Source organism: Rutilus rutilus, assembly GCF_951802725.1.
Source record: "Rutilus rutilus genome assembly, chromosome: 20".
In the NCBI taxonomy this organism is placed as follows: domain Eukaryota; kingdom Metazoa; phylum Chordata; class Actinopteri; order Cypriniformes; family Leuciscidae; genus Rutilus; species Rutilus rutilus.
In genome coordinates this window covers 16115198-16403555 of record NC_140225.1, presented here as the reverse complement: position 1 = coordinate 16403555, position 288358 = coordinate 16115198, and the positions used below count along the sequence as shown (strand labels likewise).

The following is a 288358-nucleotide window of genomic DNA, read 5'->3' as shown; positions in this document are numbered from 1 at the left end:
ATTTCTTATTATTATCAATGTTGAATGTTGTCAGTTGTTCTGCCTAATATATTTTTTGTGGAAACTGATACATATATTTTTTTGATGAATAAAAGCTTAAAAGAACAGTATTTACTGTCACTTTAATGCAGTTTAATGCATACTTGCTGAAGAAAAGTAATAATTAATAATAATAAATAAAAAATATATAGAATGGTAATACGTTTTGTCAATAATAACAATAACAAATTCCTTGACCCATATATTACTGAAACTTTGTATTAAATTACACTTTTGTTCTAAATTACACAGACTAAATTAAAATACACTAGACTTTAGACACACATGAATGAATGTTTCTCGTGATCCAAAAGGTCACGATAAGAAGGTAGAAGTGTCCAAACAGGAAGGCCTTTCTTAGAGGAAAAATTACTTGCTGAATGCAATATGACCCCTTTTATGAAACTATAGGGAACATTTCAATAGAGCAGCTCAAATAGTTGTTTATGAGATTGTTGCTTTTAGACATATTGCCTTGGCTACTGTATTTGAAACCCTCTCAGATTTCATGTCTTGAAATTCTTCATTTCCTCTGGGGTCTCCTCCCTTCTCCATCTTCTGTAAAATATCCTGACAGTGACAAATGGCAGGGCCTGTTTTACATTCTAATGTGCTTAATTGAAAATACCTATGTAATCTCAGTTTAGACTGGGAGGTGAATAGTATTTTCACAAACCAATAAAAAAAATAAAACATAAGCACATTAGAAAACCCCAGAGGCAGTTTAATAGACCTGCTACTGCTGCCCGGGGACCCCTTATGAATGTGTTTTTAGTTATATAGTAATATCTGGGAGTGCATAAGCTGACAAAACTTGTAAAAAGTGAATGTATAATGGCTCTGTCAAGTCTGATGGATTTGCAGGCCATCTGCAGTAGCTGCCTAAACTGAATACAATCACACCATGCTTTTATGTAAACCGGCAGCACCAGAGCAGCACCATACCCCCATCCCCGAATACACAGGCTGGTCAAAGCCCAAGAGCTCGGATCAATAAGACATTCATCCCTCAGTAAGCAGTGAGACAAAATACATGATGGTTAAAGAGTTCAGTTCATGAATCTGGAGCCGCTCGTGAGGACTTCTCACAGGGACTGTGTATTTTTTCAGTAGTTTGGCCGAATGCAATCAATGGCACAATGTGCTTCAGCTCATTGATGATAGCCCGTCATTACAGATTACTTTCTGTGAGTAATGAGACCCCACAAGAGAAGATAATGCAATTCAATAACATGTTAACTGCGCTCACTGAAAGAAAGAAAAAGAAAACTCTGTACCTGAGCAATTATCCCCCACCAAGAAAAAAACAATTGCTCATCATGAGTCTGCTTTGAGCTTTCACACAGTACAGAGGATTATCCATCTATAAATAAAAGGTATTTGAATGGCACATTGTGTCACCGCAGTCCATAACTTCATACACCTACACCTGTGCCCAGTATGAATATTTTAACCTAATCCAGTCTTAATTTACAGTGTTGCAACAGTAAAAAACTTTCTGCAATGCCAGTTAATTAGTTGTGTATAAATATTTTAATGGCTTCTGATACAAATGTGACACCACACAGATAGAATTTACTACCGGCTGTATCAGAATATTAATAATGCATAAATGTTATGTTTTTCCTCAGCTTTCAGGCAGTAAAGCCAATAAAGAGCTGCATTTCTTTCCACAGAATATTTTTATTGCATTATTATTATTTTACATTATTATTTATTATATGTTTTCATTTATTTTTAATACATTTTATTTTATCAGCAAAAACATATTCTATGTTGTATAACGTGATTGTGTAAAATAGGTCTGAAGTTTTGCTGAGTAGGTCAGTAGGGCTCAGAAATGTTCAAAAAAGGGTTCATTGGAATCCTCGATTTCTCGATTTGAATCCGTACTGATATGGATTCTTAAATCTATAATCTTTTAGCACGCCTGCCATCCAATAATCGCAAAAAGCTTTGTTACTTTTTAATACTAAGCGAAGTCTCAACTTTAAAAGACAGATCGCTGTAGCGCAGTTCAAGCGCACGTGAACAGATCATTTCATCTCCTCTTTACTACATCACAAAATTAACATGGGTGAACATCAGAAGGTATGTTGAAAGATACAATACAACTAGGGCTGGGCGGTATGACGATATATATCATATATACCTGTCTGCTGCTCTGTGTCAATAACGTGAATCAAAAAGAGAAAATAACACTGCTCTTGACTGAATAACTTTAATTAGAATAATTTTATGTTTAATTCATACAGTTAAGTTTTTACATCTGATTATTACATTTCTGTACTAATTCTATTGTACCTGAAAAACTTGATTTGTTTAATTCATATTTTTGTCATATTGTATTTGTCCTATTGTTTGTAATTTGCTTCTTTTTTACTTTTAATAAAATAAATGAGATAAAATAACTATATCGTGATATGTATCGTTACCGTGAAATAAAATGTATCATATCATAATAAGAATTTGGTCATTTTTGATCATATTTACTTTTCTTTAATGTTTGAAATTTATATTAGTTAGTCCAGTTGTTTTTGCTGTGGTATATTTGTTCAAACCATTGGAAAATGTTAGTGTTCTTTAGGTTGCTTATTTTTTGTTGGCTGCTGATTTTGTACATAAATTCAGCTGCAACAAAGCATTTTGCCAAAAGACAGAATAAATATGTTTATATAAATGTTTGAACCCTTACTAGAATTGAAACTGGGAATCGAAAAAGAATCGAATTGGTAAGCAGAATCGAAATCGTTATATTTAAAAGGATACCCAACCCTACATGTCAGGCCACATTTTTGTTTTGTATTTTGTTTTTGTTTTTTTGGAATATTGTATGGTAGATTGGTAGATCATCTGTTATGGACCATTAGCTGCCATGTAAAAAAAAAAAAAAAAAAAAAAATACCTTATGGATTTTATGTTCTGTAGCTCTTTGTTTCAGGTACAGAAATGTTTCAAATCCTCAAACTTAGTCAGGCTTTGTTACCATTATTAAGCCTAATTCATGCCTCAACTCTGCTCAGTCACTGTACAGCCTCTTTGACACAAACATTATGATACGCATTGGTGCATTGGTTAGTGATAAAAAGAAGCCCATTATCGCAATTATTTGCATTTTTTGGCACCCTTGTGAAAAGGCCATTAACAACGTGTGTGTGTGTGTGTGTGTGTGTGTGTATGTATTAGTGACAGAATTAGTTCTATGCACAGACACGGCAGGGAGCCCTCTCTTTCTACTCTAATTCACATCAGAGTCAAATCAGCATGCTCAGAAGCCATGAGTGGCATCAATGCTGTGTGTTCCATCCCTGAGACAGGCCTCCGCCATTAATCACCATTATTGTTATTTTGAGATTAGATGACTAAATGCTGACATTGGGGGTAGTGGCACCAGAGTCACTAGACCTTCAATGTCTGATTTGCAGTGCTTGGTGTTTCACCCTAAGTGTTCAGACGGAATGGAAGATAAGAGATGGCAAGATGAATTGTGAAGATGCTGTTGTCAATGGTGTTAAAAGTGCAATCAACAAGGCTAGTTTCTATAATTGTCTTATTTGGATTGCTGTAGAAAGGGCATTTGTGTGACATTTAAATGTCCATATGATTTTGATAAACCAACACCAGGATTTCAGTATTTGTTAATGGAGAACACTGGTTTATGTCTATGTGAGATAGTGTCTACTTTTCACAATCCTGTGGCATATTCAGTCGGGTCCATAAATCTGAGACCACATTGAAAATCTAGCATTCATAAGCTAGAATTTGAGATTTTGAACAAATTTAAACCAAACATTATGTTTTCAGATTCTGCACTATTAGGTCAATAATGAAATGATTCATTAGACCTATTTTTAGGTCTGTAAAGCAAATTTGTGACCGTGACTGTGTGAACTTTGTACAAAAGTTTAGGTGCTTTCATTGTGGCACATGTTGCTTTTTGGATTATTCTCAAACATGCTGGACATTTTTTTTTATTTTTTTTTACTTCAAGTTCTGATATAAAAACTTTATTTGTAAAAATTTCAAATAGAAGCATTTTCTAGTGGTCTGAGACTTTTTCACCCCACAGTATGTTTTCAACAATCCTCCTGATATTGTATCTATGTTTGTCCTAAAATCACACTTGTGCATATTGAAAATGATTAATCTAGGGGAATTCATCATGTGCTTTGATAGGTCCTCCTGATTAACATGTATTTATGCAATTAATCAAACTGTTCTTGCCAAAACAATGATCAGGCGGTGCCATTGCCAAAGATTGTACACCTGCTGCCGATTCAACCTACACATTATTCTGAGGACACTGGAGCATTTATTGTAGCATCCCTGTTTCACTCTACCAAAACCACTGAAGCTACAAGATTAAATTTATTTCCTCAGCACTAATTTTTCATCCATGACCCCAAAGTAAACAAATTGTCTCAACACAATCTATCAAACAAACACCAGTGCAAACATGGCAATTGGACATGAATGTCACTCATCAAAATGTAAAGAACAAGAGACAGTGTCCAGAGGTTTCAAAATGGTGTACACTCTCTATAATAATTGGTGTGGTTCTCATTCTTATAAAAAAAAACATGTAACCTTATGTTATTCAGGGATTCAGTCATTTTCATCAGCATGGTTTGTTAGGAAAGCTGTAAAGTACATTCACATAGCCATAAACACATCTGATGAAAACAAATTACAGCAGAGAAATATAACTGTCTCAAACATTACAGGCTGCAGTCGTAACACATTAGAGGAAAATTTCGATGTTGCAAATAAATGTAAATGTAATAAATGACACTTGCATCACATAAAATTTGGAATCACTCTTTCACATACATCATTCAAATGTGTTTCTTTTCCATTAAACATGCTATTTGGAATATCTCAACACATTTATGGAAATTAGGTTACTAAACTAACCTGTTGATACACAAGTAACCTTTTTATGAGGAATAAAGTCTCACAAATAAAGTAGCCATAATCTTTTGACACATGAGATGAGAGTTTAGCTGATTTGTTGGCGGGCTTCTGTACTATTCTTGTTAATGAATTTTTAATACCCTTAATGACAGCAGAGGAACGATGTAATTAAAGGAGCAAGTTAAGAAAAACGCTGACTTAAACTCTTTATGAGGACCATTTTAATGTTAGTTTAATTGGAACTAACACATTATCTTAATGAACAGATTGCCTTCAAGGAGGTTCTTTCCCTTAGCAAGCTCAAACCGGCCTGCATACAATTTTGAAATCTTTTTTTTTTTTTTGGGACCGGAAGGGATCTTTCACCAAAATGTATATTCTCTCATGATTTACTCTAAACCCTCAGGATTTTCTTTCTTCGTCTAGAACACAGAAGTTGTACATTTTTGTCCATACAGTGACAATGGCCAAAAAAAACCCAGCAAAGTTCATTTTAGGGGAACATTTAAAGTAAGTATTACACAAAGTCTGTATACTTTTCTCATCAGAATTCAAAATTCTAGCCAGGAGTGAAGCTGAAAAGGCAATGTCCTGGTGGCATGAAATGGATGCAATGGATGGATCAAAAGGGTCCAAGGCCCCAGCAAATGAAATGTCCTGCAAGTTGACATTAGCGAGACTGTCCCGTCTTTGTCAAGAATGTCTGTGCACCTGGGTCTGGGTGGGTTGTTGCGGGGCGGGGGGCTGTTTTTATGCGATGAAGCTTTGGGCAGTTGAGTTTAATTTGGGATTTACAAGTGACATTGTGCCCCCACACCCGTCCTCTTACTCTCTGGGGTTTATGGAGTGAGACAGAGGGTCTTCTCCTCATGAATAGACAGCCTGCAACCGGCCATGCACAAAGTATTATGGCTCTGCTGCATTATGTATCCAAATACACCTCAGCCCCCAGCTCTGTCAACTCGGCTCTCACAAACTGCGAAGGTCAAGGTTTGCCTGCAGCACTAAGGCAAATGAAGATGTTTCATATCAAGTTGTGTTTCAGCCAAATTATTAGTCTAGAATTTCACTACAAGTCTGCAAGGATGGTCTTTTTATTCGGAAATGATTTTTTGGTGGCCGTTGGTCAGGGTGTTTGGGATGAAGTGATGAATGAACCGCGAGCACCCAGATGTCGACTGCAGGGCTTATCTTCCAGAAGCGGTTTCCCTTAAGCCCTAGCATTAATACACTGATAGCCCAAGGAATAGCCAAGCATAAAATGAATGTAAAAGGATGAAGAAACAACAAGAAAGGCAAAGAAGAAAGAGCATGCGGGTGTTTAGTCCAAAAGTTCAACAGACCAGTAATACAGAACTACCAGGAGCATTACAGGATGGCTCGCATCCACATGTGTATAATTCATTTTTAGGCTTCTTTAAGATGAAGCTCTCTAAATGAACATTGGAAGGATCACGTTAACTCTTTGGCATGTCAGCAAAAATGCTGCACTCTTGAATAATCGTGCGGTATTTATCATGCCATTATAAGCATGAACTGGCTGATTATTGAGTTTGTAAACACATTATTCTTAGGGTTCAAAGTGCTGTCATTTAAATCTCCAGCTGACAAAGGGTACGGTAATAATGATACATGATGTCCCAGTTTTAAAATATAGTGGCATTGAGTAGTTGTGTTTCGCTGTTTGACTTGTCTGATTGTCCTTTCTACCAAGAAAATGCTCATAACATGGGAAGGTTTTCTCTATATTGTTTGATCAAAGCCACAGATGAAGAGAAGATATTAAGAGAGGATATTAACATTGTGTCTGGGCTGTAATTTAGCCTCTGGATCTTTTGCTCTAGTGAAGTGTAAAACAATTTGTAAAGGACAGTTAAGTCGTTGCCACAGCTCCACCTCCTCTGTGCACAGGACTATGCAGGACTAGCCATGTTAAAATAAAATAAATGAATGACCATAATTACATAAACTTTATACTACATAAATAAAGGAGGAAAACAGTTGAGGGTGATCTGGTATCAATCGATCACTGAATCAATCAGTTATCAATTAAGAAATTACATTGGTTGATATTAAAATGTGTTTTTTGTTTCATACCTTGTCACAGTAATGCTTTTATTTCCTTATTTTATTGATTTAAAAAATGCCCAGAGGCACTAAAACATACAGGCAATGATTAATGTCCCTCTCAGAAAAAGAAATTATATGGAATAAATTAAACTACTGCGGCAGCAAATTGAAAAATAAGGATGTAAATGAGCTTTGAATACTTAATATCTTATAAAGAAAAATAGTCAATGAGGCCCAAAAATGATGAGGGATCGCCAAAGAAACATAATATTAACACTAATGACCAAGGCTAGGTTTCTGCACTGTCAAAATCTAACTGTCACATGTGATTTGCTACCCAGAAAATGAGTAATGGGGGACAATATAGACCAATTGAAAGAGCTAACCTTGTTCACAAAGCGAAAGACAAGAGCAGTAACCCACCGGAATGTCGGCTGTGAAATATGGCTTAGAACAATTTTTAAATCTTGTGCATTTTAGTAATAACTATATGATTAAGCCAATCAACTTCTGTTTTTTTTTTGTGTGGATTAATGCTTTCCAACAAAAAAACGATCAGAAACAACCACATGTGAACACTTGCTTTGTTGACATTTTAGTTTTGTTTGGGAATTGTGAGAATTCAGCAGAAATTATCAAGCTCTTTATCTTTTGTTTTCAGAAACTACCAGAACCTTTAGTTCATGACTTGCTAGAAACAATATGGTGTAGTCCTCTGAATCCCACCAATCAAATGTACACTCTTGGCTTGGTGAAATTTTAGTTTGTTTTGGAATTTTAATGTGAGAATTCAGAAATGATCAATCGCTGTATCTTTTGTTTCCAAAATCTACCAGAACCTTTAGTTCATGACTTGCTAGAAACAATACGGTACTCAAAAGCCCCTTCTCCTCCTAAACCCACCCAGAGGTGCTGGTAAGAGCAGTGGGGTAAGTGAAGAGATCTGGCGGTGCACCCCTTCACCCATCTCTGCCCATTGCAACAGTAGGGGAGAGAAGAGATGAGAGGAGGTGCTGTATATTAAACATCGCTCTTTCAATCGGAACCTTTAATTAGAGCAGCTCAGTATCAGTTACAACAGTCCTGCACAGCTGCCCGGGCCCTTCGAGGCTTGGTTACTCTACCAGACTTAATCTGGAGGGGGGGAGGTGAGGACGCACATCGAGAGTCGGCTCAGGATATTACAGTAGCTGCCTCTCGGCTGTCCTCCAATTACAGAGGCGGCAAGGGGCACATGACCCAGAATTCAAGTCTAAGTCTTCGAAAATCTTCAGTTGTGTTATTGTTATTTGTGGTTTCACACCCCCAACCCCACTCCCTCCACCACCGCCACTACCACGTTGCCAACATCCGTTCCTGGCTCTCTCTCCTAAGGATATACTGAAGCGTGTGTTATGCACACCTAAAGACGCTATAAAAATTGCTGAGGTATAAAATCGAAAGTGCTCAAACTGTCGGTGCAGAAATACCTGGCTGCTCGGCCTGTTTGGTGTGAGGGAATCGCTAGCCAGGCCGGGAGCACTGTAAATCAGACCAAGTTCCGGCCTGTTTGTTTACATATCACAGTCTTTACTGTGGTCCCAGTAAGCTGGAAGGCCTTCTCGGCTCAGGCTATTGTATGGCTCATAAAATGAAAGAATATCATGATTGTGCGTGTTTCTCTCTCTAGCTTGTTTGCTTGTGGGTCTATTATGGTCTATAGGGTGCAGTGTTGAAAATAGAGTTCATGGTTTGATGAAAAAGTGTCCGTGCATTATGGAGCTTGACGTTCACAGTGCAATGTTCCCAGAAGTTGACATTTCAGAACATCGTAAAGTGTCATTTTGCTGAATTAACAGCTTACAGAATTTTTTTATGTAGGTTTATGGGAAAGACATTGTTAAAAAAAAAACTTGCATGCTTTGTCATTTTGGAAAAATCATACTTGAGGAGGAAATGTTGCAAAAAAAGAAGAAAAAAAATAAGTTTAAAACCATGCTTTATTTTTGCTGATATCATGATTTAGGGTTAACGATTATTAATTGATTTAACCTAATTCCATATTTTGTTGCACATCTAAAGTATTGCATTTTAATATACATTAGTTTTATCAGTAGTGATAGTAATATTGTTTTATTTATTTATAGTCAAAATCACGTTAGTGTAAGTTTCAAATGATTTGAAAGCTGTGATTAACAGCTTCGCTCTACCAGAGTTATGATCTTCTCTGTGGGACTCTGGAGTTGGGTTACTTCTTTTACAGCATGGTTACATCTTTAAAATGGGGTCAGGAGCACTAAAATAATGATGTAGTTAGATGTCAAGCTTTGTTTATAATGTTTGTGTTTGGAGGTCATGCAAGCACTCAGCTTTTTCCATTTTTACATCAGAATAATTAATCAGTGGGGCTCATAACTCGTATCTAAGTATGTCTACACGAATCCTGCTGTATATCAAACGTGCATGTGTGCTTAAAGTGGACAGCGGGGCAATCTGATATGTTATCACCTCTTCCTCTCCCTGTCCAGCGTGCAGCGGTAGCAGGCCTACAGACTGAACCAGACAGGTCAGGCATGCAATGTGGCTTCCTCTCTGTAATCAAAGCTTATAAGGACACACATACACTGATGTCTCCCTCAGTCCCAGCAGCCTGCATCACTGAGAATAGAGTCTCGATCAAGCGCATGGCTGATTACAGTCCAGGCCAGCCGATCTCATGGTGTTGGAACAAATATATACCAGGCTACAGGCTTGACCATTCCTCTGAATGGCTACACCCTTCTTCATCATGCCTTGTAGTGCCTGATAAGCCAAGATTTTCACATTTTGTGGTTTTCACGGGGCCACTGTTATTTCTTCTTTTTTTTTTTCTTTTTTTGAAGGGGCAGCGGTGGCAGTCCTGGCTTGGAGCCCTTGTTGAGATAAGACAAACCCACAATTTTTTAACAACCTATTTATTGAATTAGTGTAAGATGCATTCGTCCAGTTGTACTATTTTTGTTTAGTCTTAAATTTAGTAATTTAAATACATAAAATAAAGAAATAGTATTGTTTATATTATACTCTCTATACCGTGGAGTCTGTAATATTTCTTAGATGCATTTATACGATAAAAATACATAAAAAAATAATATATATTTAAAAGATCTGTTTTTTATTTGAATATATTTTAATGTTATTTATTTCTGCGATGGTAAAGCTGAATTTTCAGCATCATTACTCCAGTCTTCAGTGTCGCATGATCCTCCAGAAATTATTCTAATATGCTGATTTGGTGCTCAAGAAACTTGTATTGTTATTATTGATGTTAAAAACAGCTTAATATTTTTGTGGAAACTGATACATTTTTCAGGATTCTTTGGTGAATAGAAAGTGTAAAAAACGCATTTATTTGCAATAGAATTTTTGTAACAATGTAAAAGTCTTTACTCTGAATCCAAATTACAACTGAACCTGACATGCAGTAATTAAAATGCATTTTTGTTCTGTGTAAAAGTGCATTATATGAACAAGATTACTTATGCTATTTGTTTATTACTATTTAAATTTTAATAAATCAAGCTAAATTGCAAATGAATTGGTCATTTAGTCATCAAAATTTTCATTGTATGAAAATTCACTCCTTTTGTGTCGTATACAGGAAAAAAGTTGTTTCAAGCAATATGAGAGTGAACAGATGATAATTAGTGCATGCACCATATATTAGCACAATACTTAGGGTTTAGGTTTTGTCGTAGGCCATTTCTAAGACACACAGAGAGTACTGCGAAGAACGGAGGAAGAAACCACTGAAAGAAGCTACAATAAATGTGTTAATTTTCCTTCGGTTTTTACGGCGCTTTAGTTCAGATCACTAAATGTTGGTAGAAGTACACCAAAAACACCATTTAAATGTCTACAACAGCCAATGGTGTATTTGGAGGATTCAGCCTGCATGAGAATGAGAAGGACAGACTGAAAGAAAGCTTGGGGGAGGGAGGGACAGGGAGGGAAGGAGTGGGACAGGTAAACAAATTCCTTGTCATTTTCTGTTGTTGTCTTCACTGTGCCACTTGGCATTTTAATGGAAGCGAATCTGATGTAACATACAGTGGTATGGCGGCCGCGGCATCATACAAGCCAAGAAAACTTAACTCCACAGACCTATGCATTAAACATATTGTAGAATAGAGTGTAACATTTATCACTGTCAATGGCAGAGAGTTTGTATAAATTTAAATGCAGTCAAGCGTGCTGGTCCCCCCCTCCCCACTGTATATGTGCACAAAAGCCCATTTTCCTGTCTTTTCCATTGTTCTACAGCCCTGTGCCAAAAATACCACTTGAGTATTAGGAACGTGCAAGACCATTTCTCACCATGATATGCAGCTGGCTTTTTATGTATTAAGTCAGTGTCTCATATTTTCTACGGCATTTATGAATTATACTAATTATTGCGATCATTTAGAATTGTGCCAAAATATGTTTTGCATGTTAAATTTAGATTTATATGTACTTTTATGTCAAATTTGATTTAAGCACCACTTTTCACTTTTAATCTTAGCACTGATTTGTCATCTTGTGGGGGACAACACTTTTTTTAAGCTCTAACTTGAAAACTCAAGCTGCAAAAGTAGAGAGCAGGACTGCTGAAATAGAATGTGAGGGTAATTTATGGGGAGCACTTTTGCCAGAAATAAGGGCTGATTTGGAAAAAACAATCACGCCTGTAAGTGTGGAATCTGTCGGGGACCAGTGCATGGCAGCAGTGGTAGCTGACACTTTGCACATTAAAATAAATTACCTAACCTTTCCACTTGCAGTGACAAAAACAGGAGAAATGAAAGATAATGGGTTATTATTCACGGCTAGATCCTATACATAATAATGATATCATCAATAATGGCCATGATACCACAGCTCCTGCGGCTTTTAAAAAACATTTAATGGAATTACTTTTCGGAATCATCACTCCTCGTCCAGTCCCCAGTTATTCAGCTGGAAAGGAGCAGGCGAAGAGAAAGTCTGTGTTAGAGAAAGAGAGAGAGGGAGGAAAGAAAGAAAAATGGAGAACATTATATTCCTAGAAGCCTGTTACCAACCGCCAGTCATGAGTCAATTTGCCCAATAATGCAAGCAGAACTAGAGAAAAAGGACCATATCGGGATTCGGGACCTACTAGACTTTTTTTTAGGCAGCGAGTGGCCATTAGTCTTGGCCAATACATTCAACCAAACTCTTAGAAATGTAATGAAGACGATTGGCTGGCCTTCAGGGACAAATATGCTGGTATTCTGTTTTGAAACTTCAGGTAGGATACGATGGCATGAGCTGAAGCTGGGCACATTTATGGAGGGCAGGAGGCAAGACTGGCACAGAGACCCAGGGGGCTGGAACGCTCGGCTGCCCGTCACTCTTCACTGTTGCCCTGCTTAATGAGAATAAATCCTTTGAGTGGAACACACACAATTTGTCCTTAGGTGCTGGGCAGTAGTTAGATTTGATTATTTCTTTGATATTGGTTGAAATAAGTGAGACAGAGCTGATTTTGGATCAGTTAAATGGACGAAATTACCCCAGAGTTCATTTGGATGGCGTGGAGCTCAATTATAATCCTGGCACTTAGTTTTCAAGCAAACGAAAAACTGGAAGTTAAAAGTGATTTCAACAGTCCCTACGATGACAGCAACCTTCTTAGTCGTTACGTTAGGGTATTGATATCGTTTGTTTTGGGGTTTATAATTGATGGAGCTTAAGCGGTTTCATGTCATGTTTCGTCTCTTTATGCAAATGCACAGTATATTGCATGTATGTCTTCATACATGGGCTGAATACGCATACAGTTTTGTTTTGCATATGACATATTTGTTTGTGCACAACCTTGGTTATCCTGAAATTGAATACGCTTAAAGTTTAAGAGTGAGTTTCAACAATAGATAAGATGTCCTGAGCTACTCTTCTCTGAAGAATCACAGTGATTAGCTTTTTTAATTAACATTAGCATTATGGCATATGTGCTGTGACTGAATACCTTCATTTCACCGAGCATGGAGAGAGGAGCAGTATACTCTGCAGAAAATTCACTAAAGTAAATTTAACTGTCTGCATCCAATATAGTCCACCGGAGATTGCTTTATGCATTTGACTTCATAATTAACAGGTTTCAAACCCATAAACTTAAATCATTGAACACAGCTGGCGACCTGTAATTAAATGCATTAAATATTTGAATGAACATCTTCCACAAAACAAAACAGCAGTGTTGTTAGTCGGCGAGAACTTTAAGCTTGAACTTCATTTGAAAGCGTTTATCATTAAAGTCCCATTGTAGTCAAAACTCATATTTGATCACCAAAATGACATATGTAAAGTTTTTTCCTTGAAAAACAAATTCTTCATGCCTTAAAATAGCTTTGAATGTAACTATACACCCTTGCCTCATTTAGTATACGCGGTGCTATGAATATGCAAATAAGCCCCGCCTCCACTCACTCACACCAGCTCCACTCGTTGACGATCACACGTTGATGTAATTGGTTACAAGGTAGTTTGTGACGTCAGAAACACCAGCGATTTCAAACCGCGTTTTTGAGACTGTCTTTGGTTCACTTCAGTTTTAAGGAGAAAATACTCAGCAATGTGTTGACTTTTGAATTTGCACATGGTTTGTCTTATTAAAGCATATTAAAAACACCACATAAACATAAACAACATTAAAAGCTTGATTTTCACCAGGGGGGGACTTTAAAGAGATGGTGTTTTGCAATAAAAGTTTATCTAGTTGTCTGGCCTACATAATTTTTTTTTTAATATATATATATAGAAATCAGGAGTGAAATCATTATGATTTGTGTAAACATGGTAGTTAGTTCTAGGCTTAATGTGAGCATGCCTTTACTCATCTCACTTGCACGAAAACAGATTATTAAGCAAACTATAAAATATTAAATAATACATTTTTACAATACACTTTATTAACCAATGTCTTTGCTGCTGATCTTCGATGATCCAATTCAACCATACTAATAAGCAAAATGACACATTTGTGTTTCTTTTTTTTTCTTTTTTTATTGCTGAAGTAAGTGTGTTTGAACTTTCTTCTCCTGCATCATTTCATTTTTGGTGTGAAAGGGCCTTTACATTTGCCAAAAAAACTTTTATTAAACAAAAAAATCTAGCCCAGGTGAGAAAAAGTAACACAAAAGTAACGTAATGCATTACTTTCATTAAAAAGTAATTAAGTAATACAATTAGTTACCTTTTTAGGGAGTAACACAATATTGTAACACATTACTTCACTTTGCCCAACACTGTGTATAGGCTAAACTTTTACTTTCAAAATTAAATATATCACATTATTTAATTTTTTCTTATAATTTTTTTTTCATCCAATTGTTAAGTTGTCTTCTCAAAACTATTTTGGTTTCTCATATAAATATGTGCAGTTAAATAAGATTCGTGCTCCTGAATAAGAGCCCTAACAAAAGCTATGTTGATGGACCACCGCTGTTTGTCGGATTCTTTTTTTTTTTTTTTTTCTGTTTCTCCTCAACCCACCAATGATGCAGGACTCAATGAGATGTGTCCTGGATGCAGTGTGAGATTGGTTAATACAAACGCTTGTTGGTGAAAACAATGTCCTCTCAGTGGTGACAGAGACAAAGTAGCTCCGTTTGGGGGACGCGTGCGCTGGAGACAGGTGATGGCTGCTAGGGAGCCTTTGAAGAGAATTTGAATTTCATGTGCAAGAGGAGGCAGCTCGTCATTAAAAAACCTTAATTTCTATGTCAGGTAGTCTTACAGGTAATCGATCATCTTGTCAGATGGATTTTATTTTTTCCACTCCTTCAAAGTGGCCTTTACAACTCTTCGATTAAACTTGCAGGTGAAATGGAAAAATGTCTGATGCTGTTAAAAGAAAAGCCTTGGAATTTAAATTTGCAATGAAATATAAATGCACAGGCCCTGATTAGTCAATACAGAGTATCTAATCCTAAATTAGTGCTGGAATATATTGTATTATGCAAAGACTTTATAGTAATGCAATCTTCAACTTTTGTGATCAGGATCATGTAATTTATGAGAAAGACTCTCCTCTGCACACATTGTATTAGAGAAGCGTCATGCATTTGACTGATTGCACAAGGTTTTTACTTCTCAGCTCCCATTCTAGTTTACATCCTGTTTTCTACAACTAAGACGTACGCTAGGTTCACCACCATTGCCCAGAATATCTCCACATGAGAGCCATTTATTGGTAAATTTCTAAACGTTAACGCTTGTCAGCTCCAATTTCTGTTCCAGACCCTCTTGTACCTGGGGAACAAAATGCTTGTACACTTCTGCTGGAGGCTCTCTGCCTCCCAAGGCACATATTAGATCAGACAAGGAATGACAAGAACCACCAACCGACAGCATTGGACACTCTCTTGCCCTTAAAAGACATTTATGGCTCTTGAGACTTTGCACCACATCAAATGAGCGAGGATTTGGATGTAACTAATAATGGTGATTGAGTGGATCTATAATGGATGTTATTATAATATAGCCTACTGAGTTGTGGTGTGCAACATCACAGTTTTTGATACTAATTCAAATGGCTTTTATTAATTTTTTAGATAATTTGTTAAACATTAGAATACGGTTTACACATAAATAAAAAAAACTTTTTGAATAAGCAATAAGAAAAGTTGGCCAGCATCTCGTTACTGCATTCGTATTCACCTTGGTACTTGCACATTAAAAAGTCAAATCAAAAGTTCTTACAATTTACTCTTTCCTAATTCACATATGAAGTAATTAGAAACCTCTCAAGTCATTTTGCTCCTATGTTCAGTACAACAGTATGCACACAAAAAAAACAGCCCTGTGAAAAAACCCTGAGCACATTGAGCCTTAGCTACAAGGAACCTTAACATGAATGTGTTCTATAGCCACTCTTATAAAGCCTAAATGACAAAAATGCCAGTGCAGCAAAAAAAAAAAGGTGGAAGAAATAGAGTTGATTAGCAGAACCTTCCCAGCATGCTGTGCAGTGACAAATGATTGACTTGGAACAATATCTAAGGCGATCAGGATAAAGCACCGGCCATTTCAAGGCTCAGCAAAATTCAAATTCTAATTAGACTCTGTACCACATTCCAAATAAAAATTGTTCCCTTGGTATTTTACCCTATCAGGTGTCTCTCTCTGACCAGTGAAACAAAACGAATAAAGAAAATGATTAAAGTGATAACAAAGGCATAAAATTTAAATGATTGCGGCATCACATCTGGGATCTGTATGTCACTGGGCTGCCATTTTTGCCCCCACACTCAGCACTCCATTTTTTCTGCATGAGGGCAACTGTGAGAACAGAGGAGAGGAAAGAAAAGAGAGAGAGAGAGCGAGAGGAGAAAAAAAAGGGTATGAAATTAAAAGGTAGAAAGCGAGAACGCAAATAGGCTTTCAGCTTTAGCGTTATTAATGACTCTTCAAAAATCTCAGACTTTTCCAATCTCTCCGAGAAGCGCTTGAAGGAGCTTGCAGATGAAGCTGACCTTCAAAATGTTCTTTGGTCTTTAGTTAAGAAATTCACTCACCATTATGGCATCATTAGGGAAACAAGGATAAAATTACTCCATGGTTAATGACCTATAGGATCCCCCACCAAAATTTGTTTCAGATCTAATAAAACTGCGCTTAACACACTCGAATGAATTATGAAGACTGTTACGTGGGGTATTAAAATGTGGAAAATAGATTTTCTGAAGCTAGGAGGACTGGACTTTTCAAATCAGATAGTAGAATGGAATTTTCTGGGCAATAAATTCTACCATGTCTCAATTTCATTTTTTTTCCACTCTGAATTTTTCAGGCTGTGATTGAATCTCTGAGTGGGATGGCCTCTAAAAATTCATTGCCAATAGCCAGACCCCTCTTATGATAAAAAAAAAAAAAAAAAAACTCCTCTTATGATCGAGAGATTAACGGGTGCACGGGCAAATAGTGTGTTTATCTCCAAGCAATAAAAAGTATTGATATGTGATACGTGAACATGGATATGGATAAAATGGGAATTTAACCTCTTTTAATGCGCAACAATTCAGTGCAGACCACCGTGGACATGCGTGAAACATGTAAAAAGAGCAGGAAATATAGAATAAAGAGTTTAATTAAGAAGATCTGTGTTACTGGGCTTGATAATTTACCATGAAGACCTTTATGAAATTGGATTTGCATGTACATTTACTCAGCATGCTGGCCAGATTAACGAATGCCAAGGTGCTAATTAGCAAAATGTGTCCTAGAACTGAGAAAGCATGCAAAAAGCTGTTAGGGAGGAAAAATGAGGCTGCAGGCTATTGGACCTGTTCTCTTGCACGCACACACTCGCACGTGCACATACACACAGTCATTTAGGCAGATATTATGTTATTCTCTGCAGTCTTAATGTCAACTTATTTTGAGAAAAGGGAGGAGAAGTGGAGAGTTTGGCTTAGCGAGAGCTGCTTATAGCCACTGAGAGGTGGTTTGTGCGGTAATGGCATTTGCTCTCTTTAAACTTTAATCTTTCCTATTAATTCCCTGCAACTGGAGAATGTGCAAGAGTTAATGTTCCATGAACGTGTTGCTCACTCTGCAATCTCTTCAAGCTAATTACCTTCAGGTGCTAAATGGAGGGAAATTGCAATCCATTTGGATGAGAGAAATTTCACCTCTATGTCCCCTGTGCAAGATTTTTGGGTGCTTTATTGAAGGAGGGTGAAAAAGATGGGGGGATGGAAGGAAATGAAGTCTAAGTAGAGTAGTTTTCTAGATGTATCGTTAAGTGTGAGTGTTTTTGGGGTGTGCTGGCAATGTCTGTCTGGTGTGACCCAAGGGATGCTGTGATGTGTACCTGTGGAGGTCACTCAGAGGTCAACAGGTGTTGTCTGTGACATGTGGACAGTTTAGCAGATGTTTGATTGACATGAATCATTGGGATGGCCCATAAAAATCTTTTGATGAGGAGAACTGATAACACAGACACTTTGAAGCGTAAACAGTGAATGACTCCAAAGGTGAAGAGCCTTTCAGTGGCCAAGATGTCGAATGCAATGATTACACATGAAGGTTAATATGAACGTAATTATCGTCTTCATTTTTTAGCTCTAATCATAATTGATCTGCTTTCTTTGTGTGGAATTTAGACCCACACAATCTACACCCATTTCATAAGTTTTAACTGCATATATGATTTAATGACCTGCACAGTTTGTTTATATATATATATATATATATATATATATACCCCACACCATTACATATGATAATATGTAATGTAAATCACCATTGTATATGATACATACACTCACCAGACACTTTATTAGGTACACCTGTTCAACTGCTCATTAATGCAAATATCGAATCAGCCCCAATCCAATGGCAGCAACTCAATGCATCAGAATGGGGAAGAAAGGTGATTTAAGTGACTATGAACATGGCATGGTTGTTAGACGGGCTGGCCTGAAACTGCTGGTCTACTGGGATTTTCATGCACAACCATCTCTGGGGTTTACAGAGAATGGTCAGAAAAAAAGAAAATATTCCTGTGAGCAGCAGTTCTGTGGGCGAAAATGCCTTGTTGAAGCCAGAGGAGAATAGGCAGACTGGTTCAAGCTGATAGAAAGGCAACAGTAACTCAAATAACCACTCATTACAACCGAGGTCTGCAGAAGAGCATCTCTGAAGAGGTTCAGATGGACTACAGCAGCAGAAGATACACCGGGTGCCACTACTGTTTGCTAAGAACAGGAAACTGAGGCTACAAGTCGCACGGGCTCACCAACATTGGACAATAGTAGATTGGAAAAGCGTTACCTTGCCGGATTAGTCTCGATTTCTGCTGCGACATTCAGATGATTGGGTCAATTTGGTGTAACAACGTGAAAGCATGGATCCATCCTGCCTTGTATCAATGGTTCAGGCTGCTGCAGGTGGTGTAATGGTGTGGGGGATATATATACAGTGGGTACGGAAAGTATTCAGACCCCCTTAAATTTTTCACTCTTTGTTATATTGCAGCCATTTGCTAAAATCATTTAAGTTCATTTTTTTCCTCATTATTGTACACACAGCACCCCATATTGACAGAAAAACACAGAATTGTTGAAATTTTTGCACATTTATTAAAAAAGAAAAACTGAAATATCACATGGTCCTAAGTATTCAGACCCTTTGCTCAGTATTTAGTATAAGCACCCTTTTGATCTAATACAGCCATGAGTCTTTTTGGGAAAGATGCAACAAGTTTTTCACACCTGGATTTGGGTATCCTCTGCCATTCCTCCTTGCAGATCCTCTCCAGTTCTGTCAGGTTGGATGGGAAACGTTGGTGGACAGCCATTTTTAGGTCTCTCCAGAGATGCTCAATTGGGTTTAAGTCAGGGCTCTGGCTAGACATGTGCCGGTATTCGGTAATGCGATAAATCGGGGTAATGAATATGCACAATATTGTTATCGCGGGCACTTCAAAATACCGTGAAAAATAATAGATCAGAATTTATATTTATAGAACGCGCATTAGCTTATTTTCCATCAACCACTTAAACAAACACTGCGTATGCTGCGCGAAACACATGCGCACGATGTAAACAATCCCCGCTGTCAACTCTACGCATTCAGCGTGAGACTCACGCAATCGACACTTTTCAGACGCTCTCACACCACACATCCATTTTCTCACGCAGAGAAAAATCACGGAGCAAAGAGGACACGATGACAGACTAGACAGAGCAGGTTACTTTTGATATGAAAAAAATGATCAGCTCTCAGGTTCTGTCCATTTTATTACGAAATTCAGACAATCAATACCGTTTTGGTGCTTGTAAATGTGACGTGACCGATCGCTGTAGCGCCTCAGTTCAAGTAAACTGATCATCTGTTACTTTTTATTTAAAGATACAGTACAACTTACCGAAAGGTATTTATGCCTCATACATAATATCGATCAATCAGTGTTTTTCAACCACGGAAAGAGGTCAGTAAAACTGCAGGTGAACAATTATGCCACAGAACGTTACATTTACCTCAGGAAAGCCATTTAATGACCAGCACGTTAGTTGACTAGAAAAAATTGCTATAGAGAGGAGTATTTTGCTAAATATGTGCACTATATTACATTTGTATTATATTTTAACTTGTGTCATATTTGTTATTATAATGAAAACCAAATTATATTTAATTTAATTTGTTAATTTTTAACATTTAATAATACCAGCTGACAGGGCTCTCTGTATGTTTACAGCATTATGTGAGATATATTTTTTTCTTGAGAACAATTAACATGTAGGCTATCTACTGTAGCCTACCTAATATTTATCCAAAGAGTCAATATTGAATCAAGATTGAAATCAAATCCCAAGAATTGAATTGAAATCATGAAAATTGTGTAAAATTCTGTTTAGTTACCAAATGTTTTAACAATCTTAATTAGCCTACACCTATTGTGATGCAAGTTGTTGTTTTTCTGCATCTCCCCCCAATCCATCCGTTTTTTTCTTGAGCAATTAAAATATCGTGATAATACCGTATACCGTGATAAAAGCTCAATCAATTAATCGCAGCATGAAAATTTGATACCGGCACATGCCTAGCTCTGGCTGGGCCATTCAAGAACAGTCACAGAGTTGTTGTGAAGCCACTCCTTCGTTATTTTAGCTGTGTGCTTAGGGTCATCGTCTTGTTGGAAGGTGAACCTTCGGCCCAGTCAGAGGTCCAGAGCACTCTGGAGAAGGTTTTCGTCCAGGATATCCCTGTACTTGGCCGCATTCATCTTTCCCTCGATTGCAACCAGTCGTCCTGTCCCTGCAGTTGAAAAACACCCCCACAGCATGATGCTGCCACCACCATGCTTCACTGTTGAGACTGTATTGGACAGGTGATGAGCAGTGCCTGGTTTTCTCCACACATACCGCTTATAATTAAGGCCAAAAAGTTATATCTTGGTCTCATCAGACCAGAGAATCTTATTTATCACCATCTTGGAGTCCTTCAGGTGTGCTTTCATGTGTCTTGCACTGAGGAGAGGCTTCCGTCGGGCCACTCTGCCATAAAGCCCCGACTGGTGGATGGCTGCAGTGATGGTTGACTTACTACAACTTTCTCCCATCTCCCGACTGCATCTCTTGAGCTCAGCCACAGTGATCTTTGGGTTCTTCTTTACCTCTCTCACCAAGGCTCTTCTCCCCCGATAGCTCAGTTTGGCCGGACGGCCAGCTCTAGGAAGGGTTCTGGTCGTCCCAAACGTCTTCCATTTAAGGATTATGGAGGCCACTGTGCTCTTAGGAACCTTAAGTGCAGCAGAATTTTTTGTAACCTTGGCCAGATCTGTGCCTTGCCACAATTCTGTCTCTGAGCTCTTCAGGCAGTTCCTTTGACCTCATGATTCTCATTTGCTCTGACATGCACTGTGAGCTGTAAGGTCTTATATAGACAGGTGTGTGGCTTTCCTAATCAAGTCCAATCAGTATAATCAAACACAGCTGGACTCAAATGAAGGTGTAGAACCATCTCAAGGATGATCAGAAGAAATGGACAGCACCTGAGTTAAATATATGAGTGTCACAGCAAAGGGTCTGAATACTTAGGACCATGTGATATTTCAGTTTTTCTTTTTTAATAAATGTGCAAAAATTTCAACAATTCTGTGTTTTTCTGTCAATATGGGGTGCTGTGTGTACAATAATGAGGAAAAAAAATTTCAAATAGCCAACAGCATGACAGGGTGTGCAAATGCTGCTCAAAACCATGCTGCCATGTTCCTCACCAAATGAATGGGAAGGGTTTTTAGTCTAAATAAAGGGCTAGTAGGATTATAAAATGAGTCGATGTGATTAATCATTTAATTAAATTACTTATTTAATAATCAAATATAATGATTAATACCACTGCCTCAGATGCGTGCTCTTCAGAATGTGTAACTCATGTTGTGGACACGCTCTCTCTGGTGCAAAGCGTGGAATCATGGCAACTAAACCCAAAGAATTCACAACTAATTATTACACAAGTTTTCTCATTATAGTGTTATGTTATGTAATATGACAGTCCCAAAATAGTTATTATTAGTCGTGTATAACATTGCTGTTTGAGCTGCATGCGCTGAAGCGCTGAATGAACACTGGTAAACCTTTGCTAGCTGGTTAACTCAACAAAACGCATCCTATATGAGATTAATCAGATATATAAAAACAAAATAAACATAATATTACAAATTATATCTGCACAAAATGACGCAAATGCACAAGTGAATTTGAACTAAGTAATGTGCTAGTCAGAATGTCTAATGGATGTGCTCTTCCTGGAGCACCGCGCAGAAACACGGCAACTAAACCCAAAGAGTTAACATTTTATTGCAATATTGTTCTCGTTATAATGTTATGTAATATGACAGTTCCAATCATAGTCATTATTAGTTGTGCATTGCTTTATGAGCTGCATGCGCTGAAGCTAAAGATGATCACCTCCGCGCTTTATACCGTGTTAATTCTTAACCAAATGCACAATATTACAACTCACATTTGCACAAAACAAAAGGCTGCAAATGCACACACAAACTTATAGTCATGAAGGTGTAACTCTAGCCTTTTAACGTAAAATGGTCCCAAACCTATCTCCAGCGCACTCCCTTCATTTTCCTCTTGTCTACTTTGCGTGTTTCACAGTTGAACAGCACACGTGCGTAACCTTGGTTAGTCGACAATCTATGCGTTTTATTGATTAAGTTATTATCGACAATTAATCGATTGTCGATTAATTGTTAGCATCCCTATATCTAGTGTAACATTTTTATGTGGCTAAAAGCAAAAATATTCAATAAATTAGTATGCATAGGACAAAGCATATAATGACTGACATTCCAGTTCTGTAGAAATCCTTTAGAACTAACTCTTGTGGAATTCTCCACACGCAGATTCGGCCTGTTGATGGGGCCGTGAGCGTACAAAAAAAGGTGGAAAAGTTCATCTTTAAAAGATTAAAACTGAGTCATTTTATTTGTGAGTTGAAAATAAAGTTGATAAAATCAATAATTTTCATGAGCTGCAGATCTCGGCCTGCAAGATTTCTCACTGAGAGTGACCCAATGCAGGAGTGCATCAGGCGTTTCAGAGACATCTCATATCAGACACGTGAAAGGGCCAGCTGGGGAGGGCTGGACACATTGTGATCACTCACCTTCATCCTTAATTTGTTGTCATTACCTTTACGAGCATTTCAAGATCAAAAACAAGCAGAGAGGGAGGACTTCCATGTGACAGAGTGGGATTGAGGGCTTTGGCGGGAAAGTGAGAGAGCGAGGAAGAGACATTTTGGATACCCTCTGCTTCATTATGTCTTTCATTATCCCAGTTAGTGATGAACAACATGCTCTTTCCTACCCAGCATGCACTCCTCATCTCTTCTCTTGTGCCACTCCTACTGTCTGCACATGGATCCAAATCCTGTATTTTTTAGTGTCTCAGAATTCCAGATTCCTGTGGTGTTTGGGGGCAAATTGCCTTTCTTGCACTTGCAATAAACCCCAACTGCTAGCTATTGACAGATCTGCCTAAATGTTTGCGGGAGGGGGATGTAATTATCTTTTATCAAATTTTTCCCTCCACCTTGCGGGAGGGTCCTCAGGAGGGGGCTAAAGGGAGAGGAAGTGAGGAGATAAGAGCAGAGGGAGGGGGGTGATTATCTGTAATAGAAGAGCATGGAGGGACACTTTGTCCCCTGTTTGATCTGTCCCTATAGATGACACAGCAGGAAATTAAAGATGAAAGAGCTTTACCACCACTGTCTTCTAAGCAGCGGGAAAACACGCACTCATTTGCTGGTCGTGCACAACTCCTGTGACGGACTTTTAGCACAAGGCATTGCCATCCGTTATAGTCATGCTTGTTCTTAAATGTTTTAGGTTAGCAAAATCAGGGCAAGTTTTGTTGAAATGTTTTTTTTTTTCACTCATTACTCTGAAATATATGTGTATATATTACATATACTGTATACAATATACTTTTTTACAAAGTATTTTAAATATTTACATTTTTAAATAAACATATTTTTTACTTTATAGACAATATTTTAACTTTAATGTTTTTATAAATACACTTTTTTTTTTTTTTTTTTTACATATTTACTGTCACATTGCTTTCCTGGGGAGATGCTTTATTAGTGGCGGGCATAGCGTAGCATGTTGTCACACTATATGGGGTAAGTTGTCACAATGGAGACAGCCTTTTAAAGGTTCTTCAGCTAAATTATATCAATGTACAAAAAAATCAAACCATTATCTTGGCCAAAATACTGTAATTAATATAATTCATAAAAAAATATTGTGATTTAAGAGGTTTTTGAACTAGGTGTTTGAAAACAAAAATATAGAATAATTTCTAGAGAAAGCAAGCTTTATGCATTTGGACTTTTAACTTTAAAAATAAACTTATATACCGAGATATAGCTGTTTTGACAACTTCCCCGCGTGACAACTAGCCCCCGTCTTATTATATAAAAAAATATTCAAAAGCAATGTATAAGCCCCCAACGTAATTCCTATTTTATTTTTTTACATGTTCAGAGGGATTGTTGTGTTTTCAATTTAAAATTTGATCTTGGTTTTCCCAGAGAGCATCTGATTTATATTACTCATTACACTAATTTAAACAAGAACATCTCTGGCATGATGTTCAGAGCGGCCCTCACATTTTTCTTTGGCCATATTTCACCAAGGTAATAATAAATGAATTAGCACAGAGGAGGTATTCCAAACAGCTTGTATCTTACACAAACATGTTGAGTGACAGGGCAAAGCTCCCACTGTGGCAAAGAATCTCCCACAATTAACACTCCCCAAAATATATTTCAACAGCTGAGAAGGGATGGAGAGCTGGCCGACTTCAAAAGAGAATCATTCTGAACCATCATGAATTTCTTTAGCTTAAAGGAGAAAAAAAAAAACCTTCTCATACCGTCTCTGTCTTAAATATCACAAACTTGTAAATTATTAATTGCTCTTACGAGCTTACTAGTAGCTAATCATTGTTGACAGTCATGTAGATTTGATAACAAGGATCATATCTCTTTCCCCTGATAAATGGACAAGCAGTTTTATTTAAAGAAAACATTCTGAATAGTTTATGGTAGAGGATGGCTTTGGGTATTATGAAGCATATATGCCCTTTGAAATACATACGAACCACTGATCCTTTACTTTGAAAAACATTGACATTTTAAGTGAGAGGAAAAAAAGCGCTCATAATCTCTTTGATTTTTCAGTCTCTTGCCACTGTATGTGTCAAAGAGGCAAATATTTCTGCAGAAAGCCCTTTCTATTAGTCTGTGTGTGGGTATGAGACTCTTGAAATGAATTGCTCGCTAGTGTATCTACCCTAGAGCAGTACTTATCCTTCAATGTAGCATGAAATATCAAATAAGAGTAATCGGCTTTGAAAAAAAAAAAGAAAAGAAAGAAGAACACTAAAAGTTAGTTACTAGAAGTCTTTATCTCCCTCTCCCCTTTTTTCTCTTTTCCTCACATTCAGAGTTGAAGCTTTAGTTAGAACCGTGCCTGTGCGATGTGTGTGTGTGTGTGTGTGTGTGTGTGTGTGTGTGTGTATGTATGTCTGTGTGTGTGTGTATGTCTGTATGTGTGTATGTATATGTATATATATATTCACAGCACACACACACACACACACACACACACACACACTCTCTTAGAAGAAAAGGTTCTACATACCTTAAAGGGTTCTGTCAGGCGCTTCATATATAGAACCTTTAGGTGATAAAGTATAGATACATTTTAAATGTGGCGTAACTGTTACGAAGTGTCATATTTTCAATTGTATTTATTTATATTTTCTAAAGAGTGATAATGTATGTCACTCCTATAGTTTTACTGTTTAAAAAAAGTCTTACTGACATCATTGAAATTGACTTGATTAATCATGATTTAATAAAAAAATTGACTTGAAGTGATACTGGAGGTAAAAAAGTTTCTTGGTATAGAAATGCTTAATATGGTGGATATTAATATGTTGCTCCCTCTGCTGGCACAGACCCTCTAACAATGTGTAACTTGAAATAAAAGGTGATTTGTCATGAAGACAGCGACGTATATGTAATACTGTTTGAAATTCAGCATTCTATTGTTTTTAAATTCCTCTTACACCGGCTGTGTATGTAAAACTGACCTAAGATTTGGCTCACAGGTATTGAATAATTTAGCAAAATTGTTACATTTCTTGGGCATGCGAATAGGCAGGTCGATGTAAATGGAGCAGCTGACAAAGACTGTGAGTGACTCTTGCAGCTATACTGGAGGTGGCTCACAGCACTCAGAAACATAGATTTACTATTTCACGCTCCAGAGTCCATGCTGTCCTTAAAGACTTAAAGGCATTTCACACCAGGATTACAATTTTACAATCACAGAGAGTGACCTATCACTCACTCCCAGGTCCCACTACTCCAACCAAATCACCTATTCTTTCTTTAAAAATGAGCTTGCCCTCTATCAGCATTATTCATTCTCCCCCTGATGGGAATTAACAAACTTTGTTATGAGAATTTCACTTACTAGATTCCAGCAACTTGTTAAAAGCGTCCAGTAACTCTGTAATAGTGAAAGGAATTAGAATAAAATTCCTTTCTTTTGTAGGGCTGAAAAAAAAAGAAGAAAAGCTGCTATTGACCTCAGTCATTTTCTTTCTGGATTGTAAACACAAACTCATTTTCCTCTCAATGCATCAAAAGTCACTTTAATAGTAAGTACCTCTTACAAGTGACTTTGATGATTGGGTCTCTGATTTTTGAAAAAAAGTATTTGCGTTTGCAAAAGTTTATTTTTCAAATGCATTTATTTCTAGCTGTCGTTAAGGGCCAGACTTCTAAAGGCTTTTTTAATAATGTGTGCAAAACAAATAATTATTTAATAGCACACTCTCTCAGGAAAAAAGGTACAAAAGCTGTCACTGGGACAGTACCCTCCAAAAGGGTTCTAATATGTACCATTTAGGTACTGATATGTACACGTTTGGTACCAATATGTACCTTTGAGGGACTAATATGCACTCTTTAGGTACAAAGGTGTACCTTTTGAAAAGGTACCGCCACAGTAACAGCTTTTGTACCTTTTTTTCTGAGAGTGCATGTTTAGAAAATAGCTATACATTTTATACTACGCTTCAAAAGTTTTGGGTCTTTATCTGAAAGAAATGAATACTTTTATTCAGCAAGGACATAATATATTGATCAACAATGACGGTAAAGACATTTATAATGTCACAAAATAAAAATCATCATTTAAAAAAATTATAATAATTCTGTTCATCAAAGGATCCTGAAAGTTTTTTTTATTTCCAAACTTCATTAAGCAGCTCAACTATTTTCAACTAATAAGATAATAAATGTTTCTTGAGTACCAAACCAGTACACAGTATTAGAATGATTTCTTAAAGATCGTTTAACACAGAAGCCTAGGGTAATTTCTGCTGAAAGTGGAACTTTTCCATTTAAATAGAAAACAGTTATTTTAAATTGCAATAATATTTCACAGTATTACTGTTTTTGACAAAAAAAAAAAAAAATGCAGCTTTGGTGAACATAGGACTCTTATTTCAAAAACAAAATCTATCTTAATGCCCCCAAACTATTTTTAATTCATTATTATTATTGTTTTGTCAGACTACTATTGTGCTCAGTGACTCTCACACACTTTGTCCAATTTTATTTAATTTCTTCATTTGTCTGATTTGTTTTTTGTTTTTTTGGATGGAGCTGCAAAATGATTGTCTTTCTTTGTTGGTGGTTTGTTTTTATATTTATATAATTAACAGAGGTTATAACATCTTAGTTTTATCTTTTCATCGTCAAACTAAGAAGTATAACTGTGGATACCCACTGTCAGTTGAAGAGTGCCATGTAAAATAGTACAGTCAGGTGGCTTGAGCAGGTAGACAGACTTCTGTGCCAAGCTGTGACCATTTAGCCACCGATAACGCAGGTAATTGCATTTCTGGAAGAGCAGAAGCAGATGAAACACGACGCGAACAGATACCACCGGCACGCCAGCCCCTTCTGTCGGAAAATTTCATTTCTTTCCACGAGGAAGCCATGAATGCGAAGGCTGAATCCAAATCCGTTCCCCCTGCACGTTTATCAGGCCTGGCCCACCAAGTGGGGAGATGGAGGTAATTCACTCAGCTGAGACTCACCACTTTAATCCAATTTACAGCCTCCCCCAGCAAGAGATAATTACAAGTCTTAAACCAGTTAGGAGAGGGGTAGAGGGGGAGAGGAAAAACCTTCGCTTTCCCAAACTGCTCCCGGGTCTGCAAAATATCGACAGAGAATGGGAGAGAAGATTTCTGCTGGGAGGACTCAAGCAAAGGCATTGTTAAAAACTAAGAAAGTGTGCAACTAATGAGGCAAAGTGAATTCCACTGCAAATGGAAGCCTGTGGTAGAGTGCTGAAATACACCCCGGGTCATGTTTGCACATTTATGTGCACCCTGGCAAAAGGAAGCCTGCCTTTAAGGTCAATGCTTCGACGCTCTGAGTGTTTTTGTGAAGAAAATGGCCGTATAGAGAGCGACAAGCACTACTAGATTTTATTTCATCTTCCATTGTGGTGCACAAATGGCATTGAGTTATTTGTCAGTAAACTGCTGCCCTCACTTAAAACTCATTTGTGACTTGTTGCTGAATATTAAAAACATAAAACATAGCTTAAAAAAAAAAAAATACAAAAAAGCTTTCAACTTTGAAACTTGAAACGCTTGACGAAACCCGTCCTGGCAAAGTCTTTTTCCTTGCTTAGTCTGCACAGCTACTTCAGCTGATTATGTCTTCATGCCATCACCTCACTGTGATGAAATGTATCACTCTACATATATATTCAATTTTCAATGACCTGTATCCCACTAGCATCTCAAAAATGTCTTTGTAGTGAGCCTTATCGATTTTCAAAAAGACGTTATAACAAAAGAAAGGGCAGGTATTGATTTTTTCCCCTCGGAAAATAATGTAACATTTAGCCCTTTGTAAACAGAATTAACCTGGTATCACCGGGCTATCCATGGGAAGTGACACTTGCACTGTCACATTAATAACCATACAGATGGTGTGTCATTGCGTGATCCCGAGGTCATGAATTGTCATTATAACTTGCAGTCAGTTCTTCATAGTGTCCGTCGGAGAGAGTGTTAACGTCTTTCTGTGTGTGTGTGTGAGAGAGAGAGATTCGGGATGGTAAAAAAAAAAAATTATATTCCAGATATCTGGGTCATTTCAGGCCGATCAGCACATAATCAGAATTAATCACATGAATGCGTTCATTGATTCTTTCTGCCCGTCCTCGCAAAGAGCGGAATTTCACATTCTGCACATTCAATTTTACTAGAAACTGGTTAAAGCAATGGAAAAGCATTTTATTATATAAAAGAAACAATTTCATCAATTATATTACACCATATTAAAATATGTTTATTCTTATAATGTTGCTCTCTGGAATACTTGATTCTGATTGGTCATTCATGGCATTCTCAGAATTTTTTTCAGATCAGATATCTATAAATTGCACAATATTTAAGCTGCAATTTAAATGAGCTGTTTTTAGTGTTATTAAACACACAATTCCATATATGTCAACAATAAAAATCATTTTGATCAGGGCTGCTGATTTTTAAAATGTAAAAAAAACCATAATGTTTATAGCTAAATATCGAATCAAAATTGCAGCATAAATATTTGCAGTTTTCTGCTCCATAGTAGAATAGGACAGAATTTGTTTTCTTTTATGATATTGTTAGAAATTGTCGTATAATGACTTTACATCATGGCTTCTTTTTGCATTTATCTCTCGCATTTGTTTCTGATATTTATTTTTATGAACATTTACTTTACCGTTGTCCATCGACTTGGACGGAAGTCAAAATGAAAGTACAAAGGGAGGTTTTTTTTTTTTTTTTTTTTCAAGAACTGAATGAATACAGGTCTGTTTTAAGTAGAAGCTGTATTTTGTATAACTTCATGTGACCTACTGTATTCCTGTTTTCTCTCCAAATAATCCGGTCACCAAGGCTAAAACATGCACAGTATGCAACTGCAGCCAAACCAGTGAGCGACTGTGTGTCCCTCTTCTCTTCTTTGATGTGAGAGCTGAGGAATGGGGTTAAGTTGTGTTAAAGAATGTGAGGAAATCATAATGAGGCGGACTCTCAGGGAGCGGAAGCGTCAGTGAGCCCTAATTAATGGAGGCAGAGACACTCCTAAAGTCTCCCATTCAGCGCTTCACAATGGGCATCTCTCTGAAGCAGAACCTGCGGTGGAATATTAAAGAAATGAATGAAAACGGGCGCAAATGCCGGACTTTCTGCCACCCCCGCCCCACCTCCCGTTCCTTTGGCACCCTGGTTCTCATTGTGTGCCTGTTCTCGAGTGTCTCCTCCAATCTTCCAGGGGAGTCCCATTGAGCGCAATCTGCTTCAGAAGATCCAGCCGTGCCGTTTTGTAAATATGGCCCCGGACAATACACACAAAAGAAAGGCACATTGCCAACAAGTATCCAATTTAGTGCTTAAAAAAATGTTAACTCCTCAAGCTCCCCTTGATTCTTAGCCGAGGCACGACGTGAAGAGTGACAGTGCCGTCGATGCAGAGGTCGAGGGGTATTTGAGAGGGGTGGCTGGAGAAGTGTGGACCCACCTGTCACTGATTATCCCTCCTGTTAAAGGGTTTAGTCTTGACCTCTCCTCCTCCTATCTGCCCCTCACCACTAATCTGTTCATTAACCACCAGCAACAAAGACTAAGAGTTTTGAAGGAGTTAAGTGCAATGTGGCAGTAGCCAAGACGTGTATGTGGGAAATATGAACACTGAATTTGTGTTTAACCGTGAATGTGGCCCACCAAAGCGCTAGTTGTGAATGGCTACATCTTTCTAGCAATGTATGGCTTCATTTGGTCCTGTGTTACTAGTTTGTTCCTGTGCTTTTTTAACCATGTGGAGAGCGATAATTGGCAGAACATCACCTTTGACCCCTACTGTATTATGCTGGGCCTAAGACCGAAGAACATTTTGAAGGCTTCTGAAATGCCAAGAGGCTTCATTATTGTTGGAGATCAAAGTCCAGTGCTTTGTTTAAAACAATGCTATGTCTTAAGTGAAATTACAGAATGTATTTAGTGAAAATATTACTTGGATATGGCAATTTATAGTACATTTTTACTGTGAATTAAAAAAACTGTGCTAGTATAATGAACAAAAAAACTCTTTAATATATCACTTGTTTCTCCTAGACTACAATAACATTCATCGGAGAACAAAGACCTTTTGATTCTGTCTCCAGCTTCAAAGATTTTTTTTTTTTACCGAAAGTCAATCGGATTTATAATGCTGCCCTAAGCCACCTCTCTCATTAGCTGGTAAAATTCGACTAATTAAAATGAATGTTTTACTTTTGATTTTTATAGAATTTTCTAACATTCTTCTTGCTGAATGTAGTTATTTTTACATTTATATGGCAGAGCCATTGTCCAAGAGTAAGTAAACCTCCAAGTCTAAACTGAACAAGGTTCATTGTTGAGCAATTATTTCAGTTAAGGCTCACGACTATTATTATTATTATTTATAAGATACCATTTTTTGTTCCACAGAAAAAAGTAAGTCAGGTTTGGAATGACATGAGGGTTAGTAAATAATGCTAATATTTGAAAAAAATCCTTTTTCTATCCTTTTTTTCTGAGTTTGTGTTGTGTTCCAAAAAAAATTGTTGTTAAATATCTGGGAAAATGGAGTTATAGGTAGCATGTCAAAGCAGTTATTGCCATGTTAATTCACTAGGAAGCTGTAAAAGTCAGTTAGTTGTGCATTTATTAGTTTGTGACAGGCATAAAGACATGTAGATTAATTCATGACCCCAAGAAAAATTGGACAACAATTACTGCCAAACGTGTCTGTCAGAGCATAAAAGTAAAGGTAGCAAAAAGATGACAAGAAAACATGCTCAATTCATTATACGTATTAATGAAGTTCTGCTTGATTACTTGTATGTGACATTCAACGCCTTAGCGTTTTTTTTTCACCTGACATAATGGACACTCACATGTAAATAATTGAATCCTCAATGATTAAGCATACTAACATTTTGAGTTTTATTAATGTCCTCTCTGATAGGTCTAGTAATTAAACGTGGTGCAGTCGTTGGTCATAATTAAACTTAAGCATCTCAAGGTTTGACCTTTTCGCCTCTGACCCACAGTTAAAGCAAATGTAATGACTCAGAGAAACTCATTTGTACAGGCATATTGAGGTGACCTTTTAGTGGCATAGGACAGAGGTTGTATAAGGTTTCTCTTGAATTCAGTTTGAACACATTTCATTCAAGCTTTGGAACAAGATTCCTTTTCTGTATATCATATATATCTCAATATCTACTAAAGCTCTCACATAAAGAAAAAAATTGAAACAGTTAATCATTTAACAGTTATTGTTTTTAAAAAATCTATTTAAATTTTCTTTGAATAATAATGAAAATATTGAAATATATTATTATATAAAAATATATTTTGATATGCTAACACACACACTCACCGGCCACTTTATTAGGTACATCTTGCTAGTGCCGGATTGAAACCCCTTTTGCCTTCAGAAGAACTGCCTTAATTCTTTGTGGCATAGATTCAACAAGGTGCTGGAAACATTCCTCAAGAGATTTTGTTCCATATTATCAACATGATAGCATCACACAGGTGCTACAAATTTGTCGGCTGTACATCTAAGCGAATTGTTTACACCAAATTCTGACCCTACCATTCGAATGTCGCAGCAGAAATCGAGACAACTCAGACTAGGCTACCCTTTTCTATTCTATTGACCAATGTTGGTGAGCCTGTGCAAATTGTAGCCTCAGTTTCCTGTTCTTATCTGACAATAGTGGCACCGGTGTATCTTCTGCTGCTGTAGTCCATCTGAACCTCTTCAGAGATGCTCTTCTGCCGACCTCGGTTGTAATGAGTTACTGTTGCCTTTCTATCAGCTCCAACCAGTCTGCCTATTCTCCTCTGGTATCAACAAGGCATTTTAGCCAAAAGAACTGCTGCTCACTGGATATTATTTTTCTGACCATTCTCTGTAAACCCTAGAGATGGTTGTGCATGAAAATCCCAGTAGACCAGCAGTTTCTGAAATACTCAGACCAGCCCGTCTAGCACCAACAACCATGCCACGTTCAAAGTCACTTAAAGGAGTCATAACCTAGTATTACATTGGATACCTACTGCTGTATTATAGTCTTTCAGGCCCTTCTAAAAAAGAAAAGTGGAAAAAAAATAAACACAGACCTACTTTTACCCTTATTTCTGAAGGCATTATTGTCTCGCGAGATCAATGCGATGTTTTGGCTGTCGTGGACGCTCTATATGGCTCTGCACGCCAGTTGAAAGGGTTGTTGGGACAGCGTCATTAAAAATGAATTTCATCCACTGGTCCCTGATAGTTTCGTCCGATTTTGGGAGATAAAACACATTTACATGTTTTTTATGGCAATCAACCACAGAGCAAGTCCGGTGTGCACTCGGTTTCTCCATCTTTCTCGACTGAACTGAATATGAGGGGGAGAGGGGAAGCAGGGCTTCCTGCTGCGGTGTCCATATATGGTATATCCTACTACCTCATGACGTCAAGAGGGAGCTGAAATCAAAATCTCGTATTTGAGTGTGCGTGCACGCGCGCTGGTTTATTTACCCTGAGGTAAAAAAACGCTTCACTTTTAAATATCGGCTTCCCGGCCAGTGTATAATCGTTAGTCGATCATAACATACATTGATTCTCGTGGAAAAGTGAAAATTGCAGGTTATGACTCCTTTAAATCACATTTCTTCCCCATTCTGATGCTCAGTTTGAACTTCAGCAGATCGTCTTGACCATGTCTACATGCTTAAATGCATTGAGTTGCTGCCATGTGCTTGGTTGATGATTAGATATTTAGATACATACACTATATAAAATTACATGATCAATAAGTTATGACAATGTGTTTTTACATTGCTTTAACTCATCAAAATAAGTTAAAGGTATAGCGGAGGATTTTCCCGAATTTTAGAAAAGAACCGCCCTCTCCACTTTTTGAAAAAATGCACATGCGCAACACTGTACCTGCTCCCGAGAGGGAACGCCTATTAAACGTGTGCACGAGAGAGCATGCACGAGCTAATCATAGCTTACATTAACTTTTACTAGCAGTGATTTTAAATGGATTTCTCCAAATAGCATGCCAAACTTCACCTGTCAAGTAGAAACTTCGCGACTGAGGCATCAGTGGGAAGCCCAACCTGTGTTTTGAGCGCACGCCATCGTGTGAATCGTGTGCACGAGCACGTACGACGGCCTTACGTAAACATATCACCAGAATGATTGACACTTAGGAGGACCAATAGTCTTGATGATCCACCCGGAAAAAGAAAATCCTCCGCTATACCTTTAACTTTACACAAGTTATACAAGATTCAACACAATTTTTAAGTCACTTTAATGTAATTTAAGTTGAAATGACTTAAACATCCAAGTTGATTGTGCTTACAAATATACGGCAGCAACTTTTTTTTTACAGTGTGTATTCAAATTGTAACAAACATTTTATTTTACTCTCCCACTAATTCTAAAGTATCATTTGAATTCTTGAAGGTAAAACTTACAAATGAGTACTGCCTTGAATCCTACAGCACTGACGTGTTTCCTCCATTTCTTCTCATTCCATCGGTCCAGTAAACAACATCTGCCATTCCATTTGCCCACCTTACACTGTAACCTCTGTCTAGTATAGTTAAGTGAATGCACAATGGAGGGTAATGATCTTCTACTAATGTCTGCTATTACCAGCACTCTCACAGTGATAGATTAGAGCAGATACCTTGTATATTTTCCCAAGGCCGCTGTTGTCTAATGTGCTTGCATTGATGTTTTTCATAGAATGTTTTGCTTTTTGCTCTTTTTTTCCTGTTGTTTATTTAAGGTTTTAATCAATGAACTGAATTAGGATGCTTGCCGATGGTAGGATGCTTGCGAGCAGTACTCAGAGGACATCTATTTTTTTTCTTACATTATAGGCTTCGGCTGTGTTAAGCTGTTGATAAAGATAATTGCCCTCGACCCCCGGATGCATTTGCTTTATAAGTATGCCACTGTGGCCAAGCCGTATATATTAGCCTCTTACATGCAGATCAGGGCTGGATCAATATGACACTACATCCTGACCCCGAGACCTCGGGTCAATTCCCCTTAAATCAGTGCACTCAGAATTAGCCGTCATCAACCTCAGTTAATGGAGATGCCTCTTCCATGCCGGTGAACTGAATGGCAGTGGCTTTTTTTTGCTTTGTTGCAAGCCAGGGCTTGTTATGTGTACTTGTGGCCTTCCTTGAATTCTTAGTTTACATATGAATTCTGAATTAGAATTTTGTTTTGTTTTTATTTGCATGGCAGTTCAGTTTAAAGGGTTAGTTCACCCAAAAATGTAAATTCTGTCATAATTTACTCATCCTCATGTCGTTCCAAACACATAAGGGTCATCTTTGAAAGACAAATAAAGGTATTTTAATGAAATCTAAGAGATTTCTGTCCCTCCATTGACAGTCCACACAACTACCACTTTGAACTTCACAGGGTTCATAAAAAGATTGTAAAACTAATCCAATTATTAATTAATCAATTAATTAATTCACATAAAAATATTCATCAACGCACACATCAGTTATGGGAAACGGAAGTTCAAGAATGGTTGCTTGACGTGCGAGAACCAATGAGGTTCATTCTAGTGTGCTACGGATTATGCAGCATCAAGCAAGTACGGTTGAGCTTCTGTTTATGTTTGCTGATCAATGTTTATATGTGAATAATAGCCTAAATTCAATCTGTTCATCATTTAAAGTGACGGAGTCTCTTCAAATTTTTTTTGACTAAACCACTCAATCCATATGGATCTATTACGATCTATTTATGAACTTTTTGAAGTGACAAAGTGGTAGTTGCGTTGACTCAAATCTCTCAGATTTAATTTAAATTATGTTAATTTGTGTTCTGAAGATGAACGAAAGTTTACGGATTTGGAACAACACGAGGATGAGTAATTTAAGACTTTTTTTTTTTGTTTTTTTTTTTTGGTGAACTAACCCTTTAAGTGGGATCTATGTCTCGTCTGAATTTTTGTATCCGTTTTATTTTCTGAAAACAAGTTAAAAATATTTACTTCAAGCATTTCCTTGGGGAAGTAATATTAAATTCAAAATATGATGGGCTCTTTGAACTCATTTACTCATGGTTACTGTTTAATCCACGGGCGTTTAATTTACACTGGTGAGTAGGAGCAGTCTGAGGGATATTGTTTCCCTGAGGAGATCATTGACTAAAACACTTTGCATTCCATTCACTGTATGTAAGTTATTTTCAGAGGTTATAACCCAGAACCGCTGAAGGAGGACACGATTGCCTTTATGGTCCAAACTCGTTTTCAAGTTTCCTTTCCTTTTTCAACTGGTACCTCTTGGTATTTCCCTCAGATTTAATATTTTACAGTTCTTCAAGAGTTTTTTTTTTTTATTATTTCTTTCACTTTAAAAATAAAACGTAACATTTTAAAAGCCATCTGCATTCTCATTGCATTTGATCAACAAGTACACAGGATTATTCCGGCCTCACTGCTAGAATTCCCCGCAGGTGAAGAGATCTGAGAGCAGCCATGCGGACCCTGCTGATGCTAAAACTGACCATCACAATCCCAGGCAGCCCCGGCCACAGCTGAGACTTTAACTGAGCAGCACAAACTGTTTTCCCAACAAAGGGATTGGCTCAAACAAATGTCATAAGCCTTTAATGAGAGAGCTGATCTCACTAAAACCTACTTCTATTCAAAGGCCCTATAGCCATTGGAGTCACTGAGACTAAACAGAGGCTCTCTCTCTTAGGAACCCACTGCAGCCAAGCCACATGACAATGCAGGTCAATTAATTGGTTAAAAAAAGTGGGAATCCAATTAATGTGTATCAAGCTGGCATTTTTGCATGATGATAGCTCATTAGTGGGGGTGTTTTGCTGGATTATCCCCCCCTCATTAAAAGGCTGTCTCTCTCAGTAGGGCTTTAGGCAGCAGGGAGGGGATTCTTTATGCAACAGGTCTGAAACAAAAACTCTATGTTATCCTCATTTAATGGATTTAACGGTGTTGAATTTTTAAATGGCTTGGGCAGATGCCTTTTGACAGGGCGCTGTGATTCACATTCACTTTCACACAGTTCCTAAATTGGGCATTTTTCATTTAGTGAAAACTAAAAGTGAAAGCAAAACTTCAGTGTACTTTTACCTGTAAATAGTACTACGCAGGATTTTGAGAGTAACAAAAAGTGTGGATTTAAAAAAATATATATATATATCCAGCAAAATACATTTATTTTATTTGTTAATCTTTTTGACGTCCCAACATGGAATGCTACTATAAAAAATACAGACACTTAACCAATAAACTGTAAACCACCGAATACACAACACATTGAAAAGAATTGGTGTAAAAAACAATTTCAAACAGAAAATTGCTAATACATTTAGCAATAATTACACAGAAAGAGCAGAAAGTAACTAAACATGAAACTCACTCTAATAATCTTTTCATTTACCATTTTTTACAGTGTAGTATTGTACTATATACTGTACTGTCAAATTTATGCTACATATATATTGTCAATTATAATGACAACATTTCAACATGGAAAAAACACCTAAAATGACATTTTTCACATTTTGCTCAGTTGTTTTTAGTTTGTCTCTGAGCAGAAGATGGATATCCTTGCCATACTTGTGTAGAATAACTTCACTTTAATCTTGTTTGAGGCAAAATTTCAAGTGGAGTGTGTCTAGTTGTTTCCGAGATTACTTCATCTTTCTCTCTGAAGCCACTTCCGCCTTTGTCCTCTGGCATTCAATGTCCCATTACCCTTCACAAGCAGCTAGTTTCTGCTGTTTGCCCGGTGCTTTCCACTGAGGCCAGTGTGTAGGAATGCCTTTTCTTTTCTCTCATCGCTGCCCTCCTTTACAAACTCTGAATAATTGATGACTGTCTCTAGCGTGGACCATTTGCTATATTCACTGCCAGAAGGAAATTGTATTTTTGTTTTTAAATAACTTTCAATTATAAAACTTTTAAGGTAGCCTGTTCTTGTTTGGGTCAAGTGTTTGTTTTGGCTCAGGTTTTTTTTTGTGGAAAATCCCATGTTTGTGTCATGTGACATGTTCAGGGAACTGTGAGAAGGACAGTTAGTCCAAAGTCACGCTGTGTTGGGAAGTTACTGATCTTGGGCACATGATCTAGGTCACCAGGACTGGGTTTAAAGTATAGAGTACCCGCTTGTTCTCAGAAATGGTGAAAAAAATGGGTTGTGCTAGTTCTGTGTACTCTCCTGTAAGCTACCGTCACCCGTGCATCAAGTCACACCCATAATTGTACATTCATAATTGTTTTAATTAGTTTTGAGTTCCTTTTCCCATTTTCCCCTATTTTTCCATCATGTTCAACAAACAATCAGTTATCAAATCAAATTGCTTCCAATGGTTTATAATTGAAGTCGGTAATTATAGCCTTAGAACATTTAAAAGTAGTTTTGTATATTTGATATGTGCCCTGAACACTATGCAAAATATAAAATGGAGTGTCTATTTCATGAGGGTATCAAAGTTTAGATTAATTCAGCCTCAAGTCATGGCAAATGTTAATTGTCAACGAGTAATGATGAAGTGAAAAAAATAATTAGGAATATGTTAATCATAGTATTTACTATGCAACCCAAAGCATCCTAATTTTAGCCTTGGATTCCACTGAATGTTTTTTTTTTTCCCAGTCTAATGCATATTTGGTCATTATTAAAAATGTATAATGTGATGGAATGTTGTACACCAATCTATTTTGACAGAAAGTAAGCTTTTTGGTGTGTTTGTGCTGTAGCAATTGAACAGAGTCTGACACATCACAGCATAACACACTTATTTTGCTTCTATTACTTCTTGTCTAATCCTTGAGGTCAAACATAGAGCATCAACACATGGCACAATTACATTTGTGAAATGATTTTGCTTATCCTAAGAATTAGACCATTTATCCAATTACCAAACAAAAAGAAGTGATTGCAAATGCCAAGCTCATGTAATGTAGTGGATGCTTGTATGTTATTTCATGTTTTTCCATATTTAAGAACAGCTATACTATTCCCTCTACGTTCATTACATTTAAAATGCTGTAGAAAGAATGTCTTTGTGATTTCTATTCATGAATAGTATAAAGTCATGACAAAAATATATTTTAAAAGAAAGATTCAGTAAAAACTAACTTTTTATGTTGTAAATGCATTTTTTTTGGGGCAATATTTTCCTTTCATTCATCTCCTAATCATCTATTCTGTGCAGCCAGGTGTATACATTGACAAATGTTTCCAACAGTAGGCATTTAGACATGAAGAGGTTTTTCCCTCTCTGAAACACTTTGACAAATATTAAAGTTAAAAGTTATTGTTTTACGAATATTAAAGTTATTAGACACTACTCTCACAAATCTAGTGAATGTAAACACTCTACAATAATGTCCCATTAGTTAACGTTAGTTAATGCATTAATTCATATTAACAATGAGCATTACATTTGTTACAGTATTTCTTTATATTTGTTAACATTAGTTAAAAATGTTAATTTATGTTAACTCGGGTCCATTAAATGAGATTAACGGAAACAACTTTTGATTTTTATAAGGTATTAGTAAAAAAACATTAACTAAGATAAGAGTATTTTAAATCGTTAGTTCATGTTAACTAATGTTAACAAATGGAACCCTATTGTAAAGTCTTGCTGTTATTTTTGCTTTTCATCCTCTAACAAAGTCTCTTTTTCATTCTGATTGAATCTTGCTTCTGGTGGTGTTTCAGACCCTCTGGTGTTTTATATGCTAATAAAAGTTATTTTTGTGATTTTTGGCTTAATGTTTGGAGGATTTCAATGTTTCGGCAGCTTTCGTTTTGCTTGCAAACGCAATAGACATGTAAAGTTTTAATGGGCTGCATCCCACCTATTGCCTTACAGCTTGGTTGGGTTATAACCCTCACTGTTATTTAAGCACTGTTTTAACTACAAGACTGTACGTTACCATAAGAGCGTATCCGTTTCGAAATCAGTTTAGACTCTAGCGGCGAGTCTAACAGTAGCCGTGGGGTTAAATCCTTTTCATTCATTCCCTGTAATATACTGAAACACAGTACAGTACGGCAGTGCATCGGGGAGTTTGATTTCAAGCAGATACTGACCCCAACAATGAACAGATTTAATCTGATTAGAAAGCGGCAGTCCCTGTAAAGCAGGGTGCTTGTGCGGGACCAGCCAGTGAGTTTACCCACTCATGCCATCTGTTAAGAGGCTGCTCCAAAGTTCAGCTTGGATTCACAAGCCCCAGGAGTTCTACCAGCTTGCTTACTTCTCCTGTCCGCTGGATCGTGGCGCGTGTGCGTATGTGTGTGGGTTATGTTTGTATGTGTGTACTTGTGTTCACGTGTGCATGTCTGGACCCACCTCTGCTCCACATACCAAACCGATTGTCCCTGCATTCACACAGGCAGGTAGGAGACTGGCTGTCTTCAGAACAGGGTAAGCCTACCGTAATATAGCAATCTGTAGAACATTTCAACCACAGTAACACATATTAGGGTTATTCTGAGAGAAAGTTTCGCTTTAGTCGCTTTCGGTGTGTTTTTTTTTGTTTCTCAGGTGGTTCAAATGAATGAAACTTTTCACTCTGGCTTTGAAAAACCGCTTTGTTTTTGGCCTTAAGTGCAAAAAGTCAAAGCAAAGTCTCTCTGGCTCTCATTCTCTGATGTATAGCGCCACCATCATGCTCAGACTGACTAATGAAATCTGTGACAATGCATTAAGGCCGTGTACTGTACGTTTCAAGTCAAGTTGAGCCTTTTGCCCTCGGTTTTATTTCCTTAGCTAGATTTACAGGCTCTTTTCTGACATTATTTCATTTCTGGCTGAATTTATAATGCACTAGAAACAGTGACTGACTTTTAGTCATTTTCTTATTGGAACGCTTTCAAGAGAAGTGACGCATGCACAGAACAAAATATATACTATAGATTATTCTTTTGCCAGAATATTTTTGAAATATGATTGTTATTTACACTTTTTAAGCAGCAACCTAGATGCAATTCACTACATTAACTATGAAATCATTTACTTTACATGGAGGATTGCTTTGGAGGCTACAGATAGGGTTTGAATTATGAGTCTGTCCTGGAAAAAATGTCTGGATCACGTTAATAAATCAGAATGGATCTAAAACTGTTATGTCTATTTTATCTCTTGTACATACTGTACTAGGTAGTACTGTCTTTTATATATATATATAGAAAACACTTAAAATTAGCACATTAGGCTCATGATTTACCTCTTATATCTTGGATTCCTTCGACTCTCCCCTAGGTTTTTGGGTTAATAGATAACCGCAAACAGCTTGTTGAAAAATGATTTAGTTTGACCCATAAAATCATTAAAAGTCTAGCCGTACCCATACATACTTTACTATTGAAATGCTTTGGGGTTGTGTGATTGAATTTCTGACCTTTATGTGAAATGAGCACGAGGGTTTTTTTTCTATATTGCCGTAGAGACAAAGCTCTCAACTTGACTCCTGTAATGTGCAGTGTTTAGAAGATAAGAGTGGCCATTTTAGACACACCGTTTATGAATGTTGTGCTTCTTGTGGCAGATACATTTTGTAGGAATTAATAAAAAAAGAATGTATATTATATAGTTTTAAATGATCAATTCTATAAATTCAATTGTATTATATCAATTTATATTTATTATATAATTTATTTATTTAAACTTCAGGCTCTAATTTTCACTTTTAAAAATAAATATCTTTGCTTACACTCACATTACACTGCCAATTGTAAGTTTTTGCATTATGGCACTGTTGTACACATTTAGTTTTTGATCACGTGAAATGATGATAATGAGATAATTCTTGTGGAATATAGAAAAGAGTTTGTGAGTTCATTTGGTTAAGTGTGAGCCACTGGATTGAAGTGTTGAGGGTATGACTGTATAGGAGACGGGATGGCGGGGAAAGTTCGGAGAGAAACCTGGCAGGGCCCGCCAATCAATCGCAAAGTTCACATTAAAAAGTGCTGACAGCAGTGGGAGAGAGAGTTCCCACTTTCATCTAGCGCGAGACCTCCGGCTAACCTTCACGTCACACTTTTCCTCTCAAGACCTTCTTTCTTTATTAAATTGTGTTGCATCCCACGGTGGAATTCAAGGCACCGCCTGCTTTGTCACTTATCACAAAACTTTTGACTCCTTGCATTTTTCATATGAAAAACAATTCACATGATAGCCTTGAACCGGGTGCCTTCTTTTTGTCTTTGTACAGCCCACACACGCCACTCCAGTTCAAAACCCCTTTGCTTAATTGAGTTTGCTGATCAAAAGCTAAAATCTCTACTGTAGATATATTTAAAAAAAAATGAGTGTATGTGTTTACTACAGTGTTTTTTTTTTTTTTTTTTTTTTGTCCGGTACACCACAGAATTAGTTTGTCTGGTTTGAGTTGTTTAGTTTAATTTTCCAGTTCTTCAGTTTATTGTGACTAAAGGGAAGAACCAACAAGAAACTCTGAAAATCTATCAATCGGTGTGGTATTATGGTTTATTTTTATAAAGTTTGGTATTTATTTAATTGCTTTTTAAAGGTGAGCTTGTCTCTTGTTTTTGTGTACTTTACAAAGTCTGGATCTTGAATTTATAGCATTTATAAAAAAAGAAAAAAAACAAGATAATGAACTACAAAGGATGTTACTAACAGAAATTGAATGACAGTTGAAATAAAGTCCAGTATTATAAATGTATGTTGTATATATAAAGTATTGTAAATGTGGCTCATTTAATTCTAACACGTCTTTTGGCAGTTCAATTCAAGACATTAAATATTGATATGTGATGCATTATAATTTTTAATGAAAAGTGTTTTCAGCTTATTTAGACGCCAGATAACTTTTTTGGCCAATAGGTTTTTTTTTTTATTATTTTTTTTTTTTAAAACAATAATATACATGTAGCCTACAACTACAGAACTGATTTCAGCATTCTATCCCAAAACATGCACTGAACTTCAGCCTTTGACGCTAAAGGCCGTGATCTGCAGGAGAAGCTGGTTACCGGCCTACAACTCCTGGTTACACAAAAATGAGCAAAACACAGTCTTTTGCTGCCCCTTAAGGCTGTATGGAGGGTTGTATCTTTTTTATCTTTTTTTTTTTTTTATTTTTTTAACAAGGACTAGTAGTTCTGTTCATTTACTTAAGCTTCAAAACAATAAAACGATATAGTGAGTGCTATTGTTATTCTTACCAAATATGCAAATACATTTATTATTTTAAAATAAATTACTGAAACCTTACCTCAGTATCCCAGACAAGTACCCACAGTGCTAAACTGATTCATATATGATTTGAAGAGATGGTGAATTCCAGCAGAAAAGTGCTGTGTTATATACTTTTCAGGTCAGTTATTAACAGGAAACGTCTGTAAAGTTTTGTTTTTGTCAAGGGTCAGATGAGCCTTTGCTAATACATTATTTGTTCATTTATTTGTAATGGATTTTTTTTTTTTTTTACTTGATCCTTGATTGTGTTTTTGTCATATATACTGCCTAAAAATGCATTATCCACGTAAATATTCAAATTTAAGCAAGAATTTGGGCCAGTGTTTTGGCAAAAGGAAATGTCTGGTGTGACATACTGCCATCAGGAGGTGTAAATACGCTACAGCAACAAAACTATATTGCACATACAGGACTTTTCAGGATTACGTATTTTTTATGCTAAATTTATAGTTAAAATGTTAAATGTGCATTGTTCTTATGTCGATTTTATACAGATATTTTTTTATTTAGTTATTTATGTATTAAATTGATGAGTGCTTTTAAATCAGTGCGTTTCATAAGTTGCATTCTTAAAAAAAAAAAAAAAAAATTGAACATTTTCACCATAAATCGTTATACAGTGTGCCTTATTTAACATGGCTCGTCTTATTACTCGAGATGATTTTTGTATATCTCCACGTGTTTGGTTTGAGTGGCTTTGAGTGACAGAAATTCAGAACATTTCAGATGTATATTTGACTTAAGCGCACATTTCCTCTGCCAGAACTGAACCTCAGTGCACTTAACCTTGCTTCAACTTCAATGAGACGGTCACTTTAGTCTTGTTACCTGTAAAAAAAATTCTTCTTTTTCTTTATTTTCCCTGAGCCCCACTACAAGCTGTCAAGTCCACACAAAGGAAGGAAGTAGGATATTAAGTTGCTGAGCTTTGCTTGTGGGCTGTGTTTATTTGCTGTGTCAGAGACTGAGAGATTACACTGTTTATATGTGGGGTGGCTGGAATCTGGTCAGGTGTCTCCTCAGGGCTAAAGTGGCAGGTCGGGAGCTACAGATGCACTGTTGACACCGGTATTAAGAATGAAAGTTTGACTGGAGACTATTCACTGCGAGTAAGTGGCTGCCATCAATCATTCTGGGGAAAAATGGTCGTATACACTCAAAGTCTAGGGCTGTTTGTGGCGGGAGAAACAAGATCCTGCTTTTGAAAGAGAGCTTGTGAGATACAATATTTGTTTTCATAACATGCCCTCTGAAAAATGTTTTAGTATTAGTTAAGCAGCATTGAAACGACATAGTAATAGGCTGTAGCTTTATTTATTTATACGGGTGGGTTTATATTTGAAAGTCCATTTCTGTGTAGACACACACATACCTTAAATTCTTGACTATAAAAAGTTATTGAATATTTCCACTGCTTTTTCCCAGGAAGAAAAGGTATAGTTCATTGAACACACTGACCTTTTGACCCAATAGCAGGGCATGTTGTCACACTATATTGGGTAAGATGTTACAATGGAACTTGCTATTAAAAAGCCTATTACAGGATTGTCAACAAACTTAAAACAGCAATTATTATTAAACACAAAGCAATTAATACAACAAAGAAAATTAAAAGTACCATACAAAATATCAAACCTTAGTTAAACACGTGGCAACTTGAATTGGCATGCATATAAGGTCTATTTGAAAATTTTCATATCCCTTTTCCCACTTAAAATGTAGCTTATGTTTGCAGCAATAAATACTGTAATTAAATACTAAATAGGTTTCTGAAAGAAACATGTTTTATTCAAATCTGAAACAATACTCTAGCTTCAAAGTGGGCTATTATTACACAAAATAAAATCTTTCCTCTGTCGTTGTCGCGGCATCATCAGAAGCTAAAAATGGCCAGTTGCCCGGGCCTGCTGTCATTGGAATTTGATTGATTACCATAAAAATATATATATTGCTGACTGTGTAGAAAGTTGATCCTGTAGACCGGAACCCAGGTGAAAAATTGGGGGATTTATGTGTACATCTGACTTATTGTCTGTAGGAGCAAAAACACAGTTAGCAACCTTACAGTCATTCCTGCTGCCGTTCATAACCTGAGGCAGTATAAACAGTGGAAGTGCTCGGATATTCTCCCTCAGTCCTGGCTCCACTGTCTCACTGATGGGAATAGATGGAGGTTTTTGCTTACGGTATTGAGATGGTATCAGAATGAATACAAATGTCTATATGCGTTGTTTTCGAATCGTCAGCAAGGCACATGCAGGTCTTCAAGGTCAAAGAGGCTGCCTGTTTTTGAAGGCGTAATTCGCTTTACATCTTATTGAATTGCTGTATTCTTGCTTTATGTCACAGAAACTGAATAATTTAACTTGGCGAGCGCTTTTGAAAGTCGCATAGCGCACTGTGAAAGAGGGAAAGAAACAAAGGCATTAGTTGAAGGAGATTTCCTCTAACTCTGTCATTTCATTGTATTTCTTTCTTAATTAAAACAGTCACGAGTTTCACTGAGCTGGATATCAAAGCTTGCGACATTTGGAAATGGACTTGGTGGAGTGTGCTTTCTTACATGTCAGGGAACTTTACAACTTGTGCACTGACATTCCCTGTGAAAGGGGAACTAAACTTCTGATTTTCCCATTATCAATCCCTTAGGACCTGCATGTCAATGTACACACCAATTAGGGTCTGATTTTGCTTTGATCTGGGGACAACAGCTGCAACATGTTAATGTCCGTGACAGGAAAGGAAAGAAAAAATGTCCCAAGAGTATTTATTCATTTGTTGTGTTGTGTGTTTGTTTATGTTTGCACAGTGCGCCTAGTTATTTGGATATTTAGAATAAGCCCGTTATTCATATATATATATATATATATATATATATATATATATATATATATATATATATATAAGAAAGAAAAGTGCACTTTTATAAATAACGTATTTTTAATCAATGAATTTTGATTGTTCTAGTTCTAGATTGTAACTATATTTATTGTTTTTATATATTTATGTATTTGACTATATATTTAGATGTAAACCCTAATGCTTAAAATAATTAATTTGTTTGAGTAGGCTAAACTTAAATTCAACAAATAATAATAATAGTTTAATCAAATTAACTTTTATGAGTATTTAGATTTTTTTTGACGCATCTTAATCTGAATTGTTTTATTGTTTTGAGTTTTATGAACTTGAACTGAAATTTAACTGAAAGTGGGCTGGGATTTCTATTTCCCGCAGTGTGCTTTACCATGACACTGGAAAGGGAGAGTAAATACTAAAATTAAGTGTTATATAATGTTTTTGTTTTTTTAAACGTGGGAGATTTAGTAGCCTTTATTGTTTTGCTATGCTAATTTTATGTGGGGGGTGGGGTCTAAATTTTGTACTAAACTGATTCAGCAATTGCTATGCTACTATCAAAGCATTGTGTTACCAATTAGCAAGTTAGCATTTACTGAATTAGCTAGTTAAAGCTAGCCAAGTTTCCACTACTAAAATAATTAAGTTAAGATTACATGATCATTTTAAGTTAAATGTATGTTTTAGCTTACTCAAATATTTCAAGTTAAGAGCAATTAAAATGTATGAGTACAAAATAAAACTAAGAACTGCCTGTTCTGTTTACTTAAACTTTGAATGCTTTACTTAAAAAATTTGTGATGTAACTGATTACCTAATTTTTTTTCAGTTGTGCCAACTTATTTGGGTTTACAGTAAATTAGGCTATATTTTTGATTTTCTTCAAAAGTGTGGGAACCCCATCATAATTTCTGTGATAAGTTGTTTTGCATGCATTATAGACGAGAACAACAAGGATGTTCTCTGTGTCAGTCATCAGGTAAATTGTGAGGGAAAGAGCTTTGCGTACGACTGTGTTGAACGATGCATTATGCAATGCTAAAACGATTAAAAATGCTATGTTTATTTTAGTGGGCTAATAGATGTCCTTTTTTCTGAGGCTGGCGTGGGATTCCCTCTCTCACGGAGGAAAAAAAAAAAGTCATGATATCTGTTACAGAGAACATGAATATTGCAAGAGTAGAACAAATAATCCAGAAATTACTAATCATAGTTCAGGTCATTCGAGAAGGTTCTCCCAGGAGAGTGACTGATGAGTCTGCGTTTACGAGGCGCCTTTGGATAGTGTGTCAGTGACGAATAAACTCTCCATTATTTATGTGTGCAAAGTGTTGACCTCACGACGCGCCACCAACCTTTAGAAGTCCTCTGGAACGTTTTGAAAAAGGGAAAAGTGATGCTCTTGTGGTAAATCGATGTACGTCTGTCCCCGTTTTCCGTTTTAGTTTAGATTAGGATTGCTGGAATTTCCCTTATAGCTTTATTCTAACCTTTTAGGAATAGATTGGTCAAACAAACAAGGCTAAAAAAGAATCAGCAAAGTCTAAAAGTGAAAAACTTTTCGATCTTCTATAAATGTAGGTTAAGATTAGAGATATATTAGGGCCAAGGAAGCAAAATATTGGAAGTTTAACAAATTCTGAATAAAAGTGATTGGATTGGAGGATAAAAGCATGACTGTTCAACTGTAGGCAACTGTGATGAAGTAATTAACAAAACAAATCTTATTGAAACTAAAACTATTAAATATTTTTTCGCTACTTTAAATACTTAAAACAAAAAATGTATTTAAAAAAACTTAAACTTATTTTATTTCAGCTATTTGCCAAGGCAACATTCTCATTTAACTTCACTGTAAAAAATTTGTAACACTGCCCAATCAAAAATTTCAATTGACCGATAACATCTAAATTTTTCAATTGGCCCAAGTGAAATTCTGTAAATTCTAAAATTAAATGTACAGATTTTCACTTGGGCCAATTGAAAAATTTAGATGTTATCGGTCAATTGAAATTTTTGATTGGGCAGTGTTACAAATTTTTTACAGTGTTGATGTACTAAAATAACTAAAACTAAAATTGAAAAATTAATTAATTAATAAATAAAATATAATATAATATTATAAAATAAAAAATAAATAGACATATTATAAACAAAACTTATAAAAAAATGACAAACAAAAAAGTGTTAACTAAAATTAAAAATAAAATGGAAAATATAAAAACTAATTCAAAATATTAATAAGAACTATAATAGTACTGCCAAAAGTAAAATTATATACTCACTATGGATGTTTAAGTGTCTTACTTTTTTCTTTCTTTTTTTTATCCTGTTCGTCCATCATTTTATTTTGTTTATTTTTCATAATTTTTTTTAATAAGAAGAATATATTCTTAAATATATATTATTTTACAAAGATTTTACTTACTAATTAGTACAACTCCTTTAGAGGTTACAAGTCCCCTAATAGATTTACGAGCTGCGGTTTTTGCAGCACAATGGCAGAAGAAAGCTCGTGTAAATGATAGGGGTTTTATATTATCAGAGAACTGTGTAAAGCTCTTCCTCATTCAGCCAGACGCAGATGTCCACCATCTCACATTACGGTGGAATCCAAAGGGAAAGGTCCACAGCAAGAACAGGTATAGATGATGGACAGCACGCCACTCCTGTGAGGGACCATAGTAGACCTGACATGCCGTTTTCCTGACAAGCTGCCAAGCATCTCCTTTACTTCTCCCAGTTTGCTTAATTAAAAGAACACAGCCATAGACACAAGTGTCAGTCCAACCAGTATTCATGAAAAGACAGCTCAATAAAGATCACTGTGTAATGAAGACGATATCAATCTCAGGACATTACACGCATAACAAATGACAAAGTTTTGGTTGTACTAATGCTGTTTTTGGGTTAATGGGTCGCTTGTCATTTAATCTTCTGGAAGGAGTGAGCAGATATATCAGATTTAGATTTTAGATAAGATTAAATCAAATGCCATCTTTTTATAACACAAATAATGAATCTCCCCATGACTGACAGCCATAGTTCACTGCCCTCAGATTGTGGGCTGGTCTGATTTGAGGACATGCTTGACCTCTCAACGCTTGGTCTCTAATCTCTTTGAAATATTCATAAGTGTCTTCCCTGCATATGTCTTTCAGTGGGAGGGTTTAGAGGTGGGACAGGGCTGCTTGGGGAAGCGCTGATGTTTGTCGTGTGGACGGCCGGTTCCTCCTATCAGCACACACACATGACCAAACCTCTCGCTTTTAGCTCGGAATTGGTTCCCAAAAAATCTACAGGCCACCTTGACGGATCTCCCACCCCTCGCCCCAGTTACCTTTATCAGAACTGGCCGTTTAAAGAGACGCCGCAAAGAAAATAATAATAAAAAAAACATTATCTCAGAAGAGGACATGAACCATCTGTGTTTGCACTGCCAGCTCATTCTGGGATGGAAATGTGAGCTGATTTGTATCTGTGTATTTTGATTGTTTGCAGTAATAATGAGAAGGACAGGGTCACTGCCACACATTCAAAGAGACCGACTTCTGCCAAACTTGTAAACATTTTAAAGCACTAGTGCAAGTAATTTATGTATCAGTGACCTCAAATGCAAAAGAAAGAGTTTAAAAAAAAAAAGAAATGAGCCCACACAAAACGTCCTGTGCTCAAAACGTTCCCATCCACAACACTCGCTGATAGAGGCTGTTTCCTTTGGCATTAAATCACTCATTAAAGATCAGACATGAAAGTGCTCATAGAACGCTACAATGTTTAGAGCTAGCATGCCAAATAATAAGAGAGGAACAGCTCTTTTAAAGAAAAGACCAGTGACGGTTATGGAAGAGGACATTGTTTGGATGTTTCTTTCATTATGACAGTGGTACCGAAGCTTGACCCCATTTTTATTCGTTTTAAAAGACAACCACAGACCACGGAAATGGTTGTTAGGTCTTTTATGGTCTGTGGTCTCAGGCTTTCTTTGATCATTACTGACAACATTACAAAAAATATTGATATCCGTACAAAATGTACTTTTGTAATTAAAGAAAATTGTAACTTTAAATTATAAATACTATGTTTTCTAAAAAGAATTTTATATATATATATATATATATATATATATAATATTATTATTATTATTATTATTATTATAATATATAAATATATATTTAAACAGTTTATATAATTTATTTAATTTATATATATATATATATATATATATATATATATAATATTGAAATAAAATAAAATGTAAATATTAGTTTTAAAAAAACGAAACTAAACGAAAATTAGAAATGTTGCCTTTAATAATAAACTGAAAATGAAACCTAAATTGCAATAAAAAAATAAAAAAATAAAAAAAAAAGTATAAAAAATAATTAAATTACAGTAACACTTACAGGTTTCATTTATTAACATGGACTAAGAATGAACAATAATTCTACAGCATTTATTAATCTTGTTTCATGTAATACAAGTTTCAAGTAATACAAACAGTAATACAATATAAAATCAATTTGTTAACATTAGTTAATGCACTGTGGACTAACATGAACAAACAATGAAGGACAGTATTTTTTATTAACTAACATTAACAAAGATTAATAAATACTGTACTACACACACACACACACACACACACACATATATATATATATATCATTCCTTTTTATCATAAAAGGAAATAAAAATAAATGAAACCTAAAATGCAATATTGATATTGATTTTTATTTTTTATTATATATATGTATGATGTATGTATATTTGTATGATCTATAGAACCCATCTATTTTCTGTGTGCTTCCGCAGCTTGAGGACAGTATGTAGCTGGTGTATGCTGGGTATTAAAGCGGTGTGCCCATTAGGAACAGAGCGACAGTGCTGTGCACCCCGTCCTCCATTAACTGCGGATTAGTGCTGGACCTCACACCCTTTGATGAGCAGATTCTTCACATCCGCTCTGCTGAAAGTCGGCAGGCAGTTACGCTCTTGTGCACACACTTTTTCCAATCCAACTGTATTGAACATAGGAACGGTGTGTTTGTCAAATGCATTATTCCATGAAACTGTATCTCGTGCGCGACAGTAGTGTGATTTGAGCATATTGAAGGAATGATCTTTCAAAAGAGAATATAATTGAATGTAATAATAGCTTTGATGCTGTGAGGACAGCGGTTAAAATAGTGAGAGGTCATTTTGAGGAGCTGACCTGTCTGTTTCAGAGCTGCTCTATTGTCTAGTGCACACTGCCCTCTACTGTCACAGAGCTTCAACAACAGGACACCAGGCTTATGAGTAGCAGCAAACATGTTGAGGCTTCAGGGTAGGGTAGGGTAGGGTAGGGTGGGGTGGGGGGGGTTGGGGCTTATTTAGTTACCCATTATAATCAAACACATTTGTTGTTTGGGTCTTTTGAACATCATCATGAAGGGAGAGCAGAATCTCTCCATAATATTACATGTTGCTCAATACACTACCGTTCAAAAGTTTGGGGTCAGTAGGATTTTTTTTATGTTTTTGAAAGCCTCCTAAATATTTACAGTAAAAACAATATTATTGTGAAATAATATAACTATTTAAGATAAATGTTATCTATTTGAATATATTTCCAAATGTAAATTATTCCTGTGATGGCAAAGCTGTATTTTCAACATCATTACTCCAGTCTTCAGTGTCACATGATCCTTCAGAAATCATTCCAGTGTGATGATTTGGTGCTCAAGATCATTTATTGTGCGGGCAAATATTTTTTAATGATTGCATATTTGAAATAGAAATATTTTGTAACATTATGTATTTAATGACACATTTGATAAATGCAGTGCATGCTTGCTGAATAAAAGTATTAATTTATTTTAAAAGAAATGGTTTGGTTTCTTATTTATTTATTTATTTTTATTACTGACCCAAAAGTTTGAGCATTAGTGTACTTCTCAAACAACTGGTTCGGGTAAATTACTTTATAAGATCAGAATCAAAAAAAGTTCTGACATTGCAATCACAAGAAGTTTTTATACAGTTTTTATTAATCCCTTAGCTAGTTTTAATAACAGTAACAGTAACATGTAAAGGTAGCTCTATAGGTAATCACAACCATGTTGATATTCAGTACAACCTCAATTTTATTTTATTTAATCAGTATTATTTATATTATTGTCAAATCTACATTTAAGACCCAGTATGCCCAGTTAATACATTTTGTTAATATTTCGCAACTTGTGATGTACTATGAATATTAAGTTTGCATGCAGTGCACAATTCAGAATACATCACAATACACTTTAATTAACAGTAATGTCAAGAAATACAAGTATTAAGATCATGAAGAATGGACACTTGATCATTAGGGAGGGCTTTCCGGGACCTGTATTTATTGTTTGTTGACGGTAATTATTGGCATAAGCAGACAAGTCAAAACTCTCTCTCTCTCTCTCTCTCTCTCTCTCTCTCTCTCTCACTCACTCTCTGGTTAAGCCACTTATTTTTCCCCACCTTTCCAGTGCAGACTTCAACCAGACACTAAAGATAAACATCAGCAGTGAGACCCAAGGCTACATGACTAAGCAACAACTCAAAAATACCCTTAACAGGATTTTTTTCCTTAAACAAACTTTTTTTTCCTTATAATAAGTAACCTTTTTGTCTGGTTTCAGACGTTATTTTTTCCTCATGTTATTTGCGAGGCATCAATGAATCATTTTGAGTCTGGAATAATCTCTCTGTGTTGCGTATGATTATTCAGCTCAAACTCTAGCAGGCCAGCAGGTCTCTGAGCCATAAACAGGCAGTGCTGTGTTCTTTATAGACTGGAAGCTTTGGAAAGACAGTATGAAAGGCCTGTTCAACAGCCATCTGAGCCCTAGTGTGGACAGAGCTCTACTTAGAAGGTGTAGCACATCCTGAGAGAGTGGAACACATGCATATACACATCAAGACTGATTTCCTGTTACCCTGCCTCCACAACGCTCACATAGTAGTCCTAAATCCAATACTAACCAACAGGAAGAACCGCAGAGCCAGACCAGCAGTTTCAGACCAGAAGTTAAGGTAGAGATTTGGCCGGGTTATGCAGGGTTCACACTGTATGATTTATAACAGTCCTTTACAACTGTTGCTTGTCGGACTGTACGAACATGATCCCCACTGTGAATTATGTCACACTGTAGCATCTCAGTTGTCAATAGGGACTTTAAGCAACAGCTACTGATGGAACGGCAACTGTGTTCTATTGCGCATACATGATTTTAACTACTTCGGATGTTCTGCTGTAACTATCTATAATTGGAGAACACCTTATTTGTTGTAGTTGTTATATGCGTGACAGTAAATGTTATATTTTACAGTTACAGTCAAACCAGAAATTATTCAGACACCAGGTGTAAATTTTTTTTTTTTTTTTTTACTAGTGGGTGCAGGACACTATAGTTAATTTATGTAAGTGAGGATAGCAAAATTAAGTAAACTGTGACATATTATACCCAAAAATTCTTCATACAGTGGACTACCAGTAAAATGTATAAAAAAATTGGGACCAAAAATTATTTAGACACTTTGACCTGACCAGTGTTTTTTCTTTAATTGCTAATGTGACCTTTTTACACCATAGACTGAACAAAATAGCATTGCTTACTAATTGGTTGACGTAAATTGGTATTATCTAGTTGTGTACTTCAATTTAACAGCTGACAGCTATTCAACCTAATTCATTTGTGAGACAGTCTAACAGAAGGATGGCCAAATCCAGTGAAATATCAACTGATTTTGACCTGAGTAAGTTCTTGTCATATTTTATTACCATTTTCTAAACTACAGTGAATAAACTGATAATGTGAGAAATGTCGAAGGTGTCTGAATAAATTTTGACTGTATGTGTTATTTTAATTGGGTCTGTATTGTTAAATGATTAAATGATTTGTTTTATTGTGTTCTTTGGCTATGGCAGTTAACGGTTTACTTCCGGTCACCGTTGCCGTTCAATCAGCAGCTGTTGCTTAAGTCCCTAATGTCGGCAGTCAAGATGCGTTAAAACGGACGCACGTCCAGAGTTTTACATCATAAATCTGTGTCACATTTGGTGACCTTGTGCTGCATATACATGCAGGATAGAAATGGTGGCTAGCAAACATCTCTTGATCGTAATGGTCATTAATCGGCTGTCAGATTTTAGCCTAGGATCAGAGGAATCTCTGAGACATTTGTCTCAGACGACCAAATCTTGGGCAAAATCGTACAGTGTGAACCCGGCTTTAGGTGATGGTCAGTGCGGTCTGAGGCTGCTGGTCTGGCGCTGCTGCCCTGAAACTGCTGTCATGTACAGCACTGCGGTTCTGCAGTTATCTCCCTAAATCAGTGAAGAATTTAACAAAACTTATTTAAAAAGGACATCATAGGCCTCCATGTCTTTTAAAGCGGATATGAACATCGGAGATGTGTTTGATATTGATTTGTGGTACGATTTTTCATACGTCCTCAGCATGAGCTATAGCAGCAGAGATCGTGCTGGTTATAAATGGTACTTTATTTTCAGCATACTTGCGTCACAAACTCTTACATTCAGAGAACAATTTTTTTCAGTTTGTTCTTGTGGAAATCAGCCTTCACGATAGGCTAAACGACGCGTACACTGAAGCAGAGCGGTAGCTTCGCTGTTTTTTTCAATGCAAAATTTCCCCGTGGACTCATTAAATCAGGGATTCTGATTCCAAGGGACATTTCAACACTGATGTATCACAGTAAACCCATACTTTGTGAAATGCCAGTGTGTAGACAGACACTCGGCTCTCTCTCTCTCATTGTTTAACAGATGCTAGACTCTTAAATGCACATTTATCTTACTGCCAGTGACTGCAATAGCAGATCTTAAATTATTTAGTGTTGCACACAGATAGCAGCAGTACAATTACACAGAAACATATCATACAAATAATTCGTTTTTTTTGGTATTTCTGTAAAGAACAATGTATGAATTTGTATTCTGTGTGATGTTCTGCTTGCTTGCAGTGCAAATACAGCTCAGAGCATAAAGATATACTGCACCTCTTTTCAAAGAACCACTGCATTCCCAATAAAGGCATCTAAGCTTTGGCTTACATAGCTTTCCATCGCCAGGAAAGGTCAGGAAATAGTTTGAGAGTGATGTGGATATTTGGTTCTCAGTAAGTCTGTGTTACGATAAGGTTGTGAAGTTATGTGTGCAGAGAAAACATCACTGTTTCCAAGCTCTTACTTATATTTTAAGAATGTCCATGGAGATTTCATATTTATGTCATGCTGTCATTTGTAAGACTCCAAATGTTTCCTAACAATAATTCACAAACGGTCGTTCTAAAAATAAAATGGTAACACTTTACAATAAGTTCTCATTTGAGAACTTGAGAGCTACTCAATGAGCAGTACAGTTGTTATCACATTTATTAATCTTTGTTAGTTAAAAAATACAGTTCATGTTAGTTCAGTGCATTTGCTAATGTTAACAAATACAACTTTAGATTTTAATAATGTATTAGTAAATGGTGAAATTAACATTAACTAAGATTAAGAAATGCTGTAGAAGTATTGTTAATTTTTAGTTCATGTTAACTGAAGTAGTTTACTATAGACTAACTCCCTAATAAACTGACTTCCCCTCAGGGTTTGGGAGAAGCTTTGAAGGAGGCTGTGTAATGGACCAGCTCACCCCGGGAGGGTAAGAGGGGAACCGCAAACCAAATCCAAATACATACCAGTCACAGTCTAGATCGAAATACTGTGCCCTGACTGAGTATGCCATGCTGCCCATATTAAATATGGCTTCCGGTTTCCTTGCATATAAACTTCAAGGTTCTACTTTTCACTTATAAAGCTCTCCATAACCTCGGTCCTACTTACTTATCCAACTTACTTCAGCCTTATGCTCCTGTTTGTACCTTACGCTCTTCCAGTGCAAGATTGTTAGTCACTCCTAAGTTTAGTCTGGTGGCTATGGGAGCCAGGTCTTTCAGTGTTGTTGCTCCCAGGTTGTGGAATGCTCTTCCTCAAGACATTCTTCAAACATCCACCCTTCTCTCCTTCAAAAACCTCTTAAAAACAATTTTTTTGCTCTGAATATTACTCTTCAGCTCTCAGTCTGTAAATTGTACCTTGTTATGGATATGTTATTTGTTTGAATTCCTCTTTGTTTGTATCTTTAACCTAACTTTGTAAGCGACTTCTGTAATTACGTTCTGCCCTTGGTATGTGTATTGTGCTTTGATGTTGATTTGGTTCTGTTTCCTTGTAAAGCGACCTTGGGTGTTGGAAAGGTGCTACACTGTAAAAAAAAAAAAGTTGAGAAAACTTTGAGTTTTCTCAACTTACGTGTATAAGTTATCTCAACTTTTCTCAACTTTTTTCATGTTAAATAGTTGAATAAACTTTCAAAACTGAATTTGTCATTCAAAATGTAAGTTGGATTTTTTACAGTGTATATAAATAAAAAATTTTATTATTAATATTATATATATATATATAATTTTCCTGTCCCCTTCATATTTTTCATTGATTTATTTTTCTTATTTTTCCTCTTATTACATGTATATGTATTTATTTTTTCTTTGTTTGTTTGTTTTGTTTTGTATTTACGGTATTGTCTTATGTCTTGTCCTACAAAAATAAATTAATAAATAAAATAAACTAATGTTAACTAATGAGACCTTATTGTAAAGAGTTACCAATATTTCTCTTGGAATATTTTTGGCGTTCTCCTTAGTATTTTGCTTTTGAAATAAAGTATTTTGATCTCTCTTTTTTTTTTTTTTTTATAAAATGTTTGTTTTAATACCATTTACTTCAGTTTCTAAGCATAAACTTTAAATGCACATTTTTATTTTCCAACCTTTACTCTTCAGATTCTATTTTTGTTTTTTTAAATATATATTTAAAAAAAAGTCAACTGCATGGACAACGGCCTATTCTGTGCCTTTTTTAGAGAGAGACAGAACAATGTCACTGTTGTGCTTCAGGATCACAGCTGGCTGTCAAAAGCTGCTTTTTATACTGACTGTCTCTTCACACAGTGGATGTACCACAGTTTCACATCTGGTAATATCCAGTTACATTTAGAATGTTTTACATCCTACAATAATGAGAGATGACAAATTTTGACAACGCCAAATTTGGGCTTTAATGTTAGCAAAGCAATTTAAATTAACTCTGCTGTCCGCACATAAATAAGATTTCTGCTTGCTTCCCTTTTTGTGAAATAATGATCCTTTAGTTTCTTTTCAGAATAATAAAAAAAATGCTGTTCTTAGACACACACATATATATACACACACACACACACACATTCACAGGCAGATCATGTCTCATCTTATGAGTATGGATGATTTTTGTCCTCATCAAACTTTGTTTTTTCAAATGGAAACATCTTAAATCAATAACTCATAAAATCAGTTATAGCTTTTCCAAGAGGGTATATGTTCAAATAAGTCAGGTGATGCATGCCACAAGTACCTAAGTGTAACAAATGTCCCAGTGTGTTACAGTGTGCCAGTGTGTCTCTGCCATGCATATTTTTTTAGTCCACATTCAGTATAAAAAGAAAACCTTGTCACATTTCACGCTTGGTTTTCCTTTAACAATGAATGCATCAAAGAAATGTAATCTATGACTAAATAAAATGTTTTTCTTCAAGCAAACTAAAAGATTTGTTTAATAGTGTCTGTTCACTGTCTACAAACCTATACCCAAAGAGTTTCATGGTCGGTCCACAAACTTTCTGTACAACTTGGGCCAGTTTGAATGGTATACTACGCCGCCACTTCTCCACCTGTTCTGATGAGTTTTTTTGGGTGGAATACACGCCACCTGCCTCCGTTGATGCATGAGTGTTCCTCAGGATCCAGTCCCGTGCTTGTGTCGTCATCGGAATCTCAGTGAAATTGTACATTTCTGCTGCTTTCTGCATGGGGTACCTGGCGATATCCTCGTAACGTACTAGCATATAACGGTTTTTCAGCCATTCAGGCTGACTCAAGCCCAACTCGGCGGAGATGCGGATGTTGTTACAGTTTCCTTCAAGACGTTTGACCTCCTCGTCCTCTATAGGCACGTCCCCATTCACAGCCCAGCTTTTCCAGTTCCGGTACTTACCGGCAAAGGCCACCATCCTCGATGCCAGGATGGCTCGAGGATCTCTCACCAACTGTATGAGTTTGATATCCAACCGAGGGTCCTCTACTAGAGAACGAAGTGTGTCCAGCTGCCGGACCCTCACTGTTTTGATCACCCTGTGCTGTTTTTCTAGGCAGACCTCAGACGCCAAAGTCAGATTGAGTGGTCCGCAATGCCTCGTCCTGCAGCGGTACCTCTCAAAAATGTCTTTCACGACCGGAGTGCAGACTTGCTCCTCGCACAGGGCCATACTGGACTCCCTGCGGAACAGGGCAGCGGTGACGTGGTCCTGTGGAGGAGGGTTAATGAAGTGCTCCAACATGGAGAAGTTACACAAAAAGAGATGCTGCAGGACATCCCTGTACACCCAAACAGAAGTGCTAGCATTTGTGCCACTCTTGCCAATCGATAGCATCCTCTCCACGTGCCAGAGTGGCTCAAAGAGGTAAAACATGTTGCCACCATGTTGGTTGAAGAACTCGCCCACAAAGGAAGATCCTGTACGAGTGGTGGCCATCAAGAGGATGTGCTTCCGGCCTGCCTGAGTGCCATTCTCAGAATAAATGCCCTCTGGATAGGAACTGTTGTCCTCCATTACTACCAGACCATTGTAGGGCACTGGAGGCTCGGGCGTCTGTATGTTCCGTCGGAGTGTCAGCTTGTCTGAGACCCTGCAAATATTAAAATTAAATACAATTTCATTTTTAAAAATCATTTAAATAAATATCATTTCTGGGCAGCTCAGAATGAATAATTATTTTCAATGAATTCAAGCATTCTCACCTTGAAATGATGTTGTTTTCTTTTTCAATGATGACAAGTGCCACAATGCAGATAATGATGACTGCATACTTGTTCCTCATTCTCAAATTAATTTCTATTTAGGAAATGCCTCCACAGACTTCTAAATAGTCGCTGCTGCCAACTGTTTTGGGTTCATCTCATGTCAGAACCTGGGTCTACAATTCATCTGCAATAAACAAAATCAAGACAAGAGTGTTGGCACCATTTCCACACAGATATAAAACTCACTAACACACCAGCCCTAAGTATTGATTCCAAGCGGTGACAGATTTATACCGTTTGGCACAGGAGACATTTCAGCTTTGTTCCCAAACAAGCAGCCTGTACTGTCATCACCTGTCCAGTAATTCCACTAATGTGGAATGATGAGAGATGATGATGAGGTCCACAGAACACAATGTCTCCCTTTTTGGTAACTGCTTACTGTGGATCACTATGAATCAGTTCTACTTTAACATTTTAATGCTGAAATATAATGGTATTTAAAGCGTCGGTCAAAGATTTAGGTCATATTTTTGTGCTCACCAAGACTGCTGTAACATGTATGCTGTGTTTTGGCTTTGTTTTCCCTGTGCCTGTCGTTTGACCCAGAAGTGGGTTTGATTGTGTATTCCGTTCACCTGTTGTTCTTTAATTAACTCGTTAGTCCCTGTGTATTTAAGCCCTGAGTTTCCCTCTGTGTCTCATTAACGTGTTGGTTGTGTTTGTCTGTAGTTCTCACGTGTTCCTGTTTGGTCTATTATTAAAGGATTGTTGTTTCGTATTTATTCATGTGCTACTTTCTATATAACCACCTGTGACAGCTGCAATTATTTAATAAAAAATGTAAAAAAAAAAAATTAATATTTGTGAAATATGATTACAAATACAATTTACAATTTAAATATATTTTAAAATGTAATTTATTCATGTGATGGCAAGCTAAATAGTCCCTTTTTAGCCATAACTCCAATGTTGAAAACAGTTGTGCTGCTTAATATTTTTGTGGAGACTGACCCCTTTTTCAGGATTCTTTGATGAATAGAAAGTTTAAAGGGGTGGTTGATTATAATTTTACTTTTCTAACTTTAGTTAGTGTGTAATGTTGATGTTTGAGTATAAACAACATCTGCAAAGTTACAGCCCTCAAAGTTCAAAGCAAAGGAAGATATTTGCTTTTAAAGAAATAGTTTTTTAAGGACTACAACAAAGGCCTCCCGGGTTAGTGACATCACCAACCCTAGAATTTAAATAAACCCCTCCCCCGGGAACGTGATTTAGAGATTGTATAAAATATCTGCTTCTCTTACCTCCCTAAAAATGGTTTAGTCTGATCTAAAGTATTTATTAATTATTCAGTCAGTGACAGACAGACCCAATAGAATTGTAAGTCCCACCCCAGCTCGTGAACAGAACCAATCAGAGTTGAGGCGGCAGTGCCTGAAGTTAACGATGAACCTGGTGGAAGAGCAGGAGACTGACTGACTGAAAAATGTTGGGGAAAAGAACATAAATCAGGGTACCAGAAACGCCATGAAAAGAAGGAGAGGGAGGCCAGGAGAGTTGTTGTATCCCAGTCGATAAAAAGACGTTCTTAAAGACAGGTTGTATTGTTATTTCGCTGGGAATAAGAAAACTACCATCTACAGCCTGCCGGGTACTGTCACTTTTCATTATCGGGGCGCACCACAATCGACCAAATGATTACGTGGTCAAAATTACTGTCTTTTTACACTATTGTAACGGGAGTTAAAAAATTGACATGAGTCACGACGCATTGCATTATGCACCTGACCTGCCGGCTGATGATGTATTTATTACATCAAGACAACACGAACACAACAAACTGCACTTGGATGAATACATTTATTAGCTTTATTTAATAATATTACCAGTTCCATATTATCTTTATTAAAAAAATAAGACAATCAATTATTTTATTTTACATTCTTGTCAATTTCTAAATGTTTACTTTTTGATTTCTGAATTATAACAGACTGATGGGAAAAAAACATTATTTCGCTGTTACTTTTTTAAAATTGGTTTTATTATAATTGAACAATTTCTTGCTTTTTGTTAGTTTTTATTAGTTGTAATTTTTATATAAACTTTTAACTTTCAAAATAAAGGTTTTACAACAACATCACCATCCTCTGTTATATTTGGGCCTCCATGCTCATCTATTGTACAGTATATGATATTGGTGGAGGGTGGTGGGGGCCTACATCAGTATTTTTTCAGGGGGCCCTGAATCCTCTAGCTACGGCGCTGGCTACATAAATTCATCAACTAAACATTCAGAAATGGCCTGTTGCATTCTACATGTTATCACTTCTTCTTGAGTCTCTCCATCATTGTCTGACTCCGGTTTGAACATAAAAGGCTAAAAGTTTTTGACATTTTTAGTGCATGTCTGTGTGAGGTAAAAGGACACAAGTTGTTGTAGCTCCTCCCCCTGTGCTGGGAGCAGCAGCTCATTTGCATTTAAAGGGACAGACACAAAAATTGCGTTTTTGCTCACCCTCAAAAAGTGACAATTTTAACATGCTATAAAAAAATATATCTGTGGGGTATTTTGAGCTAAAACTTCACATACGCACTCTGTGGACATCAAAGACTTATTTTACATCTTTTGAAAAGGGCATTATACCACCCCTTTAAAAGAACAGCATTTATTGTGATGAAAAAGGTAATCTATCCGAATGAGAATGGAGTGATCCACAAGCTTCACAGCAAAACTCTAAGGAGCAAACAGGAAACTAAATCATAACTCAGAAGCTTTGGTTCTGCCTCTAGGCAACCCACAGTCAAAAAGAAAATGACACTTCCTATTGCAACAAGACTGAAATGTTTTTATTAAATCTTGGAAACCAGATGTGGAATTTTGTTTGTTTGACAATGAACAATTTTCATTTTCTGAGAAAAGAGTTAGGTAGCCTATACAGTTTGTGATAAACAACATGATGGGTTTAAAATGATCTGTTGTTGTATAGAATTTATTTAATGTACTTTTCCATCCATCTTAGGAAAGCTGACAGTAACTACACATAAATTCTCAGCTGCCATTTCACCGAGGGTTCAGGACCTCTGAATTCCACAAGCCAGTTGTTCGCTGTACTGCATGTTGTGGGGGTAGTTTTGGTTTACCTGTTTAATTAACCTTTGTTTGGAGGTTTCTTTCCTCGTAAAAGTTGTATCACTAGATTTAAAAGGTAAATACTTCGAGATTTGAATACAGAGCTTTAAATAGGCTTTATGACAGTTCTAAGGAAAGTATTAAAGTATGTATAACAGGCTCTTTATTTGTACTGAGTATAAAAACTCATAATGTAATGGAACTGTTTCCTGTAGGGAAATGGTAAAGGAAAGACACCATTACACCACTAAATAAATTGGGCAGTTCCATTGTAATAAAACCAATAGCTTTAGAGCATGTTTGACCCCAGATAACCCCACTGAATGGCTTTAAGTGGATGAGCTGCCATAACCTGCCATAGCTCTGTTCAGGACTGTTGTTTACCAGCAATGTGTACCTTTACAGTAAGGCAAATAACACCAGTTGACAGGGGTTAATCTGGACCATATCAAGAATACATCTGTGCAAATAATCCAACCAGACCTCTGCCAGACAGCGGCTTTTATGAATGTGACATTTTCCTAAACTATGCTAAAAACGCAAGGAGAGACAGTGCAATATTGCAGTCGTGAAGTAAGACGTGTACCGGTGGGAAAACTGTCATAGGTAAATGCCATGCAGAAATGCCATGCAATTTGTCTGCACAAAGAGTAGCATTTGGATATGACACAGTTTTCGAGCCGTCAAGGAATGATAGTGTGCAGTCTAAGTAAATATAAACCAATTATGTGGGCTTATTATGCCATAGCCGTCAAACTGTCAGGCACGCCGGTTGAGCTGAGATCTTTACATATTCAAAAACCACTGGAGCATTTGACAAATCTGATGATCTGCTCAAGCAGAAACGGACATCACTCTGTTCATCATTCCCATACAAATTACATTAATGGCTTCTCTTACAGCCTTATAGATGTGTTGGGGGGGGGGGGGGGGGGTGCTTAAATAGACTTACTGTATAGCAGTATTTCGGTTTAATTTTCTTTGTGTAAAAATACTTGATTTTTTCCCCTAGAAATGGAAGATGCACATCAGTATCTTTTTACAATAAAATACAGTGCATCTGATGCATTCAGACTGGTCTATGACATATGGTCAATCATTTTAAACCTTTGGGATAGCACCAGTTTTTATCCAGGAGTATTACATGGATATAATCTAGTGTCATTTTCTGTCAGAAAACATGACACAGGAAGTGAGTTAGCATGGGTATCAGAGAGGTGTGTGCTGTCTGGGGCCAGGGATCATGTTTCATCCTTGTGTTTTTGTCTTGTTTCATTACTGAGCGCTTTGCGGTTCAGCAGTGCGTGGTAGCGCCTTCTGGGAGATAGGCAGTGTTTAGCTGGAGTTCTTCTATATGAGATAAATCCACTATTACCAGTGACAGGCTCACTTGTGCTGCTTGGACCCACAAGTTGCAGCTGTAGCAGCGGTGGAGGAGGGGAATGGGAACAGGGGTGCATTTGTCATGGACGTATCACAGAATGTATACATTAAATGAGACCTCCCAGTCTCACACCCTACACCCGCTCTGATCTGCGCTTCACACATACACCAATACCTCCTGCCACCCCCTTCCTGCCATTTGACCTGTTTTTATGGTCTGTGTGGAGGACGTGAGCCGGGTCTTCAAAAAACTGAAGACTAGGAAAGCTTCAGACCCAGATGGCGTTTCACCTGCCTGTTTAAAAGCCTGCGCTAAACAACTGGCTCCTATCTTCATGCAGATCTTCAACAATTCCTAGCTGCTTCAAACGCTCCTCTATCATTCCCCAAAAAAACTAATCACTGGTCTTAATGTTATTGGAGAGATAACACCTGAAGGACATCTGAAGGACATTTACAGAGCAAACAGGTCTGTGTATGATCCAGTCAACATGGGACAGCACTACATCCTGCAAGATCTCAACAGACCTGGGACTTACGCAAGGATCTTAGTAGTGGACTTCAGTTCGACTTTCAGTACCATCATGCCTGATCGTCTGAGCCAAACTGACCCAGCTCTTTGTGCCAGCCCCAATCTGTCAGTGGATCACCAGCTTCCTGACAGACAGGCAGAGGGAAAGTGAGACTGGGGAAACTCACATCCAGGACTCTCACTATCAGCACTGGTGTTCCTCAGGAATGTGTGCTCTCCCCACTGCTCTTCTCCTTGTACACGAACGACTGCACTGCACAAGTCCCCTCTGTCTAGTTCCTGAATTTGCAGATGACACCACAGTCGTCAACCTCATCCAAAACTGTGACGAGTCTGCTTACCGACTGGAGGTTGAAAAGTTGGCTGTCTGGTGCAGTCATAACAATCTGGAGCTGAACACTCTCAAAACAGTGGAGATGATTGTGGACTTCAGGAGAAACCCCCCAGCACTCACCGTCATGAGTGGAGTCATTTAGGTTCCTGGGCACTACCATCTTTTAGGACCTGAAGTGGGACACTCACATAGACTCCATAGTGAAAAAGACCCAGCAGAGGTTGTACTTCCTTCGCCAGCTGAGGAGGTTCTACAGCTGATGGACACAGTTCTACTTGACTGTCATTGAGTCTGTCCTGTGTTGTCTGGGTTAGTTCAGCTACCAAAATAAGACATCAGAAGACTACATCGAACAGTCAGGACTGCTGAGAGAATTATTGGTGCCCCCCTGCCCAGTCTCCAAGATCTTTACACCTCCAGAGTGAGAAAAAGGGCTAAGAACTGTAAAACTCCCAAGACTGTACATTGTCTCTATAACTGTAAATTTGTACATTACATCTCAGAACTATACATCTGTAAAATAACATATCTGTACATTCAAATCTATTATTTTTTTTCTATATTTCTATTACTGTACTATATTGTGTTATTTGTTTATTTTTTAAATAATATTATAATTGTGTTATATTTCATTTTTATTGCCTAATTCCTATCTGTCAACAATATGTCTATACGTTCCCCTGCACTGGAAGCTACTGTCACCAAGACAAATTCCTTGTGTGTGTAAACATAGTTGGAAATAGAGCTCTTTCTGATTAAAGAGACGTGGCACCAAATGGCTTCACTCACACGCACATGCACACACATACTAAGGACACACTATTCTTTCACTTGCTGTTTTGAAGTAATCATTGTGGACAGAAGATTGAGCATGATGACAACAATCTAACTACTAAATAAAATAACTACTAAACAGTATGGTAACATAATATTTGCATTGTAAAAAAAAAAAAGAAGAAAAAAAGAAATATACAACTTAATTTTTTTTTTTTTTTTATGTAGACGAATAAAAAAAAACTGTATATGCATTGCATCTTCTATCATACATCTTTAGATTGCAGCTTTAAGATTAGAGTGGTTAAAAATTGGTCCACAAAACCGTTTTATATCAAGCTGTGTTTTTCTGTGATACTTTTGAAATGACAAAATCCTCAAATTAACTCAGTCACAGTCATTTCATCATATGGCTACAATTATTGCAAGAAGAATAACACAAGACTGACTGACAACAGACTGTTGCAGTTGTGCTATTTACAGAACTTTGGCAGTATTAAAGTTATTACAGCGCGACTGTGGTAAAAAAAAAAAAGTATATCATCGACCTTAGGCTACTGAAAGAAAAAAAAATCTTACCTCACTGACTGAACGAGTCTCCAGTGGTTCATCTGGAGCAGCCTGAATGATCGCGACCGGTACACATTGTTCCTGTGCGTATATGAAGACTCAAAAGTAGCCCACTGCACTTATCTACGTGAGTGAAAACGCTAATTACACCAAAAAGTTAATTGGCCTATTAATAACTCCGTATTTCATGCCCTGATCATCGTATTTCCACGAACAAAAGGAGATCATTCAATGAAAAGGATCTTCCAACTTAGGCATTTTTGCTGGAACTCATAAGTTGAAGGGTCCCAAATTCATTTCCAGACTCTCGCGACATTGAAGAAAAAAACTTTGATTAATGTATTTCCATTTGCGTTTTTCTCCGGTGCAGCATGCTGGAAAACGTGTCCATTACTCGGCGGGGTCTCCAAGTTTGGGCTATACTTGGATACACGATCACGTGGTCAAATAAGAACCCCCAGTGTGAGTGTTCACAAGGGCTATTCTGTTTGAGGAGGGCCCTGGGACACTCTTACGTGGATTCCTTCGCCCCCCTTTTGCTGTCGTGAGTCGATGGGGTGTGCTAAAACTAAAACACGCTGCGGTAATTTACGGAGACATGAACCCGTACACTCACTGCATGAATAATTGGCCAAAACAACTGTTTGAATTACGACGCTCCTCACTCAGTGTCCCTTTAAAAAATACTTTGTAACATGGGTTCAGCCAAAAGTTTCATTAGTTAGGCAGGTGTTAAACTGGATATTTTTTAAAACAGTGTAAGTACGTTTTTAAACGTCTTTCTGTAGTTTTAAATTTAGATGACAGTGTTGGCAAACATCAGTTAGTAACCTGGAGTAGCCTAACAGGCGCAGACAGGCTAGGATGCGTTTTATTTAGTGTAGGCTACTCTTGACTTTTCGTGTTTGATGTGCTGCTGATTTTGCACCGAATGACCCCTTAGACTGACTGAGGTATGGACTCCTGAAATATCTTAGTAGTACCACGAGGGAGAGCCTCGAAACATTCAGCAATAACATCATGTTGTTACCACGTGGGGGCGGTGATGTACAGTGTTACTCACAATATTTTTTCCGATTAACTACAGTGACTAAAATATTCAAATTCTTAGCGCTTTTGTTGTTGAATGGACCAATTGTAAACTGCAGTTGTATAATCCAAGCATATCATATAGGCCTATATATACTGATTTGATACATACTGCCAAGCTGAGTCTTATCAAACCACTATAAAAGTGCCAGAGCTGTGCAGTTGAGGAACTGTAGTGTTCTTGTCTCATTAAATGTACGGTGTAAATGAGGTTTAGACACTCTTAAAAAATGGCTGAGTTAAAAGCAACCCCAGTGCTGGGTAAATATTGGAAAGAAAGAACCCAGCAGGCTGGGTTGCAGTTTAACCCAATGTCATCTAATTTTGACTAAAAACCAGGCCAATTTTACCTCATAAATAGTTAATATTTCCATTTTTTTCTTGCAGCAAAGGTTATATATATATATATAGTGAATTTATATAAATACATTTTAATTATTTAAATTGATAACAAGTCAAGTCACCTTTATTTATATAGCTCTTTTTACAATACAGATTGTTTCAAAACAGCTTTATGGTGATAACAGGAAATTAATGCAACAAAGATTGTTTTGGCTGTACAGCAGCTCTAGATTAGAAGAAAGTCATTGTCCAGCATGTCCAGCATTGATTCATTTCCATTGTAAAAATGATTAGTTATTAAATTAGAATGAATAGACATTAAACAAAGCACAGTTTAGATCAATTTTTATTTGAAGGCAAGTTCATTAAAACAAAATAAAACATAGTTTGTCTTTCTTCAATGCGTGTCTGCAACTTTATCCTCTCCATAATGACCGCTTTAACTTTATTTATAGCTTAAAAACCAGAACCACGTTTGTTTACATCTCTGAAAATACTTTGGAAATAGGAGAAACATGAGAGAAAATGATTGGCTTGGTAGGCCATGTAAAAGCTTAAACTCTGAGCTATAATACATAATATATTTTCAAATGAACTGAAGTTTGTGAGAAGATTAAAATGACCCAAATATGTTGATGACCCAGACTTTGCATCCAGTCCAAAGCTTATTTGTAATCCAAGACATAACATTCAAAAATGTGGATTGAAGATTTCAGATTTTTAAAAATGTGTTATAGTTAAACATTAGTATTGAAACTGGTCCCAGTTTAGATGTCCTTAACAGTGACCTTGTTATAGCCCATATGATTTGCACAGGAATTCTGAAATGCTGAAATTGATTCATTAATATCGAGTTGTTTACATGATATTTTATAGTAATTATAATTTGTTGTCTATTTTGTATAAAATATCACTGGTATCATTTAAAATCACTATGGTCGGACCCTGGGCGTCATTTGAGGTTTCTTTCCATTGTGAACAAATGTGCATGTCCAATTTTAGACTTATTTTCAGATTTAAGAAGATGATAATATTTTGCATAAAGGGCAAATCTGCCTGTCATTCAAGATTTCTATTCTGTCACATAATCCACACTGCTGATGCATGACTGACGCACAATATACAAAAAAAAAAATTCCTGGGTAATCTTACAATAAACTGGATTTTTGACCTACTGTTCTGTTTTTGTTTTCTCTCTGATTGAGAGAAGGAAACAGAAATGCAAAGAGTTTCCTTTTAATGTTATATATCAAAATGATCATAATTATCTGTAATTTCATTATGTAGACAAAGCAAGAGCATTGCAACAAATCTGGTAATCATAAGCAATATCAAGGCAACATTTTCATGGTCATATTAAAGTAATTGATATGTTCAGATCTGCCCAGAGTCCTGTCTTTTCTGTGGTGCACATGCAGAGATGCTTCTGGTTTGTGTGTCCCTGTAGACTGGCTCTGAACACTACATGATGATGAAGGATTATTGTAGGTTAATCTGCTTGCCTGCCATCTGCCTGCTCCAAACAAATTAATCCTGAAAGTAAAGCCACACTCACAAATGTAGATGAAGGTAAATTGGCAGGTGTTGCGTTTTGTGATCCACACAGCTGCTCATCTGAGCAAAATGTAATACGAAAACAGTTTCAATTCTAAATGGCAACTGGATTCTGAAACATTATTAGAATTTGCATTGTCAAGAACTTGCATTCAAAGTCAGTAATACCATTCAAAACCACTTTCACCCATACCTATGTATTGAATGAACACTATATTTATCCATATATATGTTTTTTTTCTACTAAATGATCCATATTAGCTCTTGACCTGGAGAAACTAGGACAACTAAATTGAAGCATAAATCATTGTTAAAAAGCTCTATAATAAAGGGCATGAAAGAGAGAGGAGGAGACATTTGCTAATGCTGATGAGTATTAGATTACATAACTTTATATTTTAAATGTGGTCTGAACATGTGCTCTGAAATGTAAACTGGATTGTCCTTTTTTTGTGAAGATTATGAGATTAAGACTATTCTTCCTCTAATATATATAACTTTACATTTTGAAATATGTAACCTGAACATGTGCTCTGAAATGTAAACTGGATTGTCAGGTAAAGAGATTAAGACTATTCTTCCTCTAATATATATATATGTGTGTGTGTGTGTGAAAACAGCACATAATATTTTACACACACACCCGAATAATTGTGTGTGTGTGTAGCATGAAAATGACAATGCATAAAGTTTTCTAAAAGTGTAGGTTTAGGGCTAAGTTTAGTGTACAGGGGATATAATATAGTTTGTACAGTATAAAAATCATTATGTCTATGGAAAGTCCCCATAAAATCTAATTTCATAATATTTCTTCCAGTATTTATTGATTGCTTTGTGACAGAGATCTAGCATTCTAAAAATGGGATTTCAGTAGTACCACATATAAGAAGATGTTCTAGAACCTGTCATATCAGGTCAGGTGTTCTACTCATGAAGCCCCCTAGTGGCCATTAGCTGCAAAAAGATGGGCTTCTAAAAATGTGCCATGGGTTAAGGCTTGTCATTGGATTAGGCTCTTAGCACCTGTCTTAGCTCTACTCAATCTGAAATAAACACCCTTAGAAGGACTCTGCCGTAGCTCTCTTTACTAGTGCGCTGTCTGGCCTGCTGTAAATGCTTTGCTTTATTAGGATGAAGAATACTATGGGAATACAGTTTTCATCATTTCTTCTGCTAGCGCATTTCTGCTTTGGTATGTATTCATGAAAGCCTTTGAACCCGAATGTGACTCAGGCGATTAAACGTTCCTTTAGTTGAGTATGTTATACTGTTGACTGGTGTAGATAATCTTGACTAACTGTTATGTACTTCTTTTATGTTCCTCCTTGCCTGAAAGAAAACTACATCTAAATCTAAACTTAGATATAAATTCATTTCAAAAATGAATTTATATAGTGAAATAGATTTGGTAAAGCAGGGGATATTGAGGCATGTATGACGTAAGACACCTGTAATCCCAGACAAGTGGATAGAGAGAGTCATTAGTATTATTACATTATGCAGTGTGTGATCAACCACATGTCAGTAAAATGACTAATATTGTGATAGGCACAGTTGTTGTACTTGTCCTCATAAATCTGGTTACATTACACTGTTAATTGAGGTATGTTAATCTGATATCTGATTATTGTTGTTTATAGCTCAGGCTGACTATGCACCCTATTTCAATGATAATGGGCCCAGCAGTAACAACGGTAATATGGCAATGTTCAATCTCTCAGAGGATACGCCAAAAGGTAAGGTAAAACTTTTGTACCATCTGATTAGAAGACTGTTTGATTTATCCTATTGTTGTCTCCTCTGTCTAATTGTAAACGGTATTAACATGGCCACTGCTGTTTTCCAAAGACCACGTGTCTTGAGCTGGGTGCAGGCTTGGCGAATTTGCCCTTTGAGCTTGGCATAATAAGAAACCATTTATATTCATTATAAAAATGCCCATGGAGTCTTTTCCAGGTCTAGAAATCACACTTTTTAAATAGGCCTCCTCATATATCCAGGTTTTTCAAGACATTGGGAACCCTGGTTCCTCAAAGAAGAAAAACAAAAACAATTGAGGCTCTGAATTAAAATAAGAAATATCTTGATTTTTTATTATTTTTGCTCATTTTAATGTCTTCTCTTAAATCATTTAAAGCCTCGTACCCATGGTTGTGAACCACTGCTTTAGATGTCATTTTGATTTGACTTGAACAGAAATAACTGCTTACAACTGTAAATTACAGGAACACAGATATACGTTCTTAATGGAACTGACCCCGAAGGCCAGCCAGTAAAGTATGGAATGACCTTTGAACCCGGATACAAAGAATATTTTCGTGTTCATCCCAAATCTGGAGCAGTAACTCTAATAGAGGAACTTGACAGAGAGGTACGTTTCAAAACGCGTATCAAGTTTTAAATGCGCTGAGAACATTACAGTGACACTAACCCATCTGTTTATCACAGGAACAAGATGATATTGAATTCTTTGTCAGCATCTCAGATGGCCTTAACAAAGTAAGTATTGTTGATTTATGATTCTTATCCAGTGTATGGGATGAGTTTTGCAGTGATTGTCTTTCTAATGCTCTGGTGTCATATCAGGTAGTTGAAAAGGTTTCGGTTATTGTCACGGATGCCAATGATGAGAGACCACAGTTTCAGAACATGCCTTCCATCGTAGATGTGCCAGAGGTGAGGAATCTTGTCTCAGAGATTCTGTACTTCCTATAGAATATTTTTTGGGAAAATACCTGGCCAGCAAAAATGATTTGGATTTGAATGTGATCTGGATAAACAGGCTTGTTTGAAAACTGTATGTGTTTCCACAGAACACTACATCTGGGAGCAGCATCTACAAAGTGCAGGCAGTGGACAGAGACATCGGCTCTGGGGGATCAGTCACTTACTTCCTCCAGGTAACATCTGGCATCCAGTTGAAATATCAAACATGACCTCAAGGTCAAATGAAAGTACAGGATTACTTCTTTTTTTCCCCCCTCTGTTTTCACCCTTTTGTTCATTACTGCAAAGTCTCATAGAATATCCATATAAACGGGTCATACTCATAACTAAAGAATAAATCTATGATGAGCACATTTGAAATTGCATTCAAAGGGGTCATATGATGCTATTTTAAAAGTTCATTATTTTGTTTATTTGGTGTAATAGAATAGGTTAACAGATTATTTTTCACATACTGTACATTGCAGTACCTCTGTTTCCAGTCTGTCTGAAACGCGCTAATTTCTATAAAGCTCCTCCTTCCGAAAAGCTCAAAGTGCTCTGATTGGCCAGCAGACCCAGTGCGTTGTGATTGGCTAAACACCTCAAGCGTGTGTCTGAAATGTAACGGCCCTTACCATAATCGTGAGCTTCAGCTTCCAAGGCAAAACACACATTTAATAATAATAATGTAGTCGGTTTTTACCGTATCAGTTCGAGCCCGAGTCGGATTCTGCAAAATGCGGATGATAAAGCCAATCGATCAGAAGCAACTTTGCAAGCATGACTTGAGGAGAACGTTACAGTCACAGCACATAGCCGGCGTTGTACTTTCCTAGGTTCAGGAAGCTGTCCTCTATAAAATAATTAATAAATAAATCTTAACCTCATCCAAAAACAACAGTTTTATTTAATGAAACCTCGCCTTTCATTGCGTACTCTATGCCTTTGGGTGGGTATTAAGCTAATATTTCACATTGTGACGTAGATGTTTGAGGAAATATTATCTGGGCTTCGATCAAGACGTTTTAGGCAGGTCTGGATCAGATCAAGCAGAAGAAAGTTTTTATATTTCCCATTACGACACTATGGATATTTCATTCCTGTTCCTTCATACTATTCATTATTGACTATTTTATCACAAGCTCATAGACATATGGGAATCCATATAGCATGACAGTAGAATATCTTTGTTTGTTCTCAAATCTAGAGCAGTGAACCGAGCACAAAGTTTGCCATCGACCACCATAGTGGCGTGCTGCGGATAAAACCAGGCGAAGCCCTCGATTATGAGAAATTCCGCACACATTTCATCACTGTGGTGGCAAAGGTGAGAGGGAGGGAGTTTGTTCACCTTGTTTTACCAGTTCAAGCTTAGTTCTTCCATTTACTACCTTTATCTGCTCTACCAATTATCATTTAAATTCTTTGGCAGTTATCATTTTTTTTTGCATCATAATGAAATATGAAGTGACACTAACTTTTGTTTTCAGGATGGAGGTGGCGTTTACAAGGGCAAGCAACAAGTGATGTCATCATCTGCCACTTTGACGATAAATGTGATTGACACTCAAGACACTCCTCCTTTGTTTGTTGGAACTCCTTACTTTGGTTATGTCTATGAGGTCTCTTCGCCTGTGAGTATCCATCGTAACACTACACCATGACTTCTTACGAACACTCTACAGGTCCATTGTGCTTCAGTGTGATTATAAGTGATTAAAGGCGAATTATTATATTATATAGACACACTAAAGTTTGAGGTCAGTAATATTATTTTATGTTTTTGACAGAAGTCTCTTATGCTTCATATATTTGATCACGAATACATAAAACAACTATTTTGAAATATTATTATAATTTAAAATAACTGTTTTCTTTTTTAAAATATTTTAAAATGTTACATAAAGTATTATAATATGCTGATTTGATTTGAACGTATGAATTTCTTTCAAAAAATAAATAATAATGCCTCATGTCAAATGTTGTCCATGTTACAGTTTGATCCTGCTAAAACATTTGCACAACAGCACAGCATGCAGCTAAAATCAGATAAAAAAAGATACAAATAAATAAAGACTGTACTGAGCTACTGTACACATGCTCTCAAGACAAGATAGTGTATCCCCTATCAAATATTAAGGAAAAATTACAGTTGAACATAGCTTGCTAGAATACATTCCTTACTTTATCTGCTAATGTTACCCTGTTGCTTTTTTAGCAAATGCAACAGCTTTCTCAGATTAATTTTTTACCCAAAATGAAAATACTTTGACAAACTGTGTCAAGTCAAATCAAGTCACCTTTATTTTTTACAGAGCTTTAAACAATACAGATTTTTTCAATGCAGCTTTACATGATCAACAGAAAAACAATGATTAAATTATGCAAACATAGATCAAGTCGGCTGTAAAGCAGCTCTAAAAAGACAAATGTGTCATTGTTCAGCTAAAGTCAGTTCAGTGTTGATTCAGTTCCATTGTAAAAAATCATCTGTTATATAATTAATTGTGCAAACTTTACTGCTCCTTGTCTAAGATCTAATTACAGGGATCTTTTTACAGGGATCTGAGATATTTACAGTTATTGCCAAAGATGGAGACATGGATAATCCAAATCCAATCATTTATTCATTAGAATCTGGTAAGTATTATTGGTTGATATGGAAATGCATGGCTGGAATTATGGCTGGAAAGGAATTTCATTATGAGCTTTCTCTTAACAAATTTCCATCCAATTTATTCAGGAGCAGATGGGGTTTTTGCCATCAATAAAACCAGCGGATGCATCACTCTGAAGGTGTATCCAGCAGACCTGAGGAGGGAAGTCTTTAATATTAAAGTCAAGGTTAAAATCATTTTTAAACTCTATTTCTAATTCTGTTCTATTCTGTCTCAAGTTTGATTTTTGATTTTTTTCTGCTATCAAATGTTTGGTGACTGGACGTTGTTTCTCTCTGGTCTCTGACTTGAGACAGAGCTTAAGCCAATTTCAGGAATAAGCCAATTACTAAAATCTCTGTCCATGTTATGTAGTTACATCTCTTTTAAACTTGCACGTCCTCATTACAAGAGTATCATGAGCCAATGAATACAACATGGCTTTTTGTAACTGCTGGTTGGTATACATGTATTTAGTTGAATTAATAATCAGTAATCTCTTCCTTTCTCAGGCTTCAGAGGTTAGTCCAGAGGGGAAACGCTTGGACTTTGCAGTCACTACAGTGACCATTAAGGTAGTGGATCTGAACAACCATCCACCCACATTCTTTGGAGAGAATGGACCACAGAACGTGTTCGAGTTAACTATGTATGAGCATCCTCCTGAGGGAGAGTTCCTGAGGGGCTTGAAAATCACAGTCAACGACTCTGACCAGGTGGGCACCATTTGTTTCAGCAGCAGGTTACAGGCTCGTCTTAGCTTAAAATGAGTGCGTGCAGGTTTATACACATTAGAAAGAAAATCTGGCGATCTGTTCTGCGTTTTAAGAGAATTTAATAAAAGCTGATTGAGTGTTAGAGTAGTTTTGTAGTGCAGATCAACCATTATTTAAAAATCAACTAAGACACCATTAGTTTAATGTATTACTTCCATGTTTTCTATGAGCACTGTTCAGTCATAGTTACATAAATGACAGAAAAGCACCCAAACAAACAGGTGGTCCCTTTCAAGCTGTTGTCATATTACGCAATAATATTTGTAGTTATTCAGCATTTAGTCACATTGATATGTAGAATTCATTACTCATAAAAGATCACATGGATTAGCACATCATTTGTCCAACAATCATTGTTTTCCATTCATTTAAAATGGCTTTAACTTATTCCATTTCTATGTCTTTGATAGTTCTCTCTATTAGTTTTGTGTTTAAACTATATGCTTGTTCTCAGGGATCAAATGCCAAATTCCACCTCAGACTGGTGGGCCCAGGCCGCATGTTACGAGTGGTCCCTCAAACCGTTCTGAATGAAGCCCAAGTCACCGTCCTTGTAGAGGATTCTGCTGCAATGGATTTTGAGAAATCACAATTCCTGACATTTAAGGTGAATAGAAATTCATGGGAATTGTTTAAGAAAAGTGTATTATACAATACTGTATGTGCTCAATCCTGATTATATGGACAAATAATGAACCAACAGATTTGTTGCATATGTTACACAGTCATGTATGTTTCAGGAAAACAGTGGATGTTGACTTTAAAGTGCAATAAAATAGTGAATTTCACAGGGTCTTTCTCAGGAAATTGTCCAGTTTTTCAGGAACATGTTTAAAGAGCAACAATGTTAGAAAATAACAGGCTTGATGAGTCAAATGAACTCAGAAATATCAATGTATCAACAAATGTTTTTATATCAGTAAATGTATTTTTTTATTCAATGGACACAAAAATGGTCTTATGAAATACAATTACTTTTGAATCTATTTGTAATTGTACCAGTAATGGGGACACAAATGGCCTGAGAATGACCCTACACTATTATAATCAATAATATGCTACCAGTTGCAGAAATGTGTTTATCCTCATTGTTTCCAGCTCCTCGCTATAGAGATTGACACACCTGAGAGATTCAGTGCCACGGCAGACATAATCATTCATCTGCTAGACACCAATGATAATGCTCCGAAATTCACTTCTGATTTTTACATCGCTCGGATTCCAGAAAATTCACCAGGAGGATCCAATGTTGTGTCTGTGACAGTGAGTACAGAACACTCTAGACATTATATGCACAAAAAGATTAACATGTTTGTCATTCTCTCTAGACTGCTCTGTTTTTGGAAAAAGACGCATTATATGCATTATTCATTTAAATATAACATTTGAGGGGTTGGCTCAGAATCCCAAATCATGCTCAGTATGTGAATGCATGCTAAACAGTCTATTACGTGGTAAGCTGCCAGATGGCTATCATTTTCATTCAGTTGTGTAACACTAAAACCCCAGATTTGTGCTTTAATAGACAAAAATATCATCATGATTATCTTTTTTTATTTCAAAATACTCAAACAAAATGGTACAGCTTTCTTGTTCTACAAAACTATGATCATGTTTATTTAAAATGAACATATCATATTGAATCTAAAAACAATAAGGTTTAAATACACTACCACTCAAAAGGTTTGGGACAGTGATATATATATTTTTTTGAATTCATATTTTTAATCAGCAAGGATGCATCACATTTATCAAAAGTCACTAAAGACATTTATAATGTTACAAAAAATTTTATTTAAAATAAACACTGTTCTTATAAAGTTGCTATTTATCAATGAATTTTGAAAACATTTTTTTTACAGTTTCTGCAAAATTAAACATATTACAATGATTTCTGAAGGATCATGTGACGCTGAAGACTGGCTGCTGAAAAATCAGCTTTGCCAGCACAGGAATACATTACATTTTAAAATATATTCAAATCGAAAGCAAATACTTTAAATGATAATAATATTTCACAATGTCACTGTTTTTACTGTATGATAAATAGACTTTGAAACAGAAGTATAAAAAAGAAAATGTTTTCCTGACTAGGACCCTGAGTTATTCTCCAAATCTAACCCTTATGCGGGTACAATGCTAAACACATTTTTGTCCGGATGTAAACTTGTCCCACTCTGCCCTCCATCAGTGGATAGAGAGATTGAACCCTGTTGAGATTAACCCTCACCCTGTGTAAGCAAGTGCTCGCCACATGGGAGTTATCCTGTTTCTGGACTACAATTTGCTAAATGACCTGCCGGATTTTGACCTCGGAGGACATGCTACAACAAGGGAAATAATGACGTAGCCAGATTAACAAATCCCACATCGCCCCTAATGTTTTGCTTTTTGGCTAAAAACGTCATCTGTTCTGTTACGTATGTTGGCATCTCGGTATGCCAGTTGCTGACGTTTGCTCCTTATGCTCTCTGCAGGCCACAGATCCTGATTCTGGTATTTGGGGTGTGGTCAGATACTCCATCTATGGCTCAGGAGCAGACCTGTGAGTACCCTACCCCCACATTTAATGTTTGTTTCCCTCCTTTTCAGAGTGTGTGTGGTCTTTTTAATGCCTGAGATCCTACTGATGAATTGCCAGCCGACTGGAATAAGCCACATGAAAAACAGTTGCTTATGCAACATCATTAATGCCAAAACACAGACTATTTAGCGAATGGGAGAACAGGAGGGATGTGAGCTCACCTCGATTCATCACACACAGCCTACAGATACTAAAGCTAGGCAGAATTCAGTCTCCAATAACTTTTTATGTTGTTGTAAGACTTGTTTTCTGACTCTTATCTAGCTGTACTCAGGACTAGCTGTACCCAGGTGGATCCGATTTTCCTTTCTTGTATTAGATACCAAAGGCAGCGCTCAAATAGCTGAAATATTATTGCCATCTTGGGACAGAGTTCAGTCCTCCCGCTGTTCTCGGCTCTTAATTCAAAAAATCTGTCTCAAGCTTCCCAAACCCAGATTCATGGTCTCTGATAGTAACATATTTCTTATATTTTATAGAGCATAAAACACATAAATATAACCCATATAAATGTGTAAATGATGACTTGTTGACAGAACAGGCATGGTAAAGCTTTCCGGTAAGCTTCCTTTTTCCAGCTGTGTGAACACTCTCATTGGCAAGGCTGAGTGAGCGTGGGATCTTTTCTGTTTTGTTTCTGCCAGACAGACCACACAGCCTGCCAATAGCAGCTTATGCCTGATTTTATTTACCCGACAACAATACCTCTAAATTGACAGTATGCGGTCTTTTGTATGCAGTTTCATTCATCAGATTTGATCATTGATCAATTATTTAATAATATTTAATGAACTACACACTTTGTCAAATGACAACAGGTTTTCACTATACAGAATCAATTAACTAGAACTGCAAAACTAAATTTAACTGCAAACAAAGAGTTACCTGGCCCTCCATATTGGTTAATCCACTAATGGGATTTGAGCAGAAAATAGACTGTTCTTTTCATGTTACAGCCCCACTTAAAGGTGCAGTGTGTCATTGCTGCACATTAGCTGCACAAAATGGAATTAAGTATATATAAAAATAACCAGACAGATTTTCAGAACACTTCCACAACCTCCAGGTTTAGACAAACAGGTCAAACAGCTGTTGTGTCGGGCCAGTCATATAGAGCAATATGTACGTACACTACTGTTCAATAGTTTGAGGTTAGTACTTTTTTATTTTATTTTTGAAAGAAATGAATACTTTTATTCAGCAAAGACATTAAATTGATCAAAAGTGTCAGTAAAGACTTGTAAGATTTCTATTTCAAATAAATGCTGTTCTTTTGAGCTGATTTCAACATTGATAATAAATATGAAATGCTTCTTGAGAACCAAATCAGCATATTAGAAAGATTTCTGAAGAAAATGACACTGAAGACTGGGTTTATGATTGCTGAAAGTTCAGATCACACGAATAGATTTCTTAAAATATATTAAAATATAATTAAAATAAAATTGATGGAAACCTCTATTTAAATTGGTGAGCATGAGAGACTTCTTTCAAAAACATTAAGAAAACCTTAATTACCCCAGTCTTTTAAATGATAGTGTATACAGTAGACTGTATATAAGTATATGATGTTCTATCCTGTTGACATCATAACAAGAAGTATACATACCAGTTTTCAAAAGGAGAGAGTGTGTTCTCAAAGCTTTAAATCATGTTAACATTTCCCTGTACAACAAGCCCTGTGTAATCCTGGTTTTCCAATAGAACTCATTTCCTGTCTTTTTTTTTTTTTTTTCACAAAGGTTTCTCATTCAGGCTGACTCGGGAATCATTTACACTCAGCCCTGGGCCAGTCTGGACGCCGAGGTCAAATCCAAGTATAACTTCTATGTGAAGGCCGAAGACACTGAAGGAAAATACAGCCTTGCAGAAGTCTTCGTCACCATTATGGACCTCAATGACCATTCACCAGAGTTTAATGAGAACTCTCTAGAGAAAACAATGGTGATTGGTGCACCAGTGAAAATAGAGGTTAGCAGCTATTTTAAAGACTCCTTGAAATTTTGTTCTTCTGATAGAAGACTTGTGTAATTGTCAGTTGACTGTGTTTGATGATTGTAGGCGATTGATGAAGATGCAGAAGAGCCGAACAATGTCATTGAATACTCCATTATGAAAGCCGACCCAGACAACATATTTGACATCGATGCAGACACAGGAGAAATAAAGTTGAAGCCGTACATCAAGTCCATGGACATAGTCCAGAATATCACCAATCAGAAAGACTGTACCTGGTCTGTGGTTGTTCAGGCCAAAGACAGAGGTTCACCATCCTTCAGCACCACTACAGTGATAAAGATTGACATCACAGAAGCGGTAAGTGGTTCTTTATTAGTGCTGTTTTTTACTGAGAATCCTGTTCATTTAGTATTGCCATTCAAAACAACTCAAGAACCCTTTGATTCTCATTTATGCATGCTATAAAAATACTGAATCATGCACATGGAAATCTTTAATCTGCACTCTCACTATTGTATCTGTATTGTGAGAAAACCTCATATCAAACCTAGCATAAGTTTTTGTTATTGTGTGCTTTACAGATCAAATCCAGATTGATTTCATACTTCTTGAGTCTGAGAACTCGGCCTTGGACTGTTTTCAGCATTTGCTTGAGCATTGTAGTCCTCGCTATCATTCTGACCATTTTCATATCCACCATAATTTTCTGGAAATCTGTGAAAAAGTCCCGGGTCCAGCCAAGGGGCAAGATCAGAAAGATTATTAGGAGGCCCTGACCATGAGACACTTTGACACCGACACCAATTCTTAGCTTTTTTTTCTTTTTCTTCTTATTTTTTTTTTCCTTCCATGATTTTATTGCTGCTTAAAGGCAAGTAAAACGTCTGTAAAAGAGTACACAAGCACAGTTAAAATACATATTTTTACAAAATAATAGCTTTTATTCTACGCTATCGCCCATTTCTCCATTCAGTCTACGTCGTACAGTAGATGTTTTTGAGATTATGACAATGAGGCTGCATGGTCTTAATTCTGGGTGCCCTATTCAACCCTTCTGATCTTGTCTTACTATGCAACCAGACTCTGTTGTAACATTCTAATTCATTTCGTCTTCAACTCAATTTCAAATTGTCAAATTAATTTACATAAACACCAAATCAATTGCTTTTAATCAATTGCTCAGCTGTCAAGATGCCATGCAGTCACGCTGTGTATATTCCAAGTAGTCGCCCTATCAGTGCTTTCTAACCCATGCTGGTATACCATAGTACTGTTTCACACAAGAATGCTTTGTTGCCTGCTATTGGCCTCTCTGGGAATTATTTATCTGCCTCACTTTTATCATGTGTCTCTGGCCAAACAGAGAAAAGCCTACAGTATATCACCCTTGAGTCCTATGGACTTGATTTCTCTTTGTGCTCTTTTACAGACTCAACTCAAGGGACCTTTGACGTCCTTTTTATTGAAAAGTAGGGAAAATCCCATGCATTTACTAGGCTTGATCAGTGGTGTCATTATAATCATGGTTTTTGTGACAGTCTTGATATCTACTATTATATTCATGAGAAACAACAAGTCCAACAAGATCCTACCCTCCCGTCGCATCATACGCAGGAAGCGTAAACCCCGGAGACAAGACGACTTCCAGCAACCGTTCAGGGATGGACAGGAGATCCCTACAACAGACAATATCAACTGTAACAATAACATCAAAGTGTGTTCTCATCATCGAGCGCCTCCGTCGCCTCCTAACGCCCCCATCATGCCCCCACCGTTGCCAAGTCACTATAGACACAGTGGCCGCGAGTGGGCGGTACCCACAGTTTCCGCCTCGGTGGCCTCCAAGACAAAGAGAAAATCTCATAGGAGTAAAGACAATCCTGTCAACACAGCACTGGTTTCTGAGCTCAAACTTAGACTGGAGCAGAAAAACATGGCCAACCGGTACTGATTATGGTGAAATGCATGTAGAAATACCAGTGTTCAGTGGCAAGAAGACGTGTCCCTCTGCTAATTCTCTGTCCTGTTTCTTCTGACGAAGAAGATTTTAGGCAAGATTTGAGCAAGAACAAGATCTCAGCAGGACAACTCTGTTTTCTCACCGTATGTATGCAGAGTTCAGCTGGGATTGCAGGTTCCTAGTGGAAAAGTGTCACTTGCCAAGACTAACACCATGTTAATCCGCATGCTATGACACTGTGTACTGCCCTCTTCTGGATGGAAATGAATTGGTTCACATTTACTCTATGCTTCTCTAACATTTCTCCATCTGTGGATACTTTTCATCCAGAAATGAAACCAAAGTCTTTTTCTTTTTTACTGTGGATAACTGGCAAGGAAAATGAAATATGTCTGTGATGTGAATTTTCATGTACTTTATACTCGCTACATGGTTTTTAAAAGGGAACACTAGTTGTTTTTTCTCTTCTTTTTTTTTTTGCAAAAACACAGTAGTGTCTCTGCGACCAGCGAATGCTTTTTAAGTCTAATACAATATCTTTTGGACTTTGAATGGACATTTACAATGCCAAATTTTTATGCTCTAAACCAATTCTAAACACTGATTTGCTGGTTTATTTGACAAATGCTTTTGACTGATAAACCACAAACAAATCCAATATTATGCATATTTTCCTATCCTTCAGTGAGGAAAACCATACAGTTACATTATCATATTGTGCCGTGTGTCATCAATTTAATGTACATTGTCAGGTTTCATGCCGTTCAGTATTAAATGTTAAATAATTAGAGTGATCTCTGTTTATATTCAACCTTTTGTAAATAAATGGACATTTCATTCAAGTGTGTTGTTTTATTTGAAGGCATTTTAAGCAAAGCAAGTGTTTATTCTTGTGATATGAAACTGCTGAATGTCATCTTATAGCCTCTGTTGTTTTTTCTTTTGTATAATATAGGATTGAGGAAAAGTATTATTTCCTTTAATGCTGCATTTGGCCATATGGGGTTATGGTGCAGTTGGTGTGACCTAAATCTTTTTTCTGTTTAATTTAAAACAGATTTTAAAACCCAGCTTTATTTTTCAAATACAGATGTTATTTTATGAGTATTGTGACACCGACAGTTAACTCCGAACCACGTGCAGCGGTGGTTTGCTTATTTTAGCTCGTGCTTGTTCTTTTGGGGCTTAACATCAAGTTCAGATTTGGTGAGCACATTTAAGATTTATAAGACAAAATTATGCGCTTGCTCTCTCTGGCTTTTCAACACGGTGTTTATATATTCAAAGATAAATGCACTGTAAAGTTTTTTAGGTGAATGTTTTTCAACATTGGTCAGTTCTTTCTTTTTTAAAGAACCCCCTGCACATGAGACAAGACGGCTGTGATGAGGAAAGTCTGTTTTCACATAGTAAAAGCAGCACTGGGGGGTAAAAGCACAAATGACATGGAATTATACCCTGTAGGATTACTGGTTTTTTTTTTAGAGAGGATTACAAACTTGCAAAGTGCGCTGATGGACTAGGATAAAGGAAAAACAGAACATTCTAACCAAGATGCGGACATTTTATATGAAACTTGGCTAGTTTATTTCGGAGCACTGGCTAAGGTCAAGCACACAAAGTCAGAACCCTCAAAGTTTATCACTGACATAAATAACTGAGAGCTGTAGAATTCACTTTAAGCACTTTTTTGGTACTAGCAGCATTTCCATTAGAACCGTTTACAAAGTTCCACGTATAGATTTCTCAGCATGGGTAACTAACCTCTGCTCTGCACTTTAGTGACGTGGAGAGTCTGAGGTTCACGATTGGTCCTTTTTTAATTTTAATCCTGGTTTAGTAGCACCACAATGGAAAAAGAAGCATAGCTGTCAACGAGCCTGGATTAGTGCAGAATACGGCACGATTCTACCGCGGTAACCGTTCACAGTCTGTTAGTGGAACAGTTATTTTTTATTCCAGGCATATTTACAAATAAAGTTGACTGCCTTGAATTGCACAGTCGATGTGTGATATACATTTCTTTTGCATTTCAGTAAAGAAACATGGTATAAGTTCAGCAACAAATTTTCATTTTAATGTATATATTTACTTACAAAGATTGCACCTATCACTCATTTGTAAAAAAAAAGAAAAAAAAAGGAACAAAATATCATACTTTAGGGGCAAAACCATTTATAGAAAACAATCTTCATTACATTTATTCCCCAACTCTTTCAGTAATTGGAGTTCAAATTGGTCAATTTGTTTGAAGGTCATTGTATTGCAGGCTTTTGTCGGTCATTGTTTGATTTTCATTGAATGTGGCATTTTCATTGTTTGTCAAATGGCTTGCTGACTGACGCTTGTGTCCATTTTAAAAGATAAGCATTCTGTCTGCTGTTGGAGTCACATGATACGGAACAGGCATCAAAAATCCTAATCTGCTTTTATACCCCTAGGTTTGTATCATGTGCATTAAAAATAAATCTGTCACTTAAAACATGCCACGAATTTAACAATCATACAAATGCACCTCAACCTAAAAGAATTCACTTAGTTTAAAAATAGAAATATAATCCCCAAAATGATGTTTTATGTACAGTTGTATTATCAATGTCTTCTATACTTTGAGCGCTACTGCTTGTCACTAGTTGCTTCTATAAAGTGCATTGAGATGATAAAAGGTCTGGTCTCTTCTGAATATAACTGTACTCTTAAAAATATAGGTTTCAAATGTGTGTTTTTTTTTTTTTTTTTTTTAGCAATGCCATAGAACTTTCAGTAAACAGTTCTTAAAATACCATTTTTAGAATCTAAAGAAAATCCATTTATGGAATGGAAAGGTTCAATGGATGTTAAAGGTTCTTCATGGAACCATTGAGGCCAATAAAGAACCTTAATTTTTTTTAATAGTGTATCCACATTATTTCTAACGCAAGAGCTGGCTTGGCTATTTGTAACTTGAATGTAGGAGGCTTCCAGTTTCAGACAATAGAAGTGTTTGATTCAGTGACTTTGCTTTTATTCAATGGCTTCCTTTGGTTTTTGCCAGTTTGTCTGGAAAAATCCTGTCCAGCAACACCTGATCCGTGAGTTCATGATCATTCGAGACTCTCTTCTGGCATCCGTAATAAGAATATTAACTTTACTCCGATCTCCTGTTGACCACTCAAGTTGGATGACAATGCAGGCTTTCCTGCTCCTTTCATGGGTATTGATCAGTCTATGGATGTCTTTTCAAAGTGCAGTGTCAGTAAAGCTCAGCTGTTGGTCTTCGTTCATTTTTTGTTTTCTGTATCTTTTCAGCAGACCTTCGTCGGGCCTTCAGCTCCTTGCTGGACTCCTTGCAGAGGCCCTCATCACTGGCAGCCTGGAGACTGTCAAACGTGCCCTGCCTCTCGTCAGACGTCGAGTCCTCTGCATGTCTCCTGTTTCTCCACATCTCCGTGCAGCGCTCAAAGCAGGTGAACTTGGCATCGGTGGTGCAGGCGTACATTCCCGCGGGCACAGCGAGCACCATGGCAAGTACAATGACGACGATATGAATGAGCCTTTCTCTCTGTTCCATTTCATTGAAATCACTGCCTGTCACGAACACGATGCACTGGCCGTTCCGAGGAGCCTGGTTCTTTAGAGTAACACAGATTTCATACTTAGTGACTGGTAGCAGGTCTGTGACAGAGTATGTGTTAATACCTGGTCCTATGTATATCTGCTCTTTCTTAAGTGTGTCATAGCGGCCAAAATGAATGGTGAACCAGGTTTCTGCTGGATTGTCTGTCACAGCACGCCACTCAACTGTAATGCCATACACTGTCTGCTTGGCAATACGGATATCGATGTAAACATTTTCCTCTGCGACGGCAGCAGGGAGGTCTGAGGAATGAGACAGTGAGCCCTCTGGAGATTTCACATCCAGTAATATACCGATTGAGGAATTGCCGATGAAATTGTTGGCAAAGCAGGTGTAGAGGCCTCTGTCGGCCAGATGGAGCGAAGGAATGATCAGCTGAGACCTGATAGTGTCTTCATCCACACGGCTCTGAATCTCTGGAGGGGAAAAAAAAAGTGAAATTGAGGACAACATGGAGTATGGCCAAAAGGTATTTTTGTGTATTTTTACAGTATAATAATAATAACTTGTATTATTAATATTGATTCATAATTTATAAATTAATATGTAATAATAACAACAATATTAGTTGTAAATAATATTAATAATAATTATTATTATTACTCATCTTAGTCATTTGACAATGTCAAACAAAATTTTCCATTATTTGTAATAATGTATGATAATTTTTAGAAGCTTGCACAGTAGGTATCATATGCGTCACAATTGCATAATCTGAAAAGGTTTAAAGTATCAAAGTTGTTTATCACTTACACTCTTTTTTTAATGTATAATTATATATTATATATATATATATATATAAAAATATAAACTTTAAAAACACGTTGTCCATACACTATTTTGAGTGTTTTTAAAAACTGACATTTACTGATGAATTAAATTATATTCAAATTAATTGTATAGATAAGGTCTAAAAGCATGTAATTTTGTAACATACAAACGGTGATGTTATTGCATAGCCTATATCATTTGCAAAAGTGCAATAATATGTGTGTGCTGTAATCGAGGGCTATAAGTACCTATTTTTTAAATAAAGATCTATTTAAGTAAAGACAAACGTATGTAAACATGTTTTATGAGAAAATCTCTTACCACGAAATCCTCTTAGTATCTTAAGACCATATGTCCACCGAATGGCAGGTTCAGGTCTGGCCGTGGCTAAGCATGTTAGCGTGATGTTGCCGCCTAAAGGCACGGTGATGTTGCTGACTGGGGCGCTGACCACTGGCTTCACACACGTCTTTAAATCGACCTCATGGAAAAATTTCCCTGCCTTGAATTCCGGGCCAGAGCATGTCAAATATGAGTTCATTAAAATGAAGGGCGGACTCAACGATTTGATAAACTCAATGAAGCCTCCCAGGCGACAGTCGCACAGCCACGGGTTGTCGTGAAGCGCCAGAACAACATTGGACACTGTAGGTTTTTCATGCTTGTTTTCTGTGTGGTAGAGAGGCCAGTTCATAAACACGTCTTTAGAAATGACTGAGAGTTGATTAGAGGACAGGTCTAAATAGGTGAGACCTGGTAAAAACTTAAGCGCGTGTTCAGGGAGGGCGTCAATGCGGTTGTGCTTCAGATCCAGAATCTTGAGGTTGGGCGTTTCCTCAAACGCTGTCCATGGTACTGAACGCAGCTTGTTACCCTGCAACCGGAGCTCCGTCAAGTTAGCCAAACCTTCCAGGCTTTTGATATTTATGATGGCGATGTCATTGAAATTCAGCCAGAGATGCTTTAGACACGTAATATGGGAAAACGCTGCCTTTGGTAGTTCACTTAGCTGTGATTTCTCTATTCGAATTTTAGTCAGATCTTCCGGTATGTCCTCAGGAATCTGGGTTAATGCAATTCCCATACATGTGAGTGACCTAGAGAAAAACGTTCAATGCTTTCAATTGTACGTTGATGTTCGACTACTTTACAACATAGTATAATATAATATAATATAATTTTTTAACAAGTGTGGTTAATGACAAATTACTACTACTCTTAGATATAGTAAAATGTTTAAATTAATGACATCAAGCTGTCCTAGCAATAGTGTTCTCCTTTTTGGAGAAACTTGTTTTCTAAATTGGTTGGTGTGCAGTACCATCAGGGACAGCAATTCTTTGTTATGAAAACAAAAACACATACATTTTTAATGTGTTGAATTGTAACACTTTGAGGTTTAATTAATTTTTTTAAATATTTTTTCTTGGGCAGAATAGCTCCTCGAATGGCCCATTTATTTATATTTACAGACTAGTTCTTACATTGCTATACCTATTCCTATTCCTATACCTATACCATTGCTATACTTATTCTCAGCACAACAACATCATCTTTGCTCAATGACACTGCTGATGTCTGTAACGAAAGAAACTGTAACTAACCTCCCAAAACGGTCAGTCCCACAGGAGCATCCTGGAAAACACTCTGAGCTAATATGACTTAATAAAAGAAGGAAAACAATCAAACGAAATATAATGGAGGCATCCATGGTCTCCTATAAATGTAACATCCACTCTATGTCTGTGCACGACATGACTGCAGGTACAGTGGAGTAAAGCCTATTATCAGTAATCCTTGACTAACCCCATGAGAGACTGATTGGAACTTAATTGTAAGTCTGACCTAATATTGTTGTTAAAAAACAAGTGACACTTTTTTAAATGTATATACAAAATTTATTTTGAAGCATAAATGGGTACTACTAAGAAACCTGGGACAAAAAAAAAGTAGAACAAGTTTTACATGGTAAACAGAAAAAATGTCATACACAATGGTGACTATGTTGGTGCATATGAAAATCCCAAATGATTTGCATGATTTTGCATATGTTACACTAGACTCATCATTCTGTTAGAAAAGTAACTACACTCTAACGGTTCTTTATTTAAATGTATGGTTCAGTGAAGAACCTTTAACTTCTATGGAACCTTTCCATTCCACAGAAGGATATTTTGAGTGGAAAAGATTCTTTATATTTTTAAATGTTGTACACAAGAAAAAAAAAATGTTCTTTTAAGAACTGTTCACTGTAATATTCTTTAGGGAACCAAAAATGGTATTCTTTCCCTAAACCCCGCCCCGCCCCGCCCCGCCCCGCCACCCCACCCCACCCCACCCCACCCCACCCCACCCCCTTTGGAACCTTTATTTTTTAAGAGTGAAAATTATTTTCATAATTCCTTACATAATATTACTATTATCACATAAATCTTTTTTTTTTTTCTTCTTCCATATACACAAATATACAAGAATTCATATGAACATTTCCCTTTAAATCAGTTCCTTCTATCACTATCTGAAGGGGTAAAAGTCCATGAATGCATGTTCCTGGGATTGCTCAGCCACAACCCCCACCACCAGCCAAATGGCTTAGTTTAGAAACCAAGTCCAAAAGCACAGTAACAAAGAGCAACATTACCAAAACAACATATATCTTCACTTTGTTACTTATGCAAAGTATCCTGAATCTTGTTCACGGGCGGCCAGACATGTACTGCTGGTACAGATTATGTGCACTCAGGTACTGCGGCTGGGCCTGGATACTCAGGCGGCTGCGTGGAGGGATTGTGGCTGAGGGATACTGTCAGCAGAAGTATTCATTGGGCTGTCCCTCAATCTTGGCGGTGGACTCAGAGTCCAGGCTGGACCTGGCCGACAGCAGTCTGTTGGACTCCTCTGCGTTCAGTCTGGTGAGATATTCCCCCTCCAAGCCTTTGGCCTTGGTACTGGGAGACAGAGTCTCAAACGTCACATATGAGTCTTGAATGTCTTTGGACTTTTTGCCCAGAAACTTCTTGATTTTCCTCTTAAGCGCCCCGCAGCACACGATCACAGTCAGAGGCACAGCTATCACGCAGGCGACCGTGATCACTACTACATTAATGAGCTTTTGGGTTCCAGTAGCGGTAGCCGCTGCATCTGTTGAGAAGATTACACACTGCTCCTTTTTGGGGATCAGCCCCTTGACGCACACACAGGCGATGTATTTGGTTTTTGGAACCAGTCCCTCGATTAGGATCCGGTTGTTACCTGGGCTGACGTTAATTCTGCGCATATCCCTCTCCCCAAACACAGCGTAGAGGACGCTAAAAGCGGTTGTGTTCTTGGCGGTCGGTGCCCTCCAGTTCAGACACACGGTGTAGTCCGTATCGCCAATGACTTTGACCGAGCGCACGACCCTATCAGGGTCTTGCTGAAGTGAGGACGTGTTGGCAGCCAGGTTGCTCAGATTGGTCTCCAGGAACCCGTCGGGACTGGCAGTTTGGGTATTTGTCCGACTGTTAGCAGCATTGTCGCTCTCCATACCTGGATACGGGCCTGTGTAGCTCACTGTGGCCCTGAGTTTATTGTTGGGTGTTGGGGAAGCGTACGTTACTATGAGTTTTTCTTGATAGGCTGCCTTGACTATAGGGTTTGCCTTCTTGGATTTCACTTTGGTTTTTGGATCCACGGTCGGATTCTCTGCTTTAGGTGCATCGCTTATGATCAAAGAAATGACGGCCTCTGCACTCCCTGCATAATTTGTGGCTTTGCAGATGTACTTTCCCGTGTCACGAAAGGACACGGCAGGCACGCTTAAAATAGACCAAACGATTCCCTCCTTTGAATTCTCCAGCTGAACTGTAAATTCGAAGGAAAAAAAGAGTAACACTTGAGTACATGTGCATAAACTAATTAGTATTGTGTAATCACAGTGCATTGCTGTGTCGTTGCCAGCTCTCTATGTAATCACTAGCACCTCTAGCTAATACTGCTTAACCGCCCGCCATTGTGCTGACTCACCTGTCCCATTCAGTGGCTTTCTATCTGCCCTTCTCCAGGCCAGCTCAGGGATGGGAACCCCAATGGTTCCGCATCGCAACAACACATTATTGCCCACTGCGCTCCGCACACGGGCTACGGCGGTGTGGACCCGAGGCCCCTGGCAGCGTCTGAGCTCGGCATCGCTAAACAGAACTCCAGAGAGGCTCTCTGGATCAGCGCACCTCAGCCTCGTGTCAATGAAGGCCACTGACAGACTAGGAGACTTCTGGAACTGGACCAGGTCATATAGTCGACAATCACACAACCATGGGTTGTCATGGAGACCTGGGGCAAAAGAAAAGTTGCAAAGTTAAGAAAACTGTTATAATTGTAATAAAAAGTGATAAGGGCATTTCCTTTTCTGAAGGCATCTGTTGCGGGTGTTTTTTATGTTTTTTTATGCAAGACTTAAAAAATTTTTTTTTTTTTATTACTTATAAAGAAAAATCCTACACCTATAAAAATTTACTTCACTCAGAAATTGCTAATAAATTTTACTAATAACTACAAAAGAAATGGAAAGTAACACATTAAATATGTGAAATTTTGATATAGAAAGTATTTTCTTGCAAAACGTATTCCAATAATCTTTATTTACAACTTGGATTTTTTTACAGTGTTATATATTGGTATTATTACAGTATATATTTTAAAATATAATTTATGATTTAAAAATATAATTTATATTTAATGAAATGTTTTATAATCATATTTTTAAATATATAATATATAAAATTAAGAAACTTAGACGAAGGAAAAACTTACCGAGAATCATTTTTGAACTTTCTGCTCCCTGGACGGGTTTGACCGTCAACCAAGTGTTGAGGACCTCAGGTGGCACTGTCAGCAGATTATTACTGGATAGATCCAGGTAGGTTAAGTTTTTCATGTAGAGAGCGGCCTCAGAGGGGACTGAGGACAGCTGGTTGTTGTGTATATCGAGTAGCCTCAGACTGGGCATGTCCATGAGGGATTCCCACGGAAACGAGATGAGAGAATTTCCATCTAGCCTTAGTTCCTCTAAACTGTCCAAGCCACGGAAACTGTCCGAGTTGAGAGAGGATAAAACGTTAAAAGACATCCAAAGGAATTCTAAATTAGAGAGGTAGTTAAAAGCCTCGCTCGGGATCCTCTTGATTGCGGTCTTTTCAATCCGAAGTTTCGAGGTGTCCCCTGGGAACGTGGCGGGCACCAGTGAAATTTCTGGATCGTTGCAAATCACACTCCTGCGAAACGCATTAGAAACAAGAATAAATACTTATAATAAGGGATTTTAAAGCATGCGCACACGAATCTTTAAGCAGCAGTCTTTGACTGAGTCTGACAAACGCTTGTGGAAAAAGTCAAGAATCATTAATTGCGTCATAATGTACTCATATTGCTAAATGAACATTCTTGAAAATGTTTCTTGTTTAAAACTGATTAAATGTATAATCTTTTAAAACTCGAATCAATACTAAAAGATAAATAAACAAATTTTGTGTGCAAAATAAATACATTCTAAACGATATTACACAATATTGTTTATGTGTAAAATACATCCATGATGTGGAATGCGCAAAATGCAGCAGTGCAGCACATTTCAAATAAATCTGCGATAATTAAATACACACGAACCTGGCTCTGGAACCATCACTCAGGTTATGATAAAAACAGCTGCATTGGGAAGGACAGTTGCTCCGAACAAGTGGAAAGCCACCAGATGCCAGTAGGAGACCCAAAAAGACAGTAAGAGACATTGTGCCACTAATGTCAACAAAACGCCGTTTTAACGAAGAGGCATCCACTTGCAATTATGGAAAAAATAACCAGCATGTCATCGTCCCTCTGCTCCGATCTCCCATAATGATCTGACTGCTACGAGTCCAGCAGATAAAAAGGACAGACGAGGATTAGCGAAAGCATGCGAATTATTTTCATTTAGATGCGTATGCATGCTGGAATCTGATAGGCTGCATAGAGATACATGATGTTAATTATTGGGATGAAATCTTTTCGAATTGGCCATGATGTTTAATACCCCATCTGTAGCTCTCTTTTGAACCATTCTCTACCTGATAGTTAAAATTCGGAATTTGTTGTATTTTACTGATTCACTTCTAGAATGTGTTAGAGCTGATGATACTTTGGAAGCTGGTCTGGCTGTACCATGCACTGTTGCATTGAACTTAAAAAAAAAAAAAAAAAAGAGGAAACCAGGGAGTATTGAAAGATTTAGTTTTAAAATTTGTTTTTTAAAAAATAAAACTAGATCAAAAACCAGTTCAACACTAAACAACGCTCAATCAGTATTTACCTCAATGTTCCCATATATCTACTGAAGTGAGAATCCATACTTGTGTAACAAGTGCTTTTGAAAGAGACATTTTGATCAATGGGTTGCTAGGACTATACTGAATGAAAATACTTATGTCTATTAAAGTCACCAGCATGAGAGTTGTCTCTCAGACTAAGGACATCCAAAGTTGGCTATTGTTCAGTGGTGTATTCAACAGGATTTTTTTTATATTTTCCTTCATGTAATCCTGTTAGGCCTTGGATCACAGACAACTTCTTCTTCCTAAGAGCCATACAAATATGCTTAATAGACAGAAACAATCCAATGTAAAAAATAATCATAAAACATAAACCAGAAAATATCTTAACAGCATAAGCTCAAAACAGTAAACAAGAGAAGTGCAGGAAATAAATAATAATAATGTTTAGAAATCTAGAGTTTTTGGAATGAGGGCTTAATGCAAATGAGTTTCAAGGTTTACATGTAGCTAAATCTTTCCTTGGTATAAAACTGGTTTGGTTTCCTGTAATTATTGGCCCACAGGAGTTACTTTTCACAGAAGCCTATTTGTTTATGCTACCGTAGGTTTGTAAATACAACATGGGTTAAACCTTGGCACCAGATCGTCTGTTCTGATTAGTGCCAAGTTGTAAATATAAAACCTAATTTGTCAACTGCCATGAGCTTAAGTGTTTCCAAGTGTTAATTGTTTTAATGTGTGGGGAATGTGTTAAAGGCGTTAATATTTCCTTTAACCTCTGACTGCCTAAACCTCTCTCACACACCTATAAGGTCAGATTATTCCCTTAAAGATCTTTTTGTGAGTTTCACAGTTAGAAAGTATAGCTTCAGCTAGAGTAAAAGCTAAAAGCTATGGAGTAAGTACAGTAAACCTCCTGAGAATTATGGTTCTGTACTATCCTAATCCCATATGCACTGAAAAAAACAAATCTGTCTTTCACAAGTTATTGAATAGAGGAGCTGTATGTGAGGAACATATGATCAGAATGTGATCGTAATGTGCTCACAGCTTAGAGAGGATCTAGTCGTAACAGTCACGGGACTGGCACAAGACCATTTATCTTTCAAAGTATGTTTTTTAGTTTTTATAAACAAAATCTTTTGATCTAAAAATGCATATAAAACATTGATGATCTGAGGTGTACCATAATTTGAAGATTTTTTTTCTTTTTGAAAAAAGTATTTTTAGTTACTGGTCTCATAGTTAATGCACCATGATTCATGAACTAGCAATATATTTTACAGCATGTATTAATAACCTTTGTTAATGTAATACAACAATTCTTCATTGTTTTGTTAGTTCACAGTGCTACAGAAACAACTTGAGTTTAATAATGCATTAGTAAATGTAGAAATTAACATCAGCTAAGATGATTAAATGTGTTGTTAATCGTTAGTTCATGTAATGTAGTTAACTAATGTTAAAAAATGAAACCTTACTGTAAACTATTTTTCTAACATACTGTTATATGTGGAGTGCAAACTTGAGTGGAACAAATTTGCTTATACAAACCTTTAAAAAATTATGTTTGCTTTAATACTGTCATATAACTTATTCTTTTCTTTTTTTTAACATGTATATTATATTTCCCAGGTTTCACAACCTCATAATCTTGGCTGAGGCAATGACTGAACAATATGGGTCTTGTTTGTGAACTGTATGGTATGATAAGCCTTGAATTAGGATTTTGCCATTTCATATAGGATATGTGACCCTGGACCACAAAGCCAGTCACATGGGTCAATTTTTTTTAAATTGAGATTTATACATGATCTGAAAGCTGAATAAATATGCTTTCCATTGATTTATGGTTTGTTATGATGACTATTTTTGACCAAGATACAACTATTTGAAAGTCTGTAATCTGAGGGTGCAAAAGAATCAAAACATTGAGAAATCGCCTTTAACCCCTTCCCAGTCACCCCCAATTTTGGCAAGTGCTGCATACATGAAATGCCCAAAATAAAAAGGTTACTGCTCATAAGTAATTCTGAATAGAAACATAACACACATACATTTAGAAAGCCAACACTTGAGAGTTTATAGTTCAAGACTCAAAATTAACCAGGCTGTTATTAATATTGAGATATATAAGCTCAAACATATTTTGAACTAAAATAATCTGGGATCACCAGTGATCCCTGACTGGTAAGGGGTTTTAAAGTTGTCCATTTATGTTCGCGATTGTGCTGCATTCACTCACAAAAATAAATGTTTTATATATTTACGGTAGGAAATTGACCAAATATCTTCATGGAACATGATCTTTACTTAATATCCTAATGATTTTTGGCATAAAAGAAAAATCTATAATTTTGACCCATGTATTGTTGGCTATAGCCACAAATTATACCCGTGCGACTTGTGACTGGTTTTGTGATCCAGGGTCACATGTTCTTCTCAAAAACTATATATTTTATGTGGAATTGCAGGACTTCATCTGATGAAGCACCAAATGAATGGAGATTTTCAAAACAAAAAAAGTAGGTTAGTGTCTCAGTGTTACTCTTTGTAACTTGTCTTTTATTTGGCTTCCACTCAAGTATGAATAATGCAATCTGGAAACAAAGCGGCTTTTAATAGAGCAGAATTCAGAGTGGTTATTGTCTAAACAAAATATTCAAAATGTTTCTATATTTCTATAAATGTTTTGAACACAGTTAATGATTATAACTGTATACACTGTATAATTTATATATATATATTAAAAATTATATATATTATTGGTTTAACATAAGAAAGTGAGCAACCTGGTTGCCATGAAAAAGTTCATTGAAATTAAAAAAAATGTGTAATACAATGAAGGAGATTGGTTTAATCAAAAGAAACTCAAAATATTATGTTATCTGAACCAACTAAATTATCTAAGTTGAGGATGCACAGGTTTAAATTACCCCAAAATTATTTCTTAGAAGAACCACTACATTGACACCTTCTCTCTCCCTCTTGTGTCTGAAGATCTATTCAGTATCTCCAAACCGCCAATGTGACAGTCTGCATTTGAGAAAAGTCATTGTAAAAACACAGTTACTCCCATCATGCAAACCGTCAAATCCACGATGTCAATCAGTGTCTGGAGTGACAGCTCGACGACACCTGTTGTTCAGCCAACGAACAGAACACGACACACTGAATTGACACAGGCTCAACTGGTTCACATTCAGCCCGGTCTTACCATCAGTGCGCTCAAGCGTCCGACACACAAAGGCTTATTGTGTAACTGAATGAGCGCTTTACTGATGCCCTGTGTAAATACGTATTAGGGGTCAATGGTAGGAGTTGTTATGTTCATTAATACATTCTTGCGCGGATTGAGGCAGAGGGAGAGCTTTACATAATTACGTTCATGCTTTTTCACGTGAAACGCTCCTTTAAAAGAAGGCTTCGTTTGAACACACTGAGGAACATCGCGCGCGCGAGCGGACTGTGATTCTGCACACTTTGGTGTCAAAATTGCGTTCAAAATGGTAACGTATCCATTACCGGAGGGATTCTCCGAGTTCGATGTGTTCTCCCTGGGATCTTGTCTGCTCGTGGAGGGTAAGCAGAATATTGTTCAGGTTAAAAAAAAGAAAAAGAGAGGATCGCGTGCAAACCTTACTTTGTCGATGTGTATAGCCTTGATAGGATGTGCTTCATCCGGGAATGACATAGCAAACGGTTGCAAAATCAATAGCACACATTGTTGATTTATAGATAGAACTATCTATCTAAAGGGTGCCACTTAATATATAGCCTATTACTGTTTCATAACCGCGCTGTTATGGGGGCTTGGGAAGGCTCTGATTGTTCACACGTTTTCTGTGTCCTCTAAAGGTCTCCTCGGGTTCTTCCTGAATGCTGTCACCGTTGTTGCTTTTCTTAAAATAAGAGAATTACGGACCCCAAGTAATTTTCTCGTGTTCAGTCTGGCCATGGCAGATATGGGTATTTCTATGAACGCCACCGTCGCTGCCTTCTCAAGCTTTCTGAGGTGAGCACGCGCACGTTTGTGTGTTGATGATGTTGTTGTTGCCGGAACCCCTAGAGGCGATGGTGCGTCACGGATGCCAGTGTGTAAATACAGCTGTGATGTAATGAGGGGTCTTTTTTTTTTTTTTTTTCTCGTAATAAATTACTAAAGTGCAGCTGTTAAATTAAAGGGATAGTTGGGGTTGCAGGGCTTTTTTAATTCCCTGTGGGATGAAATGTCTTTTAATCACATCCTTGCTATAATAAATAATAGCATAATCCAGCCTAGGATGACTTGCTGGTCTTAGCTGGTCTCCCCGCCTGGTCGGGCTGGTTTGAGGGTTTTTGGCTGCGCCCAGGCACGGCCACCAAGCTGCATTACCAGCTGAGCACCAGCTCAGACCATTTTAAAACCAGTTAAGACCATCAAACCAGGTCTGTGAATTTTTTATTTTTTATTTTTTTAGATTTTTGTTGTTGTTGTTTTCCACAGGAATGGCCTGGTTTGGAATGCTGGTTTATAACTGGTTAAGGTAGTTCATTAGCTGGTGCAAGTTGGTAGACCATTTTAGACCAGAAACAAACCAGCTACCAGCTGTTTTTTGGAACAGTGTAGCCAGCTAAAGACCAGTTTGGAACAGAAACCAGCTGTAAAACATGATCTTAACTTAAAAAAAAAAAAAGCGAGAAAACCTGTTGCCTTAAAATTAATAAGTAAATAAACTTCATTCGTAATTGGAAACATTAGGTTATGTGGAATTTTTTTTTTTTAGCATGGTTTATTTACTTAATTTTAAGACAATGGGTTTCCTCACTTTACAGTGCCATTTTCCAAAATACAAATATTTTCGATATCCAAATTTGCTGATACAAGCAAAGATGTGAACAAATATTTTAGATAGGAGAGACAAAATGTTAAAGTTTAAGAATCTGTCACTGAGAACAATATATTACAGATTACTAAATTAATTTAATCAGCTAACTTTGAGCTTTTTTTTATATGTGATCTTCTTGAAACTCCAGATACTGGCCTTATGGATCAGATGGATGCCAGACCCATGGGTTCCAGGGCTTTATGACGGCTCTTGCCAGCATCCACTTTATTGCAGCCATTGCTTGGGACAGATACCACCAGTACTGCACAAGTGAGTAACAGGAACAGAGAACCTTAGTAAAAAAACCAACGAGATGCCTTTCACCAAATAGGACCTGCGCTTCAATGGGATATTTGACAGTCTTTGTTCTAGTTCAGACCACCCATGTTGCAAAGACCAGCTGAAAGTACTAGTGCACATAGGCTTCACCAAAGGCCATTCTTTTCAAAATCTCAGTGAATGGCTATTTTAAATTAGTACAAATGTCAACACTGTGGACTCGGGTCTAACATTATTTGGTGGTTTAACATCAAAACCTTAAAAAAAGTTATTAGGATCATTAAATAAAACAATTTAGTACACAGCACAATGTTTGATCACCTTGCATCATTAGGGACAAAGCTGCAGTGGAGCAGCGCCATCACCCTGGTGATCTTCATCTGGCTCTTCACTGCCTTCTGGTCCGCCATGCCTCTGATTGGCTGGGGAGAGTATGACTACGAGCCCCTGAGGACCTGCTGCACACTGGACTACAGCAAGGGGGATAGGTAAGATGCACATTACATTCATAATTCACGTCATGTTATAACATACAACATTGCTCTAGAGTGTCACTTTCAGACCCACATTCTGACCCATATATTCAGATATGCATTCTGACCCATATTTACAAATATATGAAAGCAATATTATGGTCATGGGAATGTTTCATTTCCTTGTAAATCTGTTCCTTGAAATAAGACCCTTGAAGGCCTATAAATGTAATTTCGTCTGTCCTCAGGAACTACGTGTCTTACTTGATCCCCATGTCCATCTTCAACATGGGCATTCAGATGTTTGTCGTGCTGTCTTCCTATCAGTCCATTGATAGGAAATTCAAAAAGAGTGGGCAGGCTAAGGTAAAGTATCCTATTCACAATATTAGAATTTGACATGTGAGACCAAAATGCGCATGAGTACAGAGTATACATTTCCCCTCACATTGCATAAGACCGTTATTCACGGTCAAATAAACGTTTTGCCTGGATGCACAAAGGCATCTCTGCAACAACTACTGAACTGTTCTCCAGGACAGAACTATTATGTAACGCTAAAAATAGCATGCACACCAATACCAAAGTGATAGCAGAAGAAGGGGATTTCCTTACAGACAGTTAAGACCAGCACAGAACAGGGTAATTCATGTTAACTATTAAAAACATTTTTGTTAACTGAAATAAAGCTCACATAAATAACATTAGTATTAGATGGAAAAACCTAAATGAAAACACTAAAATTACTTACAGGAAATAAACACAAATTAAAACTAAAAATTAAACTGAAATAAAAATTTAATCTCATTTGTAATTATATATTTTTTTAAACATGACAATTTTGGCACATTCCAAAATGACTAAAAATGAAACTAAAATAAAAAGCTAATTAAAAAAATTCTGAAATGTAACAGTATATAAATAATCCTAAAATAACATTGGCTCAGTATCACTTTAAAGGGTTAGTTCACCCAAAAATGAAAATTCTGTCAGTAATTACTCACCCTCATGTTGTTCCAACCCCGTAAGACCTTCGTTCATCTTCGGAACACAAATTAAGATATTTTTGATTAAATCTTAAAGTTGTCTAACTCCTCCATAGGCTTCTAAGGAACCGAAACTTGCTGGCCCAAAAAATGTATTAAAGACATCGTTAATATAGTCCAAGTGACTCCAGTGGCTCAATCTTAAGTTTATAAAGCGACGAGAATACTTTTTGTGCGCAAAAACAAACAAAAATAACGACTTTATTCCACTTTTCATTTCCTTCTCTCTGGGCCTCGGGTCTTTTTGCGTAGTGTTTAAGCGTAGCGCGTCTGTGTTGCACGTCACCACGTATCACACATGACAAGCGTCGGCCAATAGTGAGCCTACGTGGTGACGTGTAACACAGACGCGCTGCGCAAAAACACTACGCGAACCAACTAGAGGTCCAGAGAGAAGGAAATAAATAGTGGTAATAAATAAAACGACGTCTTTAATACATTTTCTGGGCCAGCAAGTTTCGGTTCCTTAGAAGCCTATGGAGGAGTTAGACAACTCTAAGATTTAATCAAAAATATCTTAATTTGTGTTCCGAAGATGAACGAAGGTCTTACGGGGTTGGAACAACATGAGGGTGAGTAATTACTGACAGAATTTTCATTTTTGGGTGAACTAACCCTTTAATGTAGGCCCACTACTGTATTCTACTACTGTACTACTGAACTGTATTCTAGTTTGTAAATATAGTATTGTAGTTTGTTAAGCCTTCGTGCCAAATTTAGCTTATTACATCAATTTTAATAAACTCTTTTTGTGTGTGTTGTGTTCACTTGTACACAAAAAAAAATCAGTGAATTTTACGGTAAAAATTTCACTTACATTTACAGTAAAAAAAAACGATATATTTCTCTAACTGATATTAATGTTAATAAAGTACTAATATCTGTTTTTTTCCTTTGTAATACACTGACAACCACCAAAAACAGGTCAAGCTTTTCACCAAAAATAGTCAGCTTTTCCACAAGCTGAGAAGGTGAATACTAAACTCACACAAATACTAAACACTATCATGTTAATGCACATGACACTAAAATAATGCAATGCACATTCATTTAACAAAATTAGCTATTTCAACAAAAATGCATCAAATGTGAAGTGACACAAGGAATTCTGTGACTTGTTCTTTTTCACTTCCAAAAACTGTCAATTTAACAGTATTTTACTGTAAAGAGTTACACCGTATATAGTAAGGAAACTAACTGTAAACCAATTAACAGGATTTTACCGTTAAAATCACAATAATGTTTTTACAGTGTACCAAGTTTGCTCATATGAACAGTAGGGTGTTTAATGGTGTATAAGTTAAATCTGCAGCATGTGACTTCAAAATCTCCTGCTTGCTCTCTGTGTGCAGTTCAACTGTAGCACTCCTCTGAAGACCATGCTGTTTTGCTGGGGCCCCTATGGTATCCTGGCTTTCTATGCTGCTGTGGAGAACGCAACCCTCGTCTCTCCTAAACTGAGAATGGTGAGGAAGTCATTGTTTTAAAAGCATATCAGACAAAGAAGAGTTCACCCCAAAATGAATAATCTGTCTTCTGGGGAGCACAAAAGACGATATTATGTAGACTGAACCCATGAAAGTGAATGGGTTCCGATACAACACTGAACCCCACTGACTTTCATCATATTAAAACTTTTTTTTTTTTAAATGATTCAGTACGTTCATCAAAATATGTTCTTTTGTGTTCCTCAGAAGAAAGAAAGTCATACAGGTCTGGAATGAATATAATGATATCAGATAACCAGTAAATCTCACATAAACTCATAGACTACCTTTATTTATTTGGGAAGGAAATGAATACCCTTTTTTCAAAAGTTACAGTAAAGACATTTATAATGTTACAAAAGAATTGTTACTTAAAATAGATTGTAATTGTATAAATTATATAAACTAACAATTTCATAAGAAATGTTTCTTACTAAAAATTCAGCTTTGACATCACAGCAATAAATTACATTTTAAAATATATAACATTAGCAAAACATTATTTTAAATTGTAATATCGCAGGGTTTTTTTAACAAATAAAATCAGCCTTGGTGAGCATAAGAGACAATAGCATAAACACATGAACTGATAAATAACGTTTCTGTACGTGCATAAAAATAGTCTGATTTGGATGTGTTCTTACAGATTGCACCCATTTTGGCTAAGACATCACCTACTTTCAACGTCTTTGTTTACGCCCTCGGAAACGAGAACTACAGGGGAGGAATCTGGCAGTTGCTCACTGGTCAAAAGATTGAGACTATTGCTATTGAGAACAAGTCCAAATAAACAAAGCATATGATAATAACAGTTAATGTCCTGGTGGTTTCTAACGGGTATGAAACATGCTTATTGGCTTTGTGTGCTTATGTCATCCTCGCTGTATTTTTGTGGACTGTCTGTGGTCGTGAGTGTGGAGTCTGTTTGTGGTATATTTTGGTCTGTTATATTTAATATAGGGGATTTCAACATGTAATAAAATTTCTAAACTGATATTTTGACAAAGCACATAAGCTGCTCCTAATGGAAATGTTACAGAACGGGGTCCAATTTTATCCGTATCATTACAAAGCACATGTAAGAAGAGAATGTGTGGCCGTCATTCAATAAGAGTTAAGCTGCTTCCATATATGCGGTTCTGAATGGAAACAATCGAATCATATGTTGTGAGTTTGCTGGTGAACTCTTCAGATTTTTGATTGTATACAGTATAACGCAGTTACGCTGTACATCAAACAGCCTTTTTAAATGTCAAGCAAACAAAAATGTGGCGCTACTAAAAAGAATAAACTAAATTACTGTTATCTTTAAGACCATTTCTACAGTATGTTCATGTTAACCAAAATGCACAGTTTAGCACACAGAACATAAAGTGTACTTTATTTTCCACATAAGGAAATTACTTGCTATGAGATAAGGTCTACATCCAGCTTATGAGACAGAATTAGGCGAGCAACATTTTCTAATCCCAGAAACAACGGTGCTTTTCATGAAAACACATTCCCCAGCGCACGAGATTAGTCAAAAGAAAAAGATTATGCACGGGACTTACTGCAATTGGAAATGTTCTGACTGGTGATCCCGTTTTCACTTCTGCATATTCTGTCTCAATTTCAACACCAATCATTCTGGCATCTAAAAAAAAATAATAATTCATGCCAAATCATTTCTTTATGAAGGTAATCTGTATGCTGTAAGAAAAAATATTTTCTCAGGCAACATAAAAATGCATTTCATATTTATAGTTTCACTTTTTATGCATAACAGTAATATCATTACTACAGACTGAATATCACAAGCCAATAGCATAATAATGACAGGTAATTCTGCAACCTAAAGGGTGAAATTGCATACAATGTGCATATTTTTAGCTCAACAGAGTTTACTTTGCAACTTTAGAAGGCAGAATTCGAAGAATTTCATACTATAATGTAGGCCTGTGCAAATACAAATTTGGGACATTTTCAGAAAGACATAATTTCACCCATTTTACACATTTGTAGTACAAATACTATTTATTTATTTAACATCTTCGTAAATACACTTGAAAAAGTATATAATATGCTTACCAATTGTGTGTTAGATAAGTAAACAGAATGTGTATAAATGATATTTCAAAAATGCCTGAACAATATAGTATCAACTATTAAGGATACATATGATACTGTACTTTTTTCTGTTCCACAATGATTGTGTTAGTGACACGCTTAATAACAAATGGTTGATAAATGTTTACCCCGACGCAATATCTCTGCAGTGGTTCATGTGTCACTTGTCACGCTAGAATCAGACTTTAAAAGCTCTTGTGTCCACTTTAAGCTTGACTTCCTCAAGTGCATTTTTCAGTAACCTGTAAGTAATGTGTAAAAGTTGTCATGTTCAATGGATGTCTTGTCATCAACAACTGATTTGTATATCTCAGCCAAGAGGCACAACAGTGAAATAAACATTGCTGTCTACATCATTGTGTTGTAATTGAGTTCTCCAGACCAGGCTTTAGTAAACTGGAGATTAAACAATGGGCCCTTTTCACATTTCCGGGATTCCCAGAAGCGGAAGTCGTCATATATATATATATCCATGATAGCATTTCTGAGACTTTCCAAAAGAGAGGAAAAATATTGATAGATTGATTACAGCAGTCAAAAGATAGAATGACATGACACTTGCAGTTGTATTAGTTTAGAAACACAGTAGTGTTAATTAATGTTGTGTAATTCACTGCCAGGGTAATATAACACATGTATATTAATATTAAAAAAAAAATGAGTATGTTGATAATCTACTATGTTGATAACTGCAGAAACACGTGGAAAGGTCTATTCTGCAAACTGGGACAATGTTCATTCCCAGAATTCAAAAAGCAATTAAATAGTATATTGGTCATTTCACATTTTTATTTTAAAAATCTTGACATGGATCAGTTTACGCCACTTTTATCAAGTTGTATTTATTCCATTTAGTTTTTTTTTTTTTTCTTTGATGTCTTAATCACAAATAGCACTGTTGATATATCAGATGGCTTTAGCTTCTGCATTTATTAATATTTATATTAGATTACAGAATGAAAAAATGTTGCATCCTTAAGCATATGCTGTTATTATTTGGAGTTATTATTGTGAAACCATTATTTAATATTTTTTATTTATTAATATTTTAATAATCTGGGGGGGGGGGGGGGGGGGGGGGTTCAGAGAAAATAATGCTTTTAAAAATTTAATTTAATATTTTTTTTAAACCTTAAATCATTATTCCAGATGAAAATGTGGTGACTTCTATTTAAAAAAATAAAAATAAAAATAAATTAGTGGAGAAAGCAGCCAAGTCACAAATCTCATAGATTAGGAATTTTGAAATTCCCCTGGTATTTACTGTGGTTTTATAGAGGTAAACCAATGCATAACTCTGGCGTAAATATGGCATTTCACTGTCAAATTACGGCTAGATAAGTACTTTTTTCCACACTTTTGAAATCTGTTTTCATACTTGGAATATTTGGAATATTTGTACCAGGCAGAAAGGAAAACCTCTTCAAAACAGTACCAAAAAATCAATCTCCTAAGTATTCAGTCCAAGTGAAGATGATTTGAGAAAGTAAATAATAAATCACACATGCGACGTCTCTTTGAGATACAAACAGTTCTCTCCAATTCTGATTTGTATTCGATTTATGACATGTAACACATACTGACAGCAAGAGCGTCTGAGCTGCTGCACTGCAATCCAGAGTAATCAGTCACAAGCTTACGATCAGATATCCAAAGGTTCAAGAGCAGGGTGAAAGGTCAGACCAGCTGCCAGAAGCCATGCATTTGTTATTTGATTAAAGAACATTTGAAGCAGATTATGCAATCATTACGCAAATGTGCATGGGAAGCAGTCTGTCATATCAACTGAATTGTCAGTTCACGCTGGAAGCGTTTTCACAAACAGTGATACTCAATTTAACATCAGCGATGAAAGCGATGAAAGCGAGATTCATTTGGCAGCAAACATATTGAGATATTAGATATTTGTGCCACTGTTCATAAACATTAAATAAAATGCATGAGCAATTAACAGTAGACATAAAAGTAAAAAAAATTAAATAAAAAAAATTGGTGTTTTTTTTTTTTTAAGAAATTGTATTTTAAAGGATTATGGACAGTGTAATCTGGATTACTGATGTGTGCGTCATTGCTCTTTAGAGAGCTCTGTGTTCTCAGTCATTTAAAGCACTAAAGTCATTTTTAACTATAGTGTGGAATGAAAAGGGATAAATACATATCGCCTACATAGTAACTTGACCTGACCTGACTGTAAAAAACTGAATAGCAAGAATGAATTAGCATTTAAATAATCCACTAACAGTGTTGGTTTAGTATTAGTATTAGTATTTCTTTATTATATTTTTATTGCACCTTTTCACAGTTTGGGGGGGGGTATCAATAATATAAATAATCCACTGCAAAAGAATGTATTTTCGTGCTACAAAAGTCATGATATTGAAAAGTCTTCTAGCCACAGAAGTTAAATTATCACCACAGTGATAATTGTGACAAGTAACAGTGACAAGAGGTCCAGTTCCAGGTTTATATTTTGAATCTTTTGCATTTCATGAAGTATGTTTCTCCAGTAATTCTGTATTAGACCACATGACCATAAACAGTGAGTCAGAGTACCTATTGTGGTATTGCATTTGAGACAAAAAGGGGAAAAGGAATTGTTAAAAGTATACAGTATCTATGATCAGGAGATATATGTAATCTATGTCAAATATTCAATTGAATTGCTTTCGTACAATTGCAGACCAATATTGTTTTAGAATTTTCCCAAACTTTGTCCCGAATATCCTCATCAATTGGAAGAAACAACTCCCCTTCCCATAATTTCCGAATTTGTATCCGTGCCCATTTGATCACATAAAAAATTATTTTAAAAAAGACTAATTGATGCTTTCCCAGATGTTTGAAACTTCTCAACTTGAAATTTCTCCATATTATCACTTAATGTTGTGCTTTTTTGAATAAAATGCCTAATTTGCAAAAATTCTGCCTTTTGACATTTTATCCATAATTTGTTGAATTTGGTTACCATCAGTAAATAAGTATTTGAGCCTCACCACACCCTTGCCATACTAAGACCTGAAGTTTGCATCCATCATTCCTGGTTGAAAATCTGGATTATTTAAAATTGGGGAGAATACCGAGGTGACCTTAGATCTACCCTCCAAACACCTGACTAAGTGCCATGCCATGTGTGTTTAAAGTAATAGGATTAGCACAACTTTCTTTAATGGCTTTACAAAAAAGAACAACAGGTCTTGTCATGGGTATTTTGACAAACTTGTTTCAATATCTAACCATACAAATGAGACATCCTTTGCTATCCAATCACAAATATATTATTTTTTAACCCCTTCACCCCTGAACGTCATTCACTACCCTCCTCATTCATTTTTTTTAAAGTTAGACATCAACTTTTTTAGTAGTCCTTAACATTATAAACAATATATATATATATAGCAAAACAATAATTTAATCTTTGATGACTGAATAAGTGCAATTCACCTTTATTCCACAAGGTGGCAATGTCTGATACACAATGATGAAGTGGTTGCATTCATAGTGACCGCAGGCAGAAAACAAAAGAATAGGAAATATCATCAGCAAAACTTAAAATGACTCAGCAATGTACTGCAAAGCAAGTACTGAATACAATCAAATATTAGTGTCACTGTCACTTGATGGTGGATCTGGTGAAGAAGCTGTCAGCAATCAAAATACTTATGTTGAAGATGTTACTTTTAAGAATATGTTTGAGATCTTAAAAATGATCCATGCTGAATGTACTGGGAAATGAGCTCTGACGAGGACAGTGACGAGGACTCTTCCAAGCACCAAAGGTAACAAAATATGCTTTATTTTATTCTTCTGTAATTGTTACTCTAATATCAGGAGAGTTTTATATTATCGAGAAGGTAGAGATCCATCCATGTTAGATCATAGATCCGGGTCGCTAAAGACCCGAATATGTAATAATGATTGGCGAAACATTCATGCATTTAAGGGTTAATATTTGGAATTGGCTTTTATTTTTTATATTTTCAGTTTTCATTTGTTTTAGTAATCTTATTTAATGCTTACATACATACAGCTCCTTTAAGCTAAACATTGTTAAAACACAAACGACACCTTTACAACCACAGTAACCTAGACAACGAGCTACAACCCAATTCTCCTCAAAAGAGCTTTATAATATACATGTGTCTCTAACCAGCCGAATGAGAGACAAGTCCAAATAAGGGGCCGTATGCAAAGTGCAAATTCCAAAACCCTTCTGCACATTTTATGTTATTAAACATATTCAATAGCTTCACTGTGACACACTGTACTGTCACCAAATTCAGTTCACACATCACTGCTCTCCTGCTGGTTGTACTACAATACTTAGTTTGATTAAAAAAAAAAAAAAAAAATCATAATTTTTATGATTATTTATTATGAAATCAAATCAATAACTTCACCCTTTTTAGAAAAAAAATTCAATAACTTCACACTGTTATACAGTGTAATGCCATCAAATTCAGTAAGCAAATATAATGCAAAACCTATGGTTGTAACTATTATGTTAGCTGCGTATACGGTACCAATATAATTTGTGTAAAGAATATAGGCCTACTTATTTTTTATGTGCAATTACTTCCCAAACTAAGTGTTTTATAACCAACATTAGAGCAGTGATGTGTGAACGAAATTTGGTGTGTTACAGTGAAGTTATTTAATATTTTTCATAATATAAAATGTGCAAAAGCAGTGTAGTATGACCAGTGGGTCACCATTGATGTGTGAACTGAATTGGGTGGCGCTACAGTTTGTAACATTGAAGTTAATGACTTGTATTTTTGACTGTGAGTTGATGCTCTAGTCGTTTTTTGGGTTATATTGCACTTTGCAGACGGTCCCTTCGAACTTGTCTCTCAGCCGCCTGTTCATAGAGATCCATTTAGCCTATTATAAAGCTCGTTTTGAGGAGAATTGGGTGGTAGCTCGTTGTCTAGGTTACTGTGATTGTAAAGGTGTCGTTTGTGTTTTAACAACGTTTAGCTCAAGAACAGGGAAGTTCGAATAGCCTATGTGAATATTGTCAACTTCACTGAACTCCTTGAGTTGCACTGACCGCATTTCTTTATATTTGAGTCCAAGTTCAAACACTATGAAACGCTTCATTAACGTACGGAGCTCTGAAACACTGCCAGCGGGACATTAAACAGGAAGTGTCTGTCCGAGCTCACAACAGGTTTTGCGTGGGAACGCAAATAACTTTACGAGGATACGAAAAAAATTTGCGTGGGAACGCAAATATCTTTGCGAGGGAACGCAAAAAAATAAAAAAAAAATAAAAAAATTATCCCATCCTAAAAAAAATTCCCTTTAGGGTCTCCGTACTCTGAGGCCTTTGAGATGATGTATTTTGTATTAAACATTTCTAAAGTTTACGTCATACTGAGAAGAGGACGCTGGACAGCTGGAGATTCCGATTTTGGGTAGATTTGGAATGTTTTCTTTGTAAATGCTTAGGGATGAATGTTTGTTTTTCTGAAAAATATGTTTTTTATTTATTTTAATGGACAAAGACTGTCACCAGATGTGGCATTCATTATTAATCTCTGTTTGATAATGGGAAAATACCATATTCATAAGCAAAAATAGGCTAAAGAAAAACAAAAAATGTTGTTGTTGCGGATAGAAATGAAGAGTTATATTGAGTTACTACTTGGGTTGAAAAACAGCAAAGCAAAACGTACTAGGTCTTTATGTGAAGCTTTTAGGTTATTTATTTGATGATCTCATACTCTTTTTCTTTTCCTTTTATATTTATTTTCTTTTTCTTGTATAATTTATTTTAATTTGCACTATATTTAATTTAATATTTGAATTTTGAATATTGTCTGTATTTTTTTTGTTAAAATCTATTATTTGTATGTGACTGGCATTTAATAAAAAAATAAATTTTAAAATTTTAAAAAAAGCTGGAGATTCCGAAGCAGAGATGCTCAAAAATATGATCAATTACTCTACATTTTTTATGTCACATTCTGTACAATAGGTGCCCAGACTGGTAAGAAGACTTTTAAATGTGAAACTGCCCCTCCATGTTTTTATATGTTAATTTAGGAAGAAACAGAGAGCTGATGATGTGTAATGATTTCTTAGCTTGGGGTAATTTTACAAGTGACTAGCTTGGCTGCTGTCTGAACCAGCCTCCATTAATGAAATTGTATTTTCTCAACAAGGTTATAGTTTAATCCTCCTGTTTATGATTCACTCAGGCACATGGATTTAACATTTTTTTAATCATTTTACCTTGCATATTTAAATTTCACATGTTCACATGTGTAGCATGTTGGGGTGCTTGGCATGACAATAAGATATGGTTTGATGTCAAAATAGTATTGTTATCCTCTATGTGTATGTAATAAACAACCAGTATGAACACAAATTAACGTTCTGTATATCAAATAATTGCGCTTGTTTCAGTACAAGAACATATATTTTAAAAAATCAACAACAAATTAAATTTGCTCAGAACGTGCCCACCAGATAAGCAGAAATGTTGAACAAGACTCGAGAAGAGGACATTACATGATAAAAATCTTTCTAAAATAACAACTAAAGGGAAGTCTTCAGGGGCTGTCAACAGAATAAAACAATCAGAGCAAATACTGTCCAAAAACTAAAATGAAAGATAGCCTTCAACTCTTTACTAAGCTTCCAAGCCTATAAAATGGGAGTTTAACCATGATTGCTTAAACTTAAACACAGACATCATGAATTAATACTTTTTACCACAGCGGATTACATGGTGAACTTGTTTCTCATGATTTCAGATCAGATCGGAATGGAGTCCAGGCTGGAAACAGCAAGAAAATCTTTGATCCTCAGGGAACGAATCCAGTGAGGAGGAGAAGGACGGATTGGGGATGTGACGTATGTGCTTCACGCCAAGCCAATGCCAGGAATTAAAACCATATTATTTCCAGTGAATGAATAGACTGCAAAGACAGGCTGTAGAGTGGAGGATTAGCAGTGAAAAAGAGCGATAGGAAGACAGAAAGAACACATGAAAACAAAAGCTCCTAGGGGGAAACAGACTATTTAAATGCACATTATGTAGTGCACTACACGCCATGAATAAATGCACCACATCATGTGATGCAAAGGTTTATTATTATTCTTTATGTGTGTGGGTTTGTTTACGATGTATTTCCTGGTATTTGAGTAAAAAAAAAAAAAAAAACGTACTTAATAAAAAACATAAATCAGCAGATTATTTTAAACTGATTTTGATGGTCTATATAAAAACTGTTGGCTGTGATTGCATGTATGCGCTACTATGGCCACCTTGTGGTAAAAGTTCAGTATAGCATTATTTAATTACTTAATTGTTGGTTTGTATGCTTGCATGCATATTCCCATTTATTTGTCTAATAATACAAACATGTTCTGCACCAATTTTGTATTATGTCAAAATTTAGCTAATATCTTTACTTATCACGTACAAAGGGCCTACAAAAGCAGGTATCATTCTTACATTATGATATTATAATTCTCTAACAAAAAAAAATATAGCTCTTATAAGCTTTTTTGTTTGGTTGTTTTGCTAGTCTGTCTGCGATTTCTAGTTAAGTCAATTAAAAATTAAATTTCTGTCAAAAGCCAATCAATCAACAATAATGTGTCTGTGATTAACTTAAAGACAGCACGTCCAGTCCAGATTCACTATTTTGCACACTAATCCAAGTGTGACCCGTTGCAGTACAACAAACAAACCACCAGATGTCACGAACACCCAATTATTGTTCTTCTTCAGGCAGAAAACGCTAAACTAAGTTTGCACAGCAGATGGCGATACATCCTCACTAAAATCACAGTTCATGTCCTACGTTAACTAGAGCAAACATTACACCCCTGTCAGTCAACTGCAAGGAAAAACAAATCTTTAAAAATGACAATGCTTATTCCTGTCACTACCTTGAAAGCTTACGGACAAATATTCACAGTTTACAGCAGATCAATCTTTGCTTTAAAGGACGAGGAGCTGTCCAACCCGATGTGGTGCTGAAATGCAATAAATTGCGGAGATTACCGACACAGTGATTTTTATACAATATATACACACACACACACACACACACACACACACACACACACACACATATATATATATATATATATATGTGTGTGTGTGTGTGTGTGTGTGTGTGTGTGTGTGTGTGTGTGTGTGTATGTATGTATATATATATATATATATATATATATATATATATATTAAATGATAAAAAATGTTTGCTACTGTATAAATAAATTGATGCTATTTCCGCTGCAAATGTTATGTATTTCAGAAATGTTCGTTTTGTGTTTATACACAATGAAGTCCTTAATCATAAAAAGCCTGTGATCAAACATCCCATTTTAACATTTTAACATTGCATGATTTAATTGCATGGCAATTATTCCACTTAGGTGTAGGGGGTTGATTACACATTATGTGCGTCATTTTTCTTTCTCCCTTTCTGTCGAACAGAAATCTAAATACATATCTGAAATGAGAGGAATCACGGTCAAAGAATAATACAACTTGTCAAAACAAAAACAAACAAAAAAACTAGCACGGAGCACTTATTAGCTTATAACTTTCCAAAGTCTGTTTATGAAAACAAACTAAATCGTAGGCGGTGATCAATAACTTCTCAGCGAGCGAGCGAGTGAGTGAGTTCTCACTGAGCAACTTAAATAATACTTGCAGGCATCTTCCTCGCAGTCAGCATATCTGCCGAGCTCGGTGACTTAAGGTTTGTGGTCCTAAGCAGTTATAGAAGCTCGCTCAATATTTGGAAGTTATAAAGCAAAGCACAACTTGGCGTTACTGGGTAGGGGCTTGACGTGTTAAATGAGCATAAAAGACCCAGCTGGTTGGGGAAGCACTTGAGGGGGTATCAAACAGTGCGTCACATCCTTGGGAAAAAAGAGGAGCGATTCCAATGGAATCAACATGTAAGCGCATCTGCATTGGGTGGTATCAATAAGAAGACAGCTGAGGAGAAATCATGACATTGAGCTACAGGTGAATTCATCTATTCATGCTCATTCGGGCTCCGCGCGTCCTACTACAATGCCAGTGTAAATAAGGAGAAAAACAAGAGGGCGAATTTTTGACCTGACTGTGAGTTTTTGACTTGGCGTCCTCAACCGAATACGATGAAACAACACTGCATGACAGCAGTCGAGAGGGAGGAAATGCAAGCGCAACGAAGGACTGCGAGGTAAAGCAGGAAAAGTTGGTCCGCGCGCCGAGGCTTCACTATTCAAGGAGTGTTGGACAACCCAATGTGCGAGGACTTTTTGTGGAAGAAAAGCACATTTTAGAAGAGAGTTAAGAGTATTTTGCTTAAACCAACCAAAGTGTGGATCATGGCTACGGAGGAATCGGGTGGCTTGGCGCAAACCGCCGCCGTTAAACTATCAGAGATGGGGGAAAAAACTAAACAGTTAGGAACTGCGATCCAGGACCCCGAGCGACAAAGAAGGATTATTCTAGTAATTGTATGTGTCGCACTTCTGCTAGACAATATGCTTTATATGGTCATCGTGCCAATTGTGCCAGATTATCTAGCGCGTTTAGAGAGTGAATCAGAGCAGGCGCATGTAACGGGTAATTCTTCAATCAACAGCACGCAAAACGAGAACTTTGACTTGCAGATCGGCGTGCTTTTCGCCTCAAAAGCCATTCTGCAGCTCCTTGTCAATCCTTTGACCGGAACTTTCATAGACCGAGTCGGCTATGACATCCCACTTTTAATTGGACTCAGTATCATGTTTGTCTCGACATGCATTTTTGCCTTCGCAGAGAACTACGCGACTTTGTTCGTCGCGCGCAGTCTGCAAGGGCTCGGCTCGGCGTTCGCGGACACTTCAGGAATTGCCATGATCGCAGACAAGTACACGGAGGAGCCAGAGAGAAGTCGCGCGCTGGGCATTGCCCTCGCGTTCATCTCGTTCGGAAGCCTGGCGGCGCCCCCGTTCGGAGGGGTGCTGTACGAGTTCGCAGGCAAACGCGTCCCGTTCATTGTGCTCGCCTTTATATGTTTGGCAGATGGTATACTATGCCTGACTGTCCTCAAGCCCTTTTCCAGTAGGACTAGAGAGAATATGCCGGTTGGCACCCCGATTTACAAACTAATGATTGATCCCTACATAGCAGTTGTGGCAGGAGCTTTGACCACATGTAACATCCCCCTTGCTTTTCTGGAGCCCACCATTGCTAACTGGATGGAGGGGACCATGGATTCAACCCAGTGGGAGATTGGGCTCACCTGGCTGCCTGCCTTTTTCCCTCACATTTTAGGTGTTTATATCACTGTCAAGCTAGCAGCAAAGTATCCACACTTGCAGTGGTTCTATGGGGCACTTGGCATGGTTATCATTGGTGCCAGCTCTTGTATTGTGCCGGCTTGCAAAACCTTCGAGCAGCTGATAATCCCCCTGTGTGGCATTTGTTTCGGTATTGCACTGGTAGACACAGCTTTATTACCCACACTTGCTTTTCTCGTAGATGTCCGTCACGTGTCTGTGTATGGTAGTGTATACGCAATTGCAGACATCTCCTACTGTGTTGCCTACGCGCTGGGCCCCATCGTGGCCGGTAAAATAGTGCACGATCTAGGGTTTGTGCAACTCAATCTGGGCATGGGTCTGGCGAACGTACTTTACGCACCAGCCCTGATTTTCCTGCGCAACGTGTGCTATATGAAACCATCTCACTCTGAGAGAAACATGTTATTGGAGGAGGGAGCCACAGGTCTGTACGACACGATTAAGATGGAGGAACGCCAAAGAAAGAAGCACGGCTACAGTTCAGCCGGTAACTGTGTGCCCATCGACGAGAACGGGACATTTGCTGGACAATCAAAGTCATTCACTGAAGAAGAGACGTCTGATCTAGAATACATATAGTCTGAGTCGTCTGTCCTTGGTCATCTGTTACAATCCTGTTAAAACCTCTGCTGAATATAAATGTTTTTCATTCACTCATTTACATGTTACTCATTGTCCTGAGGAAAACTATTGGTGAACTGCATACAATCTTAAAATAATTTAGGCTACTCAATTTACTGAAATAATGAGCTCAATATTTTTTTCTTCAATATAAGAAATGTAAAAAATATATATATTTCACTGTTTAGAATTCCGCTGTTTTAAGTTTATTATTCAGGGATATAAATATGGTGCAAACATATTAAATATGAAGACGCGTGTGTACGTATTAAATAGGCCTTCGTTGAAGTTATTCCGCCGAATTTGTGCTGTTACAAATAATATGCAAAATTTCACCTGACACCTTCATAGAAAAAAAAAAAATGATGGAACCGGTGTGAATCCTGCCTTTTCAGTGTCTGTTTCAAGTATTTAAATGTTTAGGGTGTATTTCTGGAATGCGTTACTGTATATTATGGAATATAATGGTGTACATATGTGCATATCAAATGTACATAATTAAAAGAAAATATGTGAAACGCCTTGTTGTGCGCCGTGTGTCTGTGACTGACTTTCATCATGCATCTACACGATCAAGCTTTAAAGAGATACATTTACATATCTACATCGAAATTTGAATTGATTTCGTTTTGGTTTCGGGTACATTTTTCTCACAAAAGACAATGATTCATTAGTGACAGAAAACAAAACAGAATATTCAAAATAAACGGAGTCAATACTTTTGTGTTTTTTTGTTTTATTTGTGCAGTAAAAAGCATCAAAGAGCAAAAAATACGACAAAGAAACGAAAATATACATATGCTGACATAACGCATGAACAAGACATCATTATAGATATCTACTACACTATATGTATTCTATAATGAAAAGGCTGTGTTTAAAAAACAACTTTTCTGTCCATTCTTTCCACACCCAAAATTGATTCATAAATATAAAGCGATTAACCAAAATAGACGTTTATGGGGGTTTCTGTACACGATGCTTTTTGCAAAACAGACGTAAATCGAACCAATTCCTAAACCAAAAAAAAAAAAATTTGCTTATGGTGCAAAATGGACTTTTCTCTTTTCGTTTTAATTAAATTATCGAGCGCGTTCGCGTACGGACATTTTTTCTTCAGCGAGATTTGGAAAGGTGGTCATAAATTTCTTTCAAGGACTTAACTTAAAGTGAGTGTGAGGTGGGCTGGCAGATGCGGCATCGAGCGAATGGAGTTGAGTGGGAGGAGTCTGAGAAAGGTACCGCTCCTTCAGCATCTTTCCTGAGGAGCATCCTAAGAGGCTCCCGACTTGCAATGAATGGGACGCAAGTATGCCGCCTGAAACAAGTTAAAAGACACCATCAACGGCACTTTTCTCTTAATAAAACACGTCGGGACTATGAATCTGGATAAACCCTTTGAGACACCTGAGGAATCCATAAAGAGTAAGACATTTTGGTGAGTACTTTTTAAATTGACACTTTTGAGAATGTAGAAGAACGTTTATGCTTACAGCCTCCTCCTCAAACAAGGACCAAATAAAGCTAAAAAGCTACATTCAAAATCTCTATTCTATGTATTTAATATTAAAATTCGAATTAATTTTGAATAATTTAAGGTTGCTAATAGCCTTGTCTAATCGATGTGGCTGATGATATAAAATAAAAAAAACCCAGATAGCACAGTTTTTAGTTATTTTATGGATAGTTAGTGAAATTGAATACTATTTGCAATGCAAGCCGTCTCTCATACCTGTATATCTGTTCCAGAGGGAACTGGGAAAAGTGTCAGTGGATTTTCATCTTTCTTCATTTAATTCTTCAACTTTGAGGATGCCGGTTTTGAAAAGGGAACAAGCAAGAGACATGGGAGATGCAAGTGTAAGCAAAATACTAATATATCTCTATGTAAAAATGTTTGCATTATGTGGCTTAACTAAATGTCTTTCAAACATTCTCTTTTAACATTACAAACAGACATGGAAGTCTGCAATATTGATAAAACATAAATGATCATGTTGTTTTATACATGCCATGATCTTGTACACAGGGCAAAATTATTTAAATATAATACTTGTCAGGGATCACTTGGAGCATAAAAGATTAGGACTCTATCAAGGCTAATTAAACAAGAGACTCATTAGCTCGAGAGCAAATACCATACGATCTAGAAAACAAATGCTACTTAAGTGGAAGCTGTTCCTGGTGCTAATATATAAATTAATGAATTGCAATAAAGCTCTGATCATGATCTCAATTTAGGGCCTTCCGAAGCTCCCAGTGCCCCCTTTGCAGCAAACACTAGACATGTACCTGAAGTGCATGAGTCACCTCATCCCAGAGGAGCAGTTCCGAAAGACCAAGGCTATTGTAGAGAAATTTGGAGCACCTGGTGGGATGGGAGAATTTCTTCAGAAAAAGCTAATGGAGAGAAGCGATCATAATGCTAATTGGGTATGGCTTGCACTGTCTGCAAAGAAAAAAAGTGACTTTGCTGTAAACAACTTTGCTTTTAATGTGCAGGCACATTCTGTTTAATATAGTTTAAAAGTGATTTATTTGCTCATACTCTCTCTTGATCATTGTCTAAGGTGAATGACTACTGGCTCGAAGACATGTATTTGAGCAACAGATTAGCACTACCTGTCAACTCCAGTCCTGTTATGGTCTTTCCTAAGCAGAACTTCAAGGGTCAAAGTGACATCCTCAGGTACAGGACTCTGGGGATACAGCACAGGCGATTTTTATTCGCAGTTATTTCATAACTGAGATGACAATGAACATGTCCAACAATGCATGTCATCACTGATATCAGTTTATTTAAATGGAAATGCAATGTCTACATAAGTTAAGGATACTGTATACGCATTAGGATTGTGCAAAGCTGTCAGGTCTGTAAACTACATGATCTCATCCGCTAACTGTGTAGCTCCATATGGCTGTGTAATTGAGGGGCTCATTAACTAAAATGTGATTTCTCATTCAGCATAGTTTAATCTACAGATTAAAAAGCGTGTAAACAAAGTGTACCTTCCACCCTTACTTGATGTTGACTTCAGTCCTAAAATGGACATCTGGAGGGAAACAATATATCATATAATGGACATTGCTATTTTAGGCTTAACATAAGTTAAGAATAAGTTATGTTTCCTATTGATTATTTCTACATTTTGTATTAAAAGATAAATTTTATAAAGTTTCATAATGATAAGTAAAAGTCTAGAATTAGTCTCTCACTAAGAGAATATAAAATGAAACTAATGATTTTGTTGAACCCAAATTGGATTAAGTGCTATTTTAAAACCTAATTAAAACAATTGCATTGCCACACACACACACATACACACACACAATCCTTCAAAAGGTTTAGGGTTGGTCAGATTTTTTTTAAAGAAAATAATACTTTTATTCAGTTAGGATGCAATGATCAAAAGTAATTTTTTTATTGCATTTTTGATCAAGCAGTCTTAGTGAGCAAAAGAGACTTCTCTACAAAAAAATACAAATAATAATAATCTTTAAAATAGTGGTTTATTTATAAACTCTTGCATATTTTTTCTCAACAGATTTGCTGCCCATCTCATTTCTGGTGTATTAGAGTATAAATCTCTTATTGATGGGTAAGTTTTTCTCCTTGTTTTCACATGTAATCACATTAACTTGTAGTATTGTGAACATGAAGGTATGCTGCATTTGTTGCAGACGTGCTCTCCCTGTAGACTACGCTCGCGGGCAGCTGGCTGGGACGGCCCTGTGTATGGATCAGTACAACAAGGTCTTCACCTCCTACCGTCTGCCAGGGCCAAAAATGGACACTTTAGTGGCTCAGAAGAGTATGGTTATGCCTGAGCCCGAACATATAATAGTGGCTTGTAAGAATCAGGTAGGAATTGCTTCACCTGCACAGTAAAAAAAAAAAAAGTTTAGTCAACTTGAAATGTGAAATTGTAATAAGTGACAACTTGGATATTTGAGTTGACTAAACTTAAAATTTTAGGGCAGAACAAACACTTACCTTTTTAAGGTAAACCAACCATTTTTTTTTACAGTGTGGTACTAAATCTAATGTTTCTTTTTTTATATGGTTATGCTTTTCTTTCTAATTATGTTAAAGTTTGATTCAAAAAGTCATAAGCAATCTGTAAAGACAAAGATTTGATGCTGTTTTCTGCCATACCATGCTGTATGTGATTGCAGTTTTTTGTTCTCGACGTGGCGATAAACTTTCGTCGACTGAATGAAAAAGACCTTTACACCCAGCTGGAGCGGATCAGAAAGATGGCAGACATTGAAGAGGAGCGTCTGCCTCCTATCGGTCTGCTCACATCAGATGGCAGAACACAGTGGGCTGAGGCTCGCAGCGTACTGATCAAAGGTCAGACATAATTTATCCTCAACTATACAAGCTGTTTCTTTACGACCTGCAATCTGACATCCAAATATTAAGAAACAAAACAACTTGTGAGAGAGCTGCTTTTCCAGATAAACTCAACTACAAAAAAATTCCCCTGATAAAACAAGAAATTCCGTACAGGTTAATGGAATTCACACACATATAAAATATTTCTCAACCGGGTGCAGATTCTACCAACAGGGACTCTCTAGACGTGATTGAACGCTGTCTGTGTCTGGTGTGTTTGGATGAGCCCTCTGGCATTGAACTGACTGATACCAACCGAGCTTCGCTGATGCTCCACGGAGGGGGCACGGACAAAAACGGGGGCAACCGGTGGTACGACAAGCCCATGCAGGTAGAAAACCCACAGTTGGATCTAAATTGACTAAGAGGATGAATTCTAAAGTTAAACTACTGAAATGATTTCAGTTTGTGATAGGTGCAGATGGATGCTGCGGCGTTGTATGTGAACACTCCCCTTTTGAGGGAATAGTGCTCGTGCAATGTACAGAGTATCTACTGAGATACATGTAAGCCAAATTATTATTTTATTTATAGAAATTAATTTCAAAGTAACGCTTTGATTATCCACAATGCACTGCTGGTCTGGCAAATTCAATGAATACATTCACTTCTGAAGGAATCTGTAATATCCTTTTGCTTATTCTCACTAGCACAGTAGTTGCATTTATGTATTTGCCAAAGACTCGGAACTCTAATGAGACGACTAGAGATATATGCACACACAGCTTGAGAATAGCAGCTAAGCTAGTGAAGACGCAATGTGATGGACTGTAAGACTGTTTCTCTCACAGGAGGGGAAGCCCTTCTAAGCTGGTGAGAGCGGCCAGCATGAGCGAGCTTCCTGCCCCCAGACGGCTGCGCTGGAAATGCTCGCCAGATATCCAAACGCTCCTCACGGCCTCAGCAGATAAATTACAGAAGTAAGTCAATAAAACAGGTGATACACCAAGGTAGTAAGTTCTACAATCTAACAGATACCATGCTGATAGCTTACAATTGATTAATTACACTAACGTTTGTTTATCCTATCCATCCAATTATACTCCACTGTAAAAAAGTTGCCGCCTTAAATTTTAATTCAACTTAAATTACATTACATTTACTTAAAAAAATTGTTGAATCTTGTATAACTTATAAAAAAGTTGAAAAGTGCTTTACTTATTTTGATGAGTTAAAGCAATGTAAAAACATGTTGTCATAACTTATTGATCATATCATTTTTTACAGTGTAGAAAATACCTCAAATTTAATTATTCCCGAGTATCACAGGCATTTTGAAAGTGATTTAGTTTATATAATTTCACTTATACATAAATAAATTTAAATAAAATTCAAATAGACAAATAAAAGGGTGTAAAATACAAGAAAAGTTTTAGCATCTTTCGGGTTTCTTACTGTACATACTCTATCGTTTAAAAGTATGGGGTCAGTAAGATTTTTAAAAGGAATTAATGCATTTATTTAGGATGCATTAAATTGATCGAAATTGACAGTATACATTTATAATGTTAGAAAGATTTCTATTTCAAATACAGTAAATGCTGTTCTTTTTTTCTTTTCTTTTTTGCTGTACTATACGGTCTATCAAAGACTCCTGAAAACGTTTACACAGAAATTTTAAGCAGCACACAATTTTCTACATTGATAATAATAAGAAATGTTTCTTGAAAACCAGCACCAAATCAGCATATTAGAATGATTTCAGAAGGATCATGAGACAGAGACACTGAAGAATGCATAATAGCTGCTGAAAATGTAGCTTTGCCCTCACAGTAATAAATTAGAAAACTTTTTAATAATATTTCACAATATCACTTCAGCCAGACTTTCAAACTGTTCATTCCTACAGACTTGCGAAAAATCTGGACATGAATGTCAACAAATTCACTGGATATGGCAAAGAGTTCATCAAGAGACAGAAAATGAGCCCTGATGCTTATGTTCAAGTTGCCCTCCAGTTTGCATTTTACAGGTCAGTCTTCTCTATAATTGAAGATATATTAGTACTACTATAGAATTAAGATTTAGTTTTTAGTTTTTTTTTTGCATTCAGATGCCATGGACGTCTAGTGTCCACCTATGAAAGTGCATCAATACGCCGCTTTCAAGAGGGACGAGTTGACAACATTCGCTCCTCCACACCTGAGGCCTTAGCATTTGTGAAAGCTATGGCCAATAGCTCCAAAATCACTGTATGTAATTTAGTTTGTTTACATTGCACTTCATTCAAACTACCTCGTGCAAATGGCAACTCGTTTGTAGAAAATGCTGTGTGGATTGTCAAAACAGGAATAGCTTAGGAAGGAATAATAACCCTTGCTTCCTTTATTTATTTAGGATGCTGAGAAAATGGAGACGCTTAGGACTGCCATCAAAGCCCAAACCAATTTTACAATTCTAGTAAGTGAAACGGACAGCTGAATTTGAATTACACAATCTGTCAGTTAGTCATGACTTATGTTTAACTGTGATTATCAAACTGTGATTGTCATACTGTCTGCTCTCCAATAAAATATTGCTTTTCCACTAATTGGAAACAGGCAATCACTGGGATGGCAATAGACAATCACTTGCTGGGGCTGCGAGAGATTGCCAAGGAGCTAAAACTGGAAAAGCCAGAGCTGTTTTCTGATGCAACCTATGCCACCAGCATCCAGTTCATTCTCTCGACAAGCCAGGTTCACTTTGAAATAATGAGAGATAGACCTAAAAATGGATTTGTTATTCATAGTGTGCATGCAGCTTCATATTAGCACTAGATCACCAATCTCTTTTGTTCAAAATATTGCTTATATCTTTACATAGGTTCCTACCACTGAGGAGATGTTCTGCTGCTATGGTCCTGTTGTCCCTAACGGCTATGGAGCCTGCTACAATCCTCAGATGGACCACATCATCTTCTGTGTGTCAAGCTTCCGTGACAGTGCTGAGACCTGCTCAGATTTGTTTGTGAAGACTCTTGAGGGATGCCTGAAGGAAATGCAAGATCTGTGCCGTAAATGCAACACTGAAGCTAAACCAGCTGATTCCACAGAAAGGAGGGAGGGAACTCCCAAGGTAATGAAGAATGGAAACAAATCATAGCCAGAAGCTACTGTGTTTAAATCGCATGGAAGATGCAGGAAGTAACCACTGTGACTGTGCAAAGAGTGAACATTTCGGGAGAAAATCATAGTCTTAAAAAATACAGCAAGGCTCATAGACTGATTTAGTGTATACTTTTGATATGCAAAAGAGTCAAAGTAGGCATTCCCCTTCTGGAATTTCTTCTATATTGTCAAATATTATGACCAAAAGAAGTAGCATAGAGATTCTATGGAGATGTAGTCGCTTGAAAATAGTAACAAGTAGATCTATTTAGGTGTTTTGCATTATTTGGCCTATGAGAGTATACAGATTCAAAAAGCAGATGAAGCTCAGATTTACAGTAACCCCTGCCTTTTAAATATGAACTAGCTGAGGTCGGTCTCTAAGAATCCTACCCAGTTTTTTAGTCTGTCTAAGGGCAAGCTCACACTACAGGACTGAACTGCTGTGGTGCTCACTTACACTAAAAAGGTTTCTTGTAATCTGTCGTCGTCCTGACATAGTAGTGCACATAGTACACTACACAACACAGCGCTGACGAGGTGCAAAAACTACAAGACATTTTGTCAAGAGGCAGTCCAGACCAACAACAAAAAAAACGTTTTCTCACATAAATTCATGTGAGAAATGATTACATGATTAAGTGATTACAAGATTTTCCTGTTTATACCATCTGCACTGTGATTGGCTGGATTAGTTCCAATTTGTAATTGCGTGGCACACACTACAATATCACGTGGCGATAACATCAAATTGATTTGAAAATAGCGTCTCGAGCAGTTTGAGCTTAACTTGCTCCGATTTGGCGCGAGATTCAAGGGTTTTGTCCCAGACCTTGGAAATCTGCTTCCGACAGAAAATTCCAGCCAAAAGCCATGTAGTTTGAGCTTGCCTTAAGAGTATATTATAGTTGTCAATATCAAAGGCAGCATTAAAGGGATAGTCCACCAAAAAATGAAAGTTCAGTAATCATTTACCCATCCTCACATTGTTCCTAATCTGTATTACTTTCTTTCTTCTGTGGAACACAAAAGAAGTTGTTTTGAAGAATGCTGTTTTTGCCCAAAGCGATGGTGCTTGCCGTCGGAAACAGTTTTTAAAGTAGTTGCTGCAATGATGCTGCCTTTGAGATCATGGACAGTAGGTCTGCTTGTTTAGTATGCATGTAAAAATTCTATCCTATCCTATAGCCTATAGCTGTTTACAATCTATACCAGTTTTTAATCATGTCAGAGTCATCATACCTTATGGTTAGTGATGCCATCAAGATACAGTACTCTGAATGACGACTCTGTGGAAAAGGACCAGAAGCTGCTATTTAACTTTATCTTTGAAACTCACAATCACATTTCAAAGTTTGTTTAATTTATTTCAAATCAAAGATCTATCTGTTAAAAAAAAAAGAAAAACTATATAGAAAAGTCTATTTTGGGTCTGCAGTATACAAACAAAATGTCAGGACCAGGCATTATAATATATAATATATGGTATTATAGCTTTAAAGTGTGCTGTGTTTTAAGTGTTCTATAAATTGAATTCTCAATGGGCCATATTCTGAAATGCAATCTGAGCTCTTAAAAACAAGCCAGTGTGCATAAATGTTTAAAGAATATCATCCATTTGCGAACAATGAACATTGTTATATAATTCTATTCTGTGGGGTTGTCTTGATTTCCAATGCAATAATAACAGGGATTTTTGATTTCCAATGCAATAGCAGGAACGAATAGTTTATTACAGTGAAAAAAACATCTTTTTTTAAGTACAATCATTGTATATGTGCTTATGCTAAGTCTGAAAATGACACTGACACATGTTGCACAGTAGGGTCTATACAGTATATCTAAACAAAAAGGAACAATATTTGATGTTTGTCTAATGTACACAGATAAAGACCAAGTGAAAATATGTTTTTTATTGTGAAATTCCGTTAAACACTGTGTTTTTTAAATGTGCGTAATTTGTATATCCTACGTGTTGAACCAGTCATGATAGTAAATGTAAAGTAGATGTAAAAAAAAAAAAAAAAAACTAAAACAGTGATGCCTTGAGAAATGTATTTTAGCACTTTATAACTAGATCAAATATGTACTGTAATAAAATAGCTACGCTGAAATTGACTAATTAACCACTCAATCATGTTATATAGAGAATACTTATAGAGAAATTATAGTCTTAGTATCGGTAATAAAATATGTTAGTTGCACATCTTGACCTTATGTTGAGCATGAATACATAAGGATGAGGAAACATGAGGAATACATTAGGGAAACAGCAAATATGTGAAAGTGAAGATGTAACAGAATGTATTTTGTTAAAATGTAGAGTGCTTAAACTGTGATATTCTTTAACTCTGGGATATTTATTTTTCTATGTTAGAGTTCTCAAAAGATAAATGGTCTATTTATAAATATCACTGTATTCTAATGATGCTATAAAATATACTAATCAAAACCAATGATGTGTGCACTGAGTATTTCATACCACCAACTATGAATGAAATTCTGGCACAGTTTTTTTTTTTTTTTTACCACACACAGCATAAAAAGTATTCTACATTTCAAATTACATTAAGACATGCAAACTGCAATGATTTGGGCCAAGTACATTAAAAGTCATCATAGAAAGGGTTTTTATTCATAGCAACCTTACAACTGTTGTGTTAAGACTAAACGTTGATTTCAGAATGTCACATCGGACTCCAAAGACAAACCTAAAATAACTTGTAATCTCATTCTGAAGAGGAACTAGATTTTTTTTAATAGAAGAACAATGCAATAATAATTTTGAGATTACCAATGGAAACAATATTGGGCTTATATATAATGTAACACTTCAAACACAAAGGAATAGCATTTAAAATATTGCTAAATTAAATTAAATATTTCTATATAACCAGCTTGATACACTAAGCGCGTTTCACCCAATGATATCATAACTCGCTTTTAACCCAGAGTAATGGAATGTTTCACAGTTAAAATTTTGAAGCGGGGTTAGCACCGCTTTTTACCCGGGGTTATAAAACCCTGCTCTGAACTCTGCAAAACCAAACCGATCTCACGCCAATTTGTACTTATTTTACGAGGTGGCTAATTCAAAATCTTGATTGAATATAGAGTTTTGCTACTTTAAAATTAGGTTAAAATTGCTGCATTATTCCATATCAATAGACTGAGATTCATAAATAAATGTAAAAAGATTCACAAATAAATCAAAATGAGTTTTATAACTCCTGGCATACCTCCCATTCATTTGTGAATAGCTTCTTGTGCATTTGTAGATCCCTGCACACATTTGTGGATTTTAAAACACTTCTAGTGTCAAGTGAACTCCATCCACCGTCTAATTTAGCCAATCAGATAACAGCCACATTGCGCTGACCAATTGTAGTAAGTTCTCGCTACAAACAATCAGTTTGGCTTTACAGGAACAAATTCATTTTGCACCCCTGAAATGAACTGTATTCTATGGGCGCTTCGTTCAAACTGAGCTGAAAACACCCCGTTTACAAAATATTATTGGAGTTTAGGGCTTCTATATATTTCCATCAGGATCAGTGAATCAGGATAAACTCAGGCTTATACACAAATTATGATCATTCACAGATCCCGAGCATCATGCTCAGTAACACCCTCTCTACACCAGATGTAAGCAGCGTGACACGATGATTCATCAACAGTAAACGGATGTAATGTGCTGTGATTGGTTAGCTAGCCCAGTGTGTTGTGAATGGCAGCGCTTAGCGTGTGTTCCGGAAATATCCAGCCCCTACATAACTGTGAGTTTTTCTTTAGTGTAGCCTAAATATTGAGGATGACGTCAATTTCAAATCAATTCGAGCCCAATTCAGACTCTGACAAAGTTATTTGTTTGTTTGTTCATTTGGATCCCCATTAGCCAAAACGAGTAAAAATATAAAACTACACTAATCAACAACAATAAAAGTTGAAAAAGTTGTTAATTAATAGGACTGTGCAGAACGGATTTCATGATCAGACTTTGCAAGCACGGATTGGACATTTCATTGGACGTTTCAGAGTGGTTTGTTTTTTGTAATTTTCATATATACATTATAGATACGATGTTATCCACCATTTAATCGTGATATTTGTCAGAAAACTAAGGTAACACAAACAGTAATCAATCACAAAACCATGGTTAATTTTTGAGATGGTCCTCACTGCAGAACACGAAATCCAGGGGGAGGAGTTGGATCTGGATCCAAATCCACCTTACATATACCTAAACCTACCCATCTCCACCCCCTGATCCCTATACCCACCCCTAAACCTACCAATCTCCACCCCCTGATCCCTAAACCCACCCCTAAACCTACCCATATCCACCCCCTGATCCCTATACCCACCCCTAAACCTACCAATCTCCACCCCTTAGATCTGGATCCAACTCCGCCCCCTGGATCTCATGTACTGCAGTGAGGTGCTACTGTAATTTTCCTTAAAGCAGTGGTGAACCATCTTAAAAAAGAGAGAGCTTACAAAAGCAACAGAAAACAAGCTGTTCTCCATAAAATGTACAGCACACAGATAAACATTGGGGTTATAATGTTCAGGAACAATGTTTCACGAGTTCACACTTACATATAATTAAATAGAGTAAAGGTTATGCGTATTTGTCTTGCTGTCCGGGGCAAGTACTCACTATAGAGTCAAACAAGTATAGGTCTCTGCAGGACAGTAATAGGAGCAAAGAGTATAGAAGTACTTCTATACTCTTTGATAGGAGTTACCAGATCAGTGGGCGAGGCCATAAACAGAGGGGCGGTTTCCACCGTGTTACCTGATTTGCCCACGTCACAGAGAGGGTAGGGTTTAGGGGTGGGGTCGTGTGAAGGGCATAATTTTCATCGCATTATTTATAAACACCCACCAGTTTGAAAACACCCACAAATTTAGAAACGCCCACTTTTGTTCCACAGAGACCCCATACTCTGGTCAAATGACTACCAGCTCCTGCTCTCTGGAGCTCTAAGGGGGTGGAAGGAGAGAGTTCGGAATTTGGCCCAAACCCAGAGTACCTACCATTGTGACTTTATAAGATCTGGAAAAATCGTGTTGTAGTCCAAATGAGCCGTTCATTGTAGTTCTTGAAAAGGAGGTTCTGTTAAGTAAAATATGTCCTTTTGGAGTGAACTTTGAGATTTGTAACCTAGGTCACAAAAGCATATGACCCCTTTAAGAGACCGTTTTAGGCTACTTACCATCCAGAAAAAAACATTCGGGAACGTGATAGTAAGGTCGGCAATATTTGAGGACGTGAGATCCTCTAAACAGGTCGCGTGCTGCGTTCGTCCAATCAAGGACACCGACACTGCAGCGCAAATATGCAAATACGAAAGTTAACCCGGGGTTTAATAATATGTCAGCTTATGAATATCCAGTATGATTGTTTACTCCTAGTACATTTCAAGCAGTGTGAAACGTGAATTAAGATAACATTGCATTTACCCGGTGTTTATATTGATCCAGCCAGGGTTAAATATTGTAAAAAGCCCTTGTGTATCCTGCTGCTTCCAATGATTTGTTTGCTTGTTTCAGTGCTCCCACTGGTTACTATGGAGAGCAGTATACACACAAACGCAGTTCAGACAACAGCCTTGCCTTGTGGTGGCTAACGGGTAGATTTTAATAGTCATTTATAATTATGCCTACTAATTCAGTGGTAACAGTGCGGTATGGTCCTTATGAGTCGTGTGGTATTGTAGAGCACAAAACATTTCGCCTGGACGGTTTACAAGGTAATCCTTAGGTGTGTCAAAAGCTTTAAATAAGTTTCATTCATTTTGTTACATTTAAAAAAAACGGATATAACGTTAGCTGCTACCGAGTTAACCGCTTGTAGTAACAATAGTCCTATTGTAATCTGGCGGAAACTATGATTACTTGTTTGCTTTTCCCCCTAGCTGTCCTAAAAGACGACGGCCACCAGTGTGTCCTCGAGAAAACAGATGACTGGAATATATTAGAGCTCATTGTCAATGGAGAGTGCGTCTACACGTGCAACATTACTGACCTTGAATTTGGTAATTGCGTTAGCAGAAGATAAGAGATTCGATGATCGTCATGAAGTGTTTTTTTGTTTTTTTAAACTCCTCTTTGCTCATAGGGGGTGATGGACGACTTGATCCGCGGTGCCTGGAGGCCATTGACGCAGTGAGGAACGCGTATTGAACGACACGCCACGTAGGGTAGAGTGGGGGAAAACGCCCCCCTTAAGGAAAATGTGACATTACAGTGAAACAAAACATAAATGTGACTAGAATTGCCATCCCGGTTTTGAGTGACTATGGCAGGAGTAATTCACCAAATATTAAAATTGCTCAGCCTTCATAATTAATTAGTATTTTCACTGTAAAATATTTTTGTACAAAGGGGGCGTTTTGCCCCAGCGGTGGGGTAAAACGCCCCCCAAGGTGGGGTAAAATGCCCCCTTTCTTACCAACCAGTTTGCTTCATAGATCAACAGCAAAATTAACAGACAATAGTTTTTAATCTCTAAAAGTAAAAGGCAAGTATATCAACATGTATATATATTAATATTTATTTCAGCAATGTCCAAAATAGCCAAATTTAACAACCTTCCATCAGTGAGCTAACTTTGCTAGCAAGCTAGCTAGTTAATGCTCACTTGAGGTAATTTTTTCATGTTTTGTTCAAATATTTTGATTTTACCACCTAGTTATAGCCTACTGCATTAAGTGTAAAACAAAGGATTTGATAGACAGAGATATTTTATTATAGTAATTATGATAGAGAGAAACTATGCCCCCAGGGGGGCGTTTTACCCCTCAGCGTAGGGGACGTTTTACCCCACAAGCTATGACTTTAAAATATAATTATATTCCTTATAAATAGATGAATAGTGTAGTTTGAGATCGTATGCTATCATACATCACTGTGATATCCTGCAGAACAATATTCTCTTAAACACTTGTTTACAAATATCTGAAAATTATAGCATTTACCATGTAATCCTATTCTCTTCAAATATGTCGCTGGTGTCAGCTTCTCCATAGAGATTTGTATATCCCCGTTATCAACGTAGTGCATAGCAACAGTAAAAATGTATCTTGAACACTTTTAGTGGTTATTTTGGGAAAACCAGGTGGGGGGGGCGTTTTTACTGTGTGCGGAAAAAAATGGAATTGAATTAAATATTCTGAATTTTCTGAATTGAATAAGGCTACTATTTAATGCATCCTGTTCAGTAGGCCTATACTATTTAAAAAAAAATTTAAATAAAAAAATTAACCATATGGCGTTATTCCACAATTAAACAGTAAACCAACAGTAGTTTGCTACATAGTCAAATAACCCACAAGTTTTTCACGATATTAAGTCTGCATTGTTGAACACTGCTCATTTGAGCAAATTAGCATATTGTGCACAATGCACAGTACTTACTAGACCTATATAACGCAGCAATTGTAAGTTGTACGGTATACTATTCAAAACATAGCCAGTCTTTAAATCTAGTGAGCCAAGTAGACATTATCATTTTTTGGCATGCATGTTATGAGTCCACTAATGCTGTCCTGCTGTATAAAGGCAGCACAATGCCCGTGGAGAGAGCTCGTATGTGCACACAGGTATATGATAAATGATAAAAACCAAGCAAGCATCCATCGTTTGTCAGTGACACGCAGTTTATTGCATTATTGCTGTGAAACGTCTATCATTCATCACAATCTATCACAGTGAATTAAATTTATGATTTTTTTCCCCCTATGAGCAATGTGAATAGATATCTATAATATACTAAAACCAATTTTTTTACCCTTTAAACATTTGCATTAAATTCACTTTTGCAAGTGTCTATCACATAAACTATCCTTGTATCACTGTAAAGCCGCTTTGGAACAATCTACATTGTTAAAAGCGCTATATAAATGAAGATGACATGGATTACCTACAGCACAGATTCAAGTAAAATCCAGTTTACAGCAGTTTTGTCCTGCGCGAGTGACAAGGTTTAATTGTTTAAGCAGCCATAGAATGAACATTAAAGTTTTAGTATAGCTAAATTACACTACAAAAGCAGTTTGCGGACAGTGAGATTACACAGAAAAAACAATGCATCAGATACTTGTGCTTATTTGATTTAAGTAATTGTTTTATTTACCTCCTTATATTTGTTTCCCAGTGTGTATAGCATTTCAGAGTTGTCACAGACATGTTGACGTTATAAATGTCCTCATTCCCATAAGTCTTCAACACCACAAGAACCCTAAAGTCTAAAAAGGAAGCATATTTTGTGGAAGCTACAGAGAATATCACCACTGCCACAGAGAATATTGTTACTTGTCTACATGCCATCTGTTTGATGTCTCAGGATGAAGCCAAGTGTGACAGTTATGGAAGACAAAAAAATAAATAAGAATACAGATTACTTAAGACGGATAAATGATTTCTGATGCAAATCTATGGCTATTTGCTGTTTTGTGCTCTATTTTTCAATATAATTCAACAATTTTACACAATTTGGCAACATGAAAATCACCTTGTCTAATAAATTGTGCGTTGATACCAGTTATATTTCATTTTAAAGGCCAATTTCCACAACAGCATCAAAAACTCCTGCCCTTGAATGCCTCAAGGTTAAACGCAGTGTCCAAGAACCTCTTCAGCTCAGCCAGATGAGTGAATTTGTTTCCTGTGGCAGGGGCTGCAGCAGGGTCACGGCCAACATACCTAAAAGTGAGTGTGAATATTTTTTAGTTGGTGCGTACAAGTTTGTTTAGGCTACACCAAAAATTTAGCTTAAAAAGAGACTCACCATATTGGATTCTTATGGTGCACTGTGAGGAAACGTGGCCTTACGTAGTCATAGTAGCCCATGTTCTTGTGCTCCTCTTGACACCATATGAGTTCAGCGTTGCTGTACTTCTCAACCTCAGCCTTGATGAGGTCAAAAGGGAATGGTGATATCTAAGAGGAAAGAATGTATTTGATTGTGAATAAAGGAACTTTTGCAATGCCATTTTACTTATAATCAAGAAACTATAATGGCAACCTGCTCCAATCTGACGATTGCAACGTCCTCCTCCAACTGAAGCTGTTTTCTTTCTTTTGCCAGCTCATAATACACTTTTCCAGTGCAGAAGATGACCCTTTTGACTTTTTCTGGGTTTTCCGATGCAGGACTGTTATCTGGAATTATCCTTTGAAAATTTGTCCCTGCAATATGAGTAAATTAAGATACAGCCACATGTTAAACACTAAAAGCTGGACAGAGCATAAAATATTTCTGTACCAGAATTTTGTACCTGTGATCATCTCATCAAAACTGGAACGGGCCTCTGGCAGCCTCAGTAAAGACTTTGGTGTGAAAATGATCAGCTGAATAAAAATATGAAAATGTGGTCAGTCTAAGGCAAACTGTACTTGATTCATTGCATTTAGGAACTTTTGAAACTTCAATCTAGGCTGGGGAATACACAAATAGTAATATAACACAGCTGTGAAATCAAGCAAAACAGTAAATTAAGAGCAGTTTCATACAAAACAAACAATATCATCCCCAGACGCTCTCAGTTTAATTTGCTCAGGAAGAGATTTTCTCATGCTCCACAAACCTCTGCATTTCTCCACAACAGGGAATCACTTTAGACAATTGCAGTGGCACAGAAGCAAAAGAGGGTTGGGGCATACATTAAACTTTCACATTAAAGTTAAGGCTTAAGTTAATAAAGTCCATCTACCATCACACCGGCTGGCTGTGACATTAATCTAATAGCTCAAGTCTATCTAAAGCTATAATACCAAATGTGCATTTGTCAAGTCATAAATATAGCCTATGTATTAGAGTTGAACGATTAAGCGTTACAAGATCGCAATCTCGATTCAAACAGCCACGCGATCTAATTCCTAAATGACAACCATTCGCCTGTTTCTATTAAACCTTCGACAAAATCACATCGGAACATTCAAATCTGTTCGTGCAGACGCTGAGGCAGACAGAGCAGGTATCGTACAGTATAGGTATGAAACAGTTTTTTCAGCCACAAAGATTTGTTATTTCTATTAATTACAAATATTCATATCGCGATGAAACAATAGCAGCATTATTAGTGAGTCGTTGAATCATTCATTCAAACTAATTCAGTAAGATTAATTAAACATAGACTAAAAATAGACTGCAGCTATTAACATTTTGTCAGAACCTCTAGTAAATTACATGTTTTGTTTAGTTGTCTGTTCAGAGGAGAATCATGATCTCTGTCGTGAAAAATAAATAAATGTGATGCTCAATTTAACCAGAATCGGACAGCTCTAATACATATATATATATATTGACAGAACAATGAATCCACAAAATACACTGAAAAATAATATTGTACATGCTATACTGAAAGGAAAAAGGTTGTTCTTACTGGCTTCCTGAATGGTAATAAGATCTGCCTTCTAAGCACATGGAAGTAGCTAGCAGGTGTTGAACAATTGACCACAATCCAATTACAGTCATAGAGCTGCTGGACCTCAAAGTCTCCAGTGAATTCCTTAAAAGAGGTAAATAAAACACAGCTCATTAAAGTGATCTATCATGTAAAAAAAAATATATATATAATAATAATAATTTGTCACTGCAAAAAAAATTCTGTGATATTTCAGTAGATGTCCATTCTTTTAAAATATTTTACATAATTCATATTATATAGATAGCACAAAGATAGTGTCACCCAAGAAATGTACTCATGAATTCGCAAATAACTTCCTCTGCCTAAACAAATAACAATAGCCCTGTTGATCACGTCTAGTACCATTAGTACCATTCATGTCTCCTGAATGTCTTTATCTATGATGCCCTGCCACTGGGACTGACATACTGCTAGACTAAAAAACTATATTAAGCATCAAACAAATTGGCAATCAGTGAAGTGTGTCCGTTTCAAACTACCTGTGGCCATCAGTATGAGGCATGACCAGAAAGGCTACTTACGGGATAGCGATCAGGGTCATCCTTGCTCATCTGCAGGAAGCGCTCAGGCCTTGCTGACGAGTGCTCCGGGCCCTGCTCATTAGTGCAAACACACCAGCGCTAATGAGTGTAGGTCTATCAAACGCCACACTAAGCTAAAGAATTATAGCCTCATTTATTGGCTCAGACCCAGCTTGAGTCATCATTATTGATTCTAGTACAGCTATTCTGCTTTTGAGTAAAGGAAAGGATTGAAAAAGATTTTACCCTGTGTTTTATCCCTGCAGGAAATTAGATTCAGTGGTCAATAGGACTGCGATGATCTACATAAATTACTCTTAAAATAACACTTCCTTTGATATGGTCTAGGGCAATAGCAGAAATAAGCAATCTGTTAAATAATACATGATATTTATGTTGCTGTCTTGTGTGTTTTCAATTACATATGCAAGTGGAACAGATAGCTTTGCATCTTTTATGTTTAGCAACATACAAGGGTTACACTTTATTTCCATAGTCTACTTTACACATTCTACTAACTATAAGTAACTTCACATCAACTAACTCTCATTGGAGAGTTAGTAGATGGTTAGATTAGGTTTAGGTTTAGGGTTAGTAGAATAAGTTGACGTAGTTACAAAGTTACTTCTAGTCAGTCTGTTGGGGAACCATCCAAATAAAGTGTTAGCTGATATTAAACTAACAGTCTACTAATACTCAAATGACTGGTAGCTGACATCTAGTTGCAAAGTTACTTATAGTTAGTAGAATGTCTAAATGTAAGTGTTACCTATGTAAGGTCTTCCATGTAATATTATGCCACTTATAATATATAATAGGCCGTGCCATCAGTAGACTCACCATTCCCTCCATCCCATGGGGCAACAGTAAAACGATGCCATTGTGACGGACCCACTTGGCCTGGCCTGCAGAGATGAACTGGTCAATGATGCACTGGGCTGTGTTGTGGAAGTCGCCAAACTGAGCCTCCCAGCACACCAAGGCATTAGGACTCGCCATTGCAAAACCAAGCTCAAAACCTAATCAAAATCAGCATGTCAGAATCATTTATACAGTATTTTTTATGTCCAAAGTATTCTGAGTATGTCTTTTGCAAGGGGATGTGTCGGTAGAAATTGAGAGAAAACAGCTTGTTCTGTACAGGCTGATCATTTCTGAAGGTAATTTTACAGGTATCAAAAACAGGGAATACCTTGGATGATTAAAATGTCTGTGCACTCTGATTGATAACCAGATGCAAAATGAGCACAGGTGGTTCTTACCCAAAACCCCATATTCAGACAGGGAGCTGTTGCACACAGTGTAGAGAGCCTGGTTCTGCCACAGGTGGTTCATCGGAACGCAGAAGCGCTTATCAACTTCCTGATCATGCAAGACGTGGTGACGGTGACTGCAAAGATGAAATCACAAATTCAAGAAGCACTAAACAGGGCAACAACAAAAAAAGAGAACTATTGCTTGATTTCTTTTTTTACATATATAAAAATGAATATACAATATACAGACAATGACACACACATGACAATGTGTGTGTGTGTGTACCGTCATTTTTGATCAATTAATGTAATCTCAGTTTGGGTTTATTAAGATTTTTAATTATTTATTGTTTTTTTGTAAGACATTAATCCTTTTATTCAGCAAAGATGCATTAAATTAAGCTAAAGTCTTTTACATTGTTATAAAAATATATATATATTTCAAACTGTTAATCTAAAATTTCTATTCATCAAAGAATCCTGAAAAAACATGCCACGGTTTAAACAAAAATATTAAGCAGCACAACTGTTTTCAACATTGATAACAGTAAAACATGTTTCTTGGTCACCAATTCAGCATATTAGAATGATTTATGAAGGGTCATATGACTAATGTGAGTAATGGCTGCTGAAATTTCAGCTTTGCCATCACAGGAATACAGATTTTAAAATAATAGAAGAGAGTTACAGTATTAAATTGTAAAAATGTTTTAACCATACTGTTTTTACTCTATTTTTGATCAAATTCAGCCTTGGTGAACATTAAATACTTCTTTCAAAAACATTACAAAAATCTTACAGACCCCAAACTTTTGAACAGTAGTGTCTGTATCTAATTTATATAAAATAAAATGAAACTTACTGACACCTAAATTCTGTGAATTCTGGAAGCAGCTTAAAGGGATACTCCACTTTTTTTGGAAATAGGCTCATTTTACAACTCCCCCGGAGTTAAACAGTTGAGTTTTACCGTTTTCGAATCCATTCAGCCGATCTCCGGGTCTGGCGGTACCACTTTTAGCATAGCTTAGCATAGATCATTGAATCGGACAGGACCATTAGCATCTCTCTCAAAAAAATGACCAAAGAGTTTAGATATTTTTCCTATTTAAAACTTGACTCTTCTGTAGTTACATCGTGTACTAAGACCGACGGAAAATGTAAAGTTGCGATTTTCTAGGCTGATATGGCTAGGAACTATACTCAAGAGTCAAGTTTTAAATAGGAAAAATATCTAAACTCTTTGGTCATTTTTTTGAGAGAGATGCAAATGGTCCTGTCCGATTCAATGATCTATGCTAAGCTATGCTAAAAGTGGTACCGCCAGACCCGGAGATCGGCTGAATGGATTCGAAAGCGGTAAAACTCAACTGTTTAACTCTAGTTGTAAAATGAGCCTATTTCCAAAAAAAGTGGAGTAACCCTTTAAGGAATGCCATTTTAAGGAATATTTTCTTAAGCTGTAATGTCAAACCTCAGAACAGAGGCACTCTAAATCTTTATATCCTATCAGTGTGAGAGATCATGGACAGCAGTGGATTTGAGACAGGAGATGTGATATGTTTTGCTGGCTCTCTCTGATGCGATGTTCAAACCAGCCATCAGACCCATTGCGATTAGACAATCTTTAAAGTCCTTTAAATATCACAGTAATGATGTCCTGCACAGGCGGTCACGACTTACAATGAGTATAGACGTTACATAACATTTAGTATTAACCACGTATTTCCCCAACAAACTGGGTGATTCACATTTGACAAATATGGGCTCCTTTCTTAGATAATGTTGTGAAATGGAGAATGTAACCACAAGGAATGTGTTCTGTCTAATTGGGGTCTGTCTGCTCTGCTAATTTAATCACAAATGTAAATCAAAAGTGGCTCTTTAAGCTGAAGTGTCCTGTCCCTGAGGGTTAGCTCTGGAAAAACAGAGAATCTTGGGAGTAAACAGTGCATCAGCTGTGTGTTGGTTTCATCAATCAAGGGACCAGAGCACAGTACTCAGTGCATTCCCAAACACAGTAGACTGAATCAATTACTCATAGCCATTAACTCCCTGAGTAAAAAGCAGAACCAGCAGACTGGAGCACACCAATATGTTCACTCCCAGAGCCTTTGCATGAGAAAAAAGAATATGTGCACCAGCAGACAATCTACTTTGATAAAAAGGCTCATAACACACAGAAGCTCTTTTGCTGACGTCTTTTCACTGGCATTTTTCCTTCATTATGTTCTGCAAAGCATAGAACTGTCCATTGGAGCCCATTGAGATAAAATGTAGAGTCAAAAACTATAAAGTGAACCAGTGAGTAATGCCGTTTGCGGTGTGATAAATTCAGCTGCGATGATGTCTCAGAGTTTCATTGATGTGTGTACCATTTCAAACAAACCTGGCTGGTAAAATTTCTTGCACAGGATAGAAACGAACAGACGTGGGAGTATGTGACTGTACTGCTGTGGGGTGACATAAAACGTGTTTCCTTCAGAAGCAGTGCCGTGACGGCACCATGTGGGTGTCTCTCTGCCACTCCCAGAGGACTCTATATGTGTGCGACAAGCTGACGTCATTTGTCAATGTGTTGACATTTTAGTTTTAATGGAGCCATAAGGCAGAAAATATATACTTGGTTATTTTTAGCGACAGAAATCTAGACAGTTAAATAGTAGAAAGTGGCCTAATACATGAAATACATGAATATATGACAACAACTTATGGTCCCCCATAACTGCATGTGCAGAACTTTCTTTTTTTGAGTCATCCGTAACTCATAAAAGAGAACAAACGGGAGCGGTCACCATAGTTTTAAATGGAAATGGACTGAATGTCTTACCTAAATGTTCCTCTTTCCACATCTTGTCCACTGAGTCTCACATGAATATCATCCTTCAGCAAAGAGCCAAAGGCCATGTACTCTGCCAGGGCCCAGTCCACTGTGCGTTTTGAAACCATATCCGCTCTGCCTCGAAGGATACGTGACAAGCCTGAGATACAAAACGTATAGAAAGTCATAGACTTGTACATTTTGTTGTGTGACACTTTGAAAATAAATGCAATTTTCTAGAAAGGGAAAGTTTGTCAAGACAGACTTTGTTGGCCCTGTTTGATAGATAGATAAGCTAGATAGTAAAAGTTTTCATCTGAAGTCAGTAGGACCAACAGAAAAGTTTAGGAGAAAATACATAAACGGTGTCAGGACAGACTGAACATATGTGTCAAGTTTGGTGAATATAGCTTTAAGTTTATGAAAAGCAAACCCATAAGAGTAGCTTGGTTTTTTCATACACAATATCCCATTGGAATAAAGCATCATTCTATCTCAGAAATAAGTTTGCCGGTGGGATGGTTTGATGCTCTGAGGTAGTTGTGCTTAGAGGCAGGCAATAAGCAGAGATTAGCTGGAGGGCTATGGCAGTTCGGGTGATTTAGCAGAATTTAAGGCTGCCAGATTGGAGTCGGCTCTTTAAGTGCAATGGTCCCATAGTGCAACTCCATCAATCCACTATAGCTCCCATGTGTCCGCTGCTCAGTGAAAGAAAATTATGACCCGTAAGAAGCAATGAGACATTCCTATATCAGAAGTGTAAGGATCATCTGTCAGGGCTTTGCTGATGTTCCACACCATTACCACCATCATCCTGCAATGCTTTGATGTCAGTTTCCAGTGTTTTGTCCCTAGTGGTTAAAGCTTGACAGTACATACATTAAGATATAATCTAGTTGATTTCCATTCGATTTTTAGTAGATGAACTGACTGCTGGTAACAGCCTATGGGACTCCACAGATAGTTCAAGCTAAAGTGAAAATGATGTCAACCCTCATGTCTTTTTGAAACCTGTATGACTGACCTTTTTGTACACTGTGTAATACAAAAGGCTCTTTTCCAAATATTGATGTCAATAGTTACAAACTCTCAGGCAAAAGATTTTCAGTTTAGAAATTGTGAATTCAACACTGTCACAATTAAATGATTACCAATCAAAATACCTCAAACTCACCACTATGAATGGCAAAGTCCTTTAGAGGGACTGAACTGGCTACTGAACCAATGTGCATGAGCACATCTTCGCTTAGTCCGGTGGGAGGGCAGCTCATGCTCTTTGGCTCTCCATCTGGTTTGAAGAAATCTTAAACACAAAACAGAGCACATATAAGGTTCTGAATCCATGGCTCTCAATCAGGGAACTGGAGCCCACTCGACTAGGGGTCCTAAAGATGGCTTAAAATAATTTAAAATAAGACAAAACAGAAAACAAGCATTAAAATCAGCTAAAACAACTAAAAACCAAGATATTTCTAATTTTAATTCACCCCCGTGAGAACCGTTTGTTTTGCAGGATGTCTTAGAAAACCTGGATATATGATGCGATTTCTCTGGAAAAGTCATAAATTATCTTAAAGGTGCTCTAAGCGATGTCTTTTTTAGTTTTTTAGGCCAAAACATTTTTTATCATATACAGCAAACATCTCCTCACTATCCGCTAGGCTAGCTGCCTGTCCCCTGAACACACTGTAAAAAAACGTGGTCTCTGTAGACAGCCCAGGCTCCACAAACGGCAAGAAAAACAAACTGGCCCAGCCTGGACCATGAAACATAACAAACAGTGTTCCAGCCAATTACCGACAAGAATGATTTGGGGGTGGGGGTGGGGGGTTAGTGCGTGTGCACATGAGAGGGGGTAGAGTGGAGGAGAGAGAAGCATGAAGAGGGAAGTTAGCTAGAGGAGAGATGTCCTAGACAATGACAAAGACTAACATTAAAAATGTATATTCTTGAGAATTTTGATATGGCCGACACACGACCAAAGAGACGGCGTTAACAACAAAGAATAGGAAAAAGGAGAAGGAACGTGCGAAGTCCCAAATTTACATCGGAAAAACGTTCAAAAGGTGGCGAGAACTCCGCCAGCAGAAGGGCTTCCAATCCGAAATTCAGATGGCTCTGTTTTTGCTGGACAGGTGGGTAAATCCAGTTTGGTTTTTCTAAATGGTTCATGACGGGTTTCAGGAAGGGAAGGGAGGGGGGTGGGGGATATGATGAGGAGGGGAGGTTCGAGCTAGCCTCCGTTTTGTTTGACAATACTTTGAACGTCAACAAGAAGTGACGTCACCCAACATCGCTTAGAGCACCTTCAAAATGCCATAGGCATTTATATAAAGAATAAACATTTTACTAGTTATGCCAAGCTCTAAGATATTTTGTTGAGTAGAAATTGTGAATTAAAAAAAAAATCCTTATCCTTAATGCTTATCCAATACATCACGAATGACTGGAAAATTCATTGGTTAAAAAGAATGTGAACTCTAAAGAACATTCAGCTCCTAAAACTTCTGAAAGTTAATTAGTTTAGTTTTAATTCCGATTAGTTTAGTTTAATTTACAAAAACTACTGTAGGAGTGCCCATAGATTAAAGCAAGTTTTAAACTAGGACTAAGGAGCTTTCGAATACTGTTGTGCACAATGGAGGGCCTTGGAGTCAAAACGGTTGAGAAACACTGGTCTAAATCCATCTTATATTTTCACTGAAATGCCTAGTATCTATAAAGTCCTCAAAATGTACCAGGCCACGGAGAGTCAAGCCAGTTGCGGATGTGTAGGATCTTCTCATCTTTAGAGCTGGTATACGCCTCCTCACAGATCTTGTCATATTTAGCAACCTCCTCCTGGAAACAATTCACAGTACAGCACTATCCACTATATTCATCAAAAACCCAGACACATGACACATTTGTGACAAATTATTAATTAATGATTCATGGCACCTATGTGCTACGGCGTAGAGAAAACAGCAAGATTCCAGTCACAATTTATTCTCTAAGTGAAATCCCTAGAGCTATGTCAGCGAGTGAAGAGTGACAGGGATGCAGTTGTAAATAAAACGAGCTGTCGCCGGGCGAGACAAGGTGTCAGCTATCCGCACTGGAGGGATGGTTTGGTCCGACAATCGTGGTTTCTACGGCGACACAAATCTGAGGGTGGTTGGGAGGGGAGGCTATATTTGAGCCCGGGGAATGAAAGCCTGGGTCATCGGGTGAAGTATGAAACGTGTCATAGCCAGAGCGAAAAGACATTGGCTGAGCATCTGAACACAGCCTCCATCAATTGTCAGGAAACAATATACAAACGGCACAGGAAACCCATCGCTCCCTAATAGGCCAGGAAAACAACAGCTGTGGAAAAGATTCTTTAGATGAGTTAAAAAGGTCAATTAGGGTGACCTGTGGGAGGAACAACAGCAGGTGGACATTTTCACATTACATAACGACACAATAATGAGATTTCCATAGAGTGAGACACAAACCTCAAACTCTTGCAGTGTTACAACTCCCTCAGAGATGAGCTTGTCTGCATACTTCTTCAGCACATGTTCCTGTTTGCGGATCTGTTTGTACATGAGGGGTTGAGTGAACATGGGCTCATCCATCTCATTATGTCCAAACCGCCGGTAACACACCTATAAAACACATCAGCAATGTCAATTTACATGTGATAAGATACATATTCAGTATCAGTAATTCAAACAATTTCTATTGTTGTATAAAAAAGACACACTATTACCAGTGTTACCATCTCATTTTCAAATCTTTCCATTATTTCTACATCTTTATCAGCTAGGATTGAAAGTTTATTTAATGTATTTTAGATATAGTTTAAATTGGTTTCATTCCCAGGTAAGGTTTCAAATAAATTTCCTCAGTGTTCAAAATATTTGGCGAGGCTATGCCACACAGAATCCCATGTATTATTCGCTAATGGCCTCATAGCACGCTATTCCTGAAGGCGATTCATCAATGGATGGCGCAAAATCGAACTTTTGAACTTTTCAGACAGGCTGTCAGTCTGAGCATAACGGGTCATTCACACAAAGATAAATAACTTTAACCATGAAGTTTTAAAAATCGCTTTAACTATAAGAGAATATCGGACTCAATATCGTTGGATATTATAATCACTTTCAGAGCGTTTTTAATCCCAGCTGATGAACGATAAAGACACTGACAGCCAGTAAAAATCCTTCCTATTTTATATTGCATACTTAGAATACTCCTAACATTATAGTTAACATTAAAGTTATTGTCATAGTTCATTCTTATTGTGAACTGGTCTTTAGTAGAGAGGACATTTCAGCAAACCTTTCTACAAGTCTGTCATGGAATTATTAATGCAACCGATTCATTCAAAAACCTTGATTCATTCAGTAATGTTATGAGCGAGTCATTGTTTTATTCACTCAACCGATTGGTTCAAAAACTCAGATTCATTCCTGACATATGGTTCATTTCTGACTGATCCCACATGATATATTCTGATGTGTTTTTAAATTAGATTTTTTAAACATCGGCCCATGGCCCCCCGCCGTATTTTCACACTCCCCTGGTTGAAACCCCTAAGTGTAACAGAAAAGATTGTGATTCTGAAACCAGAAAAATAGATCTTGTGTAATCAATAGATCTTGTGTATACCAGTCCTAACAAGTGATTTATTTTAAGGTTCAGTGATATTTTAATTACATGTATGATGTTTCTTCACAGTATTTACCAGATCAATCACCACATCTTTGTTGAAAGTGTTTCTCCATTCTACAGCAACCTTGCACACATACATCACAGCCTCTGGGTCATCAGCGTTGACATGGAAGATGGGTGCGTTGACCACACGAGCCACATCCGTTGGGTAGGTAGAGGACCGTGCCATTCGGGGATCTGTGGTGAATCCAATCTGGCAACATCAGATAACACTCATCAATCTACAACATATTGAAAGGTTGGGGGTTAAGGTTTTGCAGAAAGCTACTCCTCAAATCGATTCTAATAGGAAAATCTGATGTTTGGTGTTAACCTGATTATTGACTACAACATGGATGGTGCCATAAGTTGTATATGAAGGCAGTTCACTGAGATGGAAGGTTTCATATACGACTCCCTGACCCGCAAATGCAGCGTCACCATGCATGAGAATGGACATCACCTGCAAAGAAAGGAATTGATGGCTTAAAATCGCTGTTATTGGTTTGTGTTCATCCAACATGCCAAATGATGCAGAAAAAGCAGAATATGTGGTTATGTCTTGCAGTGGTTCATCTTTAAAGATAATCTGAAGATAAAAGTACAACCCTCCTTCCTTCCGTGTCTCCTCTGTAGAACTGCTCTGCCTTAGTCTTGCCCTGAACGACAGGATCTACTGCCTCTAGGTGAGAGGGGTTAGCCATCAGAGACAATGTGATATTCTTATCCGTTTCCCTGTTGATCCGTTCATGGTACATCCCCAAGTGATATTTCACGTCTCCTGAACCCTGGAATAGATTTGCGTGTGAAATGTACATCAGAAGCACAATAAGACAAGATCCGATATGACAAAAGCATCTTTCATCAGATGAAATTATATTACCTCATCTGCAGCCTCAAGTTTGGAATCAAACTGACAGAATATCTGATCCAAATCTTTGCGAACTACGTTGGCCAGGACATTCAGTCGCCCCCTGTTTGAGTCAAAGGTTGTGTTATTATTGCTGGGGTGGATTCATAAAAGCAGGTTGAGATTGGATGGAGCAGGTTTTCAAGGTACCTGTGAGGCATTCCCATAATTACACTCTCTATACCATCTTCGCTGGACTTGTCAATGATCATCTTCAGGGCAGGGATGAGGACCTCACAGCCTTCCAAACCAAAGCGTTTCTCTGAAGACCATTTGCGAGCAAGAAAGTCCTCAAACCTAGAACATTGAATCATTAACATAGAACATTCTTTGTCATTGTCAGCTTTACTTTGCTAAATTAAGCAATTTCAATGTATATTAATTCTAATACATTTCACACAGACACAACGATGACTTCCAAAACTGTGGGTTAAGCTAAGAAAAAATGAGTCTCTAATAAAGAAGCAAAAAACACACATGACATTATTTTAAGGATATGCACCGTGTTGAGCGAACCAGCCTGGCCAGCAAGGTCCTCTTCTCTCTGTCAGAAAATATCATGATTCCTGGAGATTCAAACTTCTGTCGGATCCATTGGCATTGCTCCATATTGTTGATAAACATGAATTCCACTCCAGTGTGTCCACAGTATGATGTCTGGAACATTCCAAGCAGATTCAGTTTACCCTTTCATTTATTAATGCATTCATTTTTGAAGTATAATTAAACATCATCATAATATAAGCGATGAGCTTGTCATATTTACCCAAATTACATCCTTTCAGAATAGCTAGTGAATGTCATATCTGAATCAATCCAGTCACAAAACCAGCTAATGAGAAATGAGGAAGGAGTGTTTCTTCTCAAATACTGGGTGATATCACAGTAATCCAGCATCTACCCACCTCAAGTCTGTGTATGATTTCTCTCAGTGGGAGTGTGCTTTCATTTCCCCCAATAAATGTGGTTAGTGGCAACTGAAATGATTTATCGAGATCAGATTCTCCCAAGCCGTACGACTCTAAAAATTAAAAGAGGAGAAGCATATTAAAGAAAAAACATACTATAATGAAATGTAATATGACCCCCACAATGTTCCTTTTTACACCAAATATTATGATTTAAAGTGAAGTAAAGATCTGTTGATTATGGTTCCAACAAGTTACTCAACACACAGTTTCCTTTACACTTAACATTTCTTTTAGAATACCATTATTCATTTACACACAAAAAATATGTGAATATGTTTTTTAAATTACATGTTGTCATATTAACAACCAGTCAGAAAAAAGACTGATGTAAGCCTCACAAACTTAAAGTATACATCACAATAACTGTTCCCTGTCTGTTTCGAATCGAACTGAAGAATGACTCGCAGCTCAGTGCGGCAGTCAGTTGTGAACTCAAACATGACTCATTAAAAAGAACCGGTTCAAAAGAGTCATTCACAATCTGGACCTCACAGCTCATCATGCTGTGGTTGTTGTATTTGTTTTCTCTGGCATATTTATTTATTTATTTATTCAAATGTGTATATTATATTTGTGCGTATTATCTTATGTGTGTATATTTAGGATTTGTATTTAGATGTCTTGTACAGCACTTTGGTCAGTCTTGTGGCTGTTTTTAAATGTGCTTTATAAATTAATTAAACCTGAAACTTGAATTAGCCCTAGAACACCTACTATGTTTTTGTATGTATCAGACATATTGGTGATCATTTATTTTGTGTTTTGTATTTATTATTCACTCATGTTAATATAGTGAATAAGCAGAGGAAACAGGCTGTTTCACAGGCTGTTCATGATATACAACAAAACCATATAAAGACCCACACAAATCTTTCTAGATTTGAAATTATTGTAGCTTAATTTTTTTTGACACATTTTCAACCATTTCAGTCACAGCCTTGGAGCCCTGATTTGTCAATCCTAACTAACATGATTACCAATTTGATGGTTAGTTACACCCCTAAACGGTGAAAGAAAACCATGCAATGCAGGCAATCGTGGGAGTTTGCAAATGCATCCTGTAGATAACACTGGGGTCTATCAGTAAGACTGTGTCTCCTCAAGAGAAGAACACACACAAGAGGAGACAGGTGCAAATGTAATTAAAGCCACAGTACAGATAAAGAGGAAAGATGCATCATACCGAAATTAAGAGCCTTCTGGTCCAATACACGCCCTCATTAGCTGCACGAAGTCTATAGGAAAAACTACGACAAAACCTGACCGACACATTGAGAGAGTAGTGAGGTAAAAGAGGCATGTTTTGAGAGGTCTTCTCACTGGCTATTACTCTCTCCTTTTCGATCTGTTGTGAGAACATGTGCTACATCCTTCTACTCTGGCGACACTAAAGGCAATAGGACCCGACAGGAGCAAAGAGAAAGATTTATGGGCCTTTATCTCAGATAACATTAACCTGTGCTTGCGATTGAGTCTGGGGCATAGCTCTCCCTTCTAGCCCCTGTCGCTGTCTGAGACTGGGGAATCTGTAATGGCCAAATGAGGAATTGTTTGCAGACCACTTACACGACTGCACGACTACAGAGCCTAAAAGCAGACACATCCACGCTCTCTCTCCCCCTTTCCATTAATCGAGCTCTATGAGTCACCAAATAACCAAAACGCAAGCACTGGTACTGGCAGTGTTACTAAACTTCATTACAATAATCTTGATCCTTATATAACATGAAGTGCTATCAGCTCTGATTATGAGGTTGGGGAAGCAACTTCCAATGGTCTTCGGAAGCCCTGAGCTAAAATGAAAAGACTGATCTAAAAGATTATATACACATGCAGGAACATCTCAGAAACAGCACGGCGTTTGGTTTTATTTGCCGAGAATTCACATATTCTATACATTCAGCATGTTTAATGGTTAATATTTCACATTTTAATGATATGGGGCTCACAATTTGTCTTTTGATGAATGGTCTAATAACTGGAAGTCCTCACTTTGCAATGAAAGAGTTTTTTCAGTAGGCTCCAACAATCTAATTTTCCTTTCATAATTAAAATGAGATGTACGCAGCGGATGGGTGCAGCTTTGTTGCTACAGTGACGTATAAACACAGTGGCTGGGGTTGGCAAGGTCAGTCACCAATTACATTAGACACAGCTTCGGTAGCTTGTGCTGGCTTGCAATGCCAGCAAGAACTGTAGCGCTGGCGTTACACAAAAATAAACAACAAAGATAAAGATTGAAAGTATGTGTAGATAAAATAAAAGACGAAAATATTTTTTGATATTTTTTAAAAGCCTGAAGTTTGTGGATCAATGACATAGACTGTAAGAGTGTCCATGATAAAGAATATATACACACACACACACACACATATATATATATATATATATTAAATCTAGTTTAAAACACGTTCAAGTTCTTAGAAATAAACTCTTTGTATTTATGTTGGTTTTATATGATTGATAAAAAAAACTTTAAACCATTTTCAAGAGGAGTTTCAATTTCATAACTTGCCATTTAATGTCATTTAAAATATTTCATTACAAATATCATGAATCATCATATACACTGTATCACGTTTTTGAGGAGTCGCACCACATGACATTTTACATCCTGAGCTAACCTTGCCTTGTCATAAAAAGCTAAATGTATGATATTTTAAGTAAGAGATTTGATCTTGACACACAGTAATGAGAGTTTGCCTCTCTATATCATTTCCTGTTTTAAGTTTTTTAATGCATGTTTAATATACATGCTCCTCCCCCCCAATATCAATTAGCAATACAGCAGTGTGTTTGTGTTTGTGTTTGTGTGTGTGTGTGTGTGAGTGGGAATTGCATGTTTTATGACTGGACAAAAGAAAATGACATTGTCACGTCATCAAGTCTGTATTTTACAGTAATTAGGAGTTTCTATTCAAAGAGAAGTGGATTATTCAGCAGCTGCTGTATTGAATGGTGGTGAGGGAGAGGCTAAGGAAACAGAATAATAACAACAAACACTCATAAGGATGAGCCCCAAGCAAGGAACTAAGTCAGCATTTATCAAACGTCTTCAGAACAAAGAGCCTTCTTTTTTTTAAGTTATGATTTTGGACTTTCTGTGGCTTTATTGGATAGGAAAGTAGAGCATGGGGTAGAGAGAGAGGGGAACAGAGCCAATCGCAAAGGACCTCGAGCAGGGAATCGAACTCGGGTCGCCGGAGGCACAGTTGCGTTATATGTCGGCGCGCTAACCGCGAGGATATCGGCACCGACAAAGATCCTTCTTTAAGTAGGACAGTGAAGGAAGGAAGTGAGTGTTTGTAAGAATTATGAAGTTAAATATTAGTGGGAAATATGCTAAATGGATATAATCTTACCAAGCTTGTCAATTGACGTAATCAGATCTGAGGGAACAAAGGAGTCCAGGTCGGCAGTAAGGATGCCAAGAGGGTCCAGCCTGGCCACATGGTGACCACGTACCTAAAGGGGGTAAAACACAATAATTGAGTGTGATTTGCTCTCTCCATATGCAAAGAAAAGCATGAAAGTACCAGAAGCAAGACTGAGCCAGGAAGTAACTAGCGGATATCTTACCCACACAAATATGAACCAACGTGTCACATGACTAACAAATCTCATAAGGATTCACAATAAGTTAAACATACAATCCCAACAGGCTGGCAAACAGGAGATGGAAAGAAAATGCTGGCTTTGCCAAAAGACAGAATTTAATAAATCCCTACGATACTTCATCTTATTAATTAGAGGAAGCAGGGAAAATGTAACCACCTGTTTTGATTCAAGCAATCTCTTTGATATTTTTATTTTCAAAAGGGAAAAACAGCAAGTCTAATTAGGTTTGAATTAATCACGTGATTTGCATAACTACACAGGGACACTCTAAAATGTACGGATGTACAGGCGCGTCTTTGATTTGTTGCAGTCCAGTGCTAGTGAATATGATTGGATTAATTTATAAAAATTATTTATTGTGTATTAGATTCTCTCAACTGAAAAATCTCCCCTTAATTCTGTCTCTGATTCTCTGTCCAAAGAATGACAACTCTGAAGATAATGATAACTATATTAGCATGTGTGCTGAAGTTATGTCATCTGGTGCTTTAATGCTCAAGCTCTTTAAAGTCTCGTTTAAGTATAGTTCTCGTTCTCGATGTGAACGGGCCATAACCCAGAGCTACTCACTTTACCTGATAGGCTCTGATTAGAGTGTGGACGGCCAAATGATCCTCCACCACCTTCTGTGACATGGCAGGTGTCTGAGACTGGCCTCTTCCCTGGAGCAGCGCAGACAGACGCTTCTCTCCAGACTCCTCTGAACTGCTGGCTTGGGCGTTACGGAAGTATGCATCCCAGGACTGTTGAAAATATAACAAGTTACATATTTCAAAAGGTCAAACCTTCGTATTTATTACTTCAAAACAAAAAGTTTAAGGATTTTCTGATGTTAAAAAGATCATTTATTCTCTCTCTATTGCCATTTCAATTCCATATGACTGTGGAACTCAAAAGGAGACATTCAGCAAAATGTCTAAGCTGTTTATTTTCTCCAGTCCCCATCCACTTTTATTGTACAAAGCAGCTTAAACATTCTGCTAAATACCACATCTTGTGTTCCATGCAAGAAAAATTACATGAGAGTATTTAAATGATTGACAAGGTAATGAGTTTGATTCTCAGGGAATGCATGAACTGGTCAAACGTTATTCAGAGCAGCGCCATGACAGGTATGAAAGCGAGGTTGTGTGGGATAGACTTACCGTGTCTTCAATGGCATCAACTGTAAAAAGCTATTTTCCGCAGCTCATACTTTCTGGAGTTTATTGTCTACTGAAAGTTCCTGGAAAGATTTTTTTGCAGCGTTTTGTCAGCAGAACAATTCAAAAACACATTAAATAACAGTTTAGAAGAGATTTATGTCTATCCCTCAAACCCTCGCTTTCATTGCCGTTAAAAATCAAAGATGGCGCTGCTGTAAATAAGGTCTATAGCCAGAATGCAGTGTAAGTGGCTTTGGATAAAATCGTCTGCCAAATGCATAAATGTAAGTCAGGGTTATTATTACTTGAAATAAGAAAAACATTAACTGAAATAACATAAAATAATGAAAAAACTTATTTCAGCTATATTTGCCAACATTTCTCATTTTCGTTTAGTTTAAGTGCTAAAATAACAAACTAAATATCTAAAACGTAACTAAAAATATATTATATATATATATAGGCCTATATATAAAAAAAATTTTACAAAATATTAACAAAAACTATAGTAGTATATCAGTGACACTAAAATAACACTGATGCAAATGTGAAAGTAAATGAGCATAGGGGTTTACAGATTAGGAACATAACCCAGCAGGCCTATAAAATTAATAATAGCATTGCAGTGCTCTTATATTAATAGAAAGCACACTCCGTTTCTGGGACAGAGTTTTAGTGTCTTCAGTATAGATGTTCACTGCACCTCATGAACGTTTTTGTGATCCTCTAGCCAAGCGTAGTACATCTCTACGACATAGCTAGAGCTGCAGGCCGCCAATGAAGGCTCAGGAGCCCCGCTGGAACAGTTACGGCGTGGGTCAAAAACTCGCTTCCCTGTCCCCACGTACCCCATCATCCATTGGCTCCTGCTTCTTAAAGCACCAGCCAGGGACCTTAGCTGACTCATGTCTGCAGACCTTCATAAATAGGAAACGGCAAGGTATTATGGCAGACTTAATCAGAGCTGTTCTCAGAAGTTCCTGAGAATGTTTGAAACATTTTTAAAATCAGAAAATGTGTTTGAGTGATTTAACCCTGAAAACACCAATACAAATCTAGATAGTGATGTTCACCAATGTTTGGCGGGTTAAGCTAGTGATGAGAATGGGTCTTCAATTAAAGATGGTCAAACAATGTGATCCTTCTGGTTTAGAATTTAAGCAGGCCAGTTATGTTGTTGTGGGGTGACTGACTCACTTCATGTACAATAATAAAAATTTCATGTGATAGCCTATTTTCGAAAATGACTATTTATAGGCTACTTTACATTTAAAACTTAATTCATTAAAAAGGCACCTTTAAAAATATCCTCGCTGATGCCGCAAGTGTTCTTGAGGATAACCATAACCATTGTTAAAATGCTCTCTATCTATAATATCAGTGCTGGCTAGCTACCGGCGGTTCATAAAAGGCTTTTAAATAGAGCTCGTCCTTCATCTCCACCCATTCAATGACAAATTGATTTGAACGATGTAAAATCCCGTTGTCAAAACCACTTCCAATAGCCTACATTTATGCGATGCAAATATATGAGCGAACAGTCGTATGCATCGATTGGGCGATTGGTTACAGCTGTTACCCATCCATATGTTTCCATTCGCTCGACACACGCGACGGAGTCCACGTAGCTTCATCTGTACGTCATAACAAACAAATTTCACCTTGAGCTGCGCGCAGATGAAGATGGTCCGGTTGAGATCAGACGCGGTCTGTCGTGATTCAGTTTCTTTTCTGTCCTATAATCTCTCCAACCAACGTCAAATCCGTCCCATAAGCCGTGCTGAATGCGGCGCTGCAGTTGGTCAATTTCAGCTCTAAACTGCAGCATCTAAAATAACAGCAGGTTTAGAGTTCATGTATCATTTATTTGACGTTTTATCTTTGTACAGTTTTTCTGTCATACTGCATTTTATGTTGCCATGAACAAGGCTACATCACACCTATTGTATATCCAGTTCAGAACAATTGCGTATATGGACACAATAAATAATGCACTATAAAGCAACATGCTGCTGTGATGCCTGTAGGTTTCAGCAGGGGCGGACTTTACCATTAGGCAAAGGTCGGCAATTGCCTTGGGCCCCGAGCTACCTTGGGGCCCCCAGAATGCCCTATTAACTTATGCTTAATTTTTGATTTTTTTTATATATATATATTTCTAAAACTCCATTTGCAAAAAATGGCATCAAATCATTAGTGTCGCAGACAGGAGGGGCTCACTACATTGGACTATTCCATTATCTCACTTACTGCGCATCTGCGAAAGTGACATGGCTGTGCCAAAAAACTGACGGAGAAAAAGAAGTGATTGACAGACAGAGTGTACAGAGTAGTAGAGAGTAAAAATGAAGCGAAGCTAGCTACCCAAGCGGTGCTGAAAAAAGGAGGAAGCGGGAGGAAAGCAAAAAGTCCGTAAAGGTGCGCGGCGCGAAAGATAAACAACACGCAGTAACAGGAGGACTGGGAAATACACAAACAGAGCAAGACGAGTCTAAACGCGAAAATTTTAAGTTTCGAAGTTACCCAAGCGGCTCAAATAAAAGAAAAAAGTGAAAAGACGCTGATAAGTAGCCTATTTGGGAACGCTGCCAAAGATGACAAACTTTTTTACGGCTACTGTTGGGGATACAGATCAGGACCAACAACGTCCAACGCACAGAAAAGATACAGTATAACTTACCGAAATGTATATTCCTCATTCATAATATCGATCAATAAGTGTTTTTAAACCGCGGAAAGAGCTAAAACAGCTGGAGAAATATGTGTAGGCTACTATATTACTTATTTTATTACTTATTTTAACCTTAAATTATACCAGCTGATAGGGCTTTTTTTTCTTGAGAAAAAGTAACGCCTATCTTGTGAAACGTTACCTAATATTTATCCAAATGAGTCAATATTGAATCAAATCACAAGAATTGAATTGAAATGGTGATATTTGTCAAGCAAAAAAAAAAAAAAAAAAAAAAAAAAAACATAGCTTACCAGAAATTGTACCATGTAAACATTGTAACATGTTTCTGTTTAGGAGTAAAGAAGTGTATGCAGGGTTTAAAGGGGATGCTTTTTTTCTCCTCTCTAACCTTTACTTCCCTGTAGATTAGCTTTACCTGCCTATCCACCATTCAGTCGGTAGGCTACATATTTTTTTCGGTCTCTTTTAAAGATTGGATGGGGAGGGGCTCATAGCCTACCTACCTTCGCCTTGGGCCCCCGATTTGCTAAATCCGCCACTGGGTTTCAGATATATAACCCTGCATAGCTGAGTTGGGCACCAATCAGAATTTATTTGAGAATGCATTTGAAATTGCTGAATTTGAATGGTAGATGTAGAGTTTAAATTAAAGTGTACATTTTGTGTAAACATTTTATAAAATGTAAATTCGTTCCCGGTACTTTTTCATAGGGCAATTAGTGTGTTCACGACAAGTTGAGGTTTTCGCGGGCCAATGTGTAGTAGCCTATACATCCAGATTTAAATTTCAAAGAGTCAAGACATCTACATACGTGACTTTCACGTTTCCATGGTAGTCACTCGTGCTGTATCCATCATTTTCATAGAGGTCGCAATGAGTTCAAAACGGCAAAAAACGAAAAAGTCAAGCACTGTAAGTTGTCATGTGGTATCCGAATTGTGTTGCACAATGATGAATAACTCTGCCTATTTCTCTTGTTGAATAATTAACAAGTTATGTTGGAAATTGAAAATATTCACTATACCCGCACAAACGTGCACTTATTTTCAGTCTTTTTATTTATTTATTCGTAATGTCTTTTCTCTTCACAGATATGTTATCAAAGCCCTTCAAATAAGAATAAAGATGGTTTCATGCATTAACAGCCACTATGAATCAGGCAGCGTTGTAACATGTGTAAGTTAGGCCTACATGATACCATATAATTCGGTAACACTTTACAATTAGATAAAAAAGTTTGTAGACAAACTTTAAGTTGAAAAAGCCTAATCAGAAAGTTTGAAGTAGGCTAGTTTTAAAAGCTTGAAGTTTGAAGGTATTCAATTTAAAAGTTTTAGTTTAGTAAGACAGACAGACAAACAGACAGACAGACAGATAGATAGATAGATAGATAGATAGATAGATAGATAGATAGATAGATAGATAGATAGATAGAACTAAAATAGCTAACTGATGTTAAAGGAGTCATAACCTAGTATTACATTGGATACCTACTGCTGTATAATAGTCTTTCAGGCCCTTCTAAAAAAGAAAAGTGGAAAAAAAAATAAACACAGACCTACTTTTACCCTTATTTCTGAAGGCATTATTGTCTCGCGAGATCAATGCGATGTTTTGGCTGTCGTGGACGCTCTATGGCTCTGCACGCCAGTTGAAAGGGTTGTTGGGACAGCGTCATTAAAAATGAATTTCATCCACTGGTCCCTGATAGTTTCGTCCGATTTTGGGAGATAAAACACATTTACATGTTTTTTATGGCAATCAACCACAGAGCAAGTCCGGTGTGCATTCGGTTTCCCCATCTTTCTCGACTGAACTGAATATGAGGGGGAGAGGGGAAGGGGGGCTTCCTGCTGCGGTGTCCATATATGGTATATCCTACTACCTCATGACGTCAAGAGGGAGCTGAAATCAAAATCTCGTATTTGAGTGCGCGTGCACGCGCGCTGGTTTATTTACCCTGAGGTAAACAAACGCTTCACTTTTAAATATCGGCTTCCCGGCCAGTGTATAATCGTTAGTCGATCATAACATACATTGATTCTCGTGGAAAAGTGAAAATTGCAGGTTATGACTCCTTTAACTAATGAAACCTTATTGTATAGTGTTACCTATAATTCAACATAAATGCAGTATGCAATTAATGTTCTGATGTAGGTCTTAATGGGTTCATTAGTATTATTATTGTTTTTTTTCTGTGTTGTCAAGATTGATCAAGAAACAGGCAGCCTAGGGTTGTCAGGACAGAAAGAGGATGACACACAAACAAAAGAAACTTCACAGGTGAAAAGTGATGGCTTTTAAAAACACCTGCTATTGCATTTTTATTTATACATTGTATTCAATCTACAACAGGTGTTTGTAGTACCATAGATACAGTATAGACCAATTATAAAATTACCATTAGGAAAATATAGGAAAAATAATTTAGGATACAAATTATTGGTTATTGTTCAGCAGTGTACTTAATGTCACAATTCCCTGTTTCCACATATTTCAAACACTTCTTTATTGTCAATAGACAGAGCCAGAAGTTAATTTAGAGTTGAGAGTGAATGAGGCAGAAAGTTTCAAGGAGGCTTCAGAGGTGAGGGAAAACAAATGACTGGAATAAGTTAAGACAATTGTTTTGTTTTTTTCCCGTTACACATTCATTATGTGTTTTATGTCTACACTGCCTTGCATAGGCAAAACAAAGTAACTACATTTTGTGTTGACTAGTTATAGCTAAAATTGACTTTTAAACTGAAAGGAATATACAAAATATTTAACAGCACTGTCTAGCCTATGTTGAAATATTTCTGATACCTTTAACTTAGACTAATCAGACTAATTTGTACTTTTTTATAGACAGAGCAGAGGGCATGTTGACAGTTGTAGAAGGAGGTGGGTCTTCAGTACCTGTATTAAAACCCCATCAACCAGATCCCAAGACTATTGTGTGTCAGGTGCTTCGGGACAAAACTCTTCAATTTCAGTCTCAGTGGTACAAAGATTTTGCATGGCTCCATTTTGATACAATAATCTGCTGCTTTTGAACAAACCAGCCAAAAAAGTTTATCGGGGCAAATTATCGGGGCCAAGCGCAAGAAGACGACAAGACCTGCCAACATGGCTGGGAGTGTCAGACCAACTGCAGCAAGGAGCAATTAAAGACGTTTAAAGATGAATTTCAGCAAAATGGCTGAAAAATCATATACATTACCTAAAAATATGATTTAATGTATTATCACTTTCGACCAATAGGTGGCATAGTTACAAAATTGATGTGATGTGGTTAGAGTGAGGTGACAATGACAAACCTTAAAACCAGTGGCATTAGTTGTTAGCATTTTTGGAAATTTTGTTATTACTTTTTTACCACAAGGTGGCGCTGCCCTGAAACTTTTTGAGTACCTTCAAAGTATGGTGCCGATGACTCATACCGAGTTCGTAATGATACGCTAATGCGTTCATAAAGTATAGCATTTTATATCACAGTACTGTATTGAAGTCAATGGCAATTTCATGTCTTGATCTATTATAGCGCCAACAATTTTTTTATGTGTCCTCAGAGTGAGCCCATACATCTGAGGGTCAATTTTGGTGAAAATATCTCAATTCGCTTCAGAGTTATAGACATTTATATGAAAAAACACATAAAAATATTTTGACATTTGGGCATTAGCATTTAGCCAATGGCAATAAGTTTCCAAACTTCTGACGGTGGTTTCGTCTCGATCGGTCTAATGGTTTTGAAGATATTGGCAAATGTTTTTTAAGCGCTAAATCACACCGCTACACAAACCATAAGGCGAAACCTAGCATGTTTGATATCGTTGGACTCGGCAAGGATTCAGGAACTTAATGAGATGACTGAAAATAAGTCAACCACACCAAGAGTTATAAGCATTTGAATATTTCATTTTACCACTAAGTGCTGCTGGTTCGAAACTTCTCAGGCTCATTCAGGGCATCGTACTGATGACCCATATCGAGTTTCGTAACGATACGTTCATGCGTTCATAAAATACAGCATTTTGGTACAAAATGGATTTATTCAAAATGGCCGACGCCTAAAATGGTCGATATAGAAAATTTGGATATCAGTTGACTTGACATGATGCCCTGAATCTAACGAGACCACTTTTATTATTTTTGGACAAACCGTTCAGAAGTTATAAGCAAAAATAGCCATTTTTCGTATCTCCGGACCATTAGGTGGTGCTGCGCCGAAACGCAGCATGTAGCCTCAGGTCATGCTTGTGATGAAATGTACAAAGTTTGGTCTGAATACGATAAAGCATTGCGGAGATACAGCCTTGTGTCCAATTTGGGGTGCTCTACGTCAAATTCATTTGCATGTTATTCAATAACGGTTGGGTTTATTTAAAAGCTTTTGATAACTTTTTGCCAGCATGGTCTAGAGATGATCTGGTTCAATTTTCGTGAAAATCGGAGCAACGGCCTTGGAGGAGTAAGAAAAAGTAGGTTTTTCGGAGAATTCAAAATGGCGGACAAATTTTCATGACGGAAAATTATGTCATAGGGGGCAATCGAATCGGCGTGAGCTAAGGAATCATAGGAAAAAAGTTTTTTCTAGCCTTTATGATTCAAAAGTTATTAGCATAAACATGAGTGAAACTTTGGACAGTTTGTGGCGCTAGAGGGATTGAGTTGGAGACTCCAAATTTGCTATGGTTGCAGATCAGACTTCTTCTTCTATCAGTGTGCCAAATTTGATAACTTTCCCGCAAGCGGTTCTATGGGCAGCCATAGACTCCCAGAGCGGAAGAAGAAGAACGGGAACGGATACAATAGTGCTTGGCCCCTAAATATGTAAACAATATCGTACAATATACAACACCATGTGCAATATAAAGTACAGAAGTACATTTCTTTCTTTCTTTCATTCTTTCTGTTTTATTGCTTTAAAAATAAATAGCATATTAAGCCAATTAAGCAAACACCTGTCAACAAAAGGTCTAAAAAAAAAAAAAAACTGGTATAAAGCTTGACTCAATCAAATCATTCAAGACGAGTTGGACAATGAAACCACAATAATTTATTAGTATGGTGTAGGGCCTCCTTTTGCGGCCAATACAGCATCAATTCGTCTTGGGAATGACAGATAAAAGTCCTGCACAGTGGCCAGAGGGATTTTGAGCCAACAATGGCCAGAACATTATGATGCTGGAGTAGGAAACCGTTTTCTGAATTGCTTCTCCAAAATACCCCCAAAGTGGCTCAAAAAATATTTAGATCTGGTGACTGTGCAGGCCATAGGAGATGTTCAACTTCACTTTCATGTTCATCAAACCATTCTGTCACAAGTCTTGCTGTGTGTATTGGTGCATTATCATGCTGATACTCAGCACCCCCTTCAAGGTACAATGTTTGAACCATTGGGCACACATGAACGCACCAGAACTGTCCGGTAGTCCTTGGAATGCCATGATATTGATCCACCCCCGTGCTTGGGTACGCAACAGTCCGGGTGTTAAGCCTCTTTTGGGGCTTTTCCACACTGTAACCCACGGATGTGAGAAAGTCAGCGAAGGTGGACTCATCAGAGAACAATACATGTTTCATATTGTCCACAGCCAACGATTTTCATTATTGGCATCAATGAAACTGACATCTGGCATTGGCAAAAGTGACCAAAGGTTTGGTTACAGTAGCCCGACAAACAGATGTGGTGGAAACAGGGCAGTCGGATACCGTCAGTTGGATACCGTGCCTCTCGATACATCACAAAGACTAGCTGTCCTGGTCACAGATGAGCAAGCTAGAAGTGCACCAACAATGTGCCCTGTTTTGAACTCTGTCTTCCATATTATATGGATTGCATTATTTTATGTACAGTTGTGCTATTGCTCTGCTAATTCATCGCTTACACTCTGCTCTTACTGATGGAATTTAAAATCAGTGAAGATTGGCCACCAGGCCGCGCATATAGAGGAGTGAATCCTCCAACACTATTTTATTGACCAGTGTTTCATCTTCACTGTCCAACCTCTGATGCTTCTATGACACTGGGAAATGCTGGGACTTGACTCTTTCTCTTCTTGCCATGCTTTCAATGCACTTTCCTTTTAATAAAGGTTAAACAGTAATTAACAGACACGTATATAAAACCCGCAACCACTGTGTGTTAAAAATTCAATTAAATATTTATAAATATTACTAAGTTGTGCCAGGGTGTAATGAGTACATTGATATTTTCAGTAAGCTCTAATTCTTAATCACATTGGACAATTACGCTTTCCTAATTTTCTCAGGGATTGTGCAGAATTCACTCGAACATGTGGCTTCAGTCATCTAGATTGATGGTCTTCATGTTGGCGGATTTTACAGTCTGAGCTAATTGCGTTCCCTCCCCCTCAGTACCTCAAAACTAGTTTCATCACTCTTAGTGGCCAACAACCAGAAAAAAAGAAAACATTGTCATCAATCATCACTGGGCTGCAATCATGGTTGTTTCAGAAGTAAAGCAGACATGATTAAAATACAGCATTAAGAAAATGCCAAATGCATGATTTTCAGGATCAAAGTGTCATCGGTGACACTTTTATATGTGGAAAAATATACAGCAATTCAGACTATATATAATAATAAATAGGGAGCTTAACAATAGATGCAAACACAGTTAGTGATAGTTTGCTAACTTGTACTATATGGAGCAGCACTTATTCAAGCTGTGACCACAAAAAAAAGTGCAGAGTAGTACAAGGTGCCGTACGAGTCAGAGGTTCATATCGTGGAGCTGTTATACACGTCATTATAATAAAACATCTACATTTGTCCCTCTCTGCTCTTGATCAGTGCTATAATCGAAACTAACAAAAAGCGTCTTGTAACCAAGCACAAGTAAGGTCATGCAATTATAAGTGAAAATGCCATTTTTGTGCTCTCTGACTTCAGCTCCTGAAACAGACGGAGCCAAGAGCCTACTTTACCAGGGATCTTATTAAAGGCATCCGTCATTTAGAATGTAAAAAAAATAAACGTGATTTGATACTTCCATGCCCACAATTTCATTCTCTATGAAACAAATGTTGACAAGAATGTAATGCTTCTTAACTCATTTCAGTGACATTTAAATTTCTATTAAAGTCTGACCCTTTAAGGACCTCAGTATTTGAGAAAACAAGGGGATACTGCATCCGTTTTAAACCAAGAGCGCATTTATAGGGGACCATCTTTTGGTCCTCAAGTGGTACTTGTGTTCCAGGTTGAACTGATGAAAACGTTCAAAAGCATTTGAGGATGATTAGAAACAGTCATAAAGGTGGTGATCAAGAGGTCAGATAGGTCAAATTAGAAATATAAGCGGCATTATACAATTGGACAAAGCTGCAATCTAGGTCTATTAGTCCGGTTGATTGTGGGATGATTAGAGTTGGACAAGAAAGATTGTTTTATATCAACTGAAATGTGAATTTAAAAGATACACACTGAAGATAAATCATAACATACCGTAACAAAGACTGCAAGGATAATTTTTCATTGTTACGACTTGGATAGATGGCATTGAATTTGTAATTGAGAATAAATAATTGAACACCTAAAACATAAGTAGTCTACTGGCTCTGCACTAATCCATGTGGGTAAAAGCATTAGCATGTTTTGATTAGCATGTCAAAAGATGTCCTGAACATGTATATAGCAAGCAGAAAGAAACAAACAAACAACAATTTTCTGAATCAACAATTTTAATTATCAAATCATAATAAAATAAAGAGCAAAACATATGAAAATATTCACTACCTTTAAATATCAACCCCATTTCTTAAAGGTGCCTTTGATCAAAACAATAATTGAAACAGTAAAAACCTTGACTGTAGTAAATTGCTAAAAATGTCATGCAGAGACTATATATTTTTACACAAGTTGAATTTGCAGCAGCTCCATCAGCGTGATTATACAAGTTGTTTTTCCAACAGTTAACATTTCCTTTTCACATCTTTCATTCTCAAATCTTTTCACTTCACAGCAAAACTTTTCCCTTTACGGCTTTGTGCAATAGTGTCACGGGGGACCTTACTGTGGTTTTCATGCATGCTTTGTTAATTATCTCTAAACACTTTATTCTGAATCACTGTTAGTTTCTGGATATGAACAAAAACATTTAAAAAGACTACACCTTGGTCACCCGACTCATTTAATTCCACAAGATCATGCAGTAAATTTGATCCCAGGTAAGTTTGTGTGGCATTCTAGGAAAAACTCCCCCGAGATCAAACCTAGATGATGTTCATCAGAAATAAGGATTTACAGTCATAGTGACTATTGCTATACTTCCTGTCGCCTTATTCATAGTGACTTCAAACTTATACTCACTGGTAGAAAAGAAAGGCATAATGTGCTTCCCTATGTCTCAGACAATCACCCAAAAAGTCTGTCTAAAGGAGAAGAAAGCACTGAGGCATTTAGACAGGTTCAGTTAGCCGTTGGCCAGCATTAATGGCAGTCTGCAGGAGAGGGGGAAGGCGCAGTGGTCAAGTTGCTGTCGCTGGGGCCAGGGTTGGGCTCCGCTTCCATATTTGTACTGACCTTATCCATGATGTACCCATAGAGATTGATGTTAGGCCACTGGCCATGCTTAGACACTACATTGGAGTACTGCTTTAAGTGGAAGTACAGATCGCCTAGGAGACAGAGAGAAAGAGAGAGAGGAAGAGGAAAAAAAAGAAAAAAATTTGAGGGATGGTGAGCATCATGGCGTCAGCCACGTCCAGAGCCATTCATAAATCACAGAGCACACAAGTTTACTGCCGTCTCCACTTTAGTACAATAGATGGCTGACAGCGTTTTCTCAAAAAGGTTTCAATAAACGTCAGAAAGGAAAAATGGGACAGAAACAGAGAACTTCACAATACCGAAGAACACTAATGGTTGTATCATTTAATTATGTAAAACAAATGGCTCAATATTGCAGGAATTTTGAAATTGTTAAATGCATTCCACATGTAATTAGCCAGTGTATTTTTTTTTTCTTGCATTTATCTATATCCATATTATACAAATATTGAATAATTAAATCATATTTCACAATGTTACTGTTTGTAATGTGAATGTAGCCTTGGTTAGCATAAGAGATCTTGCCGACCCAAAACTTTTGAACATCTGTCTGTCAGTCTATTTTTTATTCATACATAAACAATATATAAAATTACATCCACCTCCAATAAAAACAGGACATCCATTTTTATAATGTCTGTCAGATCTGATACAGAACGAACCACACGTAGCAGGCCTCTTACCAACAGTGACGCAATTGTCTTTAAGGAAGGTGTACAAGGCATGCACGTCCCTCATGAGTCTTTCATCTCCAAATGTGAAGTAGGCCACATCTCTCCCTGCTTCAGAAGCTGCCATCAACTGCAGCAGAGCTGGAAGGACAAACAGACACAGTCGATTCAAACACCCACGCAATCTCATTTCTAAATCACAGCGATTCGGCTCTGTCTATTAAACCTTCGACAAACACACCGAAACATACAAATCTGTGTTTGCGCTGCAGCTGACCCAGAGAGAGCAGTTATTATGTTTAGGTATGAAACAGCTTTTTTTCAACCACACAGTATCATTATTTTTGTATTACAAACATTCAAATGATCACAGACATACTGGGATAAAAGTTTATAGTTCGGATATGAACACCGATGTCTACAGTAGTGATCAAAATAGAGCAAATCACCTTCTAAATGTAACATGGCACTTCAAATAACGATTGTATCGGTTACATCGTTGCACCAGTAGGTGGCGACAAGTGGCAAGAAGTAGCCTATTGAATCATTCATTTTAAGTAATTCATTCAGTCTTTTAACATTTTAAATAGACTGCAGCTATTAACATTTGTCAGAACCTCTAGTAAATTACAATGTTATTTTGTTTAGTTGTCTGTTCAGAATCATGGGAAAATCGTGATGTCTGCTTGAAGCCAAAAAAAAAAAATCGTGATTCTCAATTTATCCAGAACCGTGCAGCTTTAGTCGGCAAGCAAAGACTTCTAAAGTCATAAAAACCATGTAGGAAGCATTTCATATTTCGTATTTATTTCTCTTTAATGCACGCATTGCTAAACAGAAATAACATGTATACATTTATGCATGGATTCCTGTCAATGCATGGGAAATATGGAATATGAAAGGGAAAAAAAAAACAATGCAGATTTACCCCTCCCACCCCCCAATAGCACAATGAAGGGTCAATCAACCGCTGCATGCTCTATGATATATTGTTAATATTATCTGAGGGTCCCCAGAAAATACTGATAGCTGCCCAACCTAAATGAATAAAATATGGTGTAATACATCATTGATGGCATAGTGTGGATTCTTTAGTTTTGCTTCATGTTCCTAGCAGTAGAGAAAATGACTGACGCATCCAATTTGTTTTTAAAAGGTAAATAATCCATGTCTAACAACCCCTATTAAGAGACTCAATCTTAGTCACCCAGCTTCAAATTGAGTCTAAAGATTTTAAATATTTAAAGAGGTTGAATGTAGCCCACTGATGAATGAACGTTGTTCAAATGAGGGCAACCAATTACAACGGGTAATCTGTAGTCAAACCAGCGCTAAAATAAACAGATTGGCCCAAAATAACCCAGCATCAAGATGAATTTACTGTGTGATAAGTCAATGGGAGAAATTAACTAGCTCCACATTCAAGCACACACGGTTTCAACAATGATGAACTATCAAAGATGGAATTCTCATGAAACGGGCTTCCATCCTTACAACAGAAAATGATCAGCTGGCAAAGTCACAAGCTAAGTTGCCATGAATTTATGGATGAGGCAGGAAAATCAGTTGCACTTGTAATGGAAAAGATAAATGTGTCAGCTGATCAATAACAGGAAAGTGGCAAAAACATGTCTTGGGTCAAAAAAAACAAAGCAAGAGAGCTTCTCTGTTTTGTCTGAAAGCCCAAACACAACAAAACCAGAAATTAATACAAAAATGTAAATAAAAATCTAGAGATAAATATACTCAACTGACTATTTATGATTAAATACAGCATTTCACACTCTTGTCTACATTATAATGTTGTGATGCCTAAATAAAACAGATTTGATTTTAGGTTTTATTTATTTAGTCAAAACAATACGGTCTTCTAATATCAGCCATTTATGAGTTATCACCGATAAACATGACAATAATTAACAGCTGGAATATCAGTAATGGTGAGCTTTTTTACATTTCATTTGTACAGAGAGTCTGGCTTCTCTCCATTGACAAGTGTTAACTTCCTTGAAGGCGGGAACTCTGTTGAAGTTTAAAACTATTGGATCTGCCCAGAGTCACTCTAGATCTGCCATAACCAATCGGTACAACTCAAACTAGCGCACGACCTCAACGTCATCGTTCTCAGCCACTCCCTCTGTTCGCTGATTGGACCGCCCAAAAAAAAATGATCGGAGAAAACCAAAGAATACGCCACAATCCCAGACGTAGTACTGAAGGGAAATAAAATTGAGCGGAAGTACGCAGGAGGGCGGAGCCAGGCTAGAGCTTTTTAACATTGGTGCATGAAATTTGAGAAAGAAAGATTGTAGCTTCACTTTGTGAGGACCTTCACGTACCTTTGAGATGAGTGTCGCCTCCAAACGCACCGCATCCCCAGTTCCCTGTGGCAACAGCCGAGAGGTTCTGAGGGCTCGTACCATGCCGCATGAAACTGCAAAATGCCTGGAAAAAGAAGTCATCCTTTATAATAGAGAAACAAATACAAGCTATCACTGCAGAATACAAGAGACTGACAAGACGACTAATTTCATGCCTCGTTAAATTCTCTAAGCAACAGATTGACAATGTTAAGAGAATCAAAGGCCATTAGAGCTCGACAGAGGTCAAGGATTTGCCATTTCATGTCATCAGTGTGAAACACTTTGCATGAAGCCTTTGCTGACCTTGTTTAGCTCCCGGGTCATTTTCTCAGGCTGAAACTGTTCCATGAAATTCCTGTATTTCAGTGCATCCATGGCCACAATCTCGGTGCACCTCCGCTGCCACTCGTCTCTGAGCATGGGTAAAGATGTTTATTTGATTTAGGGCTTTCCTCATTTTTACTATCTTGGTTGCTTGGTTATATTTAGGACAGCTTAAAAAGTGCAGGAACCCATTTAAGAGGTGTTTCCTTATGTTTTTATCATCAGAAATCCATAATGTTACCTGGGTATCTCGTCTTTGTGATTGGCTTTCCACTTGAAGCTCTCTGCATAGCCAGAGTACTTGCTGTATTGCTCTGTGCCTGAAATAAGAGCAAATAAATAAAACAAATACATATAAGTGGGTCAATTCCAACAACAGTATGCATAACATTTTCTTGTCCCCACCATATTATAGACAAAAATCGTTTCAGTTAATCACAAAATTAAAATTAGTGAGCATATAGGAAAGAGAAGCTGTTATGGTTTTTTTACATTTTCAACTTTCTTAAGGGTGTAATGTTGCTGTTTGAAGGTCTGCGAAGTTACAAAGCACAAAGGTCACTGCAAAGGGAGTTATTCCCTATATCAGTAAGACCGGTTTCTGAACTCCCTGAAAAGCCTCTTCAGTTTTCATCCAGGAACGAACACATCACAGTATCCCTCATTTAAATAATTCCCACCCCCCCCCCCAAAAAAAAAAAAATCCTGGATGAGTTGCGTTAGTAGTCTGTTGAATGTCGAGGACATTGTAAGTGGTGTGACATTTCCGAAACACACTCAAAAGCGGTTGATCAATCACAACATTCTGGTCCAGTCGACCAATAAGAGCTGTGCTTGTCGGTAGGAGGGGCTTCATAGAGAAAGGAACTAAATAGGGTTACGTTTCCCAAAAGCATCCTGAGCTAAGTTGGTCGTAGAGAACATTGGTGGCAATGGTCTCCACAATCAACATGGGCTCACAATGCTTTTGGGAAATGCAGCCCTGATGTGCTGCAAGAATATATATATATAAAAAGAAAAAAAGAAAATATTTTACAATCATGCATGAAAACCTATCAGTTCCATCAGAAACAGATATATTATGTATATTTGAGTTCTTATTATAACTAGAAGGCCTCTCAGTAAATACTGCGCACAGTTTTCCTTATTGATTTTTTTTTCAGGACACTCAAATCAAACCACTTGCTTAAGTAACCATATCTCGATGTAAAAAAAAAAAAAACACTTCCAGACACTGCATGACCCTACAATCACGAAGACCTCCAGAATCCTCCACCCTCACCTTGATTTAATTAGTGTTTTAGTGTGTGTGGCCAGTTTCAGTGGCACTCTGACAAAGAGCAATCACAAGATTAAAATCCAGTCCCTGTACCGACGCTTCAGCATTTCTGCCAACTGTACTGATGCAGAAAGTGTGCATTAAAGAGCCCTTGTCATGATGCATTACTGGCGGGATATGATTTGCTGCAAAGGCGAGTTGCAGTGCAATAGAAACGGAGATGACGATGAATATTTCGTTTGTTGTAATAACCGTGATGGAATGGCTGGATCCATTAGAGAAGGCCGTTCCCGCAGTCATTCATTGTGGCCAGAGGTAATACTATTAAGTGGAGGGAGAGTGCAGCAGGGGTGAGAGAGAGAGGACGTAAGTGAAAGAAAAAGAAATGACTAATATCTGAGCTTGATTCCAAGTGAGGGTATTTTGTCACAGGGTGGAAAGCTCCCAAGTTCACATTGACTTTGAAGCTGATTTCCTAGAATTTTAACTCACTAGGACAGCTCTAAAAATGATTTCTCAATGGTGTATAGCCACTTCTGCTCCATAACTATCAAATCTTTTCTGGTGTTTCAGGAAATGACATATGGGTTTAAAAGGAACAAGATTTTGATTGATTAATGGTTTGTGTATCTGTGCTTTGTTTGGAAGATGTCAGAGGGCATGGGTGGATGAGAAATGAGCACGACAGCAGGTGTGAGAGTGGGCAACAGCCAATCACAGCGCAACATTTTTACATGGCTGTGACTGCACCCGGACCTCAAAAATTAGGAGTGTTCGACAACGCGAACGATTCTCTGGACCAGGGGAAATCATTTGACTCAAACATAGTACATACAGTACGAACCAACATGGTTTATTTAGTCAATGGTTCTGAGAGATTTCTTTCTGAATTTAAATGTAGGTTGTAAGTTAAGCTGAACAATATTCTGTTATGAACACAGTAAGAGGAAAATGCAAAAGTCATTTTGCATCCTGTCTGCATCACCAGGTAGGAAAACAAAGACAGAGGGCACATCCTGGTGACAACCTTGGAAGAACCTTTTTTTAAATAACTAGGTAGTTTTCATTTCAGTTTCTCTATGCTGTCAGTTTTTCAGGATCAAATTTCCCTTGAGAGACGCCCACAAATTTGAGGAACATGTCTGACACTTCAGGCTTGTAGTTAACTAAAACTAAAACCATAAAAAACATTTTCATTACCTGGAATAAAACAAACTCTAGCTGAAATTAAATATAAAAAACTGAATTTATTTAGTTTAACTTAAAGGAATAGTTCACCCAAAAATTCTTGTCATCATTTAATCACCCTCAAGTTGTTCCAAACCTGTATGAATTTCATTCTTCTGCTGAACATAAAAGAAGTTATTGCGAAGAATGTCAGTAACCAAACTGTTGATGGACCCCATTGACTTCCATAGTATATATATTTTTTTTTTCATACTACGGAAGTCAATGGGGTCCATCAACTGTTCGGTTACCCTTATTCTTCAAAATATCATGTTGTTCATGCAGTCAGCAGATGTGCAGTCATCATATGTTCAGCAGAAGAAAGAAATGCATACAGGTTTGGAACAACCTGAGGGTGAGTAAATGATGACAGAATTTTCATTTTGGGGTAAACTTGAATGTACTAAAATTACTAAAACTAAAAAAAAAAAAATATATATATATATATATATATTGTTCCACAGAAGAAAGTCAGTCATAAAGGTTTGGAACAACATAATGGGGAGTAAATTATGACAGTTTTCTATATATATATATATATATATATATATATATATATATATATATATATATATATATTCTTTTCAATTTTGCTGTTTAATAAACAATGCAGAGTGGCAGTTCTTTTAGGCAGCATTTTTTATTTATTTTATTTTTACAAATTAATTTTCAAAGATATTTCCATAACCTTCGCAATCATTTGTGATTACGATAAGGATTTTTTTTTAAACTTTATTGATTGAGCCAAGGTAATGTTCTCGTCAATCATTCAAACCTCTTCACAAACTGATTCATTACCAAACTTATACTCAAAAGTCTTTAAGAATCTATATCTAGTAATCACAACACACGCAGCGATGAAGTAACCAAACTGAGTCAGCACTACTAATACTGAATTGACTAGTACTAAATTTGTTTTTGTCTTTTCATATCAATCGAGTTTACTTAAGTGTGCGTATGGTTCTGCAGCAACAGAGGTGGGAAGGGAACAGCAAGGTTCAGATGTTACAAACAACCAGTGGGGAAGTGAAGAGACAAGCTGTTTGTAATGTATCGGACACAGGACACTTACTCATGACCTGGGCTCCCCTCCAATGCTGCCACTCAGTCAAAGAGCACAGTTCATAAAGGAGGAACAGAGTGATGGAAGAATAGTGTAGGGACAGAGAGAGAGACAGAGGAAGAGGGAGAGATATGAAGTGAGAGGGAAGGGGGGGTGGGGGGGTAGGTTTGTCACTTAACGTGTTGACTCAAGCACAGTGAGTTGGAGGGTGAAGAATAGGGCAATTCAGCTAGAGAGAAATGAGGAATAACAGGGCTGCCCTGAGTCCAGCATGAATCAATGTAATGGATTTACGTTCAAATTGGATGAGGAGGGAAGACGGGGGAGGGAAGAATGGAGCTGAATGTATACACACAAGCTTCTGTGAGCAATGGCAAATTACTTGCGGCAAAAACATGCAATGTGCTACTCAGCTCACTATATGCAGTATTAGAGAACTGTGATTACAGCGACTGACTTTATAGTGGATGGAAACAAACCTTATCTGATTATCGGAGCCTGCATCAAACATAAATGCCTAATAACATCCATGACTACTCTCTATCCTAATTGCTGGCCCAATCCCACAAAACAAGCCAAATTAATTTTCATGATGTTCATTTCTATTAATGGTTTTTGAATGTCTACGATCTAAAACAACGTATTAAAATACTGTGACAGTCAAATAGTTCATTCTATTTGAATTTTCATTTTTAGGTGAACTATCCCTTTAAATAATTACATGGAATCTAAACACTTAGAAGCAAGTTTTACTTAATTGGGAAATACTTGAAAATGTAATATCGCTATTATAGTTTTTATTTAATATTTTGACTGGTTTTCCCCCCGGTTTCATTTTAAATGTCTTTTTTTTTTTTTTTTTTACATTAAGGTAAATTAAATGGAAAATATATATATATTGCCTAGGCAACTAACTAAAGTTCTTTATATTTTATTTTATTTCAGGTAACGGAAATGTAATCAATCTATCAATCTATCTATCTATCTATCTATCTATCTATCTATCTATCTATCTATCTATCTATCTATCTATCTATCTATCTATCTATCTATCTATCTATCTATCTATCTATCTATCTATCTTAATGAAGCAGAATCATTAAATTCCTTGTGATTCCCATGCCAACCAATTATATAATGAGCCATAGGTTAATCAAAGTACAAAAATATTTTTATATTTTTTAGAAAACAGGTGTTTGAACAGCCAGAAGGGAGGAACAAGACACTTTAATGATGGCAGACATCAATCAGACAGGGATGTGTGAGGGTGTGCAGGACAGATGGGAGGGAGGAGTGGACTGTTTCCACTCCTGCGCGTGTGTGTGTGCTGACCTGTGATGATGAGGCACTCGTCGTGGTCCAGGGCTTCCGTGAAGAGGCGTGATACGATGAGCTCAGGGTTGATGAGGAAGCGTATCTCCTCCTGGACCAACCCCATACCGGTCACCCCTCCACCCACCATCCTGTTTGCAAAGTCCACCTGCAGCACAAATAAAAACACATATTCATCTGTTGCAAAAATGTTCAGCTGGAGTAAAAAAAAAAATTAAAAAAAAAGACAATTTCATCCTTGAACATAGTGTGAAATTGTGTTACAGTATAGAGATCTATGATACTTATGAGACTGTGAGCCAGGCTGTTTGTCCAGGATGTCACCAGAGATTATAAGTTCTGGTAAGGGACAGGGTGCTAAAACGCACAGGGGTGGAAAATATGAGTGCTGTGCCCGGCAGCGCATAAAACTACAAAAGATGAGTAAAGTAAAAGTAGAGAATATTCTGCACAGTTCAGGACACCTTTCATTTGTACACTATTTATGGTGCATGCACAAATCCAAAATTAACTTTTTGCTAGACCTGCTGATGGAAGATGAATTGAGAAAATGTACTGAGCATAAATATTTCTTATAAGCCATGAAATTGTATTTATAATTGGAGAAAAAAACATAAAAAAAAAAAAAGCAAAAACAAATAAGTTCTGCAAAACAAAAGAAAATCTGAAAAAAAAAGAAAAAAAAAATCTTTCAGGCGTCTTTCATAAACATCTCAGGCGTCCCGAGGCATTCCCAGGCCAGCCGGGAGACATAATCCCTTCAGCGCCCTAGGTCTTCCCTGGGGTCTCCTCCCGGTGGGACGCGCCCGGAACACCTCCCCGGGAAGGCGTCCAGGAGGCATCCGGAAAAGATGCCCGAGCCACCTCAGCTGGCCCCTCTCGATGTGGAGGAGCAGCGGCTCTGCTCTGAGCTCCTCCCGAGTGACCGAGCTCCTCACCCTATCTCTAAGGAAGTGCCCAGCCACCCTACGGAGAAAGCTAATTTCCCACAGCTCATGACAATAGGTGAGAGTAGGAACGTAGATTGACCGGTAAATTGAGAGCTTCGCCTTGCAGCTCAGCTCCTTCTTCACCACGACAGACCGGTACATCGACCGCATTACTGCAGAGGCTGCACCGATCCGTCTGTCAATCTCCCGTTCCAAGATACTTCAAGATACTTGAACTCCTCCACTTGAGGCAGGAACTCTCCACCAACCTGAAGGTCAAACACCACTCCCTTTATTCTGCATAATGGATCTATTAACCATTAGCCATTAGCCATTGAGATCAGATAACTCAAATATGTTCACAGCTTCCAGACAGACTGTTTAAGCTTTTGTCGTATGTAATATTCATGTTTTTTAATTATGAAATTATGTCATACACTGCATTACAAAAAAAATGCTCTAAACAAAGAGCATGAGAAGGAAGTAAGGAAGACAGACAGACAGTTATACTGCATGAGTGGTTGTTTTGTGGCACTGCTAAATTTTGTGCTGTCTCCTATGCATTTTTATATTTCAGAGACTGTTGGCAGCAGTGCTAATATTGGCCTAGGAGAGCTTTGAAAAGGTAAACAGGGGAAGAGCAGGACCCCTTTGAGGCTGTGTTTTGCAGGCTGTCAGGCCGGACTCACTGGGCCACAGCCTCCTCAGGGAGATGGAGGAGAAAAGGGGAGGGAGGTTGGCAGGCTGCCAGATGATCTCGCTGATCAGGTCACTCAACTCCAGCTCCGACTGCCCCGCCTCTCCTCAGCACTACTGACAACCTGTCAGACCGTCCCACCCTTCCGGAAACATCCGTCAATCCGGACGGCAGGGCCCCGGGCTCCTGGGACCTCCCAGGGCTGTTCATGTGTGCCCATCAGCTGTCAGGGTGTGCCCTGCCCCAACTGGGGAGAGATGGGAAAAGGCGAGCAGGGCAGAGGACCCCGGCAGACAGACTCTGCAATGAACTTGAGAGGTGCAGGGAGGGACGTGATCGGGGCCGACGGATCTGCAGAACCTCAGTCAGCTGGGTCAAAACTGAGATGTTTTAGTTGTTGTTTTTTTTGCTTGCATTGCATGGCACTCATATTGGGTCACAGACTTGTCTGAAATCTTTAATGACATGTTACGCCCAATATGAATATGATATTCAACAGGAAAGTGCCATTTGTGCTTCTCAAAAAGAAGGAAAAAAAAACACCACCACCAAAAAAAATTATATGAAGAGATATATTTTAAAAAATTCAGTAATTGTATTTAGTTGCTATATTATCAAATATTCATATTTTGATGAAAACAAAATATATGCATATTAGTGGAAAAATATGTATGCCAAACTGGATGAGGCACCCATTTCCTAGAATGTCCCAATGATAGTTTGGGGAAATACTGTTTGTTTGTTTGTTTGTTTGTTTGTGTGTGTGTTTTCTCATTCTAGATAACCTGCCTGAATCACTTACAGCTGGAACAGAATGAGCACATTTTACATAAAAAATACTTAACAATTATGCAGACATGTCTTCTTGAGGAGAGAGGAAGGATGACAGAAATGGTCTTCTGTGTCAATCAAAGTAATCTCATATTTGACAGATGTCACAGTGAAAACTAAACTACCCATGCATGACATTCTCACCTGAAGCATCCCATAGCCCTCGTTCTCTATGGTGCCCTTACAGGTGATATGAAGACGGGTGAGCTGTGTCTTTGAGCTAAAGATCAAAAAGAAAATTCCATCAATTCACTACAGGCAAAATAACAACGTACTGAAACTAACATTAATTTACATGCACTGTAAAACAATTCCATCATTAATAGAGGCAGGCTAGAACTGCTATAGTGAACTAGGAGTGGAAGGTGACTTAACACAATCATGACTTAAGCAATTTGAAATGCAACCATCTCAGCGGTAAGAGTTCACTAATGAGCAAAACAGGGAGGTGGTTTTGCACTGCCAGGGGAAGCAGACCAAAGTGACTACATGGTGCCAAAGTTCATTTATCAAGCACAAAGGAGTGATCTCTGTGAGCTACTTTAAATGTCAGAGAGCCCTCTAGCTGTAACATTCAAAAATAACTGTGAGACTAAAACTCTTTTTTTTTTTTATATCACTATGCTATTTTTCTACTTTTTCCTTTAGAATTATAAAGATAAACAAAATCAGCTTTATTGATCCCTCAAAAGGGGGATTTTTAATTAAAAATAAATAATAAATAAAAATAGAATTATACATAACATAAAACTGTATACATATATCTATCCTAAGTATAAGTCATTGAATAAACCCAACAACAACACTGTACACTAAGCACAATGAATATGCATTTAAACTTGTGTACCTTTCCCATTTTGGAATAACGCTCAAGCACTGTCTTGTGAATGTGACAAGGCCAGTTGGCACTGAAAATGTAACAAAAAAACAGGAAAAAGATAAACATCAATTGTACCACATTAACAAAGTCAGAGCATTAAAGTGTATATTTGTACAGTTGAGCAGATTCAGACTTACTTGATTCAGTGACTCTTCTGAAATAGCAGAGCAAAGTTTTGAGTTTCTCGATCTTGCGTGAGGAACCACTTTCAAACAGTCTATAGAAAGATAAAGATACACAAGTGTTGATTAGGTACATACATTAGCAAAATCAATCCACACAATCCACACGTTTACTTTCAGAGGGCAATTATCACGGTCATAAACGACTATTAGAGAGAGACGTTTAGCTTCATATATGAGCTTCAGCGCTAACTTCTGCAGGTTAGTGCCTCATTCTTGGGAACACGTGAAGAGAAGTAGGCCTTCCGTGTGATCGGACTTTGACGGTTCATCTCACAAGTCCTGTTTGCTCAGCAAGCCTGCCTGTGATGGGCTCTCTGTCAGGACAACAATGATACGGACCCACGCCTGCGGGCTCAGCGCTGCGCTCGTGTCCCATTTCACAAAGGATGGACGGAGGAACACTTCTTCATTCTTTTAAAGACATTAAGGAACTGCAGGCTTGCTTTTAAAAGTCCCAAATAGCAAAAGCCTTACAGTGATCAGCCGTGATGCCTTCCCTAACCCAGCAAATGGCTTTCTCCATTTAGAATACTGCAGTCTTCAAGCTAACCATCTTCCACTTGCATTCATCCTTCCCCTCACTTGATGTCAATGGAATAAGCAGGGGAAAAAAGGGTGGAACAAATGAAATGACAGAGGAAAAGCTGATGCACTAAAAGCCCTTTGGGAAGGAAGACAAGAGTTATTGAAGCTTCCTATGTATATAGTCTTCTTGATAGTGTAGCAGATTTTATGTAATGTAGCCTGGAAGGCAAGCTGTTGTTGACTGAAAATAGCTGCTTTTTTAGTTAAACTGATTGTTGACCTTTAATATGAGAAACATATATACGAAAATATGATTTGATTCAACAGGACAACCACTTATTAAAGGATTTTATACACCTGATTTCAATAACATGACAAGCTGGAAATTTCTGGGGCCAAAATGGACAAATGGGGGGGGGAGTAGGGTAAAATGTGTCGGTGGGTACACGATGTTGATTCCTGTGAATAAGAAATACACAAGGGAACAGTGCATGGCAGACGAAATGAGTTTTGTGTCCAAGTCTAAAAATCTACAAACATGTTGGTGGATTGCAAATGTATGAAACCCATGATTATTTGGCTAAAGAATAGCCTTTTTTTTTTCTTTTCTTTTTTTTATTAATCATCGTAATATGCTGATTTGGTGAAATGCTGACATTTCTTCTTATTATCAATGTTGAAAACAGTTGTGCTGCCAAATTCTTTGTGGAAGATGTGATTTTTTATATAAATAGAAATTACAAAAGAACCGCATTTATTTGAAACCGAAGTCTTTTGTAACATTATAAAAGTCCTTGTCACTTTTGACCAATTTAATGCATCCTTGCAAAATAAAATACATTTATTTCAAAAACTAAAATATCTTACTGACCTCAAACTTATGACCAAGGATTTACAGCCACAAAGTTATCTATTTTAAGTCAAATTTGAGTTGGTGATAGCACTCATGCAGAGTTAAAACTGCTTTCTTCTTTACAAAAGCAGAGTTAAGTAAAACCTGACACAGCTTATCCTATTCACCCCTAAATATAATTCTATGAATGCAGTTGATGTACAACACAATGCAATTCTGACATAACCGAAGTTAACAAACATGGCAATAGAAGTCAATTTGGCAGCTCCTAAGCAGGCTATAATTAATCTGAATCTTTCAAGAAACCACGTCAGTTGCTGAGATCTCATTGGTGGATCTGTATTCATAGTTTTGCAGGTGTACCGCAGCGTAGGAAAGCTTGCTTTGATGTGCACATTTTGAAACTAAAGTAAATATATCTTCACCCTGCCTATATGTCATTTCCCAGAGGGCAGACTTTGACAGCTCTGCCAAACAAGCAATCTCTAAATTGCCTGGTGCTTGATAGCGGCAGTGCTCAAGCCAATGAGTAAACTGATGGACAGTCACTCAATTAAAGTGGGCCGCACCGTAACGATCCGCACGTCTGGATACTCTGCGGTCTTGCTGAAACTTGTTTTCTGTGGCACGCTGTAGCCACGGCCCACATTGTCCTAAATAATATAATGCTAAAAAAACAAAAACAAAGCATGCCAACATACACTAACTTGTTTGTAAGTACAGAATGCTGGTACACAGGGTGTATCACTGTGTTCACCTGAATGACCAATTAGATTTAATGCTGATATCGTTCAGACCTTTATTATCTAGAGAACTTTGAGTATGTCCAGCAGGGAAAATAAAGGTAGAAACAAGGCAATGGATGAAAATGTCAGCCAAATATATTATATTTAGATCCTCTGTATGTCTAGGAGCTTGTATAAGTACTTAAAGTGCCTGGGGAATCAATAGCCATCTCAGCATGACAGAGTAAAACTGAGGGCTGCGTTTTTCACCACTATGAACCACTGACGGTTTTCCCAAAGAGCTTTTAAAGGATGGTTTTGTTACTCTGACTTGCATGAAAACAACTTCATTACAGCTGAGACAATATTTGACTGCAATTTTTTAAAAGAAGCCATTTTAGCCATATTAAAGAGGAAGTGTCTCATTTCTGCACCACTACCATCATCAAATTAAAATAAATAATTTCAAACTTGTCTCCTGAACAATTTTCCCATCTTCCATTGGTGGAACAAACAGAGAGTACCGCTCAAAACTCAAAGCACAGCACCACAGTATAACACTATCTACAATTATCTTACTTATAGTTGTCACTTTTCCGGTTTTGCTTAGAAAAAGTGCTTCAGTCAGACAACTCGACCAGATAAGTCATCATTTTCAGCACATCATTTACATTTTCATACAGGCCAGGACAAGGTCTAATATTCAGAATATTTATATTACATTTGGTAATAGTAATTTTTATCATTTGATGGGATACTGGCACACTTTACCCACAGTTACAACTGTAGTTTTTATATAAATATATGTATAAACCTTAACAAAACTAATTCTACCTGATACAGCATAAATAAATATCACCTGTATCATTTGAATCTCTGTGACAGGGAGCTGTATATGATGAGCCCTTCAGAACATCTGGCCATATGACAAAAAAAACTATAGGACTGGCCATATGGCAGCACAGAAACCTAGTTTAAGACACATCTTACCCCCGCTGTCACACTTCGATATACTGTTGTTGAATACAAACAACATCCCCATGCAGTGAGATGAGCACTGGCTACAGATACAGGGGGATCCTGCTCAACAGAGGAAGACATCCGAGTAAACACGATGACAGACGAGAGATGGATGGCCACGCATTTCACATCAGTCTCTCTAGTATCTCATTCATTTGTTTTAATCAGCCTGTAAAGACTTGATTTAAGTACTGTACCACATGAGTGGTTTTGTTGTAGAGCTGCATTTTAAGAGGGGAGAGAAACTCCTACATGTTATTCTCTCTTCACGCAGTAAAACACAGAGGCAAAATTTATCAAACCAAACAACAGTGAATGAGGAGTTGCAAAGTCAACCAATATCATTAAAAGAAGTCTTATTTTCTAACAACACCGCGGAAGTCTTGAAACTCTAAAGTAGTTAATATGGCAAGTCTGAAGGATCAATGATGATGGAAATGATAGAAATTTGGATTTAATGATGGAAAAGTCAGAACAGTGCAAATGTTCGTTGTAAATGAAAAACAGAGTGGATTTGTGAATGTGTAGGAGTGTAATTTTGATAAAGTGGAGCCTTCACTAAATTTGAAACGTGAGGCCTATACATGCCACATTAACAGGCCCAGAAAAAAAAAATCCATTGTAAATGTAATAGAAACAGACTACTAGATAACGGGAAGCAAAATTAAATCATGTCGTGACTTACCTCACAGCCTACATATAAACCCTAATTTGGATGGAAATCTAAAACCTCAGACAATCAATAACTAGACCTGCAAAATATGTAACAGGTCTCCAGAGCGAAGCCACTGAAGAGGAGGCAGTACCTGTAAAAATTGATCTCGGGGTAGTTGCCATACTCGGACTTGCGCGAGTTGCGTCTGGGAAATGTACAGAAGAAGGCATTGGCAAGAAGGCAGGCAATTTGTTCCTGTGACATGGTCAAGGACTGATTCATCCTCGTCTTAAGCAGCGGGATTGGCTGTGGAAGAGGAGAGAGAGGCAAAGATAATTAGTTTAGCAATTGACCAAACAGGGAGACAGAATTACATTAAGCAAATGGCCAGGAGTAATTAAGGTGCCCTGCTGTATCCCACCAGCAGCCAGCAGCATTTACACAGAGCGTCATCCATCTCTGCTGATTGGGCTTAAAGACACTTAAGGGCAGTATAGATGACTAATCAATGCAAACATTAATAAAATGTACATAAATAAAAGAGAGCAGCTGAGCAAGGAGATGTGTTCCTTTTTAAGGGCAAAATCCTTTAATTCTTAAATGCAAATGCCAGTGCCGGATCTTACATAAACACTATTTCATTGGCTGAGTAAGAACTAGCTTGTTCAAGGGGAAACAGACTTGACTTGCCTAAATTTATTAGTGTGTATTGAAGTGTTTTTTTTTTTTTATGTTTAAAATACTTTCATCAATTCTAGCTTAATATGCAACCTGTCACTCTATTAAACAGTGTTTCTAAATTGTACTTTGGAATCCTACAAATAAATTAAGATGCATTTAAGAAAATCTCCCCTAACAGTGTTGTTCTGGTGTCAGAAATTAGGCTGACGGATGGCTTCTTTTTTTTGTGCAGCTCCTAATGAGGCTGTTGTGCTCATGTGGAAGTGTCCTTCACTAGCCACTGGTTTTACACCGCAGCACGCTGGGCCCATTGACCTTTACCAGCCAGACATGATTATCACTACTGATCTATTTCTGCCCCAAAACCTGAGTGTCTGTCCCAGCCAATGTGAAGGACACCATATGACTTTGTGTGCCTTACCTGGGTGCAAATCTTGGGCGTATCCAAAACCAGTTTCACCATCTTTGGCAATGTGACGTTTAAGAGATGCTTTACTTCATAACTTTCCATAGCCTGCAAGAGAGAGATTAAATGTGTTTCATAGCTGCAGCTGATAAAGGTCATTCACTGGATAAAAAAACAAAACAAATGAAGAAACAGGTCTGTTCATACTTTAAATGTACACCAAGGATGCATTTTATTCCATTGAAGATAAAGTAAAAGCAGTAATATTGTGAATTTTTTTTTACATTTAAAATGTGGTTTTTTTTATAGATTTTAAAATGCAATTTATTCCTGTCATGGCAAAGCTGAATTTTCAGCAGTCTTTACTCCACATGATCCTTCAGAAATCAATCTAATATGCTGAATAGGTGATCAAGAATCATTTCAATTGTTGATCATTCAATTCACATTAATGTTGAAAACAGCTTCTTTATTTTGTGGAACCTAAAATGCATTTTTTTTTTTTTATTCTTTGATGAGTAAAAGGTTAAAAAAAGTATATAAAATAGAAGTCTTTTGTAACAACGTTAAACTCGCTGCTGTCACTTCTGATAAATTTAATGCATCTTTGTTAAATAAAAGTATTAATTTCTATTAAAAAACATTGCTGAAACTTTTGAATGGTAGTGTATATTTGTCTATTCAATTGTTGTGACTAAACACAATCTTATGAATGCCTTCATTGCAGTGATACCTCTTGCTTAGAGAACAAATCATACCATTGACTATTACCAATTAAAGATTGACAACATTACCATGTTATGTCCTCAAACTAATAAAGAAAAAAAAAAAGAAAAAAAAAAATCAAAATGTCACCTGTCTGGTACAAAATAGAATAAATAATGAAGCCTTTTCTCTGCTCCTGGGGCTAAAACAACATTTAATGGAAAACAACTGTCAGAAAAAAGAGCCATATTGTTGAATAAGACACTTGAACCCAGCTGTCGACTTGTCATAGACAGTATTATTCAGGTGTCAGAAAAAAAACGAAGAAAAAAAACCGATAGGACACCATGGTGGTGTCAGAATGACATCAATAGGTGAACAAAAATTGTTTGCATTCTGGGCTGCTGGGGAAAAAAAAACCTCGCTTCAACTTTTGCAAATAAAACGCATAGAGCCTGAGGTGCACTAAATAAACACAATAAATGTAATATTAACCTTATTAGTGGAGTTTCAATGGGCAATCCCAGCAATCATTGTATCTCTCTATTGCCTGGAGCATCAAAACAACTGAATGCAGGGAGTTTAATAAATAAAATCCCTTGGTTTGTCAGTGTAGTCAGTGCAAGAAAAAAAAAAAGAAAAAAAAAATCTCACTCATATCCGCAGAGGTAGTAACAAAGCTTGATCTACAGCACAGAGGTTACAAAAACGTAATTTTGCAGAGCTCCCACTGGTGTATGACTTCACTGAGGTGGAAATAAAGACAAAGCCCTCACCGCACTTTTCATCTTGGCTAAAATACGGCTAACCAACGCCACCGTAGATCTGATCAGACAAACAGTACCGCTTCGTGATATTCATTCTGAAGCTAAGGGTGTCAAAACAGCATACGCTAGCTCAGCAACCTTTTATGATTTCAGCAAAAATAAATACGCTACTGTTTTATCATCACACAGATTTACAACACACTTATTTATAAATATATTGGCTGCGATTGGCAGCGCGCTCAGTCATGGGCCCCATTTCATCAAGGTTACTTGGTGTGCTCAGCTGATTAAATGGGATTCCTGGAACAGATGCAAATGGGTTGAGGAAGGAGAGGCGCGGGCTCTTCTGGACGGGAAACCTTGTCTGACAATTTAACCAAGGAGCATTTATACGCCCGCAAAGGAGGCCTGACTAAATGCTGTCATAAGTAATGACCTGCTTGACATCGTAAAATGCTCCTCTGGGTCTAATAAGTGAGGAGAGCTGACAGGCCGGATGGGCCTGAGCTGAGGTTGCAGGAGTTAGACCTCACTAAATCAAACGAACTCCCTCATTCCCCTTATCCTGCCAAACCAGAACCAGTTATATAACATACTACAATCTCCATCAAAATACAACCAATAAGAATTCTTAGGGTGGACGAAGTCATTATTTTATGTATTTTTTTTATTTGTGAGTGTATAAAAGGAGAATAAATAGATTTTTCTTGGTGAGGTTATATTATGCGTACATGATATATTATGTTTGGTATTTTACACAGAGTTGTCTGGGCATAAATGGGATAGTTCACACAAAAATTGTAATTTACTCGCCTCTCATGTTGCTCCAAACCTGAATGACTTACTTTCTTTTTCTTTTTTTTTCTCTAGAAAACAAAATCATATATTTTCGAGAATATTGAACTGTTTTTGTGCATACAAGTGAGAGTCGATGAGGTACACAACAACATATTTGATTTTCATTGTGTGAGTGTGGGTGGGTCAACCATCTCAAACGTCCAAAAAACTATAAAAGAAAATAAAAGAATAGGATGATTAATATCCTATGTAAACCAACCAGAATTTCTCACTTGAAAATCAACCGGTTTCATTCATAGCATGATTTCCATAATAAGCATTGTTCTGCAGGTCACAAACACACTGTGTGATGGCTGCAGGGAATCCCACAGTTCTGAGACACTGAAATAAGATGGTTGTGTAGGCGAAGGCATTTGCGGAGGGCTATAGGCTTGAAGTGGAGTTCTGTGCACTGAGCCAGTAGAGTGAATTTATCAGAGCCCACTGCTCTGACACTTTCATTTCAGGGTAGGGATGAGGCTCAACTACAATTTATGACAAGACAGTTCCTAATTTGTATTTTGCTGCTTTCCATAGCCATTACACCTCTGTTGTCAATCAAAATCCAGGAAGCTGCTCAAGTTTGTGACAATTATTGGAGTCCTGCACAATTTTAAGACACCAGAAAGGCTTTTTATTTGCACATCTTGTAGGGACGATGTGGTGTATACAATACTGTAAATCATTCTGTTGTTCTTGAGCTTTAATTGAAATTGTGAAATAATGGGATTCATATTTGATACTCGTGCAGAATATTGCTTTAACATCTTTGTTTCACCACAAATTGCTAGTCAACTTCACACATCTCAGCCACCAAAACCCTAACCAGATTCAGGGGAAGTGAATTAAAATATTTAAATGATCATACCCATCATTACATGAGACTCCAATGAGACAAACACCAATCTAAAAATTTGTTCAGATGGACCGATAGTTCGGTCCAAATGAAGACGACCACTTTCAGTCCAAAAGGAACATTTGTCTCGCAGTGAGTCACAAAGGCAGTTACCCTCAAAAAACACACTGATGACATCATGCTAGGCAGCAAGCTTTGCTAAAGCACTCACAAAGTGTAATACTGTAACCAATGTATAACTAGAAATCACTTGAGTAATTAAATTCACTACAGAACCTTCCATGACTTAATTTGATATTTCCAAGGTTTCCACGACCGTGGGAACCCTGGATGAATCTTGGTGCATTTAAAAGATGCATTTAATACATTTAATGTTTATATATTCCTTATTTCATATTTTAAACATGCAATTATAAATGGCATTATGACAAAAAATTATATTCTAAATTAAAAAATTAAAAAATACAATGAAAAGGCCTGCGCTACTGCTCCATTACACTGAACCAAAGCAGGGAGATGCCATATGTTCAGTGCGGCCTGTATGCAGCATTGCGTAAAGATGCCTTTATACTCCGATGTGGTCTTGTTGCGTTATATTCTGCTGCAAAAAAACATATTAATTGATAGTCTAGCACAAGCACACATTTGACATGCACAATTCAGAACTCTCTTACAGTTATTAACTGACCGCTGTTCAGTGATGTTTCATTTAATCTCTTAAATTGAAAATCAATTGCCAGCTCTCCAGGCTGACATACCAGTGCCCTCTGTTGATGCAGGGAAATAAGACAGCTGGCACACAACTGTAAGAAAGTATTTAAATAAATATTTATGCTTTTAATTATACTGCAATGATATACTGTATATAAATGCATGATATTCAATAATACCCCAGACAATTTAGAGAACGGCACTAGTACAAATCCATAAATAACCATTACACAGGGGAAAGTGTGCATGTATGGGCGCCAGCATACTTAACAGCTACAAGCGGTGAGAACGACACTACATTAATTCATATTTACATCAAAATGTATAGATAACGAGAGCGTTTGTTTCACATTTATGCATCTCATTAGTGTGGACGGCCCTAAAGGGTTGATGCTTGCTCACCGAAAAGAGTATTATGGCAAAAACAGAGAGAAGGAAAAACACTGAAGATGCATCGTGCAAGAGTCAAAGAGCAAAGGCACAGCTCAAGCTCTTAAGTGGACAGTTTAAGGAGCCAGTCCACTCAAGCATGCTTCATTAGAACGCGGTGCACTTTGCTAATGGCTTTGATTGGCCCTCTTATAGATTTAATGGCTCTGGTTAATTAAATTTGATTCAGCCATAAAAGTCACCGACAGCTATTGATTTACACAGGTCTGAGATTATTCTATCAAATCATCTTAAGCATGGAGGGGACGTTCTGACATCTTGAATAAAGCCATAACTATAAGAATACTACTGTAATAAAGAAATGGCTTTTGACTATTAAACAATGTCTGCCATATAGTAGAGCACCATGGAGAAAGACTGCACACACACATAACTAAAGTGGTTAAAAGATGTGCTTGACTGTGGGTTTAAACTATGGAAAGAAAAAAATGATTACCATTATCAAACCAGCAACTGTGCATGCATGAAAAGTGCTGTCATTTTGGATAAGAAAGTGTCTGGTAAGTTATCTACATAGAAGTATCTGCTAAAAGATCCATTTAATCCTATGCTTCAAAAACATCTTCATCATCAGTCATGTAACAATAATATAGCAGAATGAAACTGGTGCCTGGTGGGCAACAGGTATTGTCAGGACACTGTCTGATAATTTTGCTCCACCTACTAAAGTTACACCCAATGATTGAATCGGGCCGGTAATCACCAGTATCAGAAATAAGGTGCGGTCACATTAGTGAAATATCACGGTCAAAAAGTTCCTTTGTCTATGGTTCAATACATTTAAGATAAATGAAGCATAGCTTACGCAGAACGTCACTCGCAAACCAAGCACAGGGTTTCTGCGGGTTTCATGAGGATAAATGTAAAACTTTAAGATCTTTTGAAGACCTAGTAAAGAAAACATAAGGAATAAATTGAAGGGAAAGCAATAAGTCAGTATGTTCTCTATATGCAAATGTCTAGAGAGAAACACAATGAGTTGTTTTAACAACACTTCAGAGTTTAAAAATACAACTTCCAATAAATATCCATTAATTTATAAATCTCTTCTTTTTTTTTTTAAGTAGCTTGAATCACTCTGCTCCCAACCACTAGAATTATTTGGAAATAACTTTTACTGTACCTTCTGATCACACAGCAAAAAAAGTGATGTTCCTAATTCTTGTTTTCCAGTGCAAATGTCTGAATATTGTTAATGTCCCTATAAAGTTTTTTGCCTTTTAGTATGGATATGTTAGCCTTACTGTTATCTATAAGCTAGTGTGCTCCAATACAATGACAACATTTGCATTTAGAAGATATAAGGATTCAAAACTTACAGTCTCTCACTTCCGCCAATATGGATCAGTGATTTTGATGATATCACTCTGCACTTTAGCTTCTCATCAGATTTCATGTCCAATCAAATGCTCTCTAGAATCTAAAGTGCCCACCCCCTACATCATAAATGTACGCTCATGCTGCGGCTAAAATCTGTCACTTGTTCACACATTTACTATTTTCTACATGGTGAATGGCACATAATGCACTATAGGGGATAGGGAACGATTCAGAGTGTAAATATGCTTTCCATTGGGGCAAATGAAGTCTGGTCTCACATTAATGTCACGCGAACCGCCGCAGCACGCGCGCACAGTCTGCTCCAGTCTAGAGACACGATAGCACAGAGCGGATTATATACCAGAAAACGTATCTGACCATTTGAATTCTGCACAGAATGCTATATTTTACAACAATATGGAGGAGATTAGGAGAAGAAAGGGTTAGAGATTAGGAGGAAACTGCGGCTTTACCGTGCTCAACGGCTCTGGCCGAGCTGTGATATAAACTAAATGATATCGGCCATTTAAAAAAAGGGGAGGAGCTGTTCGATATGTCCCGCACTGTTTAAGTGGAAATAACGTCAACACACTGAATAATGTTGCGCGTTTCCAGGCACTTCAGTGGGCCTTTGAATCTTAGATGCATTTACTAGAGATACAAAATGACAAAACAAGATAAAAATACTGTATCTGCCAATGGGCTCAGAAAAAAATCAACTTAATTCAAAGGGAAGTATTCATAACTCATTGACGATATTTGCTCTTGTTTTAAGCATAAACTCACAGAAGACAAGACTTCCATTTTTAATTTGCATCTCAAGAAAATCCATCTTGATTTAAAGATGTTTAGATATTTGTATTGGAAAACAGAACAAAAATACTGAGGAAGATTTTGCAAAGCATCCAACCTTTAATGTCATGATTTTATGAACTTTCTGCTCTAATTTAAGAACTTAATTTGTGTAAGGGAGAATTAAGACTTTTCAAGACCCACAGAAATCCATGCAAGCAGCTTTCTGTTGAATGCAATTTTATTTTAAGTGAAAAATAGTTTTATTAGTAATATTACAGATAATATTTTAATAGGTCTTTAACCTCTGTGGGCAACAGGGCTGGTTTTCAATTTTTCCCACTAGTTAAAACTCAAGCAAAAACAAAAACTGATGTAGAATTGTTCTTCTGTACCTACACAGTTCAAAAAAAAATGTGCAAACTGATGTACCAAGTTAGCCAAGACCGCAAAGAACAAGTAATGTGGCAGAAAACAGCCAAAGGGCCCCAGTTTAAGTCAAGCTCTTTGTGGAATAAGAGTACTCAACCCCAAGCGTTCTTATGTCATCTCCCTATTAGAGCCACCATCAAGACCAGCTTCTGGCTATGTATGTGGAAGACCGTGGTCCATCTGTTGAGTGTGTTTATTTGCAGTAAACAGGACCCTCATCTCCCTGGCCTTCCTCTGCCAGCTGCTGCTCGTTATGCTGAGTGCCCACCTCTGTCTTAATTGACTACTGCTGGATGCAAAGAGACCCTCGGGGACGAGGTAGCAGAAGTGGCAGACGCGGACCGCTTGGTGCGGATCCACTTGGAGGCTAACCTGCTTCTCTTTGACTGAAGAGCGTAATGCCTTTAGTGTGCCAGTAAATTCAAACCAGTCAGACTAAACAATGATGGAACATTTTCAGTATCATGGGGCCTTCTGGTCCTAACTGTGACACACCACAAGAAATCAGACTTTAGGATGCTCACTTCATTAACGCCACAACATTAAACCTTTCCTTTTATGGCAGCTGCGGTTATGATATAGATCATCAAAAATGCATCACGAAATGAAATGTAACCAACTGGGGCCACTTGACATATACTTAAAGTGTGTGTTTTTGTTCTAGCACTGGCAGAGTACCCAATTAATCTGTGAATTGTGTTTTACTGTACAAGCATAATGTAAAACTGAATTACTCATTATTTGTGCATGTACAGTTTGTTTAAACTCATTAGTGGTTTGTGCAAGTAGTAGATTTAATTTATTATTTTCTGATTTAATTTCTGCTAATGACACTATCAAATGCAAATCAACCATCTGCAAGCACATTATTTGGGATGCTTTGAACTGATCCAGATGGGGCAAGTCAAATGCTTCGTACATTATTACATGATGAAACTTCGGCACAAATCCAATGGACAAATTTTGATCATCTCTATTTTACACACACGCACACACATACAAACAAAAATGCAAAACAAATGTATTCCTTACCTTTTCGCAGAGAAGGTTCAAAGCTGTGAAGTCCCATCTTTTAGCATGCACTGTGTTGTAACTCAATATTGCATCCTGTAAGATTATAAGTGATTTTTAAACATAAACCATTGAAATTCAAACCTCAAATTTTTTGAAACTTTACATATCTACAATAATATATATATATATATATATATATATATATATATATATATATATATATATATACCACTGAATCACATTAAAATAAGTTAATACTACAATTTTGGTCAAACTTTAACATTTATAAGACAACTAGCAAAAAATGCTTTATAAGAAAAGCAACAAAAAAAACAAGAATGCTTTACATCTTGGAGCAATTCTGCCACCCTCTGGTGGGATTCACTTACTTATTTAGCAAAACTCTTACGTTTAGGCATTATACCTACACATGTTGACATTTGACAGTTAATTTCATTAAGTGTTCAACAGATCAACTAAAACCTACCCTAATGTCATATGAACGTTTAAATTCTCTTCCCAAAGCAGAGCGAATCAACTTCCATCGACTTTGCACTACACTTCCTTCCTGAAAAAAAAAAGACACATACACATCATATATACACTATACTGCTCAAAGGTTAAGGGTCAGTAAGAAATAAAAAAATAAAAAAAAATGTATATATACAGTGCAATGCATAAGTGAATACACCCATGCTAAAGTTGACTAAAAAGAGGAATAAAAAATCATCTTTTGGAAATTGAACTTAATGCCTTAATTTAAAAAATTTGGAAAAATCCAACCTTTAAGGACACCAATTTTCTTTGTGAATGAATAATGTATCGTAAATAAATAAATGTTCTTCCTTAAAATACATGGTGCATAAGTGAGTACACCCCTATGTTAAATTCCCATAGAGGCAGGCAGATTTTTATTTTTAAGTATTTTTTTTAAACAAAATTTAGGATACTATGCATCCTGATAAAGTTCCCTTGGCCTTTGGAATTAAAATAGCCCCACATCATCACATAGCCTTCACCATACCTAGAGATTGGCATGGGGTACTTTCCATAAGACCATCTCTCAATGCAAATCAAACTAGCTTTTAGGCTAACTGAAATAAAACCATGCCAATCTCTAGGTATGGTGAAGGCTATGTGATGATGTGGGGCTATTTTAATTCCAAAGGCTAAGGGAACTTTATCAGGATGCATAGTATCCTAAAAAAAAATACTTAAAAATAAAAATCTGCCTGCCTCTATGGGAATTTAACATAGGGGTGTACTCACTTATGCACCATGTATTTTAAGGAAGAACATTTATTTATTTACGATACATTATTCATTCACAAAGAAAATTGGTGTCCTTAAAGGTTGGATTTTTCCTAATTTTTTAAATTAAGGCATTAAGTTCAATTTCCAAAATATGATTTTTTATTCCTCTTTTTAGTCAACTTTAGCATGGGTGTATTCACTTATGCATTGCACTGTATATATATATATATACACACACATATACATATATATATATATATACATACATACATACATACATACATATATATATAATAAATATATATATATATATATATATATATATATATATATATATATATATATTATTCAGCAAGGATTCATTAAATTGATCAAAAGTGACAATGAAGACATTCATAATGACACAAAAGATTTCTATTCCAAATAAATGCTGTTTTTTTTTTACTTTCTATTAAATTATCTATAACAGTAGTGTATGATGTAATTGTGTCAAACAATTTCTTCACATTAAGGTTAGTAAACAGTATTAGCTATTCAATAAAACACCACTTTCATAAATAGTGCAAAGTCTATATAATTTAAACCATTTTCTAAATGGCACTATTAACCTAAAAGTAGACATTACCTCATTCTCCACAGGAAACAGGTTATGTTCTGAACAAGGCATCTTTACGGTCACATCATCCCAGAAATCATGGTATTTGCTTGGATATGGAACGGGGACGTGTCCTTCTTTAAGCAGGTCTGTCTATAAACCAGAGAAGAGAGAGACTAGGTATTTAGCAATACATTTCACCTTTTAATCACCTTCAGTCATTCTAGTATTTTAAAACAAAGTTGTTGTTTTTTTACTTTCATTGGTTGCTTCTAAAAATGTATCATAAAAAAAAAAAAAAGTCTGCTACAGACTCAAATATTTGCGATGTAAAATCTAAAGTAAAAACTAGTTTCTGTAAGGACAATTTAAGTACTATCCGTCCACTTCAAATCATTTCAATGAAACATCAAAACACTGAGTTCTATGTTGTGCGGGAAAAGCGTAGAGCTGCTTGGACATCCACAGCGGTATTATTCTCAAACTGACAGGAAGCCCTTAGGCACTGGCTGAGAACATCACAGTGTCGCTGTGAAGAGCAGCGTGGCTTACCCTGATGAGTATTTTGTGATAGTGTGTTGCCCTGAGGTGTGACAGGGTCTGTCCACACTGAGGCATTCTTCGAAGCTCCTCTACTGGGGTCCCGAGCCGCTCCGACTCTTTCTGCTCTGCTGACACTTGCTGACTAGACAACCAACATTTTTATAATTTATTGCATTATAATGGTTAATTATTCATAATTATTATAATATAATTGCATTATTATTGTCATCCTGTTTATTTCATATTGTCATATTGTTTCAGTGATATCAGTTATTGGATTTATATCAGCTGATATTGGATATTCAATTGTACAATGTCATTTTGCCAATTTTTGCATTTAGATTACCTGTAGTCACTTTAAAAACACTAATAATTTAAAAACATTATTAAATGTATGCTACCATTCAAAAGATTGGAGATCAGGTTTTTAAAACAAATGTACAATAATTACATTTTATTAGATATTATGAAGAGAGATCTTGAGCAGCAAATCAGGATATTAAAATGATTTTTTTTAAGGATTCATGTCAGTGACACTGAAGACTGGAGTAATGATGCTGAATATTCAGCTTTGCCATCACAGGATTATAAGTTGTACTTAAAAATGTATATTAATTTTGTATGTTTAATTTGACTTTCACATTCAGTGTGTATTATCTTTGTATTTTTCCTTTGCCTTTCTTTGTTCTTTTGGGTGATATTGGTATTATTTTTATTTATTTCATATTGACTAAATATGATAATATATAATATTTCATGGTGACTGGGTGTCACCTGTCAGTATAAAGGCGTGGTGTGTTTAACTTTTAATTGTCTGACGAAGAGCCTACGTGCTCGAAACCTTACCACCTGTGTGTCAGTCTATCATTCAATTTTTCCCATTTTTGGAGCCGTGGTGTGCCGACTTTTTTCCTTAAAAATTTACTAAAATATATAAATGCTATTTTTAAATATATTATATTTCACAGTATTACTGTTTTTACTGTATTTCAGTTTTTTTTTTTTTTTTTATGAAACCTTATAAGAGACTTCTTACCAAAAATCTTACCAACCCCAAACTTTTGAACAGTAGTGTAATCTTTAGTAAATCTCAAAATTAATATAGATTTGTCATACTGTTGTGATGTCTAAATTCATAAGTTAAAAAATATATATTTTTTTTTTGTGTGTTTTTTATGATCTATTTCAACAAAATGGTATCGGGCAATATACAAAAATAATTATCAGTAACAGCCAGACTTTTAATATTGGTGCATCCCTAGTAGCTATATTTAATTTCAAAACCATTTTCCAATTAAGGAAATACACAGCAATATTCCCAAAATCACAATACCTTTCTGAAGAAGACGTCGGTGCCTGGTTACTTTCAGGCTCAAGCTTATCAACATTTTCAGGAACAAAAGCACCAGCACCAGAGTTTTGTCCCTCTGTATCATCCGTTTCCATGGGTGTCACTTCAGATTCGTTTGTGACATTCTCTACAGCTTCTGGACTGGGGATTGGGGGTTTGGGCTCCTCTACTGGGCCAACTTCTGAATGGGACTCTTGCAAGTGAGAGCAGTCAGAAGCATTTTCCTCAGAATTGCTGGGCAGAGGCGCTTCGCATGCTGGACTCATATTCGCATCTACGCTAGGTGTGTCACTTGCATTTACGGAAAAGATCAGGTTTGTCTCTGAGCTCTCTGTAGACATGCAAGTCAGCTTGCCCAGGTTGGCATCTGGTGGGTTTGATTCAAATGCCTGTTCTCCATTGCTTGGCTTCGTCAGACCGCTTGCATCATTACTACTGCTGGCATCTCTACAAGCGATGACCTTTGAGTCCATGCCACAGTTTGGCAAAGAGGACTGTATCTGGTCCTCCGGATCATCATTCTGGTCCTTACATTTTCTTGATTCACACGGCTTATCAATTACACTCACAGCTGCTGGAACACTTTCCTCTATTTCACGCCCTAAGGCCTCGGTAAGATCATTTTCTGTACCCTCAGACTTTGTTACATCGCCCCCCTCACAGCTGTCAAAGGAAACAGATAAAAATGCTTTAGACAGTTTTTTTTTTTTTTTTTATCTATTAAAAACAGAAAAATAAAACCAACTTACCGGTTCAGTTCTGCATCCATATTCACTGTAAGCACACTTCCAGCCAGACTACTTGCTGTAAAAAGAAAAGTGAAACTTAGAACTTAAAATAAAAGTTATAGTTACAGTCAGACCTACTGAAGAAAAGCCAACTGATAAGCCAAAATAATGAAAGGATTGATGAAAAACAAGAAAGCTGACATTTCGAATGGCAGTTTACTGGAGTTACTGTAAAAAGTGAAGCAGGCTAAATTACAGTTTATGTATGTTTTTAGTATATGCTGTGGTCTCGAATTTTTAAAAAGACTCAATGGTATCTAACATTTTTATGTCATAGCAACCTTATATCCAGCCAAATATCGCCCACTCATAATTGTGAAAAATAATCGTGACAACGTGATTATATGATTTGTGTGTGTGTGTTATTATAAAGCAGCCCTAGTTGAAAAAGCCTGATATTAACAATTACATCGCTATTATATTTAACATTATATGCTTAGATAACATATACTGCATATCAGTTAACATATAACTGCTAGATTAGTGCAGATGACATACTGGGTTGCTTTATACAGTATGTATAAATAAGGTTCATAATCATCAGGTTTATTCTGTTGTTGTGAATGGCTAAGCTAGCTGAGTGATAACAAAAGGCAGGTCAGCGTTTGCATGGATTTATAGGTTAATATATCAGCCTGGAAAACAATATTACTATAGTGTGCATCTATTAGATCCATGGATATGTGTAATATCATCATAATAACACCAATAACTGTAATAAAAGCTAAAACACACACCCGTCTATCAGATATCTGAAGCCTTCAAATCAACAGCACACATTTTTAATAGATTATAAGTAGCCGCCACCATTATTGTTAGAAAAACAGCAATACTGCTACAGTACTTCATGCTAAAATGTGTCTATAAGACAGGCTGGTTTAACGTTACTGTCAGACTGTTCGCTTGGATCACGCATCAAACAATCATACTTGCACTCTTTTTCAGCTTTGTCTTCGTATCGCTGTTGCACACATATTCGAACTCTTTTCCACCAGACAGGACAATTGCACCTATGCAAAAGTTTGCTGCTTTTATCACACTATACAAGACAGAAAGACACACTGAAATATAGAATTAAACACGGACTGGTGAAGGAGGCATCAGTTCAGTTCCGGGTCGTAAAGTCGGCTGCTGATTGGGTAGATTCTTGTCACGTGATTGAAGGAAAGCGTTTTCTTTATTCAAAGTTCAAGAGGAGCCGGTTTCCTAATCTCTCACTGTATCTTTTTCATTGATGTAAGCTATATTTTTTATTTAAATGTCATATATAATTTATTATTTTATTTTTTAATAGCAAAATAAACTTGGTGGGTCAAAAATTATATAACAACTCTGAATGAAAGACAGTCCGTCACGGTTTCTTCGGGCCGTAGCGCGCCCCCTTCCGTTACAAGAAAAGTAGCTACTTTTCAAACAGAAAATAGAGCAGTTAGTTTATTCTCCTGAGGTTGACATGACATAATCAGTGTTTTCGAAGCACCACCTTAAGTAATTATTTGTGGGGGAAAAAAGAGATAGTTGTTTTTTTTTCATGCAAATTAATTATTACAAATGGTGTATTATCAATGCAATTACTAATTATATCATGTATCATATAATAATAATATCATGTTTGGTTTCTGAACACAACATAAAAGAATACAAGAAATAATTGTTTAATGAATAATGAACAACAAAGGAGCAGATACAGAATGGCAAGTTCTACAATGCACTGTATAAATCCCATAATTGCTCTAATAAACTTTTATGAATATAAAAAAAAGAACATAGTAGGGAAATCAAACAAATATAGTGCAACTTCCAGCAGCATTGTAATCTGCCAACCCAGTGTTGTCTACAAAAAAGATTTAAAAGTATAGCACTTGGAGTATGTTATAGCTTCAAGTATTTTTAGACATAAAAATAGATGAAAATACATAAAAATAACATTTCTACTGGTTCTCCATTGACCGTTTCCCACTGCAAGTTGCTGTGCCAATATCTAGAAATTTTCCATTCAAAACGGCTTCACGATTTTCATGGAAATGTAGTTCTGCAAGAAGAAAAGGGCAGATTTAGAAAATGCAAATCACTTAGTTACTTTGAGAAAAAGAAAATTTGCTCATTTACTAATGATAATATTTGATAAAGACTTACAGGGAAGGAATATAAGAGGATTCCAATAAACAGGATCACCAGTATTAGAATAATGAGTCCAATGAAGACCCATTTGAATCTGCGCCATATGATGAACTTCATGGTCTTGCATGGATTTGTGAACCAAAAGAAGGACGTATCTGGACGGCTGTTTACATATATTACAGAATAAAGTATTACTCACATCATCTAATTAAACATGATACTGAATGACCAAACACTGATATTCTCATACTTTGGAGGATCTAGTTTGGGGTTCATGTTGGGTTCATCTCTTCCTTTCCCAGCTGGCCTCTCGTCTGCCTCGTTCGCTTCCACCACTTCCAAAGTCATCTCCACTTTACCCTAATGCCACAAAGAGAACGGTCTTTACTGTTTGTACCGTGCATATACAGTATGCAACATGTCATATATATAATTTTTATCCATATGCTTGTAAGCTTCACTCACAGCCAGGATTTTTTTGCCATTTTCCTCCATGGCACAAGGCCACCAGCCTCTCACTGACTTCTGGGAGAAGAGTGATGTAGGTGTGAGGTTCTTGCCTGTTTGTGTTAGCATGCTTAGAGAGCACTTTTCAGGGATCTTAGCTGGAGGGATGAGGTGAAGCATATCCAGCTCCACCGTGCCTGTTTAAGAAAGCAGTGATATCAAAAATCCAGCAGATGATATACCAATTCCCAAAAACATCAAACTTACCATCAACATTTCTAAAGAAACCCAAAATAATGCATACACTCCAAAAAGAGAAAGAGAAAGATTAACCCACGTCTGGTGGGTACATATGTAGATTTAAACAAGAGCATTCACCTAAGTAATCATCCAGGGAGAATTTGTCATTGTCCCAGATTTGAATGATCAGTTTGGGTGGGATCCTGAACTCGGTTTTGTCAAGACTCCAGAAGTGTTCCTGGAAATAAAAAAAACAGGGTTTATTGTTACCATCAATGAATGAAACACTTTATATAAAATTTAGTTACACTTTTTCAAACCGCTAACCTTTGAAGACACAAGACACAACTGTTCTGCTGGCAAATAATCAAAGCCAAAGACAAATCTCCAGTTGAAATTTCCATCTCCATCTAGAGACCTGTAATGGACGTCAGTTTTCTGCTTGTCCTCCTCCATACCTGGCATCCACCTATTAAATACATATAATAATAAATATAAATAAATGAGCTATTTTCTATTTTATTATATTTTAAAAAAATTATGGTAAACCTGATTTTTTTAAAGGGATACTCCACTTTTTTTGGAAATAGGCTCATTTTACAACTCCCGATCTCCGGGTCTGGCGGTACCACTTTTAGCATAGCTTAGCATAGATCATTGAATCGGACAGGACCATTAGCATCTCTCTCAAAAAAATGACCAAAGAGTTCTTCTGTAGTTACATCGTGTACTAAGACCGACGGAAAATGTAAAGTTGCGATTTTCTAGGCTGATATGGCTAGGAACTATACTCTCATTCCTGCGTAATAATCAAGAAACTTTGCTGCCGTACCATGAGTGCAGCAGGCGTAATGATATGACGCAGCGCCTGCAAATAGGTCTAATAGGTTAGACAAACTTAGTCCCGGTCACATTGGAAGTTACCGAGCTGGGGACTATTTTCAGGCGCTGTGTCATATCATTACGCTTGCTGCACTCATGGTACGGCAGCAAAGTTTCTTGATTATTTCGCAGGAATGAGAGTATAGTTCCTAGCCATATCAGCCTAGAAAATCGCAACTTTACATTTTCCGTCGGTCTTAGTACACGATGTAACTACAGAAGAGTCAAGTTTTAAATAGGAAAAATATCTAAACTCTTTGGTCATTTTTTTTAGACAGATGCTAATGGTCCTGTCCGATTCAATGATCTATGCTAAGCTATGCTAAAAGTGGTACCGCCAGACCCGGACATCGGCTGAATTGATTCGAAAACGGTAAAACTCAACTGTTTAACTCTGGGGGAGTTGTAAAATGAGCCTATTTCCAAAAAAAGTGGAGTATCCCTTTAACAGCCATTATTCAGTGTCACATGATTGTTCGGAAATCATTCAAATATTTTGATTTGGACAACTGTGCTGCTCAATATTTTTTTGAAAACCGTGATACATTTTTGTAGGAATAGAAAGATCAAAGGAGCGAATATTTTGTAACATCATAAATGTCTTTACTTTTACGTTTGATCAATTGAATGAATCCTTGTTGAATAAAAGTCATTTCTTTTGAATGGCAGTGTATTAATTAATCACATTGATTACATACACAGTATAAATGACTTACTCCAAAATGATTATGCTAATATTATCATCAACCTATTACCCTTTCACATAGATGTCACTCATGTTTTCTCCTGTGATGCTGGTTTCATCCAGGATGACTTCAGTTGTATTCCAAATGATGGCTCGCAGTAAATACCTTTAGTGAAAGGGACACATTAGAACAGCAAAAACAAACACATAGTAATTTTACTAGATGTGAGGAAGATAAGATGGTACTTTTTAGGTTTGCGAGGAGTGATGACACAAACGGGTCCTGGAATACCAAGGTTTTTGGGGAATATTTCAACCCACATCTGGATTTTGCCCTGCAAAGACAAAATAAACAGGAGTGACACAGAGATGGCACATCTGGATAAAATCACTACAAAGTTGAGTATGTATTATAAAATCTGGGGATGTGGGGACTGACTTGAGAGAGAGTGGGCTGGTAGGAGCTGTACAGGGTCCTGGTCTCCACATGCTCTGGAACGAGGCCTTGCCTTCTCAACACATGCAAGCAGATTCGCTCCTTAGGTGGACCCAGGTGTTGGTGGATGATTTTATTGCCCTCTATAAGCAAAGTAATATACATTAATCTTGTCATCATAAAATGCTTATTTAGCAATGTGGTGCTGTAAGTTCCACACCAAAGTAGAAATGCAATATACATCTTGTACATTTGTGCTGAACCAGGTAAAACTGTAGTAACAACATGTATCTTTATTTACTACCATAACGGGTTTTTTAAGTTCATGTCTTGTTTAGTTTCATAGTTTATAGTCATGTTCTGTTTTGTTTCCATAGCCACTTTTCCACCATCGGGCCAAACCATTCTCTTTGTTTAACCGTTCCATTCCATAGCCGGTAAAGATATGATTTCATTTTCCACTAGGGCTGATAACGGAGAAGAACTGTTCAACCCGATGGTGGAAAAGCAGCTTTTGTCATGGTTTTCCCTGTTACTGGTTTGCCTGTGTTCTCATTCATTAATTTCATTGCACACCTATTTCTTGTTTCTTTGATTATCTTTCCCTGTTTACTTAAGCCCTCAGTTTCCTCAGTTCAGTGTTCCACATTAATGCTTGTGGTATGTGTGTAGCGTTCCTGCTCTATTCAATTCTGTTTCATTGTCATTCTGTATTAAAATGTAATTTATTCCGGTGATGCCAAAGCTGAATTTTCCGTAGCCATTAATCCAGTCTTCAGTGTCACATGATCCTAAATCATTCTAATATGCTGATTTGGTACACAAGAAACATTTCTGATTATTACAGTGTTGAAAACAGTTGTCCTAACATTATGTGGAAACCATGATACATATTTTTTTCAGGATTATTTGATGAACAGCATTCTTTTGAAATAGAAATCTTTTTTTAACATTATAAATGTCTTTACTGTCACTTTAGGTCGATTTAATGCATCCTTGCGAAATAAAAGTATTAATTACTTTTTAAAAAAATAAGCTTTTTTTTTTATTTTGAACAGTAGTTTATGTACATGTTGAGGTCCAGAAAAGGTCTAATGGTTTGAATGAGCATACCCAGTTCATCTAGCCTGTACTCTCGTCCTCCAAAAGACACGAAACTGCCATCATCCGCAATATGAGGAGCAGGAATTCCTCTCATCCTGGCCAGATTCTGTAGCATCTGAGATGGTTTGATCTGGTCCCTCCACTGGTTCACCCCAGATCTTTTACATATAGTATTTCAAATAGCACTGAGTACATGAATATGTCTAGTAATAGGTTATGGGACTTTAAAACTATTATGAAAAAAGTGGCCGCTAGTAAAATAACCACTTACACACAGTAAGATTTTGGGATTCCACAATGTGAGCCAAACCGAGAAAGAAGTCGATTCTCAAGGTCTATGACGGTTTCCCCAACCTTCTCATCAGAGCTGAGCAGATCATAATCATAGATGGAAATCTTCAAGTCCTTATCTTGTGGAATGTAGCAGTTTAGTTCAAATACTCTGTGAACATATATAAAAATTGTTTAAAAAAAAAAAAAAAAGGACAAATCAGAAATACACAATTACATGTGTGTAAATGCTTCACTATTTATATTCTCACCTTCCAAAATCTGGGTTTAGAGTATTTGGTTTGTAGTGATCTCTGTCATCAATCATTTTCTTTCCCAGAGAAATCTTTATGTAAGGATCACACTTCAGAAAGAAAGAATAATTATGAGACACACAAAAAAAATTCACCAGTCAAAAGATGTAAAATGTGATGCTTACTGAACCATCAAAATCTTTTACTTGTGAATTGGCTACATACTCACCATGCCATTGTTGTCTTTAGGCTGCAGGTCAATGCAGCGTATGATGTAGATTCTAACCAGGCACTCCTGAGGACAGCTCTCAGGCAGCTCCCTAAACTGCCGAGGTGGGTCTGAGACATTTGGGTCATCCGACAAGGGATACACTCGAAACGACCCCTGCGAATGCAGATCATCAAGTAAAATTATCTTGGTTAGTCCGATGTCTACCACTAGATGGCAGCCTAATATAATTCATACTCTTACAACTACTCTACTTTTTTGGTCAAGTTCTTTTACCCACTTTTCTCACTGTTTAGAGTGTCCAGAATCCCAGAATTTAAAATGTGTTCATTATTGCATGATACTTAACACCAGTAGGTGAACAGTTAAGTGATTATAAGCCTTACACAATGTCACAATAGTGTTTGAACAGGGCAGGTTTAAAATAGCCTTCAAAAGTCTCCCCTACTTGGACTGAACTAACAACCTTTGTTTAAGCAGCCAAGCTATTTAATGACGAGGAAACCGCCACCCTTTATGAAAAGCCGATCACTTCAAAAGTAAAAAAAGCTCTGTGAATCACTGACTGGCACAGACTTGCCTTGAACTCTCCCACTACAGAGGGGTCTTCCTCCTCATCCTCCATTTTCCCCCTCTGCAATTTAAATGTATTGCAGAAGTCTGTAAGCCCTCTGAATTCTGGGACTGCCTCAAGCTCAGTGTCATAGACCTGAAACAAACACATACTTTTAACGCTGTTCAGTCACAAAACAATAGTCATTCCTTATCTTTGAAACATTAGCAGGATGCAAACATCCAAACAGGATAGTAAGAGCGGGCAAGTTAACTCACAGTTAAAGTGTCATATCCCTTCTGGAGATAAGGGCCACACTTTTCATGCTCGTTAATGGAGGCATAGAATTTACTCCACCAGTCCACTGTGTCCTCTTCCTACAATTGTGGAATAAAAGGTGTGAGTTTGCCTGTTCAAGATGCTGTAACAATCTGTCTGCAGCTATTTTGCACCATAACAAAGTTTCCAGACTGTTATATAATGACAGAAGGCTATTTATTTGCCTTTCTGCAGGCAGTGGGAAAATCACGAATGGGTAGCAAAGGGAAAGGAGATGTAAACTAATTATTTATAAAGTTTACAAATAAATGAAATTATTCTGAGGACAAAATTCATATATGTTCACTGTACCTGTTTTGAAGGGCTGGGCTTTCTGTCTCCCATATCAATAATTACATCTCTGGGAGCTGCTGACATCATAGCCACTGAGACAGAAATTATACATGAAATAATTACAGTATAACTGAGACTGAAAACGGTCACACTTTAGATTAGGGTCCCATTCTCACTATTAACTATTAACTGAGTTTTGCCTCAAACTCCTTATTACTGCTTAAAAGTTAGTAAGGTAGTTGTTAAAGGTCCCGTTCTTCGTGATCCCATGTTTCAAACTTTAGTTAGTGTGTAATGTTGTTGTTAGAGTATAAATAATATCTGTAAAATTATAAAGCTCAAAGTTCAATGCCAAGCGAGATATTTTATTTAACAGAAGTCGCCTACATCGAATGGCCCGTTTGGACTAAGTTACATCCCTCTACTTCCTTCTTTAATGACGTCAGTAGAACAGTTTTTTGACTAACCTCCGCCCACAGGAATACACAAAAAAGGGGGCGTGGTCTTGTTGCGCTCCCACGGAGAAGAGGAAGAGTTGCGTTTGTAGAGTGTGTTTGTCGCCATGTCGTCGAGACGCTGTTATTTTCATCCCGGAGTCCAATCACCTTTGTTTGGCACTGAGTGCACGCATCTCCACGTTATGGTAAGAGGCGTGACCTTTCCGGGCAACGTGCGCTAAGCTGCTGTCGAATCACAACACAGGAACCGCTGGCACAATCAGAACTCGTTACGTGGGACTTCATAGAACAAGGAAGTCATCAGCCCGTTCTTAGGACGGTGAAAACAGCGGTATACAGATAAGTAAATTGTGTGAAAAATACTGTGTTTTTTTACACGCGAAACATGAACACATGTTATATTGCACACTGTAAACACAATCAAAGCTTCAAAAACACACGAAAAACGGGACCTTTAAGTTTAGGTATTGGGTAGGATTAGGGATGTAGAATGTGGTGATGCAGAATAAGGCATTAAAGGGGTGGTATAATGCCCTTTTCACAAGATGTACAATAAGTCTTTGATGTCCACAGAGTGTGTATGTGAAGTTTTAGCTCAAAATACCCCACAGATATTTTTAAATAGCATGTTAAAGTTGTCACTTTTCGAGGGAAAGCAAAAACGCACTGTTTTTGGGTCTGTCCCTTTAAATGCAAATGAGCTGCTGCTCCCAGCACAGGGGGCGGAGCTACAACAGCTTGTGTCCTTTTACCTCACACAGACATGCACTGAAAATTTCAAAAACTTTTAGCCTTTTATGTTCAAACAAAAGTCAGAAAGATGGAGAAACTCAAGAAGAAGTGACAACATGTAGACAACATTTCTGAATGGTTAGTTGGTGAATTTATGCAGCTTATGTGTAGTTATCTTATAGTCATTGATTAGCATATTCTGTCTTGATAATCTATAAATCGTGTTCCGGGGGCGGGGTTTATGTACATTTTAGGGTTCATGATGTCACTAACCCGGGAGGAATGTTGTGTGGTCCCTACCAGCCGTTTGTTGTAGTCCTTAAAAAGTCTCCCTTTGCCTTAAACTTTGAGCGTTGTAACTTTGCAGATGTTTTTTATGCTCAAACAGCAACATTACACACTAACTAAAGTTAGAAAAGTGAAATCATATTCAACCACCCCTTTAATATGTGCTTTATAAGTACTAATAAACAGCCAATATCCTAGTAATATGCATGCTAATAAGCAACTAGTTAATAGTGAAAATTGGACCCTAAACTAATGTGTTATCCTGAAAACCAACTGACATAAAGAACATTAACAAAACAAAAAATATATAGATTTATACACTACTCTTGATTAGATTGATAGATATTAGAAATGTTTTGTCATTGTGCAGAGTTATTTTATGTACATATATAAAAATGTGTTATATGATTTATGTTGATTTATATGAATATTTATATTAATTTATTATTTTAATTAATTAAAAAAATGATTCTAGTAAAATGTTACCCTTGGCAGACATAGCCACCTCGGTGGTGCCTGTGTTAGGATCACATCTGAACTCCTCTAGGGAGTTTATAGTACACTGTCCAACGACTGGTTTCCGACCAAAGGGCCTGTGGTCAATAACTTTGAGCACAATGGGTGGAGTGTACATCTCATCTTTAGGAAGAAGCTGAAGAGAGAGAGACATTGTTAGGATTCTGCTTGTTCAAAAACAACAAAGCTTCATTTGTTATGGTTCTGCTTGTTCAAAACCAACAAAGCTTCATTTACAAACACAACTACTTGGTAATGATTTTTATATTTTTATTTTCACTGTATGTATTAGGATCAAAAACATGATTAATTTGGAAGCAGTGCAGCACATGGTCTTTTAAAAACAAGATTGTAGAATTTTATAAAGAAAATGCTTGCTCAAGCAAAACTCACTGCAACTGTTCTGGATTTCTACAGTGTTCTGGGTAGTTGCTAGGGCCTTGCTAGGTGGTTGTTAAGGTGTTCTGGATAGTCGCTTACTGACCTATGTCAAAAGAGCCCACTCTAAAGTGTCTCTAAAGTCATATTCCCATGTTTTCATTTGTAAATATAATCTGAAATGTAGAGATCTGTACTCAACAAGCCTCATCATTTGTGTTTACTTTTATGTCCACAGCACAAAGAGCGTGGGATGAGTTACACATCAAAGTTCAACACTAGAGTTTGTTTCAATCTCTAACCATTAAAAAGAGCAATAGCGAAGCCTTAGTTTGTTCATGAGATGATGCTGGATCCTTTGATTTGTATACACAGACATTTCAACAGCGCAGTTTCATTTTTGTAGGTTAGCAAAAGCTATTTCTTATATTTTAGGAGGTACTGTACCACTTTGAGGAACAGGATAGATCCAGGGAAGTTGGGATTTTTCTTGATGCTCTTGATGATGGCAGTCTCAACAATCTGCCCTCCACATTCAACTATAAGGCTGGGGGAAGACACTGTAGCCAACTGATATGCCTTCATGTTTCTTAAACCCCAGGCCAGGATCTGTCAAAACACACAGGATGACACACTGGCAGCAATTTTGTTTGGTTTAAGCACATTATTCATAAGGATGACTGCATTACCTCAATTGCAGTGAGCTGCACCACAGGCCTGATGCCCTGAGGAACCATGTACAGATTCTCACTTCTTCGAGGTGGGACCAGGGGCAGGTTAACGTCATTTGCCTGAGGTCGACAATGAACAGCATAGCGGATAAGCAAATCATTATGGTGGTGTGGTTAAGATGACATCCCAACAAATATGATACAAACTGTATTTAACTGTATTTGAGGACAAATGACGGTGAGTAGACTGATTATTAAAAGCATGTATGTATATATATATTTATGTTCATAATTAAATATACTTTCTTGTGTTTAATAAATTAATAATGTATGGGTAGTAGAAGAAAAATAATAACAAAGGACAAATAAGAATTAAAACAACCTTATCTTTAAGCAAGAGCTCAGCTGCTACCAGTATTTCTCCTGCATTTCGTCCCTTCATGGTGACAGGGAACCAAAGGAGTTTAGGTATTAATGGGGTGGCTGGGTTTAGTTTCACTACTGGAGGACACGTGCACCTGCCCATAGCTTCATCCTTCCCCTGCAACACATCCATGGATCAAGATCAAATCATCATTGAAATCATTCAAGGGTCAGCAGTACTTTTTACAAATTCCATGCAGACCTGAGTTTGTATTAACAGAGAGTCATACCACTTGGTCACTATCATAAACTTCCAGAACGATACTGGGTTGGTTATGAACGATGGTCTGAGGGTCTCCATAGATTTCAATGTCATCAAAAATGAGGGTTTGGTCCCATATGGGGTTGAGGGTGGACTTAACGATCTCTGTGGTCTTGCTTACATGCAAGAAAGACACATGCACATAGGGATCTGTGAAAACACCATGCAAAGGATCAGTCAGCTATCATCTATTAAAAACACATGTGCATAACCTTAGTGAGGTGATGAATTGCATTCATATTAGATGGAAAAATCCCTCACCAGAAAAGCTGTCTTTGTCCATAGGAAGAAGGTTCCTGGCTTGATAGATGTAGACTCTGAGATGGTAGGTGAATGACTCTGTAGAGACACATGGAGATTTGGGTGAAAAATCTGTTTATTTGGGTGAAATTTTTTTTATGGGTTTATAATGTCACAATTGTGAAATAAAAAATAATAATAAATATAGCATAACAAAATCAGCACCGTTCAGGATTTCTATTGGCTCCCTATCTTTTCTTGTTGTAGTTTTGTTTTTTTTGCATATTGTCGGGAAGTAGAGGGGTGTGTTAGTCTCAGAGATATAATCAGTGTAAGGAATTTAGAAAGAGTCATTTAATCAGCAGGCACGTATAAACATTACTCACTGTCAAATCTGCAAAACACAGAGGGTGTGTTGGCACCAAAGATTTTAGCCGTGTCATTTTTGCTGCCTTTCTCGTCCTCATCTATTCCCTAATAGAAAAGAAAAATAAGTGAGTTTTTAAAAAGCTCAATATCCTATAAAATGAAGTTCTTAATGTAATAAGTCTTGTCATTTGTAATCTTTCTCAGACATCAAACTACAACCACAGGAACAGTCCAAAAACAAACAATAATCCTTGAAATACCGTTTAATCCTGTGTCAAGGACAAATAAATGTCATCCCGTAATCAAAATAAAACGCATTTCAAACATCTACTTTTGTTTTCCAGTCTGACAGTCATTCAAGACAAGAAACGGACTAACCAAAGCCCCTTCCAGGTTAAAGATAGCCGATGCGCCCACGCGCTCAGATGGTGCCATTTTCCTCCTCCAGCGTCTGCGGCGGAAAGTGTCTGAGGAACGCTCCTTCCTGTGGAACTTCCACCCAATCAGAGACGAGTATTCCCAGCCATCGCCCAAGTCTTTCTTCTGTTGTCAAAACAGTGATTATACGTATTACGGACAATATCTGACTAATATGATTATCACTAATCCTCAATCAGAAGTTAAATTCAGTTGCAGTACAAAACAACAGTGAAAGTTAACAGCGCCAATCTACAAATCAGAAAGTAACGTTAGTGAGGTTTTCTCACCTCTACAGTGGGAGTGTCTGATATCTTCCTGCGAGGTCGGACCAGTCTTTTCCTGCGATGGATGTGGTACATTTTCTCAGCAGCAACCCAAGACCTGGGCTTATCATCAGGAGGAATGGTGACACCATATTCCCATCCTGACAATGGAAAAACAGATGTTAAGTTCGGGAATCAGCTCCCACATCTAAGGGATACTTCATGACCTGATGCATACTCATGATAATGCCTGGCATTTAATATGTGACATATTAGCGCATATATTTGACTGATGTACTGTACATTACCGTTCAAAAGGGTAGGGTCAATTCGATTTTTTAATGCTTTTGTGAGAAGTATCTTCTTGCTTACTAAGGTTGCACTCATTTGGCCAAAAATACAGCAGAAACAGTAATTTTGTGAAATATTATTACAATTTAAAATAAATATTTTTTATTTTAATATATTTAAAAATGCACTTTTCAAAGCTGAATTTTCTGAATGTTCTTCAGTGTCACATGATCCTTTAGAAACCATTATAATATGCTGTTGATTGATGCTATCAATATTGAAAACAGTTGTGCTACTTTTATTTTTGTGGAAACCGTGATCGATTTTTTTAAGGATTCTTTCAATATAATTTTCACCAGAACAGCATTCGTTTGAAATAGAAATCTTTTATAACATCAAAGATGTCTTTACTGACACTTTTGGTCAATTGAATGCATCCTTGCTGAAAAAAACAAACAATATAAATTTCTTTAAAAAAAAAAAACTTACTGATCCCAAACTTTTGAAGGGTAGTATGCATTACACACAAACTGCATCTGTTCAGTCAAACCTTATCATTATGTGTATTGTGCAATGGTTTCAATCCCAGGAGTTATAATTATAACTGACCTTTCTCATCAACTGCCCTGTTGCTGTCGAAATTCCAGTCATCTACCCAAATCCATCCCGGGGGACACTCAATCTCTTCAGGGTTCTGGGCCTTCTCTCCATTCTGCACAGAACACATCCCATCATTCAATACTTAAGTGGTAGTTTACCCAAATATGATAATTTTATCCTCGTTAAAACACCCTCATGTTTCTCCAAACATGAATACATAACTTTCTTGACATTTTGAATCAATTCAAACACACAAAGACCATAAAAGTATAATAAAAATTGTCTTCTGAAGCAATGCAGCACAATAGCTTGGTGTGATGAACAAACTGAAATTTAAATATAATTCACAGAATAATCTTCCACTCAGTGAGCTGTTAACTCGAGAACTGCTGCAAACGGATCATTGAGTAAGTGAACTGAACTTGAAAACCGGATTATTCTAATTAGATCAACTGATTCATTGAAAAGATCTGACTAAAATGTAGCATTCATTCATGAATTATACATCACTGCTTATCTTATGAACTTACCAACTTAAGCAGATGCTCATCATAACAAAGCTATCATGAGGCATATGGTTGTATAGAAAAACGTTTTATGATACATTTATCTTGCTTTTTCAGACATTTTTGAGCTTGCAGTCCCAGTCATTCATTTATATTTAATTAAAAAGGGTGACCAAAAACAACCTTTTTGTGTTCCACAGAAGCAAGAAAATCATAAATTGGAAACATGAGAATGAGTCAGTATTGACAGAATTTTCATTTCTGGGTGAATTACTGATTTAAAACACTACACCATCCATAGTGTTAACACCTAGTGATCTAAAGGAGTGGAATTGTAGTTGTGAACTTTCTATGTGTCCACAGGAAGTCGGGAAAAGGCACGCTGCTTCAAATTTCCAAACTATATTCGAAATTCAAATTTACAAGTCAAATGTGAACATGCTGAATGTGACATTGAATGTTGCTTTATCTTCTTCACCGTGCAGTGCTTGTTCTCTCACCACATCAGTGAAAGGTTCAGCGGCAGGTTTCCATTCTCCACCAGGGAAGCGGGTTTCGTTTCGGTAGACCTCATCAGTGAATTCAGAGTGCCCTGCGTCAGCCTCTGTAAGCAGACTGAGTCAAGCCCATAACACACAGGGCGGGGCTTTAGCGACACGTTTATTTCAACATACACAAAACAGTCAAACAAACACTAAGTCAAGGCCATGACAGTATGGGTAGGGAGTGGGGTCAGTATAAGAGGCCCTGGGGAATGAAAAATGAGCTGACAATATAAATACAGAGCAGAGAGAGCATGTTTATGTTTCAGCAGGGCCAACTACGCCTCTATGCTACAACAGTTTCCTCTGATTGTGTGCTTTTCAGAACAGCTAACCCGCTTTACTAATAACACAAATTACCGTTCAAAAGCCTGGGGTCAGTATATTTTTTGTTTTTGTAAAAAAAAAAAAAAAGCTTTATTCAGCAATTATGCATTTACGGAAGCCAAACGCAACATAAAAAAAACCCGTAAAATAGATTTTTCTAAAATTACGAGAATAAAGTCGTAGCATTTCGAAAATAAAGTCGAAATATTTCGAGAATAAAGTCAAAATATTTCGAGAATAAAGTCAAAATATTTTGAGATTAAAGTTGAAACATTACGAGAATAAAGTCGTAATATTTTGAGAATAAAGTCAAAATTATGAGAATACAGACTTCCGTAGAAGTCTTCCTGCAAAAGGATAAATGGCTTGAATATTCGATTTCCACATGGGGCGGGCATGAATCGCGCCTTTCCACTGATTGGTCGACCAAAGATCAACCCGTGCCACTTTGGTTCTTCCATTGTTCCGTGAACAATAGAACAGAACAATAGTCCTCCACTGCTGGACGGATTCTTAAAGTGTTTGTTACAAATAATCTCTCTCTCATCCAACAACCGGACTAAGGAATACTTTGACACAAATCGCACTGGGCAGGGCCTAAAGGGTTTTCTTCTCTATAGGGATGTGTTCGACAACCTAATTGCCAGAAAAATATTAACTGATTATTTCAGAAATATGAATGTAGGTTATCTCGCATCTGCACCCCCATTACCCATCAGCCAATTTCTTTGGCACCCCACTGGTTTTATTTAGCTGTACACGGACCTCAGCTGTTTTCTCATTTTCTACTTTCAGTTTTAAATTGAAAAACGAATGAAAACGGACCAATACATGTTGCAGTGTAGTTTTAAGCTAAATGTTTGTAAAAAAAAAATATATATATATCAATAATCACACTAATCATACCAACATAAATAATCATATTCAAAATATCCCTTTAAATATCGCATTGTATATTTTGCAGGTATCATCAGCTCACCTACGCTCAGGGTCAATGGACCAGTCTCCTTCCCACTCCCAACTCCGGGGCGGCATGAAACGTTCTTGCTTCAGTTTCACCTTTCCAGTCACATCTGAAAACTTGTGCCGGCCAACTAGACCTGTGGTCCCCCACTTCCCAAAAACTTGAGCCTGGTTCTCATACTAACACAGGAGAACAGAGAGGGACCATATAGTGTTGCTAAGGGAAGTTTCACACAACAGACAGATATTTCAATATGACTGTATATATGTTTCACTTCATTGTCCACTTTTACTAACCATCTCTGCATACACACTGAATGTGCCCTCTGCGAAGCTATTGAACTTCTTCTCATGTGCAGACAGACCCAACCACATGTTCACACGCAGCTGCACAGGGATCTTGAGACCTTTGTTTTTGTCCATTGGGTACTAAAAACAATGGAAGAACCGGATTGGGAAATGTGAGCTGGAATCAAACTGGCATTGCCTGCATGTGCGTTAACTGCTATGTCTTACACACTACTCTCTTGATTCAATCAAAATGTACAAGTTATATATTTTTTCCCAGTATGTTCAACGGCTTTTAAGCTTATAATTACAAATAAGTTAAAATTCACAACAATGTTGTCAAAGACATAGCTTCACATTTATTCTTACAGTACATTATTATAAAAATGTTTTATAATTATTATACTTCCATATTATACTTAATAATAATTCATATAAATTATATTTTAAATTAATATATATATTATATATTATATATATTTAATTAATATTTAACAATGATTATTATAATATACAATATTATTAAATGAAATATATACAGTATATATATATATATATATATATATATATACACACAGCATATTATACACACATATATATATACACACAGTGGGCCCTATTTTAACGATCTGAAACGCAAGTATCAAGCGCGAAACGCAAGTAACTTTGTGGGCGGATCTCGGGCACTGTTGCTATTATACCGGCGGGATAAATGACTCTTGCGCCCAATGCAAATCTAAAATGGGTTGGTCTGAAGTAGCTACATTACTCATAGGTGTGGTTTGGGCGTAACGTGAAATAAACCAATCAGAGCGTCATCTCACATTCCCTTTAAGAGCAGGCGCGTTTGTTCCATGGCGGATTGCTATTATAACGGTGGATTTGCCAGGCACATGCAAGGAGCGGTTCACAGCTGAGGAGACCAACGTTCTCGTCAGGGCCGTAAAAGACAGAGAAGTGACATTGCATGGGGATGGGAGAAACCCACCCAAATTAGCTTCGGTTAAACAGGCGTATAATAATTTTGGTAAATGTGTAAGCTAGATTTATGCCTATTTTTTCACATCTTCATGGACACCACAATGATTTCCCTCGTGTGTTAATATTTTTCCTTGTAATTATGTATGGTTTGCAAAAATGGCAACTGCTGCGTCTGTGTGTAGATGAGAGAAGCAAAGTGTATGCGTGTTGTGCACACGCTACATTATGGCCAAGCATCCGCCCTTAAAATAGCATCTGAACGTGCCACTGAAAGCGCGCCACTGACTTTTGACTAGGTTTTTCCTGGTCTGTGGCAGAATTGTTTTCTGGAACTGCAAAATAGCACCAGGGAACATTTGCTCCGGAACACTCCTCCTCTTTTCGCTGAACCGCACCGGGAGCACAAGTTCATTCCCTAATTTACCGACGTACGTCTGTGGAGGGAAGAGTCCGCTGTGCGTCGGGTGCAAAATAGGAATGATACATGCGTCAGTGTACAAAGTCAATTGCGCTGGGTGCAAGATAGGGCCCAGTATGTTAGGGGTGTAACGGTACATGTATTCATCCAGAACATCACAGTTCGGTGCATACAGTCAGACGACGAATGCAGTACTAGTAACAGGCGATTCATGTAAATGTACCGAACTCGTATCGAACCGTGACCCCAAAACCAAGGTACGTACCGAACCGTGAATTCTGTGTATCCTGTGTACCCTTATGATGTGCCACAAATCAAAATTCCAGTTCCAATATGATCCTTTCTACTATACCTTCATGATGATGGTTTGCGTCCTGCCGCAGTACTTGCCGACAGCTTGCTCGCTTTGGGTGGAGTAGAGCACCTGATTGGCTGGGATGCGGGCGTAGGCCACACGCTTTTCTCCTCTCAGCATCCATATGATGACATCAGGCATGCTGTTCTGAGGCTGTGTTGTGTATTTAAACATACATGTTAATGTTCAAGGGCTAGTGATTATGTACATTTGACTATAATATTATTTTCATGATTTGCACATGGATATACAACATTATTTTCTGCTTACAAACTCTAAAAAGCCTTCATTAGAATTAGATTAGTGTCTAATGAGGCAGTGTCAAACCTCCTCTGTGATCTGCTGTAGTCGCTCCAGCCAGTCCTCTATATCAGCCATTGTAGCTCTAACATCAACAGCCTCCTCCCTCATGCGAATGGCCGCCTCTTTGACACTGGCCATGGTTTTATCACGCAGATTCTTGATCTGAATATCAAGCGCTGTCAGATTCGGCTTACCCTCCAAATCTGGTACCTGGTAACTGGTCAAATTAATCACATGTCATCAGGTTCAGCATTAAGTTAATCACATGTCTGACATGGTAGGCATCACTGGGCAAATAAAGTTAGTCACAAGGTGCTGTTCATTTTTACAAAATGTTTTGTTTTGGTCATAGTTCTTTTAATTTAGTCAGTATTTTTTTGTCATATTTATACATTTTAGTACCCTGGTAATCCAGAGTTCTCGCGAGAGCACAAGTTGAATTTGCTCATCGAGTTACTCTGGTGTTGAGTAATGATGCTCATTAAATATGCCCCTCTATCTGAGCTGCACCAATCACATCGGGTTATCTGATATAGGCGGGCCAGAGGCGAGATAATGACAGCGCTGCGACGTCGAAGTCAGTCATTAGTAAACATTGCAAGATGGCTATGGATGAACACCATTTGTTTGAAACGCTTTGAAACAATGAAAGATTTAGACTTGCCTCTTTCTCTAAAAGAGGAACAGAAGACGGTGCTTGAATCCTTTCCTTCCTTCCTTTCGTTCCTTTGCAGAAGGGCGTTTTTGCTGTTTTACCGACCGGATATGGTAAGTCTAATCTACCAGTTAGCTCCGCTGGTAGCTAAGCAATGTTGTGATTGGCCGTAGTGTTATCCAATTGCATGCAGTGAGATTTTCAAATGCATGCTTGGTGCCGCCCCTCGAGCTGGCCGATTTTCATTAGTCGATGCCAGACCATTAATCTTTTAGATTTAGGTCTGGATTTCCAGGCTAACATTTTAGTACATTTTATTTTAATGGTATATGGCATTTTTGGCATATCGTTTTTGAACTACGTGATTACGTAATGCATGGCGCATCACAGTGCTAGTGCAAGATGAGCATTTGTGGTTAAAAAGTATTTATATTATATTTTTTTTAGAAAATGACAGATCGTTTTGCTAGATAAGACCCTTATTCCTCGGCTGGGATCGCGTAGAGCCCTTTGAAGCTGCATTGAAACTGAAATTTGGACCTTCAAACCGTTGAACCCCATTGAAGCCCACTATATGGAGAAAAATCCTGGAATGTTTTCCTCAAAAACCTTAATTTATTTTCAACTGAAGACAGAAAGACATGAATATCTTGGATGACGTGGGGGTGATTAAATTATCAGGAAATTTTCATTCTTAAGTGAACTAATCCTTTAATTGTTTAATTAAATATCACAATGTCTCTATTTCATCTGGTCTTCATTGAAATTGACAACATTTAAAGGAACACTCCACCGTTTTTTGAAATAGGGCTTATTCACCGTCTTTCCTACATTTAGATAGGTGGGCAAACACATTTTTGTCTCAGTGCATGCATTGTTTTAGTTTGGAAGCACCACCGCTAGCTTAGCTTAGCATAATGAATGGAATCCTTTGTTGCCAGCTAGCATGTCATGAGTAAAAGTGATAAAAAATACAAAAAAACTTTTACTCATGACATGCTAGCTGGCAACAAAGGATTCCATTCATTATGCTAAGCTAAGCTATCGGTGGCGCTGCCAAACTAAAACAATGCATGCACTGAGACAAAAATGCGTTTGCCCACCTATCTAAATGTAGGAAAGATGGTGAATAAGCCCTATTTAAAAAAACGGTGGAGTGTTCCTTTAAAAAAAAAAAAAAAAAAAAAAAAATCCTATACAACAAACATTTAGTAATTTTTTGTTGTTGTTGAGACAACAGTACTTGCTCCAAGGGCAATTGTAAAAGTAATAATAAAAAGAGGGAGATAAGAAAGTTTACCCCCTGGGATATACCTGGAAAGGTCATCGATGAGTTGGGTGATAAGTTTCAGCCAATTCTCAGCTAGGCGAGAGTCAGACACTTTAGCCATTATGGCCGTCTTCAGAGAGATGATGTTAGATTGCTAAAGAAAGGCATAAAAATATGTTATTGCTCTGAATCATTTATCTGTTTGCTAAATCGCTGCACGGCATGAAGATGCATTAAAATCATACCAGTCGGTCAGAAATGTAGAGAATGATGTTCACCGCATCCAAACGATGACTTATGTCCTCCCAGAAAGATGTGAGGATAACAACTGGCTTAGAATCAGCCCAGGGCAAGTAATAATAGTGATTTCCTGTGGGAAAAACACAAAAATTATTATCAAAATAATGCAGGTCTCAGGGTTTCATGTTTGGACTATTTGTATCTGTTATGGCTCCTGGCATTATAAGAAACTCACCATCAAAAACTGCACAGCTATACTGAGTAGTGGAGGACAGAGGTTTGCATGTAGAGTCCAGTATATTTCCATAGTTTCCGATGCTGACCTCAAACTGAATAGGTTCTCCAGGTTCTTGAAGCATACAGGCACTGTGGAACACGGCACATAAGGAATACTTCCTTCTCCTCTGGTACTTCTGCACAGTAAAAGTACATAAAACAATCATTTGGAATTCTATTCTGCAAAAAATAATGATTGTGATATCATATTAATAGAAATTCCCTAGTTTTAGAAGAATGTTTTCTCCAGGATTCAACAGAGTGGAAAATGCTTGCTGTTACCTGTGTCACCAAAATCTCATCGTTTGAAATGTCTTCCACTTTCTTGTCAGTTTTGTCATCCAGTTGAGTGGAAAGCTCGATCAGAACCCTTCCCCGATAGGCGACCCCTTCACCCTAAAACACATAGATCTGGAATAACAGCTCTGACAACTACCACAGATTGTGCAACATAATAACTGAGGGTGTGAATGTAGAATGGCAGCATTTACTGTTTGCTCATTTTTTTATGCAGAGCAAACACTGCATAACAATATTATCTTCAAAGTCAAGGTGTTGCAGAGATGTTGTCCTTCTAAGATTGTTGCTGGGTTTGGCCAGTATTTATTATGTTCTATATCGTAGCTCTCACCAAAACCCCAGCACAGCATTTTTCTTTACAGCACTCACCTTGCCGTAATTCAGATCCTCGTATGGGTCAGGTAGGCCAGTAAATTCTCTTGGACTTCCATAAAGGTTAATATAACAAGGCCCAAAAGCTGGAAGAAAGCCAACCTCAGCTTCTGTGGTGTCTACTGAAAAATAATGGGTTAGAGATGCTTCGAGATGACTAATAAATCAACACAACTGAAACTTACAAAACACACAAATATCATTTTTTTAATTGACAGCATAAAGCAAATAGATTAAAGGTTAAAAAATTCGCAAAACTGACATCAATTTCACATCTTTGGAGCCTGAAGTTGATATGTCAAATGTTAAACATTAAATTGGATTATTTTACTGTTTAAGTATTTTAACATAAAAAATAATACAATTATAAGTTAAATTAAATAATATTAAAATCCATAACATTCACAATACCATTAAAGGAAGGAGGCTGTCCATTTTCTGAGTGGGATTCTGATGAAGAAATCAAGTTTTAGACAGGATGCATATTTTGCATATATATTCGACTGTAAACTTTTTTCTGAAAGTTTTGCTATTTTAAAACAAAGTTTGCAGTGTAAAAGAAAAATGTAACTGACACTTCATTAACATTCTACAGTGAAATCTATATCAATTCATTCCTGCACCTCATAAGACACAAATAAAGAATCTTACTGTACCCTCAATTTCCCCCCCAGATGAAGCTATTTTAGTCAGATTAAGGTAGGTGGTCCCAATAACATCGTTCCTTGACAGCCGATCCCTTTCAAATAGGATAGGAAAAAAATTATATTTTGAAGAGAGAGGACAGGAAAAGATTGGAAGGAAGCAGGGGACAGCAGGATTGGGATTTGACACATTACTGATTTGACATGAGCATCACAGCTCAATGTGCATGTTAGCCGACTGGTAGGTCACAGCACCAACATATATTTAAGATTATTATACACTACTGTTCAAAACGTTTACACTGGGTAACACTTCATTTCGATTGTCCACTTTAGACATTCTACTAACTATAAGTAATTTTGCAACTACATGTCAACTACCAGTCATTAGAGTATTAGTAGACTGTCTGTTTAATATCTGCTAACATTTATATATGCTCCCCCAACAAACATTCTACTGACCATAAATATCTTTGCAACTACAATTCAACTTATTCTACTAACTCAAACCCTAACCTAACAGTCTACTAGAGTCTACTAATACTCTAATGAGAGTTGGTTGACATGTAGTTGCAAGTTACTTGTAGTTAGTAGAATGTCTGAAGTGGACCATCGAAATAACGTGTAACCTTACAGGGTAACAAAAGATTTTTTATTTATTTTGAGTTTTCTATTCATCAAAAAATCCTGAAAGAAATCTACAAATATATTTGCCATTACAGGAATATATTTTAAAATATAAAACACTTATTTGAAATGGTACTGATATTTCACAATGTATATACTGTTTTCACTGTTTTTTGATCAAATAAATGTAGTTGTTGTAAGCATAAGGGACTTCTTTCAAAAACATTAAAAATCTTACAGACCCAAAACTTTTGAATGGTAGTGTATATATATATACATGTCAGCTCTGTAAAATGATTAGTCATATAAAGAACTTACCAGTCAAAGGCAGTGAGCTTGATACGTTCACACATTGATGGGAACTAAAAGGAAAGATCAAAGAGATATAGTCATTTTTGCATGGAAATTGTCACAATTTAATTACTTGAATTTTATATTAGTATTATATAATAATTAATTTTTATTAACCTATTAACAAAGTACCAGGTTATCACCCTTCTTACCTTAACCTGCAGGTGAATCAGCTGATTCCATTCTGGATTGGCATTCTTCTCTACAATCTTTGTACATACCTTAAAAAAAAAAAAAAAGAAGAAGCAAGTCATCACAATCCTTTACCAATCACACCGATTCTTCTACAATAAACATTGATTCTTTTTAGTTTTTACCTTTTTGCCAGCAAAATTTACTTCTAGAAAAGGATCCACCAAATTTTTCTTTTCTTCTGTTCCGCCAAATAAGTGCTTTACCGTCTGTGCAAATGCATCATCCACTGAACATGATGTGAAAAAAGTAGCATGTTACTGACAATGAGAATAGAACTGGCAGTATATAGAATTGCAGTGGTGTGTTGCTGTCATGATTACTCTGTGGCATGTCCTCAGCTCGGTAGATTTTCAGACTCAGCGTAGCCCATCGTAAAGCAACTCCAGCTGGCAGCAGCAAGTTACTTTCAATGTCATCCTGTTCCTCATTGGCTTCTCGTTTTTCCACCTGACCAACAAGTTAACTCAAACTCAGATCGCCTAAGGTGCAACTGTACTATATGTCAGACTCTTGGCTCTGACAAATGAATTCAATTCTAAATGGTGAAACTGCCAGTTGTAAAACAGAGTGAACTGTTCCTGAAAATGCCTGACAATTCTTTTAAACTTTCAGAGTGGCATGTACTTAGGAACTTACCGGAAGCTCGTCTCCGGTGCCAACTATGAACATGCTGACTTTCAGGTATCCTTTGGCTCCAGAAATGGAGTCATCTGGGTCACTTAGAAGCAGCCACTTCCTCATAATTGCATGGCCTGACAGGGACACACCACAGATTAGCAAATAAAAAACATTACACAAATATGAATATGTAATGGTGTGACAATGCTTAAACTGTTTAACCATTACACAAATTTGTATTGTGTTGCATAGCACAATATAACAGTTTGTGATCCAACAGCCAAACTCTTCACATACCAGGCTCATCGTAGACATAGCCAACATCCAGCTGTTAAAACAGTGTTTGAAAGAGTTTATAAAGACGCACACTCAAACATCAAAGTACTCTTCACAAATGCTTGCTATGAGCACATGGTAAATATATTCAAATGACATTAGGATTGTGTGGATTATATGAAAGCGTACCTTAAACTCCCCCATAAGACTATCTGCTCTCAGGGAGTAGGCATTATACACCTGGATGAGAGAAATATATCTATTATTAGACATACAATAAAAAAGCTGCAACCATAATCTATGAACTGAAGTGCAAACTCTCTCAGCAGCAAATATAAAATGATATTAAAATACATATATTTATTTAATGTGATTTGCACAAGGAGACATGTTCCTGGATCCTCATGCTGAGTTGATCCAGAAACAACATTGTTTTCAACCAATCAGAGTCCTTATAGTCCAGTCATTTTATGAAAAAAGGTTGAACAAATTGCAACAGAAGCAAACTCAACTGATTTTGTATCCTCAAAAAAAAAAGTCCCGAAGAATCCCATTAGGGGAAAGTTTAGAAAAAGACCCAAATATAGCCTATTCATACGCCTATTCATTCTTTTTCTCACGTGAATAGGGTAAAAATTTCAACCTTTAGATATCACCATGAAAATTATTGAGTTGATTACTTACATCAAGACAAACAAAAAATGTATTACAGGTTTTTTTAAATGGTAACAGTAAAATACTTAATGTTAAGGTCTGAATGGAACCCATTTAGGCTGCCCATGAGCATTAATACAGAGGCAGGAATAAGTACTTTAGAAACCAGCCTTTATTAATGTTTAAGAGATGGGGTTTGGGGCTGGGTCCGTGGGACTGTTTCAGGGGGACGAGTCTTAGGGAAGAACAGGAGACAATGGTAAGGAGAATGCAGAAGACAAAAGGTAGGCAAAATAAAAAGTGAATCCCCTGAAACAGTCCCACAGATCCAGCCCCAAACCCCATCTCTGCAATAATAATTAATAAAGGCTGTTTTAAAGTACTTCTTCCTGCCTCTATGTATTAATGCTCATGGGTAGCCTAAATGGGTTCCATCCAGACCTTAACATTAAGTATTTTACTGTTATGTGTCAACAAGATTCAACAAGACATTTTCACCTGGCTAGACCCAATGTTTAGACCTGTTGTGGTATTTATGCAAATTAGCACATACGTAATTAGATTATGCACCGTTTGTCCATGTTAACAAACAATTTAAAAAAACTTGTAATAAATTTTTTGTTTGTCTTGATGTAAGTAATCAACTCAGTAATTTTCATGGTGATATCTAAAGGTTAAAATGTTTACCCTATTCACGTGAGAAAAAGAATAAATAGGCGTATGAATAGGCTATATATGGGTCTTTTCCGAAACTTTCCCCTAATGGAATTTTTTCCTTACTCAGGACATATTGAGGATACAAAATCAGTTGAGTTTGCTTCTGTTGCAATTTGTTCAAGGTTGACCCCCATTTTGGCTTAAAATGACTGGACTATTAGGGTCAGTTGATAGAATGCTACTCAAGGAACATGTCTTCTTGTGGGGATTGTGTTGTGCCAGGACCATATCAAGACCCATCTTACCCGGATCATGATGCTCTCATCAAAAAGCTCAGAAGGCAGCATGTTGACATTGTAGAAGAAAATCTGCGGAAATTAAATCATATTCACAACAGAGTGGACAAAAAGTAAATCTCAGTCTAAAGTTGAGGTTAAAGAAGCCTCAACTGAACTTTTGTGTGAATTGTGAAATTAATAGATTGTAGACTCACTGAGGCAAGTGTGAGATAGACAGAAATATCAGGACAAAAGGAAGAAAATGGGCCAGCAGGTTTTTTAGCCAAAACAGGTGCAGTGCAGAGTGAAGCGGAGCAGACATAAGTCATGAAGCAGTCCAGAGAAAGAAAGGTTTCTCTCTAGTCTAGGAAAAACAATCTAGTGACCAAAAACAAGGCAATATGTATTTTTTTAACAGGAAGTCAGATGGGCTCAATGAAAAGCAAAATACCTCATCAAAGAACGGATTGTTTCCTCTTCGAATCCTTGTTCTGTGTGTCTGTCCGCACACACTTACTTTGGTGACTGGCTTTATGTTATTGCCAGGTAACTGTCGACCCTCAATTACTCGAATACGAATCTAAGTGAAAACAATGTTAATGGATTAAAGCCCTAAAAGCTCACCGACCTTTCAGATATGACATTTAGTAATAAGAACACATACCTGGAAATCTTGGGGTTTGTTGGCCAGAGCTTTTTGCCTCTTCCGAGTTGTACGAACCATCTTTTTTGAGTCTTTTCTTCCAGGCTGTCCAGAGGGAGAGACTCCAGGTGCACCTGGCTCGGTCACATCACCTACATCTTCATCACTATCAACACCTTTCTCCTCTTCACCAACTAAAAGCAAAGCCAACAGATATATACTGTATGTATATATGTATATATATATATATATATATATATATATATATATATATATGTTATACAGGATATGTAAAAAATTACATATTATGGATTTATGTGAGGATTGTTTGAAGTTCATCTAAAATTTAAGTTGTTATATTTTTTGAAGCCTAATAAATTTTTTTTTTTTTAAAGGGGGCGGGGGATAATTTTCATCCAGACATCAATAGCTGTATTAGTATCAGTGATACTGACCTTCATTCATAAAAAGATGCCATTAAACAAGTATTATGCTGTCTTGATGTTGTCTCTACATTAATTAATATAATTATAAATAAATATATAAAAATAACATAGAAAACAATACACATTAATATTAATTATTAATATTACAGACACATTAGAATAGAATAGAATAGAATAGAATAGAATAGAATAGAATAGAATAGAATAGAATTTGGTTCATTAAAAAAACAATAAGAGCGTGAAACATTTCTTATCTTTTTTTTGCACCCCCCCACCTTTAAGACCTTAAGATATAAATGACTGTTGCTGACTTCAAATAACAAAGCCCTGCCAATATGCTGAATACTGTATAGGTGTTGATATGTAAATGTGGGCAGTTACATGTTAATGTCTTGATCCAGTTTTGACGTCAATATTGTAATCATTTCTGTATGACCTAGCTTTTCAGTTTGGTTATGATATGAATCATTATTATTGTTCGGCACACAGACTCAATGTGGCAGCGTCCTTTTTTTTTTTTTTGGGTGATCCATTTTCTGTCACTCATTTGCATCAATCATTTCCATACTGTATGTAAACACAAAGGCCTACAATCTTCCTGAAGCTCTGTAGGGCAATCTATCTCAACTGGTTAAAAAAAGAAGAACAGCTTATGTAGGCCAGTAAGATGTAAGAAAATCGAAATAACCTGCAGTATCTCCAGTGTGGGCATCTCCGATGTTCTGATCATTTGGGTTTGGGACGGTACTTGCAGGTGGCTCATAACCAATTGTTAAACTGATAGTTGCCTAAAGTAGTAAATGCAGAGAAATACAGTTAGAACAGTTATTTTAAGTTAGTAAACATCATTATTTTTATTTTAGTTGATCCATGCTGTACAAAAACAAAAACAAATATTGTACCCCAATTTCCTGTTTCTTCTCATTAATGAGAGGAATGTTCTTGGAAGGAAGAGATCTGGTCTGACCAGCAGCCAATTCTTTAAGAAAGATCTTTGTAGAACCAATAAATCTAGAAAGCAGAAGAAAATAATACTAAACAGGGAAGAAAACTTCATTTTTACACAAATTGGAAAGTGTTTATGCAACTCTGTGCTTTTGTTGGTACTGTTGTATATAGAGTACATAATTACATTATGAAAACTTCCACTTCACACACTGTTCCTTTGACATTGTTTCACTACTTAAAATCAAAAATAGGGGGGAAACTCTGATGAGATTTTGGAAATGTATATTGCATTATTCGGTTTCACTTCAGCTTTTCTCACCCTGGAGAAGTTCAGACAAAACTCTCTGAGAAAAAGTTCACAAAGACACCTGAAAGAGACCATTTGTAGTTTTGCAATGGCTGGTGAATCAGGGTGACACAGCAACAGGACTTATCTTGGGCTCAACCACCACATTTCAACATGAAGGAAATGTCAAGGATCAGTCATCAGTATTATAGCCTACTTATTCCACAACATTAGGAATTTTAGATTCAGACATGTTTTCTAAATTTAGAAAACATGTCTGAATCTAAAATTCCTTCAAGAAGAATTCAAAACTTTGTTTTTGTCTTTGACTAAAGACTAATGGTGCGTTCAAGTCATCTCGTATAGATCGTATTTACGAGTTGAATGCACATGAACGCCACCACAATGTCGTAAATACCAGTGGGGAGCTCGGGATTTTCTTTAAGCCCCGATCTGTACGAGTTGGGGGCGTGTCAGTGAGAAACATGGCGGAATCAATGAATGCAACGTCTGTAGTTGAGCAAAGTGATAGTAAAATATATCACAATACTTACAGGTATTGCAGTGACATTGTAAGGCTTTTTCATAAGCTCTCTGCACAAAATATGATATAGCCTACTTGTAATATAACAATTATATATACTAATTATATAATGATACAGTTAATTTACATTGGCCTCATAAGTTAATTAAAAACATAAAAAGAAAAACACACCCGATGCGCATTCTTTGTTCTTCATTTTCTATAAGCAGAGTTAACAAAACTTGCTATATTTTCGTGTTATTCATTAAAAGAAGGTACACCACCATCTTGCTCCGACGAAACTGACTTGAACGCACCTCACGTCGTCAACACGACTTCCCACCTCGTACGTACGAAATTCCCAGGAGGACTTGAACGCACCATAAGTTTCATGTAACAAAGTTCGGGAGGAGCACGTTCAGGTAATCAACCAATCAGCACAAGAGGAAGCCGGTATAACTATAGCCTTCCCTCACCTCTGTAGGGGAGAGCGGGGCTGGTTGGGTCAAGGGTTGGTTGGCACACAGTTCAATTCCAGTATACTAGAGGGCATTGCCACAAAAATATGACATTAAAATGACTGCCCTCTTGACCTGAACACACCCATTTACTAAAATCATCAAACTGTCACTAACTGTTGAGGTGAGGATAACTTTTCTATTTTACTGTGTTAAAACAAAAAAATAGGCTAACCACTAAATAGGCTACATTTTAGAACTATGATAGAGATATATAAAATGTAAGGATTTCAGTTGATATAGATAGGATCAGCTATATTTTGATATGAAATTTAAAAGTCTCTGATGAGTGATGCTATGTGGCTAACATAATTTTAGTAAAGAGGTGTGTCCTAATGTGGGTGGGGTTGGTTGGCACACTGATTTGGGGGTTGGTTGACACATGTGCCAACCAAGCCCATCATAGCCAATTGGTTATAAATGTATTAATTTATGCATTTTACATATGTTAAAACATAATATTTTATAATATATATATATAATACACACACACATATATATATATATATATATATATATATATGATATTATTAAATATTATGTTATTATTATGTTATTATTATATAATATATCATATATAGGGCTATATTATATTACATACATATATATATATATATATATATATATATATATATATATATATATATATATATATATATATATATATATATATATATATATATATATGTAATACAGTATATAGTAGCCCTATATATTATATATTATATAATAATAACATATTTAATAATATCATATAAATATATAGGCTATATATATACAGTATATATATATATATATATATATATATATATATATATACATCATCATATTATTAAATTATTAATATTATTATATGTTGTATATTTATAAATATAATAACTGTCTGGGGTGTCTTAAGAGAATAGTCGGCCTGGGGAAGTTTTGCTTCAGTGCCACTCATACACAAACACACACACATATACTATACAAACTGTATTTGTTTTTGATTTGGTTAAAAATGGGCAGAAATTCTGTTGAATGTTATTCTGCTTCTGGTTTGAATTAAACGCTCAAGTTCTTTATATTTGTCACCTCATTCTTTGTAACTTATAGCATCTGTGCCAACCAACCCCATTGCATGTGCCAACTAACCCCCATACTGGGGCTGGTTGGCACAAGTGCCAACTAACCCCCATACTGGGGCTGGTTGGCACAAGTGCACAACATCACTTTAATGATGAATAAAAAAAATTTTGGAATCATTTGTGAACATTAAATGTATCTATTGAGTAGCTGAGATCTTAACCTTTCAGTTGTTACTGGTTAGACTATTTTAACATATAGCATGACTGAGAAATATGACAGAGAGTGAAAAGTGTGCCAACCAACCCCGCTCTCCCCTACTACAGTTTCACAGCATCCCTCCACCACCCCATCACCTCACTCTTGACTGGTTTCTATCCCAGTAAAAGGAGGAGTACTCTGGGTTCGGGCCAAATTTCGACCTCGGAGCCCTCTCCTGGACAGCACGCCAAATACGCATAAATTATAGGGGTGTAACGATTCATCAACTAGCCTACATCGATGTATCGATTTATATTCTTAATGATCCAACTACATCGATCTGTGCTCGGCAAGTTATATCGATCTAGACATATATCGATCTAACATCGCTTTAAAAGGTCGATTGTATCGATACTATGAAATAACGCATTGGATTTAACCACGTCAGACTTTATAAGGATGTTTTTTTCTTAGCACTTTTAATGATAAAGGCGTTAAACATTACTCGATTCAGTCTGCCTATCTGTGACGTGATCGCCATGCGTGACGCGCCAGCAGCAGCGCGAAGACAACAAGCAGCGTAAAGTCTCTCACCTAAGAAAAACGGACTTTCCTGTCCTCTCTCAGCCGCTATACTGCAGTCGCACGCACTCTTCAATTGCACGCGCAAATGCGGCGGCGCGCGCTGCAGGCTTATATCGTTTCACTAGCCTATATATAAAGCACAAAATAAACAAGCATGCAACGTCGTTACGTTTTAAATTAGAAAAAACGTGTTGTCCAGATTCAGTATGTGCGGTCAGATGTTGTCAGGCTATATGTCCGTGTCATTATTCTATCATTATTTTCATAACTTGTAACGAAATAAAGTCTCTCACCTCAGAAAAACGAAATCTCATGTCCTGTCATCCTTACTGTGCTCGTAGCGTGCACTCTTTAATTGCACGCGCATAATTAATTGATAGCCTACCTGATTCCCTTTCAAGAATTTTTTGCTAAAAAGTCACTGAATCGATTTCAAGTCACTGAATCGTATCGAATCGTATCGTTCTAAATGAACCAGTATCGTCCTTGAATCGTATCGACAACCACGAATCGCGATACGAATCGAATCGTTGTTAAAACTAATCGTTACACCCCTAAATTACTACATCTGATTTCATGTACATGTGAACTGTGAAAAATAATTTACTTCTTTTATCAATAAAAATACATTCACTACCGTTCAAAAGTTCATAGTTTTTTAATGCTTTACAAATAAGTATTTTATGCTCACCAAGGCTGCATTTATTTAATAAAAATACAGCAAAAAAAACATTAATATTGTGAAATATTATTACAACTCAAAACAACTCTTTTGAATTTGAATATTTGAAAATGTAATGTATTTCTGAGCTGGCAAAACTGAATTTTCATTGTTCATGCATACTTCAGTCTTCGGTGTCGCAAGATCTTTTTAGAAATCATTCTAACATGCTGATTTGGTGCTCACGTATCATTTCTCATTATTATAAAAGTTTCAAAAGGTTGTACTGCTTGATGTTTTTGTGGAAACAGAGCAACATTTTTGCAGTTTCCTTCAACAGAATTTATTTGGAATAGAAATCTTTTGTAAAATAATAAATGTATTTACTGTGACTTTCAACTAATTTAAAGACCCCCTGTGGTGAAAATCAAGTTTTTATTTGATTTATGTCTACTTGGTGTTTTTAATATGCTTTAAGACAAAGCATGTTCAAATGCATAAGTCAGGGTTTCTCAAACTCGGTCCTGGAGGGCCACTGTCCTGCACAGTTTAGCTCCAACCCTGATCAAACACACCTAGCTATGAGTTTCTAGTGATCCTGAAGACAGCTCAGGTGTGTTTGATCAGGGTTGGAGCTAAACTGTGCAGGACAGTGGCCCTCCAGGACCGAGTTTGAGAAACCCTGGCATAAGTCATCATTGCAAGTATTTTTTCTTTAAAACCGCAGTGAACCAAAGACAGTCTAAAAAATATGAAAAATCAGGTACAAAAAAGTTTAAAGTTGTTCAAAGAGTTTCTAAGGATGCTGATTTTTACAAGGCAGCTGTCTGACTCTGGGATGGCGAAAAGGAACATGGTTTTTTGTAACATTAGCAACACATTATTAGCTATTTAATAACAGTCAAGCAAAAGGCTAATATTAATTACCGTTATGTGTCCGACATTGTAAAAAGCGATACATAAAACGCATTACCATTCTGATACATTGACTTGTAGATTATAATTCACTCTTCCACTTCTTAATCAGTTTCCGGTTCAAACTATGGCTGAATTAAACCAGTAGTTCGACTTGCATTGTGCAGCGTTTACCACAGTAAAGTTGAATGAGTGGATCAGGTAGTGAGTGGAGGCGGGGCTCATTTGCATAGTCATGGCTCCGCTCAGAGCGTCGCATAGACTGTGCAAACTGTGCAACCGCACAGGGCCTCGCGCCACTAGGGGGCCTCGCAATCCTGCTGTTTTTTTGTTTTTTGTTTTTTTTTTACATATTTTTTTGTTGTTGTCCCCACCACTTTTTAAAACATCTCGCGGCACGAATATAACAATTCTACAAATAAAACATCTCCAGTTAACTGGCAGAGAATTCATTTCGTTCGTTTTTTAAATAAGAGATGATCTAGCGCTGAAATGTTTTTTTAAATCAAGTGATCAAAGTGCTCGTTGCCGCTGCGATCAGTGGGCGGATACAGTGTTTTCTCGTGTGGCTCGCGCACACACCGCACTAACTTCACTCGGACGCGCGCTTCAATCCGTTGCGAATACTGTCTTCGTTCTGGTGAAATCACCAAACATAATGCACACAAATGTGTCCCTGCTTGATATACAATCACTGATGAACATAATCGGTTTTAATGAGGGAAAAAACTATACGAAAAAAAATACTATCCGAGGGCGGACTAGAACCGAAAATCTCTCATACGATAGGCGAAAGTTCTTCCACTGGACCATTAAGATACACGTCTTAACATAGGCGGATCTATGTATATATTCACATGAAAATTCTCGAGCTGATTTGATGTAAAGCCGCTCGTTGCACATTTTTTTTCCCTCTGAAATAAATAGCAAAAAGTCATAGCTGACTCTGAGACTATGTGCATGATTATGCTGTATTATTTTACTTGATAAAAACGTATTGCAGCGAGGTTATGCGTGCAATAGAACTAGAACAGCTACGTCCGTGTGTCATGCGCAATTGAGCATCCACATCAAAGAGCAGGGCCTCGCATTTCAAGTTCGCACAGGGCCTCGCACCCCACCTGCGACGGCACTGGCTCCGCTTATTCTAAGGTTGTAGAGTTACATTCAAGCTATTTTAAGGCATGAAGATTTTTTTTCACAGGAAAAAAACTTAAAATTTTGGTGATCAAAGATGCGTTTTAACATTATTGACTACAGTGGTACTTTAATGCATCCTTGATGAATAAAAGTATTTGTTTTAGAAAAAAAAAATCCAACCTAAAGGCAACTTTTGAATGTTAGTGTAATTACAATTTTGCTGTTTTGTTGTGAGAGAGGCATTTACCGTAATTGTAGCATTTTCTTTAATACTGCTTCACTGTAAAGAATATGTGCATTCATTTGTTAATGTGATTGTGATGTCTAATGAATTGTGCCGTAAACTTTTAAGTTTGTCTAGGTTTTCCATGTCCCCTTTAACTCCTGATTGCTTTACAGAAGATCCAAAAGATTATATATAATGCTGGAAAGCACTGAGAAAAAAACATCTGGAAGCTATTACACTAGGCCAGGGACTTGTGTGCCAGGCAGAGAGGATAAATCCAACTTCAGAGGGGGGGATGCACGAGAACACAACTTCAGTGAAGACACACATAATGTTAAGTGAGTAAGAGTGTAATATAAATAATTTACAACACAACTGAACACAAGCATACACATTAGTAACGGGCGCATCCTGTTTACACAGCACCATCACAGCTGATACATTCACCATGTGGACAAGACTCAACATCACATGGAGATTAACCTGCATGTTGTGTAATACATGGAATATGTACCAGTCATCTGACATAATCACAAAATAAACCATACTATAGGCCTACTTTGCGTTAGGGTCCTGATCGCCCTGTCAGAGTTCATTTGATGACTGTTATCACTGGCTTTTTTTAATTAAAAATACTTCAGAAGGCTGCCTGCATTAGCTTGTCTGTTCTGGAACACAATTCTGGAATATTTAAACTCTTTCTGTAAATATTCAGTAAACTTTTTCTATTTTCTTTTGCTCTTTCATGCCAAAAATATCTGCTGGCATTTCCTTTGTCAAGCACTGCGGTCTTTATAAACGGACTTGACGCAGGCCCAGAGAATAAGTCCAAAAAAGATTGGAAATGCACATGATTTACCTTTGAGTCATAAACTATGATTAAGATATGACTCCTCCAAATGAATTCCCTTACAAAAGGTATTTTAAATGTCCAAATAAGGATAAAGGCAATCGTGATTTTAAAAAGCAGATTTCATCACTCTTAAATGCCTGTAAATAAATTGGTAATTCAGTATAGTCTGGCAACTACAAGTTTTCACAAGTTTACTTTTTTTCCAAATGTGTTGCTAGGTTACTCTCAAGCCAGTGGCAACAAAGAATACAAACTCCAGCAAGTGTGATGTGTATGAGACTCTGCAAGCTAGGGGTGGGGGGGAGAAGCGCCATGGAGAAGTCAGATGCATGACTCATGGAAAGTTCATTATCGTGGCAGACTTTGCACAGTAAAACGTGCCACATGGAAGAAAAACTGCCTTCTGAACCAAACCAAATGTTCACTAGTTAAAGGCCGAGCTATAGGTTTGACTACATGTGTATCTAACAAAGGAAACTTTTTAAAGGAATCATCTAAAGTGCTACTTTGACTGTCTGGAGTCTCTCGCCTGCATAACACTGCAAGTTTAGACAAGGTTGTTAGGTGTGGCAGTGAGGTTTTTTAAGGTGTTCATGTCTAGCTCTGCACTAACTAATCTCGCAAACCCATTACCAATGCTCCAATATGTGTTTATTCACAGAGCATTTACAAAAGCACCCTTTCCACTTTCTCTTACAAGACTCCCTTAGGTTTATAATTTACACTGCAGTGATTTCAACTACAGTCATATACAGTATACACAGTACTGCGCATGATAGGCAGGGTAGCAAGCACGCCCAACTCAAATGTAAAATACCAGTCTAATGTAAAGCAATGATCTTTTCTTTCACCACACATGCCATATTATGACTTATTAGAGTTCAAAAAGGCTCATGCAGTAAATCAATGGTGGATGCACACATACTTGTCTTTTCCAATGGTTTCGTAGTCTTTCACAACCACATCAATGAATGACGAGGAATCCAATGGGGAACCTTTCAAATCAAACTCAATGATCTGAAATTGCAAAATCAGGTCTCGATTATCCACATTTAAGATGCATTGATTTAAATGACAAGTGTCCAACAACAACAAAAAGATAGAAATAAAATGACTTGTACTGACCTCATTCCACACAGGATCTAATTGTTTGTCAATGGCTTTTGTTTTCTTTTTTTCACCTGAAATAATTTTAAAAAAATATTTTTTTATGACCATCTAAACTACATTAGTCATAATATTAATATAACATCCCCACAGTTACTCAGAACAACATCATATTTATATATATTTAATAGGATTATAATGAAAAATGTGCTTTATGCAGTAATACACATTAGGTTTGCTCAATTGAAAGTCATTTTTAAGGGTCACATAAAAGTTATTTTAGGTTGAAATAACAACTGCACATTTCCACATTTTGCGGTGCAGGGAGGGACAAGTTTTCCCTAACGATGGGTCATTCCAATCCCTTATAAGGAAATGTGCTGTTCTTTTACATGTAAACAAACATAACACTCATGAAAAACTACGATAAAATGTTAAATCGCTTTAGAAAAACTCATATTGTAAATATTTGTAAAAATGCATCGACTTCATCTGCTCAACTTGTCAGTTATAGCCAGTAAACTATGAATAAGTTTACATTTTAAATATAGTAGCCTATTTAATAAATAGGCCTCAGTAAAATAAAATTAACCTCTTGAGAGGGGAAAAAAAAACCCCGGGAAAGACTTACCCTTAAAGAGGATAGTTGCTATAGGATCTGGAATTCCAAATGTCTTTTTAGGAATTCCTTTGGCGGATTCAACAACCACCTTCAACATTTTGCCAAATGTTGTGAATTACGGTTGCACAGAAGATATCGACCTCATAGATATACTTCACGCAGAAACACTGACCATCAGGAAGCGCCAGTAAGAGAGATGAGAAACTCTGAATGAGAGGAGGGACCATGAGTCTGTAGTCGAGTAACAGGAACCTCTGAGAACATTTTTCCTTTTATAGCCTATTGAACGTTAAAACACACATTTTACTATAATTTTATTTGGCGCGTTAGAATTAATATATTGCTTGTTTGCATTGAGGAGCTAGACTGAATATGGTAGGTCAAAGTCAAGGTAGCCTACATCTGGTAGATCTCGGGGTGAGAAACCCAACTGGAAAAAAATGATTTTAGCAGACCCGAACAATGATCCAAATCCACAAGAGCGAAATGTAAACAACAGTTCATATACTGTGCCGAATCATTTTGTGTATGGTCTTTTGTCTATATCATATAGGCTATATTTACACTCAACAAATAGGCTATAATAAAAAATATATATTTTTACCTGTGCTCAAGCTCCACCACGTGGTGGCATTTATTTACATCTATTAATTTCAAAGACGCGTTTATCAAACGCGATTTAAAAGTGGTGAAAAACACGATAACTTTAATATAGGCCTATGTTTAATATGTGTTTTCAAATGTGCCATTAACCACAAAAGTTACATAAAGTTTGTCAGGGTGCAATGTTTCACCTTACATCAAACAGACACGGGCGAACAGAAATCGCATCCGCCTTTCGTTTTTGGATGGGCTACCTCACCCAAAAATTAAATATAATTGACTCACCCTCATGTCGTTCCAAACCAGTATGACTTTCTTTTGTGAAACATAAAATAAGATATTTTGATAAATGTCTTTACTATCCCGTTAGGATTACTAATTATAAATCGACTATAACGCGCGCGCGCGCGTGTGTGTGTGTGTGTGTGTGTGCGCGCCCTGGTAAACTCCACACAAAGGTGGCAAAATATGAAATCCTTGTGGGGACATTTTTGGTCCCCATGAGGAAAACAGCTTATAAATCATACTAAGTGATGTTTTTTGAAAATGTAAATATGCAGAACATTTTCTGTGAGGGGACAGAATATACACTCTGTAAGGTATAAAATTGATGTCTATGGAATGTCCCCATAAAAACCACATTGTGTGTGTATATACACAACTTGTGTAGTTCATTCAACTACCAGATGATGGTGGTAAATGACAACATACATAATAAATGAATAATAGGCTTACACTTGATAACCCTTGACAAAATTAAGTACTGAAGTGCATTTGTGTCTCAAGCCAAATATTCTGAATGTGTAAGTTTTAAAGCATTTGTTTTTAATTTTTCTTCTAAATGTCCATGACCTAACTTCTTGTCTGGAACAGATTTATAATAGAGTTTGACTGAATGCATGTCTGGCAATTTATTTGGTGTATTAAGTGCTACAAAAGCATGCGAATTGCTCCAGGGATAGATTGAATAGATACTGAGAGCAGAAGGCAATATATGATTACATGTCTATTCAACCATTTTAACCAAATGATGAAACAGGTCTCTTGCTCAAACCAAAAAGCCCACTGCAGCAGCTGAGGGCAATATCCACTAAAAACCTTTCACTCTCTCTCAATTGCTGTTGCTTCCTCTCTAGGGCATTATGAACACTTTTATCGCAGAGATAAACGGAAGAGTGCATCCTCTCCACATCTCTGTAACAAGTCTATAAAGACTGAGGGGAAAAGGTTCTTCACCTTGTAATACATTTAATGTCCTTAAAAAGCTTCAAATGGCCATACCACAATCAGGTTACTTTGAGAATTAAATAGTTCTTATTTCTTGTATAATAAATTAAAAGTATCCATACCCCTTCATTTTTTTTCCTCCACATTTTGTTATTTAGCAAATAACAAATTTATGATAACTTTGCAAATTTATTAAAAAACTGAAATATTACTTTGCATAAGTATTAATACCCTTTTTTTGGGACACTTTAAATTTAGCTCAGGAGCATTCCAATTTCACTTGTGGAGTTAACCTGTGGCAAATTCAATTGAATGGGTATGATTTGGAAAAGCACACACCTCTCAAGCTCTAACAGCTGAAAATGCATAGAGCAAAAACCAAGCCATGAGCTCAAAAGAACTCCCTGTAGAGCTCAGAGACATGATTGTATCAAAACACAGATCTGGGGAAGACTACAAAAACTATTCTGCTGTATTGAAGGTTCACAGATCCATGTAGCCTCCATAATCCAACAATCAGGACTCTTCGGCTGGCCTCCTGGCCAAACTGAGCAATCGGCCTTGGTTAGAGTCATGACCAAGAAGCTGATGGTCACTCTGGTTGAGCTCCATGATATGGAGATGGGAGAAATTTACAGAAAGACAAACATCACTGCAACACTCCTGCAACAAGCCCTTATCTGGGCTTTAGTGGCAGACTCTCCTCAGTGAAGACAGGAAAACCCACTTGGAATTAAAAAACAAACAAAACAAAACAAAAAAAAACACCTAAAGGACTCTCTCAGACTGTGAGAAACAAGATTATCTGGCCTGATGAACCTGTTCCAAGCATCATGTCTGGAGGAAACCAGGCACTGCTCATCACCTGCACAATGCTATCCCAACAGTAAAGTGTGGTGCATGGTAGCAGCTGGGTGTTTTTCCAGTGGCAGGGACTGGGGGACTCGTCAGGGTAGAAGCAAAGCTTAACGCAGCAAAATATAGAGATAGCCTTAATTAAAAACCTAGTCCAGAGCCCTCAGAACCTCAGACAGGGCAGAAGGTTCACCTTCCAACAGGACAATGACCGTAAATATATAAAACATTTATTTTTGTGAGTGAATGCAGCACAATCGCAAACGTAAATGGACAACTTTAAAGGCGATTTCAATGTTTCAAATTTTTTTGCACCCTCAGATTCCAGATTTTCAAATAGTTGTATCTCAGCCAAATATTGTCCTAGCTTATTTATTCAGCTTTCAGATGATGTATAAATCTCAATTTAAAAAAAATTGCCCCATGGTTTTGTGGTCCAGGGTCATCATTTAACATGATTTAACATTATGTTTAAGTAGTTTAACATAAGGCAGCAACATAACAAAATGTGGGAAAAAAATGAAGGGGTTTGAAGACTTCCACAAGGCACTGTGTATATATATATATGGTGTGTGTGTGTGTGTGTGTGTGTGTGAGAGAGAGAGAGAGAGAGAGAGAGAGAGAGAGAGAGAATGGCAATAAATTAACTTTATTATATATATATGAAGAGTTCAGATGCAAAAGCCTCTAAGTGCCATCTGAAAATTTCTTCTAGAATGATCATTTTTATCAAGCTCATATATTTAAGTTCAATAATTTCACTTAAATGGCCATGCAAATTACCTATTAATTGTCATTTAAGTGAAATTACTTAACTTAAATATACAAGTTTTACAAAAATGATAATTCTAAAAGAAAATTTCAGATGGCACTTAGAGGCTTTTGCATCTGAACTCTTCATATATATATATATATTTATTATATATACATACATACATACAGTACATATATATGGTGTGTGAGAGAGAGAGAGAGAGAGAGAGAATGGCAATAAATTAACTTTATTATATATATATATATATATATATATATATATATATATTTATTATATATACATACATACATACAGTACATATATATGGTGTGTGTGAGAGAGAGAGAGAGAGAGAATGGCAATAAATTAACTTTATTATATATATATATATATATATAAAATATATTTATTATATATACATACATACAGTACATATATATGGTGTGAGAGAGAGAGAGAGAGAGAGAGAGAGAGAGAGAGAGAGAGAGAAATTAACTTAATTTTAGAGACCATAATCATATTTTACTGCAGTCAAAGCTTAACATAATGTCCGTTATTTTATTATTTGAGCTGTATAACCATTTTCAAAAAGTGGACACACACAAAAAGACACTTCTGTCTTGTTAAACTAGGAAATATAATTTATTGCATAAAAATTATATTTAGTTACAGTAAGAAGTCTAAACATTTATGTACAGTATTACTTTACAGCATTACATGAAGACTCAAAAAAGACTCCTGACTTCTTGTGTACCTTCTTTGATATAAAATAACATCTGAACAACAACAAAAAAAAGGTTCAGCCACACTTGAGTATCCATGAACAGCAACTACCATCCAGAGAGAAGCAAAGCCCATTAAGCTTCACATGTGAAAGGCTCAAAGGCGTTTTCGTGTTACATCGACTGAGAGACGACTGCAGACATTTCAGAGCCATTTAAAAGCTTCAGAGTTCACAATTTCAGTGTTATTTGCTGTCTTCGTCATGTAGAGGGTTAATAATAATAATACTCCGAACAAACTTCTCGTTGTTCATTGTGAGGGCGCAAGACAGTGACGGCCCAAAAGCTTCCTAAACAACTGAGGAGAACGGCACAGAGGTCACGGATCCCTGACCCCCAATTAAAGTCATTTTGTTTGCATTTATTATGGCTGAGAGGCCTAAGAGGTCCAGTTTCCCCCAGCTTAGATACAGCAGTGATCAAAAGAGGGAAAGTAACAAGATTCCCATTCCACATACTTCATACAAGAGACATCAAGACGTCCACAGATTCACTTTTTGTTGTGCACTTGCATAGTACTTATAATGGGGAAAGGGGACAACAGATATGATGAAGCCTGTTCATTTCCTTTTTGTTTTGTTTTGTTTCCAGACTTTGAATGTCAGACATTACTGCAATCAACAGAGCACTTACGCCACCTTTCAAGGCTACTATTTATAATTTAAACAGCACGACTGACTGGCATCAAAACCTGAAAAGGGCTTTCTGCCATCCACACACTTTCATACTCTTTAACCAGTGCAGCATATATGCAGTACGCTTTCCCAAGAAGGATCAAAGCATATTTAACCTCAGCGTAACATTTCAATTTCATTCCATCTCAGCTTCGATGACCAAAAAAAGTCAGCTCTTACTTGTGAGGTACATCACAAAAACCTTTAAATGCGAGCTTTAACTGCTATCGTGCCTCTTTTCAGTCAGAGACGAATGCAACATTGCAGCAGTTTAAAAAAAGAACATAACGGCAGTTACGAACAGAAGAGTGAAAAACGGTTATCCGCAAATAGGGATAATAACTTAAGTCCGTTCCCTATAGGAAACTAATATGAGTTTACCAGAAAGCTCTCCTGCATTACAAATGATCGACTGAATATAAAAAAGAGAGATAACGGAGGCTAATGGAAGTATGATCAGAGAAAGAAAAAGATTGGTCCTCTGCTAACGAGAACGCACAAATCCATTCCTGTGTGCTATTTTCAAAAGACACACACAGAAAATGATGCTTCAAACTAAAGTAAAAGTGAAGCAACTCTCCCAAGCATGTGGTTTGTTTCAAGTGAAATCCTTATGAAAGCTGATTTTTTAGCTCCTTTTTTTTTATCTGCCTTTTTTCCACCTTTACTCTTGTTTATTTGTATGAGAGCAGGTTTCCTGAGGAGCTTGGCGCACTGCTGTTTTACCGGACACAGAATCTCAGTGTCTTTAAGCATCTAGCGGTCGCTAGGAAACAAAGCCAGCTGCTCGATGTGCAATGGCGTTAGATACTTTATACTTTCACACTTGCTGTGTGTAGCAGTGTGTATCAGTATGATGCAACTATCATTTAATCATGAGCTGATACCAGCAAATGCACCAAAGAACTGACAACATCTCTGTTTTGTGACTGCAGCATCATCTCATTTGCTACATTTAGATATGTTTTATTCGAAGATCATCCAGAGCGCCTGACCACAGCTCATACGCGTTGCAATCCTTGGAATATTCTGCATGAGCACAAAGGAACTGAGGTAAAAGGCAAGTTGTAACGATGTACTGGAGTGCAGTTTTCCATCCGCTTGCATGAATTCTAGGTTTTTAGTGGCGAACGTGTCCCTTTTCACACTTTTTTGATTGGCCGATCAGCAATCTCCGTCCGTCGTCATGACAACCAAGACCTCACTCTTGCCCATCTCTTCAAGAGCTGTCGCCAAGGAGACCAGGTCTGCGTCACCCTGGTGACAAGCTTCCCAAAGGTCTAGCAGCACACCTGTGGGGCTGGGTTTGGTTGCAAAGTAGTTCAGATACCTGGGGGAGAAACGTGGAAAGAGATGAAACCGCTCTCAACGTCTACGTCACGTGTATAAATAAATATGCTGATTTTTTTTTTTTTGGTGCCGTGAAAGATGCATGCAAAAAATACCTGTCAAAGCCCAGGCTGCGAGCCAGCATTCTCCAGTCGCAACCGCGTGCGCTGGGGGCATCCAGACTGGCACAAATTTTCTGGCGTATGGATACGGGCAGTCGGAAAGCATATGGGCCCACTTGAGATGAAGGCAGACACGAGCCGCCTGCTGGCAATGGCGAGTGGGGAGGCAAGGTCTGAAGAGCAAACGCACAAACACAGGAAAAGAAGTCAGCGCCAGACACTATATATTGTTTTCAAATCATTCACTAGTGACTTGACAGAATAGGTCCTGCTGTTTTCTGTACCTCTTGGATGTCGGTGTTAAGCTGGAATATCTGTCCCTCCCCCTCCACCTGTCTGACACAGATCTTGCAGGTGAGCTGGGAAACCACCAGGCTTCCTCTCTCCAGACTGAAGGTGCAATGCAACGGCCGCTGACTCCCACTCCAAATGTGATAGAATGGGATTTCCTGGGACCACACACACAATTAAGAGGCACATTTTTAGTGAAATGGAACATCATGAATTACATGATCTGACGATGCTCAAACGGGTAACATTTTAATAATACTCCTACACAATTTTGTACATATGCCATTCAAAAGTTTTAGATTGGTAAGATTTTTTTTTGTTTTTAATAAAATTCTCTTCTGCTCACAAAGGCTGCATTTACTTGATCAAAAATACAGCAAAAACAGTAATATTGTGAAATATGTTTTACAATTTAAATAAGTAAAATGCAGTTTATTCCTGTGATGGCAAAGCTGTATTTTCAGCATCATTACTCCAGTCTTCAGTCTATATTGTCACATAATCCTTCAGAAATCATTCTAATATGTTGTTTTGTGTTTTCAAGAAACATTTATTATTATTATCATCAAATGTTGATAACAGTTGTGTGCAATTTTTTTAAGGAATAAAAGAACAGCATTTAATTGAAATCAAAAGCTTTTGAACTATTATAAATGTATTTACTGTCATTTTTTGTCAGTTTAAAGGAACACTCCACCATTATTTCCTTAACTAAGACGAGTTGATACATACCTCTCTCGTCTCAGTGCGTGCACTCAATCGCTCTGGCGCGCGGCGACACTTTGATAGCACTTAGCTTAGCCCAGTTCATTCATTAGGATCCAAACAGAGATGAAGCTAGAAGCGACCAAACACCTCCACGTTTTCCCTATTTAAATACAGTTACACGAGTAGTTACACGACTACATGGATCCTAATGAATGAACTGGGCTAAGCTAAGTGCTATCAAAGTGTAGCCGCGCGATTGAGTGCACGCACTGAGACGAGAGAGGTATGTATCAACTCGTCTTAGTTAAGGGAATAACATAGTTTAATATGAAAAAACGGTGGAGTGTTCCTTTAATGCAGTGGTTCTCAATTCCAGTCCTCGGGACCCCTTGCTCTGCACATTTTGTATGTCTCTCTTATCTGACACACTCAGTTCAGTTCATGGAGTCTCTCCTAATGAGCTGATGATCTGGTTCAGGTGTGTTAAATAAGGGAGACATACAAAATGTGCAGAGCAGCGGGTCCCGAGGACTGGAATTGAGAACCACTGCTTTAATGCATCCTTGCTGAATAAAAGTATTAATTTCTTTAATTTGAACATTAAAGTTAACATGAAATACCATTTGCAACTCATTTCAGTTCTGTAATTTGAGGTAATTATGATGATCAGGAGCAGACAGGAACCAGCAGCCTTGCATAAACTTGGCCACTTAAAGGGATAGTTCACCCAAAAATGAAAATGATGTCATCATTTACTCACCCTCAAGTTGTTCCAAACCTATATGAGTTTCTTTCTTCTGCTGAACACAAAGGAAGATATTTTGAAGAATGTTGGTAACCAGACAGTTGACGGTAACCACTTACATCCAATAGTATTTTTTTTCTACTATGGAGGTCAATGGCTAACGTCAACTGTTTGATTACCAACATTCTTCAAAATATATTATTTTGTGTTCAACAGAAGAAAGAAACTCAGGTTTTGAACAACATGAGGGTGAGTAAATGATGACATAATTTTCATTTTTGGGTGAACTATCCCTTTAAGACCATCTTAAGAACTAGTTTGATCAACTAGCAGATAGCCAAGGGGTAATCAGTTATACATTTCCATTTCAAAGAAACTAACTTTTTCAAAGACTAACTTTTTAAGACTAGTCTAAGCAGTTTATGCAACCGGCCACAGGTGTTTGGAGGAGAGGGATTGAAAACTAAGAGGGATTTGTGACAAAAATAGAAGTCGTTTCACAGATGGAGCAAGTTAATACTTTAAACCAAACAAAACAAGAAGAAATTCTAAATTCTAACCATATAACCAATAACAATACAAAATCTCTCACCTGATACTTAGCCAGGAGTTTACTCCTCCAATGCGAATGAGGAATGTCATGGATTGATAGCCGCAGATTGTGGTAACTGTCCTTAAAGAGGAGGGGTTTGGGATCCTCTAGTAAAACCCCTCCCAGACTTCGCTCAACTTCTAATACTTCCTGCAATAAGATAAAGACAAGATTTAAACTTATTTTCAATCCAAACATTTTATTGGCAAAGTAAACTTGGGAAGGCCCATTAAGTGGGGCAGGCAGACTGACCTTAAGGGCATGTGGGGTGTCCTGCAAACAGTAGACCCTCAGGCTGTAGTCCAAGGAGAGGCACGGGGCCCGAGGAGCGAAGAGGGCCAACTGCAGTCTCTTACAGGCTGGCCGAGGGGGAGCCGACTGTCCCACCAGACCATACGTCCCCAGCTGCTCCATCAGAATATGACAGCTTTGCTCCTCCACCTGTAGGTAGCAGGGAGACGACAGACTCTCCTCTCCCACAGTTAGCACCTCCTAGTGGATGGGAGGAAAATAAAAGTGTTACACTATGGCCTGGGCTGAATGCAAAATCGCCCACTAAACCCTCATTCACTATTCCCTACGTTATTTCACTAATACTGTTCACTTGAAGAAGTGAATAAAAACAAGTGAGCGAATTCGGACAGCCGTTGAGCGTACATCGGTTTTACACTCGTTATTGCAGTGCAGTGTGGGATTGAATAAGTGCGCTCAATAACGTCCACTATGGTTTCGGACACCACTGCAAATGGCTGTCCCCTCAGAAAATGCCCTATTTGAGGGTATAGGGGGCGATTTCGGATTCAGCCCTGGTCTCACAAGCCGCGTTTCCATTACCCTTCAAATTGCGCAAATTGAAATTGCGAACTGAAAATACACCCAATGGAAACACGTCAATTTCGCAAAAACTCCCATTTATCGCAAACATTTTTTACGCTCGCATGAGGTGGTTTTTCAGGCAATTCGAAAAAGAAATATTTCGCAAAACTGCAATGGAAACAGTTTTTGCGCATATACAGGTCACCTGACGTAGATGACGCGGTGTGTTTGGACAGAATACGAGACAGAGCTCTTTATTAAATTCATAAAAGACGAAAGAATTACAGGAATAATGACTTCTAAACCTCAAATAAATGCCACAATCAAGACCTCGAAGCAGATCTGAGGGAGAAACACCCAGAAACACCTCATATGTGCCGCTCTCAAGTATAATAAGGGTCATTCCTTACCATTAATGCTTGGAAAACACACATACATCTCCTTCGATTAATAATAATGGCCAGTGCGGTGGCTGGGATATAGTACATAAACCTACCAATGTCCGTTGCCATGGTTTTTGGAATGATTTTACTTATCGCGAGAGGAAAAAATGAAGTTTTAGTTGCACAAGATCGGTCAATGGAAACGCTGTCATTTCGTAATAGTTTTTTGTCGACATTTAAAAAAAAAAATAATTCGCACAAGTTTTGCGCAAATCTGTAATGGAAACGCGCCTACAGACAGGCCTTAGATTAAGTCAGCATTAGGCTTTAGTTCAACTAGGACATTTAAGTAGGTTTTATAAACATGCCTTAGAATAAATAAAAAAACATTACTGGTGTGCATCTTGAGACAAAACAATGAGAGCAAAGCAAGTTGCTTTTAGTTAAAACAGCTGAAACATGCATTTTAGGCCCTTGCACACTGAGTCCGAAATTATCGCATGCGTTTTTTCGCTTTCGTGATTCGGTGGTTCTGAATTGTCAAAGCACCATTTAAAATGCTTGCTACCGATGCGAAAAACACAGAAAATCGAACCTGATTCGATTTTTTTTTTGACGGACGAAAGTTTCGGAGGCAGTGTACAAGCGTGATTGACATAACGTGAGGTCGTATTTATTTTTTAACATGCGAAAATTTCGGACACGAATTTCGGACTCAGTGTGCAAGGGCCTTAAGCCTTGTCTGTGAAACCGGGGGTATGTCTAATGATGTGATGTCTGTCAAGAATATATACTATCCTGATTTAACCTGTCATCCATTAACACTCATTAACACTCATTATTCCTCTTGCTCTTTCAATTATCCAACCTCATCCTTCACTGATTCTCTGTCATTATCCAATGATCTATAGCCGCTCTCATTTTTCAGACATTATGCTCACCTCCCAGGAGCCTTGATGGTTCTGCATTTTGAGGGTGAGGGTCCAGTCTGGGGGCTCTAGCTGGGCACAGTGAGGCAGACTGAGGATTACAGGTCTGCTCAGCAGCATGCCGGAGGGTCCGCAGCTCACCACCGGACTTAATACCGTCTGACTACCATCTGATGGCAACCTGACACAAAACACAGAGCAAGAGGTGAGTAGCCTGACATCCATGCAACTCAAATTAAGTACAACATCAAAAACACAACATCCCAAATTCTGTCCTCCTTTATTTTGAGTAATATTAGATTAGAAATAATTAGTTTTTCACTTATTTTTATCCTTGTTGCCACTTGTACTTATAATGATAGTGGAAAGGAAAGATTGGGAAGTGGGATACAGAAATGCTGCATGCCAGATTCAAACTTGTGTTGGCCACATGAGCACCAAGGTTCAGCCTCACTGTGCCAAAAAAGACATGCTAAGCCAGACCTATGGCTCTAACAATATCTTTTTATAGGTTTTGAGAAAATGTATGGCACCATTTATTCACCAAATGGTGAGAGGAAGACAAAGCTTGCAGTCTGAAAGCTTTGATGACACAGCAATAGATGTATATATATTTCATATTTGACAATAAAACAAAAACAGTAAATTATAAATAAAGAAGAAGAAAAAAAGAGAGAGCCTCAGCAAAAAAGTCAGAGCTCAGACAACCATTCAAGACATATTTGTTTCTTTGTGTTTTTCTGCTGTGTCATATTTTTGAAATGTTATTTTTTTTATGCCACAGGGGTCAAAGCTTTTCTGCAGTCAATATTGCTTTGCAAGGACTGTCAAGATGTTTTGAACTGTTTGCAACTGCACAAAGTGACAGATAAATGCAAGTGCTATAAGTCGGGAAATGACAGTGGGATGGGGGCAGGGCACTGAGAAACTGTTTTAAGTGGCTGACTTACGTTGTTTTCTCCCATTTGTTTATAATGAGATACATCTCGTAGAACTTTCCCTGAGGAATTGTCCCTGGTGGAACCAACAGACTCACCCCTGGCAGGGAGAAGGGGGAACAGAGGTTAAAAAATTTAATTTTTAATTAAATACTTTCAGTATATAATTGCACTGTAATGTGAGCTAAAATTTGAATTAAATATTTTTAATTTTGTTATATAAAAATTCATTATATATACAGTATATAACTCTGATTTTGTTTTACTTGGATCAGGTGTGGGCATGCAAAACAATTTTTTTTTGGTACAACAAACTAACAAATGCATCTAACATAAGAGGACTTGACTAACCCTCATCCTTCCCTCGCACTTTGTAATACATCTTTCCCAAAAGACCCGAAGCCCTAAAATCATACTTTTTTTTTTTTTTGTCCAGAAAGCTTATTTTTTTCATTTTGATAATATTTTTTTTCTATTTTGAATGCAATTTTTTGGGAGATTTTTGGTTATTTTTTATATACTAGATTTGATCAATAAATAAATAGTAATTTAAGCATATTCCTCACATTCTTTCAACTTAAATTCAAAATAACTCACAATTTCATGCATAACCCTTTTAATTCAGCTCAAAATATCTTACATTGGGTGTCTTTGCCGATCTCTTGTGGAAAAAAAATATATATATAAAAAGTATATATAACATGATATTAATGTAACATGATATTTCATGACTCTTGCCATTAGATAACCTTATAGCTCTATTTGGAGCAAATGAGCTGTTCCGCTGGATCCTTAAGTCAGTTCCCTTCAGTATGCATTCAGATACACATGTAGACATTATCAAATAATTTTTTGGTAAAGTTTTTGCATTTTTAGTTAGAATTTTGAGCATTTTTGAAGCATTCCTCGCATTCCATTCATTCCTAAGGGGGTCAAATTGACCCACGAGGGAAGCATTTGTTACTTTTTAAATTTCAACTACAACATTTTTTTGTGTATTTGTGGTTCAAGTGCGACAAAAATCCTAGGGTCTTGGACCCCTCTGATGAACACTAAAAAGGGAAGAATGAGGGCTTAAAGAGGAGGACATTATTGAAATAAAAACCTATAAAAGTGTTAAATACGGCTCCTTTGAAGCCTATTACCCGTATTAGGGATGGTGAGACGGCCGCCCAGGGAGCCCAGTGTGGCGCTGGCACTGTGACTGGGCTCCCTGGGCAGTGTATGCCCACGGTAGTCTTTAGGTCCAGAGCCCACGGTCTTCAGGCTCATGATCTCCCCGTCAGTAGAGCCTGGGCCCGGCGGTAGCTCGAGGGAGGACATGGTAGAGGAGTTGTACACCTTAATCTTCAGGCTAGGAAGTGGGTCCAGCAGGGGAGACGTGGTCATGGGGATCTTATGCTGAGAGTCCAGGGTGGCCTGCTGCAGTGCGAAAAGCGGCCCGCGGAAAGTTCCGGCACTGGCTGTGAGATCAGGAGGGGCTGTCGGATGCAGTAGGTGTGGATTATCTAACAAAGTAGAGAAGCGAAACGAAGGAAATGTTTCTGGCTAGCTGCAAAGTTGCAAGAGAGGATTTGCCTAAGAAATTAGAGTTTTAAGGGTAGAGGATTTAAAAGAGGAGCCATATAAACAAGTTATAGCAGATTAAATACTTTTGAGAGAGCAGGTGACAGCAGGAGAAAGGATTAAAACTTAACATATATCGGGAAAAAAAGAGAGTTTATAATAGGCTTGAAGGGGTTGAGAGGAGTGAGAATGAAACATTAAAAAAAGTGAGAAAGAGAAAGTGAGGAAACGCGGATGTCTCACCCTGTCGTGGCGGTTTGTAGTTGCCAGGGTGGAAGGCTGCAGTAAGGGCCGATGACGAATCTGTGATTTCACCGTGGAAATGGCGGCAGCTCCGGCGATAGACCAGGATGCCCACACACAGCACGAGGATCACGCTCAGCAGCAAAGCCCCCACCAGCCCAGCGTACACCATTACACCAGCACCGGAGCCAAGAGCTGAGACACATACAGGTACAGATTTACTCATACATACAAACATGTCACTGATGTAAATAAATACATTATGCAACACAAAAATGTGAACAAAGGAAAATAAATAGGTTGGAAAAAGGAGAAGAGCTTAGTACCCAGACTTTAAACTATCCGCATTAAGTCTTGCAGCTCGTTCCATTCAAGAGATGCCCACTGAACAGCATGTAAAGAGACCAATCGCAGTTTTTGTTTTGTTTTTATGCACCATTTACAGAGGTTTAGCCACCTTATTTTTAACTTAAGTGCGGGTGCGACTGTTTGTAACTTGAATGTTTTTAGCTGTACAAAACAGCTTATTATGCAGCTTGATATTGCAAACTTTGTTATTGTTCTAGTTATTTACCTATAGACCTTAATCAGGGTAGTGCCATATTTAATGAAAGGAATAAAAATGTTGCTGTGAGGGATAGAAGTACATTGTGTTTAATGGATTGTGCTGTTGTTTATCAACATGCTGATTGTCCAGCTGACGAAACATCTTTCCGAAAAAGAAAAAAAACTTTCAGTAGAGAAAAACTCAATAAAATACTTTTAAAAGTTGTGTTATAATAGAAATAATGTGATCTAGGACCTTTATGCAGTGCTTGACATTGTAAAGACTGTAAGTCTATCCCTCACAGCCTCAATTTCATCCGCTTTAAATTCGATATGGTGTCTAACCTGACTAAAGTCTAAAGCGGCTAATGTATTGGAAGTCTCACACATTCACAGAAAACAGCTTATTTCTGCGTTGCAAAATAAGGTGGATATGCAATACTTTATAACGTTTTTTTTTCCAGGAAGTTACACAGCACTGGCCAATCATCAGCTTGTAACTGGTGATGCTTGCTATTTTTGTGGTCAGCAAACAGATTGTGGGTGGTCTGAGGATAATAAAAAGGGTCTAAAAGTTTGAACTTGTCTGAACAGTTGGGGGTGCTGTAGATCTAAGTCCACTGTGGGACTCTCTTCCCTGACTCCTGATCCCTGTCTCAACATACCTTGGTATACTATAAAAAGGCTTTAGGAGGAGAGTAGAGATAGAGGTGATCACATATTGTAGGTACTGCACTCAAGAGACATAGAGGAGAGAAAATGAGGAAGAGAGCAGATGCGTGTGAAGACTGAGAGTGGGTAAAAGGGCTCAAGTGAAGGGACGGAAGTGAATCTGACAGCCATCTTAACTTATTACAGCAAATGGAACCAAGCCGAATTAGGTGCGTTATTTTTTGGTGCTGAATGTCACATTGGTCTCAGAATATTAGCATCACTTGAACAGTAAGCTATACTATTGATCGCTCTGGGCCAGTATGATGCACAGTCATTAACTTCAATGTCTTCAAAAAGCACTCTATTTCTGAACCAAGGCTGCATATGTATTATACATCATTTTCCTGGAAGGCGTATGCACATTTTCCTGTGTGTGTGCTTATAAATTGCATAACTCTGCATACTATACTGAACAGGACAACAACATCTTACACCTGAAAATGATATTTAAATGGCAATCAAGAAAAATGATAAACCTATATAGAAGCTAAGCCAATAAAACCAAACAATATTTGGTCATTTTACAACTCTCAGGCTAATACTATGTTCACTTGGCCTGTTAACAGAAGTAGGTGCTCAATGTCAGTTCCAAAATATTGTGACAGCTTAAACAATGTACAATTTTAGTGAATTTTAGTGAAAATTATATTTATTTTAGATTTAAATTGACAATCAATTAAAATTGATCAAATAAAAATTAGTAAGAAAGATAAGAAAATAAATAAATATATAATAATAAAAAACAACTCCCAAAGCTGCACAAAATGTCTCATGCCTGTAGATAATTTTAAAATGGACTGTTTATTCAATCAATCAATCAATCAATCAATCAATCAATCAATCAATCAATCAATCAATCAATCAATCAATCAATCAATCAATCAATCAATCAACCAGTCAATCACCAATAATAATAATAAAAAATGCCAAAGATGTAAAAGGTGTCTGTAGATCATTTAAACATAGACTGTGAGGTGCTGTCCACTATTTCATAATCTCAGTTCATATGTTTTCACTTCATTTCACATGGCTCTGTTTTATCATGCAAGACAAGTGTGCTTCGTATCTTGAGATGAACAGGAAAGAAATGACAGAGTGAAACAGTACACACACAAACACGCACACATCATACATAAAGTATATTGCATCTTTTAGATTAATATTTCCAGTTGCTTTTTCATTGCTTTCACAAAGAGTAGCCAGGCACACAGACGGAGAGGGTGAAAAGTGGATGCAAAAAAAATGTCAAATAAAAAAAAAACACTGTTATTAAAATGAAAACTTACGATGGCTTGAATGTTCAATAGAAACCTTTTTATCTGTTAGGAAAAAGGCAAAAACAAAGAAAAAAGAAAATAATGAACACAAAGATGGATGAGCAAAGTTATGAGCATAGATCAGAGATGACTGCAACTGAAAGTGGAACAAATAATCAATAAATGCAAATACAAGCAAATGAAACATCAAACCATAAACATTGAAATCAAAGGTTTATGGCGGGCAGAGCAAAAGTAAATATCTTACAGCTCTCGAGGGATGGTAGGCACTCATTTGTAGAATGAGAGGAATCATTTGTGAGGAGATATATATATATGTGAATATGAATGTGTGTGTGTATGTATGTGTGTGTGTGCGTGCTGCATTATTAATGCTGGAATCTGGGTTGTGCTCCAACTTTAAGCCCAGACAGGCCACACTAAAACTTCCAGTCTGCACTGTGTTCTGGCTGAGCAATGTGTGCATATGTGAGTGTGTGAGCAAGCTATTGATGTTCTCCTGAGAGTATTCATTGCTGTCAGCTGTGCTCTTCCAAAACCAGCCCTGGGATGAGCACCCACTGTCAAGATGAATCTGGCTCACCGTCACATGACTGATGTGTTTCTTCACTTGCTAGTATTAAAGTACATTTTGTCTGACTGCCCAAACCTCACCGTTTACCCTCCTGTCCATCTGTGCTCGCCCCGGAGCCCTGTGCCAACTCATTTCTGAGGATGTGAGGACCATTACCATTTTTTTTTTTTTTTTACCATTATATATATTTTCTGTTTTCATTTTCATTTTATTTAAAGTTTTAGTCATTTAATAGTGTTAGTAATTTACACTTTAAAGTTTAGTATTTTTTTGTTTAAATGTGTGTTTTTTTTTCAGTTTTAGTTATTTTAGTACATCAAGTTAAACTAAATAAAAAGGGAAAATGTTGCCATAGCAACTATCTGAAATGAAATAAGTTTACGTTTTTTATATTTTATTTTATTTTATTTTATTTAACAAATGTTTTTATTTAAGGTTTTAATTTCATATCTGTACCAAGTTCCAAGTTCATATCTGTTCATATCTGTTACATACTCATTAGATTGGTAGTCACATTCCAAAAAAGTTACTGATGATGCTGGGTCATGTCATGTGACTTACTGCGGGCACACAGTCCCTCTGTGCAGTTCTTGCTCTCCATCATGCTGCCGCTGCAGTGACGTCCTCCGTTACGCGGTGGGGGTGCTTGACATTCACGACTGCGCCAGTGCGTGCACTCCGTCCCACACGCGGACCACTTGGCCCACTCCGTCCAGCCTCCATCCACTAGGAAAATACAAAACCAGCGATTACGCAGTGGATCATGTGTGAATCTGTTAGTGGGGGGTTATACAAGTGTCTCATGTGAAGTTGTGATAGATGTCAGTCTTCACCTGGACAGAGGGTGGTGCAGGTGACTCTTTGGAATGGCGGGCCATCACAGAAGGCTCCTCCATTGAGCGGTGCTGGATTGGTGCAGCTGCGTGTCCGTCGCTGCCAGCCCCGCCCACACTGAGCATTGCACTCTGACCACTCTGTCCAGGATGACCAACCCCCACTCACTAAGGAAAGAAAACCAGATACACATATACATATCATGAGACATGCAGTTTGATCTGAGGAAAATGGAGTCTTAAAGCTACAGTAACTGGACTATAAAAGAAGAAGAAAAACAAGCAGCAATGCAAAAGGAACCACTTTGAGCCATACAGCAGGATAAGATGTACAAGAGAGTTGCATATTATATCATATTATCTGAGGGATAATGTACAGTCAGTCAGACATTATCATTACATAAACGACCAGGACCCCAATTTGAAGCAGAGAGGGTCTTGAAACATCCTGAAGGAGTTTGTTTTGCAACAATTACCAGATTAATGTATTTTGTGCTGTGTGGTACACAGGTGTTTACCAAATAAATAAACATGAAATATTGATTTTGTGCTGAAATATTGTTATGGACACTAGTGTTTCAAAAGCTTGGGGTTGGTAAGATTGTTTTAATGTTTTTGAAAAGAAGTCTCTTATGCTCACCCAACGATGCATTTATTTGATCAAAAATACAGTAAAAACTGTAATATTGTTAAATATTATTACAATTTAAATCAAAAAAAATTCTATTTGAATATATTTTAAAATGTAATTTATTCCTGTGATGCCAAAGCTGAATTTTCAGCATCATTACTCAAGTCTTCAGTGTCACATGATCCCTCAGAAATCATTCTAATATGCTGAATATTATCAATGTTGAAAACAGTTGTGCTTCTTAATATTTTTGAGGCGAGTGTGAAACATTTTTTCAGGATTCTTTTCACAAGAACAGCATTTATTTAAAATCTTTTGTATGTCTTTACTGTCACTTTGTTTTGATCAATTTAATGCATCCTTGCTGAATAAAAATATACATTTCTTTTATCTTACAGATCCCAAACTTTTAAATGGTAGTGTATATATTTGAACTTTTTGATTATGTGAGAAGAAAAAGAACACAATAGAGAGTAATACAAAAGACATCAAAGTAGCAGAGTGTAGGTCACTGGTCAAATTTACAGTTATCGCTGATTATAGACTGTAGGATGCTGGAACTGATCAATAAGGATCAAGTATTTCAGAGGGTGATTCTAGTACTCTTCCCCTTGATAGATTCTTTCAGTGATTCAGATGGCTGCAGGGATTCTGATTGGTCAAGTGGTTACCGTAGACGATGAGCGTGGCAGTGCTGCTGCGTCGCTTAGCGACCACATTGCGAGCCACGCAGGTGTAGTTAGCCGTGTCAGAGAGTCGAGCCTGCTTGATGATTAGGTCATGGTCGATGGTAATTAGAAAGTTAGAATCCAGCGCCGGGTCAATGAGCTCTTCGTTCTTCAGCCAGTCCACCTGTGACATTATAAAAAATGAATCCATTCAGTTTGTGGAAGAGTGATGTGTTTCTGGACCAAAAACTGCACTTAAAATGATTTGAATAGAAAATTAAAAAGCACCATGCTCTGAATACAAAAGAGGTGTAATTTAATGAAACTGAACAGTGTCAAATATCCTGTGTGGTTGAACGTTTTATCAAAGCCTGAAAAGTGTAAACATCAAGCAATCAATCATTGTTTGTTTGTTTGTTATTTTGCATTGAACAAACTGAAAAAAAAACTCCAGATGGAGGTTGAGACAATAACAGAAAGGATGGGAAGGCAAGATGGCACCTCAGCAGGCGGGATGCCCTCTGGTGGACGACACTGCAACAAGACTTCCTGCTCCAGACGCACCTCCCTGCCAAGAGGTTCCTGCTCAAAGTTCTTCCTTAGGTCTGATAAACACAGAAATTTCCATTTGTTTAAATTATAAGCTAAGTATTATTCATATGTGTTCTGGATTGAAGTAGCAATAGCAAAAATAGTGAGCGTTCTATAGTCAAAATTCTTGGTTTCTCTTCAGGAGCTGTCTTCTAAAAAGGCATGTCACAGCAACAGATCACATAAGCTGCTGAACACAAACTCACAGGCGATGCGGACGTAAGCCCGCCGGCTCTTTGTGGTGCCTGCCGAGCTCCAGGCAACACACTGGCACCAATAATCCTCCAGCCCAAACAACTCCTCTACCTGCGTCCGGGAGACAGAGATGTCTACTTCTCTCACTACCAGACCTAAGACAGGGAAAAAGAAAAGAATATATCAATCAAATTTCAAACATACGTGAGTGTCGTGAAATTGCAAACTCTCAGACTGTTAAATAAGACAGTTGCATTTACATTGATGCATTTGGTAGATAACATTTATAAAATGATAAAAAAAATAATAATAATTTTAAAATCATGAAAATAAAACAAATGATAAAAAAAATATTTACAATAATGTAACGCTAATGTACATAGTTATTAGGAAGATTATAGTACTAAAGAAAAAAGCTTGATTGGGGCTGACAGGGTGAAACAGTTTTAATAATGTTATGATTCAGTCTTCTCTCACAGATCTTATGGGCATAGCTTTGTTCAGTGACATGCAAGTAGACTATAAAGTACACTAAGTGGCCAACAGTATGTTGACAACCACTTGTCAAACTAATAAATGACTTTGACTATTCCAGTACTGTCGGTAAAGACAAATCACAACATTACAGCATACAATGACATCCTAGAGAATGTTAAAGAGGTATAAGCCATGAACCAAACCCACCAGCTACAAGGTGAATCACAACGTTACAAACTTCAATTTGTAAAAAGGTATTTGAAAATTGGACAATAAATGGCTACAGGACTGTGTACTTTAATGAGGGAAAAAACTACAATCCCATGAAGGAATTAGCGAATGACACAATTGGATTAAAAATGACAGATTTTGATTGTTTATAGAAACAACATATATGTTGGATAACTTTATATGTTATCATTCAAAACCATTTCCTCTGTGGAGAAAATGAATGGATTTTGTACACTCTATTCTATACTGCCAACTTTGTGGAATCAGCCTGGAAAGGGGGTTTTCCTATTCTACAGTACACAGAAACTTCAAAAGGTCAGGACCTGAACCCCACTAAACACTTGTGGGATGAACTGAAATGTCTAACTCCATATTAATGTCCATAATAGTAAAATTAAATGTTCAACAACACATAAGTCTTGTGTTCAGGTGTCCACATCTTTTGGTCAATATGGCAAACTTTACCTGTAATAGGGTCCAGACTCTCCTTGGTCACATGGTCATTCTGGTTCACCCATTCTCCGTTGCATTTGAAGTATATTTGAGTGGCTGGAGCAGCCTTGCAGGAAAGTTTGACAGGTCTGTTTTTCACTATGAAGGCGTCCTCTGGCTCGCTCTGGAATTCCGGCAACGGTTCGGCCGGCGCAGACGGAAACGAGTCCGGGAGAACTTCGCTGTAATCGCTGCCATCTACAAAAACAAAGAGAGAGCTGTAAGAACACGTGTACGATTTACACAAGTCTGTATTCACAAGCGTGTATCTGTCACAGCAAATGAGTTTGGCCTCAGGGGTAATGGCGAGACAGGCGCTGTGTGTGGAGAAAGCCTTGGTCCCTGACATTTCAGGTGTACTCAAGTAATACAGCATTTGCTCTTCTCCTTCCCGAGGAGTCCAAACAGACGAAAGATGAAGGTGGGGAGCTTGACCTTCCATTGAAACACCCAGTGATCACTCATTATCCCCTGACATTTTCCCAGTGACAGATCCCTCCCAGCACCACAGCACAGCACTCATCCAGGGGGCCAGCGTGTTTCACGGCTCCGCAGCCAGGACCTGTCACCTCCAACACGACAATGCTGTTAACCTTTCAAGCATTAAACGCTACACAGGCTATTGACTACCAAGTGAAAATGAGGTCTGTAGACACCTGCGCCACGGGGCAAAATGGGAAAGTTGTTGGTCTGCACTTTCTGTGATTTGTAGCACACAACACTTTTCCAAGCTGATAAATTGTTTTAGGTTTGTCAACTGTGAAATGCTATTTTTCTGACTAACCTTAATTATAGTGGGTTGATAATGGGCTATAACTTAAAAGCATGTGTTCAGATAGTAAATGTCCTTCGTTTCCCCCTTCCCCCAATTCAATACAAGGTTAATGCGCAACATTTGTTTTAATTTACTATTCTTCCCTAGTCTGCACCGTCAAGCCTAAATATTTATCCCAGAGTTGCTCTTTCATTGACAGGCATAATCACAAATGACAACAAAGGCAATTACAAACAAACAAAAAAGACTCTGAGCGAGATGACAACTCCCTTTGGCCGTACCAGGGGGAAGTTCGGCCATTAAACTGCAGAGGCTCTCATGGTTGAAGAAACAGTATGAGTTTAATTATCACGCACGTACAACTATCATCATTTGGCATTGTGATGATGTGCTAAAATATTTCTGGTGGCATAGCTTAGCTTTCTGCAGTGCAAGAGCATTATTTAGTTCTCATTCATATCCTGATGCTGAAGGACATCATAAGTGCTCTGAAGGCTGACATGTGGGTCAACCGTCTTCGTGCACCTCTGTGTTTGATGGAGCAAGCGTGTGTGAGAGGTACAGGGGTCTGGACTTGTCCGCAGACTGCAGATGTGAAAGAGGTGAGGAAAGAGCAAACTGAAAATTGGATTTGGGAGGGTGTTTTCACATACAAAGAGGGAGGAACACTATACAGGTCAGTTCGAAATAGAAAGGGCAGAAAAGAGGGAGAATAAAAGAGAAAGAGTAAGAGAGCAAACAAACTGGGCTTGACCAGTTTTGTTGAATAATTGTAAACATAGATACGGTTATGCAAGAAAAATTGCAGTACAGTATAAAGTATTAGTATGACCAAAGACCAGAATACACTAATGCGTTATCACAAACATTTCCAAATTACATATTTAGTGCTGGTATTTCAGACAATATCGCTTTCACACTGGGCTGTTATTGGAACTAGCCACCCGGGTGGTCCCACGAGAACTACATTTTCCCATAGGTCAATTTTTCTGGTTGCCAGTAGATGTAAGCTGGCTGAAAGTGATATTTGTGATAATTTAGATGGAATGTAAACATAAGTTATGTGATTGAAAGAGACAAAATCTCCAACGACAGCTTGCAGTGCTACATACCATCGAGGCTGAGTAAAAAAACACGCGCAGACAGGTAAATGCCATCCACCACTGTGTTCCATGTTTGTGGAGTAAGTATAAACTGTGTGTTCACAATGCTTTTTAAAATAGCAGGTACCAGTGTTTCTGGTGCCATATGGCATGCGTTCGGCCAATCAACGTACACTTACGTCACTGGTAGTTCCCATTGTGCTGGGTTAGACCCAACTCTTAGTTAATGTAGTCCCCCCCAAAAGTTGTTCCTATAATTAAAATCTTTCCTTGTTCCTGGTGCGAACATGCCAAAAAGTGGGTACTTCCACCAATAGGAACCATTCCTATTCCAAACGTTCCTCCGGTGAGAAAGCCCCTAATATCTCAATATTATTTAAGACACGGCGTCTTGAGATTTTACTTCACAACACATGCTGAAATGGGTGAAGCCCTGTGTAGTGTTATCGTGTGCGTTACACACGACAAAATCTAATTTATCAACACGCACATCAGATAGGTCAGTGGCTGGAAGGCCACTAGAAGGTCCTAGCAGAAAGTGTCAGTCCAACTTTGTGTCATTATGTGACAGCTACGTCCTTTCTCCAAGCTCACGGTGAGAAAACATTAAGAGACACATATCTATGTATCGATCTATTTAGAAATAAAGTAAAATAAAATCAAATATATTCTATCTATCTATTGATCGGGGTCACAAACCATAAAAAGCATTCTTTCGCAATTTCAATCTTAGAAAATGCTGTTAATATATAATTTTCACCATTATGCTCTCCATATCACAAAAAAGCTAAAATAATCATACTTTAACACAGAGATTCAATCATTTCAGCGCTTTAACAGATATTGCTCTCCTTTTCCAGAGACGAATGTGTATTGTGCTACTGACTAACTCTGCATCTCTATTTTCTGTCTCTCTCTCTCTCGTCCCTTTTCTCCTTTCCTCCCTTTGTGTCATTCTCTCCTCCGACAGCTGTCAGCTTGTCTTTTTCAGACTTTGACTTCTCTGTCGATAAGCAATTGTGTTTCTCTTTTTCCACACTACCTCCATATGGCATCGATTGCTACAGAAAATCACCAGTCAAAAACGTAGCCTGTCATTCCCTGTCACACACAGAGAGAAAAAAAGCAAGACATTTTGTCGAAACAACAAGAGAAGCCGAGTGAGAATGTGCACGAGAGTTCCTCACGTGTGTGTGTTTGTGTGTGTGAATGCAGGATCTTTTGGGTGACAAAGCCTGTGTGAAAGTCAGTGTGAAACAGACAGAATCAGTAAGACAGAGATACAGACTGAACACATGGAAAGATTTCAGACCAACTGAAAATAAATGTTTATTTATTTGTCTTTCGGTTTGTCTTTCTATCAGTCTGTCCAGCTATCCATTTATAAAATAGATAATGATAAAACAATAAAATAAGATAATGTTTTTTTTTTTTTTTTTTTGGATGAGCAGATTGACAAACACAAAATCATTGGGTTGGACACTAACTTTACAAAGATTGCTCTCAAACATAGTTTGAAGAGCAGACACGAATACCCATCAGGCATTTTTGGCAGCCCACAATTTAGCTGAAATGGTCCTGGCACTTCTAAAAAGAGGGAAGCTCTTAAGAGGCCCCCAACTGCAGGTCTTGTTTTATCACGGTAATGATAGACAAGACACAGCCGGGACCAAAGCCTCCCAGATCTCGGTCTCTGGGAAGGGTGTAAACATCCACACATATGTGCAAACAACCACACATACTCATGAACACAAAAAAAAACAAAAAAAAACATCCAAATCAAAGGCAGCTGCACTTTTGGGATGTGTGAGAAGCGATTCTGGAGTTAAGATTGCGATGGAAGAGAAACAGAAATGCTCAAAGGGCCAACACACACAGCTAGAAATGATGTGGACTAAAATCAGATGTCTTGTCTCTCACACACACAAAAGAACAATGGCAAGTAAAAATTTATATACAAAAGAATGGTGACGCTCATTAAGAAAGCCACGGAGGGTGTCAGACAGTGTAATTTTGCTAGCTCCAGAAGGTCTGCAGTCATGGGAGCCACACTTTATCATTAGCTTACAAGGGCTGTCATTACCGTCCACAAAAAAATAAAAAAAATAAAAATATTGACTACAGCTTTACCCCCAACTTTGCAGCTCTCTTCATGATGCTTTTAAAACCTAGAGCGTCTGGACTTCATCAATGCTGAGAATCAACATTTCTCAACAGTCAGACCACAAGTGGTGAAAATGGGTGATAAAATCCTGCCCACAGAGACTTTAAGTACTAGCATGTCTCAACTCTTCTACCCCAAAGTGATCTTGACTACTCACCTATATTAGCCTTTTTGATTTACAAAAATGCAGGATATACTGCTCTTAAAGATCATAATTAATGGTTCACCCAAAAAATATGTACTCGCCCTCATATTGTCCCAAACCGTCTTCCGTGAAACACAAAAAATAACATATTTTATGAATGTTGGTAAAAATGTTGGTGATCACTGACTACCATTGTATCGACCAAAAAGAAAAAGAAAATTATTCCTCCTGTGGAACCTAAAAGAATATATTTTCAAGAAAATCATACAGGTTTGTAACGACAATGTTGATCTTTTCAAACACACATTATACCACTCACTCAACACAAAACAGGTAGAAGTGCAAAAACAGACTCTACAAATTCAAAAAAGAATTACCACTTTACAGCAATTTGCATAGCAAACAGCTGGTGTTACTGACTCATTTAAGATATAACCTTGATATAACCTGAGCTACTCCAACCTGTTATGATTTATCTTTACTCGAAAACAATATCCTTCTTGTTCTTGTGATTGTATCTGATTGGATGAGGCTGGAAAAAAAAAACCCGGCTGATTTACAGACACCTGTTGTCACACACATCAGTACAATTATATATTAATGCATCATGTTGCCATGTTGCTTGGCAACCGTAATCAGCCTATGGGTAATTTAATGGACAATATTACTTGGCAGAAGAACTGTGTTTGTGATTATTGTTATTAAAAAATGAAATTATGTACTGAACACTGGGTTATATTCTATTGCTGTTTATGAAAGGAATACACTACTATTAAAAAATGTGGGGTCGTAAGAATGTTTTTTTTTTTAAATAAACCTCTTATGCTCACCAAGCCCACCATTGATTTAATCAAAATACAGTAAAATCAGCAATGTTGTGAAATATTATTACAATTTAAAATAAAGGGTTTACCATTTTAATATCATTTAAAATGTAATTTATTCTTGTGGTGACAAGAAAGCTGAATTTTCAGCATCATTACCCCAGTCTTCTTCAGAGTCACATGATCCTTCAGAAATCATTCTTGAGTTGAGTTGTGCTGAGCAAAATTTTGGTGAAAAACATGATAGTTTATTTTCAGTATTCTGAACAGAAAGTTAAAAAATATTTACCATGTTTACAGGAATTTATTGTGGTAAGATAACTGTAATGCATGACAGCTTATGGTTGTATCATCATTCCCACTGCATGTCTGAGAGAGGTTCCCTGTCTAGTAAACATAACATGATCATTTGAGTTATTTCTCAGTAATAGCCCAGCTATATCCTGCTGATGATGAGGGTGCTGTGTCTGAGGAAGTGACACAGAGCGGAGCTGACAGGAATATTCTCTCAGCATCTCTTCTAACCACAGTAGTCATAGCAGAAATTATCTTATAATGGCTGCATCATTACTGACACAATCACCTCTTTCAAACACACACAAACTCACTCAGGGTACAAAAATAATACTTTCAAAGCATCAAATGAGAGTAAATATTGGCTTTAGTAATTAAATAAAGCAGTTATCAACGTAAGTGACAAGCTATTTAAAACAAAGAAAACATCTGTCGTGACGTGCATCTTCTAACGACTTTTAACACAATGGAAAATTTACCACAAGAAGCTTATCTAGAAACGTTTATTTATAATGTTTATTTCAAACTACCGTTCAAAACAAGAACTTAATACTTTTAAGCAAGGATGCATTAAATTGATCAAAAGTAACAGTAAAGACTTTAAGTATTTTAAATAAATGCTGTTCTTTTGAACTTTATATTGTTTAAATAGCCTAAACCTGTACACAACTGTACAACACAACTGTTTTCAACATTGGTAATTATGAGAAATGTTTCTTGAGCACCAAATCAGCATATTAGAATGATCATGTGACACTGAAAACTGGCGTAATGATGCTGAAAATTCAGCTTTGCCATCACAGGAATAAGATTTTAGAATTATACTAAAATAGAAAGCTGTTATTATAAATTATAATAATATGTCACAATATTACTGTTTTACTCAAATTTTTGATCTGACAAATGCAGCCAAAACACACACACTGTTTTTTTTTTAACAGTATAGGTATATGGACTATTTGTTGCATTAAGCCAACAAAACAAAAACTGACCTACATTTTTTGCCACTAAAATATATATATATAGAAAAACTATTTCATGGGCAGTAAGACATATTTACACCCAGTATACCCTCTGGCAGGTGTATAAAAAAAGTTCATTTTGGACCGACACACACCTTCTTTGTGTGTGAAGTTTTAATAGGCACTACAAAAAAAGGTGTGTGTGAGTGTGTGTGTGTGTATATGTGTGTGTGTGTGTGTGTGTGTGTGTGTGTGTGTGTGTGTGTGTGTGTGTGTGTGTGTGTGTGCGTGTGTGCGTGCGTGTGTGTTCGTGTTCTAAACACCACCAACACCATCATCATCAGGTTCTCCACAGTAACACTGTAGTAATGGCACGCAAGTTGGACTAAAGAAAGACAATGATAGATGGATAATAAAATATCACCTGGTGCTTCTTATAGAACAATTACAAGTGATTGATATTCCAAGAGTTTACACGCACACACTAATATCTGAAATTGAGCTAGGACAAAAACGCAATAAATGTCTATTAATCTTAGTCTAACACAACTGGCCATATTTAAATCCATTCCGAATTCTTTGGATTTCCTCTAAATTGCAGCACAGAAAATGTGAGGAAAAAAATTAGATGGGGAACAGAAGTACCATGGAAGAACATGAAACAAATCAAGGAAAATGTGTGAAGAGGACAGGAGGAAAAGGATAAGATTGACTGAGAACAGATAAAAACAACTCGAGACAGGAAGAGAGAGTGACACTGCTGCTTACCAGAGAGTGTGTTTATATAAACACTGCGAGTATGGTGTATATTGACAGGTTTCGGCAGTCCATTAGAACATCTAAAGTAAAGAAAGTAGTAACATGGCAGATCTACAAGGTCACGCTGAGTTCACTGCACACATAAACAAACTACATTTTTACTTGCTAAATTGCCATTCGCACAGAATAAAGGAGGAGGCAAAACGTGTTTGGAAAAACTGAGTGATTGCAGAGGGCAAGAGATACAAAACATAAAAGAAAAAAGCAATCAGTTAATATAAAAGACATTTTTCATCCTGGATGGATTTCCCAGAATGCCCTTCACTTTATCACTCTCCATTTTCTCTCTAATCTGAATCAGAATCAACACTTCTTGTCTAGGACAGTACAGCTTATCATCATCACTTGGCTTTCTCTCTCCGATACACACAACCACACACACGGCAAGATGTAAACACTAGCATGTAACACACATGCTTCTACTCAAATGAGGTGCGAGATGAAGATCTAAGAATAATGGCTCGGGGAATCATCATGGCAGCAGAAATGTCACGCCTTTGATTGAATCTAGCATGTTAACAAGCTCTAGTGTGTGACAGGGCTATTTCTGTCCTCCGTGTATGTGGGTATGTGTGTGAGTGTGGATTGAGTCTCCAGGGTGGTTGGCAGATTGGCATAGGTGAGGGTTTGTGGGAAACAGATATTTGAACTGACAAGAATGCTGCTCTCAACCATTCAGCACATTTTAAGAGCCGCCGGACAAATATGCACGTGCATGCACACGCAAGCAGGTGCCTAGGTCCCTTGGGAGATGTATTTTAGTGTGTAAACAGACACAAAGAATGCATGTCATGATATTTCATTATTTACATAAGAGCTGGGCTTGACTCCACCCCTCCGGTCAGACATGCCCACTCCCCCAGGCTTATAATTACCACTGAGAGAATTAACGAACAGCAGCTGTGGTGTGTTTGTTCTTAAAGGTGGGGTAAGCTATATTTCAAAAACACTGTTGGACATTGTTGATATTTGAAATCAACCTAAACAAACACACCCCTCTCTTCAATGCTCCGCCTCCAAAACTCACCCTCCAATCCTAACCGCCCTGCTCCGAGTCAGTCTCGAAACCTGATCGCCGGCATGCGAGGCAAGTGCACTAGCTCAGCGCGACTCTCGCTAGCTGGCCTCCGTTACGCACGCAATCCAAGAGTGTATGTCTGTTTATCATAGCAGAAGCGCAACAAAATAATGCTTCACAAAATTACAAGTAATTACAAACAAGATTTAGTTGTTACTCACTTGTGGAACGGAATCAAAGCAACATCCGCGTCTGTTTTCAGGCCTTCCCGCTTAGCTCTCTCCAGCGCTGGAGAGCTTTTCTAATATTAACAAGGGTCCTAAAGATCTTTCCTGATCATAACCCTTCATTTTCCAGGGATATTCTCCTGAGCTTTTCTCTTTTGTATTGTGTTTCATCTCCATTTCTTGCTCATTCTCTTTTCCTCCACCGTCATACGCCCCCTAATGCTGATTGGCTACACATGTTTGTTGTTGTTGTTGGTGTGTCGGTCCGACTAACTTCCAAACAGCGTTTTTTTTAAATAACGCTTACCCCACCTTTAATATCAACAGTTGGTGGTCATTTCCAAAAAATATTGGATAAAATCTAATTTTCCACCAGTGTTAAGAACATTAACTTGGAATGGCAGAAAACATTAAAGATATATTATCGATATTGAAATCTGGCTCAACAAATGGTATGAGTCTGGGTAGGACGTTTATCAGTGGATCAATGGAAAAACTGTTGTTTAGATAAAACCTCCATACAATATATATAAATATTGTATGTAATTAAATAGAACGAGCAAGAGCTTCAAATGACAAAGCATCATAAATGTATCATAGAAGCATAACAGTGGTCTCCACGAGTATGGAACAACATGATGATAAGTAACTGATGGCAGAATTAAATGTTTGGGTCTAAATCAGGTGTTCCTGAGTTTGAAATGTGTCTACGGCTGAATCCGAAACGGCATACTTCCCTACTATAATAGTAGGCGAAAAACAGTATGTGGCAAAAGAACTATGTCCGAATTCACAGCACTCAGAGTTGGCAAAAAGTCCCAGAATGACCTTACGATGGACACTTTACTATCCCATGAGGCCACGGGAGAGGATTTATGAATGGTAGTGAACCGACGTAACTGACGCTGGTAGGTCACATGATAATGACAACATGGCGAATGTAGTACGTCCAGATTACATTCATACTACACACAATCATACTATAGAGAGCATACTTTTTTAGCGGTCGTAAAGTAATTACTTATTCAAAATAAGTACCTACTCAAGAGAGTATGCGATTTCGGACACAGCCTACGAGAATGTGACACATTCCATGGGAATGGCATGGCGATGGAGAGCCCATCAGTGCTCTTCTTCCTGTGCTGCTGACTCTGTATTTGGGCACAGCTAGAGGGCGCCGCCCCCCACTGAGCCCATTTATCAGCCACCATCAATAACTGCCCCAATCTGCAGAACCCCCCCTGTAAACCTCTCTCCCCCAACACCACCTACTGCATGGGAACAGGCAGAGAACCCCCAAACCATCAATCACCCCCAGACAAACATCAGGGAGAGAAAGAAAGAGTGAGATCAAGTGAGGGACTTTTAGCCATGTGAAAGCGGCCACTAAAACAAGCAAGTCTTGACATCAAAGTCAAGTGATGGCACTTCATGGGTGTGTAACTGTTGTATGCAAGGTGGCACATGTGTGTGGCTGGTTGCCACGACGTTCAGTCACATGGACTTGATCTCCCTGAGGAGCTTTCGTTGATACACAGATCTCTATGGGACAGCACTGCACTGAATTCAACATAATCATCCTCTCTTTTCTTTCTTTTTCTCCAGAAAACTTAATTTTAAAGAGTCTTTTTCAAAAGACAGAAGCACAAAGGGTATTTCAGTGTCAAATCTGGATGGGAGATGTGTTTCATCTGAAGTCAAACAGAGCTTCTGAGCCACTTTTATCTCTCTAGTTTTGGATATTTTGATTTCATGCAAAATGCGATATCTTGCTATGCTAAAAACTTGTCTTTTCTACTGACGTTCCAGAAATTCTTCAATTAAGGTGTCTTTGATCATGGAATCTAATTGCCTTCACAATTTTATCATGTGAACTAACTGATCCCCTAAAGCAACCTGAGCTTAGTTACACACACAACTAATGATTAGCATTAAGATGTAGTGTCATTTACACAAATATTTTAGAATATATGTAATTGTATCCCTTAATTTTGATCCACATATGCATATGCACTCTTTTTTATATACATGTTCTAGAACCCAACTAAGGTTTAGGCCATTTTACTTCTACAGAGAGTACGTAGAGAGATCCTTCTGTGCACCTTTACCCCCAACACATACCCCACCCCCCTTCTTGGGGTTGAGCTGTGGAGCCAGGCTGCTTTAAATGGGTGTAATTAGATGAGAAGATGAGCAGCATTCCTTCCTAAGGGCAGGGTGATTACAGGCCCTCTCTAGACTCCCTACAATTACCCACTCTATTCCAAACACACACACACACACACACACACAGGAAGGTTCTCTCCCCTCAACAAACTACTCCACCTGATTACCACTCAGCGGAAGGACATATAGAGGACGAGGCACACACACTAAGTCAAGCACTCAAAACCAAAAATCCCAATTTTGAGGAGGTGAAGTGATCAGTCTGACCTCTGACCCCTGATGTCATCAGACACAAGCCTCAGGCAGTGATGGGGTAATGGCTAACATTTCAGAAACACCCCCAAAATGTGGACCCTCTCAAAACTCCGCCTCACCTTCATCTTAAACCATGGACAGACTCTTTCTTTGTCTTTCTTTCAATGTATCATATCACAGAGACTGTGGTAATTATAGAAAATGGCATGTTGAGAGAAGCTCACTCGTTGTGGATTATAATGAAGACCAACCTGTGAGTCATTCAGTTTTATTCTGCGCTCAGAAGAGTCAAAGACTAAACATTGCCTTTCAAACCTCACATTTCTGAAACATTCATAAATGCACTCTAGATGCACTGTTAGATCCATAGATCACAGATCCAATAATTCCCTTACACAAAATGACCAAGCAAAACAGAATAAAATGGTCCATCTTCACCAGAAAATAGCAAAAATAAAAGATGAACATGATTTATTCCAGTAGGTCGCATTAGACTTTTTCTGAGCCAGTGGCATGTGGATTGTTAAAATCTGCAAAAATAATAACTACAGTACTGTAGTCATGTATCTCTTATGTGTTACTAAAGGTTGTTTCTCTATAGTCAGTCTTTTTGGAGCAAAGTCAGCAAAAAATGGTATTTGGTATTTTTAGTTTGATTATGGCATAATTTGTACACTTTTTAATTACCGGTAGTCCATGCATTTCCAATTCTTTGAGCCATTCATGCAGAATGAGGAAACAGAGACCTTCGACACAGACTGATAATTGTATCATCCTATTAATACGTCACCTGACAAAAAAACTAAAAACATGTTTGATTGGGGATTTCTCTGTTGGGGCTGAAAAAAAAAATAAAAAAATTGTGCATTTAATGAGCAATTGCCTAGTTGGGTGCGGGAGTGAACGTGTGAACTGCTGCATCATCAGAATACCAGTGTTGCCTTTGAGATTTTGTGGTGTTGGCACAGGAAAGAAAGAAAGAAAGAAAGAAAGAAAGAAAGAAAGAAAGAAAGAAAGAAAGAAAGAAAGAAAGAAAGAAAGAAAGAAAGAAAGAAAGAAAGAAAGAAAGAAAGAAAGAAAGAAAGAACACAACTAAACAAAAACCCAACACAAAATCCAAATAAAAACACAATCAACACAAGACAAAAAACAAGGAATGAAAAAGAGCAAACATCATAGCTGCGTTTACATGGACACAATCGGAATGAAATCAATCCGACTGATGAATCCGAACAAGGTGTTTACATGAATGATAAATAAAGTAATCGGGTTGGTGCGCGCATTTATATGTCACAAGTTTCAAATCGGATCTGATGTTTTGACATGCGCACACTGCACGAATTTACAGAGTTTTCCGCTTTTTCGCTCATAAATATTCTCCTCTATTGGATCTTTATTTGTTTTAAACAGCAGACGTAATATTAATTCGTCTCTGGTCATAATTTAGAGCATATTAACCGTTTTGCCATGCTGCTTATTGATCACGCAGTAAAAATGCCCCTCCCCGCGGCCAAAACCAGACGTCTGTGGATGAGAATCCAAATGTCCTGCTTCACTTCACAGACGCGCGAGTGAAATGAGAATTTTAGAATGACGGGAAACTTATTAATATGACACTTTATTCAACAGGAAGAACAGCTCGTTCCGCGCGTCATACGTCATTACGCTATTTAACGTCATTGCACATGCACAGTCCTTTCAGTTTCGGTTGTCAATCCGATCAAGTGTTTACATGTTCTCTCGATCGGATTACAAAAGGGATAAACCACCCCTTTCAATCCGATCGAAATTTCATTCGGATCGAGCTCAATCGGATCAATTAAGGTGTTTACATGAAGGTTTTTTAGTCCGATTGAGCCGTCAATCCGATTATGGTACTGTATCTGTGGCTGGGTTCTCTAGAAAGGGATACGATTAGATGTACCTTCAAGCAAAATGACATCAGGACTCGAGAGAAAATGTTATAAAGATATGGAGAAAAGACAGAGGGGACAAAGAACATGAGATGGAGGGGAAGGGGAATTTACCTAGCAACTCCTGAAATCGGGAGATGCGCTGCGGCTAATCCTAAGAAAGAAAGTCAGAAGCCTGAAATTAAAGACATAGTTTGGAGACCAGACTGAGAAAGAGGTCGATTGTTTAAGTATCCAAGGAAAAGGGGGAACAGTGGAGACAGAATAAGTCTGTTAAGAAGGAGGAGGACAGAACCAGGGAGAGGGAGGGAATGAAAACATGTGTGCCGTGTCCAAGTAACCATGGGAAAGGCTGGAGCATGGAAAGAAAGAGCAAGCGGCGAGACCGAAAGAGAAAGCAAGAGGAAAATAAAGAGACAAGGTATTAACCCAATTCCCTGGATGAGTTTAGTGCAGCCAGGGGTATGTTGGGCCGTTGTTGTCTCTGGCTCTAAGCTGTCCTCAAGAAATTTGTTGTGACAGCCCGGCATCTCTTGACAAAATGCTTTAGCAATGCTGCACCACTTTCATGTTAATGAAGACATGTGAAGACATGCAAAACCAGTTGACACATTGCGATGGACTAACTAACACACATCGGTATATGCACAGATGCACAGCGGTAAGAATAGATAGCCGACTGAAGCTCACTGATGAGCCGACACAATGCTGCATCACTCCCGTATCCCACGAACATAACAGATGCTGAAAGACTGGCATGATCACTCATGCCTGTGAATGGATGGGATGTGATATATTGGCTGTAAACAGCCAGACACATACAGACATTCACACATGCACACACGGACGAGCATGCAAGCAGGGGGATTGGCGTCACTCATTGCGTCCCCTTGCATCAGAGTGCTCCCCTGGTGCTCGCTCAGGCAAGAACAGGTACAAAGAGCACCAACAGTGCTCCTCGCTGAAACACTACATACACACACACACACACACACACACACACACACACACACACACACACACACACACACACACACACACACACACATTTAAGATGGAAAGAAGCTTCGAGTTGGAGCCAGAGGGTGAAATTAGCAGACAGACACAAAGTTAACCTAAGAAGAAGAAAGATAGATACATTTGATAGAGTGAGCAAGACAGAAAGTAAAATTGGAGCGGTTCATCGATCTCCTGACCCTACTTTGGCTTTGGCTAAGTGAATGTGTCTTGTGCTTAGATTAGCTAAGCTTAATGCTGTTTACATCCTTTATCTACCCTGCTTTTTGCTCTTTCCTACTGATTTTATTTTCCTCCACCATGCCGCTATATCCATCTTATAGAACTTATTTAACCTCTCACCCTCAAACCCTCATAACCTTTCATTTTCTCTTGCACTCACCTTGTAGGTAGACAGCACAGGATTCCTGTCCTCCATCTCCATTAAAACAACAGTAAAAAAGCTCTTAAAGGCTATAATGTCTCTCACTCACATTACTGGTTGTTTTCCCAGTCTAGTGACTCAGCACTCCGATTTAAATTATTCAAAAACAGCCACTGGCATGCTGATGGTATTTTAACTATGAGCAGACATGAGCGACTGTGAACATGTTTTGGCGTTGCTAGGTTGTAACAGGTCAATTAAAATGTGAGATTCGAATTAAAATGTACACAGTGAAAAGAAACGATTATCTAAATTTGTTATTAGTCCGTCTTTCGATTAAAAAAAAATCAAAATGGACAAATTAGGGATGCACAATTTTGCACAATATTTATACAATATTTTATATTTTACACTTAATTTCTTCATTTTCAAATGAGCTTTTATTTTATGTGGAAAACAGCAGACAGCCCTTGACAATAAAGGTTTGGCAAGATGGCTGCAACCCCAAATTATAGTGCAGAGATGGAGTCCGTTTGGAGCAGTATTTACTATGAACCAAACCGCTCTAAAACACTGGATCGTGAGCTGCACACGTGTAAATGAACAGAGCCGTGCTTCACTCTGAAACAGGCAGCACATATATTTATTCAAACAAATCACAGATTTTATTTAATTAAAAATCTTTGCGATTTGATAATCACACTAAGCCATATTGAGATTTCAAAGATTTCAATTAATCGCCCAGCCCTGAGACAAACTGTAGATGGACACTGTAAATGTCAGTTAGACAGTCTCTAAGGGTGTGTTGTTCACCCTTGGCATGTTTGGTTCGATTAAAACAAACCCTGATGCGATTGCTCTGTTAGTGCGGATCATTTGAATAAGTGTGAACACTGCCATCCGAACCCTAGTGCGCACCAAACGATGGGTAAACCACTGAAAAGATGGGTCTCGGTCCGCTTCCATACGAACTCTGGTGAGGTTAGAATGAAATATGAATGCAACACGGACCAAAGACATGTAAACGAACCAAAAACAGGACATGATGTCACAAGATGCGACACTAAAAAGGACAGACTGCTCAAGCATATTGTTTTTTTCTCGTCATAGTCACGATGTTACCATCACAGTTCGGTACAGGCAGAACCACGTCTCGCAGAACCTCGCAGCAGATCTTCGTTTGTGTGTGTGATGGAGAGACTCCTTTACACATTTTATAAGCTCTTCACAAGTTATCAGCTGGTCAAAATACCATCATATGTAGGCTACGCACATACTGTACAACGGACCAAACAAACCAAGCGAACCGAACTACAAGTGTGAACACCCTAAATGGGTGTTTCTTGGCCAGAATAAACTGCATGTGGACCAGATTTTATGCTGAAAGTCAAAGTCTGACTAAATTTGCACTTGCGGGAAAATATGGGAACCTCTGATGAATGAAGAATATGCTGGAAATGTAATCAGCTTCCAAATCTTCACAGAATGTCAGTCATTTGATGAGTCATGACTGATCTAATTCCTCTGACTAACTACATTTTAGCAGCATGGTTTGATCAATTTAGGTTGAAGCTGTTATATTGCATTATTAATTGAAGGAGCATTATCAGCGGTCCCGTCAAATGAAAGCCCTCCGCTTGATGTACAGCAAACTGCAGGTTGTGTGAAATCCCAGCTGCACTGCAGTGATTGACAGATAGTGACAGTGTGTTACTGGAAGCTGTGGTCAAGAAAGACTGGTCCTGTCACATGTCCAGAGCCCTGGGCTGGAATGTTTTCCTCTCTGATGCCGAGACAGAGCGACTAGCGTGACGAGCCTCCATGCCTGCTATGACGTTAACAAGCAATGACGTTCCCTGTCTCTTTCTCCTCTCCTTCAGCTGCTCTTCCCTCCTTCACAGTGTCCTTTTCCCACTCATTACTCAGCCAGGCCACTGAGTAAGGAGTTAAGTCTCTGTAACAGTGGCAGTGCTTTGAGGATGCCGACTCCATGGCATCAGTTCAAACAATCCTGCTGTGCATGTAACCACAACTCTGTAAGATTGCTTCCTTATCAGTCTGTTTAATTTTAAGGGTATTTTTGTTGTGTTTGCAAACAGGGCAATAATACCTGAAGAAAACTATCAGTTAGCATTCCCATTCATCTCATTAAGTGTCATTCTGATAAAAAAGAAAAGGTGTATCAGTGTTCACACAGAAGACTGAAGTAATGGATGCTGAAAATCTGAGTGATTATCGTTAACTAAAACCACCCAAAAAAATTGTTATGTAATAAACTAAATGAACATCAACTGAAATAAATATATTAAAAAACAAACTTTTTTTTTTCTTCTGCTAGTTGCCAACACAACATTTCTCATTTTTGTTTAGTTTAGTACTAAAATGACTAAAGCTAATACAAATTAATAAATACTATATAGACATTAAAAGACAAAAACTAATAAAAATGACAAAACACAACAAAATTTAGATTATAAAGAGAAAACAGAAAATACACCAAAAAAAAAATTCTAATTCAAAATATTAACAAAACTATAACAGTATATCAACGATACTAAAATAAGAAAATTCAGCTTTGCCATCACAGAGATAAATACAATTTTAAATGTAGAAATAATAAATCTTCTCAATCAATTCATATGATGGAGAATGGAGAAACATGGTTTTTACAGCCAGGTGGTGTAGATGGTGTAGTTATGACATCTACCAGCAGGTGCAACTGAGGTCATGCTAACCATGACCTTTTTGGTACAGGCATCTCCTGAGATTGAGATCCAAGGAATTTAAGTGTTTCTATTTGTTGTTTGCAAAGTTTTCTTTTACACATATGCATCATTTTACCATTCCACTCAGTGCGCATCATAGCGCCTTTGACATGCTGCATGGATGTCTCATGCTGTTTGTATGCAGCAGTGTTCTCTAGATAGCACGGCTGCATAAGGACACTGTCTCCAGAGCAGAGAGGGGTGGAATGGGCCTTTCCGTGGTCCCTTACCGCATGCAGGCAAGCCCAGAGCTTTGTGGCTCCCATTAGGATGATAAAGAGACCTCTCATCAGCTCAGTCCCTCTGGCCAAAAGCTGACATAAGATTTACCTTCAAAACCTTCGTATAAGCCAAACAGCCTGCCGAGTGACTGAACAGATGGAGATAGAGAGGGAAAAAAAGACGGCGGACTGTACCTTGTGGCCATATTTATTATATTTCTAAGCTTGTAGTCTAGATTTCTAAGGCTGAAGTGTAATAGAGGAGCCTTCATAGTACAACAGCACTACGGCCAGGGCTTTAAATGTAGAGGGTAAATCAATAGAAAGACTGGAAGACAGATGGATGGGGAGATGCTGTGTGGACAGATAGAGTAAAATAATGAGGAAAAGGTAAGAGAAAAATGATGTAGGTTGAGTCTGACCTGCATAACAGAGAATACTATTGATTATTACTAAACTAGAGTAGGGTAGACCATGAGCACAAAGCTTTAAAAGAGTAAAAAGACTAGACTGAACATAGACTTAAAGAGATATGTTCAAATGATAATAAAAACTTGTTTCATTCCAAGCTAACTTTCTTCAGTGGAATGCAAAATTAGTTTCCATGCAATTACTATGAAAGAGATAGTCCATGCAAAAATGAAAAGTCTGTGATTATTTACTCACCCTTATGTTTTTCCAAACCTGTATGACTTGAAGATGAAAGAAGATATTTTGAAGAATGTTAACCTAACAGTTTCAGTTCCCATTGAATTCCATTGTGTTTTTGTCCATACAATGGAAGTCAATGAGAACAGAAACTGTTTCGTTCCCAATATTCTTCAAAATATCTTTTTCGTTCCACAGAAAGAAAGTCATCTTTTTAGTATGCTAAAAAAAAATCGTTCATGATTTGCACTGATCTGTTCGACTCACTGAATCAATTATCCAGTAGTATCAGTTACAGTAACAGCTCATCAATATAATGTGAATCAGTGAATGATGACTTAAATTTAGGCCAGCTTCTCATTTAAAGTTATACAATGGCTTCAGAAGAATGGCTTCTAAAGCACAATTCAGTGACTTTTATGATGCTTTCGTGCCCTTTTTGAAGCTTGAAAGCTTCATTCCTCATTCAAGAAGAAAGAAAGTCAAAGTGGTTTAGATTAGAACAACTGACTGGGTGAGTAAATGAAAAATTTTGGGTGAACTATCCCTTTAAACAAAGCCAAAGACAATTAGAGCAGGCCAGCCAGCTTAGACGAGAGGACAGAGACAAATGACATGAGGTGCTTTAGACAAATCACTTTATCTACGAGTGTGCCGTTACAGACAAATCCGTGCGGATTCCACGGCAACACGGTGACTGTTACTAAAGCCAAAATCTGAGAGAGTGGGTAAATCCACTTACGAATGTCATTAACATGAGCAAAGGCAACATATGGGGGCTCTAACGGATGATGTCATGGTATGGGTGGTCTACAGGAGCAGAGGAGAAAACAATGCCACCCTTCCCCTCACTGAAAGAGACCTCCACCCTCCTGAAAGCCCAGATTATTGCAGTCAATCATAATAGATTATCTTTCCACGAGCGCCTATAATCGCTTTGTGAAATCATAGCAAAATCACATGCAAGCCAAAAACTGTTTTCTCAGTAAAAGCTTTGGAAAAAAACATACTGTAGGTGAAATAACAGTCTCTGCAGTCTGTGAACAAGTTACATAAAATGTAGAATTCACACACACCAGAGAATAGAAAAACCAATATGAGTCCACAATCATTTCCATGTACGCACCGCAACCGGTGTGCACACACATCCTCACACACACCCACGCTCTCAAACCAATATAATATCCAAGTGTCCCTGAGGGATGCTCTCGAACCTTTTAGGGCCAATGAACCTGCTATTTCAGTGGGATGGGCATGTGTTTTTTGAAAGTGCTTGTTTGCTATTAGGAGAAAAGCCTGTCATATGAGCATTACATATCTCAGGGGTCTTGTATTAACTGACTCACACTTAGGCTTCTGAAACAATGCCCAGGGCGACTACAAAAGACCTGAGTGGACCTTTGGCCATGGGACAACTCCGAAAAGACATGAAAGGTTATTGCACAGGTAAGAACGGTTAATAAAAGTTTTACAATGAAGATGCAAATGGATGGATGTAGGTAAATGAGGTGTGGTCAGAGTAATCATGCCTGACCCTTTAATAGTGCCATTATCATTTACACTACTATCCAGTTGTTTTTTAAAGGAAATTAATACTTTTATTCAGCAAGGATGCATGAAATTGATCAAAAGTGACAGTTAGACAATTACACTGTTACAAAACATTTTTATATCACTTAAATGCTATTCTTTTGAAGTTCTATCCATCAAAGAATCCTGAAAAAATCAGCTTTGCCATTACAAGGAATATAAAAGACTTTCTTCAAGAACATTACCACGCCATACAATTTTGAACAGTACTGTATGGAGCACAAAAAGTTAGAATTAAGTTAAAACATTATCTAACCAGTGCTGATAATGTGGATTGCAGAAATGACCAACAGACCTGATGGAATTTAGTTTGTACATACAGTAACAGTTTTGATTATTAACTTAAATAGACAAGTAGCAACATAAATGTTTAACAATTAATAACTAAGCCGGCATTAACAGGATCATTTAACTGCACTGAATCACTGCCACAATCCCTCAAAACAATACATTCAAGGAACAAGAAAAACTAAAATAACAAGCATTTTAAGATTCAATAACAGCTCCTTGATATATTAATAGCCAGACCATGAAAATAAAACGTTTAAATGGATGAAAAAGATTAACAAAATAGTAAGTACTAAATTTTCAACAGATTGGTAGGTCTTCTGACTTTATACTTTAGGGTATTTAACTTAAGGTGAATAGTTACTCAGCAGACGTGACGGTTTCCCTGGAGCAACCTGAGGTTAAGCGTCCTGCTCAAAGGGCAAAATGGTAATAGTGTTCTCTTAATAATTGCCAGTTCACAGGTCGCCTCAGCCTGGGATCAAACCTGTACAATAACCTCACCACTTAGCTACAAATGTCCTCTGCATGTCAATAGTACATTGCATTTTTTATTAATCAGTATGAATTCCATTCACATGGTCACACATAAAACATATTTTACTTGCAATGTGCAAAATTAGGGCAGTCATGGCCTAATGGTTAGCGAGTCTGACTGGTAACCAAGTTTACTGGTTTGATTCCAGTATCGGCAGGAAATGACTGAGGTGCCCTTGAGAAAGGCACCTAACCCCTAATCGCTCCCTGGGTGCCACAGCATAATGGCTGCCCACTGCTCCGGGTGTGTATCACGGTTTGCAGTGTGTGTGTGTATGTGTGTGTTCACAACTCACTAATCTGCTCCTAATGTGTGTGCACTAACTTGGATGGGTTAAATGCAGAAGACACTTATAGATACTTGGCCTTCACATGTCACTTTCCCTTTTAAAACATACCTTAAAAAATGGGGTAAAGCTTTTTAGCAACTAACAATAATGAAATCTTCAGGGAAATAAACAAATCTAAACCAGATTAACAAAAAAATGTCTAGGGGCTCCTACAAAAACCACAGTACAGCACATTTCTGGTGAATTAAAAGTATAAATAGTATTAAAATCTTTTCATTTTTATCACTGCACATAAACACATTTGACCATTTAATGAACCGTGGAGTACATCAGTCAGCTTTTAATGCAATGTTCTTTTAGAGTCTATGAAGTACTTAAATAATAGTGGTTATATTTTAGCCTAGAAAGTTTAACACCACTACAAGGCAACTATAAGTCACTTACATTGACATGGAGCAATTTATCACCCCACCTAAGTTCTATATATATTTAATAAGTACAGCATGTACAGTGAAAAACAAAATTTCTCCCTAGTGCACAATTTAAACCATGTTTTATCTTCTGTACGACATTCGACATGCACTTCATGTTGTATATTAATGTCCTTGGTTAACTTTTATGAAGTAAAATATTCAACGACTGGTTGAAGAGAGTCCGCATTCACTGAGACTCATGCATACTTAAAATCTATCCCAGAAGTTTGAAATGAGCGAGGCCGTTCCGAGTCATGCTCTAATCTCACTGTACCATGAAATGCAATTCGAAAACATCACGTGAGAAAAAAGAGAGCGAGTGTGAGAGAGCAAAGGAATGATAAACAGACAGACATTGCATGAGATTGCTATCAGCAAACTGAACTAGACGAGAGAAAAATAGGATGAAAACACACAGAAGAAGTGCAAGTAAATTGGATAACATCACCAATATGCTCAAATTGGGAAGCCAATATTAAAAGAAGTGGTGACCAATTACCTGTCAGCGCCCTAAAATATTCCAGCTCATAATCTAATTGTGCTCTGTTTAGCCTAGCCCAGCAGATCCTCTCAGGTGGTCCCTGGAGGAGAGAAGAATAATGAAATGTACACTGCAGCCCGAGTCGGGCCCCAGCTGAGAGGAAGCTAGTGTAAACATACAGCAACCCCCTCAATCTCCCACATATGAGCAATAAAACCAATTCTAATATGAGGTTTGGTGCATGCTTTCATTTGTTTAGCTTAGGTGAGTATTACAGGGTCCAGTGGGAATTGATGCATTAGTAAGCTAAAGGAGAAGACAAAGTCTCCTTCTCTCTGTGTATCTCTCTATGCCTGCGGCTGAACACCTCAACGCTCACTCGCAGCAGCTCTCTGCTTCCTCTTCTTGTTTCATAATTCATCTTAAACAAGGGGGGGAAAAAACAAACAAGCAGTGAAGCAACAAGAGGATACTAAGAGCAAAGCCCATCTTTCAGGAGACTATGTTAGAGAAAGTAGAAGAGGACAGACGAGTGTGTATGTGTCTATGTCTGTATTAAAGATGAGCCTCTGCAATTACATAACAGCCCAGGAGCCCAGGTACAGATTCACAAGTCCCCTGAATGACACAGTACTAAACATTCATTGAATAAGTGATGTAATTCTTAATCTCAGACAGACAGATTATTTTGGCTTGCAGCGGGTCTGGTCCTTATTGCTGCTTCAAACACACCTTTTGGTCAATGAATTTCCATAACGTTTTTAGAGATTAGTAATCATTGATTACTGAAAAAGGATTTAAAAAAAATAATCATTTAAAATATTGTATTCACCGAAATGAAATGGTATACATAACTAGATTTGTATGCATTATTTTTACACTACTATTTGTTTGGGGTCAGTGACATGCAATATTAATTTAATTTTCAATGAAATTAATTATTCTATTCAGCAAGGATGCATTAAATTAATTGAAACTGGTAAAAATATTTATGCTACAAAAGACTTCAACTGTAAATTCATTGAAGAATCCTGAAAAAAAAAAAAAAAAAAAATCACATCACATTTTCTACATATTTCCAAAATATTTGTATAATAACAAATATTAATCTTGATAATAATAAGAAATATTTTCTGAGCAAAAAAAAGATTTCTTTATATCGTAAATAGAATTTTTTTTTTTAGGCCATATTGCCCAGCCCTAATACAGTATATATTTTATATATATATCTGTGTATATTTATATGTTATATATATATAGTAGCCTCTACATATGGAGGCGTAGGTGCCACCTTTACCCTTAATGTGCATAATGGACTGAGATATTGGCTGCTGTTGTACACCTTTCTGTCAAATTTGGATTATGCCATGATATATGCTTATCTTCTAATTCAAATAAAGAATTTAAATGTATATATATATATATATATATACACGTATATATATATATATATATATATATATGTATATGTGTGTGTGTGTGTATATATATATATGTATATGTGTGTGTGTGTATATATATATATATATATATATATATATGTGTGTGTGTGTGTGTGTGTGTGTGTATACACACACACACACATACACATAACATAATATATATATACACATTATTTAAACACAAAATTTTATTTTAGAATAGATTAAATCACCAAAAATATAATTAATATATACATAAATATATATTAATACAGAAAACAGTTATTTTTAATTGTTTTACTGCATTTTTGAATAAATGCATAAGAGACTTCTTTCAAAAACAAAAATCTGATATCTGATATTTCTGTTATCTCTAAAAAATATATATATATAAAAACAAAAATAATAAAAATTATATTAGATCCTTTTTAAAATATATTTAAATACATTGTAACAATGAAATATAATCTCATTCTTAATAATTCTTCTAAAAGGCACAGGTCTTCCATGACCGTTGGAACCCTTTATCTTATTCTGGTCAAGAATCACTCATTTAGATAGGAAGAGATTGTCTGACAAACATGCACAGCTATATAATGGCTATACAGAAAACACACCACAAAAAAGTATGTATAGACTGTGATCAGAACTTCAGTTCAAAAGAAAAAAGCACTCTTTATTTCACAGAATATACAGTTTTGTTCATGGACATGTAGTTAGCTTGCTGCTAAATGCCTTAAAACTCTAATGACTAATTGGTTTTCTTCAGAATTGCTCATTGTATCAATTTAACTGAACATCATTTCCAGATCTGAAAAAAAAAAAGTTTGCAGTCTGCGCACTTACATAAGTTGCATTGCACTAAACAATCAGACTTGAACTTGGTTGGCATTTTTGTGCACATTATGCATCAAGCGGTCAGGCTATGTAATCCTTTGTGTGTTTTTTGCCCCTGAGTCAGTACATAAACAGAAAGAGGGCAGTTCAGGCCAAGTATGCAGAAATAATCAGCAGAGAAAATATGCTAAAGGCAAAATATTTATGACACAATGACAGAGCTCATCAAGTAATGTTCTCAACATTGGCTAGTTCCCGCTCAATCTCAGTCTCTTCGATCTCCCTGTAGGCGAAACGTTCACACGAACAAAAGCACAAACATGTCAACGAAGAAATCAATTGCAGTATGTCACCGTCGTCGGTGAAGGGATGTGCTGTAAAATGATGTAGTCTGTTTATATCATCACTCTGATGTCATGTACTTGTTATTGGTCAGTGGTCAAGCATTTTAATCAATTTTCTATTAGAGTAACATGGTCGGTAAGAGCGCGAGTTGGGAACAGGCCCGGCTCTAAAAATAATACAGAATCTAATCTGAATTATGGTTCAAAGAGATTAGGGATCCATAATCCTTTGAATAAACAGGGGGGGAAAAGTGAGCACGAAAAAAAAAAAAAGCTTAGGTGGGGGGTTGAACTCCCTCCTGCGGACACCATTTGATAATAAGTCTGTGTAGGTCTTTTGAGATGGACAACACCATTTCATCAAAACCACACTAATCCCTTTGCAATTCCTCTCTCTCTACTGTGAGTCCCCTCTATCCCACCCTCCATTCCCTTTGGCCATCCAGCTCTCTCTCTTCAGCCTCAAAGCAAATCTGAAAACCAGGACTGAAAATCCTCCAGTGACTGAGTATGAACCAGTTAGCTAAACCTGCTCTCACCAGGGCTGTGATCCAACAAAACAGTCAGTGAAAACCTGGAGCTTCAGGAGAGACCTGATTACAGGAGGAGTAAATGAGAGAATTTCATCCAAAAATGAAAATTCCGTCATTATTTACTCACCCTCATATCGTTCCAAACCTGTACGACTTTCGTTTTCATGTGGAACACAAAAGAAGATATTTAAAAAAAACGTCTCAGTGTCTATACAATAGATGTATGAATGAATGGACAAAAACAGTTGAAACAGTCTTCTTTGTTAATATCTTTTTTGTTCCACAGGTCTGGAACAAAACAAGCGTGGGTAAATGACAGTTTTGTGTAAAGTATCCCTTTAAGATGTTATGAATCTATTTAAATGAATAGAGAAATGAAAACGAATAGAAAAGAGACTAAATAAATATGAAACTATTTACAAATGAATCGCTATCCCCCCAAAAAGTGAATGGGATGGACATATAGGGCCCTATCTTGCACCCAGCGCAATTGACTTTGTACACCGACGCATGTTTCATTCCTATTTTGCACCCGTGCAAAGCGCGCTTTTCCCTCCACAGAAGCACGTCGCTAAACTAGGGAATGAACTTGCGCTCCCTGGGCGGTTCAGCGCAAAAAAGGAGGCGTGTTCCGGCGCAAACGTTCCCTGGTGCTATTTTACTGTTCCATAAAACAATTGCGCCACTGGCCAGAAAAAACCTAGTCTAAAGTCAGTGGCGCGTTGCGCGTTGTTCATTATGCTATTTTAAGGGCGCATGCTTGACCATAATGTATAGAGTGCACAACGCTCATACACTGTGATTCTCTAATCTACACAGAAGCAGCAGTTTTCATTTTTGCAAATCATATTATTACAAACGATAGATAGATAGATAGATAGATAGATAGATAGATAGATAGATAGATAGATAGATAGATTATTATATGCCTGTTTAACCGAAGCTAATTTGGGTGTGTTTCTCCCATCCCCAATGTCACTTCTCTCTCTTTTACGGCCGTGACGAGAGCGTTGGTCTCCTCGGCTGTGAACCCCTCTTGACGCGCGCCTGGCAAATCCGCCGTTATAATAGCAATACGCCAAGGAAAAAGTGCGTCTGCTCTTAAAGGGAATGTGAGATGATGCTCTGATTGGTTTATTTCACGTTACGCCCAAACCACACCTATGAATAATGAAGCTACTTCAGACCAACCCCTTTTAGATTTGCGCCCGGCGCAAGAGTCATTTATCCCGCCGGGAAAATAGCAACAGCGTCGAGACCCGCCCACAAAGTTACTTGCGCTTTGCGCTTTGACACTTGCGTTTCAGATCGTTAAAATAGGGCCCATACTCTTAAATAAAGGTTCTTTATTGGCTTTAATGGTCCATGAAGAACTTTAACATCCATGGAACTTTTCCATTCCACAAAAGGTTTTTGATATTGGAAAAAGGTTCTTTGGATTATTAAAATGGGATTTAAAAAAATGGTTCTTTTAAGAACTGTGGTTCTTTGGGGAACCAAAAATATATGAGTATAGAAATTAAAATCAGGGGAAACATGTCCCCTAGTGATTGCTCTGCACCCTGGTGTGAATGGTGTTTAAGTTAGCAAAAAAGGGGAACCCACACTTGAAAAAAAATTGCTGCCTTACATTTTAAAGTACACTCAACATGGATTTTAAGTCATTTAAACTTAAATTACATTAAACTGTCTTTAAAAATGAGTTGGATCTTGTATAACTTATACATTTTTTTAATTTATTTTTATTGCTCAACTTATTTTAAATTACTTTTGGAACATTATGAGTATATAAAAAAAATGTTGATCCGTACTGCCAGTAAGATTTTTCACACATGCACATAAAAATGCCATTAAGATGTGCATGACGATGTTTTATCTGCTATAGCTGCAAAATTAATCAACCTGCTCCTCTGTTTCATATATTTATCTGTCTTTTGTTCAAAATCTTCTTTTTTTCTGAAGCCTTTGTTTTCTGACCTTTTGATAAATTGTGGCGAAATGCCATTCGAGCATACATGACATCAAAGCCTCTTAAATCTTACAGAAGACTGCAGTCTGACGTTAATATGCTCAATGAAATCACTAAATTTATAGGCTAGTTAGTCTGGAAAACACTGTCATAATAATATAATATATTAGGTATAATACTGTATACCTTACATAAAGTATACAAAGACATAACATTATTTCTTTTTAAACTAAATTGTACATTTTAATACTTCTTGGAAGGACTGCTAGGGTTGCACCCGCCTCTCATAAATTGGAACGTAAAGTACACACTACAGGCCTAGTAATAACTAGCTAGTTTGTAACTTTGTTTTGGTTGCACCATTTGTTCTTAAGACAGAACGTAGCTAGTAGGTCGTAGGCTCTCTGTAAAGTAATGTGTAGTCATAAATTGTGACGTTTACCCTCAGTGACCCAAAAGCAGCTTTAAAAAATGTGAACAGAAGTTGTGTTGAAATGCTGTGAATTTCAGTTCATCCTTCATTCTAACTTCTTTTGCCTCATTTATCCAACGGTAAAAAATAAGTTTCCATTTAATACGATACTACTTAATCACGAATGACATCATAGATATTTTTATATGTAAATAACATTCCGAAACTTTGTACGAAATATTGACACAAAAAAACATAAGAAATGACATTTATTTATTATGACTGATTCTATTTGACATGCACAACATGGATAGATGCACACAGAAGCGTGTAGTAGGACAGGTTTGTGTTGAAAAGCCGCTAACAAATTTATTCACAATGCTCTCTCTCTCTTAAAATGTAACCAAGTGTAAATGTCATAAATATATGTCTAAAGGATTGAAGTATGTTGGGTAAAAAATGAGCTCTCATTTTTGAACTGTTTTGTGCCGTCGCGGTTGCCACGGTGAATGCGCGTTGTGTGCGAGTCAGTGCGACTTTTGTTTGTTTTGCTTTATTTTAATAAAGTACGAGCCCCAATCACGCCGACCCCTGTCTTCTTCCTTCCTGACTCTTGAACCTCATCACACTTTTATTTCATTAAAATGAATTAACCGCAAGAAAAGTAAGGTTTAATACTAAATTGGTTTTCATAGATGTTACTGTATGTCGAATTCATTGTTGTAATAACGCGGCGCAGTTTTACGTGTTCTAAACAATTGTTGTAAAAGTACATTCGAACATACCCACATCATTTGCCAAAATACTGATTAATCTTTATGTATAACACATGCTATATTTATTTACATGGCCATAAACACCAGACGTGATAAACAATGTCAATAAACTAAACACAAATCTAAAGCAATATATACTTCCCTTACATAAACATAACTATTACCGAATGCTACATTTGGAAAATATAAAATGAAGCATGCTTTGTCAACAGAACCAGCTGCAATCGGTAAAGAATAATTGTGTTCCATAACGACTGCACAAAACAAGCTAACGTTTGTTGCTTGATAGACGCTACAACTACAACTTCCGCATTTGTCCAGGACTCCACGCAGTACGAGCGGAAACCGAGGGTAACGCGGATATGACGCAATTGACTGGCGACCTCCAGCTCCCCCCTGCTCTAACGCCCCGTTTCCTTGGTTAAAATCGCAATTTTCTCACGATTTAAAAATAGTTGGAAACATTTGGCATGAAGTGGTTGCGTGAAGTGGTTTGCCCGCTTCAGGTTGGTGGAGAGCTCCTGCCTCTGGTGGAGGAGTTTAAGTATCTTGGGGTCTTGTTCACGAGTGAGGGAAGGATGGAACGGGAGATTGACAGACGGATCGGTGCAGCCTCTGCAGTAATGCGGTCCCTGTACCGGTCTGTCGTGGTGAAGAAGGAGCTGAGCCGCAAGGCGAAGCTCTCGATTTACCAGTCAACCTACGTTCCTACTCTCACCTATGGTCATGAGCTGTGGGTCATTCCCGGAACGAGCGTTGTGTGAAAGTCGTAATAATGCTGTGTCGTAGTGATGACGCTGAAGCCGATACAAGCGGCCGAAATGAGCTTTCTCCGTAGGGTGGCTGGGCGATCCCTTAGAGATAGGGTGAGAAGCTCGGTCACTCGGGAGGAGCTCAGAGTAGAGCGGCTGCTCCTCCACATCGAGAGGGGTCAGTTGAGGTGGCTCGGGCATCTTTTCCGGATGCCTCCTGGACGCCTTCCCGGGAAGGTGTTCCGGGCATGTCCCACTGGGAGGAGACCCCGGGGAAGACCTAGGACACGCTGGAGAGACTATGTCTCCCGGCTGGCCTGGGAACGCCTCGGTGTCCCCCCGGAAGAGCTGGAGGAAGTGTCTAGGGAGAGGGAAGTCTGGGCATCCCTGCTTAGACTGCTGCCCCCGCGACCCGGCCCCGGAAAAGCGGTAGAAGATGGATGGATGGATGGACATTTGGGATATTGTAAGTAATCAACTTAACAAAATATATAACACTGGCCTTGAGATTATGGGATATTTTAATGCAAAATTCTTGCATATTGTACCTTTAAATAGTCAAATACAAAGTTGTCAAAATGCCTGTCTTGCTAAGTATTCAAGTAAAATAAGTCAGTTTTGGAACATTGAGAGAACACATGTTGTGTAACAGTATATTGGGTCCGTGCATTGCTCTTAAAGTGACAGCAGCCTAATAAACCTGCTGCTGTCTGTCATGCTAATCAAAGAACAAAAGACAAAGAGAAAATAACTCACTGATCTTGTTTTATAACTTTACTTGTAAGCATTAATCTGTAATTATATATATATATATATATATGGCAGTTTTCCCCATGGTATCGGAAATGGTATCGAATATCGATATTTTTCAAGGTATCGTATCGAAGTTGGAAATTCCAGTATAGTGACAAAAGTAGTATCTGTCATACTCAGTGTGACTGGGTGGGCTAAGTTTCTGAATACATCATTGACATGTAAATCATATTTTATTGTTAGAAATCCAAGTAGTTTCAGTAGCTTGTCCTCTTGGGGAGGAAGTTTTGAGTAATAGCCTAAATGTTATAATATTTTTTACATATACATATCAAACTTGAAATTCACATTTTTGGAGTACTATTGCTGATCTATAAAACAACATTGTCATTGTATATTTGATCAATTATGTCTCTATGAGTTCAACAAGCCTATTTCACACATCACACATTCTGTAAGTGAAATGGTAACAATAACAATCATTTAGAATTAGTGCTAATGTGTCTAATAAACCACCAAAACTAGATTGAAAATGGGATCATGCACACAGACTCTTCAAAGGAGAAGCAGCCTCGGGGTTCAGATTGATCAAACGAGTCAGACGACTCTTTTTATGTCCTCTGAGGTATTTAAGGTTGTATCTCTATCATGGGGTGCGACAGACACCCTTATCCAGGACGTCTCTGTGTAATTACATGCGAGAGGACCGTCATTTCAACACCGCTCCCCTCACTAGATGAAAGACAGGTAAGACATAGTCATGTAATTGGCCCTCTCGTTGAGGGAAGAGGAACAGAGAACGGACGGGTTTGTTTCGATATGTTCTGTTTATCCTTGTTCCCACCGTTTCTCTCTCTCTCTTTATCTCCGACTGTCTCCAGTCGATTATGGGTCATTATTTCCAATGTGTCTGTGCCTTCAGGACAGATGTGTAAATTGTGGCGCTAAAGTGTCCAGGCCTCATTTAGGACAGATTTACGCAGTCCACACATCTGTATAACTGTCACTCGACCTAAACATGCTCACTGCTCAAAAACAAATACATGCTCAAACACAGCTGTAAGCAAGCGTATGAGACGTGGGTGGACACATCAACTAACAAAGACTCGCTTTTTTCCCTGTCAGATACACTTGGTAATTTAAATCAATGAAAGAAAAGCTTTCTTGCACTTAATAACAAGGATGTGTACACAGCAACATAATCGTTATTTGACAGCCAGTGTGATGAAGATTTAAGCAGCAAATGACTGCGAGATAGACACATGCCTTCTTTTCTCCACCATTTTACTTTCAACATTCTAGAACTAAAACTAAAAGTACCAAATTTGCATTTGGAAGTGATTATGAGGGACTTGACGTTACAGTGATGGCATCTCAAAATAGTAATAAATAAATAGATAATTAAAAATAGTAAATAAACAACAGTAATAAACAAGTAAGAGTACTGACTAAAATTATAATAATGAACAAATACATAAGTAAATAAAAAGAGAAGAATAAAATAAAGTAAATAATAGCAAAAAAAAGAAAATGTAAGCGAACAAATAAATATATAGATATATAAATATATAAAATCTGTGCATGGGAATAAGTTAACCCTCACAGATCCCTGTAGAGTCTTTGTTGTGCCTAAATCCCTGTTATGGACAGATGGTAACAAAGACCTCCACCAAAAGTATTTTCTGACCCTGGAACAGAAGTTAGTCTTTCATGCCAGTTTGTTTCTTCCACCTGTCTACTCCTGAGTGACATACAGTAGGGTACAGCTCTTACATCTCTCCTGACAGACCGGAGTGTACACACAAAGACTCCCTGTGGGTCTGTCCTTCCGAAAGCATCTTCTATCAAACCTCTCTATCACACGGCCTGCTGGATGTCTGTCTGTCCCAGCTCAAGTCAGAGTTGTGTAATGTTAAAATGCTACACATCACACAAAAGGTTGTGAGGCTTAGCTGCGCTGTGTGTGACATATAGATGGCTCAGATAGGCGCATTCAGACAGAGTGATTTTGGTGCTTTAGAAAGAATAAGGCCAACTAATTTCAGCTCTCTCTCATTCTGCAGCAAAAGATGAATGTATTCTGTCATCTTCAGTGCAAGAAACAAAATTTATTTTCAAAACAGCAAATGTCTTTTTTTTATTGTTATTGGCTTTTTAGCAGTTGGATATTGAATGGTTCATGCTCAATTCTCCTATTTTTACATGATTACCTTTGCCGTCATCTGAAGTTCATCTTTAAAAACAATAATTATTTAACAACACTGTAATCTTTAGCAAATCTCATAGTGAATATCCATTTTTCAAACTGTACGTCAGGGGTCGACAACCTATTGGCATGTCACCGACAAGTGACAATAGCTAAAGAGGTGTATGCATTTCATTTAAATAAAATCCTTCGAAATTGCATACTGACATACATTTTGGGCCTATTTAGTTAGGTACTATAAATAAGATTAAAATGTGAGATTATAACTTGCACTAGCATGCCGATTCGACAAACTATTCGCCCGACCAGAGGTGCACGCTTCAGTTATTATCCTTCTGCGTGCCATAAGTTTACCGACCACTACTGTACATTATAATGTTGGGGGTGTAGTATCTACAGTGATTTATTTATTTATTAATATTTAACAAAGTATAGACTTTGACTATAAGCCATTTATCGGTTATGTGACATAACATGAAAATATTGATGTGCTTGCTGGTTGAATTATCAGCTTATTTCGACCAGAATTTTACTATACAATCATCTCTACTTATTAAAGATCAATTATATTTTTAAACTTGAAAATGTAAATCAATAGTTTTTAAAAGCTACAAGTAAGTTTAGGCATCACACTATTATGATGTCCAATATCAAATATTCATATTCATTTTGAGATTTGCTAAAGATTACACTTAACAGAGTTATTAAATCATTAGTATTAACTTTAAGTGAGTGTTAGATAATAGCAAAGTTAACCTTGATGAGCAAGAACATTTAAATATGTAATATTAGCCAATATATATCCAATATCACCAATTAATATATAAATATATAAAAAACCCAACACTCACTGTAGAACTATAGTCACATACAGAACTCCGTAAGGAGAAAAAAACACACTCTCTCACCCCTGGTCTGACAACATGATGTCAAAAATCATTCTTTAAAGAAAGTCCCACCGCTTCACTTCAACATTAATCAATCAAGAAGAAATACCCTGCCTACATCTCAGCTTTCAGATCAATAAACATCTTCACAGCCTTCATGAGTGCAATTCTGCTCCCCCTCCCCACAGACCTCAGGTCTGGCTCAATTCTGTGCGGAGTCCGGAGCGAGATGTGCAGGGGCGGCGGAGTTTAGAACGGGCGCGCGGAGAGTTAATGAAGCCACACCAGTCAGCATGGCCGTCCATCTGTTTCCTTAATCCTCATAAACATGAGCCACACTGTGATAGGGCGCTAGCCAACCCCATTGCTGTGATTTACAGACATAAGGACAGTGCTCACTGTGAATGGATGGATGGGCAGGAGGGGTTTTGGAGAGTGTTGGCCGTGACAATGTCCCAGTAAAGCACTGGGTCTGCAAGTAGCTGCGCCGTGCTCCACTCACCTGCTAATCGGAGCAGAGAGGTGGAGCAGAACTGAGTGAGCAGAAAGGTGAGAGTGAGGTCGGCCGTGGCGTCCATCTGTCCATCAGCAGGTAAGAGGCTTGGGGCACAGAAGATAAGTAAAAATACATGTACACACAGAATATCCAAATATTACGCCAACAATACACGCAAAGATGACAATCTAGATGGGACTGAGGTAAAGTGTCAAAAGACAGAGCAAAGCATGTTGGGTTTGCACAAGTGAGGTGTGTGAAAACACACCTGATTGACAGGCTTTATGAACATGGACTTGCTGTGAATCCCAGTTAAGATCCCCTCTGCTTCACTGAACTGTCCAATCCGTGCTCTCTCAATCATCCCATCACCTAAAACCTGTCAGGTTCTGCTATCTCTCACACCTCTTTTAAACCGAGATGGTGCTGGTTCTCGCGGCAGAGCCCACATTTCAATTGACGGGCGAGCTGAACAATGACATACTGTAATTGGCTGTAACATTGGTTGTCTTTGTTAACAAGTTTTTTGAGTTTTGTGAACATAATAACATCTAAAGTAATCTGGCTTTCCTGATTTGATTCCAATTTCAATTCATTTGGGTATATTTCATTTATAATATTCATCTAGCTTATTTTGTTCTGCTAATGAAATAAATTATATAGTATTTTAGACTCATTTAAACCAGTAATTTGTCTTTTTTAACTATTCATGAAAAGAAACCGACTTGTAAGTAATGTGTTTAAGAAATCAGGATACACTGGTAAAAATATTGGGTTCATGAAAGTCATTCAAATTGTTGTTTGTTTTTATGTGCAGCTCATAAGGACAACTCAACAGAAATACAGTATTTTTATTGCATTAAATTCAACAGACTGCAAAACATTCACAATTGATATTGGGACTACTCAAATGAAGACTGTGATTATTTGAAAAAGCTCTATATTTACCCAGTTCAAAAGCAGGTTTAAAGAGCATTACAGAACCAATTTATCCTGATTCACCTTCTTATGCAGTGGAAACACGTTAAACATTCAAGATTGGGCACCGGCACCAGAACCAGAACCTGGTTGGTGGGAAAACAGCACCACAGTCTGGGAGTCATGCCAGAGGGTGTGGAAGCGGCAACAACACGCACTCCATGAGGATTAAGCATCACTATTCTGCCTGTTCCAGAACAAGCCCAGCTGTCAGGGTGCAGCCAAAATCCACGACACTCATCCCAAGGGCGTTGACTGTGGAACCAGGCCTCTTGGACTAGACATGACCTGCTTTGGATGAGTAAAGATTGACTGTCAACTGGGCTCATGTGTAAAGGTCAAATCCTACGCAGAAACTCCAGTGCATAAAACATTTACTGCATTGCTGTTACTGTGAAACTCTATTTGAAGTCTCTCTCTCTCTCTCTCTCTCTCTCTCTATATATATATATGAACATTTATACACTTCTTGAGTGTCAAACACCACATTCTCATTTCCTGGTCAGGCAGAGTCAGAGTTGCTCTGTTACAAAAGCACATTGTGTGTGGCCTTTTACATCTGGCACAAAGAAAACTAAAGCGACGCCACAAGAGGACATTACTCTTTGGTCACACACCATCAGACTGCCTTTACCAGGACGCCACACACACAGGGGACGTTTCGTTCCAGCACTTTGACATTGAAAACCAGCCGGTGAGCAAGCATGTGTGTGTTCTCGGGTAAGACATGCCACATCCCTCCCAAGAGGTCCCCTGCAGCATGCAAACCATGGTAGAACCCTAATAAAACCCCCCAAGAGATCCTCAGATCCCCATATTCCTCTATCCCCGGGGCAGATGGGAGTCTTAATAGGCGTTAAACTCCGAGAGATAGGATTCTCTACACCGCCTTTCAAAGGCAACTCCACTAACCCCCATCACAATAAAGGAGCCAGAAAGAATGAGAGCACATGAGGGAGTGCGCAAACAGGAGTGGAACAGAGATTCAATGGACTAGTAAAAAGAACAAGAGAAAGGTGTTTGACAATAAAAAAAAAAAAAAATTAAATACTGAAAAGAGATAATGGCTGAAGAAATGTATATAAATAAAATCTAATTTTTCCCATTTACAATTTTTATGGATTTCTGGATGTTTTCTCATAAATGTTTGTCTAATCAAATGAATTCATAAAAAAAAAATGTACAATGTAAAAACTTTTAACCACATTACCTTTCACTAATACAGTATTTTTAAAAAAAGAAAATATATCAGTTGATTCAGTGATGATTATGAACTATTATATTAGTATTTCTGAAAGGCTTTTATTTTGTGTGAGGAATTTTGAGTTTGTGTGTGTTTTTAATTAAATCCCAGATTTGTAGGAATAGATAACCTTTCTACACTTGCCCCATACACTATTTTGACACTTTTTTTAAGGTTAAAGTTATTTCAAGCAACAATCAACAGCAATCTACAGACTTGCATTTACCTGGAATATTCCTTTATATCAGTGTAAACTATCATCTCTCCTCTATGTGAGACACAGAAACACAATTATATAGTCACACCTGGGCATAAGCCACAGATTGGCTGAGGTCTAATCTTCAGGCATGGACCGGGTTGAACTTCCTTTGAAGGCTAAGAAGATGAGGGAAATCTCCATGGCCTCAGAAAGTCTCTTTCAAGGCAGGAAGCACAAAGGCAGGTGGACCGCAGGAGACCTATTCACGTGGCCCTGGCACCACCGCTTCCAGACCCCTGCCGAAAGGAATCCGACATGCTACCCAGAACCCCACAGGCACCATCAGGGGGTCTGAGCTGAAGTCCCTTCATTCCTGATTTTTATAACTCTTTTAACTTTCACATTACTTTCAAGATCCTGATGCAAGCAGTCGTTTGCCAGTCAGACTCAGAAAAGAAGATTAGAGAGCAAAAAAGAGCAACTTTACAAGTCACATCCATCTATCAATCAAAATGAGGGGTTTGGGTTCTCTAGCCAGCACAACTCAAAGCAAACTGTTTGTCAAACCGAGCTCCTAGATGTCTGTCATGCAGTTGGGCTTGGAATGGAGCTACTGTATGCAGCAGTTGCTGGACCCTGCCAGACACAGCAGCCTGGGGAAAGGCTTTCCGCCAAAGACACTGTTGGCTTGGCATGAGCATTGACTGCAGGTCTGGCTCATTGTGAAATATTCAGGCATAGCGAGTTTCCTAGAAAGGAAGAGTGAAGATTGGAGCCATTATGTTGGCGTTAGCAAGAAAAAAAAAGATGGAAGGCTTGGTCATATGTACAGTAAAGCCCCACGAATTCCGACTTAAACATGTCGGCTCTTGGCGGCGTTGTTTGTGAGAACTGAATAAGAAGTGTGACTATGAATGGAAAGCCGAGACAGGAAACACAAACATACACTGTCAGTCACTCCTTCGCTGCCTAAAGGTGGTGCGAGCACGCCGACCCCTCCTCCCTCTAGCCCTTCACCCCACAAACAACCCCACACACGGTGACAGAAAAGAGTCCCATTCAGTTCTCTATTCAACCCCGGCACAAAGCCACCCCACCGAGTCATTCTTCTACGGACCCCGTCACTCTCCGCCCCTCCGACCCACCACCACCACCCAGCTGCCGTAAACCCGGGAGGGGTGAAGAGCCTCCCTCTCTTGTATTCTCATTCAACTATCCACTCCTCGCTTTGACTTCATTAAATTCTCTTTCTTTGCTTTCCCATCATTCACCCATCGCTTTACACACAATGTTCCCCCTCAACTTTCTCTGAACGGCTTCTCTGTTCCTCTAGTTCACGTACACTTGAAGTCAATGTTTCTGCTGCTGCTGCTGCAAGTCCGACAAGAATTTAGCAATATCAGCTGGTCGTTATTGCATAATAAACCCAGACAGGATGATCAGGACCCTGATGTGAAGCTGAAGAGGTTTATTTTGTGATAATGACCATCAGACAATGCTTAATTTCAAGACAATACTTACCAAATAAATAAATAGACACATATTAATTTAAATATTGATTTGAGTTGAAATTAGTTATCATCTAACCTTAATTAGAATAAAGGATCTAGTCCAATATAAAGTAGAAAACAATCGGCCTATTAATCTGCAATCAGAGTTGCTTTTTACATCGACTGGTTAGCTAAAATATTTAAACAAAAAATTCTCTCTATTTTGAAGCCGACATGAAACAGAAGTTGCGATAGTCTTCTCTTCCCCATAGTGATGTATATCCGAGTGAAACGGCTTCTTGAAGAAAAATGTAGGGCAGGACTTGATTTCATCCTCGGGAATTGATTGGATTGCAGGAAGTTGGGCGTTATGAACTATATATATAGTTTGCCAAAATAGTTTTAACTACATTGAACTATCCTGGTATAAAAATACATGCAGCAAAATGATGTGCCAGACATGAAAGTTGCATGATCAACAGTGAAATGTACAATTAAATGGTCATTATTATACATAAATATATGACTGCTGAATGCAACAACGGACCAAGAATCAACTATTACAGAGACCCGTGTAATAAATCTTTTTAACCTCGTCTCTTCTTCCTTCCTCTCCCACACTCTCTCTCTCCTGTTTGTTCCAGATTTATGGTGGCGTACATGCACAGTATTGGCAAAGCATTAAAAATGTCCACCATTAATACAGAGCGCTCCAGGCATCGATAAGAACATTAATAAAAACATCTCCACTCAACGATATGCTCATCAAACGCTCCTTTCTGTCGCTGTCCCTCACTCTTCATCCTCCTTTCGCCCCGTCGTTGTCTTCTTCTCTCAGACTGTGCCAAGGACTTAATGATGCTTGAATGCCAATGCTTCTGACTCTTGACTTTTCAATCTCACTCCCTTTTTTTAATAAAGTCTATTTAAAAGGCAATCCCTGGGCTCCATCTATCTCAATACATCTCTCTAAGATATATTTCTCTGGCTTCACCTCTATCTCTCCCATTCTTAAGTATTAGATAGATACGGCTGCACTTTCTGAAACTGTCTGATCTTCATGCTTTACACACACTTTTCCACATAAACGCATGGGTCATTCTGCATACTAGAAACACAAAATCAACAGAAAAAAAAAGAAATCAGGTACTTGAGAATTCTGGGACTGAAAACGTCCTTATCATTTATCTGTACAGTAAAGGGTGTATGCATCAGATAGAAGTGTTTGGCTGGTGAAAAGCATCTAATTTTTAATGCTCTGTGAAGTTTAAAATATGGATGCACTGATGTACACCACCATACATTTGCACTATAATTATGATTAATATTGTGAAATATAATTACAAAGTTTTCTATTTTCATATATTTTAAAATGCACTTTATCTGTGTAATGGCAAAGCTGAATTTTCAGTGGCTCTATATATATATATATATATATATATATATATATATATATACACACACACATACATACACACACACATACATACACATATACATATATATATATAAAAAATGAAAATGTTCCTGACACTTAAGATGCAATGAGTTTAAAGGTACATTATATCATTACGGGAGTGCGAAGAAGTCAAGAATTCTTGGAAAGGTATGAAAGAAATGATAGAGAAGATCCTTGATGTTAACATTCCACTGTCACCTTTACTTTTTTATTTCCTTAATATCCTAAGGAGATCAAGTTAAAAAAGAAAGAGTATATATTCATGATTATATGTATTCTTCAAGCAAAACGGCTCATTTCTTTAAATTTGGAAAAGTATTTGTACACCATGTATAGGATGTTGGCTAAAAGAATGGTAACAAATACGTCAATGGAAAAGATAACTTATATTTTAAGGGATAAATATACAGTTTATGATGGAGTTTGGGGACCATTCAGATCATTCTTAAAATGTGGTGGAGTTGGAAATGTGTTAATAGAAGACTAAGAAAAGAGGTCGTATTGAATATCAATGTAAAATACTGAGAAGCTTTTTTGCTGTTGTTTTTTGTTCTATGTTACATGGTAATGTACTATGTACATGTGTATAGTTAAAATGTAATAAAACAATAATAATAAATACTGACTGATAAAGATATGTTGAAAATCATCTGACGGTTCAGGATGTAATCAAGTCAGGCGATAATGAAGTGCTACTAACAACTCAACAGGTGTCTGTCCCGACACACTCACACCTGCATGCACAGACAACACATGTCCAATACCACTTCAGGATTCTATTGCATCATAAACAGATCACAGACACAACCATAGACTGCTTTAAAATATTAAAGAGGGCCACTTTACAGTGATGAATAATACAGTATGGGGGGGTGAGTTGAAAACCAGCGATCTCCTCACCCCTCTCTCTGCCTCCCACAGTGGCCATAAAGCTAATGCACACCACAAGACTGGCGGTTCAGATCTCTGCCAGACCTCGCACAAATCCATGCATTCTTTCCTTCGCATTTCCCTTCCTCTAAACCTAATTACAAAGTTCTCTCTCCTTTCTGCCTTTTGTAGATTTTGCACTGAAAACTGAATTTTGCTATGTGTATCTTACATTACACAGCAAGCAAACTCAACCACAGATGACCTGTTCTCAGATATAACCAATTATCCCCCCACGCCCTGGACTACCAGCGGAGAATTCCGGCAGCCTTGACTGGGAGGATCCGACATGTTATGCTCTCCGAACATGAAGGGCATGCAAGAGCACACCTCCCTCCTCCATCTTGACCTTAGGCACTTCAGCTTGACCTATTCCCGCCCACTTTTCAACCAGCAGTGCTGGCCACTGGGCCTAAACTTAATCCTATTGAATTCAGAGCAGTCTCGAGTGTGTTATCTTCTCCAACTCCCAAAACACACGCACGCAAATCTAGACAGTGCGACTCCATTACTTACACAACAGCACACGTCTCCCGTCTCGATCCAGCTCAAGCGTGTATACAGGGATGTTCAGCCAAACAAACACACTTGTATGCATACACACACACACACACAAACAGGGAGGAGAAAAGCTGATGGGGCAAAGGAGACAGAAATGGGTTCCTGGCAGTCTGGGTAATTAATGTGTATGTCAACACTAAGAGAGCTGTACCATACAGGAAATCTGAGCTCAGCACATCCACAATACAGACAGACAGGAGGGAGGAAAGGTAGAATACAGGAATGGACAGAATGAGAGAGAAGATAAACGTTATCCATCTTGACTCTGATGTTTTATGGATGATATGAAATATGTGCTGGCATCTCCTCAACGGGACGGGCTTCTGTAAAATCTAGACGGTTCATGTATGCACAATGAGTTTCTCGCATACTGTCTGTATAGGGGAGACCGGGACAAATTGTCACACTTTTATATGACTCTGAATATTTCTCAGAGTGGGTTTATCTAGTCCTTTTCTGTATGTCTTGATTACACAAAAAAGCAACTGAACATTACATTGTTATTGTTTAGGACAAAAGACGCAGATCACTGAACACAAACCCAGCAGGGCATGTTGTCTCACTACAGTATTATGTGTGTCACAACACACGATTGCTAAATTTTAACAGGAAATCAATTATAAAACACAATTAAATTCATATAACGGCAAAACTCTAGAAGCTGATGTGCAAAATCATCAAACCAATGAAAATTTGTATCTATACATTTTATAAATGTATAATATTAAAAAACACGCGTGACAACTTGCCCAAATAAATATCCTCAACAGTTTCCAGCTTTTCAGATCAAATTCAAACCCTTATAGTTATTTTTATACTTCTTCCCTGTGAGACAACTAGCCCCGGTTTCATCCCTATTAAACCCCCCAGGGCAAAATAGGCATGTTTTCTACAACAGACTCTTCTACAGGAAGGCTAGTTCATTAAGGGGAAGGACACTTAAACTACAGTACACATCTGTCTCAACATCTTAAGTTAAATCAACCTGTCCTTTTTCTTTCCGATTTCTAAGTCCCATTGGAAAACCAATCAGCTAAACACTTTGAATGTGCAATTCCATGTCAATCTGATTACATATGTGGCCAGAGAGCAGAGAGGGAGAGAGATTTCTTTGACGCTTCATTGCTTCCCGTCACTTCTAAGGTCAGACAGAAGGCAGGCTATAGCCTTCATGCAGAAACAATAACACATCACAACATGATCTACTCCTGAATATTTCTCCTTTGTATGATATGTATGTATTACATCCATAACTTGTCAAATATGTCAGCAAATGGTTTGGTTATTTGTATTATTCATTTTCAGACTGAGTTTTTAGAGGAATGTAGAACTTGCTGCACAATCATTGCTTGCCAAATCAACTTTGTTTCCTCCAAATTCTTCTGTACAAACTCATTAAACAGTAGTGGGCATCTTAGGCCTTGTATATTACACCAGTGATTACAATTGAATACAAAATTAAGATACTTTCGACAATTTATTACTCCACAAAATTAAGCTTTGAAAGCATCTTCAGAGAAATGACTACAACCACTTAATCAAGAGCATGTGCTAAACGTAACCCTAAACTACATCAATCCGAAAAGTAAAATAAAAGAGGGACAGATTTGAAAGCAGCACACTTAAATTCAGAACTCACTATCTCTGCTTTCCCTCAGATGTTGTTTCCTTTTTTTGTACAAGGTTTATTTTTTTCTTCCTGTCTTTCAGGAGCCAGGAAGGCATTGAGCTAAACCTTAATTACTCCATGAACACCAGGGGTTCTGCTTTTTATCCGCTGCTTGGAAGCTCAGCATGGCAAGCAGAAAGAGAGGAGATCAACAGAATATTCCTCTCTGAAGGGAGAGAGAGAGAGAGATGAGTGCACATGCAGCAGTCACATCCCTTCATCTGGTTCTTAGTTACCCATCACACTGCCTTACTAGATATCGATGGATGAATAGATAGACCACTGCACAGGTTTTAATATTTAAACTGAACAGTGCCACCTGTTATAATTCAGAGATAATGTATGGATAGATTTAGTAATGTGGAACAACAAAAGCAATTATTAAATGCATGTTTCTCCATTACTCCTCTATTAAGGCTTCAGTCTCTCGTGCAAGGTTGTAGCAGCTTTTAAGCAATAAAAAGTGTAGCCTAATAGGCCATGTAGCTTTATTTTAAACTACCCATGAATGATCTGATTATAGGCTATAAAAGAATATGAAAAGGCATCACTTATACTTGATAGTCGACAAATGTTGGGAAATACAAATCCTGCTTAACGACCTCACTATCACTAAACTTGTCTGTGTTTTGGGTGTGTACGAATGAATACCTGCTTAGAAAACGCACTCCTGCGCTACCGTATGTTTAAAGACCGAATGTATAATGAAGTGTTTAGTACAATTTCTTAAACTGTAAAAAATGCTCGTACCTGCATGTATCACAAAGGTTGCGCAGAGTACAACTAAACCGAGAAAGGGAGCGGGAGGCTGGTCGCGGTGTATCCACGCTGAGAGCATCTTCACCCGGTCACGCTACTGCCAAATTCCCCCCAGGTGCTCTCGCTCCAGTCGGCTGAAGTCTCGCTGAATCCTTTGCGAAGGATACTTCAAACTGTGTGAAATGCGGAGGCGGGTTCCTCCTCAAACTTCACAAACTTACAAAAAAAGACTGCGCCGTGGTTTACAATAAAACCTACTCACAGTCTGCTCCAGAACTTCCCCCAAATAAGGACGCGATAAAATTGGAATTACAGTTAAACAAAATGTTCAGTTAAGCACACTGCAGTCCTCGTCCGTAGAAAAAACAACAAGATAGCAGCCGACAACCTGCGTAAAGTTCGTCTCGTTCACAACTCCACTGAACCACTCAACGCGTTTTCTCTGGAACACTTTGAAAACAACCGAATCTTCCGCGAACGAATCGAAAACAAAAGTACTTGACAGCTTTATTCCTGCTGGGACGAGAAGAAAAAGTTGTCCGTAAGCGTTGGATATAATGCCATAGTTGTGAGATCTCCGCTGTTATCTGTGGAGCGCCATAGTCCTGACGCTGCCGCTCGTCTGTGTCTCGAGTAGCTACTGAGTGTAAACACACGAACGCGGGTATGAAGCGCGAGCCTCCAGACTCTCATCTCCCATCAGCCAATCATCAACCTTCACACACACACACACACACACACACACACACACACACACACACACACACACACACACACACACACACACACACACACAAACACACACACGTATACGGCCAACTACATACATGCATACATGTAGGCCTATATTTTAATGATAGCTTACAATGATTTTATTATTTAGCCATATTCATTGTTTTTTAATCAAGGTGAGCTGCATTACTTTGCCAGTACTAGTAGTAGTAGTATTGTTGTTAAAATGTACTATATTTTAAAAATATCAAAATAAAATTGGTTTAGGTATGTATATAGCAATGATATTAAATTTTGGCCTTTACCATGTAATTGCCCGTCTCTAATTCTGATCTTCTATGATTATAATTAGGCTAATTAAGGGTGGTTTGATAATGAAGGATGGTTAGAATGTAGGCTATTAATGATAGATCCAGTAATAGTGTTAGTAACACAATTACAATTCACAGTCATGCATGCCTCCCAGCATTTTTCAATCAGGTTCAATCAGTGCATTCATGAAAGTGTTATCAAGTAAACCACAAGAGGGCGACAGATCTTATATGTGCTTTTGAGTCATTTTAGATGCTGAATATATAGACTAATTGTCCAGCGTGTCCGTTTGGTTTCATTGCTACAGTGCTGCTGCTA

The 288358-nt window shown here is 37.4% G+C and overlaps 12 protein-coding genes across 25 annotated transcripts; 5 read left to right on the top strand and 7 right to left on the bottom strand.

Annotated features, from left to right (window-relative positions):
• Positions 1 to 57096: 57096 nt before the first annotated feature.
• On the bottom strand, positions 57097 to 66380 carry chst3a (carbohydrate (chondroitin 6) sulfotransferase 3a). Of its 5 annotated transcripts, none has more exons than XM_084391228.1 (4): positions 59779 to 59830; positions 59530 to 59686; positions 59233 to 59419; positions 57097 to 59120 (listed from the first exon to the last, which is right to left on the bottom strand). In XM_084391228.1, the coding sequence occupies exons 3-4, from the start codon at positions 59310 to 59312 to the stop codon at positions 57947 to 57949; spliced, it is 1254 nt and encodes a 417-aa protein (XP_084247354.1). In that variant the 5' UTR covers positions 59313 to 59419; positions 59530 to 59686; positions 59779 to 59830; the 3' UTR covers positions 57097 to 57946. The 5 variants fall into 5 exon arrangements, with proteins under 5 accessions (XP_084247354.1, XP_084247355.1, XP_084247357.1 ...); XM_084391229.1 differs by having other exon boundaries at positions 59530 to 59676; XM_084391231.1 differs by having other exon boundaries at positions 59590 to 59676.
• Positions 66381 to 69945: 3565 nt separating this feature from the next.
• cdhr1a (cadherin-related family member 1a) lies at positions 69946 to 82431 on the top strand. Of its 4 annotated transcripts, XM_084391868.1 has the most exons (18): positions 69983 to 70138; positions 70587 to 70682; positions 71172 to 71317; positions 71395 to 71445; positions 71533 to 71622; positions 71760 to 71846; positions 72863 to 72982; positions 73146 to 73289; positions 74217 to 74295; positions 74399 to 74499; positions 74825 to 75028; positions 75543 to 75695; positions 76187 to 76351; positions 77566 to 77633; positions 79415 to 79643; positions 79734 to 79988; positions 81061 to 81100; positions 81198 to 82431. In XM_084391868.1, exons 1-18 carry the CDS (start codon positions 70060 to 70062, stop codon positions 81665 to 81667), a joined length of 2577 nt encoding a protein of 858 aa, XP_084247994.1. In that variant the 5' UTR covers positions 69983 to 70059; the 3' UTR covers positions 81668 to 82431. The 4 variants fall into 4 exon arrangements, with proteins under 4 accessions (XP_084247992.1, XP_084247994.1, XP_084247993.1 ...); XM_084391866.1 differs by having other exon boundaries at positions 69946 to 70138; positions 81061 to 82431; XM_084391867.1 differs by having other exon boundaries at positions 69992 to 70138; positions 74399 to 74478; positions 81061 to 82431.
• A 1096-nt stretch (positions 82432 to 83527) lies between these two features.
• lrit2 (leucine-rich repeat, immunoglobulin-like and transmembrane domains 2) lies at positions 83528 to 87754 on the bottom strand. Of its 2 annotated transcripts, XM_084391872.1 has the most exons (4): positions 87583 to 87740; positions 86732 to 87075; positions 86300 to 86647; positions 83644 to 85623 (listed from the first exon to the last, which is right to left on the bottom strand). In XM_084391872.1, exons 1-4 carry the CDS (start codon positions 87687 to 87689, stop codon positions 84824 to 84826), a joined length of 1599 nt encoding a protein of 532 aa, XP_084247998.1. In that variant the 5' UTR covers positions 87690 to 87740; the 3' UTR covers positions 83644 to 84823. The 2 variants fall into 2 exon arrangements, with proteins under 2 accessions (XP_084247997.1, XP_084247998.1); XM_084391871.1 differs by having other exon boundaries at positions 83528 to 85623; positions 86300 to 87075; positions 87583 to 87754.
• A 675-nt stretch (positions 87755 to 88429) lies between these two features.
• On the bottom strand, positions 88430 to 91853 carry lrit1a (leucine-rich repeat, immunoglobulin-like and transmembrane domains 1a). The gene is made up of 5 exons (XM_084391923.1): positions 91622 to 91853; positions 90770 to 91230; positions 89984 to 90289; positions 88783 to 89821; positions 88430 to 88537 (listed from the first exon to the last, which is right to left on the bottom strand). Exons 1-4 carry the CDS (start codon positions 91741 to 91743, stop codon positions 88785 to 88787), a joined length of 1926 nt encoding a protein of 641 aa, XP_084248049.1. The 5' UTR covers positions 91744 to 91853; the 3' UTR covers positions 88430 to 88537; positions 88783 to 88784.
• A 3574-nt stretch (positions 91854 to 95427) lies between these two features.
• On the top strand, positions 95428 to 102879 carry rgra (retinal G protein coupled receptor a). Its single transcript, XM_084392415.1, has 7 exons — positions 95428 to 95844; positions 96121 to 96277; positions 97279 to 97400; positions 97744 to 97897; positions 98131 to 98248; positions 100281 to 100394; positions 101062 to 102879. The coding sequence occupies exons 1-7, from the start codon at positions 95769 to 95771 to the stop codon at positions 101203 to 101205; spliced, it is 885 nt and encodes a 294-aa protein (XP_084248541.1). The 5' UTR covers positions 95428 to 95768; the 3' UTR covers positions 101206 to 102879.
• An 8418-nt stretch (positions 102880 to 111297) lies between these two features.
• Positions 111298 to 113905, top strand: slc18a3a (solute carrier family 18 member 3a). The gene has a single exon (XM_084392307.1). The coding sequence runs from the start codon at positions 111870 to 111872 to the stop codon at positions 113409 to 113411; it is 1542 nt and encodes a 513-aa protein (XP_084248433.1). The 5' UTR covers positions 111298 to 111869; the 3' UTR covers positions 113412 to 113905.
• An 834-nt stretch (positions 113906 to 114739) lies between these two features.
• On the top strand, positions 114740 to 122332 carry chata (choline O-acetyltransferase a). Its single transcript, XM_084391344.1, has 15 exons — positions 114740 to 114891; positions 115203 to 115313; positions 115695 to 115886; positions 116024 to 116142; positions 116999 to 117052; positions 117135 to 117315; positions 117630 to 117807; positions 118014 to 118183; positions 118258 to 118358; positions 118644 to 118772; positions 119702 to 119824; positions 119906 to 120044; positions 120190 to 120252; positions 120393 to 120530; positions 120658 to 122332. The coding sequence occupies exons 2-15, from the start codon at positions 115266 to 115268 to the stop codon at positions 120934 to 120936; spliced, it is 1914 nt and encodes a 637-aa protein (XP_084247470.1). The 5' UTR covers positions 114740 to 114891; positions 115203 to 115265; the 3' UTR covers positions 120937 to 122332.
• A 4227-nt stretch (positions 122333 to 126559) lies between these two features.
• cUnh10orf53 (chromosome Un C10orf53 homolog) lies at positions 126560 to 127220 on the top strand. Its single transcript, XM_084392413.1, has 3 exons — positions 126560 to 126697; positions 126863 to 126982; positions 127066 to 127220. The coding sequence occupies exons 1-3, from the start codon at positions 126604 to 126606 to the stop codon at positions 127128 to 127130; spliced, it is 279 nt and encodes a 92-aa protein (XP_084248539.1). The 5' UTR covers positions 126560 to 126603; the 3' UTR covers positions 127131 to 127220.
• Positions 127221 to 128590: 1370 nt separating this feature from the next.
• Positions 128591 to 149318, bottom strand: ogdhl (oxoglutarate dehydrogenase L). 2 transcript variants are annotated; one of them, XM_084392411.1, is made up of 23 exons: positions 148964 to 149318; positions 148006 to 148219; positions 146733 to 146900; positions 145902 to 146004; positions 142474 to 142589; positions 142071 to 142225; positions 141719 to 141865; positions 141542 to 141632; positions 141267 to 141446; positions 140993 to 141121; positions 140693 to 140872; positions 139455 to 139607; positions 138714 to 138816; positions 137150 to 137278; positions 135985 to 136135; positions 133161 to 133288; positions 132739 to 132917; positions 131899 to 131970; positions 131333 to 131458; positions 130226 to 130298; positions 129973 to 130136; positions 129736 to 129887; positions 128591 to 129650 (listed from the first exon to the last, which is right to left on the bottom strand). In XM_084392411.1, exons 1-23 carry the CDS (start codon positions 149128 to 149130, stop codon positions 129527 to 129529), a joined length of 3204 nt encoding a protein of 1067 aa, XP_084248537.1. In that variant the 5' UTR covers positions 149131 to 149318; the 3' UTR covers positions 128591 to 129526. The 2 variants fall into 2 exon arrangements, with proteins under 2 accessions (XP_084248537.1, XP_084248538.1); XM_084392412.1 differs by having other exon boundaries at positions 148882 to 149048.
• An 8360-nt stretch (positions 149319 to 157678) lies between these two features.
• Positions 157679 to 188734, bottom strand: parga (poly (ADP-ribose) glycohydrolase a). 2 transcript variants are annotated; one of them, XM_084391971.1, is made up of 19 exons: positions 188551 to 188734; positions 187583 to 187637; positions 186816 to 187496; positions 185492 to 185624; positions 184970 to 185092; positions 183578 to 183658; positions 183109 to 183183; positions 175222 to 175314; positions 174271 to 174425; positions 170294 to 170373; positions 170124 to 170184; positions 169421 to 169496; positions 166820 to 166967; positions 162160 to 162238; positions 161898 to 162006; positions 161571 to 161676; positions 159244 to 159372; positions 158534 to 158628; positions 157679 to 158451 (listed from the first exon to the last, which is right to left on the bottom strand). In XM_084391971.1, the coding sequence occupies exons 2-19, from the start codon at positions 187600 to 187602 to the stop codon at positions 158410 to 158412; spliced, it is 2286 nt and encodes a 761-aa protein (XP_084248097.1). In that variant the 5' UTR covers positions 187603 to 187637; positions 188551 to 188734; the 3' UTR covers positions 157679 to 158409. The 2 variants fall into 2 exon arrangements, with proteins under 2 accessions (XP_084248097.1, XP_084248096.1); XM_084391970.1 differs by having other exon boundaries at positions 157679 to 158628.
• Positions 188735 to 189260: 526 nt separating this feature from the next.
• On the bottom strand, positions 189261 to 224405 carry myofl (myoferlin like). 3 transcript variants are annotated; one of them, XM_084391797.1, is made up of 53 exons: positions 224207 to 224405; positions 223594 to 223649; positions 223394 to 223485; positions 215453 to 215561; positions 215239 to 215338; positions 214126 to 214298; positions 213913 to 214041; positions 213489 to 213551; positions 212062 to 212112; positions 211894 to 211924; positions 211615 to 211730; positions 211299 to 211425; positions 211101 to 211204; positions 210936 to 211004; positions 210751 to 210794; positions 209818 to 209900; positions 209573 to 209611; positions 209159 to 209283; positions 208772 to 208885; positions 208449 to 208626; positions 208219 to 208343; positions 208018 to 208127; positions 206073 to 206265; positions 205743 to 205898; positions 204001 to 204132; positions 203720 to 203883; positions 202372 to 202486; positions 201375 to 201477; positions 200499 to 200635; positions 200170 to 200334; positions 199809 to 199896; positions 199444 to 199521; positions 199151 to 199332; positions 198880 to 199038; positions 198516 to 198617; positions 198274 to 198435; positions 197419 to 197584; positions 195473 to 195546; positions 195121 to 195219; positions 194870 to 194998; positions 194290 to 194445; positions 194079 to 194170; positions 193808 to 193978; positions 193546 to 193694; positions 192436 to 192575; positions 192243 to 192331; positions 192067 to 192162; positions 190757 to 190898; positions 190568 to 190667; positions 190208 to 190386; positions 189993 to 190102; positions 189758 to 189905; positions 189261 to 189653 (listed from the first exon to the last, which is right to left on the bottom strand). In XM_084391797.1, the coding sequence occupies exons 1-53, from the start codon at positions 224292 to 224294 to the stop codon at positions 189618 to 189620; spliced, it is 6138 nt and encodes a 2045-aa protein (XP_084247923.1). In that variant the 5' UTR covers positions 224295 to 224405; the 3' UTR covers positions 189261 to 189617. The 3 variants fall into 3 exon arrangements, with proteins under 3 accessions (XP_084247923.1, XP_084247924.1, XP_084247925.1); XM_084391798.1 differs by having other exon boundaries at positions 209159 to 209280; XM_084391799.1 differs by lacking the exon at positions 209573 to 209611 and having other exon boundaries at positions 209159 to 209280.
• Positions 224406 to 228267: 3862 nt separating this feature from the next.
• On the bottom strand, positions 228268 to 287622 carry unc5b (unc-5 netrin receptor B). 2 transcript variants are annotated; one of them, XM_084391864.1, is made up of 17 exons: positions 286988 to 287622; positions 244957 to 245181; positions 243795 to 243938; positions 243499 to 243602; positions 243001 to 243181; positions 241699 to 241866; positions 241427 to 241591; positions 240301 to 240333; positions 237755 to 237949; positions 237091 to 237453; positions 235958 to 236045; positions 235020 to 235188; positions 233132 to 233371; positions 232880 to 233029; positions 230828 to 230992; positions 230538 to 230716; positions 228268 to 230422 (listed from the first exon to the last, which is right to left on the bottom strand). In XM_084391864.1, the coding sequence occupies exons 1-17, from the start codon at positions 287073 to 287075 to the stop codon at positions 230257 to 230259; spliced, it is 2823 nt and encodes a 940-aa protein (XP_084247990.1). In that variant the 5' UTR covers positions 287076 to 287622; the 3' UTR covers positions 228268 to 230256. The 2 variants fall into 2 exon arrangements, with proteins under 2 accessions (XP_084247990.1, XP_084247991.1); XM_084391865.1 differs by having other exon boundaries at positions 237091 to 237426.
• Between the last annotated feature and the right edge of the window lie 736 nt (positions 287623 to 288358).

What these genes read in the sequence shown, in the direction of transcription:
- chst3a (XM_084391230.1), bottom strand. Translation starts at nt 59,312, where the DNA reads ATGAGGAACAAGTATGCAGTCATCATTATCTGCATTGTGGCACTTGTC. An exon ending in GAAAACAACATCATTTCAAG is followed by an intron (nt 59,121 to 59,232) that starts GTGAGAATGCTT and finishes TAATATTTGCAG; the next exon opens with GGTCTCAGACAAGCTGACAC.
- cdhr1a (XM_084391866.1), top strand. Translation starts at nt 70,060, where the DNA reads ATGCTTTGCTTTATTAGGATGAAGAATACTATGGGAATACAGTTTTCA. An exon ending in CTCAGAGGATACGCCAAAAG is followed by an intron (nt 70,683 to 71,171) that starts GTAAGGTAAAAC and finishes TGTAAATTACAG; the next exon opens with GAACACAGATATACGTTCTT. An exon ending in TAGAGGAACTTGACAGAGAG is followed by an intron (nt 71,318 to 71,394) that starts GTACGTTTCAAA and finishes TGTTTATCACAG; the next exon opens with GAACAAGATGATATTGAATT.
- lrit2 (XM_084391871.1), bottom strand. Translation starts at nt 87,689, where the DNA reads ATGGATGCCTCCATTATATTTCGTTTGATTGTTTTCCTTCTTTTATTA. An exon ending in GGGACTGACCGTTTTGGGAG is followed by an intron (nt 87,076 to 87,582) that starts GTTAGTTACAGT and finishes GTTTTTCTCTAG; the next exon opens with GTCACTCACATGTATGGGAA. An exon ending in GATACTAAGAGGATTTCGTG is followed by an intron (nt 85,624 to 86,299) that starts GTAAGAGATTTT and finishes TTTCCCCTCCAG; the next exon opens with AGATTCAGAGCCGTGTGGAT.
- lrit1a (XM_084391923.1), bottom strand. Translation starts at nt 91,743, where the DNA reads ATGTCTCTTACTGTCTTTTTGGGTCTCCTACTGGCATCTGGTGGCTTT. An exon ending in AAGTTCAAAAATGATTCTCG is followed by an intron (nt 90,290 to 90,769) that starts GTAAGTTTTTCC and finishes CTTTTGCCCCAG; the next exon opens with GTCTCCATGACAACCCATGG. An exon ending in AAAGCCACTGAATGGGACAG is followed by an intron (nt 89,822 to 89,983) that starts GTGAGTCAGCAC and finishes TCGAATTTACAG; the next exon opens with TTCAGCTGGAGAATTCAAAG.
- rgra (XM_084392415.1), top strand. Translation starts at nt 95,769, where the DNA reads ATGGTAACGTATCCATTACCGGAGGGATTCTCCGAGTTCGATGTGTTC. An exon ending in GCCTTCTCAAGCTTTCTGAG is followed by an intron (nt 96,278 to 97,278) that starts GTGAGCACGCGC and finishes TTGAAACTCCAG; the next exon opens with ATACTGGCCTTATGGATCAG. An exon ending in GACTACAGCAAGGGGGATAG is followed by an intron (nt 97,898 to 98,130) that starts GTAAGATGCACA and finishes GTCTGTCCTCAG; the next exon opens with GAACTACGTGTCTTACTTGA.
- slc18a3a (XM_084392307.1), top strand. Translation starts at nt 111,870, where the DNA reads ATGGCTACGGAGGAATCGGGTGGCTTGGCGCAAACCGCCGCCGTTAAA.
- chata (XM_084391344.1), top strand. Translation starts at nt 115,266, where the DNA reads ATGCCGGTTTTGAAAAGGGAACAAGCAAGAGACATGGGAGATGCAAGT. An exon ending in GAGACATGGGAGATGCAAGT is followed by an intron (nt 115,314 to 115,694) that starts GTAAGCAAAATA and finishes ATCTCAATTTAG; the next exon opens with GGCCTTCCGAAGCTCCCAGT. An exon ending in TCATTCTCTCGACAAGCCAG is followed by an intron (nt 120,531 to 120,657) that starts GTTCACTTTGAA and finishes ATCTTTACATAG; the next exon opens with GTTCCTACCACTGAGGAGAT.
- cUnh10orf53 (XM_084392413.1), top strand. Translation starts at nt 126,604, where the DNA reads ATGCCTACTAATTCAGTGGTAACAGTGCGGTATGGTCCTTATGAGTCG. An exon ending in TCGCCTGGACGGTTTACAAG is followed by an intron (nt 126,698 to 126,862) that starts GTAATCCTTAGG and finishes TTTTCCCCCTAG; the next exon opens with CTGTCCTAAAAGACGACGGC. An exon ending in CATTACTGACCTTGAATTTG is followed by an intron (nt 126,983 to 127,065) that starts GTAATTGCGTTA and finishes CTTTGCTCATAG; the next exon opens with GGGGTGATGGACGACTTGAT.
- ogdhl (XM_084392411.1), bottom strand. Translation starts at nt 149,130, where the DNA reads ATGCTGCAGTTTAGAGCTGAAATTGACCAACTGCAGCGCCGCATTCAG. An exon ending in AAATCATACACAGACTTGAG is followed by an intron (nt 142,226 to 142,473) that starts GTGGGTAGATGC and finishes GGAATGTTCCAG; the next exon opens with ACATCATACTGTGGACACAC. An exon ending in GGACTTTGCCATTCATAGTG is followed by an intron (nt 136,136 to 137,149) that starts GTGAGTTTGAGG and finishes TTTGTATCTCAG; the next exon opens with GCTTGTCACGTATCCTTCGA.
- parga (XM_084391970.1), bottom strand. Translation starts at nt 187,602, where the DNA reads ATGGATGCAGAACTGAACCG. An exon ending in CACAAAGACGAGATACCCAG is followed by an intron (nt 162,007 to 162,159) that starts GTAACATTATGG and finishes ACCCATGCTCAG; the next exon opens with AGACGAGTGGCAGCGGAGGT. An exon ending in TGACCCGGGAGCTAAACAAG is followed by an intron (nt 161,677 to 161,897) that starts GTCAGCAAAGGC and finishes TTCTTTTTCCAG; the next exon opens with GCATTTTGCAGTTTCATGCG.
- myofl (XM_084391797.1), bottom strand. Translation starts at nt 224,294, where the DNA reads ATGTTGAAGGTGGTTGTTGAATCCGCCAAAGGAATTCCTAAAAAGACA. An exon ending in AGCTGAGGACATGCCACAGA is followed by an intron (nt 211,205 to 211,298) that starts GTAATCATGACA and finishes CATCATGTTCAG; the next exon opens with TGGATGATGCATTTGCACAG. An exon ending in TCCATTGACCCTGAGCGTAG is followed by an intron (nt 202,487 to 203,719) that starts GTGAGCTGATGA and finishes GGCTTGACTCAG; the next exon opens with TCTGCTTACAGAGGCTGACG.
- unc5b (XM_084391864.1), bottom strand. Translation starts at nt 287,075, where the DNA reads ATGCTCTCAGCGTGGATACACCGCGACCAGCCTCCCGCTCCCTTTCTC. An exon ending in AGGGCATCCCGCCTGCTGAG is followed by an intron (nt 243,182 to 243,498) that starts GTGCCATCTTGC and finishes ATAATGTCACAG; the next exon opens with GTGGACTGGCTGAAGAACGA. An exon ending in TATTGAACATTCAAGCCATC is followed by an intron (nt 237,950 to 240,300) that starts GTAAGTTTTCAT and finishes TATGTGTCTCAG; the next exon opens with CTCTTGGCTCCGGTGCTGGT.